General features: G+C 43.3%; 4 protein-coding genes across 10 annotated transcripts; 2 read left to right on the top strand and 2 right to left on the bottom strand.

The window, feature by feature from the left end:
- Positions 1-8,916: 8,916 nt before the first annotated feature.
- BTD (biotinidase) lies at positions 8,917-29,315 on the bottom strand. 2 transcript variants are annotated; one of them, XM_084903307.1, is made up of 4 exons: positions 29,190-29,313; positions 16,281-16,554; positions 12,338-12,487; positions 8,917-10,385 (listed from the first exon to the last, which is right to left on the bottom strand). In XM_084903307.1, the coding sequence occupies exons 2-4, from the start codon at positions 16,536-16,538 to the stop codon at positions 9,204-9,206; spliced, it is 1,590 nt and encodes a 529-aa protein (XP_084759433.1). In that variant the 5' UTR covers positions 16,539-16,554; positions 29,190-29,313; the 3' UTR covers positions 8,917-9,203. The 2 variants fall into 2 exon arrangements, with proteins under 2 accessions (XP_084759433.1, XP_084759434.1); XM_084903308.1 differs by lacking the exon at positions 16,281-16,554 and having other exon boundaries at positions 29,190-29,315.
- Positions 29,316-29,414: 99 nt separating this feature from the next.
- Positions 29,415-139,141, top strand: LOC311632158 (acetylcholinesterase collagenic tail peptide). Of its 4 annotated transcripts, XM_084903285.1 has the most exons (37): positions 29,415-29,549; positions 29,770-29,874; positions 35,579-35,619; positions 36,226-36,306; positions 37,303-37,375; positions 39,413-39,490; positions 40,902-40,996; positions 43,015-43,127; positions 47,492-47,627; positions 50,077-50,182; positions 52,348-52,431; positions 52,550-52,651; positions 55,531-55,685; positions 56,298-56,456; positions 58,495-58,602; positions 60,535-60,721; positions 72,805-72,895; positions 73,132-73,141; positions 74,370-74,441; positions 78,691-78,825; positions 79,451-79,569; positions 112,806-112,918; positions 113,996-114,097; positions 115,106-115,150; positions 115,483-115,509; positions 117,524-117,595; positions 119,889-119,951; positions 120,439-120,465; positions 121,092-121,136; positions 122,031-122,066; positions 124,680-124,760; positions 128,434-128,539; positions 133,356-133,495; positions 134,359-134,478; positions 134,898-135,018; positions 135,804-135,906; positions 137,664-139,141. In XM_084903285.1, the coding sequence occupies exons 1-37, from the start codon at positions 29,469-29,471 to the stop codon at positions 137,731-137,733; spliced, it is 3,402 nt and encodes a 1,133-aa protein (XP_084759411.1). In that variant the 5' UTR covers positions 29,415-29,468; the 3' UTR covers positions 137,734-139,141. The 4 variants fall into 4 exon arrangements, with proteins under 4 accessions (XP_084759411.1, XP_084759412.1, XP_084759414.1 ...); XM_084903286.1 differs by lacking the exons at positions 72,805-72,895; positions 73,132-73,141; positions 74,370-74,441; ... (16 more) ...; positions 135,804-135,906; positions 137,664-139,141 and adding an exon at positions 63,117-63,270; XM_084903288.1 differs by lacking the exons at positions 29,415-29,549; positions 29,770-29,874; positions 35,579-35,619; ... (16 more) ...; positions 78,691-78,825; positions 79,451-79,569 and adding an exon at positions 88,960-89,197.
- A 2,880-nt stretch (positions 139,142-142,021) lies between these two features.
- On the bottom strand, positions 142,022-156,349 carry EAF1 (ELL associated factor 1). Its single transcript, XM_084903312.1, has 6 exons — positions 156,049-156,349; positions 153,816-153,910; positions 151,282-151,418; positions 148,936-149,126; positions 146,691-146,924; positions 142,022-145,258 (listed from the first exon to the last, which is right to left on the bottom strand). The coding sequence occupies exons 1-6, from the start codon at positions 156,149-156,151 to the stop codon at positions 145,212-145,214; spliced, it is 807 nt and encodes a 268-aa protein (XP_084759438.1). The 5' UTR covers positions 156,152-156,349; the 3' UTR covers positions 142,022-145,211.
- Positions 156,350-156,379: 30 nt separating this feature from the next.
- Positions 156,380-168,389, top strand: METTL6 (methyltransferase 6, tRNA N3-cytidine). 3 transcript variants are annotated; one of them, XM_084903317.1, is made up of 6 exons: positions 156,380-156,459; positions 157,278-157,643; positions 158,511-158,642; positions 160,793-160,963; positions 166,381-166,522; positions 167,718-168,183. In XM_084903317.1, the coding sequence occupies exons 2-6, from the start codon at positions 157,419-157,421 to the stop codon at positions 167,897-167,899; spliced, it is 852 nt and encodes a 283-aa protein (XP_084759443.1). In that variant the 5' UTR covers positions 156,380-156,459; positions 157,278-157,418; the 3' UTR covers positions 167,900-168,183. The 3 variants fall into 3 exon arrangements, with proteins under 3 accessions (XP_084759443.1, XP_084759441.1, XP_084759442.1); XM_084903315.1 differs by having other exon boundaries at positions 156,385-156,594; positions 167,718-168,389; XM_084903316.1 differs by having other exon boundaries at positions 156,387-156,572.
- The last annotated feature ends 36,917 nt before the right edge of the window (positions 168,390-205,306 follow it).

The following is a 205,306-nucleotide window of genomic DNA, read 5'->3' as shown; positions in this document are numbered from 1 at the left end:
ACTGGTTTGCAGGAACAAATCTGGAGGCATATGTCCATGTCACATATTCAACATCTATTGCCCCCTCCTTCAGAAAGGCCTGAAAGAGAATTTTACAGAGGCCTGTAGAATACAGGGGCCCAAGTAATTGCAAAACAGATTCTGCATCCTTTTCGAATTCATTTATAATGCCAAAATAATGGCTCTTGCTATATCTTCGCCTCTATGTTTCTTTGATCCATAATTGCACTTCCACAAGTCATCTTCTTAAGTTGTTGTTTATTTTAGTATAAATTTTTAAAATTACTTTTTTTAAAAACTTTATTTTTTAATTTTTATTGTTGAGAGTATTACAGATGTCCCCCCTTTATTCCCCCATTGTCCCCCTCCACCCAGTTCCCACCCCACCCCAGCCTTCACCATCCTACTGTCTGTGTCCATAGGTAAGATCTGGAAGATCTTTGGTTAATATCTTTCCACCCAACCCCCTCCCATCCCTTTTCCTCTGAGATTCGTCAGTCTGTTCCATGCTTCCATGCCTCCAATTCTGTTTTTTGCAATCAGTTTATTTTGTTCATTAGATTTTTGTTCGTTTATTTTTATTTTTAGATTCTATTGGTAATTATGTATTTGTTGCCATTTTATTGTTCATGTTTTTCATCCTTTCTCCTCCTCCTCTTCCTCCTCCTTCTTCAATAATACTGTCAATATTTCATATAATACTAGTTTGATGGTGATGAAATCTTTTGGCTTTTTCTTGTTTGTGAAGCTCTTTATCTGACTCTCAATTCTAAATGAGACCTTTGCTGGCTATAGTAATCTTGGTTATAAGTCCTTGCTTTTCATCACTTTGAATATTTCTGCTGAGAAATCAGCTGACAGTCGTATGAGTACTCCCTTGTAGGTAACTAACTTTTTATCTTGCTGCTTTTAAGATTCTCTCTTTGCATTTTAATTTATGATGTGTCTTAGTGTGGCCTCTTTGGGTTCTTCTTGTTTGGGACTCTCTGTCCTTCCTGGGCTATTTCTTTTCACCAGGTAGGGGAAGTTTTCTGTCATTATGTCTTCAAATAGGTCTTTCTTTCTTTTTATTGTCTAAAGTTTTACATATGTCTCCTTTTTCCCCCCAATTGACCCCTCCCTCATCCCTTCCCAGCCTGGGGAAGTCCCCACCACCCAGTGCCTGTGTCCATTGGTTATGCTAATATGCAGGCATATAAGTCCTTTGGTTGCTCTCTAACCTCCCCTCTCCCCTACCATTTGTCTCTAGATCGATCTATTCTTGTTCATTAAATTATGTTGACCACTGTATCCCACATGTGAATGAGATCATGTGATATTTATCTTTCTCCAACTGGCTTATTTTACTTAGCATAAAGCTCTTCAGTTCCATCCATGTTGTTGCAAATGGTTAACAGTGGCATAGTATTCCATTGTGTAGATGTACCACAGTTTTTTAATACACTTATCTGCTGAGGGGCACTTAGGCTGTTTCCAAATCTTAGCGATTGTAAGTTGTGCTGCTATGAACATAGGGATGCATCAAATAGGTTTTCCATATCTTGGTCTCTCTCATTTCCTCTGGCATCCCCATAATGGAAATGTTGGTACACTGGAAGTTGTCCCAAAGGCTTCTTACACTTTATTCTTACTTTTGGATTCTTTTTGTTTTTCCTCTTCTGATTGGATGTGGGTTTTTTTTTTGTTTGTTTGTTTGTTTTGTTTTGTTTTTGCTTCTTCATATTCCAAATCATTGATTTGATTCTCAGAATCCTCTACTGTTGAATCCCTGTAAATTGTTCTTTACTTCAGTTGCTGTATGCTTAATTTCTGACTGATCATGTCTTTGACATTCTCACTAAAATCCTTAAAAGTCTCATGAAGATCCTTGAGTAACCGTATATCAATGGTTTTGAACTCTGTATCCAGTAGTTTGTTTGCTTTCATTTCTTTCACTTGTGACATGTTTCTTTGACTCCACATTTTGGCTGCTTCCTTATTTGTCTCTATGTACTAAGTAGATCTACTCTGTCTCCTGGAGTTGGTAAAGTGGCCTTGTGTAGCAGGTGGTCCTGTATGGCCCAGTGGCCCAGCCTCCCCAGTCACCTGAGCTGGTGCGCCCCTGTGTGGGCTGTGTGCACAGTCTTGTAATTGAGCCTTGATTGCTGTCAGCATCCCTGGGAGGAGTTGATGTCCAGGCCAATTGGCTGTGAGGCCCAGCTGGGACTAGAGTGGAGAGCTGCTGTACAGGATGTGAGGCCCAGCTGTAAAGCAAGGCTGGCTGGTGCTAGTGCCTAGTCTTGGTTTTTTTATTGATAGGTTTGGGGTATGCTGTCACCAGCTGCAGCTTGTTTGAGAGATTTTTACAAAAGTCTGAAGCCTGAACTAGGACAGGCCATTCATATGGAACAGCTGCTGCAAACAGCTTGGGTGGGGCTGCAAATTGAATGGGGCAGGGCCTCAGGGAAGCAAACAGTGGGCCACGTGATGAAGGCTCGGATATGGCTGCTCTGCAACAGGGAGGTCCCAGCACAGGAACAGAGACCCCTTTAAGCACCTTCCTGGGAGAAAGCTGCCCCCCCGAGTTCCTGCCCTGATGCCAGACAATCCAGTTCGTCCCGGTATGTGTCTGGGTCCCCCAACGCCTCCCGCGGCTGGGAGTCTAGGTAAGTTCGTGCGCTGGTCCTTTAAATGGGACGCCTGGATCTCCAGCAGCCCCTTTGTCACTCAGCCACACTCTCCACTGTATTTTACTACCTGACATTATGGGGACTTCTCTTCCCAGCTCTGGAACCCTGGGCTGAGGGGTCTGTTGCTCCTCCCGGGCAACCTTCACAGAGATGATCTCCAACGTTTCCCATACACACCCACCCTCTCACCACAGCCTGCGCAGGCCCAGCCCGGTCTCCCTTCTGACTTCAAGACTTGCCACACAGTGTGGCCACACCAGCCTTTTTTTAATTCTTCAAATAGGACAGCTTCAATGGTTGATATAAATCAGTTCTGGCTCTCATTTGCTGCATAACAAACTACCTCCACTTAATGGCTTAACTGAGCAGTGCTTTCCCAAAGTGTGATACATGTACCCCCAGAGGTATGGGAAGAGTTTGGTGGGGGTACGCGTTGCACCGGAGTTTGGTGGGGATATGCACTGCACCGTGCTTAGCTGCGCCTAATTCTACGTTCTCATGAGTACGAGGGGTACTCAGCATTACGAAAATTATAGAAGGGGTACACATATGTCAAAAGTTTGGGAAATACTGGAAAGCAACAGCAATTCCTCACGAATATGCACTTTTTGCCATGCAGGGTGGGGGAGGCTTGCCTCTGCTCTGCAGGCCTCAGCTTCAGCAGTGGGTTCAGAGGGGACTGTGGGATCTGCTTCCAAGAGGAATCCCTCAGCTTTCAACAGGGGGTGCCACTGGGGTTGGGGGGCTCGATTTCAGTCTCCCCACGCGGCCTGTGTTTGGGTGTCAATGGTGAAAACTCCAAGAGAGAGCCAACAGAAGCGGTACTGCTGATCATGACCTAGCTGTAGAAGTCACATAGCGTCCTGTCTGCTGTATTCTGGTCATTGAGGCAGTCAGAGTCCTGCCCAAGGTCAAAGGAAGAAGCACAGGCCTCACGTCTTGATGGGGACTAACAAAGTTCTGGAGCAGCAAATGGGGCTGGAAATATCGTTGCAGCCATTTCTGGAAAATCTGTCATGAATATCCTTCACTGATTTGTTTTGGATGGTGTGTGTGTGTGTGTGTTTCAATCCTGTGTTTATATGAGCACCAGATAATAAGTCTCCCTGAAGTTTATAATCTTTTCTTACGTGACTTTGCACACGCCATGCTTTCTAGCATGGTAATTTACACGGAGCTAATGCTTAATTTATCACCTGATTTAATGTGCGTTGTAAGATAGCCATTGCTGAATCAACAATTTTTAAAGAACTAGATGTCCAGATCTTATTTTAAAACCACCTGTACGTAACTTTATCTTTAGAACCCTGCAATTTTTTTCCCCAGATCAATGGTATGAATTTCAACCAGCATGTTCCAGTAACAGAAAACGTAGAGTGCTGATCATTTGCACTTCCTGTAGGTATATTTAGAGTGTGGAAATGAGAAAGGCGGTGTGTCTGCTTTACTGTAGTGCTGTCTCTAGTTAACACATCAGAATCCTACGGCGATAGACTTGGGATTCAGAAGATAAACTACAAACCAAGTCCTGAAGTTAAAGGGCATCGCATCAAAGATGTGGTCCTGCCTAAATCAGATGATAGTATTTCAGAAATTTGTGAGCACTTAGAGTAATGATAAAATGAATCATCAGGCTTGCATGGAGGATTCAATGCAATAGAAGGTTTGAAATAGACACATCCAGTTAGCATTACAAAAAAAAAAAAAAAAAAAAGCAACCAACAACATATGTTATTCAAGTGTTGAAGCCCCAGATTAAAAGATGTCAAGAGTATACCACTGCCAGTTCTCACACTGGGCCTGAGTAAAGGGATTATTCTCGAAATAATTGCAAATAAACTCATTGATTCCATAAGCTTCCTACATTCACAGGAAGCCTTCCATGGACTTTCAAAATTACACAGAACCTGATGAAGGGCAGGCTTATTTAACTACGAACTATATTTTCCTACTAATCTGTCTTTGGTTAAATAAAACAGTAGAGCAATATATTTGGATGACAAAATGTCACTCAGAAAGGGTAATAATGGGTTAAAAACTAAAACAAGGAGCTGAAACCGGTTTGGCTCAGTGGATAGAGCATAGGCCTGCGGACTGAAAGGTCCCGGGTTTGATTTCGATAGGCCTGCAGACTAAAGGTCTCGGGTTTGATTCCGGTCAAGGGCATGTACCTTGGTTGCGGGCACATCCCCGGTAGGAGGTGTGCAAGAGGCAGCTGGTCGATGACTCTCTCATAGATGTTTCTAACTCTCTATCCCTTTCTCTTCCTCTCTGTAAAAAATCAATAAAATATATTAAAAAACAAACAAACAAACAAAAAAAAACCTAAAACAAGGAGAGGAGGAGAGATGAGAGTTCCGGGTTAGCAATCTGGAAACTCCAGCTGTGCATGGATCCTGGGGTGGGAATTCTACCCTCTAACTCTGTTATGGGGTGCTGTTTAGCCTGGGGCAAGGCTCTTCCCTTCCAAACCTCAGTTTCCTCTTCTGTAAAATGGGCACACGTGCCTGTTTCAGAGAACTAGTGTGAGGTGCTGACGACTAAGGCCTGCATATCTGCTTTGAAAGATGCACAGAATGACCAGGGTCAGGGTCACCTGAAGGGTTCTTAAAACACAGATGGCTGGGCTCACCCCCCCACTCCTACCCCCCAAGTTTCTGATTCAACAAGTCTGGGGTGGAGTTCAAGAATCTGTTCCCAGGAGCTGCTGGTCCTGCTGGCTTAGGACCACCCCGTGAGAACCCCTAGTCCACATCACACTGGGCTGGTGGGTGACTCTGCCTGAGGTGTGTCTGTGTCTTCTTCTAAGGGCACCGGTCATATTGGATGGAGGGGTCGCCCTACTCTGGTCTGACCTCATCTGAATCCCATCTACAAAGACCTTATTCCCAAATAAGATCACATGCCGAGGTCCTGGGGGTTTAGACTTCATTTCTTTTCGGGGGGACACAATTACCAAAACATCCTCCAGCTCCAGGGAAACCTTCAGCTGACTGCAGCCCCAGGAGAGGCCCTGAGCCAGAACCGCCCAGCTAACCCACTCCCAGATGCCCGGCCCACAGACACGGTGAATCACCCACGTCCGTGATTGTTTTGAGCCACGAAGCTTGGGGGTGATTGTTATATAGGAATCAGCAACTCACACAAGGAAGGAGACTTGGCAGTGAAGGCCAGTCCTGCTCACAGGTCTTCCTGTCACATCAGCATTTGTTTTCTTTTCTTTTTTTTTTTTTTTTTTTAAAGTATTCATTTAATAACTGTAATTCATTTTCTGTAAAAATGAAGCAAAAGATCCATTTTTAGAAAAAGTCCAATTTGGTAAAACGTGAATATAATAGAAACATACAATGTCCATCTTTTCCTTGTTTACATAAATATATCATATGCGATTATAGGGGTTAAGAAAACATAAATGAACTTCTTTCTAATAATAGTGCACCATATTTTAAATTACTTACAATTAACATTTTTAAAAATATATTTTATTGATTTTTTTTTTTTGCCCCCCTCCCTCCCTCGCATACATACCCTCCCTCCCCAGAGTTTTATGTCCATTGGTTTCACATCAGCATTTGTTTTCAATCTGGGCCTTTTTGCACAACATTGCACACCATAACAGCTTTTTAAAAAGTTTTGCAATACATAAATCCACTTTGTCGAGAAGATGTTTGTTCATTTAGCGGGTGTTTGATGGCATTTCAGAATATCATTGCAAATCCCAGTGTGTGCTGACCCCCTTGTCGCTCTGTGGGCAGGGCTTCTGGGCAAGGCCAGCACTCGGACCGGCTGCTCTTGAGTCACGTGCAGTGGCCACAGGTACTGAGCTGGGCCGCCTGTGGCTCAGGGGTGGCCCAGGTGGGTTTCCCTCAGCAGTGGCTGTGGGCAGGCTCTCCCTGGGGGCGCTGGGTGGATGCTGGGACTGGACAGTCTGCAGGCAGGGCGTGGTGTGCCTTCTCTAGGAACTGGCATGTGTAAGTCCCGTGGGCACACAGCTCATTTGTCTCTCACTTCCTCTGCGAGGAAAACCACAGACTGGCCCAGCTGCACCTCCATGAGAAACCACAGGGACCAAGCCACTTCCCCAAGGCTGATGTGACCAAAAATACATTTCATTTCCTGCCTCTGTATTATCGTCAAGATCGCCATTTGTTTCCTGAATTTCAGGATCACGGTTGACAAAAGCATATCCCAACCGTTAGTCATAGGTGTATTATTTTTTTCCCCCCTGAAAATAATTTCACTCATTTTCCCATCCTCTACTTGGGTCTGCCATCTGGCAGCTGCCGCCTTTCATTGTAAAAAATCATTCTGTTTTACCGCCGTTGCTTAGTTCCCCCTCGTTCCTACTTCGTGAACAGTTTGTTCCGAACTGTCAGTAGGAAGTAGCTCGGGAAGAGTCCTAGTGCTCTGCTCCGCAGGGCGGGATGTGCATCCAGCAGGACAGTCATAAATGGTTATTGGCTGAAGTGGTTCCACCGAGTCTGTGTTTGGGACTAGCCTCTCCGTCTCTTTCTCAGGCTGATTTGAATCCTCTTGGCTGAAAGCAACAATTTGCATTTTTAAGATACTTTCTGTTCCCTGGGGGTTGGGGCAGGGACGCGAAGTGGGTGGCAGCTGGCCACAGCTGGAGCCACATGCTCCTGCCGGCTCAGCCCAGCGGGTGGGTCTGCACCGGGGAGGGCAGGCCGGCTCTGTTGTCTGGTGGGAGAGGTCCCGCTCCCGCTCCGGGGGGATTTCCCGGGGCTTCCTCTGGAATCTGAGCGGTTCCTGCTCGTTCCCTGAAGATGTGACTCATTCCAGGCCTTTGTGGGCCAGCGGTGAGTCAGAAGCCAGCGGGGACTTTACTTCTTCCCACACGGACTGTTCAGTGCACAGCCTCCCAAAGGGAGAACTGAGGCATAACGGGGTTTCAGTAAATAGATGGTCCGAGGTCTGTGTGGTGAAGGGTAAACAGTGAGGCCAGGACAATAAACCCAGCCGGTCTGACTCTAGGATCTATGCTCTTTATTTTCCGGCCTAAAAGCCAGAAAAAATGTCGGGACACTGCAGGGGGGGTGAGGAAGAAATGTCATCTTTTACCTTATAAGATTGTGCATAGGCACATACTGTTTTTTAAAAGCTAATTAAAAAAGGGAATATAACTAAATAGCTACAACCACAGGCGGCTAATTACCCATCTTTAAAAATGATCCATTTTCCACATTAAAAATGATTGGAAACAGTGACGAGGCACAGAGTCAGACTGACTTGGAAATGTCAGACACAAGTAATACAGACACGCTGGATACAGTGGTTTTGCATCTGGAACTAACATGTGGGAGGTCCTTACTCTGTACCTACTGTGGGTCCCCCCATCCCCCCAACATCCAGACACCTGCTGAGTGATCCAATGAATGAATGACGAAAGTGGGAGTTCTGGCAACTCCTCTGCAAGAGGTACAGTGTCTTTCTGCTGATGGAAGGCGGTGGGGGGTGGGGAGGATTGGAATTCTACCAGCCTTTTTCCATCCTGCATGTTGGGCAATGGCAGGGCTCTTGCCCAAAGCGAGTGTGGTTTATTAAGGCCCTGGAATCCCTGGTGAGACACGTTGTGCAGAAAGAATCCGATTACTCACACCTTCCTGCTGGTGCCCTTTCTCCAGCACTTTTTCCACCCCCCTCACCCCCCCTCTCCGGGCACTGCACTCTTTCTTCCAGTTACTGAGTCCTGCTGGACACATTCCCTTTACGGACAGAAAGGCAGATGTGAGGAAAACGTCCCTTCTGTTTTTATTTTATTATTTTTTAAAAATATATATTTTATTGATTTTTTACAGAGAGGAAGAGAGAGGGATAGAGAGTTAGAAACATCAATGAGCTGCCTCTTGCACACCCCCTACTGGGGATGTCCCCGCAACCCAGGTACATGCCCTTGACCGGAATCGAACCCGGGACGTTTCAGTCCACAGGCCGACGCTCTATCCACTGAGCCAAACCGGTTTCGGCATCCCTTCTTTTTTTAAAGGCTGCTCCAAAATCCACCTTTCTGGCGGCTCCGGTGTTAGCATTTCCTCTGGATAGAAGCTTGGCCGCCCAGAATGGAAAGAGGGCCCAGGGCAGCCTTTTCTAACGCAGCTTTTGCTTTCTTTGAGAGTTTGTTTCTTCCCTTAGAAAATGTGTGAGGCCTGTGAAATACTTGTACGCCCTGGGTGTCACTGAACAATAAGAACAAGGGAACCACACACACACACTCCCCACCGCCTTGTGGATGTGTACAATATAAACAGTCATTTATTTTGTTTGACTCTCAACGCCAATTGTGTAATGAGAGATCTGCTGGAGGAAGATGTGGCTTGGGAAAGATACATGTGGGAAGAAAATAAAAAAAAAATGGCTCAATATTTTTCATGGAAGAGGAAGAGGCGCTGGGGGAATCTGCCTCCCCTATTTCTCCCCCCTCCGCCCCCAGGATGGTGGCAGAGGTGGTCCTAGTGCTGTGAGCTGTGGCCTGTGCAAGTTCAGGGCTGTCTGACCATGGTATCCAGAGCCCAGCCCTCACTTCCCATAGTCCCTCTCATACAGCCGCCCATACAGGGCCGCCGTCACCAGGCCAGAGGCCAGTCCGCGCTCCCTCAGAAAGTAGTGGTCACTCTCCCAGCCCAGCTGGTCCGGGGTCTCCAGGGTCATCCCGGAGGTCAGAAGCATAGGGAAGATATAGGACGTGCTGAAGTTCCCCCACAGGTGGAACTCGAACAGCCCCGTGGCCTCGGTGACCTCCTGCCCGCAGGTCTCGAAGGCGAGGCCTCCGCACTTGACCAGGGCGCACACCTGGACATAGTACGTGCCGTGCACGGTGTGAAGGCCGTCGAACGCCCCGAGGGCGTACAGCTCGCCGGACACGTTGGGCCTCTGGTAAAGTAGGTGACAGCAGAGGCCGCGGGCGCAGACCCGGAGGTGGCCCTCCCGGTCCCACACGGGGACCAGGGTGAAGTTGTCATACATCATCTCGGCGTGAAACATGGGAGGGGCCTTCATGTTCCATCGTGGGGCTCCGTCGCAATGGACTTCCTGAGAGTCCTTCTCACAGTAGGGATCGCCCGCCAGGAGTTTTAAAAACCTGCTGTGGGACGGGTCGGTTTCCCCGGTGGCATTCTCTGCGCCGAGACGCCGCGGGTTCCTGGCCACCGGGGCCACGATGAGGTGACCTGTGAGGTTTTCCATGTCGTGGTGCCAGACGGACGCGAGGGGCGTGTGTATGCCGCTCCCGGTCATCCCCAGGGACGGCTGGTGGATGTTGGCGGCCAGGACGTTGACCCCGAAGGCCCTGGCGAAAGCACTCTGGATCTGAATAGCCGCCAGGAGCGGCAGCTGGTTCATCCAGGCGGCCGGAAACACCACGTGCCGCACCTCGGGGTCCCGCAGGAGGAGCTCGACGGCGGGCCGGAGGAACAGTATGTCGAAGCAGGTGAAGACGCCGAACCTGCCGGCGAAGGGGGTGTCGAAGACGGTGTGGTCCACGTCGGGAGGGGTGTCGAAAGCCGCTTCGAAGTAGAGGTTGTACTTGCGGTAGCGGTCCAGGAGGGTCCCGTTGCTGCTGAACACGACGTTCGTGTTAAACTGGAACCGCCCGTCCCGTGGGCACCGCGGGTCGCTGCGATGACAAGGCTGCTTCGTCCCCAGGTTGGCCACCAGGAACAGCCCCCCGTGGATGGCCATGCAGCTCAGGCGCTGGAGGACCTGGAGGGGGAAATAAGGCATAAACAAATGTATAAGTTTTGCAGCAACCTGGATAGAACTAGAGAACATCATGCTGAGTGAAATAAGCCAGTCAATGAAAGAGAAATACCACATGGCCTCACTCATTTATGGATATTAAAAAACATTATAAACGGACAAACCAAAAGATAGATATAAAGACAGTAAAGCAACAAGCAGACTGTAAAATTACAGCTGGGAGAGTAGGGAGATCTGGGGGAGATAAGAGATCAACCGAAGGACTTGTATACATGCATATAAGTACAACCAATGGACACAAAACTCTGGGAAGGGAGGGTATGTATGGGAGGGGGGGGCAATGTTAAAATATGTACACAGATAATTTAATAAATAAAAAAATAGAAAAAAAATAAACAAATATATAAGTAGACGGGTTTTTAACATTCTGCCTTTGGCCATTTAATTTTATTTATTTTTAAATTTATTGATTTTTTTACGGAGAGGAAAGAAGCGGGATAGAGAGAAACATGAATGAGAGAAACATTGATCAGCTGCCTTCTCCACACCTCCCACAGGAACCAAGGTACATGCCCTTGACCAGAATCTAACCTGGGACCCTTGAGTCCGCAGGTTGATGCTCTATCCACTGAGCCAAACCAGTTTTGGCTGGTAATATAATTTTAAAATAGAAAAGTAACCTGTATTGTGTCTATAATATATAAGGAGCTATCATAAATCGATAAAAAGCAACCACCACTGAAATTGTACAAAGGATAAGAAGACCTCAAAGAACAAATACAAATGGCCAACACATGTCTGAGAAGATGCTCAAATAATAAGTACTAAGGAAATGCAAATTAAAATAATGGAGATTTTTTTTTTTTTTTTTTTTTTACTTTCATAAGATTGACAGAAATACAAAAGATTATTCTATGCCAAGACCGGTTTGGCTCAATGGATAGAGCATTGGCTTGGGGACTGAAGGGTCCCAGGTTCGATTCCGGTCAAGGGCATGTACCTTAGTTGCGGGCATATCCCCAGTAGGGGGTGTGCAAGAGGCAGCTGATCGATGACTCTCTCTCATCAATGTTTCTAACTCTCTATCTCTTTCCCTTCCTCTCTGTAAAAAATCAATAAAATATATTAAAAAAAAAAAAAGATTATTCTATCTTACATGGACCAAAAGGGTGGGAAAACAGGCACTCATACACAGTCTCTGGGGATGTAAAGTGAAATAAAAATCTTTAAAACAATTTAAACTATCCTTCTGCTGAGAAATTCCTTTTCTAGGACTCCCACTTTCAGAAAAACTTAGACATGTTTACAAAAATATGTGTACAAGGATATTCATTGAGACACTCTTTATAATAGCAAGAGTTAAAAAAGAGCCACCACATAGCAGGTTAAAAAAAAAGGATAATTATAAAATTCATAGGAAAGAACAGATATAGTTGGATGCACATCAAATTGTTGATGGCAGTTTCTCGTAGAAGGAAAAGTAGGATGAGAGTGTGGTGTAGTGCAGGCTGGCTTTCATTTATTTATTTGCTCTATAAGCAAATATTCGTGTATTTCTTGCATAACTGATAAGTAGCATGATCCATAAATAAGCAAATGGCTCGTGATATCTGACATTCTTTAATACAGGGGTCCTCAAACTTTTTAAAGTGGGGGCCAGATCACGGTCCCTCAGAGAGCTGGAGGGCCGGACTGTATGAACTACTAATTCCTACTGTAACACCTCGGCTGCGCTCACTGCCCAAAAAACCTGGCGGGCCGGATCAGACTCCTCTGCGGGCCGCATGTGGCCCGTGGGCCGTAGTTTGAAGACCCCTGCTTTAATAGGATGAATGTGTGGGACATGAAGTTTGTGTTTCATTTCTTAGAACCCTAGGGTCTTGACTTTTGGCCCCTGGCTTGGTTCATTTTTGGATGCCTTTGGCCATGAGAGGACGGCTGGGACACTCACACACCTCCGTGTCATTGAATCGGTGGGGCTCCAGACATGGGTTCCACCTGACCAGCGGGGGAGGCGGCATGAAGTCCAAAAATGGGTAAATGGATGCTCTTGTGAAGTTGAATCCATGAATGCCATCTTCTGGAAACACTATAATCTGTACTCCCTGTAAGTAAAAAACATCCAAGAATACAGTATGTTATCAGACCATGGGAAGTACCACTGCATTCATGCATTCATTCATTCTCCTGACAGTCATCACAATTGCTGTGTACCAGGCAGGACCCAGAGGTTAAAAACCGGTGGCTGAACTTAGTCCTGGGGGAGCCGCCTCACTTACCCTAATTCTGAGGGAACAAAGACAAAATCCTCTGGGAACAACCACGTACCTGGGGGCGTATCCAGGGAAGAATACAAGGGTTTGACAAGCAAACAGTGAGGGGTTTGGCATTCTTGGTGGTGCAGTAGGAGACAGGGCCAACTACAAAAGGCCGTGAGTACTGGGCTCATTAACAGATGTGGAAGCTCCAGGCCTTTAGTTTTTAACCTCATTGTGCTTCGTTGAGATCAGATGCAGAACTTCTGAAAAACAGCCGAAACCGGTTTGGCTCAGTGGTAGAGCGTCGGTCTGCGGACTGAAAGGTCCCGGGTTTGATTCCGGTCAAGGGCATGTACCTTGGTTGCGGGCACATCCCCGGTAGGGGGTGTGCAAGAGGCAGCTGGTCGATGTTTCTCTCTCATCGACGTTTCTGGCTCTCTATCTCTCTCCCTTCCTCTCTGTAAAAAATCAGTAAAATATATTAAAAAAAAAAAGAAAGAAGATTTTAAAAAAGAACATTCTGAAAAACACTCCTGTGTTGGGGTAGTGCTGGGGGTCCACACTCAAGTCTGCTTGGATTGATCATGGATGGGGTCCTGGCAACAGTGCTTGTTTAAATGTTCCCAGGTGATTCTAATGTGCAGCCAAGGCTGGGACCCCCTGGGCTGGTGGGTACGAGTCGAGCGTGTTGATTTCAGCAGAGAAACAAGGACTTGCTCTAACTTGCAAATCTCCAACTGGGCATTGGGAGGCTCCCTTCAGAATCCTGCCCACACTACAAGCCTTTTCCCTGGAGACACCTGGGCTGGGCTCCCTGTGATGCCTCAGCAACCTACGAAAATCCAAACAAACTGGACAGCCCTCAGCTCTCAGGACCAGGGCCTCAAGCTTCTGCTATTCTCCACCTCCGTGGCTTCAGATGTCAAGCCTGGGATATTGCCCCAAAGTGAAAGGGGGGAGGAAGGCAGAGGAGGCATGAATAATCAAAAATAATGGGCCATATGAGTCACTTATTTCTGGAATGTACTGAAAACTTTCTTTATACATTTTTTTTTTCTGGTTATAAAAGCCTCACAAGTTTAACTATAGAAAACATAGAAGATAGAAAATATAAAGTAAGAATTCACAATCCTGTGACATAAAGATACTTATTGTTAATAGGTTGGCTATTTTCATTCTCTGTGTGTGTCTAATTGAGATAATAAGAGTTTCCCATCTTGACTTTCTCACTACATAAAACATGAAGACTACAAAGGTACCTTAAAATATCATTTGTAATGGCCACATTTAATTTAAGAGGACACCACAGTCTATTCTGTTATTGAAGGGTTGAATTGATTTTTGTAATAAAAAAAAAAACCAGTGGTGACCATCTGCATACAGGGTGTTCAAAACACTTCGTGAATGAGTGTTGTACACAAATCTTTGATTGGATCTTTATTTTTTTATTGGCTCTTCGATTATAAGTGAAAGTACTATGTCAAGGGCAGGAGAAGCTGTATGTTCCTAACATCCATTGCCAAATAGCTTTCCAGAAAAATTATACCAATGGACACTCCTGCAGCAGAGCATGAGATGAATGTAAGGGAACATTTTTAAAAACTTGGAAATAAAGCAAGAGGAAGAATATAAGCCTTTCCAAGATATACTAGGGCAGTGGTCGGCAAACTGCAGCTCGCGAGCCACATGAGACTCTGGCCCCTTGAGCGTGGCTCTTCCACAAAATACCACGGCCTGGGCGAGTCTATTTTGAAGAAGTGGCGTTAGGAGAAGTTTAAGTAAAAAATTTAGCTCTCAAAAGAAATTTCAATCATTGTACTGTTGATATTTGGCTCTGTTGACTAATGAGTTTGCCGACCACTGTTCTAGGATATTAATTAACTCACTCAAAGACTATTTCTCTAGTGAATGTAGCACTGTTTGACTTTGCTATTTAATAAACTCCAATTGTACTGCCTCGCAGGACACTGGCCAGTTTTGTACCTATTGACAAATTCACTTCTACATTCATCTGACTCACACTATCCTTGGTTAAATGAGCTTTGTCATCTTACTGGTTCCTTACTAAATTAATGAGTTCAATAAAAGCTTTGACACATGTTCATTCTGTATTTATATGACTCATGGTTTTAACTTTTTGAAAATTATACTTGATTTCCTTTAGTAAAAACAAAACTTTGAGAGTACTGAATGTTTTTTTTTAATGGAAAATGACATTGAAGTTATATTAGATTAATATTAAAATCGAGTTGGATGTCCTGAGTCCATATCTGCCAGGAATGAGAAGAGGAACCAAACCTGAGCTGGCAGAATGTTGGGTCTGATGCATTACCAATCCTTTGCGGGAACATTTAGGAAGTAGGTAACATTCCTGACAAGTGACTTGAGCAACTTTCTGGTAACTCATTGAGATCCAGAACTCCTGAGGAATTATGGTTGCCAACCCAGGAGACTGACCGGTCTCATGTCTTTCAGCTGGTTTTTTCACCCTGACCTGTGGGACGGGAGCTCTGGGCCATGGAGGATGTTTAAGGAGAAACCGGATGTCAGGATGGGAACAACAGAGAGGAGCGCCACCTGTCAGGAGTTGCACCAGGTCCCTAAGTTCCCTTCCAACATTAGTGTTGTGTGTGTGTGTAAGTGCGTGCGCTCACGTGCCTTGTAAGCTAAAATGTTTCAACGAAATCATCGAGAGTGCTGTCTAGGCAGTCGTGTCCACTCTGACCAGAGACAGGGACCTCCTGGGGCAGGACCTTTCGGCATGACTGGTTCCGTCCCCTAAACTCCCAGACAGACACAGGGGCATTCTTCTCACGTGGAGGCAGGACAGGGCTTCCTCCAGCAGCTGGGTTTCCCACCCCACCATCAGGGCTAAAGCCCAAACTTCCCTCTGGCTATGGCTTTCCCATCAGGGCATTTTCTTATAGTCACATCTGGCACCGACATTTCTCCCTGCCCCACCCTTCCGGGCAGGCGCTGGCAACGCGGGCCAAGCAGGAAGCCTCCACAAAGGCTGGCACCGAGCTCCCTGTGTGCCTTTGGCCCCAGCGCTGTCTGCACTGAGTTCTCAGGGCTGTTCCCGGTCTGGCCCCGAGGCCAGAAATAAATCCCAGATCCTCCGAAGGCAGCAAACAACCGTTCTGTGGATGCCTCCCATTTCGGGGCAACTCAGAATGCCTCAGAGGGCAGGAGACGCCGCCGGGCCTGGTGGTTTTCAGATTTCCTGCCCATCGGGATCCACCGGGAAGCCTTCGAAATCCCAAGGCCCAACCCGCCAGCCCATAGCCCATCCAGCTCTGCAGGCGTGGGACCTAGGCACCCACCCTTGTTTAAAACCGGCCAAGCAATTGCTCCACTGAGACCAGGGACCCAGCCCTGGCTTCTGAGACTTGCAGTGAAAAGGTTCTTGCTAACACGTAGGTGTGATTCAGCGGGTCTGGGAGGGGTTGGGCCCACATTCTGCATGTATCAGGCTCGGAAGGGCTGCCGCTGGTCCACAGACCACAGACCCCTCTCTGAGCAGCCACCGGAGAGGAGCTTTTTGCAGAGGGACCGCAGGAACCCCTGACCCGGGCCTGCAGGGCACCTTCCCCTGTTCTGGGGGACCAGCCCGGGCTCTGCCCCGGGAAGCACGCCTTGCCTTTTGGGCGGCGGTCATCACTTGCTGCTCATAGACGTCCAGGTTCCGGCTCATCAGCTCCAAGGCCTGCCTGCGGCTGGTGGGAGCGAGCGGGTTTGGGCTGGAGATCAAGTGGTGCTCGTACACCGCAGCCACGTACTGTCCGGGGTCGCCGTGCTCCGCCGCTCCGCCGTGCTCCCCGGGGTGGGTGTGGGCGCCCAGGGCCGCCGCGCAGCAGCCGCAGAGGAGGAGCGCGAGGGGGCCGCAGGCTCCGGGCATGATGGAGGCCGTAAATCTGGAATGTAACGGGGCCCGGGGAAGAACAGCTGAATAAAGCCTCCTGCCAGGAACTTCGCTTTGGCAACTGTGATTTATTCATTCCCAGCAATTAACCTCGCCCCGCCGTGGTGCTGCCGCTCAAAGGGTTTGTTTCATGTTCCTAATAAAAGGGTGTGTGTTTCTCTCCAAACACGTCGGCCGTGTTTAAAACGGCTCGCTGTGCTAACACAGTCTGGTTTTAGAACATTTCCAAAAACAAGGCCCAGTGTCTGTGTCACTGATCTCTCCTCTGGCTGCATGCTTGGGCAACAGCAATTATTCCGATTGTTTCACATGATGCTGTGACACAGTCCACCTCCCACAGCCTGCCTGCCCTTTGTGCACACAAGCATACTGCAGGTCAGTCACCCGACCCGGCTATGACGGCCGTGATTCTAGTAACACAGCTTGGCTTTCCTGGTCGTAGCTTAAAAGTGTCCCTGCATTCCTTTGGTTATTAATGAACGCGGGAGGTAAGGCTTCCTGTACTCAGCATCCCATTCTTGATTTGGTGCAGAGAAACTGCTCAATTCTACATGAATGCCAGGATGGACTTTGTTATGAATAGATTAGAGGCCTGGTGCATGAATTTGTGCATTTGTTAAGTCCCTTGGCTTGACCAACGATCAAGGTCTAACGGGGAGTGGGGAGGCTGCCAGCTGGCAGGGGAAAAGGGACCACAGGAGGTTGGCCTGCTGCCCCCTGCCTCCCCCACCCCCAATCAGGGCCCAGGGGATTGGCCAGCCAGCCTCCGATGGGGGCCAAGTGGGGGGGAGGGAGCTGGCTGGCTGAGGGAAGGAGCTGTAGGAGGTTGGCTGTAGGAGTGCACTGACCACCAGGGGGCAGCTCCTGCGTTGAGCTTCTGCCCCCTGGTGGTCAGTGTGCGTCATAGCGACTGGTGAACTAGTCATTCTGGTTCTGTCATTACGTTCTCTTACCACACACCATGACTTTTTCCTCCTTGAACTTGACAACTGCCATTGCCCATCATCATTTCTCAACCTCTGTCTCTGTGACTCCAAAACTCTTGCTAGAAAGTATACTCATTTTCTAGAAAATAAACCAGAATTTTCTAGAAAGTGAACTCGGCTTTGTACTTCCTACCATAAGAGATGAAAAGTAAATTATGAATTATGTCACTTCCTTCCCAAGATAGGAGTTTTTATTTCTCCCCTCCTGCTTTATATTGATTTTATTGGGATGACACTGGTTAACAAAATTATACCAGTTTCAGGTGCACAATTCTACAACACATCATCTGTGCACTGTACTGTATGCTCCCCACCCTATAAGTCAGGTCTCCGTCCATCACCATTTGTCCTCCCTCCCTCCCCACAAATCCCTCTTACTCCCTCGAATCACCACACTGCCCACTATGTGTTACTAAGTGTTTCAGCATGTAGAGTCCAATTCTGCCTTGAAAATCAGCCTGGCCTCGGCTGGAGCCCCTCCCCCGGGGCACGATTCCCCCAGCGGTGTGCCAAGGCCCAGCCACATGCTCCATGGAGATGTGCTGGGGCTGACCAGCTGCCCAGGAATCCGGGTTAAACACCAAGAGAACAAAGACAAATCATACTGCTGCTCTTTCAGAATAAAATGCTGCCCTGCCCAAGTTTGACTCAGCCCGTGTTTGCATTTCAAAACCAAATTCCCGAGGCTGCAAATTTCTTTTCCTTTTTTTTTTTTCTTCTCAAATGTTCCAGAATCAAAAGTAACCATAATTATTTCCAGCAACAGAACAAGGACTAGGGATGCTCCGTTATTATCCTCAGAAAATCAAATTCTTCTCCAAATAAGGCATTCTGCCCCCCAACCCTGCCCCCTCTCACACTGGGACTTCTTCCCCCAGGGAATAAATGTACCATCCAAATTCAGAACCCCAGGACTTGTTGCCATTCATCTGGCACACTGGCCACAATGTTTTAAGATTAGAACAAGGGGCCTTTGAGTGAGCAGTCATGAGATTTTGAGAAGAAACAAAAGTATAATTGATAAGTTTTCTTATCTAAATTTTGCCTCTTGAAGACCAGCAAAGAGTAATTTTTATTAAAGTCTCACAATCTACTTTCAATTCCATTTCTGCTTCCATAATGATCATAATGGGGAGTGGTTTTGGGGGGAAACTTGGCATTTTCAAAGTCACAGTCACAATATTTCTAAAGTATAAGGCTATAGCCTCACCAAGAAATGGGGAAACAGGTTGGGGTGTGTGTGTGTGTGAGAAGGCATTGGAACCAGTGCCTGGTGGAGGCAGGTCAGGAGTCCCTGGGGCCAAGAGTGGCGCTCATAGCAGCCGCCTTTCTCAACTAAGAGCTGTTACCACAGGTCTGGGAACACAGAACATTTGTTGAAGTCTCACAGACTTGCAAGCCAGCAAAACAAGGAAAGTGTGGAAACAGCAAGATATCACATTACCCTCTAGCCTGAGAAAATAAAATTTAGCTTATTTGCAAAAGGAGCCAGGTAGGAGAGCAGTAAGTGGCACTTATTTGTGCGTGAACAGAGGTGGATGATAATAAGAGGTTATGAAGCCCTGGCTGGTTTGGCTCAGTGGATAGAGCATCGGCCTGCGGACTGAAAGGTCCCAGGTTCGATTCCGGCCAAGAGCACATGCCTGGGTTGTGGGCTTGATCCCCAGTGGGGGGCGTGCAGGAGGCAGCTGATCAATGATTCTCTCTCATCATTGATGTTTCTATCTCTCTCTCCCTCTCTCTTCCTCTCTGAAATCAATAAATATATATATTTTTTTAAATAAGAGGTTATGCAGATTCAACCAGGTTGAATCTTACTGCTTGAAAGAAGCAAGCTTAATGAGGTAGGGGCGAATGAGTAATTACAATAAAAATAGGAACCACAGTTTGCTCTTCTGAAGAGTGGGAAAATAGCCAATAGCTGCCATTTTAGCCAAATTTGCAAATGCTGGTTTCCCCTTCTTTATCTGACACTATCTGACTGTCTTAGGAAAAACCAAAGATCGAGGCAGGGACTCTGCCCCCCCCCCCCCCCCCCCCGCCCCCGAAGGGCACAGCAGGTGGGACTGGAATGGACAGTTTCCAGTGGTTGCCAGATGCTGGCTCATGATGCCTGCACAGTGGGCTGGGGGAGTGGGGGCTTCCTGGGAACAGGGGGGCTCTGGAAAGCCATGAGGTCTTTGGAGATCCAGCAACTGATCCACCTTCAGAGCTGGCCAGGACCTGGACCATAAACAAGATGGCCGCTAGAAGTATGTGCTTGTCTACACAGGTAGCTATGCTCCCCTTGCATTGGAGGGCACTTGACAGGTGAGACTGAACTTCAGGAAGGGTCTGGCACGAATGCACCATTGAGCTGACACGTGCTTCCACACGCTGCCTGACATGCTCTAGGTTGGGGCCATCGGCCTGTGAGATGCCCTGAGTCCCACTGCTAGGAAACAGCAGCGCCAGGAGGGCTCATGTCCGACATCCCTGGGGCACCTGACTGTGTGCCAGATACAGTTGTAGGCGTCAGGGATACAGCAGTGAACAGGCCCAGCCTTTCCTCGTAAAGCGCCCACTCTGGATGTATGGAAAGATGGACGGCCACAATCAACTAAGTATCTAGAGTGCCAGATGATCAATGCAGAAGACAGAGGCAGTGAAGGGGGAGGAAGGACCTGGCTTGAATGAGGAACCATTTTAATCAGGATGGTGACGGAAGGCCTCCATGAGAAGGTGATGTCTGAAGAAGGTGAGAGAGGAGGCCATTTGGATGCCTAGGATGTCCCACTTGGAAGAAACAGCTCAATTAACCCATGTGTAACCTTCCTGGGTAGGTTCAAGAAACAGCAAGGAGAATAGTTGGCTGGAGCCCAGTGCCCAAAGGTAGGCAGCAGAACATGAAGCCAGAGGGAGAACTAACAGGGGGCCCCTCCCTGGCCTCCACACACCTCCCTGCAGCTGGCACTGGCCTTTGTTCTCATCTCAGTAGAATGACAGGTGAGCCCTAACTGGTTTGGCTCAGTGGATAGAGCATCGGCCTGCGGACTGAAGGGTTTCAGGTTTGATTCCAGTCAAGGGCATGTACCTTGGTTGTGGGCACATCCCCAGTAGAGGGTGTGCAGGAGGCAGGTAACCAATGTTTGTCTCTCATTGATATTTCTGACTCTCTATCCCTCTCCCTTCCTCGCTGTAAGAAATCAATAAAATATATATATATATTTTTAAAAGAATGATAGGTGAGGTCAGAGTTAAAGCCTGAGTCAATCATGATGCTCCTCTGTTCAGAATCCCCCCTCACCCACTTCGCGTGCCTGCAGATTAAAAACCTGACACCCTTCCAGCATGCCAAGAGGAAAGACCGGGTAGGCAGAAGACAGAAAATCACTGATGGGTGGGAAGAGATCTGGAGTGCCATCTTTCGCAAGCATCCTGATCTCTTAACTGCCCTACAGAGAGGCCTCTGTTTCTCATTTCAAAATGGAAAGTATTCCGATAATACTAATCCTAACCAGGAAGGGAAGAAAGAAAGAAAAAAAAAAAATCAAAGTCTAAGTTACATGGAAATCTATTTTTCAGAAATTTGGTAACATGTCAATTACCAGATATTTTTGCACCAAAGGAGCTTCTTTCCACCTTGTTACATGATTCATCCTGATAATTAGCTGTGTTTCCTTCCTAGCTACTCTAGTACAATAGTGTCTTTTGCAATAAAGAGAGGATTATTATTAAGGTATTCTTAATAAGATAATTTCAGAGGCAGGGATATATATTTAAAAATTATATATAGTCCTCCTGGTCCTGTTAACAAAAGAACTTGCCACTCTACTTGTCAGGGAGAGTAACGAACGGTCCCTCCTTGGGAAAGGAGGCAGGGAAAGTCGGCAGAGGAAATGTCACATCCTCTGGGACCGGGCCTGAGTAAGTCATTAGCCATCAGCTGGGTGTATGTTTCCATGCATATCAGACAGGAAGCCAAGAAAAACACTGTTTTACACCTATTCTCATGAATTTTGTGATTTTCATGTTCAAACCCTTTTTTTTTTTTTTTTTTTTTTAAATGAGGAGGAGAAATAATATCCATCCCCATCGAATTTACATAATGAATTGAAAGAAATCCCAAAGAGATCTTTCATTTCCTAGAAAGCCTCTTGTTTTCTTCTTCTGCCCGCTGGCAATGTTAGACATGAACTCATCCATGACTGTCCTCTAGAACAAGAAGTTCCACGATGATTCTTGCTTTAAGAGCTTTGTGCAAACCCACCCACCACCAAGACTCTTTTTTTTTTTTTTAAATATATTTTTTATTGATTTTTAACAGAGAGGAAGGGAGAGGGATAGAGAGTTAGAAACATCAATGAGAGACAAACATCGGTCAGCTGCCTCCTGCACACCCCCTACTGGGGATGTGTCTGCAACCAAGATATATGCCCTTGACCGGAATCGAACCCGGGACCCTTCAGTCCACAAGCTGACGCTCCATCCACTGAGCCAAACCTGTTTCGGCAAAACTCTTGATGTATTAGTGGGATATGTCAAGTGTGAGTGGCAAATGATGATGAGGTCAAAGTTCTAAGGTTGAATTCACAAGAAACTGAACAAGTTACCAAGCCCCTGAGTTAAACTGGTAACTTGTGATTTCACCTTTTAAAAAATTCCAGCTATTTATTTATCTGGGAAAAAAGAAAGTAATATGCAGAGGTGTAACTTTGGACCAGGCCTTTGGCTTCAGGCCCGTTTCTGCTCTGTTGGCTAGAGTAATTTACCTTAGAGCACCAAATGAGCAATCTAGGGATCATGACTCTTGTACTTAAAACATGTCATTCTTCTTTACTCAAATGGGAAATGATCTTCATAACTTAAGTCAAATGAAACCTTTCCCTGAAATGCCCAGGTGTTGAATGTAAGAAGGCTCTTTTTCATTTTGTGCAGTCAGAAAAAAAGCCCCAGCTGAGACTGATTCTGTAGGTTTGCTACTGCCACCCCGTGGACAAACTGAGTGTCATTAATCCAAGAACCACAAAAGCTGAAAGATTTTTAAATAATAAATGGATGGCTTTTCCCCTTCTTTCTAATATGTCAGATATCTCTTTTATAGTGAAAACAAAACAAAACAAAAAAATAGGAAACATTTGACTTTCCAAGATTTGCATCTTATAAAAGCTGTTTTCTACAATATTTGCCACATTCCCAGGACCAATTCCACCTTGTATATTCACAAGTTATAAATTTGTTGTGATTTCTTATCTTATAATAATCATGCATTTCAAGGATGTGGCTGAAGTACAAGGTGATGCGACCCCCCAATACTGTTTCAGACAGCATGTGCATGGGGAAACCTGGCTAAGGTTAAGGGAGCTATCGGGACAAAATTCTATACTGATGCCACATTGCATTTGTATGTTACATGTTATTGTTTTTAAGCCATTTTGACATCTCATTTTATCTTCATATCACATAAGCAGTGAAAGCAGATGGTAAAATTCTATCTTTGTGGTGGGAGAATGTCCCAGGACCGATTAGTGGTCAGAAAAGAGGAGACAGGCTCCTGGTGCAACCCTCCTAGCACATGGTGAGGAACGGGGGTAATTTATCAGTAAAACCTTTAAACACCACCATGGAGTGAATCTTCAATGCAGCTGGCAGAATTAAATAGAAATTCAAAGTAGCACTCCTAAGGAAAATTCCAGGTGGTCAAACCAGAGCAGGGGTTCTCAAATGTAGGCTTGGCACTGGGTCCCCTGGAGGGCATGAACATCAGGTCCCTGGATCCTCATGCCCTCACATTTTGATTCAACAATCTGGGATAGAGACTGAGAAGATGGATTTTCTTTTCTTTTTTTTTCTTTTCTTTTTAAAATACATTTTACTGACTTTTTACAGAGAGGAACGGAGAGGGATACGAGAGTTAGAAACATTGATCAGCTGCATCTAAATCATCTTCCTTTGTCAGTTCAAACCTTTCTCACTTTTATGTTTCTGTGGTCACAAATTATCCCTGTTGATGCTATAATTTTTTTTTTTGTGATCGTAGTGTTGTAACCTTATGTTCTTTTTTTCAGGTAGAATAACTTCCTTGAGTAGTTCCTGAAATGGAGGTTTTCTAGTGATAACATCCCTCAGCTTCTATATGCCTGGGCACATCTTTATTTCTCCACATTTAAAGGATAATTTTGCTGGATATATTATTTGTGGCTGTAATTTCTCTCTTTCAGACGTTTGAATATTTGGCTCCACTCTCTTCTGGCTTGTGGAGTTTTTGATGAGAAGTCAGATTAAATTCTGATGGTGAAGCATGGTAACCTTTATCTTGTATAAGACTGCTGTTTAAATTCTCTGCTATTGTTAGGTAATCCCTAGTCCTGTAAACTCTGTCACTCTAAACTTTGTCATTGTAAACTCTGTCACTTTAACACAGTCTCTTATTCTATAAAATGACTTTATTTTTTAGTTCAAATAATAGAAAAAGATAAAGTTAACAACTGTCTGACCTTGCAAGCTAGCCATTCAATGTAATAGACTAATACTAATAATAATTATCCCAAGTAAAAACACAATGTGTATTCAAGGTTACAATTGTCTGTAACAATAACTCACACAGAGCCCTTTGTAATATCTGCAAACAAAGAGGCTTGAAAAGTATAAATACAGAAAAACTTCCTGTATGGGTTGCTCAGAGATTCGGAAAAAGACACCTCCCTCTGGGCTGCGCACAATAAACGACTCCTAATTAATTGGCTCATTAAGGTGTCTTATATCTCATTTGCTAATTTACGATACAACAGTGGGACTTCCTTTGTAAATCACTTCCTTCTTTTCCCTGGCTACTTTGAGGATTTTTTCTTTGTCATTAATTTTTGACAGCTTTAATACCAAGTGCCTTAGAGAGGGCCTCTTTGGAACAAGGTAACTAGATGTTCTGTTTGCTTCTTGGATTCAAGGATCTAGTTCTTTCCATAGATTTGGGAAGTTCTCACCCACTATTTGTTTTAATAGACTCTCCATTCCATGTTTCTTCTCTTCCTCATCCACAATGCCTATAATTCTAATATTGCTTTTTCTGATGGAGTCAGATAGATCTCGTAGAGTTCTTTCCATTTTCTTTATCCTCAGGTGTCTCTTCTTCCTTCTGCATCATTTCTTGATTCCTATCTTCAGTATCACCAGTTCTTTCCTTTTCTGGTTGGTTCTGTTTTCTATGCTCAATGGTTCGCTCTTAATCTCAATTGCATGCTTCATTTCCAGGATTTCTGATTGGTTCTTTTTTAAAGTTTCAATATCCTTGGTAAAGTACTTGTTTTGTTCATTCATTTGTTTTCTGAGTGCACTGAGTTGCCTGTCAGTATATTCTCTCAGTTCGTTGGGTATTTTCAGAACTGCAATTTTGGGAATTTTTCATTTTCTTTCTTTTTTTTAAATTTCTTTATTGATTAAAATGTTACATACATGTCCTTATTCCCTCATTATTCCCCCCCCCCCATCCTCCCCACTCATACCCTCACTCCCCTGTTGTCTGTGTCCATTGGTTAGACTCATAATGAATGCATACAAGTCCTTTGGTTGATCCCTCTCCTTTACCCTCACCCTCCCCTACCTTCCCTCTGAGGTTTGAAGGTCTGATCAATGTTTCTCTGTCTCTGGAACTGTTTTTTCATCAGTTTATGTTGTTTATTATATTCCATAAATGAGTAAGATCATGCGATATTTATCTTTCTCTGACTGGCTTATTTCACTTAGCATAATGCTCTCCATTTCCATCCGTGCTGTTGCAAATTGTAAGAACTCCTTCTTTTTTTTTTTTTTTTTTTTTTTTTTTTACCCCAGTGCAGTATTCCATTGTGTAGATGTACCACAGTTTTTTAGTCCACTCATCTGCTGATGGGCATTTAGGCTGTTTCCAAATCTTAGCTATGGTGTTTCTAACTGGTGTTTCTAGTTTCTTTGGATATATTCCTAGAAGTGGGATCACTGGGTTATATAGGAGTTCCAGTTTTAGTTTTAGTTGTTTTTTTTAGAAAACTCCATACTGTTCTCCACAGTGGCTGCACCAGTCTGCATTCCCACCAGCAGTGCATGAGGATTCATTTTTCTCCACATCCTGGCCAACACTTGTCGTTTGTTGATTTGATGATGATTGCCATTCTGACAGGTGTGAGATGGTACCACATTGTTATTTTGATTTGCATCTCTCGGATAATGAGTGACTTCGAGCATGTTTTCATGTGTCTCTTGGCCTTCCTTCTGTCCTCTTTCAAAAAGATTCTATTTAGGTCCGTGGCCCATCGTGAGACTACTTTTCACAGGTTTAGCTAGTGTTAAGCTTTCAAATAATCACGAGGACTTTTAGTGTCCTTCATTTACTGAAGATAAGATATACCCTCATAATATGGGGTCCTGAGGAGTTACCACAGATAGAGCTCCCTGTTTTAAATCTTTAGAGAATGTATTTTCTCCAGGTGATAGAGTAGGCAGTTAGATAGGCATGAGCAGAGCAGGAATGACAGGCCAGGTATGGAATGTCACTAAAGCAAAAAGTCCTGGGAGCCTAGCAATGGGCAAAACTGGGAAAATAAGTATTATAGTCTAGTACAGGGGTCTTCAAACTACGGCCCGTGGACCACATGCGGCCCGCAGAGGAGTCTGATCCTGCCCGCCAGGTTTTTTGGGCAGTGAGCGCAGCCGAGGTGTTACAGTAGGAATTAGTAGTTCATATAGTCCGGCCCTCCAGCTCTCTGAGGGACCGTGATCTGGCCCCCACTTTAAAAAGTTTGAGGACCCCTGGTCTAGTACCTTACCCCCAGAGTGACTTTCCCTCCCCTAGAAGGCTAGTCATGTAGTGTAGACACCCTTAGAGAAAGAACAAATAGCTGGAGAATAGTCTTATAGACTTCGATACAAGCCTGTGCACTACCATTTCCTTAAGCATTAAGTCCTCAGGACAATGAGGTTCTGGTCAGTATAAAATAACCTTAGAAATAAAGCTTCCGGTCTGTTGACCACAGAGACAGAGTTTTGATCAAACCAGAGATAACAACTGGGCCTCAGTTGTATTTCAGCTCCAGGCCCAGAAAAGCTGCAAGGCCAGGTGGGGTGATGCCATGGCTGATGTCAGGACCAGCTGTGATGACTAATGACCTGCCGTGGTACTGACCAATCAGAGACCATGACCCTGAAGGGACACGCTTAGAAAACTGATGACTATTTTATTGAGTTCATCCCCTGAGATCTCCCCTGAAATTCCTGCCTTTAGGAAACAGATAAAAACCCTCAAGGAAAGGGATTGAGTATGCACTCCTCCCTCTCCCTCCCCCTCCCCCTCCCCCTCCCCCTCCCCCTCCCTCTCTCTTTCTGTTTCTTTCAAGCTCTCCACTTTCTCCCCTTTCTTCCCTCAGGTGTGTACCTTTGCTTTTCCCCCCCTCTAAGCTCTAAAGGCCCTTATTTTGCCTCTACAACTTGTTTCCTGAATCCACGCAGCCCAACTGGTCCCTTCTTCTGCCTCTGTGACGTTCTAAATAAACTTGCACTTGAGTTCTTGGCTCTGAATGCTTTCTTAGCTGAACTCAAGGATAGAGGCCTAACTCTGCCATTAACACAGGCATGATATTTTCAATTCTTACGAAATTATACTGTTTGTTTGGATATTCTTTCACCCAGATGGGAGAAAATCACCAAATAACTGTTGTCATTATAATTAGATTGAAAGGAGCTGCTCCCAGTGCCTGCTACTCCTGCAGGTAAGTACTCTCCTCACTCTGCTGAATCATCAGGCCCAAGTGAACAGTGGAACTTTGCCCAGAATGGAAAGGTGTAAAGGTGAAAGCAAGTGTCAACAGTCTCACTGACCTTTCCCTGTGCTAAAGGGCAGAATCCTTTTGCAAAACCAGTTAATATAAAATCAGGGGATTTATTCCAATTCATAGTTCAGATTTCACATTTTATACTGAGTGATTCTATCAGTAATTCTTTTGACACACAGGGTCCCATGAAATGATTACCATCTACACAGTCTGTGCTGTTAATGCCAAACCAGTCTTGAATTAATCGACAGTTCAAATTAATCAATAGCATTACTTTGGTTACAGGCAATCATACAATTATTTTATTTTTCCTTTATTTTAGAGAGAGAGGAAGGAAAAGGGGGAGAGAGAGAAACATAGATGTGAGAGAGAAACACTGATCGGTTGTCTCACATATCCACTCAAACCAGGGATCAAAACCACAGCCTGGGTATGTGCCATAAGTGGGAATTGAACCCTCAACCCTTCAGTGCACGTGATGACATTCCAACCAATTGAGCCACACTGGCCAGAGCAGGCAATCATACATTTACTTATCATCTCATTTCTCCAGCATGAGTACAGAGCTAGTGTTCTCAAGTTGGGATGCAAATCAAAATAAGAGAGCAGCTTTATAACACTCCACATCCTCAAATAGTTTTAATTTCCACTCTTTGTGATTGAAGACTGTTACTGAGCAGATGGCCTACTGACCCTGAGTCCATCAGCCTAAGAAATCGCACATTGCAAGCATCTTTTTTTTCCATTAAAAAATGTGTTTTAAAAGGTTATCAGATGCAGAGGGGCTGGTTGTAAATAGGGATGAATCTAAGAATTATGAAAACCCACATATACTGACTTTGTAACGACAAGAGCGGAGAGTAATGCGGGTTTGAGAAAACAATGGTCAAAAGTAACTAGATTCTTATCTGTTGTGGCCCAAGGGAATAGGGCACAAGATTGGGAGTCTGGAGCTTGGTCTGGGTCCAAAAGGCTCTGGGCAAGTTACCTCCTACTTTTTTTAACACTGTCTTCATCTACAACACTGGGGTAAAGAGTACACGTCCCCGTCTACTTATGGATTTAATGAACGTGTGTTACTATGCTTCACAGATGACAGCCACAAGATTATGAAAGCATATATGTTAACACGTGTAAATAACCTGGAACATGCCAAAACCGGTTTGGCTCAGTGGATAGACTTAGAGCATCGGCCTGCGGACTGAAGGGTCCCAGGTTCGATTCTGGTCAAGGTACCTTGGTTGCAGGCACATCCCCAGTGGGGGGTGTGCAGGAGGCAGCTGATCGATGATTCTCTCTCATCGATGTTTCTCTCTATCCCTCTCCCTTCCTCTCTGTAAAAAATCAATAAAATATATATATTTTTAAAGTAACCTGGCCAAAACCGGTTTGGTTCAGTGGGTAGAGCATCGGCCTGCAGATTGAAGGGTCCCAGGTTCGATTCCAGTCAAGTGGCATGTACCTTGGTTGCGGGCACATCCCTGGTGGGGGGTGTGCGGGAGGCAGCTGATCGGTGTTTCTCTCTCATCGATGTATCTAGCTCTCTATCCCTCTCCCTTCCTCTCTGTAAAAAAATCAATAAAATATATTAAATAAATACATACATACATACATACATACATACATACATACATACATACAACCTGGAACACAGGGGATGAGAACGCCGGACTACAAGACCCAGCAACCACTTCGCCTAACCCTAGAACCAGCCCCGGTCCCAGCAGGCTTTGCGGCGGGGGCGGGGCCAGGAGCGCGCGCCCCCTCCCCTCGTCCTCCTCCGCGGGGACTACGCGGGCCCGAATCAGCTGGGTAGCACTGGTCCTCGGGGGACAGGCCTCCGCATTTCGGTTTCTTACCTGCTCGGCCTAGGCCGCAGCCTCCTGATAGCTCTGCCTCCAAACACCGACCCCGCGAAGGGAGGGACGTGCGGAAGGCTCCAATCGGAGAGAGCATGTATTAATACCTCCACTTCCCCCTCCCCGAGCGTGGGCTAGTGTTAGTCCCGCCCCTTCCGCCCAGCTATTTAACGCAGTGGGTGGCCTTCCTCCTGTCAGTCAGAGGAGGTGCAGGGCGACTCCTAGTCAGCTTCAGCCGCCTGCGCGGGGGAGGCCTGTGTTGAACTTTTTAGGTGTAAAATGTCGGGAAGTAACTTGGGCGACGGAAGCGAGGAACAGGTGTCTGGCGCTGCGGTCCTCGCCCGGGCCCTGAAAGCGCAAGTACGAGAGACCTGCCTGCGGTGACAGGCGCCTACGGGAGCCGGCGAGGGCCCGGCCGTGCTGGACACCAGTATTGCCAGCGCGGGGGGCGGGGGGGAAGGGGGACAGAGGGGTGTCATTGGAAAGGAGGGAGGTTCGCGTGAAGTTTTTCCTTTTAGCGCCCCGGAGGGAACCGTGTGTTGGGGTCCGTGCACTTATCCCCCTGTTCTTGGCCCACCAGGATGTGCAGTACATGTTTGGCATCGTAGGCATCCCAGTGACCGAAATCGCCGTGGCAGCTCAGCAACTGGGCATCAGATATGTGGGGATGAGGAATGAGCAAGCGGTGAGTATGGGCGCCGGGAGCCCAGGGCATATTGTTAATAATTAATAATAAAGGCAAATACTCATTGCAGACACTCAGTGCTTACGGCTGTTCCAATACTTGACACGTGTCAATCACAACAACTTTTTAAAAATATATTTTTACTGATTTTTCCACAGAGAGGAAGGGAGAGGGACAGAGCGTTAGAAACATCTATGAATCAGCTGCCTCCTGCACACCTTCCCACTGGGTTTGTGCCCCCGACTGGAATCGAACCTGGGTCCTTGAGTCTGCAGATCGACACTCCATCCACCGAGCCAAAACCGTTAGGGCAATCAATCACAACAATTTTATGAAGCAGGAACTATCAATCCTAGTTGACAGGTGAGAAAAGTGAGACGAGAGGTTAAGTAACTTGCCTGAGATGACAACTGTTATGGCGGAGTCAGGATTTGAACCCAGGAATTCTGGGTCTGGATTCCTTGCTCTTTGCACTATATAGTAGAGCCTAGAGTTACGTGGGAGATCCGTTCCTATAGTGGCAAGGTAAAGCTACCTCACTCACATGGAGCACATACACAGCAGTAATGAAGTAAAACAGTAAAAAAAAAATTTAAAGAAAGATAATAATCCCTGACCTTTATTTGTGGTAAATAAATAATAAAAAACAGAAAGCACATATGTACATTCGTTGAAATGGCAACTTTATTTTTATTTTAGTATTTAAAAAATATATATTTTATTGATTTTTTACAGAGAGGAAGAGAGAGGGATAGAGAGTTAGAAACATCAATGAGAGAGAATCATTGATCAGCTGCCTCTTGCACACTCCCCACTGGGGATGTGCCAGAATCGAACCCAGGACCCTTCAGTCCGCAGACCGAAGCTCTATCCACTGAGCCAAACCGGTTAGGGCCGGAACTTTATTTTAAATAAATAAATGGAAGATTGTGATGTAACTATGAAATGCTGTTTGTCAAGTCTGATGTAACCCAAGGACTGCCTGTACACTGCTCTGCGAAATGTGTCAGAATTGGGACAGTTTCCATGTCTGAGTCTGGGTCCCCTGTCTTTCACTCTCATAACTACCTGTTACGTGTTTATTTCTGTGCATTATTTCACTGGTCTGATTCCCCTATTAGTCTTTGAGCTCCAGGAGGGTAGGGGTATTATCTCTTCCTGACACATCTGTATCACCTAGGACAGTGGTCAGCAAACTCATTCGTCAACAGAGCCAAATATCAACAGGACAACAATTGAAATTTCTTTGGAGAGCCACATTCTTTAAACTTAAACTTCTTCTAACACCACACTTCTTCAAAATAGACTTGCCCAGGCCGTGGTATTTTGTGGAAGAGCCGCACTCAAGGGGCCAAAGAGCCGCATGTGGCTCGCGAGCCGCAGTTTGCCGACCACGGCCTCAGGTGGTTCCTGCACATGGTAGGTTCTCAGTACCTGCGCTATGAATGGGGGAAGGCCAGGTCGCATGTCATATAGCAGGTGTCCCTGCAAGGTGACATGTCACAGAAGGTACAGCTATGATTAGAACTCAGGTGTCCTAAATCCCAGGCCAGTGCTTGTTCTTTTTTTTTTTTTTTTTTTTTTTTTTTTAACAGAAGTGATTCCTTTATTTTTTATTTTTTATTTTTTTTAAATATATTTTATTTATTTTGTACAGAGAGGAAGGGAGAGAGATAGAGAGTTAGAAACATCGATGAGAGAGAGTCATCGATCAGCTGCCTCTTGCACACCCCCTACTGGGGATATGCCCGCAACCAAGGTACATGCCCTTGACCGGAATCGAACCCGGGTCCCTTCAGTCCCCAAGCTGACGCTATATCCATTGAGCCAAACCGGTCTTGGCCCAGTGCTTGTTCTACCACATCACGCTACTACTGTTCTTAAAGGCTTGGCTCAATGGTTTAGCGTCAACCTCTGAACCAGGAGGTCACAGTTTGATTCCATTCAGGGCACATGCCCAAGTTAAGGGCTTGATCTCTGGTGGAGGGCATGCAGGAGGCAGCCGATCAATGATTCTCTCACATCATGGATGTTTCTCTCTCTCCCTATCCCTCTCCCTCTCCCACTTCCCTCCTCTTTTTCGATCTGAAATCAATTAAAAAAAAAAAAGAAGAAAGAAAGGTAGCTTCAAGCTTTATCAGTCCCCATAATCTTAGCTGCAGGCCTCCTTGGGTCTCAGGTACTTCGTTGGACACTGGATGTGGAGATGAACGACAGTTCCTGTCCTGGAGCAGCTTATAACCTAGCTGTGGAGACAGACACAAGCGAATGGTTTTATTATAATGTGGTAAATACTGTGATTGAGATATATCCAGGGTGCTGTGGAAGTCCAGAAAGAGATACCCTGCTCAGCCTAAGACTTCCGAGGGCTCCTGGAGGAGAGGATGCCAAGCTGTGTTGAAGGGTGAATAGACTTAACCAGCGAGGAAGGAGAGGACTGGCTCTCCTGGAGGCGATTCCTAGGTTGGGGCTTGCTTGACTGACTAGGTGGATCATCGTGCCACTGACTCAGTTGGGGAATACAGAGGAAAGAGCCAATTTGAAGAGGAAAAGTAATGAGTCCCAATTTGGTCATGAGTTTGAGATGCTTGTAGGACATTTCCAATGCATATGCCCCTCAGTCAACCTGACTTTTTGCAGTAGTCAAAGGAAGACCTAACTAGAGAACGTGAGAACAAAAATACAAATTACTAATATCACTAATGAAAAAGGAGACCAATGTGTTGAGGAGGAAATAACAATGGAAATTTTGAATTGAATGATAATTTAAAAAAATGCGATTGCCAGCCCAGCCAGTCCATCAAGAAGTCACCGGTTCAATTTCTGGTCAGGGCTCATGTCTGGGCGGGCTACATCCCCTACAGGAGGCAGCCAATCCATGGTTCTCTCTCATTGATTCTCTCTCCCTTCCTCTCTTTATAAAATCAATAAAAATATATATTAAAAATGTGATACCAGCCAAGACCAGTTTGGCTCAATGGATAGAGCGTCGGCTTGGGGACTGAAAGGACCCGGGTTCGATTCCGGTCAAGGGCATGTACCTTGGTTGTGGGCATATCCCCAGTAGGGGGTGTGCAAGAGGCAGCTGTTTGATGACTCTCTCTCATCGATGTTTCTAGCTCTCTATCTCTCTCCCTTCCTCTCTGTACAAAATCAATAAAAAATATATTTTTTTAAAAAAATGTGATACCAAACTTGTGATAGCTAAAGCAGTTCTTAATGGAAATAGTTTCAAATGCATCTATTAATAAAGAAGTTCAAAAACCAATGCTGTAAGTTTACATTTTAAAAAGCTAAAAAAAGAAAACCAAATTAAACCCAAAATTAAAGGAGTAAAATAATAAAAGAGCAAAAATAAATGAAATAAACGAAACCGGTTTGGCTCAATGGATAGAGTGTCGGCCTGCAGACTGAGAGGTTCCAGGTTCAATTCCTGTTAAGGGCATGTACCTTGGTTGCGGACACATCCCCAGTAGGGGGTGTACAGGAGGCGGCTGATTGATGTTTCTCTCTCATTGATGTGTCTAGCTCTCTATACCTCTCCCTACCTCTTTGTAATAAATAAATAAATAAATAAATAAATAAATATAAAAAATCAATAAAATATATTTTAAAAAAATAAATAAATGAAATAGAAAACAAATGAACAACAAAAAAATCAGTGAAGTAAAAAATTGGTTCTTTGAAAATATTAATAAATTTGACAAATCCCTAGCAAGACTGATGAAGAATAAAAGGGCAAAAAACACACAAATTACCAATATTAGGAACAAAAAAGGGAACATTTCTATTGATCTTGAAGTTATTTAAGCAATTGTAAGAGGATATATTTTTTTATTAGGAGTTTTATACTTATTAAAATCTACTTAGACATGCCGAAACAGGTTTGGCTCAGTGGTAGAGCGTCGGTCTGCGGACCGAAGGGTCCCAGGTTCCATTCCGGTCAGGGGCATGTACATTGGTTGCGGGCACATCCCTGGTGGGGGGTGTGCAGGAGGCGGCTGGTCAGTGTTTCTCTCTCTTCGACGTTTCTAGCTCTCTGTCTCTCTCCTTTCCTCTCTGTGAAAAATCAATAAAATATATATTTTTTTAAAAATCTACTTAGACATATTTAAGCATGGATTTTTAAAATCATATATATATGTGTGTGTGTGCGTGTGTGTGTGTGTGTGTGTGTGTATATATATATATATACATATATATATATATATATATATATATATATATATATATATAAAATTAAAGCAGAACAAGGTATTCCTAAAATTTCTTTTCATTTAGAGCCCTGGTCCTCTGAATCACTTTGTATTCTTATACATGTGTGTATTATTTATTTATTTATTTATTTATTTATTATTATTTTAAAATATATTTTTATTGATTTTTCTTACAGAGAGGAAGGGAGAGAGACAGAGAGCTAGAAACGTCGATGAGAGAGAAACATCGACCAGCTGCCTCTTGCACACCCCCTACCGGGGATGTGCCCGCAACTAATATACATGCCCTTGACCGGAATCGAACCTGGGACCTTTCAGTCCACAGACCGACACTCTACCACTGAGCCAAACCGGTTTCTGGCATGTGTGTATTTTTTAATTGTGGTAAAAAAAAAAAAAAAATCATAAAATTTACCATCTTAACCATTATTAAATGCACAGCTCTTAACCATTTTTTTAAGTGTACATTCACATTGCTTTGTAACAGCTCTCCAAAACTTTCTATAGAAACTGGAACTCTGTACCCATTAAATAACTCCCCATTTACCCTGCTCCCATAGCCCCAGGCAACCACCATTCTCCTTTCTGTTTCTATGAATTTGACTACTTTAGATACCTCATGTAAACTAAGTTTTACAGTATTTGTGTCTGGATTATTTCACTTAGTATAATGTCCTCAAGGTTCATTCATGTAGCATGTGCCAGGACTTCTGTTTTTCTTTTGTTTTTTAATTCTCATTTCACTTAAAAAAAAATTATCTTTGTTGTTGAAACTATTACAGATGGTCCCTTTTCCCTCCCCATTGATCCCTTCAACTCTACTCTGGTCCCCTTCCTAGGCCTTCCCCAAATTATTGTCTGTCAATGCGCTATTCTTATAAGTTCATTGGCTAATCTCTGCCCACCTCTTCCCTCTGAAATACATCACTCTGTTGCATGCTTCATTGTTTTTTGTCACCAGTTTATTTTGTGTAAGAGGATATTATGAATAAACTAGATCATTTGGGCAAATTCCTTGAAAAACAAAAACTAGATTCAGTAAACCATTATTTGGAATTTACAGGTAGAACATTACTTGTTAAAATAGAAGGTTTTCCAATTATTTCTTTACAATTAAGTTCTAGTCTCTTACTTAATAATAAATTATTAGCTATAACTGGTTTGGCTCAGTGGATAGTGTTGACCTGTGGACGGAAAGGTCCTGGATTTGATTCTGGTCAAGGGCACATACCTTGGTTGCAGGCTCGATCTCTGGCCCTGGTTGAGGCCTGTGTGGGAGGCAACCAATCAATGAGTTTCTCTCACATTAATGTTTTCTCTCTCTCTGTCTCTCCTCCTCCCTTCCACTCTCTCTAAAAAATTCAATGGAAAATTATCTTTGGGTGAGTGTTAAAACAAAAAATAAATTATTATACATGTGATTACTAGAAGGATCCCAATATGCTCAAGTCCCAGTGTTTTGTTTTGTGTTTTTTTTTTTTTTGTAGGCTTGTTACGCTGCCTCTGCGGTTGGATATCTGACAGGCAGGTAAGCTAAAGTCTTTGTTTTATTTCCCATTTCTTTTCAAGGCTGTCTTAATCATGGGTTCCTACGGAAATGCTTTATAAATGTAAAATAACAAAGTGAATTATATGAAGATAACTTTTCCTTGGTGTTGTAAGCTCAGAAAGTCATCTAGGGTAAAGCATTCAAATTCAATTTTAAAGAGTTGGACAGAACACTGTATTTCAAAATTACTTTCAAAGGTCAATTGACATTATATTTACTTGTTAAGAAAAATTTTAAAGATACTTCATTTTTCCATTCACAAATGTAATCAGCACTCAAAATTTTGCTTCTGTATGCAGTCAACGTGTCTTAGCCAGATATAATAAGAGCAAAATGTGAAGAAGTTAGTGAAACACCATGTGAAGATGATAGGTACCTTATTTCTTGCAGGAAGACTAGTATCTTTCTCTCTTTTTTTTTCCTTCTAATTCAAAAAATATTTTAATAATTGTTTTACCAATTGTAGAAAAGACCTATATGCCCTTCCTCTGAAGTCCAAGAACGTTACCATGTTCCACTGTAAGTGGTATGAATCAAGTCTTGCATTTGACTTGTTTTTAATAAAAACAATTGTTTTGCTTTTAGGCCGGGAGTGTGCCTTGTTGTTTCTGGCCCAGGTCTCGTGCACGCCTTGGGTGGCATGGCAAATGCAAACATGAACTGTTGGTAATTAGATTGTTATTATTGAAAACATTTTCTTAAGAATGTCAGTGCATGATTTTAAATGTGGAGCAACTGCTGGTCTGGGGTGGAAAAACTTGGAATCAAGTGCTTAAGAGAATGGCTTAATGAAAATTAAATTAAGAAGAGTGGTAAGAAATTTTAAAACTATCAGTAATTCATGCACCTAGAAACAAATACTGAATACACACTCACGCGCACACACACATACATGCAGGTGTGGGCAAAAGTAAGTTTACAGTTGTTTATATGAAAAAAGACATGCAGGTTATGGTTACTACAATAGCTTTATTAACTCAAAAGAAGGTCACAGTGGCAAAAAAAACCCCACAAAACCCCAAAAACCCAAAAACCAAAACATCGACTTTGCCCACTCCTGTATATCTGTACATGTATTTGAATGTGTGTGTAGTTCTGTGTAAGTGAATAATTATTTTTTAAAATATCTTAGATCAGTATGCAAGAATGTATTTAATTATTCATCTTTTCTTACATAATTGGCAAGACAGTTGAAATTAAAATTTTTATTATATTTCTTTGACCTTGTTCTTAGTCCCGTCTCTGGTACTTTACCAATAAAATCATGTTAAAGGGGGTTATCTTTTCATCAATTCATAAAGTATTTATTTAAAATTTATTATAAAAAATTTATCCTCCTCTTAATCCCAAGAATAATAGAAAGGACATAAAAATTCATTTTAAATCGCCACACCTAGAGGTTTAGCATTAGCATCCAAAAGAGGTTGTGGAGAGAGGGGCATGGAAGAAAAACATTTACTATAAATTTCAGATTTTTCTGAAACTGAGGAAGGGTTCTCTGACATTAGGTTATTTCCTAAATCTTTAAATATACAGTTTTTAGGGAAAATTTAATCCTCATTCTATGTCTATTTTTTTAATATCCATTTTAATAGTATATTCATTGGCCAATCTGCTGAATATTTTACAATTTGTAATTCTCTTTTAAAAAATGAATTTCAGGCCCTTGATTGTGATTGGTGGTTCCTCTGAAAGAGGTCAGGAAACAATGGGAGCCTTCCAGGAGTTTCCTCAGGTACCCAACTCTAAGATTTTCCTCTCCAGTTTAGTTACGTAATTACACCCTGTTAAGATTTGTGGAGAAGAATATTATATGTCAACTATAAATTTTAAATAAATGCCAAAAGATTTATGGAGAAGAAATAAACTTCGGTCTATAAAATAAACAATTAAAATAAAAGAATTACTGAGATTATTTAGAGGTAAAATTCCTGAACTATAAGACAATTTCAATGTGGATATTAAGAAAGCTTAGGCTCTGTTTAGGAGCAGTCTTTTAAGAAATACACATTTTGGTCAGGCTTTTAAACTAAAAATAGGTTCTCCAAAGAGTCAAGAAAATATAGGAATAAAAATTGTTTTTGCACTATGTATCTCAGACTTTGGGGAAGTAAAATGTTGAGAGAGAAAAATTCTACTCAAACAACTACTAGTAGACTCTGGACAAGTTCATTTTTATTTTAGAGGGCTAAAGGAAAGTATTTGAAAATTTTTAAAAACTTGAAAGAATTTGTCAATGAATGCTACAGTTTTAAGAATTGTTGTAGAAAGCAAATAGGTGAGAGTGAATGTTAATTAACACTTAAGATATGAATATATTTGAGCATTTATAGCACAAAGTTAAAACCATTAGGCAAAGTGTGTTGGTAAATTAGGAATCATGTGAGAACTTCAAAATGGAAACATATAATTTTATATATGATTTTTTAAAATATATTTTATTGATTTCTTACAGAGAGGAAAGGAGAGGGATAGAGAGCTAGAAACATCGATGAGAGAGAAACATCGACCAGCTGCTTCCTGCACGCCCCCCACTGGGGATGTGCCCGCAACCAATGTACATACCCTTGACCGGAATCGAACCCGGGACCCTTCAGTCCGCAGGCTGACGCTCTATCCACTGAGCCAACTGGTTTCGGCTAATTTTGTATATGATTTAAACTAGATCTTGATATAGGTTAATGAAAATGTTATATTTTTATACTCTTGAAAGGAATTGCAGTGGTAGATAACAACAGCAGTTTTGTTTTGTTTTTAAAATATATTTTATTAATTTTCTTACAGAGAGGAAGAGAGAGGGATAGAGAGTTAGAAACATCAATGAGAGACATCTATCAGCTGCCTCTTGCACACCCCCTACTGGGGATATACCAACAACCAAGGTACATGCCCTTGACCGGAATCGAACCCGGGACCTTTCAGTCCACAGGCCGATGCTCTATCCACTGAGCCAAACCGGTTTCAGCACAACAACAGTTTTTTAAAAGATGTTGATATATGTATTTGAAAAATAAGTAGAGCAGATAGTTATGTAAAAGGAAATTTAAAGTTACTACAAACGCTCTGTAGATTAAAATAAAGCAGAAGATAATATCCATTACAAATATTTTTCCCAAAAAGGAAAATAATAGAATTTTATTAAATGAAATTAATAGTTTGAAAAGAAAGATCCAAATATCAATTTCTTATGGAAATATTTAAAACTAAACAACATGACTATGAATAGACTGAAAGTTGGGAAGTAATCTTAATTCTATCACACTTGTGGGACTTAAGATTACCAGTCATTCCGTAGATTTCATACCAAGTATCAAGAGAAACAATTTCTGTATAATATTTTAAAGTACATTAAACAATGAAATTTTAACACTACCAAATTTATATGACCCAAACAGCATGCCAACTAAATTGTATATTCCTTGCTGTGGAATTTCTGGGTCCAACGATATACTCATTTTAATTTTTATAAGACATTGTCAACTTCCCTTCTCATTTATACTCTGACCAGCAATGAGTGCCTGCTTTCCTTTGTTATGGTAGATGCTGTGTATTATCTAAGTTTTTTATTTTTGCAAATGAAAATGGTGTCTTGTTTGATTTGCTTCCTGAATCATACTGAGGCAGAAATTTGATTGTGCTTTGCATAGGCTATTATGAAATATTCCAGTATGCATAGCCTCCATAGAAAGTAATGACTTAATATTTTGTCTTCTTTCAGAAGAGTAATATGATCTGTGAACTGAATTTTAAGTGATTTTCTTTTTGCATATAGGTTGAAGCTTGTAGATTATATAGCAAGTTCTCTGTCCGGCCAAGCAGCATAGAAGCCATTCCATCTGTTATCGAAAAGGTACAGTATTTAATTCAAGCCCTCCAAGTCAACTGGTTTCTCTCAGTTGCTCATATCTGTGTCATTTTTATTCTCAATTTAATGAGTAATAATTTGGAACATATTCACATAGTTAAAAATGATATTGTTAAAGAGCTGTATACATTTTAATATTTACTGCCATTATATTTAATTAGAGAAACAGATAAATTAAGTCACTTTTGAAAAACAAAGTTTTTCCTGTACTTTAGTTTTTTTAATTATGGAAAAGTAAAAAAATATATATATATAGAAATTCTGAGTACCCTTTCTTTTAGGCTTTTGCAAGATTGTTCTTATAATTAGTACTCATGCGTATAAAACAATTCCTTAATTGATTAAACAGCATATTATAATTTTATTTTACCAACTTAATTTATATGTGAACTTACATTTGAGCTTTTTCAATACCTAATGTGTTATAGAAATCATTTGACACATGTTACAACATCACAGTTTCTGAAAACTGCCAAGTCATAGGATTAGAAAGCAGGTGAAAGTACATGTTATGAAGACTTGGCCGACAGAGCCTATTAGGTAATTTTTTAATTTTTTAAAAAATGTCACTGGATCATATATATATATATATATATATATATATATATTGTGTATATATATATATACACAATTGATTTTTTACAGAGAGGAAGAGAGAGGGATAGAGAGCTAGAAACATCGATCAGCTGCCTCTTGCACACCTCCCACTGGGGATGTGCCCACAATCAGGATACATGCCCCTGACTGGAATTGAACCTGGGACCCCTCAGTCCACAGGCCAACGCTCTATCCACTGAGCCAAACTGGTTTCGGCCGATTTAGGTAATTTTTAAGACGAAGGGGTAATAGAATGTCAATTTTAATGGTCTAAGTGAATAGTTACTTTATCTTTCTCCTTTTAAACAAAAATCTCTTTTAAGATACAATTGACCCTTGAACAACATGGGTTTGAATTGTGCCAGTCCACTTGTATGCAGATTTTTTTTTCAATAAATACTGTACAGTACTATAAATGTATTTTTCCTTCTTTATGATTTTCCTAATATTTTTTGGTTACTTTATCGAATACAAAAATATGTGTCAATTGACTGTTTATGTTATTTCTAAGGTCAACAGTAAGCTATTTAGTAATTAAGTTTTGGGAGAGTCATAAGTTGTATTTTTTTATTGCACGGGGGATTGGGGTTCCAAACCCCATATTATCTAAGGGTCAACTATATATAAAATTAATAGAGGATACTTCAACTTTAATTAAAATTGTTTATTTCTCCAACTAAGGATATCCAGAAAAATTAAAACTGTTTATTTCACAATTTTAAGTTGTCTGGGTAAAATATGATAATAAGGATTGAGATTTTTTTTAAAAAACATTTTTTTCTATTTATAATAAATTTAGGCTGTAAGAAGCAGTATTTATGGTCGTCCAGGTGCTTGCTATATTGACATACCTGCAGATTTTGTGAACCTCCAGGTGAATGTGAATTCTATAAAGTGAGTAATAGTTATGCTAGATTTTTTCTTAATTGTATTACAGTGCTTACCTTGAAAGGAATTTACTTAGCAGTTTATAAGTTAATCTTTTTTAAAAAGATATTTTTATGGATTTCAGAGAGGAAGGGAGAGGGAGAGAAAGATAGAAATATCAATGTTGAGAGAAAATTATCAACTGCCTCCTGCATGCCCCACGCTGGAGATTGAGCCTGCAATCCAGCATGTGCCCTGACTGGGAATATAACCGTGACCTAGTTCATAGGTCAACATTCAACCACTGAGCCATGCCAGCTGGCATAGTTATTATTCATTTATCTTAACCTTTTTTTTTTATTTATTTATTGATTTCAGAGAGAAATGGAGAGGGAGAGATAGAAACATCAATGATAAGAGAGAATCATTTATCAGCTGCCACCTGCACGCCCCACACTGGGGATCAAGCCCGCAACCCAGCCACATGCCCTTGACTGAAATCAAACCTGTAACTCTTCAATCTGCAGGCTGACACTCTATCTACTGAGCCAAGCCGGCTAGGGCCATTTATCTTAACTTTTAATGATTTAGTAAACAAGCTGAATCCTAGTCAAAGGGCTTCTCTGAATTAAAATGTTATTATTTAGTAATTTTTTTGGGGGGTTAATTACTAAATAAAATACTTGGAGCTTCCTGAACTTATTTGGAATTATTCTTACAGTACCCCTAGATAATACATTCTCATTAATGTAGTATAGTCACTTAGAGTTGTTATAGTGTAAACCAAGAGATGAGGAGACTGTTGAAAATTATTAGAACTCAACATTATAAATTTTAGTCTGTCTCAGTTATTTAAAAATATTTCAACACCAGATATTTATTACTTAAATAAACACTGAGTGGACAGCAAGTGTAAAATATTTTTCATTGGCATCTAAGTCACCCCTGGTACTGATGTGTACTTGGATTAATGAATAGCCCTGGGAACCACTTAGTACATTTCTGCTACTGTGGACCAAGTGGCCTTCTAGTGACCACAGGGAGAAAGTGGACATTTCTGTACACTCAGAGGTTTCTAAGCAAAAGGACATCTATTTGGAAAGGTCAGAGCAAAAGGAACTCTATTCTGCATAATACCTGAGCATGATATTCCAAATAATATTGGGCAGGGGAAGGAGAGATGAGTCTCAGGTAAGTTAACTCTGTAAGCTTTCTTTAAAAAATCTAAAGATTTGAATGTCCTTTTTTTAAAAAAAATTTTTTATATTATAATGCCCAAGTGTTGGACAGTATATTCAGGTGTTTATTCATTAGAATAAGTGAAATAAAACATTGAGGACTTGATGTCCAGAATTATTTAACTATAAAGCTTTAATATTTATTTTACTAATATATATTATGGTACTGAAATATTTGCTAACCCAGTGAATGAAAATATAATAAGATAGTTAAAAGCATGGACTTTGGAGACAGAGAAACCTAGTTCAATCCAGTCTCTGACCCCTGGGCAAGTTACTTTACTTTCTGAATTTTTCCCCCTAATGGTGAAGATAATGGTAATACCTAACCTCATTGTTTGGAAATTTAAGTGAGAATAAATGGCACATATTAGGTATATTTAATAATACTAGCTTTTAGGATGTTTTTACTATTACTACAACTACTACTACAATGTAAAGCTATTAACTCAAATTTCCTGTCAACTCATTTGACTATTAGATGATACTAATGAGTAACTGTTAATTTACTAGATGTGGTAAGGATATTATGGCTACATATGAGAAAGTATCTTTTATAGCTGCATGGGGAAGTTTTTAAGTCTTGATTTCTATAATTTAAAATGATTCAGGAAAAGAAATCTTTATGTGCACGTTTTTGTGTGTATGTGTGAAGCAAATGTGGTAAAATGATAGTAATTATTGAATCTACATGTTGGGAATATGGAATTTATTGTGCTATTTTTTCTACCTTTTTATATATTTTATATTTTCATAATACATTTATAAATTGGTCTCTTTTTAATTAACAGAACTTTTTATTTCCAGGTACGTGGAGTGCTGCATGCCACCTCCTGTTAGTATGGCTGAGACTTCTGCTGTGCAGATGGCAGCATCTGTTATTAGGAATGCCAAACAGCCCCTTCTTATCATTGGGAAAGGTAGCACTGAATGAAACTCTAAATCTTGCTGGTTTTTGAAGCAATGCTGTTTCTGTTTTTAGAAGTTGTCTTCATTGTTAACATCTAGTTTAATGTTTGAAATTGGAATAAGAGTTCTCTTCATCCAATAGAGCATTATTTATTAGTTTTGAAGTCATAGAATTGTAGAATGCCTGTTCTTGTCCTTTTAAGGGAATGTCACCTAATGCATTTCTTTGGTCTTAGGAGTAATAATGCGTTTTTTTGCATTGTAAAATTTTTGTTGTTAATCCTCACTAGATGATATTTTTCCATTGATTTTTTTTTTTTAGAGAGAGTGGAAGGAGGAGGAGAGACAGAGAGAGAGAATCATGGATGTGAGAGAGACACATTGATTGGCTGCTTCCCATATGCTGACTGGGGCTGGAGATGAGGTCTGCAACCAAGGTACATGCCCTTGTCCGGAATCGAACCTGGGATCCTTCATTCCGAGGGCTGATGCTCTATCTACTGAGCCAAAACCACCAGGATAAAAAAAAATTTTTTTTAATAGAAAATTTTGGAAACTCTAAAATTATAAAGAAATCCTTTCATCCAAAAACATACGTTTTTAACAAGTAGTACTTTTCTATTGCTTTTTGGATTGTATGTTTTATATATTATGATCATATTCTTACTTAAGTCATTTAACACTATAACATTTTTTTCATGGTCTTAATTTTCCTCCCCTAAGTTTAATTTTTAATATTTACTATATATATATTATACTAACACTTTACTGGCAAATATTTAAATCTTTATCAGTTTCTGTTTGTTTGTTTAGAATAGTGTGACAAGCATGTTTGTGCATAAAACTTTTTCCATATTTAGGATATAAAACAGATTCCTAGAAAGAAAATTAATTAAGTTAAAGATATTCATATTTTAAGGCTTTTGGTGCACATTGTTAGATTGCTTTCTCCTAAGGTATTGTACCAATTTATATTTCTTTGAGCAGTTTATTACAGTATCCATTCTATGTTCTAGAGCTGAGGAGGCTATAAATTACGTATGACCATATTAGTTAATTGTCAACTACTAAGGAACTAACTACATAGAAACTAAAAATTACTTAAATGGAAATGGTGAACAACAACAAAAAAATTGAAGTCAGAGCTGAGTTGAATGCAGTTATCTATACGTATAAAGAGGTAATATGCCAATTGCCGTTATGGTGTCTCCATAACGACCAATTTGCATTTTGATGCGTGGGCAGCAGGGGGCCGGAAGCTGAAGCCAAGTTCCCTGGGGGGGGGGGGGCGTCTGAGAGGAGTGTCCCAGGAAACAATGGTGCCCTCCTCCCTAATCGGCACCTGCTACCTGTGAGGGTACCCATGGGCTTAAATATAACAATCCCTTCCCATTTAGATATCACTTACTTGATGAAACATTTCTAAGTTTATTAGCTCAGAACCTCTTCATGACAACCCAGTGAGGTAGGCGGAGAAGAGATTGCAGTTCCCATGGTATATGCGTATGTACTCAGAAATGAAGCTCAGAGAGGAAAAGTGTCAAGCCCAGTGGTTCACAGGGGGGCGGGGGGTGGTGGTGGTGGTAGTGGTGGTGCAATTTGACTTTCAGTGGGGGCAATTCAAGAATGAGTTAACAGTGAATTTTTTGCATTATTGTCCTAGGGGGCCTCATCTACAGCTTATCCTACATAATAAAAGGCTAAAAGGCTAATATGCAAATGACCGAATAGTGGAATGACTGGTCACTATGATGCACGCTGACCACCAGAGGGCAGACACTCAACACAAGGAGCTGCTTCCTGGTGGTCAGTGTGCTCCCACAGGGGGAGCACTGCTCAGCCAGAAGTCGGGCTCATGGCTGGCGAGCACGTGGCAGTGGTGGGAGCCTCTCCTGCCTCCATGGCAATGTTAACGATGTCTGACTGACAGCTTAGGCCCACTAAGCTGTCAGTCGGACATCCTCTCAGGGCTCCCAGACTGCTAGAGGTCGCAGGCCAAGCTGAGGGACCCTCCCCGCAAGTGCACAAATTTCGTGCACTCAGCTTCTAGTATGATATAATAGCTTTCTGATCTTGGCAAATAAGTGCTTTGAATCTCAAGTACCTTACTTGTAAAAAAAAATATTAACTATCTCAGCAGTATTATTATAATTAACTAACACAACAAATAGAGAAAGTTTAGTGGGTGTTCGTTTTTATTCTTTTTCTAACCAATATTAATGAGTGATGATAAGGCAGGGAGTCTAGAAAATGTTTTTGAGGTAAACAGAGAAATAATGGTACCCCTACCTATAGTGAAATAGACCTGGTAACAAACAAGTGCAGTATACTCTTAAATGGTGTGTATAGAAGTGAGGTGGCTTCTCAAGGGAAGCAGTCGTTGCCTCATGGAGCTAGTTGGTGTGGACAGGCCAACCAGAAGAGATAACACTGAGGTTACACCTTGAAAAAATGTTTGATAAGTCCCTCAATGGACAAAGGGAACAAAGACAGTTTGGGAAGAGAGAACTGGGTGGGCAAAAGATACTGCGGTAAGAAGGAGAATGCAAGAAACTTTCCAGATTAGAAAAAGCAACTACTTTTCCTCCTATATGTCTGAGAAAAGATCTTTCTAAGGGAGATTTTTTTTTTTTTTTAATCCTTTCCGGAGGACATGCTTAGAGAGAAGAAGGAAGAAAGAGAAACATCTAGGTGAGAGGGAAACATCTATTGGTTGGTTGCCTTCCGTACATGTCCTGACTGGAGAATGACCCCACACATGTGCCCTGACTGGGAATTGAACTGGCATCCTTTCGGTGTATGGGACAATGCTCAACCAACCAAGCCACTCTGGTTGGGCTAAGGCAGTGGTCGGCAAATTGCGGCTCGAGAGCCACATGTGGCTCGAGAGCTGCGGTTTGCTGCTCTGTTGACTAATGAGTTTGCCGACCACTGGGCTAAGGTAATTTTATGAGGAGAACATTATATTGAATCTGAAGGTACACTACTGGAATTCAGTAGAGGATTGTAACTCCTGAATATGGAGTAATATTCTACTAGCCCTGAATTTGGAGTAATATTCTACTAGCCCATAAAACTAAGTGGCTAAAATGAAATATAGTGACCTTAATGACATTAGAAATGAAATCATCCCTATATTCAAACAGTGAGTTTGAAATGGGACATACTGCTATTCTGAAGGCACACACTGTAAAAATAAATGCTATGTGGACCGCTTGGGTTAACCTGTTGCAATCACAACACTGTAGAGCCTGTGAAGAGATCGACAGAACTTTAGAAATGTGTGCCCCTTGTTAGGATTTCCATGCCTAGGCTAGGAGATTGCAGTCCACATTAGCTGGTAGCAATGTGTGAGGGGGAAGGGAGCCTTCTCCTGGGAGGGCAAAGTCCTTTCTTAATTGGGCCTACCAGTAAATACAGTATGTTCAGGGAATTGTGAGTAGTAATTCAGTAGAACTATAGCATAGAACAGGCAATTGAGAGCAGCAAAGATGTTAGATGCAATTTTTGTTATGAGCATCCTTTAGGAGGATTGAGATTATTTTTTAGAATATATTTTTATTGATTTCAGAGAGGAAAAAAGAGGGAAAGAGAAACATCAATGATGAGAGAGAATTGTTGATCAACTGCCTCCTGCATGTCCCACACTGAGGATCAAGCCCACAACCCAAGCATGTGCCCTGACTGGGAATTGAACTGTGACCTCCTGGTTCATAGATCAGCATTCAATGAGAGCCATGTTGGCCGGGCTGGATTGAGAATAATATTAGAGAAGAAACTACAACTATAGGTTTTTTTTTTGTTGTTGTTGTTGTTTTTTTTTAATATATATTTTATTGATTTTTACAGAGAGGAAGGGAGAGAGACAGAGAGCTAGAAATGTCAATGAGAGAGAAACATCGACCAGCTGCCTCTTGCACACCTCCTACTAGGGATGTGCCCGCAACCAACGTACATGCCCCTGACCGGAATCGAACCCGGGACCTTTCAGTCCGCAGACCGATGCTCTACCACTGAGCCAAACCGGTTTCGGCTATAGCTTTTTTTTTTTAATCCTCACCCAAGGCTATATTTCTATTGAGTTTAAAGAGAGAAGAAAGGAGAGGTATATGCTCTCACTGGGAATCAAACTCTTAATCCTTTTGTGCACAGAAGGACATTCCAACCAACTGAACCACCCTGGCTAGGGCAGAACTATTGCTTGCTTAAACATTTTTAAATACCAAAGATAAAAACCATAATCATTTGTTTTGAGTTTAAGCCTGTATAAGCAGGAGAAAATTTGAGAAATTTTGAAGGCAATTTCACATGAACTGTTTTAAGGGTCCGTAGTTTAATTTGACTTATCCAATACATTTATTTGCATTTCTTGTAGGTGCTGCTTATGCCCATGCAGAGGAGGGAATCAGGAAATTGGTGGAACAATGTAAACTGCCATTTTTGCCCACCCCCATGGGAAAGGGTGTTCTCCCTGACAATCATCCAAACTGTGTAGCTGCTGCCAGATCCAGGTGCGTAACATTCCAAATTTTAATTAAAATTTGGCAGATTTTAGGCTAATTTAAATTATCATGTGACTTTAATGAATCTAGGAGTTCTGAAATAATCATGTAATTTTAAGCACACCTGTTTATTTTTAGACTTTTCAGAACTTTTAAGATGTTGTTCACTATCTCCTGAAACTCATGATTTCAGATGAGAAATCTGCAGTCATTTGAATCATTGTTGCCCTATATGTAATATATTGTTTTTCTACGGCTGCTGTCAAGATTTTTTTTAATCTTTGGTTTTCAGTAGTCTGATCATGATGTGTTTGGACATGGTTTTCTTTTGGTTTATCCTGTTTGGTGTTTTCTGATCTTCTTGAATCTATAAATGGTGTATTTCACCAAATTTTGAAAGATTTTAGTTATGATTTTTTCAAATTTTTTTTGTACATTAATCTCTTTTCCCCTTTTGGAATAATACAAATATTAGCCATGTTGATAATGTCCTATAGGTCCCTGATTATCTGTTCAGTTCTTTTTAATCCTTTTATCTCTTTCATATTTTCTGTTTGTCTGCTGAAAACTTTTATTTTTCTATGTATTTCAAGAGTATTTTTGTTTACCTTATGTAACATAGTTATAATAGCTACTTGAAAGTCTTTTTACTAATGCCAATGTCATCACAGAATTAGTGTCTATTTTCTTTTCTTTTAAAAAACATATATTTTTATTGATTTCAGAGAGAAAGGGAGAGGGAGAGAGAAAGATGGAAACATTAATGATGAGAAAGAATCATTGATCGGCTGCCTCCTGCACACCACCTACTGGGGTTCGAGCCCACAACTTGGGCCCGTGCCCTGATCAGGAATTGAATCCACACTGGCTGGGCTCATTATCTTTTCTTTTGAGAATTGTTCACATTTTCCTATCTTTTTTTTGTGTGTGTATTAATTTTGGATTATATCCTGGAATTTTGAATATTACGTTGTGAGAAGCTAGGTTATATTGAATCAACAATTTCAAGGATTTTAGAGTATCTATAAGTAAATCTATTTTTCCACTTGTAGTTTTTATCAACTTGTTAAATTGGGTCCACAAGACCAGTACAGTATGTGAAGATAGCTTTTTTGACTATATACTTGAAATTATAACTGAATTTCTGTGAAAAATAGGCCTTACCACCAGAGAAAACAAAAGCAAAAGAACAGATTCTCTATGACAAAAAGATAGGGAAAAAATGGAAATAGCCAAGAAGCAGAAACGATGTTAAAAAAACAAACAAACAAACAATAACAAAAAAACACCCACAGCAATTATGATAATGAATTCTCCTGGAAAAAGACAGAGACATTCAGATTGAATCACTAATAATAAGTTACATGCATTATAAGAACCACATCTAAAACAAAATGAAAAGAAGCAAAGATGTATGAAGTAAACAAAAAGAAAGCAAGGGTGGCTATATTAATATCAGTGTGGATATAAAAATAATTTATATTGACAAAAATATTAAGATTTAAAACTATTAAAAATTTACTTGGTATAATTTGTAAAGCAATTCAGAAATGTGAATCAGTCATCATAAAAATATATGCTTCTAGGAATCAGTATGAAGTGTGTATTAAGATTTAATAGTCCTGTCGGTATGGCTCAATTGTTTGAGTGTCATCCTATGCACTGAAAAGTCACAGGTTTGATTCCTGGTCAGGGCATATACCTAGGTTGAGGGTTCCATCCCCAGTCAGGGTTGTATAGGAGACAGCCAATCAATGTTTTTCTCTTTCTTTTCTCTGCCCCTCTCTCTTCCTCTCTCTCAAATAAAACACACACCACATTTATTTTTAATTTAAGCATAAAGATGTGCAACCCAGTACTATTAAGAACAAATAAAATATCCAACAATTGAGAAAAGGGTTAATAAATTTAATATATGTGTTCAACAAAGCATGTAGCCTTTAATTGTATTTAAGAAGTACTTAATGACAAAGGAAAATATTTATATAAACAAAAGTGCATGAGACAATGTTAAATAAGCTCAACTATGTATCAATATAATTGCATAGAAAAAGAGACTCGATGAAAATAATGCCAGGATAGTAATAATAGTTTATAAATTCAGATTATTATTAGTGCTTTTGTTTTTTTCTTTATACTTTCCCTGCTTTTCCAGATTAGCCACAGTGGAATTGTATTAATTTTTCTAGTGGTAAAATGTAATAAATGAAATAGATTATAGATAGTCCTATGGTAATACTTTCTACTTATTTCATCTTTTATATTACTATTTAAATAGAAGGGCATTATAAATTATTTTAGATTGAAAGACCAAATTTACTGTAGAAGCTGATTCTGAAGACTAATATAAGTTCTCAATTATTTAGGCTTTTCCAAATACTTTAGAAATTAATCTTATAATAATCAAATAAGAAATAGGATATACTTTTTGTGTCATCAGACATTTTCTTTTTAATAGGGCTTTGCAATTTGCTGATGTAATCGTGTTATTTGGTGCCAGATTAAATTGGATATTGCATTTTGGACTGCCTCCAAGATATCAGCCAGATGTGAAGTTTATCCAGGTACCCAGAGAAGACAGATTTAAAATCAGAGCTATTTGTAATTCAGTGTTCTCCCTCTCAGCCATTATCAGCTCTGCTCTCTTTTTGGCTTTTATAAAGAACCATTTTCTTTTTATAACAGTAGAATTGTATACATTATCTAACATAATTACAGGTACCAAAGCAAGCTTCCTTTTCAAGCCTATGAAACAATGTACCACTTTACTTCTAACCAAAAAGACCTTTCAAAATCAAGTTTTAAATAGTTTGAAAAGCATAATTTGCCTCTCCTCAAAGTTCAGGTATATTTAAATGTAGGCAAAAGACATTTAAGTAGGATGGTAGATTAGAACAAAACATTTAGCATTGTTAGGGATTGAATTGTTATTTTAGATACCCAAACTTTTAGATATCTATTGTTAGAAATCTCTAAACAATGCTGCTTTTGTCTGTCATTAAACAGAGTGTTTAGAATATACTCCTGATGATTCTTGTATCATTATGACCCCCTTTGTAAACCAGTTTCCTTACTGGTGTAGAAAGTACTGCCCATGTTCATCCTGTACAGGTTGGGTATGGTATTTGATTATCCAGCTACCATTGCTATCTTCTCCTTATTTACCTTTTACTTAAGGAGTCAACTTCTTTAGTCCATTTCCCCCCTAGGGCCATTGAGAAAACCACAAACAAGCAAGACTTGGGTTGTACCTAAAAAAATGCTGCCACTTCTTTGATTGTACCTCTTGGTTAGAGAATAAAGTGCATCCCCTTTGGGTTGACTGAATTACTCATCTTGACAGAAGCTATTTTTACTTGCCTAGGGCCAGCCAGAAACTGAGCTTCTGAGTAAATGGAAAGTAGCCATGCCATGCCCTACTAGTGATTCTTTTCTGTTTTTAAAACATATTTATTTTCATTGATTTTTAGAAAGAGAGGAAAGGAGAGGGAGAGAAAAAGACTTAATATGAGAGCAGAACATTGATGAGCTACCTCCTGCATCCCCCACTGGTGGTCAAGCCCAACCAACTGAGCCACACCAGCCAGGGCTCTAGGAGTGATTCTTAAAATGTGGGTCCTGACCAGCAGCGTCAGCACCATCTGGGAAGCCCCACCCAAGACCTATTAAGGTCAGAAACTCTGACGTGGACTCTTGCAGTTTATAGTTTAACAAACGTACCAGGGGATTCTTATATATGCTAAAATTTATAATATAACTTATATTATAACATATAACTTATATGTGCTCTAAATAGGAATTCCAGTGTAATTAAATAGAATCTTATTGATTAGATTCAAAACTATAATGTGGGTATAATGGAACAATACCAAAATCCTAGAATAGAATTGAGGGAAGATGATGAGATTTCTATACTACAATAATTATGAAATTCATGTAATTCCATGGATTTTTACTTTTATTAAGGAATTTCTTATTTTTTTAAAAAGATTTTTATTGTTTACAGAGAAGAAGGGGGAGGGAGAAAGAGAAAGAAACATCAATGATGAGAGAGAGAATTCTGTACGCCCCTACTGGGGATTGAGCCTGCAACCCAGACATGTGCCCTGACCAGGAATTGAACCATGACCTCCTGTTTCATTGGTCAACACTCAACCACTGAGCAACACTGGCTGGGCATTACCAAACTTCTTGAACATCAACTCTTCTTCTTTTTTTTTTCTTCCATTTTTTTATTAAGGTTTGTGTACATATCTTACCAATCCCCCCACACACACACACTCCCATATATGCCCTCTCTCCCCAGAGTTTTGTATCCATTGGTTATGCTTATATGCATACATACAAGCCCTTCGGTTGATCTCTTATCTCCCCCATATCTCTCTACCCTCTCAAATCTTTATATTATATAAAGGGGTAGGCAAAAGTGGGTTTACAGTTCATATGGAAAAAGACATGCAGGATATGATTGTTATAATAGCTTTATGAACTAAAAGAATGTCACAGTGGCACTGTGCACTGAGGTACAAACTCATAAGTGCTCAAATTGCCAGCCTTTATTATTTACGCATGCTTGTAGGCTACTTGCTATACTTAAGCATTCTTTGCACAGAGTTCTTACCTACTTTGGCCCACCCCTGTATACATAGCCCATTTATTCAGCCTTAATTGACTTCTTAAAGAATTTAAGAATAAACATGGCTTGCTCCTCAGTCTTGTTTCTTTTTAGATTGATATCTGTGCAGAAGAATTGGGGAATAATGTAAGACCTGCTGTGACTCTGCTAGGAGATATAAATGCAGTCACAAAACAGGTAAGAGCTTTTGCCTGGGTTTTAATTTACATGGATTGGTCTTTAAGAAGAGATTTTTATGTTAGTAATATGTAAGTTTATTTTAAGAAGTAAAGAAAAAGTTCGTGTTTTTTTTTAGCTTTTAGAACAATTTGAAAAAGCACCGTGGCAGTATCCTCCAGGGAGCAAATGGTGGAACACACTGAGAGAAAAAATGAAGAGCAATGAAGCTGCATCCAAGGTAATACTGGGCCCACTGAAACTCAAGAATGCTCCAGGTTCATGGTTCAGTTCTGTCATAATATGGCACATGCATTCCCCAAAATCACCATGCTATGCAAAATTTTGCAGTAAAAACCACTGGACTCATTGGGAAAAAGGAGTTAGGGGCACAGCTCTCAAAAACTTTGTCAAGCATTAAGATAGAGACCTAATAAAAATGGTGGCAGAGTGTTTTATATATCTCACAATATATATGGCACTTTTCTTTGAGAGAGACCTGAAGCCTCTTGGGGAAATAGACATTGAAGGGTTATAGCTTTCGAGTTTCTGTGGTGGAAGGAGGGTGAGCTGACATTGGATAGGAAGTTATAAAAGCCTCTGTGGTCTGGCTTACTGTCCTCAGTGTGACCTTAATGTCAAATTACAATTATGGTCTTTGGGAGCCTTAAATCCTGGAGCATGTTGGGATATGTTTTTCTACTTTTAAGGTATAAGTCCTTCAAGGCGAACATTTATAATAGATACCTAGATGTTTCATCAAAATTGAAATTTTTATCTAATGTACAGCCTTCTTTTTCTTTTTTTAAAAAATGTTTAGCTTTATCAAGGTACTAGAGGCCTGGTGCACAAATTCATGCACCAGTGGAATCCCTCTGCTTGGCTTGCAGGATCAGACTGAAACCGGCTCTCTGACATCCCCTAAGGGGTCTCAGATTGTGAGAGGGTGCAGACCAGGCCAAGGTTCATGATTGGGACCAGAGAGGGACATGGGAGGTTGGCCAGCAGGGAGGGACCTCGGGAGGGCTCCAAACTGTCCAGCCCAGATCAGCTGGACTCCAGCAGCAAGTTAACCTACCAGTCAAAGCGTCTGTCCCCTGGTGGTGAGTTCACATCATAGCGATTGGTCAACCAGTCAACCGTCTGCCCCCTGGTGATCAGTGCACATCATAGCGACTGGTTGACCAGTGGTCAGTGCATCTCATAGCGAGTGGTTGAACAGCCTTAGCATATCATTAGCATATTACACTTTGATTGGTTGAATGGATGATCGGACAACTGGACACTTAACATATTAAGCTTCTATTATATAGGGTGATTGACGTACAAAGTTGTAAGATATCTAAAGGTACATCATGGTGATTTAATATTCATCCACGTTATGAAAGGGTTTCCCCATCTAGTTAATGAACGCATCTGTACCTCACATTTATCGGGGTTTTTTTGTTTTTTGTTTTGTTTTTTAGTGAGAATACTTACAGCTTTCTTAATTCAATTTGTTTATACTGGGAATTCTTTTGTGACTTCTTCACCTGCACTTGTGGCTTTGCTTGATAGCTTAAGGCTTTGGAAATTGTAATGTGTGAAACCATTCACTACTAGCACTAAAATGAGTCATTTCTGCAGGATTTAGTGTTTACGGTTTACAGTTTTTGACAAACTGCAGTTGGCAAATGGCCCCTTGAATGTGGCTCTTCCACAAAATACCATGGCCTGGGCAAGTCTATTTTGAAGAAGTGGCGTTAGAAGAAGTTTAAGTTTAAAAAATTTGGCTCTCAAAAGAAATTTCAATTGTTGTACTGTTGATATTTGGCTCTGTTGACTAATGAGTTTGCTGACCACTGCCCTAGCTGGTTTGGCTCAGTGGATAGAGCATTGGCCTGCATAATGAAGGGCCCCAGATTTAATTCCAATCAAGGACATATGCCTGGGTTGCAGGGTCGATCCCCAGTTGGGCATGTGTAGGAAGCAGCCAATCAAAGATTCCCTCTCATCATTGATGTTTCTATCTCTCTCTCCTTCTCCCTTCCTCTCTGAAAGCAATAAAAATATATATATTTGAAAAGTCTTTGTATATAGGTAGTGCTTTCTCTTTGTGAGAAAGGTTGTTCCTGATCCCCCCCCCCCCCACTATTTTTTGTATTTCTATGCATCTTTGTTCAGCTGGGTGTAGTTTTCTGTGTCCATGTAGCGTATCTCACTGATGGAATCATACATGAGCAAATATGAAATTTGAGTTATGCTTATGTTGTTCCCTAATATGTCAGTCGTCTCATTTTCAAAACAAGCAGAATTGATTATACATGATTTTGTCTGTCATCTGAATTTTAATCAATGACTGATTCTCTTATTAAGAGCCATCACTTCTATTTCCTTAATGGTATCATGATTAATTCCTTCTTTTTCTATGAATTGCCTTAGTTTAAGATGGAAAGAAGTTGCCTATCTTCCCTGGTGCAGGAGTATAGGAGGGTCCCTTATCCATCTTAAGTATAATCTCCACTGGACCAAACTACAATAGCACAGGTTGAAGAGGCAGTGCTGGTACCAGATGGGACTGTGGCTGCTAAAGCCCCACGTGGCGTTCTCTCAGCTCAGAGATGCTTTAGAATAGTGAGTGAAGCATATCCCTTTTACTGTCAGTGCATGTGAGGAAGAGCCAGATTTTCAGAAATCCTGACTTCGTTTTTATTTAAACTCCAGGCCATAGTTCAGGTGAAAATAGTCCAGAATAAAATTTTCATTTTTTCTAAGACTGAGTTTCCCTAAAAGTACTCAAATAGGACTATTTTAATGTGTTTAACCCAGTGTTTCCAGTTATCTTTACTATAGAACTTCTCAGTTTTTAATATGTTAATGTGCATTGTTGCTGTCCGGGAAGAGGGATGTTCTCGGCTTTATTCTAGGACAGTGGCACCCATTTTTCTTAGCATGTCCACCGGGACTGTTCATAGATCAATTCGCTTCTCAGGGTGGCCACTGGTGGCCACTTGGGAACTTGTAGCTTGCAATTGTTAACCCGTTTCCAAACAAGTTTGATAGTAGCTTATTGACAGTATGTACAGTTTTTTTTCATGGTATCTCAATCTAATTTAATTATCCTTCCCTCTGATGTTTTAGGAATTAGCTTCCAAAAAATCCTTGCCTATGAATTATTACACAGTATTCTATCATGTTCAAGAACAACTACCTAAAGACTGTATGGTGGTAAGTGAAGGAGCAAACACTATGGATATTGGACGCACTGTGCTTCAAAACTACCTTCCTCGTCACAGGTAAAGTTCCCAAAAAAGAAATTACAATGAATTATAATACATTAAATTTAAAAGTTCAGTAGTGCAGATTAATAAAAAATTTTGAGAAGTATACAGGTTCAGTGTATAAGGACATAGTTTGTAAAAGTATTCCTTTTTTTTTATATTTTATTGATTTTTTTGATGAGAGTGAAACATCAATCAGCACACCTCCTACTGGGGATGTGCCCACAACCAAGGTACATGCTCTTAACTGGAATCAAACCTAGGACCTTTCAGTCCATGGGCCGACGCTCTATCCACTGAACCAAACCGGTTAGGGCTGTAAAAGCATTCTTAAGTGAGGTTGTATAGAGTTTTTATGGTTGGTATGTTCTCAAGATCATATGATAATTTCTGTGGTCAGTGTTCTAAGGATATATTCAGTCTTGCAATCATGAGTGACTTTTTCCTCTCATTCTGTTTATCTCTGACAAATTAGTTCTGCACAGTCTAAAACTGTATATTAAACAAAGAGAATGTTCTTACTGTTCTCTCTTTTTCATGAACCGTGTGACTATGTCTAGATTTATGCCAACCCCACCATCTGTGACATGCCCTAGAGGGTTTCATTTTCGCTTTACCCTCCAATAGGCTAGATGCTGGTACTTTTGGAACAATGGGAGTCGGTTTGGGATTTGCCATTGCAGCTGCTATCGTGGCTAAAGATAGAAACCCAGGACAGCGGGTCATCTGTGTGGAAGGAGACAGTGCATTTGGGTTTTCTGGCATGGAAGTGGAAACCATCTGCAGGTAAAACAGCATCCTGAACAGGGCATTTCTTTCTCCCAAATCTGAAAGAATTATACACAGACCCACTTGCCTAACAAAATGCATACCGAGCATTGATCAATGTCAAGTACCCTATGCACAGCACTGTATAGATACTAGTATTAATAACCCCAGGGTCTCTGTCATTCAGGACAGCATGCATCTGACTTCTTTACTGCATGCCAAAATCCTGCAGAACTATAGGGCATGGTTTTGAGGTCACTGAAAAAAAAATTCTATCTGAGAAAAGCTTGTTTTCTGCCAGGGGACAGCAGAGCTTGGTGCTTAAGAGCATGGCTTCTGGTCAGATGGCCTGAAGTTAAATACTGGCTTGACCACTGCAAAGCTAAGTGACTTGGGTTAAGTCACTTAACCAAGCTTCAGTCTCCTCTAGAGTAGGGTCAAGAATAGTAATAATTCCTACCTTAGAGGCCAGTTTGAGGAACAAATGGGATGATCTAGGTAAAATGAGGTGAAATGAGCTATTCAGATTATTATTATTATTTTAAATATATATTTTAGTGATTTTTTCACAGAGAGGAAGAGAGAGGGACAGAGAGTCAGAAACATCGATGAGAGAGAATCATCCATCCGCTGCCTCCCGCACACCCTCCACTGGGGATGTGCCCGCAACCAAGGCACATGCCCTTGATCGGAATCGAACCTGGGACCCTTCAGTCCACAGGCTGACGCTCTTATCCACTGAGCCAAACTGGTCAGGGCTCAGATTATTTTTTTAAAAATAAATGAACATCAATGCTTTTACAATACTAATCTCACATTGAACAAGCTTTTATTTTTTTAAAATATATTTTTTATTGATTTCAGAGAGGAAGAAAGAGGGAAAGAGAGAGAGAAACATCAGTGATGGGAGAAAATCATTGATTGGCTGCCTTCTGCACACCCCACACTGGGGATCAAGCTGGGCATGTGCCCTGACTGGAAATTGAACTGTGACTACTAGGTTCATTAAGTCAACACTCAACACTAAGCCACACCAGCCAGGCAAGATAATTTTTATAGTTGTCAGGATTCGTGGAGAAACTTGTAAGTTATAGATCCAATTGTAGAAGTATAGGGATTTTTTTTCTCTCCAATTATTTAAACTAGGAAAACAATTATATTCTTAACCAAGGCTCCTGTTAGAGTTTTAGTAAATCATGTTTTGGGACTTTCAAAGTGTTTGTATATAAAACTTTCCAGATCAGAGGGAAATTATGTGCTTGTTAGAATATCTGTATTGGCAACCAAGTAATATACTGTATATCTAAGGGAAGTCAGCCTTTTACACTGTGAAATAAAGCCATTCCCTTTGAGTGTGGAGAGCAGGTAGTTACCACAATCCTGTTACATAATAGTATGCGGTTTTTTGTTTTGTTTTTACACCTGACCTCAGGAATTACATCTGTAGAAAATAAAGTCTATATTCTTTTGTCAGTCACTAGTAAAGTTTAATCAGCCTCTTTTGGTCTTTGTCATACTGTTTAGCACATTGTTAAATACTCTCTTTTTCTCTAATTATTACCCCATGTGATGTTTTTCCAATTATGGATGAAGTGGTTTGAGAGGAGAGAATATACACTAGTCACTTGTGTGCTTCCCACAGCATCTAGCAAGTGCTGGTTATCTATGAGGAATTCAATAAATAGAAAGATAACTTTCAAACAAAACTCCTAGACACAATTTAGAAATAGTGCTTCAGAGGTATCAAGCATGGAAGTCATTGTATAAACACCTGGGTTTATGAAGACCAAGGTTCAGGAAAGCTCAGTGATTTGCCCCAGGTTCATAGTTGCATAATAGTTGAACCAATTTTATTAACCCTAATCTTGCATTCTTTTTGCTACTCCATGATGTTTCTGTTAATTATTCAATATTCATTTATTAGGACAATAAATACTTAATTTTTTAGTTTTGTCCTAACATTACAAAAAAAAGTTTATGGAAAACTTCAGCTCTTAGGAAAGAAATTGTGTTAAAATGAAGAATAATTTTCTTTATATTTTGCTGTTAATTTTAGGTACAACTTGCCAATTGTACTTTTGGTGGTGAATAATAATGGAATTTACCAAGGTTTTGATACAGATTCCTGGAAGGAAATGTTAAAATTTGGAGATGCTACTGCTATGTAAGTACCCAGAACAATATACATTTACTTCCTCCCACAGAGGCTAGTCAGAAATATTGTAATAACTTTGCAGTGATAGATAGTTAATAAACATACCATGGTAAAACAAATATAATGTTTAATCTCTTTAAAAAGTCATCTGTATTGAAATGTGCTTTCATGGTGTGAGAAGTGCTTGTTTATGTTGTCTGCCCCTCTAAAGGGGAACCTTGTCTGCATGGTTCCTCTTTGCACAGCTATCCAGGATTGGGCACTTCAATAAATGATTTATGATCAGGGAGCCACTGAAGATTCAGATAAGTGAGTTTGATGTCTAAGCCTTGTTAATAAAGACCTTATTGCAAAGTGCTCCCAGTGCATCTTGGGAATGTGGATATTTACATCCAGAGGTCTTCCTTATATCATTAGATAAATCTGATCCCTTATCAGATACATCATATGCAAATATGTACTGTATGACCCAGCAGTTCCTCTTCTGGGTATTTATCAGAAGGAAGCTAAAACAACAATTTGAAAAGATATATGCACTCCACATTCATTGCAGCATTATTTACAATAGCCAAGATATGGAAGCAATCTAAGTGTTCATTAATGACTGGATAAAGAAGATGTCACACACACACACACACACACACACACACACACAAAATGGTATGTTACTCAGCAATAAAAAGGAATTAAGTCTTGCCATTTGCAACAACATGGATGGATGTGTATTATGCTATGTGAAATAAGTCAGACAGACAGATACCACATGATTTTACTTGTGTGTGGAATCGAGTAAAACAGAACAAACAAATCAAAAACAGAGTCATAGCCCTAAGGGTTTGGTTCAGTGAATAGAGCATTGGCTTGCGGACTGAAGGGTCCAAGTTCGATACCTGTCAAGGGCATGTACCTTGGTTGCAGGCACATCCCCAGTAGGGAGTGTGCAGAAGAAACAATCAATGTTTCTCTTTCAACGCTCTATCCTCTCTGTAAAAAATAAATAAAAATATTTTAAAAGAAAAGAAACAGAGTCATAGATACAAAGAACAAACTGATGGTTTCCAGAGAGGAAGGGAAGAGGAGGATGGGTAAAAATGTTGAATAAGAAGTATAAACTTCCAGTTATAAAATAGTGTATAATTAATATTATATTTATTATATGTATTTATTATTTATAGCCATTGTAGTGTATAGCACAGAGGCTAGTCGGAACTATTATAATAACTTTGCAGTGATAGATGGTTAATAGGCATACCATGGTAATCACATCATAGAGTATATAAATCTCAACTCACTGTGTTGAATACCTGAAACAAATGTAATATTGTATGCCAACTATACTTTAACAAAAAAAATTTTTTTAAACAACAAAACTAACAAAAAATTTAGTTTCTGCCTGTTCGTTGTGGCTCAGTGGTTGAGCTAGGAGGTCATGGTTCAGTTCCCAGTCAGGGTACATGCCTAGGTTGTGGGCTCAATCCCCAGTGTGGGGCATGCAGGAAGCAGCTAATGAAGATTGTCTCTCATCATTGATATTTCATCTCTCTCTCTCCTTCTCCTCCCTCCTTTCCTCTCCAAAATCAATAAAATATGCTTTAGAGAAAAGAAAAAAAGGAAGAAGAAGCAGAGATCTTAGGACTTCAACTTAAAAAATCTAGTTTCTTATTTTAACTAATCACAGTTCAAGTGCTTATAGCAACAGGTTGCTAGTGGCTATTACATTAGATAGCACAGATATAAAACTTTTCCATCATCACAAAAATTTATATTTGACTTTACTATATAGAAAATATAAAATATATGGACTATTTAGTATACTGGCATTCTCAGTTTAAGTGTTGTATATAAAAGTATGCCTTTCAGTTTAGTCTAAATTTTTCTATAAATTATGTCAGAGAATGATATGATTTTCTTTTTCTATTTATTTGTGACCTACTTTTTCAGGGCGCCTCCAATGTGTCTTCTGCCAAATGCACATTATGAGCAGGTCATGACTGCATTTGGAGGCAATGGGTATTTTGTACAAACACCAGGAGAACTCCAAGAATCCCTGAGGAAAAGTTTGGCAGACAGAACTAAGCCCTCTCTTATCAACATCATGATTGAGCCACAATCCATGCGGAAAGCTCAGGTAAATGTGATTACTAGAACGCCCTGTTATTCAGAGTTCTTTCTAAACTATTTCTGAGTTTGGCAGTTTGTTTTGCTTGTTCAGCTAATATTTGTTGAGATATGTATAAGGCGGGTGCAAAGAATAGCATGTTGAGCAAAACCAGCCTCACATCATGGAGCTAACAGTACAACAGGGAAGAGGGATAGTCCAGTCACCTCATGACTGACTGCATTAGGACAGAGTGAGGCAATTTCTCTGAAGTAAAGGAACTCAGTTCTGAATAAGCATACAACAAAGGAATCTGATTTATATGCTGATCACAGGGAAGGATTCTCTGAGGAAGTGACGCTTAAACTGAGATCCTAACGATAAATAGGGACAAACTCATCAAAGAGAATGGGAAAGAGATATATAAAAGCTCTGGCAGGAGGGAATATGGCAAATCTGAGGAGCTAAAAGAAGGTTGGAGTAGCTCGCTGAAAGGGTGCAGGAAGCACAGTGGGAGATGAAACTAATGGGGCAATTTGTGCAATTACATTCAAAATTAGTTACTTTGGTCTCTAAAGCAAAGTGTGTAGTATGAGCCTTTTCCATCTCAGATTAAGTTGTTTTTCATACTTAATTTTGTACTCTGATCCTGGTCCTGCCACTTGCCCTCTCTAATATACTGTCCTCCATGCTTGCACATTGTGTATTAGCCATTGATTTTAGAGCCAGATAATTTTTTCAAGTAGCTTTTTACTTGGTTCTTTATACATGTATCTGCTGTGAGATCTTTTTATTTTTGAACAAGACAATGGGCAAATAGGCAAATGGACCATCATTAAAATGTAAATCAATTTTGAAATATAAAATATATAATTCTACTGAAATTCCCTTTCTGTAAAAATAGATGTCAGAGATTTTGGCAAAAGGAATATATTGGAAATACAAAACACCCAAAAAGCAATTAACAAAGCAGCAAAATGTAAATGGTCTAAATTCTTTAATCAAAAGACATAGAATGTGTGAGTGAAAAAAACCTGACAGAGCTATATTCTGCCTATAAAAGACTCATTTCACATGTAAGGACACACAGACTGAAAGTGAAAAGATGGAAAAAGATATTCCATGCAAATGGAAACCAAAAGAAAGCTGGGTTAGCTATACTTATATGAGACAAAATATACTTTAAAACAGACTCTAATAAAGACAAAGAAGAAGCCCTAGTTGGTTTGGCTCAGTGGATAGAGGCATTGGCCTGCAGAACGAAGGGTCCTGGGTTCGATTCCGGTCAAGGGCATGTACCAAGGTTGCAGGCTCCTCTCCAGTCCAAGCCCTTGTCAGGGTGTGGGCTGGAGGCAACCAGTTGATGTGTTTCTCTCACATCGTCAATGTTTCTCTCTGTCTTTCCCTCTCTATAAATCCATGGAAAAATATCCTCGATTGAGGATTTAAAAAAAAAAAAGACAAAGACATTACATAATGTTAATAATATTAAAGGGGTCAGTCCAATAATAGGATATATCATTTAAAAATATTTATGCATGCAACATAGAAGAACCTAAATATATTAACAAACCTAAAAGGAGAAATAGAATGCAATACAATAATAGTAGAGAACTTTAATACCCCACTTAGATCATGGATAGATCATCCAGATGGAAAATCAATAAGGAAACATGACTTTAAATGACATGTTAGACCAGATGGACTTAACAGATACTTATAGAATGCTTAATCCAAAAGCAACAAGTGCATATGGGACAATTTCTAGGAAAGATCATATCTTAGGTCACAAAACAAATCTTCATAAATTTAAGAAGATTTAAGTCATACCAAGCATCTTTTCCAGCCACAATGCTCTGAAACTACAAATCAATTTCAAGAAGAAAACTAGTCTTGAGGTTTGTGGAGACTAAACAACATGCTAATGAAAAACTAATGGGTCAAAGAAGAAATCAGAAGAGAAATTTTAAAATACCTTAAGACAAGTGAAAATGAAAGCACAACATACCAAAACTTATGGGATGCAGAAAAAGTAGTTCTGAGGGAAGTTCACAGCAATAAATGCCTACCTCAGGAAAAAAGAAAAAGCTTGGAACTAGAAAAAAAAGGACAAAGCCCAAAGTTAGTACATTACCCTGAGCCAAAATTTTGCTTTCCATAGTTTTAGTTACCCATGTTCAGCTGTGATCTGAAAGTATTACAGTAAATAGAAAATTTCAGAAATAAACAATTTATAAGTTTTAAATTGTGCATCATCCAAGTAATGTGGTGAAATCTTGCATTGTCTGGCTATGAGCTGCATGGAATGTGAATCACCTCTTTGTCCAGCATATCCACTCTGTATATGCTAACTACCTATTAGTCACTTGTAGGTGTAGCCAATTATTTCTTTCAACTGAATGTTTGTTGTCTTTTCTTTTTCTAGGATTTTCACTGGCTGACCCGTTCTAATATGTAAATAAAGATGCCATAATTGGTCTTCAGGAGTTTTGTCTTTCCTATAAAATAGAATTTTTCCCCCCACAGCGAAATAACTAATATTAAAATTGCTATACAAAAATAAAAATATTTCTAAATGATATTATATAATAAAGTAATTGATTAAAAACAAAAAAATTACCAGTATTCAACCACAGAAATAGCCATTTACAGATGAAAGAAAAGAAAGGGTTTTATTAAATAATAGCAATGTAACTTGCTTAACCATTGAGTTAACAAAGTATTCTTTTAATAAATGCATTCTTAAAGTCATTTATCTTTTAAACACATTTTTGGACGATGGGAAGATGGCGACCGAACAGTCGGACTTGTTCTGACTCTGGTCCCAGAACAGATAAAAGTAACATCTGAGTCGCTCAGGGAGGGTTGATTGGCAGCTGAGGGGCAGCAGAGGTTTCAAGGAAGCTAGGCAGCGATCCGCTGGACAGGATTTCCAGCCGGTGGCCAACACTGCCACAGCGGCGGCCGGTGGCGGCTGCGGCGGCGGCAGAAGCAGCGGCGGCGGTGCTGTGAGAAAGGAGTGGCTTCTCTGAGGCCTGGAAAGCCCACTGCGGAGAGGTCCATCCAGTAGCTGAGACGCCCGACTTGGCGCTGGCGCGTGGATTCAAAGGAGTTCTTCGGTCACCCACGGAAAGGTCAGAATTTGCGGGGAAAGCCTGAGAGATCGCGGTCCCGCGGTGCCGGCAGCCACAGTAGCCGGGGAGTTCCGGCCCCGCCTCCATGGAGCGCCCGCAAAGCTGAGCCCTAAGAAGGCTGCAGCGACATCTAGTGCTGGGTTTGGCATAAGCTTCCCCAGAAGCGGGAATTTTTTTTTTTTTTTTTTTTTTTTTTTTAAAAGCCAGGGGACATGGGACAGAGTGTTAAGAATCGCGGCTGTCCCGCCAAGGGCGGAACATCTGGACACCTCGGCGCCTGATCCCCTTCACCCCCTAGCTTCGGAATACTAGGGAAGATCAGCCTAGTTGGGCATATCCGGGGAATTTGCTGGGAGAAAGTGCCTCCCTGGAAACAAGGGATCGGAGCCAGAAGAGATAGTCTGGGAGCCAGCTGGCACCCTGCCAGCTAGAGCCATAGAGAAAGAAGGCCGGAGCAACCAAAAAGACTGGGAGGTCAAACCGGAAACACTGACACCTAAGAGCTGAATTACAAACTGCCCTTCTTTTTTTTTTTTTCCTTTCTTTTCTTTTGTCTTTTAATTAATCAAAAATAAATGGACACAAATATCTAAGATATAGTCTACTAAAAATTAAGGACTACCTTACAAAACTGAGGTGCAGTGGAAAGCTGGGAACTGCAAGACTGTCTGGTCCGAGAATCAGAAGTGCCAAATACATTAACTGAGGAAGTGAGTGACCAGTACTGGTCATTTTTATGCTAATTTTGCTATACTTTATTTTATTTTCATTTTTTACATCTTTTATTTAATTTTCATTTTTCATATCTTTTACTTAAGAAACAATTTTTTTTCTTTTTTCCTTACTTGATTTTACCTTTTCAATTACTACATTTTTCAATCTCTATCACTATAACTACTGCTATTTTGCAATTTTTTTTAAAAAAATTTTTTATTTATTTTTTTTTCTTTCTTTCTTTTCTTTTTTTTCTCTCTCTAGTACCATTTTATTTTTTCTTTATTTTACATTGGGAGTAACCCTCATTCTATTTTAATCTCTACTATAGCATCATTCAACCCTATCTCAACTCAACCTTTACACTATCACTCTCTTACTAAACTTTACCCTTTAGTCTACAGTTTATCCTATCCCTTTCCGGCTTTAGTTTTTCCTCTATTCTCTCTCTATACCCCCTGCTAAAGCTCTCACTATACTTATAGACCTAAGTTCCAACCCCTGATCCAAGTGTATAAATACCAATCTCTGCACTATATTAACTAGTTAAAAAAAAAAAAAAAATCCATTCTCCCCTCTATCCTTTTCGCATTGTATGTGTGAAGGTTGATTATTGTGAATTTTTATGCCTTTTAGTGAAATTGTTATGCTTATTCCTGTATTGTTATTGTTGCTTTGTATTTTTTTTTAAATCCTCTGTTTTTGTTTGTTTATTTTACTTCTGTATATCATAGCCTTACTTAATAATAGTGGATATTGTAGTTTGTATTAATCTCCAAGTATTGTTACTGGCATTGGCTGGGTCCAGAGGTTTTTCTATGGCAATTTTCTCCACATATATATAGTTTGTTTCCCATTTCTCTTTTAGTTTGCTTCTTCTCTCTCTTTCTCTCTCTCTCTCTCCCTCTTCTTTTTTTCCCTGTTTTCCAACTTCATTTTGTCATTACTTTTTTCTTCTTCTTCTTTTTCTATCTCTTTATCCCTCTTTTTTTTTTTAATTTACTTAATTTTTTTTTTTTAATTTTAATTTTATTTTTTTTAATTTTTCTTTATTTTATTTTTACCTTTATTCCTTCTCTCCTATCCCCTAAGTTGCCTTTCTCTAGTGGTCACCTTTATTAGAGGTTATTAATATTGTAAATACATTCCTGTTAAGTGCCGCTTGTGTTGTACCTGGTAGTGTTGTATTTTGTACCTCAAAATCAACGCAGGAGAAGGAATACCACATAACCAGACATCCTGAAAAGAGAGGCCATGGGGAGACAAAAACATAGTCCGCACTTGAAAGAAAAGCAGGCATCACCAGAAAAGGAAGTAAACGAGCCAGAGGTAAGCAGCCTGCCAGAGCAAGAATTCAGAGTAATGATCATAGCATGGCTAAAAAGAATGGAAGAGAAATTTGACAAAAGCCAAGAAGAAATGAGAAAGAACCATGAGGAAATGAAGGAGAGCCATGAGGAACTGAAGAAGAACCAAGAAGAAATGAAAAGTGACATCGCTACCATGAAGAACTCAATAGAAAGCATCAAGAGTAGACTAGATGAAGCAGAGGACCGCATCAGTGAGCTAGAAGATAAGATGGAAAAAAATACCCAAGTAGAGCAACTTCTAGAAAAAAAGATTAAAAAGCAGGAGGAGAGCCTACGGGAGCTTTGGGACAAAACAAAACAAAATAATATTCGAATAATAGGGGTTCCAGAAGGAAAGGAAACTGAGGTAGACATGGAAAAAGTATTTCAAGAAATAATGACAGAAAACTTTCCTGAAATAGAAAAGAAAAAACCCACACAAATCCAAGATGCCCGCAGAGTCCCAAGCAAAATGAATCCCAGAAGACAGACTCCAAGGCACATTATAATTAAATTGGCAAACAACAACGACAAAGTAAGAATCTTAAAAGCAGCCAGAGAGAGACAGAAAGTTACATACAAAGGAACCCCCATCAGACTAGCAACTGATTTCTCAACAGAAACTTATCAGGCCAGAAGGGAATGGGATGAAATATACAAAGTCATGCAAAGGAAGGGTCTGAATCCAAGAATACTGTACCCAGCAAGGCTATCAATCAAAATTGAAGGGGAAATCAGGAGCTTCACAGACAAAAAAAGACTGAAGGAATTTATCTCCACCAAACCAGCAATGCAAGAAATGCTAAAGGGTCTACTGTAAAAATAAAGAAATAAGAAGTGAAGAAGGAACACGGGTATAGAATAAAAATGGCGTCAAATGAGTACCTATCAATAATAACCTTAAATGTAAATGGATTAAATGCTCCAATCAAAAGACATAGGGTAACAGATTGGATAAGAAAACAAGACCCATACATCTGTTGTCTACAAGAAACCCACCTCAGAAAAAGAGATGCACACAGACTGAGGGCGAAGGGATGGAAAAAAGTTTTCCAGGCAAATGGAAATGAAAAAAAAGCTGGGGTAGCAATACTTATATCTGACAAATTAGATCTCAGAGTGAAGGACATAACAAGAGATAATGAAGGCCACTTCATAATACTAAAGGGAACAATCCAACAAGAAGAAATAACCCTGGTAAATATATATGCACCCAATACAGGAGCAACCAAATACATTAAAAAACTGCTAGAGGACATTAAGGGAGAGATTAATAGCAATACAATCATAGTAGGAGATTTTAATACCCCACTGTCACCCTTCGACAAATCATCTAAACAAAAAATCAGCAAAGAAATATCAATCCTAAATGACTCACTAGACCAGATGGAATTAATTGACATCTTCAGGACACTCCACCCCAAAGCCACAGAATATACATTCTTCTCAAGTGCACATGGGACATTCTCAAAGATAGACCACATTTTGGGACATAGGCAAAGTCTCTTCAAATTCAAGAAGATAGAAATCATATCAAGTATCTTCTCAGACCATAATGGCATAAAACTGGAAATTAACTACAATAAAAATAATCCAAAGAAATCAAACACATGGAGACTAAACAGCTTGCTATTAAACAAGGACTGGGTTACCAGAGAAATCAAGGAAGAAATTAAAAACATCCTGGAAACAAATGACAATGAAAGCACAACAATCCAAAATCTTTGGGACACAGCAAAAGCAGTTTTGAGAGGGAAGTTCATATCCTTACAAGCCTATTGCAAAAAACTAGAAAAAATAGTAACAGATAATCTAACTCTACAACTCAAAGAGTTAGAAAAGGAGCAACAAGAAAAACCCAGTGTAAGCAGAAGGAAGGAAATAACAAAAATCAGAGCAGAGATAAACGACATAGAGACCAAAAAAACAATACATAAGATCAACAAAACCAAGAGCTGGTTCTTTGAAAGAATAAACAAGATAGATGGACCTCTAGCCAGGCTAACCAAGAAACAAAGAGAGAGGACCCAAATAAACAAAATCAGAAATGAAAGAGGTGAAATAACAACAGACCCCACCGAAATACAACGGATTGTTACAAAATACTACGAACAACTCTATTCCAACAAACTGAACAACCTGGAGGAAATGGACATATTCCTAGAAAAATACAAACTTCCAAAACTCAATCAGGAAGAATCTAAAAATCTCAATAGACCAGTGACTTGGGAAGAAATTGAAACAGTCATCAAAAAGCTTCCAGCAAACAAAAGCCCAGGGCCAGATGGCTTCACAGGAGAGTTTTACCAAACATTCAAGGAAGAACTAAAACCTATCCTCCTCAGACTATTCCAAAAAATTCAAGAGGAAGGAACACTTCCAAACTCCTTCTATGAAGCCAGCATCACCCTAATACCAAAACCCGATAAAGACAACTCAATGAAAGAGAATTACAGGCCAATATCCCTCATGAACATAGATGCCAAAATCCTCAACAAAATTCTAGCAAATCGGCTCCAGCAGAGCATCACAAAGATCATACACCATGACCAAGTAGGATTTATACCAGGAATGCAAGGTTGGTACAATATCCGCAAATCAATAAACGTTATACATCACATAAACAAGTTGAAAGATAAAAATCATATAGTCATATCAATTGATGCAGAAAAAGCATTTGATAAAATCCAACACCCTTTCCTGATAAAAACTCTTAACAAGGTGGGAGTACAAGGATCATACCTCAACGTAATAAAAGCTATATATGATAAACCCACAGCAAACATCATACTCAATGGGCAAAAACTAAAACCATTCCCTCTAAGAACAGGAACAAGACAGGGATGCCCACTATCGCCACTCCTCTTTGACATAGTACTGGAAGTACTAGCCATTGCAATTAGACAAGAGGAGGAAATAAAAGGCATCCAAATTGGAAAAGAAGAAGTAAAGTTATCCTTATTTGCAGATGACATGATATTGTATATAAAAAACCCAAAAGACTCCATTAAAAAACTAATTGGCTTAATAAATGAATTTGGCAATGTAGCAGGATACAAAATTAACACCAAGAAATCTATGGCATTTCTATACACCAACAGTGAGTTTATAGAAACAGAGACTAAAAAAGCAATTCCATTTACGATCGCACCAAAAAAATTAAGATACCTAGGAATAAACTTAACTAAGGAAGTAAAGGACCTATTTGCGGAAAACTACACGACACTGAAAAAAGAAATAGAGGAAGATGTAAACAGATGGAAGAACATACCATGTTCATGGATTGGTAGAATCAACATCATCAAAATGTCCATACTTCCTAAAGCAATCTATAAGTTCAATGCACTCCCCATTAAAATACCAACTGCATATTTCACTGACCTAGAAAGAACTCTCCAAAAGTTCATTTGGAACAATAAAAGACCCCGAATAGCCACAGCAATCCTGAGAAAGAAGAGTAAAGTAGGAGGTATCTCAATACCAGACTTCAAACTGTATTACAAAGCCACTGTTCTCAAAACAGCCTGGTACTGGCACAAAAACAGACATATAGATCAATGGAATCAAATCGAGAACCCAGATATCAACCCAAATCACTATGCTCAATTAATATTTGACAAAGGAGGCACTAATATACAATGGAGTCAAGACAGTCTCTTCAATAAATGGTGTTGGGAAAATTGGACAGATACATGCAAAAGAATGAAACTAGATCACCAACTTACACCATACACAAAAATAAACTCAAAATGGATACAGGACTTAAACATCAGACGGGAAACCATAAAAATACTTGAAGCATCCACAGGCAACAAAATCTCAGACGTATGCCAAAAAAACTTCTTCACTGATACTACCCCTAGTGCAATGGAAGCTAAAGAGAAAATAAACAAATGGGACTACATCAAAATAAAAAGCTTTTTTACAGCAAAAGAAACCATCAACAAAACAACAAGAAAGCCCACTGTGTGGGAGAACATATTTGCAAATGTTACCACTGATAAAGGTTTAATCTCCAACATCTACAAACAGCTTATACAACTAAATAAAAGGAAGATGAATGATCCAATTAAAAAATGGGCAATGGACCTAAATAGAATATTTTCAAAAGAAGACAGAAGGAAGGCCAAAAAGCACATGAAAACATGCTCAAAGTCACTAATTATCCGAGAGATGCAAATCAAAACAACAATGCGGTACCATCTCACACCTGTCAGAATGGCCAACATCAACAAATCAACAAACGACAAGTGTTGGCGAGGTTGCGGAGAAAAAGGAACCCTCGCGCACTGCTGGTGGGAATGTAGACTGGTGCAACCACTGTGGAGAACAGTGTGGAGTTTCCTCAAAAAACTGAAAATGGAACTCCCATTTGACCCAGTAATCCCACTTCTAGGAATATATCCCAAGAAACTTGAAACACCAATCAGAAAGGATATATGCACCCCTATGTTCATAGCAGCACAATCTACAATAGCCAGAATTTGGAAACAGCCTAAGTGTCCGTCAGCAGATGATTGGATCCAAAAACTATGGTACATCTACACAATGGAATACTATGCTGCCATAAAAAAGAAGGATTTCTCATCATTTGCAGCATCCTGGATGGAATTGGAGAACATCATGCTGAGTGAAATAAGCCAATCAATGAAAGAGAAACACCACATGACCTCACTCATTTGTGGATAATAAAGAACATTATAAACTGGTGAACCATAAGATAGATATAGAGACAGTATATGAACAAGTAGACTGTCAAGTTACAGTGGGGACGGGAGGAAGATCTGGGGGAGATAATAGATCAACCGAAGGACTTGTATACATGCATATAAGTGCAACCAATGGACACAAAACTCTGGGGAGGGAGGGGATGTGTGGGAGGGAGGGGGTAAAAAAAAAATCAATAAAATATATTAAAAAAAAATAATAATAAAAATGAAAAAAAATAAAAAAATAAAAAAATAAAAGGTAAAAAAAAAAAAAAAAAAAAAAAAAAAAAAAATAAACACATTTTTGAAGAAAAAAAACAATTCTATAGTACACAGGCTATTTCTTCTTCATTGTTTATTTGTTGACCACTGTGTACCTTAAGTCTCCACACAATTTAATGGGGCTTATTCCATACTTTTTGCATTGTTTTTTTTTCTTTCTGGAAATAATTTATTGAGCCAGAGAAGTCACACAACACCAAAACTAATAATTTCAGGGTATATTTGGATTAGCAACTCTTGTTTATATATATACCGCATCAGGACCAACAGAGTCAGCAGCCTTAACAATATAAAGAACTCCTATAAATAAGAAAAATATTAATGCACTCGAAGAAAAATGTGTGAAGGGCATGAACGTATAATCAACAGAAGAAATACAAAGGTCAATAAAAGTGTGATTATTGTGAATAAATATGAGTGTGTTAGCCTGAAAAACACTATTTTTGCCTATCCACTTGACAAAGCACTTAAAAAAAAAAAAAAACTTCGCCAAAACTGATTTGGCTCAGTGACTAGAGTGTCGGCCTGCGGACTGAAGGGTCCCAGGTTCGATTCCTGTCAAGGTCATGTACCTTGGTTGCGGGCACATCCTCAGTAGGGGGTGTGCAGGAGGCAGCTGATCAATGGTTCTCTCTCGTCGATGTTTCTGACTATCCTTCTCCCTGCCTCTCTGTAAAAAAATCAATAAAATATATATATATTTTTAAATCCTCACCTGAGAATATGTTTTATTGACTTTAGAGAGGAAGTGAGGGGGGAGAGAGCAAGGGAAGTATCAGTGTGAGAGAGAAACAGCAATCGGTTGCCTCCCATACACACCCCAACCAGAGGTTGACTCCACAACCTGGATATGTATGTGCCCTGATTTGGAATGGAACCTATGACCTTTCTGTGTGTGGGTCAATGCTCTAACCAACTGAGCCACGCTGGTCAGGGCAGTACAGCTCTTTTTACATTATAATTCTTGGTGCGGATAAAGGTGAAGTGAAATGGGTACTGCTATGCTGTGGTGGAAGCTGAAATTGGTACAGTATTTCTACAAAGTACTAGAAGTGCCTGTTTTGGAATTTTAAAATTGTTCAGACCCCATAACTTTGACCCAGTAAGCTTATCTAGGTCTTAAGCATTATCTAGAAAATAATAAAATATTTGGTCAAAGAGTTATATACATACATACATACATGTGTGTGTGTGTGTGTGTGTGTGTGTGTGTATAATGCATGAATCCGTGTGCCAGTAGCTCTCTGTGGGGCCTGGCCGCTCTGTGCCCACTGCCCAGAGGCCCTCCTTGGCTGGGTGGAATGCTTGCCTTGTTGCTGTGATGACAAACCAAGCATTCTGCCGTGCCGCTCATGCTGCCTGCTTTCAGTGGATGCCCTCCCCCCCCCTCCACCCCGGGACTGGGACTCCGGCAGGGTTGAAAGGACTGGGCACTGATCTTGTGGCTATGGGCACCTCACCTTTGTAACAGAGTGATGGTTAATTTGCATATTACCCTTTTATTAGATAGGATATATACCATTCAGCATAGTTTTATTTCGTAACAGCCCCGGTGTTTAATAAGATATTGGTTGCACGCATTATGATCTATTGACATTATAAAATAAAATTGTGTTAAAGAATATTTACTAATGAAAAAATAGAGGATACTATTACGTGAAAAAGGCAAGCTGTAAAACTGATGGGTTCAAGTCAGATGCACACCTGTACTCGTGCACACATATGCACAAAGAGAAAAGATGGCCACAAAATAAACCTAAATTTTATAATAACCCAGTGATGGGATTATAAGAAATTTTAATTTCTTCATTTTTCTTTCTTTTATAAAAGTTGGAAATAAAAATAATTTTGTAATTTTTATTATCAGAAACAGACATTGCAGGCATACCTCGTTTTATTGTGCTCTGCTTTATTGTGCTTCGCAGATACTGCATTTTAAGACCTTCCACCAGCAAAAAGATTACAACTTGCCAAAAGCTCAGATGATGGTTAATATTTTTAGCAATAAAAATACTTAAAAAATATATATATATTTTATTGACTTTTTACAGAGAGGAGGAGCGAGGGATAGAGAGCTAGAAACGTCGATGAGAGAGAAACATCGACCAGCTGCCTCTTGCACACCCCCCACTGGGGATGTGCCCGCAACCAACGTACATGCCCTTGACCGGAATCGAACCTGGGACCCTTCAGACGGCAGGCTGACGCTCTATCCACTGAGCCAAACCGGTCCTGGCACAATAAAAATACTTTTAAGTTGAGGTATGTACATGGTTGTTTTTTTCTTAGACATAATGCGGTTGCACACTTACTAGACTACAATATAGTATAAATATAACATGTATATGCACTGGGAAACAAAAAAACTTGTGTGACTCTATTGTGATATTGCTTTATTGTAGTGGTTTGGGACTGGACCTGGAATGTCTCCAGGATATGCCTGTATTTTAAAAGAATATGAGAAACGGAAAAGTATCTCTTATATTCAGAGGCATTCTTGTTTATTTTCTGCAATTTTATATGAATTGGAGCATAAGACTTTAAAGTTCAGCTTGTTTACACCATTCTTATCAGATTTTTCTATTTGCTAATTAGGGGCATAAATGACCTCTATAAATTGATGGACTATAGCTTTGTGATGTGCACCTAGGAGATACTTGCAGGGATCTGTGGTTTTACCTGACAATCCTGAAATCGGGCCCAGTAGGCAGGGACTCTTAATGTACTTCTAAGATATGCACCAGAGAGCCTGAGCTGCATAAGAGCACAGAGAATATCCAAAGAACCATTGAGAGTGGGAAGCTCATGTAACCTCATCAATATCCTCCTCTGTCCATGGTCATTTGCCTTTGGCAGCCGAGTGCAATATAAGATTTTGCTGTAAGGTAGTGTGGAGGGCTTAATGAGTATTAGTAAATTGAACTATATGAATCTAAATGCTAAATATAATTTGGGGGAAATGCTCTTTCCCTAGCCATATTATCTCAAGAGAAAAAAAACCAATGTGTTGGCAGGTTATACTGTCCAGCAGAGGTCAGCCTGGGCATATAAAGACCAGATTAGTCCAGTAGCACTTTGGTGACAAGTCTGTTGAATGCTTATTTGGTAAAAGTGATCTCAAAATTAGTCTCCTTACAGGAATTTTTCTTTAGAAGGATAAGATATTGAATAAGCCCCTCTAAAATGAATTTCTTGGTTGGTAGTCAAAACTCAACTTGGATAAAATATTTTACACCCCCTATTATAATAATAAATACTCTTATATGATTCTAGTATGTTGATACTCAAGTGCCTCATAAAAACTGAACTTTGAAAGATTATGGCTGTTTTCTTGATTAAGAAAAACTAGAGTGGGAATGGTTAGCTTCTCTAATATTCTTTATAAAATCTTTCATATTTCATGGGGTTGTTTGGGGACTCAAAAAGCTATCCAGAAGCTCCTAGCCTAATACCTGGCCCATGGAAGGCACTCAGTAAGTGTTTTAGGAAGATGTGACCTTAGAGAAGAGGAGAGTACTGGCTGGAATTACTTCCTGTTTAGCAGTGTGGTTTCACTTTTCAAGTAAGTGGGTCGTACTTCTCCAAGAAGATTAGTCATTTCCTGAAGGAAAACAAAAAAACAAAAAACAAAAAAAAAACAGGCTCTGTTTTCACTTCCTAATAGAGCCACCTGCTCTGCAGGGGTTCACTAAATAATAGTTTAATGAGAATTCATGATGGTTGAAAGAAGTAGATATTTCCTATGGTTATTTTATACATGAACCTTTTAAGTGAGGATATTTTCCTTACAAAAAAAAAGTTTCAAATCTGTTACAGAAATAATAGGAATATTGAACACTGAAAGAAAGTGAAAATAATATTAAAACCAAAAGTATTTCTGTTTCTTTACTGTTTTTCAGACACTTAGGCAGGCAGTGGATCAGTAAATAAATGCAAATTTGGAATGACGAGGATAGAATTGATGAGTATATTAAGAAAGTTGGGTATCAGTTCAAGTCCAGATGGGAATTATGACTGAGGAACCCTGATAAAACTGCTGACTGTGGAGAGTGAAATGTAGACAGATGAAGTCTGAATCATCTAGTGTTTTCTGGTTGCATTTGCTACTACTAATCTGAAAATGGACAACTAATGTGGGTAATGGAAATTGAAGATCCTCTGTATTCCTCCTGTAGATAAGGTACAACTAAAAGTACACCTTGGGTTCAATCTGACAGGTAGGACTGCCTACACCTCTGGTTTTCACTGGGTTGTCTTGGACATTCCCTCCCCTCCAAGGCCTTTGTATCCAGGAAAGGGGCTAGCTGGTCAGTGAATGCAGACCGTCTGGCAGCCCCTCCTCCAATTAGGGAGCAGAGAAAGACACCTCTAGAAACCCTGGCTCTCCAGTTTCAGAGTTTGATGGGAACACATGGAAGTTTGACTCAGACCTGCCAATATCTACAGAGATGGCATCATCCATGCTTTCTTCCTTCTGTCCAGCTTTGCGAGCACTTAATCTGCAGCCGTGTGGTTCTTTCCGGAGCTCATTCCCTGGCCCCAGCATGTGCCTGGGAATTGCCTCATCACTCCACTGGTCAAGGTGGGCTCAGGAAATCAATCCTGGTTCCACCTTAGCCTGAGCTTTGCTTGTGCTGTTTTCACTGCAGTGCTCTGTGCACTCCCACCCATTTTTTACAATGGAATCAGCCGTATCTTTCAAGGTCCAGCTCAAAGGTCACTTCTACTAAGCTGTCCTCCCTCCCCGTGTATGCCTCTATCACTACTCACAATGTTTGTGGTGAATTGAATTCCCATCTCCCTCCTCAACTCCACTGACTGCCTGTTACCCAGATGTCACCCACCCTTCATCTCCTAGGGCCTGTGTCCTCTTGATCCTGTTTGCAAGCTCCTCTGAGTTTGCCCCTGATAAATCTATTTCCTCATGACATAAACATTACTTACATAACAGCATAAACATGACAGACATTTTCTTGGAGGGTAGGTGACTCAGGAGGGGGTTATATATCCATACATTCTGAAAAATGCCTTGTTGGATGATTTCGTTATTGCGTGAACATCATAGAGTGCACTTACACAAACCAAGATGATATAGTCAACTAATAAGGTTTCATATATACCAGCATCAGCACCAACATGTGAGTAATTGTAGTGTAAACTCTGTAAGCTTTTGTTTTTTTTTTTGTAATGTCCCACCTAAGCTTTGATTGCTGAGGCATCCATTTCAAAGAAACATCTGCTTCAAAGGAGGTATATAAACACATTGACCACCACACACTGGATAGAGCTGGCTACCTTCCCACACTGAGGCTTGTTTGTTTTAGAGATCTTGGTTGATTTTGTTCCTTGTTTTGAATTCACCAATAAAAAGTGATCCTGTGAAACCCTAGGCCACCACTCTCCCCCAATTAAAACAGCACCTCAGGCCCCTTCATGTACTCTCTACCCTGTGACTTGCCTTGTAGCTCCAGGGTCTAGGGGTAATAAACTCTTTTCTTCAAAGTTTCCTAATGGTTATTGCTGAAGGGTGTCTTGCAATCTTAATAAGAACCATATAGGTCAGTCCAGTTGTAATTTTGGTCCATGGGAAGCTCATTGGGGCCCAGGTGAGTGTCCCTCTGGGCCTCCAGGAATTTCTAGCAGGTAGCATTGTTATCCATATGACTTAAGACTGGTGCAAAACAGTAACACAGTGCACTATCAACTTAGCATGGCTACAGCATCACTAGGCAATAGAAATTTTCAGTTGCATTATAATCTTACTAGAGGCTCGTTACACGGATTCATGCACTGGTGGGGTCCCTCAGCCTGGCCTGTGCCCTCTCACAATCTGGGACCCCTCGGAGGATGTGGTAGGTAGTGTGTGAGGTGGCAGGTGGCTGGGGAGGAGCCCGAGCCTGGGCAGGGCACCACACTGCTCCTGCTCATCCCATCCCAGCCCCACTGTGCCTGCCATTGCAGCTGCTCGCTGCTCGGCAGCGCTGCCATGGAGGTGGGAGAGGCTCGCACTGCTGCAACTGCACTTGCCAGCCATGAGCCCGACATTTGGCACCCATGTGGCTCCCACCCGCTGTGGGAACACACTGACCACCAGAGGGAAGCTCCTGCATTTAGCGTCTGACCCCTGGTGGTCAGTGTGCGTCATAGCAACTGGTCATTTGGTTGTTTGGTTGCTTAGGCTTTTATATATATAAATGAGACTACCAAAAGGTCCTTATGCGGTGCATGACTAGCTCAAAAGCTGCAGCAAATATTTCAACAAGGATGTAGGGTGGATGGAGGAGTAGATGATGCCTGAGTATTAGGTAAACCCAGCAGTTCTTAGAGAAGTGTGTGTATGGGGAAGAAGAAGGGGTGAGGGAGGGGGGAACATGACATGAGTGAATTTTGTTTCCACTCTGGCAAGATGTAGGCCAAAATAAAAATTAAGTTGAATTAAAAAATATTTCTTTTACACTTGTTTGCTGTAGATGGCAATTTATACCCACTACATTCATGAAACTATTTTCTAACTCAGAGGCATCCCTGCCTCCCCATCCTCTCTCAGCCACTCCATGTATCTCCTCTCCCATCACCCTATCTACATTATTCTTTTTTTTTAATATATTTTTTATTGATTTCAGAGAGGAAGGAAGAAGGAGAGATAGAAACATCCATGATGAGAGAGAACCATGAATTGGCTGCCTCCTGCAAGTCCCCACTGGGGATCAAGCCCACAATCTGGACATGTACCCTTGACTGGAATCGAACCTGGGACACTCCAGTTCACAGGCCAACACTATCCACTGAGCCAAACCAGCTTGGGCTTTACATTATTCAAAAATTTTCAGAATTTTAACAATTTATCTTCACTTGATTATGTTCCCAGGTTGCATTTAGTAGCACATAAGTCAGTTATCTTTATTGAACTGTGTTTTAAAACATAGTGTACTAATAGAAAACTTGAGGTTCAGTAAGGCCAATAGATCTGGAGACAATTGCCCTTGAAAAGAAAGTTTCTTACAGTTCCCAAGGAGAATGCCACACATGGAGGGTCACAGGAGAAAACACCCAGGTTGGTCTCAGGCAGAGAGGAAGTGGGCTGAGGCCTTACTGTGGTTTCCTTGGGAAGAAAGAAGAGAGGAAGGGTAAATATGTTTAGGATTGCCTAGATTAAATAATTCACGTTGGTCTTAGGGGCTGTCCCTGGTTGTATGGATATGGTCCTTTGGTGATTAGGGCAGAGTGATAATGGGAAGAGGGAGGTTGGGATTATGGACTGATTAGTTTGCATATAAAAGGAGAGTTGTTTGTGTTCTCTAAAAATTATCTAATTTAGGAGGGACAGCCCCTCTAGAGTCAGCATTAGAATTATAGAAGCATTAGAATTATAGAAAACAAAAACACATGATAAATACACAATGGCTTTAAATTAATATTAAATAATCATAAATATTAATTAAATGAATATTTGGAGAATTGGATCTTAAAATGTTTCTATTCAAGAATAAGATACGTGAATTTTTAAAAGTGTTTTTCTTCTGTACCTTAGTGGAGTTCTCATCATATTGGCCCAACAAAATTTTGTTAACTATGTTTTTAGACAGTCTGTTTTGTGGCTATTATATATGTTATCTTCTACTATATTTATACGTAGGTAATGTTGCTTATTTTGTATATTAATTCCATACCTTAATGAGTTCTTTGAAACAATTTCTCCATTCTCTTACCTAGAAACATTGGCTAGTATTTCCAGAACAATGCAAAATGATACTTGTGATTGCAGGCACCATTTATAATCAGCATGTCGTTTACCTGCTTTCTTCCTTCAGGAGGAGCAAAAATGACAAGTACATTTCCCTACAAGGAGTTCCTGAGGCTGCAGGGTTTGAATGTCTTCCCAAGGATATAACAAGATGGGAAAAGCGTCCTTACCATTTCCAACTGAGCACTTGTGCCAATAAAAGGTGACTTCTTGGCCCATGAATTAGGGCTAGTTGGAATGCTAATTATTTGTTGCCTCAACTGTCTTTCTTCCTGGCACTGAGACCAATGATGAAGGCAAACATATTGAGAAATCCGTTCCTCAGTGGACTCTGAGAATAAAGATTCACTTGATGTGAACCCCATGAAGGAATGTATCTGATGAGATAGACTCCCCATGGTCAAACAGGGCCCACATTTTATAAATAATATGAACCTAGTAGCCGTTTGCTTACAGGGGCTCCTCACGTATCGTGCATACTGGGGAAAACCTCAGTGTGAACTCTTGGTTTCCCACACATGCCCTGCTTGTGTAAGCCATCTTAGTCAACCACTGAAGGGAAGCCCTGGTTTTGTCTTTTGTCCAATGAACTGAGACCTGCCTTCTCCAATCAGGACTGCACAATTATATCCTCATTTGCATCAATGCCAACTAATCAGAACGGCGCTATAATCACTCATCAGAACTGCATGATTCAGAGCAATCAGCATTGTTAGAATTTGGAAACCTTATTTGCATAAAATTGAGCCAATCAGGAACCTGGGTGGGAACTTTATAAATGACAGCCTCCCCTTTGTCTCAGTGGGGTGCCCTTTTGCTTTCCACAGGAAGCTGCCTAAGGAACTGTTTCACCTGAATGAAGTTTCTCCTTTTCTGCACCTCTTTGGAAATTTTGGTTTACACTCTGTAGTCTTCACCTACAAAATCTCAGACCAAGCTCCTTTAGGTGAGTCAGCAGAAAGTGACCTTCTTCCCTCCCTCTTTGACCCCACCGTGATGTGTGTATAGTTAGGGTCACTAGTGCCTAGGGGCATTGACTTAGTCCAAGCCCTCTGCCCAGCCCTGGCTTCAGAATATGTAATACCAACAACCCTGAAAAATAGTCTTCAGAGGGAAAGCAATGACATACCCTGTACCCTTAGTTACACACTGTAATTCTCCACACGCCGTCTGGAAAATGCATTAACCCAGTGTGTTCATTGGCTAGGGCTGCTATAACAAAACCCTACTGATTGGGTTGCTTAAACAACAAGTTTATTTTTTCACAGTTCTGGAGGCCAGGAGACAAAGACCAAGATGCACATAGATCTGGTTTCCTCTGAGGCCTCTCTCCTTGGCTTGCAGATGGTCATCTTTTCGCTGTGTCCTCATATGGTCCTTCTTCTGTGTACACACATTCCCGTCGTCTGTCTTTTTACAAATGACAACAGGAAGGCCCAGTACTGACAAATGACTTGTGAAATAGCCATTAATTGGCTGCAGTCTATTTTCTCTGCTGTGCCCTAATGGGAGGGAGCTGTGGCATGGATAATACCAAACAGTAAATAATCTAAAAATAATTTCTGTTTGGTTTGGGAAAGCAGCACGTGACTTTCCAGCTGCCAACTGGCCTGGATAATTCAGTTTGGCTCAAATGAATGTGCCTTTTCCTGAGTTTACACTGATAGCCTAGGCCTGTGCCGAGGTGTGGAAGAATGGTGGCCAAGCTAAATGCCGGCTGTGGCCAGGTCCCCAGTGGGCAACAGGCAGCCTGTCAAAAGCACACCGTGATTGTATGGACAGCAGGACCAAGTTAGCTTTTTTCTGACCCTTTGTGAGTGTTGAGGGTCAGACCAGACGGCATGCCTGATGTAGGAGGTGTCAGGCATGTGGTAAAGAGATCCTGGGGGAGACAGGTGGGTGCCAAGATACCCACCCAGCCACCAGCTCACACAGGGGATTCTGCAACCTCACATTTACAGGCCTGACTTCATGCAAGGTGCCTTACATGTATCATTTCCCTTAAAGCTAAGGCCTCTGCAGCTGCAGACTTATGGTTGACTTGGCAAGAGGCAACTCTGCTCTGAAACTTTGCAAAGGGAATCTTGACCCAGGCTGAATTACTCTTAAGTAATACATAGCAGTGTAGTTCATCTGTTTTGCATGTACCATACAAATCAATTATTTCGTTCAATACTTATTGAAGGCCTACTATGTATCAGATTTGATATTTGAGGGAATAAAGAGATGAAGCAGTCATGGGTCTTATACTCAAAGACTTAATAATCTACTCAGAAAAATATGGCATGCATCTAAATAACTATATTGCAAGGTTGAAAGCATAGACTAGAGCTATAGTTATATTAATACATATTCACATGCACAAATGTAATTCATTATTTTTGAATAGTTTAGATTTCTCCTATCAGGTGGCCAGGCTTTAGAGAAAGAATTTTAGAAAGAGTATATCACGTCCATACTGTTGGAAAAGGGGACTCCTCTCCCTACACTTCTACCCTGGGCCACCCTCTTCTTTTTAAAAAAATATATTTTATTGATATTTTACAGAGAGGAAGGAAGAGAGATAGTCAGAAACGTCGATGAGAGAGAATCATCGACCAGCTGCATCCTGCACACCCTCCACTGGGGATGTGCCCGCAACCAAGGTACATGCCCTTGACCGGAATCGAACCTGGGACCTTTCAGTTCGAAGACCAACATTCTATCCGTTGAGCCAAACCGGTTTCGGCTGGGCCACCCTCTTCTAAGTCCATGTCTCCATGCCTTCAAGGAGTTATTGGTCTGATTCGTCAGAATCCAGGACATTCACAAGGTCATTTTGCTTGTGTGCAGGGTCACTCTAAAGATCAGTTCTGTGGCTAGGGCCACCTGCCTTCCTCCTGTGTACATACATGGTCAGGAGGCTTTCTAGGGGCCACTCCCCCAGGTGGCCTTTGCCTCACCAGGACAGAGGAGATACATGTACGTATAATCACTGATCTTTTTTTTAAAAAAACAATATATTTTATTGATTTTTTACAGAGAGGAAGGGAGAGAGATAGAGTGCTAGAAACGTCAATGAGAGAGAAACATCGACCAGCCGCCTCCTGCACACCACCCACTGGGGATGTGCCCGCAACCAATGTATTGTACATGCCCTTGACCGGAATCGAACCCGGGACCTTTCAGTCCGCAGACCGACGCTCTACCACTGAGCCAAACCGGCTTCGGCATAATCACTGATCTTAACTCAGCTCTTTCTTTTCCCCTCTGAGGACTCTCTGGCCAAGCAGCCCTGCCACTGGCCCCCAAAGATCATGATCATTCTTACTGAGACTGGTTTCCTCACCTGCCTCTTTATTCCCTATGTGTCTGGACCTAGGGCTGGGTAGTGTGTCTTATAAAAGACACAGGCTTCTGGGTATGTGGTCAGCTCTGTGTACTAGCTCTGTGGCTTTGGTAAGATTATATAAACTGCCTTTGTCAGCTTCTGTTTCTTCATCTGTAACATGGGTGTAATAACACAATAGAAGTGCTGGGAGGCCTTTGAGAAATAACAAGTATAAGCATAATAGGTGTTTAAAGAACAGTGGCTGGTGTCAGTATTTTCATCCCTTAATATCAGATTTGCCTTAGCTTCTTCTAAGAACTACAGACAACGCCGAAACCGGTTTGGCTCAGTGGATAGAGCCTCGGCCTGTGGACTCAAAGGTCCCAGGTTCGATTCCGGTCAAGGGCATGTACCTTGGTTGCGGGCACATCCCCAGTAGGGGGTGTGCAAGAGGCAGCTGATGGATGTTTCTCTCTCATCGATGTTTCTAACTCTCTATCCTTCTCTCTTCCTCTCTGTGGAAAAAAAAAAAAAAAAGAACTACAGACAAAACTCATCCCTTACCTTCTTCATCTCTTATCTCTTACCTTTTTTTCACCATTGATGCCTTCCAGCCCATCCCAAAGGCTTTGGTATGCTGATATATATTGTAAATTTCCAATATAATTTACATAAAATAGGCAGCAGTTCCCAAGTCTCTTGCTTTTTAAAAAAGGGGGTACCTCTTAGAATGGGTGGACCTCTCAAAGTTTGGGAAACATTGTATTGGGTAAGTTATTGTCACTATTGTGATTTCATCCAGGTGGCTCCAGGCCAGCCCAGTGCCAATCTCTTCTCTGAAAGAGTGAGGACAACCAAGCTGCGTGCCCTGGAGATGGAACTGCAGGCATAATGCTTGGGTGAGTCTCACGAGTCTCATTAGACTTATTAGTTCTCCTGGTTCTCTGGCGATCTCTCCTTTACATTCGAGGCTCCATCATTCTGGCTCTGATTGAAGCTTGAGCTGCCAAGGCACAGGGAGCTATGGAGGGGCTTTCCCAAGGCTTCTCAGCTGCCCAGTCTTGTCTCCCTCCTGCTGATGCAGCTGCCAGTGCAAGGTAGCCAGGACTTCAGAGTAACTAAATCATGGTTAATTCTGGACCAGAAAGACCAGGCTCAGAGCTCTGTTCTCCGCCAAGACTAACCCAAATGGTCTGTCTGCTCCTCTCAGCATGTTGGCTTATTGGACCTCAGACATGTAGGAAAGAAGTCTTTTCCCCTTTTTGCCTTCTTCTTTATTCCTAAGGTTGCCAAGAATTTGATTTTATTTTTTAAAATGCTTTTATTTTTAAATTACAAGTTAAATAATTCTCATTGTAAAAATTTCCAGTAATACAAATGTGTGTAGTTTTCCCCTTCTCTCATTGCACATACTTCCATCCCCAAGTGTGTAGTGTCCATCACTCTAAAGCTTTCTCTGTGCATATATAAATAATAGATAAAATAGATTTGCTTGTTTGCTTATATGTTTTCAATTTCACTCAGTATTTCATGGAAACCTCCCATGTCAGTGCAGAAATGTGAAATATCTATTTCTCATTTTTTAAAAGTCAAATATATTGAAGGAAATTTTACATAAAATAAAATTTGCCCTTTTTAAAAATACAGTTTGATGAGTTTTGACAAAGTGGACAACCACTCCAATCAAGATAAGAACACTTTCATCACCATCAAAAGTTCCCTTTGCAGTCAAATCTCTTCTTATAACCTTGGTAAATACTGGACAGTCCCCATTCCTGTAGTTTGCCTTTTCCAGAATGCCATATAAATGGAATTATATAGCATGTAGCCTTTTGTGTTGGTCTCAACATAATGCATTGCAATTCATCCATTTTACTTATTTCAGTAATCAACTTGACTGCTGTAATCATCTCACAATGTATAATTATGTCAAAATATCATGATGTACAACTTAGATATATACAATTTAATTTAAGAGGAGAAATCTCTGCCTAATTTAAGGTCACTAAGGTTTTTTTCCTGTTTTCTTCTAGAAGTTTAATAGTTTAAGGTCTTACACCTAGGTATATGATTTTGAGCTAATTTTTAAGTATGGGGCAAGATATGGGTTAGGTTCATTTTTGTTTGTTTTGCATATGGAAGACCAATATTTCCAGTATTATTTGTTGCAGAGACTACTTATTCTTTGTCATGACTGTATGATGTTTGATTGAATGGAGGTTTGCTGATTTACACAGCTAGTCTCATATTAATGGAGAATTAGGCTGTTTCAAAGTTGAGGCTGTCATGAACATCCTTGTACCTAACGCACTAGGCAGTTAAATGAGTATTGCTGTAGAATTTCTGATTGAAATCACATGTTTATGTTAAGTGTTGATGGATATCTCCAGGTTGTTCTTCAATATGCTTTCCCATCTACAAGGCCTGAGAAAGAAGGCTTTAACTTTGATTGGATTTATTGGTGTAAGCCTTTTACAAATCTACAATAATGTCCTTCTGGGAAAATCTAATAGCCTGTGTTATTAGATTATGCAAGATTCAGAGCCCTTCCAAAAGAGTTTGAAGAAAAGATAATTTCTGCCTTGGTCAATTAGGGTAAGCTCAGAAGAAATTGGCTCATGAAATATGTGAAATGGAAATTTACCTCCAAAAAAGCTCATTTATTTAAAAAGTATTGGGGGTTTATAAATACCTCTGTGCTGTAGCCTCCTCTAAGGGTAGAGGTTCCTATAAAAACTTTAATCAGCAGTGACTTGCCCCCTAGTGGCCTGAATATGTACGTTCAGTCTCCTGTATGCAGGCCTAACTCCAGGCTGCTGTCAATCCACAGACCCTCACTCTCTTACTATACTCACCAAAGTCCTCCCTGGTACCAGGCCTATACCAGCCAGCTGCATATGCAAAGACACAAATGGGTGCTAGGAGTGAAAGTTGCTCAGTGTAGCTGCAGCATAAAATTATGCTACTTTTCCTACTTTCTTCTCATCCTACAGTGTTATGATTTGGTCAACTTGATCTAACATTGTTGAGGATCTATTATTAAGTGACAGGAACTGTCCCGGTGCCATGGAGATACACAGAGCTATTGGAACAGTCTCCCATCATCAGGGATTTTAACACAGGTTAAATACCAACACTGAATGGTGTAGAAGCAGTTCAAAAACAATACCAGCAGGACAATCCTATTTAATAAAGAGGGAATATGATAATTGACTGCTCTGCCCTCAAAGATGGTGGCACCCACAGCCTCAAGATGGCGGCGTCCAGACTCCTCAGCCTCCCAGCCACCCAGGGCCACCCGAGGCTCAGGTAATCAGGCCCGGCAGAGGCTTGCACTGCTGGCAGTGGCAGCAGTAGAAGTGTGATAGCGCATTGCCTTCCCCTGATCGCCAGGTCGCCTCCCACTCCTGAGGGCTTCTGGACTGTGAGAGGGGGCAGGTTGAGCTGAGGGACCCCCCCCCTCCAGTGCATGAATTTTTATGCACTGGGCCTCTAGTATTGATATAATCTGTGCCAACTTTATGCCATCCTATATAATAAAAGCCTTATATGCTAAGTGGTCATCTGGGCATCTGTTCAACCAATCAAAGCTTAATATGCTAATGATATGCTAAGGCCATTCAACTGCTTGCTGTGACCTGCACTGACTACCAGGGGGCAGATAGTCAACCGGTAGACCAGTCACTATGACATGCCACCAGGGGGCAGACACTCTGACGGGTATAGTGAATTGGGATTGAGCAAGATGGGTCAGACATGCCCTGGAGCCCTCCTGTGGTCCCTCCCTGGCTGGCCAACTTCTCACGTCCCTCTGCATCCCTCCCTGACCCTGATCATGCACTGGTGGGGTCCCTTGGCCTGCCTACACCCTCTTGCAATTCGGGACCCCTAGGGAGATTTTGGAGAGCTGGTTTCAGCCTGATCTTGCAGACCAGGCCAAGGGACCCCACTGGTACATGGGCCTCTAGTTGTTGCAAAGCAAATTATCTTACAACCTAGTGGCTTAGGATACTGAAGGCAGAGATAACAGCCATCCTATTTGCTCATGAATCTGGGCTGGGTTCATCTGGACAGTTCTTCAGCTGGTCTCACTACTGTCATCTACAGATGACAGTAGTCTGTGACTACTATCATCTGGAGACCTGAATGAGGTCTCTGGTTTAGTGCCTCATCTGAGAAGGCCAGATATCTGGAGGTTGGCTGCTCCCCTACACTCTGTGGCCTAATCAATAGTCCAGACTTTTTTATTTAACAGTTGACTTCCAAGAAAAGGCAAAAGCAGAAGCCGGCAGGCCTGTTAAGAGCACAGTGTCACCTTAGTCACATTCTGTTAGTCAAAGTCAGTCATAAGGCCAGTTCAGATTCAACAGGACAGGAAATAGATTCCACCTTTTGTTGGAAAGAGTGGCATACACATGCAGGGATGGGAGAGGTTTTTGCTGACCATCCTTGCGCCTCATCTACCATGGTTCCCTGGGTTTCATTTTTGCTATCTCTGTACAGAAATTTGAATTCACAAATGATTCACCTCATGTTACCTTGTTTAACCTTTCCAACAAACCTTTAAAAGGAACATTTTAAGATGGGAAAACTGAGGCTTAGCGAGATCTAATGATTTGTTCACTGTCATAGCAGAACTGGGGTCAAGCCCATCTGGTGCTAGAGCTGTGGAGTGTCACCTTATAGTTTGCCTTTACCCAGCTCTACCTTCCCCCAGATTCCATAAATACCAAACCATTTCTGAATTAAGTCCCCATGAGGCACTAGGACTTACTAGTATTAAATGAAAGCAAAATAGAAAATTCTGGATTATTATTTATTTTAATAATCTAAAGATCTCTATAACAGGCTTTATAAACTCATAAGAGGTATTCATTTAAGGATGCAATACTTTTTATTTTGGAGGATTTTGTCTAGCCGAAGATCAAGTCAATGATGCTATTTCTCCAAATATAGGTTTTGGTTTTTTTAAAAATTAAAGTTAATGGGGTAACATTAATTAATAACATTACGTAAGTTTCAGGTGTACAATTCTATAATACATCATCCATATATTGCATGTGTGCTCACCACCCAAAGTCTAGTCTGTATCTGTGTGTACTTGTTTGTTTTGTTTCTTCATTTGTTGCTTTCTGTTTTATATCCCATATATGAGTGAAATCATATGGTTCTTTTCCTTTTCCATCTGATGTATTTAACACAATACTTTCAAAAGTAATCCATGTTGTTGAAAATGGCAGGATTTCAACCTTTTTATGACTGTGTAAAAGTCCATTGTATATGTATACCACATCTTTTTTATCCAGTCATCCATAGGACTCTTAGCTTCTTTCCATGTCTTGGCTACCACGAATAATGCTGCAATTAATGTTTTTAAAATTTTGGGGTAGATATCCAGAAGAGAGATTGCTGGGTCATATGGTAACTCTAGTCTTAAATTTTTAAGGAATTGCTCATAATGTTTTCCATAGTGGCTGTAATTCTCATCAGCAGTGTGTGAGAATTTTCTCCAGATCTTCTCCAACACTTATTTCTTGTCTTATTGATAATAGTCATTCTAACAGGTATGAGGTGATATCTTCTTGTGGTTTTGATTTGCATTTTGTTGTAACTAGTGAAGTTGAGCATCTTTACATATATCTGTTGGACAGTTGTTTGTCTTCTTGGGAAAAGTGTCTGTTTAGGTCCTCTACTCATTTTTAATTAGATTTTTTTTTGTTGTTGAGCTGTCTGCGTTCTTTATATATTTTGGATATTAGCTCCTTATCAAGGTACTAGAGGCCTAGTGGATGAATTCATGCACTGGTGGGGTCCTGCTGGCCTGGCCCCAATCATGGTAGATCAGAGCTGGGCCTGTCAGGAGGAGGAGATGGCAGGAAGTTGGCCAGCTGGCCCACCCTGATCATGGCCGGGCCAGCTGAGGGTAGGGGCTGTGGGCAATTGGCCAATGCCCCTGCCCCAATTGGGCTCTTGGGGGCAGGATTGGCTGTGGGGAGGGCTATGGGTGGTGGGCTTGCCAGCCCTGCCCCGAATGGGGTGGGGGCGCTGATCTGGGGTGGGGCCAGGTGGGGGGGGGCTGCAGGAGGTTGGTTGGCCAACCCCACCCCCTATTGGTTGGGGGGTTAGGGGCGGGGCCAGCTGGGGAGGGGGAGGCTGCATGCAGATCAGGGTGGTGGGAGCCCATTGAGGGTGGGGCCAGCTGAGGATAGGGGCTGCAGGAGGTTGGCTAGCCAGCCCCACCCCCCAATTGGACTGGTTCGCCGGGCATCATAGTGACTGGTCGTTCTGGCGTTCTGGTCCCTGGCTTTTTATATATATATAGATTGTGAATATCTTCTCATATTTGGTTGGTTGCCTTCCAATATAGTTTGATAAATAATCATTCACTTTCCAATCCATTGACTTTTTTCATTTATTTTGCTTTACATGGGATGGAGTTTACAGCTTCTGGAGAGAGAATAAACATTATTCATGGAGAAAACTGTTTTTGCAAAATGTAATACTCCTTGCCTGCACTTTTTATTGGATGGTAAGCAAAAACAAAACAAAAAACAAAACAAAAAACAAAACAAAACAAAAAAAAACCCACAAAAACCAAGGTCAACTTTACATGTGTCACCCAGTGAGTAAAAATGTCACAGACTGACAGCAGAAGGATTCATTCTGTGATGCTGCAGGGCACCACCATTCCGAGAAGTAGATGCCTGTAGGTGGGTAATCAATTAGAAAATCTATCTGCCCTTGATATCATGCTTTTAGTGAGCATCAAGACTGGGCTGCGTTTTCATCACCTCTTCAATAGCCACTTACCTCGGTCTCCAAAAGAGAAAATTCTGACATCTTAATTTTAATGTGAGCATTTGATCCAGTGCTTGAGATAAATATAACCCTGAGTAGTATAGAGAAGGTTTAATGGGAAATGGTTGGCATTCTTTCTTGGTAAAGGCACAGAGAATAGAGAGAGGCTGATGGGGAGAGGAAGAAAGGGAGAGAGAGGGAGAGGGAGAGAGAGAGAGAGAGAGAGAGAGAGAGAGAGAGAGAGAGAGAGAGAGAGAGAGGTGAACAGCAGTGGGGAAGACAAAAACAGATCAGCAAGGCTCCGCGGCAGCCTGGAGGCAAGGCTGCCCAGAACCTGACACTTTCCAGACCCCAGCCAGCATGGTTGTCCTGAATCCAACGACTTTGGGAATTTATCTTCAGCTTTTCTTCCGCTTTGTTGTGTCTCAGCCTACTTTCGTCAACAGTGTCCTCCCAATTTCAGCAGGTAAATGATGACCACGTTCCTCTCTTCCCCCTATTTGCGGCAGGGGGAGGAAGGAAGATTGATTTGCAACATGTCCTGGTATTTTTCTTAGTCTGCTCTTGCTGGAGGGAGGCTGGAAGGGAGCCGACCACCCTAGAAGCTCTGTCATTCAGCTGGTCTTGGAAGCCCCTCTGTCCTTGTTCCAAAAGTTGTTTCTGCCTTCCCTCACTTCTTACCCCCTTTCGCCACACAATTTCATTTGATAGGGAATTGTGGGGAGCTTAAAAGAGATGGGAAGAAGTGCGAGTGAAAGAGAAGTGAGTCCTAGACGTTTCTATAAATACATCCCTGACCCCTTCTGAAGGGGGCTTGACTCGAAGGGAATGATGTGGAACGAACATGACACTGTCCCAGCTCAGGCAGTGTCGCTGATTGTCAGGACCATCCCACAAAAGGGAAAAGGAGTCCTGTTGATTCTCTGGGGTGGTAAGAGGCCCCCATGCAGCCTCGGGATTAGGTCTTCCATCTCTCCAGCCCTGTCTGATCTCCTGTTGTCCTTTCTGGGGTGGGCTTTCTCTTCAGCCTCAGATGAGGCAGCTGGGAGAAGGGGGCTTTCTGGGGAAAGGCGGAGGTGTTCCAGACAGAGAGCCAGGCCTGAAGCTGGGTGTGTGCTGGGTGCAGTGCTGGGAGGCGAAGGCAAAGGGGCTTTCCCTGCCAGCGTGGCAACCTTTTCTGTTGCCCTTGTCCTGTCCGACCCAGAGCAGTGGGAGTATTGGGTTACTGGCATAGCCTATTTCAACCATTCTGGGCAAACAAATATTTTCAGAGGGCTTGAGGGAGGCAGACAGACCCCAGGCTTTGCTGCCTGTCTCCTCAGAGCCTCCCTCAGTTTGCCTCAGTCACCCATGGCTCTCCCTAGAAATGGCAATCAGTCGCATGCTTCAAGATGAATCTCATATATACTTTGAGGCAGAAATTTTGCTCTCACTGTCTTTGCTAGAAGCGCAGAGAAGGCACAGCTCAGAATTCAGTCCCCAACCCCTGTCCATTCATAAAAACAGTTCATCAACACGATGTGCTGCCAGCGTCCGTGGGCCCTGAGGGAAGGGCTCAGAAGGGCGTGGGCTAATTATAGAAGTGTGAGGAACTGAAGGAGGGGTAGGGATTTGTGGAGAATATGGGGGCGGGGAGGGGGAAGGAAAGGTGGTTGGTTGTGCCACCATGAGTGTGCCAACATGCTCCCCCCAAATTCAAGTTGACAGCACCAAGCTTCTTCTGGGAGTGAGTCTTTATTCCACTACTTAAGGGAGATGCTGGATAGATGGTTCTTAACCTTGTTTGGGACATAAATTCCTTTGATAATCTGCTGAAGTCTCAGGACTTAAGGAAATAGTCCTCTGGTTCTAGCTGGTGGGCTGTCTGACTTCTGGAGATAGTTAGCCTTGGGCAGTAAGCACTATGTGGGCAGGGACACTGTCCGCCTTGTACATTAGCATAATTTCCCCAGGGTCAGAATAATACCTGGAGCTCAATAGTAGGTGCTCAATAAATATTTGGTGACTGGATGAGTGAATGAAGAAATAAAACTTCTCATCTATAGATTGAGGAATGCCATCATTTTGTAACACTTACTTTAGATAGTACTAGTTCTGAAAGTTAGAGAGAAAGAACCTCTGATTTTCTTTAAACACCTTGCCCTAGATCCTGACCTTTGTACAGATTTTACCAGTCAGGGTAACACCAGGAAAAAGAAGCAAGTCTATGGTTCTGATGAAAATACTTGAAGGGACCAGTTTCAGAGGTTGTGGGCAGGGTTAAGAGAATCAACAAGGAGTGTTGAGAAATTAGCAACTGTGAGAGCTTTTACCACCTTTGTGCTTGAAAAGACAAGAGGAAGAAATGGGAAATAGATTCCAGGAAGATTTGGGACCTGGGATGAGGGGTCACTGAGCAGGAGTTTTGATCACAGAGCAGCCTAAGGCAGGGGAGAAAGTGGAAAAGAAATACCTTTCTTCTAATACAACCACATGTTGGCCAAACACAACCTGAAGCCCAAGCAGAGGAGCTCCTTGATGCAGTCATGGGGGTCAGCCTCTGGGGTGCAGAGTGAAGGGAGATGGTAGGAACGTGGAGTAGTTAGCCCACACATCCACACTTCCTCGCGAATTGCTAGGTACAGACCTTCTGGTTGGGAATGTGGTTTCAGACATTTGGTGAAACAGTAAAGTAGAGAGCTAGAGGAAATCACTAACATGGCAGAAAACATAGAGAAAAAAAATCTGCTGTCTCCTTAGTCACTTGGCTTTGCCTCCTTCATTTAGTTGTCAGGCCTTCCTGATAGCATAGTTTAGACATAGACGTATGCCTTGAAATGGGAACTATTCCTTGACACAGAAGAACTTTAATTCTTTGACAATATTTTCCAACAATTTACTGTGAAATATTCTGTATTCAAGCTTATTGATTCTTACTCTTCCTGTGCTCATAGAAATAAGGACCACCAGGAAGATCTTTTCTTTTCTTTTTTAATATATATATTTTTATTGATTTCAGGGAGGAAGGAAGAGAGAGAGAGAGAGAGAGAGAGAGAGAGAGAGAGAGAGAGAGAGAGAGGAGCATCAATGATGAGAGAAATCATTGATTGGCTGCCTCCTGCACGCCTGCCCCAACTATATTCCAACTGGGGATCGAGCCCGCCAACCTGGGCATGTGCCCTTGACTGGATTCGAACCTGGGAACCTTCAGTCTGCAGGCCAACCTCTATCTACCGAGCCAAACCAGCTAGGGTGGAAGATCTTTTCATTTTACCCATAACACCTTAGTGAGTGCCTCCTGGATGCCTTGTGCTATAGGGGACATAGAGACAAATGCAATGCTGCTTCTGCCCTGGGGAACCCATGGCCATTGGCTGTCAAAACCCAGGCAGCCCAACCAGCACGCGCTAAATTCCCCGGAGAGGGGCTGTGATGGAGGAAGAGCTCTTACGGGCACCTAGCCTGGTGCTCACCTCCCTCTCTCCAGGATAAATGTATTCCAGCAATATCAGACACAGCACCCACTATCTGCATCAGATGCTTGTTACCTACTGCCGGTCCCAGAGGAGAACCAAGAAAGGAGCAAAGCATCAGAGGCCAACACTGATGATAGAAATCTGAGCACTAAAGCACATGCATTTGCTATGCAGAAAACACACTCAGGCCTCTACTCTAAGCCTTTTAACTCTACTTTGGACACCATTCTAACAGGCTTAGATAGGTTTCTCCAAGGGTGGAGAATTCACTGTAGCATATTAGATTTTGGGAGTGGGTCTGCTGCTTAAGATACACACAATGACAACAAAATGCCAGCTTGTAAAATTGGTTATAAGAAAAATGGTAAAGAACTGGGGAATGGTCTGAGATTTAAAAAAAAAAAAAAAAAAAAAGAATAGTAGACTGGATTATTTTTAGAACCCCTGTTTTGTACATACCCCTCCCCTCCTAGGCCTCATGAACTTATAGCACATTACTGGCTTTCACTGTGATGAGCATGAATGATCCAGTGAAGACTGAATTGTGTTCACTTTATTTTGCTTAAGAAGCAGATAAGTGAACTGTGACCAGCATGGCCAGTGGTGAACCTGAGGAGGGGTGATAAAGGGTTAAAGAAAACAGACAAGAGAATATAGTTGGGGTCAGGTGGATCACTGTGCCTGGATGAGGACACCAAGACCCCACCTGTAAGCTGAATCTTTATTTTATAGTCAGATCACACAAAGCAAAACAAGGGAGTGGTCAAGATATTTACAGTGTTCTTAGGAGTTTTAAATATGCTTTTTTCCTTTTATTGCAATTTTCTGAACTCTATCAAGCTTTGTTTTGGCAGCACTTGCTGTACCTCCCGCAGCTCACATCCCTCAGCTACCTAGGATTACAAGGTCGGACTATAAGGCCAAGCTTACATACAACCATAGCCTTTGGCTATAATTGTGCTGGGAGGGCTTTGCCCTCTAAGTTGGGACTTGTATGTGGCTTTGCCTCAAGGGGACCATGCCCTTTCGTCAGTCCAAGGCTTGATCCTGTCCAAACACTCTAGTCGCTCTCCACAGATAAGTGTCAGATATATTTGAAAATAATTTTAATTGAACATGGCCCTAAAATTTTTAATGTCATGAACCTTAATGTTGGTATATTGTTTTAACCATTGCTAGGTAATACACCACACTCACACTCAATGGCTTACACAATAATCACTTATTGAAGCTCACATGTTTGTGATTCAACTAAGAGCAGATTTAGCTTAGATTTGGCTGGCCCTGGCTGGGCTTACTATGAGTCTGTGGATTGACTCAGCTCCAATAACCATTCATAGATGTACCTCAGTCAGTAGTTGTACAATTTCTAGAATGTGGTGGCACAGACCCAAGGATAATAATATTTATAGACATGCAGACCTTCCACACACTTCAATTTTTGTAATTCTCATAGCATCCCTGGAATGGGTGTGATATCACTTCCACATTTTAGATGAAGAGATGATGGTTCAGAGGTTAAGTGACTTGCCCAAGATCACATAGCTGGTATGTGAGAAAATTGGAGGCTGGAATCCTGTCCTCTGACTCTAAGTTGGGGTCTTTTACTAATGTAGACCAAATCTGCGTATGGCCATGGATAAATAATAATATTAGATGTTAAAGTGCTGTAGGTTACTTCTATCTTTTGAAAACTCAGCTCTAAGTTGGTCCGAAGGTTGTGGGTTATTGTTAAGCTGAAAACTCAGCTCTAGATTCTTTTTAAAAAATTCTTCATTCCTTCAATTTTTAATTTTTTTCAACTACAGTTGATGCATAATATTATATTAATACAACATGGTGATTAGACATTTATTTAATTTATGGAGTGATCACCCTGGTAAGTCTAGGACCTATCTGATACCATACATAGTTATTACTAGATTCTTTATTCTTTATTCGCTCCTATCTTCTCAGGATATCAATGCCCAAAGCTTTTAGCAAATGATTGAATTTTACTTTATACTAAAGTGTACATGACTTGCCAGGATACTGGTTTATCTTTCCTCTGAAAGCATTTGTATTTTAACAGGGGTTAAAGTACAAAGTACGCTCTAGTATCTTCTTCAAGAAGGGTATTTTGGGTGATGAGGCCATTCTACCAGGGAAATACCACTTCATGGACATTCTCTGCAGGCACTGTGAGTCATCTTACGCTATACCCACACAGACAGTGTGGCTTCCCTCTTCCAATACAGGGCCTCTCAGGCAGTCAGGGACTCGCCAGATGATGTCGGGTCAAGGTCTCAGAGACCAGATGGTGAAAAGACCCAAACCCAGTCCAGTAGAGTGAGTCATGTGGAAGAATGAAAATTCTGTCTGGGCTCTGGAATCTTTTCCAGTTGGCTGCTGACAGGGCCCAGAGCAGGAGTTTTGTGACTGTGTAGGACATAATATCTAGCCCAGTGCTCTCCTGACTAGAAGTCAGTGAGGACACCACTTGGGAACCAATCATGGTCTTGGCAGTAGATTATGAGCCGTTTGTTTGATCTGATGCTGATCAGCTATTGTTTAATGTTCTCAGCCATCTCCTCCTATTTAGCTCCCCATATTTCTTCTAGATAATATAATCAGTGAGAGTTCTTACAGTAGAGGGCTCTCCAGTGGTCCTAGCTTTCCCACTTCTTCCCACCCCATGCCTCTGAATAAAGCTGTGACTCATCTTCAACTCAGGCATACAGAGTGGTGGCGTGAGAGATGGGAGTCCTTCCCTAAAGATACCGAGGGCCAAACTCCCACATTGCCACTCACCACACTCAAGCCTCCTTCCCTCAGATCTACAGCCACCGCTGCCACAGCCATACAAAAACAATGCAGCTCTAAAATGAAAAGAATTCCCTTCTAACTTCAATAAGCTGGCGTCCCGTCTTCTTACAATGCAGTTCACATCATAAATACTCATATGACTCTTATAATTGGTACCTACTATCTCCAAGCCTCTCATTTTGCAAAGCATTTTCACAGCTACGGTTGTATTTGCTCTTCACAGCAGTCCTTATGTGAAGGGTTTTGGGTTTGAATCCTGACTCTGGGTTATCTGCTATGTGATTGTGGGAAGGTCACATCACAAGTTGTACTGAGCTCCAAATTCCTCATCTGTAAATGGGTGTGATAGTCTCCAACTCATAGGATTGCCATGAGGATTGATTGATTCAACAGATACTTAATAAGTGCCGGATACATACTTGGAACAGGGATGCAGCAGTGGCCAGACAAAAGTATCCCACCCACATGGCGTTCCTGTCAGCACCCTGAGAAGAACCTGTCCAGGCTAGCCTGCTGGGCCCAGGAGGTGGCTGGAGGATCCTGCAGCAGACCTGAAGCTCACACACTAGCTGCCCAAATCCAGTCTTAGTTAGCCATTTTCAGCCTTCATGCCATAGTACTAAAAAAGAAAGAGAAGAGAGGACAGAGAAGAGATTTTAAAATTTTGCCTTAGTTGCTAACATTTAAGAATGACTCAACTTTTTAAAAAAAATGTTTTCTGATGTCTCTTAAAAACAACAAACCACTTGAAAACCAGGATGACCTGGCAGTCCTGACCACACCCTCTGGTCTGCCTTCCTTAGTCCATCCACCTGTCTAGCCCCATCTGGCCATGTGACTTTTTAAAAATATATATATTTTATTAATTTTCCACAGAGAGGAAGGGAGAAGGATAGAGAGCTAGAAACGTCGATGAAAGAAACATCGACCAGCTGCCTCTTGCACACCCCCTACTGGGGATGTGCCCACAACCAATGTACATGCCCTTGAAGGGAACAAACCTGGGACCTTTCAGTCCCCAGACCGACGCTCTATCCACTGAGCCAAACCGGTTTCGGTCCATGTGACTTTTTGACCTCAGGTTTGGAAGCTCTGCTGGTTTGGACTCTACCCACTCTTCTTTTAGCAGTCTTGGGGCATTTACCCAGAACTCCCAAGCTCTGCAAAGCTCAGTTTGAAAGTCAGCGTTCTAGATCAGTGGTTTTTAAGCACTGGTCCTCTGGCTAGATAGAAGAATTACCTGAGATGCTTTCCAGAGTTAACCATTGAACTACAACCAGCATTAGAATCGCCTAAAGTGTTTGTTAAAACACAGACTGCTGGGCCCCATTCCTGGAGTTGGATCCGGCATGTCTGGAATGGGACACAGGAGTCTGCATTTGTAATAAGATCCCAGGTGCTGCTGATGCTGCTGGTCCATGGAATTGAGAAATACTGCTCAAGTTTGCCTCTGAGTTCCTGTGTTAGTATCCACTCAGTGTCACATTGCCCACTTCTGCGTCAAGTCTTTCCTCTGCCTCTCTTATTTATAAGGATGTTTGAGATTACCTGGGTAACCTCTCCATCTTAAACCTCTTAATTTAATCATACCTGCAAAATTCCTTTTGCCGTATAAGGTAACATTTACAGGTTCCAGGAGTCAGGATCTGGACCTCTTTGGGGCCAAATTTCAGCCTACCACCATTAACTTTTCCCTGCGTAAGTGTCCCACAAGTGCCTTTTGTAACTGATGTCAGCATCCAAGTCACAGATGTCTATACTGTCTTCATTTGTGTTCCTTCCCAGAGCAGACCCTGAGATAGAACTCGAGTGCAAGTTATTTATTTGGGAGGTGATCCCAGTTGGGCAGTGGGAAGGCAAGATAGGAAATACCAAGGGAATTGATGAGCAGATTCTGGGGACCTTCAGGAGACAGGGAACTGGGGTATTTATCCACCAACTCCTGGGGACATGCTTGCCCACAGCAACTCCCATGGCTGGAGAAGCTCTCTTGCATAGTCACAGGTGCTTGTGGCCAGAGCTGAGGCCACAGGGCTGATGAATGCTGAGGGATATGGGCAGGGAGTGACAGTATCTGCCGTAGATACTAAGAGCAGCCGTGGTTCTGCTGGCCCTGGCACAGTGGCCTGCCCCATCTGCCACTTCTGGGCAGTGGCAGTTACAGTTCAGCACTCCCTTCCTGATACAGGAGCTGGGAGCCAGTTGCTAGAGGAGCCCACATTCACACTAATAAAGCTGCCTTGCATTGAGTACTTTCTATTTGCTAGACTCTTCATATGACTTCTAATCTTCACAATTTCACAAGACATTGGTGCCCCTCCCCCCCTTTTACCAAAGGGGAAATTGACCTTCAGAAAGATTCAGTCACTTGCCGAGGTCACGCAGTGCCAGGGACAAAATTTCAAATAAAGAATTTTATTTTTTTTATTGTTTAAAGTATTATATATGTCTTCTTTTCCCCACATTGATCCCACTCTGGCCACTCCCATCCCCCAGGACAAGCCCCCACTGCCCCAGTGTCTGTGTCCATTGGTAATGCTAATATGCATGCATACAAATCCCTTGGTTGATCTCTTACATCCCTGCTCCAGATCCATTTTTGTTCATCAATCTATGTTTTCATCATATTGCACAAATGAGTGAGATCATATGATATTTATCTTTCTCTGGCTGGCTTATTTCACTTAGCATAATGCTCTCCAGGTCCATCCATGCTGTTGCAAATGGTAAAAGTTTCTTCTTTTTTATAGAAGCACTGAGGCTCGGTGCACGAAATTTGTATACTTGGGATAGGGGGTCCCTCAGCCAGTCCTGCACCCTCTTGCAGTTTGGGAGCCCTGGGGGGGATGTCTGACTGATGGCTTAGATCCACTTAGTCAGTCAGACATACTTAGCATTGCCACGGAGGCGGGAGAGGCTCCACTGTGCTCACTAGCCATGAGCCCGGCTTCTGGCTGAGTGGCGCTCCCCCTGTGGAATCACACTGATCATCAGGGGGCAGCTCCTGCATTGAGTGTCTTCCCCCTGGTGGTCAGCGTGCATCATAGAGACATGTCATTCCACAGTTTGGTCATTTGCATATTAGCCTTTTATTATATAGGATTATTATATGGGATAGTGGTTCTATTGTGTAGATGTACCACAGCTTTTTAATCCATTCATCTGCTGACGGGCACTTAAGCTGTTTCCAAATCTTAGCTATTGTAAATTGTGCTGCTATGAACATAGGGATGTATATGTCCTTTCTGATTAGTGTTTCTGATTTCTTGGTATATATTCCTTTAAGTAGGATTACTGGGTCAAAGGGGAAGTTTCATTTTTAACTTTTTGAGGAAACTCCATACTGTTTTCCACAGTGGCTGCACCAGTCTGCACAAATCAGGACTTCTTGATCTCCAAATCATTGCAGAGGCAAAATAGCCATGTGATTAGAAGGGCATCTGGTGCCACCTAGGCTGGGTTCAAATTTTGTGTTTCCCTTAGCTTTGTGATGTCAGGCATTCAAATCACCTTTTCTGTGCCTCAGTTTTCCCATCTATAAAATCTGGCTAAAAGTAGGATTCATCTCACAGATCAGTTGTGCAGATTAAGTGGGCTAATTATGAATATAAAGTAATTAAAATAATACCTGGTATGTGATGTGTAAACCTTTTTAGAACCTCACAGTGTCTACACATGCCAAGAGGTTTCCCCTAAGATGCATTTGTGTCAAGAGGCAAAAGTCCCAAATAATTTTTTGCTGAAATCATTCAGCAAGTTAAGGCAAAAAGAGGGGCTCAGCTCATATCCATTGTCCATTTGTGAATCAGTCCCTAAAGTAGAGGCACGTAGACCAGGGAAGGAATCTCTTCTCATGGTGACTGGCCTTCCCAGATGGCTTTAAAAATACACCTGGCCCTATTCCATTTCCTAGCCCAGAGCACGCAGCTTCATTCAATCTGGCACTTACGTCTCCATGGCAACCAACATAAGCACAACGTGTGACCGCACGCACGCTGGGAGCTGGCAACAGCTGAAGGAGAGGCCTCATGGCTGCTGTGGGCTTTGCACAGTAAACCAGCTGGGGTCTGAAAAAAAGAGAGGGAAGCAAAGAAAGAAACATGAATGTGAGTTGGACAAGTTTCTTCCCTTCCAGGACTCCCACTCTTTTTTTCTGTTCATCCCGCAGTGCCGCTCACCTGGTATCTTTCTGAGAGGTCTAGAGAAAGCCCCAGCAGCTTTTGCGTTGCAGTTGGTAGTTCTCTCTTGGGGCACATGCTCCAGGAGGGACCTACCAGGGGTCTCAGACCCAACATGTCACTTCTTGTGGACCCAGGAGGGTGGGGATGGAGTGACGATGGCCATCCTACCTGTGGGGACCTACCTGCCCAACTGGGGCTTTCTTACTTTGCTGTGACTCGGGATTTGGTCAAATGTTTGAACTTGTCCCTATCTGAGGGGCCTATGAGGTGAGGGTCATTGTCGTTGAGGATTGACACTGGGCTGCCCCTTTGTAACCAAACAGAACTGGCTCATTTTGAGATCATATGTACCAGGCTGGCCTTCAAAAGGCTTCTTGATTGTGGTCATCTAGTGAGGACACAACCTTTATCCTTCTTGTCTCTTTTTCTGAGAGCTTTATTGGGTAAGGTCATGGTAATGAGAGTAAACGGTGGAAGAGACTAATGACCTCCGCGTCTGGGAAGCAGCAGGGCCCTGAGGGAACAGTGTGGGTTTGGGGGGCACACTCCTTCACTCCCCTTGTCTGCCCATAGAAAGGGAGGGGTGGGGAGAGGAAACTGAGTTGGGTGTCTGGACAGTCCGGGCCCTGGAAATGCTTTTCCCAAAATATCTGAAGTAAATAGTTTCTCTCCCTTTTTTCTTTTCTTTAATTATCCGAATCAACTGCCTCAGCCCACACCTCCTCTGCAGCTAGAGCTGCCATGTCATGGTGATGATTGCTGCTGAGGGGGTGTGGGGACGCCAAGTCAGCGGGTTGGGCAATTTGCCTGTTTACTAATGTGCTTAGAGAGGTATTGCGGCACAGTGCTAAGGCACTAAGGGAAAATTTGGGAAACTTGGCTTATTTACTTGGACCTGCCACTAACTCCTGGGACATGTATAGTGTGGGACAAGACATTTGCTCATTGTGTGAGACTCAGTTTCCTCATCTGCAAAATGAAGAGATGGGCCAGATTTCAAAGATCCTTTTCACCGTAGACTTTCCTTGGCTTTGTGGCTAACAAAGTCAAATTTGCTTGCTCATTTCCACACTTAGCACTTACCCAAAGAAGGGGCCTGGGCACGTGTTTCTCTTCTGAGCATTGGCACCCGAGTATCCATGAAGAGTGTAAAAGGCATGGGCTCACATTCAGACAGCTCTGGACTTGAGTGACTTCTTTGTGATGCACTAGCTGAATGATCTTGGCCAAGTGGTCTTGGCTTAGTTTCTTAACACCTCAGTTTCCTCCTCTGTAGAAAGGGGATAATAAGAATACCTACCACATTAGATGGCAGTGAGGACTCAGCAAGTTAACAGGTAGAGCTTTGCACTGCTCCTGGAACATTTTTATGCTCTCAGTTACTGGTTGCAACATTATTCCAAATGGTGAGAGATTTGGAGTCCAGGCCATTTGCTTCTTCCTGGGATGTTTCACTTCTACTCTAATTGCACCTGCTCTTGTTTGATGGCTGGAGAGAATTTCTCATGGTGCTAAAGAGTCCAGTTTCAGAATTCAGAGTCTCCATTTAAGGAGACAACTGATCTGGGTTCAGGTCACAACCCCACAACTTACCTGGGCATTTCTTTGAACCTCAGTTTACTGACCTATCAAATGGAGGAAATATTAACAAGCCTGAAGGCTGTTATAGGCCAGTGCTTAGCACATAATAAGTGTTCAGTATTTGTTAGTGTGTATTGTTATGGTAGGCATTTGCAAGCTACATAACAGTCACTTAAAGAATGTTTTTATTGTCTGCTTTAGGTCATTTAGAATATCTTCTGGAAAATCAACAACCAAAAACTTATACCAGAATAAATTATAAATGAGTTGGGATTTAAATATAAAATTATTAGAAGGAACCCTGGGAGATTTTTGGAATAACTTAAGTTTGTAGAAAAACCCAGAAGCCATTGAAAAATAAAAAGGCTTTTGCAATAAATTCTACTACCTAAAAAAAATTGTATGGTAAAAAACAACAAAAAATACAGCCCAAAGGCCAAAAAACAAACAAACAACAACTGGGTAAATATTTGCAAGTCATATAATAAAGTGCCATTTTCCTTACATATAGGGGGGCGGGGGAAGAGAAAGACCAGAAACTTCATGGAAAAATGAAAAGGGTACATGTGAAAAATCTTCAGTCTCATTCACTATAAGAGAAATGCAAATTAAAACTACACTGAAAATACCATTTTTTGTCTATCAGATGGGCAGTATTCAGGTCTGACATCTCCTGTGCTAATGAAGGTGTGTGGAAACAGAAATGCTCATCCTCTGCTCAAGGGAGGGATGTGGCCTGATGGAGGCTTTGTAGAGACGAATTAGCCTCCATATGTAAAAATTACAAACTTACACACTCTTTGGCCCAGCAGCTCTACAGTAGGAATTCATGCAATGGACACGCTTACCAACATGCACAAAGATGCATGCAGAAGTTTATTTTGTTGTATAATGTTTTATATCAGCAAATGCTTACACACCACTCAAATGGTGTCAGTATGGGTCAGTACGGGGCAGGGTGAACAAACTATGGTTCTTCTAAGTTAGGGGTGTCGAACTCAATCAGAGAAGGGGCCAAAATCTAAAATCCAGCCTAAATTGTGGGCCGAATGGTTTACTGAACAGTCATAAACTGACAATGTCATAAACTGACAGCGGAGTGCAGTGATGACAGCGCGGTGCGGGCCACATTGCAAGGCCTGGCTGGCTGGATTTGGCCCGCAGGCCTTGTGTTTGACACATGTGTTCTAAGTGAAGGAATATTATACAGCCAGAGGAGGGAATGTGCATGCATTTATGTAGCTACACAGAATAATATTTTACAAATACCATGGAAAAACTGAGAGAGGACCATATGTATATTATTATACGGCTAGGACTCCCAGTACTCTGTTGAATAAGAGTGGTAAAGTGGACATCTCTGTTTTGTTTCTGTTCTTAGGAGGAATGGTTTTAGTTTTTCCCCCTTAAGTATGATGTTGGCTGTAGGTTTTTAATATATGGCCTTTATTATATGATCCCCTAATCCCACTTTGCTGAGAGTTTTTATTTTAAAAGGGTGTTGGTTTTGCCAAATGCTTTTCTGCATCTATTGATATGACTTTGCGATTTTTGTCTTTCAATTTGTTTATGTGATGTATCACATTTATTGATTTTTGAATATTGTACCCAGTCTTGCATCCCTGGAATAAATCTTACGGGGTCATGGTGTATGATCTTTTTAATGTTTTGCTGGATCTGATTTGATAATATTTTGTTGAGGATTTTAGTATCTATGTTCATGAGGGATATTGGTCTGTAATTCTTTTTCTTTGTAGTGTCTTTATTTGATTTTGGAATTAGGCTAACACTTGATTTGACTGAGAAGCTCAGTGGTTCAGTTGAGTCCAAGGAGCTCAGCCTGAGGTTCCCCCTCTTTCTGGGATTCAAGAATTTGAGTGACTCACATGGACTGATGTGTAGAAATGTCTGTCTGTGCCAGCGGGCATCCAGGGGCTACTCAGGAACCCCACTCCCTCCCTGCCATCTGCGTGAAACCTCAGATAGCAAACACTGGCATTGGTGGGCCAGGAATGGGTGGCTCTAGGGAAAGGGTTAAGTGAGCTATGTGGTTTTGAATCACAAGTGTCTTCAGAGCTAAGATGTCACTATGGAAAAATGAAGGCATGGAAATGTGATGGTTGGAAACACAGGGTCTTTCCACTCTGCCCCACTTGTCAGCAGGTGTTGGAAATAACCCACCCTTTGTGCCTGATGCAGCTGGACGGTTTTGTCTCTGACCTATGGCCAGATCTCCGGAATAACTGTAGAAACTTGGCCTCCCCTGTCAAGCCATAGCAGAAGATTTAATAGCACTCGCAGATTTATGCTGGCCGCTGTAATCAAATTCAGAGCCAAGGCGCAGCCAGCCTTGGGGAGGTTTCTTGATGTTCCTTGGCTCCTAATAACATTGTCTCCTCCTTCCTCTCTATTTACCATATACCATTTGGTCAAATTAAAACTCGAAGTCAAGAAAGCAGATGCCTTCCTCTAGATAAGGTCCAAAAAAATTCCCTTGTGGGAGGAAGGAGGAATGGACCTGTCTCCTTGAATCTGTGCACAGAGGAGTCACTTTTGATATATGATTTACCAAAATAATGACCAATAAGGGATGGTTTTCTTTCATCCTGCAGCTGGGGCAGACTTTTCCTCCTCAAAGCATTTCTACAAGGGGCAGAAGAGAATGACTTTCTCATGTTTTTTTATTTCATTTATTTTTGTGGAGATTCAATTACCTGCTCGTGGTCTCCCTAATGAGTGGCTCCTTCAGGCAATGTCAGTGTCCTAGCTCTGTGCAGCTCCAGGGCCTCCAGATATTTGCCAACAAAGGTGTTGGACCAATCCACCCCCAATCCTTACCCTTGTGAAGTTATCCTCTGTCTCTCTGTTGCATACTTAAAGTTATTTTATTCTTTTTTTATTATGAAAAAAATTTTAAACATTCAAAAAAAAAAAAAAAAAGCGGAAAGAATTGTCTATGGAACACCACTGTTAAGGACTGAATTGAGTACCGCACCAAATCCAAAATTTGAAGCCCTAACCCCAATACTTCAATGTGGCTATATTTGGAGATGAGACCTTTAAAGAGGTGATAAGGTTAAATGAGGACGTAAGGGTGGGCCCTAATCCAATAGGACTAGTGTCCTTAGAAGAGGAAATTTGGACAGTGAAACCAGGGATGTGTAAAGAAGAGACCATGTGAGGACACAGTTAGAAGGCAGCCATCTGCAAGCCAAGGAGAGAGAGAGGCCTCAGAAAACAACAACAACAAAAACACAACAACCCTTTAAACACCTTAATTTGCACTGCCAGCTTTCAGAAGTGTTAAAAATAAAATACTGTTGTTTAACATGCCCTCATCCCCCTGGTACAATATGCCCACTGCATGGATTCTATAGTCATTACCATTTTGCTATATTTATTCTATCATATATTTGTTTACCCATCCATCTTATTTTTTGACGGATTTCAAAATGAGTTGCAGATCCTTTGCTCACTTTGAAGACTAAACTACTCCATGGAGAGAGTAAATGCACATTTGATTGAAGGCCAGTAGCACATATGCCTGATCCCTCTTTGTGGCCTGGACACTGAGGGAGGCAACTACAATCCTACAATGTGAGTTTACAAACCAGGAGACGGGGACCAAAAGATGAATCGCTGTAAGGCTTGATTAGGAAGACATGGAACTGGGTGGGTGTTGGTAAGCTCCTCCAACTTCAGTTGGTGGAGGCCAAGGCTGCCATTTGTGCTGAGGTTCTCTACGCATTCTCTTTGGCTGGTGGGAGGGAGGTCACTACTTCATGCTGATAACCAAGTCTTTAGAAGTCTCCAGGGTTAGACATCTGGATTTAATCCTGACTTAACCTACTGGCTGTGTGTGTGTGTCCTAAATCTCTGAGCCTTGTCTGAAAATGAAGATGATAGTGCTAATACATACTTGTGGGTTGCTGTAGAGATCAGAAGGACAGTGAATACTTACAGAATGCTTCCCATCACTGACACCTCAATACTGTAGGGGAATACTGTCTGCTGGGATTGCAAGCACCCACAATTTAGTGACTTGATCTAATCAAAATTTCTGCTCACTTAGCTGTTCAGTGTCCCTGTTATAGGGATCTCCTCATTGGGATTCTCTCTCCACTGACCTAACAGGATTCTTGCTAACACTGGTCTTTGCAAGGATAGGCACTGAAGCCAAGTTCAAAGCTTTGTTGAGAGCCTGGCCAACATTTGGTCAAGGAGAGAGTCTTTGTCAGTGGGAAGGTAAAACTCATGTGCTTCAACTTACTCCTGTGCCCACCTAGGTTTGGGTAGGATAGTCAACTTGAGATGCCCTGGGGCTGGTAGGGGCCCAGGCTCTGTCCCCAAAATTCAGATGGTTTTGCCTCGAACTGGGAACTCCAGGCCCTTGGGAAGGGTGTGGGCTCTCCATGCCCCACAATCTCCCTGCTCAGCCAGGGTAGGAGACACAGTAGGGGAAGATGCAAGGCAGGCTTCGCTTTGGTGGGGATCAGCAGGAAACAGGCCTGCATGTGCCAACAGTGGGGACAGAAGTTTCTGGAACAGTGCCCAGGGAGGCGGAATTCCAGAAGTGGTCTTCTGACTTGGTTGATAAATACCAGAGCTGCAATTAAGACAAAATACTGTGAATCTGACACCTGCTGACAGCTGCAGGAAGATCCGGAAACTTTTATTATGAATTATATTTGCAGGCAGCCCTGTTATGGTGAGCTGGTGCTTGGGCCAAGGAACCTGAAGGAACTCAACAGGCCAGCTGCCTCGAGGGCAAGGGTTGCCCTCCAAGGAAGAATGGGGGAAAGTGTGATCATCCCTGTTCATGACTCTTTGAAGGGCCATTGTGTCTCAATCCTTGATCGAAGCCATAACTGGGAAGGGCTCAGAGCTCATTTGTCCAATGCTACCAAGGCCCAGTGGAGAAGTGAGTGGTCCAAGGTCACAAGTTTCTGACCACACCAGGGCTGGAGACCAGGATTCCTTATCCCAGGCTGGCTGGAGGGCAGTTAACAGTCGTCAAGCATTTGACTTAAGGAAATTCATCTGTTAGTGTTTTGAGAAACAGAAGTCAGAGAATGAGACAAAGTTAGAGATAGGGAGACACAGAGACAGAGCGTGAGGTGAGACAGGAAAGTTGCAGAAGTCAGAGAGTTGTAGAAAAAAGAAACAGAAAGAGACATTCATGAGCCTGAGTTATTAGGTTCCAAATAGAAGTTTGAGCATCTGCAGGGTTGGAAAGGACCTCAGAGGTCATTTAGTTCAGTAGCCAACATTTTTATAATGATGGAACAAAGGTTGAGTTGAGTGGTTTGCTTGTGTAAACTCTTCAAGGAAAACTTCAATGCCAAATGGCAAAAATAAATAAATAAATAAAGATTTTGTTACTAAAAGTGGGCAAAACTTCTATTTCTAAGGGTTTTTAAAATTAGGTTTGAAAAATGAGGAGCTGTAGGAATATAACCTAGCATGGGGGGATTTGAGAAAATGTGAAGCAGATATTTCTGTAACTGTCTGAGATTCAAGATGGAGCACCTCATGCCCTCTGTGCCGCTTTCTCTAATGTTTTAGGCTCTGTATTTCTGAGAAATGCCCCAGAGAAGGAAAAGAGCCTAACCCTTTCTTCCCTCACTCCTCCCATCTTGTTACTATCAAATCTCTGATTTCAAAGCTTAGCTCAAATGCCACCTCTTCCAGGAAGCTTTTCTTGATTTCCCTCCTGAATTCTCTGCACCAACTGGTACTCATCACTCCCTCCTGTTAGTCCCCTCTAGATACCAGCTCCAAGTTAGCCTTTTTCCTTTGCCCATCTTGTATAATAGCTATCTTTGAACATATTTATAAAAGAGCTCCTGTTCTATGCCAGGGACTCCAGAGGGCTTAGCTCTAATCCTCACAGCAAAGCAGCAGGTATGTTTCATTATACCCACTTTACAGAGAAGAGAGCTGAGATGCAGAGCGGGTGATCATTTCCTCAAAGTCTAAGAGCTAGTAAGTGGCAAAGCCAGGATTCCAGCCCAGGGCCTATACTCTTTCCACAACACTGAACAAGGGCAGGATCTGTGTCTAATCATTGTGTCTTGTACACATTTGGTACTCAGGGTGTGTTTCTGAATGAATGAAAAATGAATACAAGAATTACCCTTCCTTTGAAGGCTATATCTCAGAGGTCAGCAAACTATAGTCTGGGTTCTAAATCCAGCTGGTCTCCTATTTTTATAAGTACGTAAAAGTTTTATCACCAGCACAGCCATACCCATTCCTTCATATATTGTACATATGGCTGCTTTTCATGTACAACATGAGTTATAACAGAGGCTATGTGGCCCATGGAGCCTAAACTACTTTCTATCTGCCCCTTCCAGAAAAAGTTTACTGACTTCTGCTATGGTCTCTACTAAGCTGGTTAAAACAACAGTGCTTATTGCTAAATACTAATAATCTTATCTTTATGATCTATAATAGTGTTGGTGTGTGTGTGTGTGTGTGTGTGTGCGCGCGCGCGCGCATGTGCTTGTGCATTGTTTACATGTATCTTATATATGCTCCTTTATTATTTTACAGGCAGGTTTCATCTAAAAAGATTTACCTCACATGCCCTTTTGAAATATATATATATATATATATATATATATATATATATATATATATATATATATATATATATTTAAGTTTACCTTGGTTGGCAGCACCTTGGCATAGACATGGTGAACACCAAGGGACCCTGGAACCCAAGACCTTCCCTGAAGCAGAGGAGGGCAGATTCCCCGGGCAATGGCAATAGGTGGGGATTTTAAAGCTTGCCAGCACAAGCTTTGTCATGGCAGTGTTTGAGCTGAAGGAAAAGCAGCCTGTGTGATCCATTACACCCTGTTTCATCTCTGCTCCCAGTGGCAATCAGTATCCCAGGCTCCAAACCTCACCTCCTCCCCTGGGCCAAGAGCACTCTTTCTCTCCAGGCCGCCCGCTAGTGCAGCCTCCTGAGAGGCCAGCACACTGCTTACCGTTCCTGCTCCCGGGAGCTCAGCACTGGCCTCTGGACCGTTAGCATCTAGACCAGAAGCAGCACCAAAGCAGGGATTGGCCAACTCCCACCCCAAGTGCCGGGCAGGCCAGGCACTGGGACCTCTCGGGGGCGTGCCAGATCTCAGCCTGTCGCCAGCATGTGCTCCCTGGCCAGTCTGCCTTTGGCCTTGCCCACAATGACAGGCCCATCACTCAGCCTCACTCATCTGCTCACCATCTCAGGACTGCTCTGTTACTCAGCTTGCTGCTTGGGTGAGTTGTGTGTGAGAGAGAGTATGTGTGTGTATGGCATGCATATGCAATTACATGTGTATATGCATTGTTTTGGAAAAAAATACTCTCAGAAAGCAAACTTGTTTTGGGAGCCTGCAGCAGCCTTTAAATCTTAAATTTCTCAGCCAGTGTTGGAATCGCAACCTAAAGGGATTGACAGTGGAGTTGTGTGTGTGTGTGTGTGTGTGTGTGTGTGTGTGTGTGTGTGGTGCATATATGCGCAGTGCTTGTGTGTGTGTGTGTGTGTGTGTGTGTGTGTGTGTGTGCGCGTGTGCCCCTCTCTTGACCTTGACTTCAGAGAGGCAGGCTGGCAGCTGCTGTTGCCTTGGCTCTGGAGTAACATTGTGTTCTGTGGTCTGGGGCCAGCCCTTGTTTGGGGGCCTAGAAGCTCTCATTTGGGGGGCCTAGAAGCTCTCCGTCATGCTCCCCTTGACTGGCCTGGGTCATGCTGCTCACCACCCCAGGGGCTGGAGCCACCAAACTGCCCAATTGTTGTGGGTTCTGTCATCACCTTTCCCCCACACCTGCTCAGGAGTAAATTGGAAGATGGCAAATTCTTATATGGTTTTTCAGAGAGGTTCAAATGCCTTCCACTTTTAGGATCAGAATTTGTTTCAAGGTGTATGGGTGGGGATTGAAGGAAAATTGTAGGGTGACATCTTCTCTGGAATATGTGAATTGGGGAAAACCAGGCAAATTACAGCCAAAAAAAAAATAAGAACTTGATTGTAGCTGAGTCATCTCATTCAGGGTCCAAATACTTAGTGATGCTGCACTCATCACCTTTCCTCTCCTCTTCACGGGCTCCTCAAAAAGGCAGGGGAAGCCGGGACCGGTTTGGCTCAGTGGATAGAGTGTCGGCCTGCGGACTGAAAGGTCCTGGGTTTGATTCCGGTTGAGGGCATGTACCTTGGTTGCTGGCACATCCCCAGTAGGGGGTGTGCAAGAGGCAGCTAATCGATGATTCTCTCTCATCGATGTTTCTAACTCTCTATCCCTCTCTCTTCCTCTCTGTGAAAAATCAATAAAATATATATTTAAAAAAAAAAAGGCAGGGGAAGGCCCAAAAGCTGGAGGAGGAGGGGAAAAAGGAGGAAGAGAAGGAGGAGAAGGAGGAGGAGGAGGAGGAGGAGGAGGAGGAGGAGGAGGAGGAGGAGGAGGAGGAGGAGGGTGAAGGTGAATGGTTCACCAACTGCACAAACAGTTGCAGAATAGTTAGCATCTGGCTGCATTTGTCATTTTCCCAACCTTCAAAGACAGAATGTTTATGTCATTTTTCTCCTTTGGTGGCTTCTAATGACACTTCTTGATTTGAGGGAGTGCTTTTCAATATACAAAGGAGCAGAAACAGAAAGGGCTGTTTGTAGTACCCTAGGCATGGGCTGGACTTGTGAGTGGGAGATCCAGATGGACACGGTGTTGATCCTGGTGTCAGGTGCATAAAAAGGACTTGGAAGATGGTTTGGGTCAAGCTTCTTGTGGTCCAGGTGGGGAAACCGAATCTCAGATGAAAAAGGGAGCTGTGCCATGTCACAGGGTCACTTGCATCCGGACTCACACTCTTTGATCCAAGTCCCTGTCTTTCCAAGAGTAAGTTGGAGTGAGTCACTTTCCAAGGATGTGCCCAGAGTCAAGAGGGTATTGAGTCCAAAGGGTAAAGCCAGCATCAACCACAGCAAAACAACCTCAATCATTTGTCCAAACCCCACACTGGACTCGGCATATTTCTGCCTGTGATTTGGCACTGCCGTGGCCACGCACAACATGACTTTGGTGCCTTTGAGACAGGGCAGGTGGTCCTAAAATTCGGTCATTGTGGGCATTTCCAAGGCAGCTGGCAGGGGCTGAGCCACATGGTGCAGACGGGTTTCTGCTCCCCATGCACATGCACTCAGGGTTTTTCCATCGTAGCAGAGCCGGCTGGAGCTTTTCCAGCCTGGACCCTGAGTTCAGACACGATTCGGACTATGTGGAGGCAGCATAGTCCGGAGAGAGATCCACAGGCCACTCAGATGACACCAAAATAGACATGTGAAGTCCCGGCTTAGTTGTCTGGGAAGAGGCGGGGGGGGGGGGGTGGAGAGAGAGGGGGGTAGGGGCAAGCTGTTCCCAAACACGTCCACCTGATGGAAATATTCTGAGTTGGAATGAGCTGTAAATAAACTAGACTGTGCTAAAAACAAACATCTCCAGGAAATTTGGGGGAGGGGGCAGAAATAGATGGTCTTCACCTGCTGAAATGAAATAGGTCAGGGGGGGGAACGGATAGGGGGGTGGGGTGAACCATGCAGATGCCTCTGCAGGAAAAGCAACCCATAATTTATGTTCACTGAAGAGTTCTCCGGCTTCCAGGAAGAAATGAGAGGTGATTGCTGTAAGCAATGCAGGGTCTTGCATCAGTGGAAGGTCACACAGGGAGACATTGCCGGCCATGTATGATCTGCAGAAATAAATGGTCAGGAGTACATGTGAGCCACGGGAACCTGCCAGCTCCCCAGGTGGTTGCTGCTGGGAGGAGCTTTGCGCATCCTTAGCCCTTAGCTTTCTGCTGAGGCCAAGGGGAGGCAGAGGAGGCACTGCAGCTGGGGGACCCTGAGAGGGTTCTTGCATGCTGGTGGGTGTCAACCACCCTCCTGCACACACCCGAGACAGAGTGGATAAAAGGGAAGCTGCCCACTCCTGGCTTTAGGGAAGAAAATATTATAAAGAGTAATACCGTTGGCATTAATGTCAAGTTTTATAATAACATCGCTGTATGAGTTTACCACTGAGAAAAAGAAAAGCAGCCCAGGACAGCTGGAGCAGGCCTGCTACTCAGAGCCAGGCCACGCACTCTCCTGTTGAACGTAAACGATCTCACAGAACATCAGACAAGGTCACTCTGCACCTGTAACAGATCAAGAAAATAAGACCACTCGGTCCCCATGTCAGACACAGACAAAATAAGACTATCAACCAGCCACAAAATGACCCACTGTCCCTCTATGCTTGCTAATGTGAGTGACTACTGCTGCCTGGCCAGTCTCGGCATCAGTCTCCCTCCCTTCTCTTCCTCTAGCTAAGAATTAAGATAGTCATAGACATGACCTGTTACCAGAATGCTCCCCCATTCCCCCTGGAGGGTGTGCCCCCTCTTTGCAGTGAGTCAGTAGAGACAGCTGTGTTCAGCTACAGGTGTGTTCCTGGTGGTCTTTTGGATGAAGGGCACTGGTAATGCCAATCTCAGGTAGTTGCTATTCTTCTTAGCTCCTTTGCTATTCTTCTTAACTCCTAATCTTTATTTCCACACACATTGGAGACATAGTGTAGAAAGCTAGGGGAAGGATTCCGGAACCAGACTGATGGGTTCCAATCTGGCTCTGTCGCTTCCTAGTTGTCAGACCTTGGGCAATTACTTCACCTCTTTACCTCATTTAAGTGATCTGTAAAATGGGGGTGATGAGATGGTGATGATAATAATAATAGTACTTAACTCTGAGGGTTGCATGAGGATCAGGAAATTGTATATGTGTGAAGCATTTAAATGGTGCCTGGCATGTCATAAATGGTTTTTTAAAAAATCTGTTAATCAAACATTTGAGGAATATCTAGGGTATGCTAGATACTGTTCTAGACCATGAGGATGAAAATGGCTTCTATCCTCTGGGAAAGCACAGGTTAGTCAGAGAGATACAAGGAAACAGATTCACCCATGGATAAAGGTTAAGATAGGAGTGAACCCAAAGAAAAGCATAGCAGGACCCCTCAGCCTTAGCCTGGGAAGTCAAGGAAAGCTTCCTGGTGGAGGCAGCTCCTGACAATTGTTGATGTGCAGTAAGTCTCCAGGATGTGAGAGGAGAAGGTGGGATATGAGCAGAAGGGTCTTGGCAGCTGCTCAAGCTTCACAAGCTTTACCATCAGGTCAGGGGCACAATTTAGGCATCTTTCTGCCCTCCCCCTCCCAAGGGCTAACCCAGTGTCTGGCAAATCATGTGCTCAAATTAACAAATGTTTAACACAAAATTTAGCAGATTTCCCTACAAACTAGTGCTTCTTCAAACTTTTCCATCTCATACTCTGACCACTGTTACCCCGGGTCCCCTGCAACATCAAAAACACCCTTGATTGTTCCCCCTCTTTCACTCCTACACCAGCCCTGGTTTTCTTCCCCTCAGTAATGTGGACATCAAGGGATTCCATGTGACAATGAAGCTCTGAGGGTCCAGGGCCCTCTCTTCTCTTTTCTTTGCACCCATGTATTGAGACATTTAACTGTAACTCTCTAGTGAGCATGGGTGACACAGAATGTGTGGGTAGAGTCTGGAGTCAAATATGTGTTTTAAACCATGGCTCCTGGTCTTCTGTAATCAATGCTACCTCCAGCCCTGGCTGCCTCCCTCTCTGAAAGCTTTCTCCCAAACACAATATCAAAGTCATTCACAATGACTTCCTTCTCCCCAACTACTGGGGGCACATATGAGTCTGTTTAACTTTGAATTCCTTGCCCCATCTACAAAGTGTCAAGTCACTTCCTGAAGAAGGAGAAATGGACCTTATAATAGTCAGTGTCTATGCCGTTTGCTTATCTTACACATGTCATCTCTTGAAGGCCAAGGGAGGCCTATGTCCAATAGCAAACAGGAGGTGTGCTCATATCTAACAGGTTGGGCATCAGATTGGGAGGTCTGGGGCGGCAGTGTGGGTCTCCTTGGGCACGACAGGCATGACAGGGGCCCTAGCCCTGGCCCCATGCTAATGAGCAGCAGTTTTCTCTAAACAGCCCTTCCTGGCCTGGATCAGAAGAAGCGTGGCAGCCACAAAACATGCTGCCTGCTGACACCTCCTCCACCCCCCCTGTTCCCACCACCTTTCTTCAGAGAAGGCCGAAGTCCGGTGAGTACCTTAGGACATGTGTGGGAACAGAAACGAGGCTCCTCAGTGCCCATCATCTCACCCCACTTCCTCCAGAATCTTCTCTCATGCAGCAGGTTGAGCTGGGAAGGGATATTTTCCAGCTTCTGGTGATGTCCATTCTCCCTCTGTCTTCACTGAGTTATGGAGAGGATTCTTTCTCAGCAGGGAACTGAATTTGGCCAAGTGTCCCCTCCCTCTCATTGAAAACAATGAGGTGAATGGATGACTTTCTAGGTTCCCGTCAGCTGCTCAGATATGAAATTCCCCTGATATTGGTCTTCCCACCCAAGTATCTATGGAATTCCCTTCCATGGCCTGTCTCAGACATAGACTGTTTCTGTGAGGTGACGCGGGAGATGGCCCTCCTGTAGCCAAACTGAGGTGTGAGAGGGAATAGAACTTTAAAAGAGCAGAAAAGGTGAAAGAAAAAGCAGGATGTGGGGAGCTGACCTAGAAGACAACAGGCGGGGACTTAGGGTCTCAGATATTTCCAGAAGCTCTTTGACTTGTACTGTCCAATACTGCCACTAGCCGTATGGCTATTGAGTTAAGCTGTGCATATAAAATGCACACAGAATTGTGAGACTTCATATGAAAAGAAGACTGTAAAATATCTCATTAGTAATTTTTAAATATTGCATATGTGTTATAATGCTATTTGGGGTGGACTGGGTTAAATAAAATATATTAAAATTAATTTCACTTGTTTCCTTTACTTTTTTTAATGTGGCTACCAAAAAAAAGTTAAAACTGTAGATGTGGTTTGCATTGGTAGCTCACATTTTATTTCCTTTGGACAGTGCTGTCCCAGACATTGGATAGAGCCCCCCGAAATGAGCCTCCTAACTCCACCATTGTAGCTCTGTAATCCATTCAAGCCAGGTGTGTCTCAAGAGCAGATGAGAGAACAGACACTGGTGGCCAGGAAGGTCATCTTAGGATACCCATTGGGGTGTAAGAGAAGTGCCAGTCTACGAAGCGGGTCTGTGTCAAGGGTGGTGACCCTTCTCTATCCCCCAAGCCTGACCTATAACCCCATATTGCTTTGCATTGAAGCTTCTCTCCCCAGACATGAAGAATCTCATCCTGGAACTGAAGACCACACAGTCCCCGTGTGTCCAGGGATCGCTCGGCTCCCCTGGGCCTCCTGGTCCCCAGGTAGGCGCATTCCATCAGACCTTTTCTCCTCTCCAGCTGTCTTCTGTTTAGAGAATTGAAGCCTTGTAGAGATTCCCATTTTTAATGTGATATGGGGGCTGTTTTTCCTTCTCTGGCTCACCTCCAGTTCCAGAGCCACATGAATAGAATACTGGTTCTTTAGGTGAATTCTGGCCTCTCAGTTTTGGTTTTCTCTTTCATGCAATGAGGATAATAATTGTCCCTGCAGTACTGGATTTAGGGTGGGGATAAAGTAGTAACCTTGGGGGGGTGGTTGATGGATTTCCTCTCTGCTGCATGGAGGAATTTGGAAACAGTGAACCAGCTGATCCTTCCATGAATGCATGAGCAGAAAGCAACTGTATTCTGCCGTAGGTGTGCCAAGCCTTAGTGCAATGGTGCTAGAGTCCCTGAGCTGGAGTCAACCCCATGGCTGGGCAACTGAACAAAAATGCATTTACTTGCCCACATTCTTAATGTCTTTTGCTGCACCTGATACCCATAGATCCACCATGGGAATCTCTAAATCTCTGCTTGTGTGAAAAGTGTTAACTTTACTCTTGTCAGCACCCAGGGAAGCTTGGTAAAAGCAATGAAATGATAGGAGAGGAGTGAAGCCTCTTGTTTTCAGCAAACAGCATTTCTTCAAATATCTTCAGTTGCTCTTGCCAAGCACTCTGGATATTCCAGGCAACCCAAAAATTCCAGGGAGAAAATTAAACTCACACAGAGTAGACATGAGCATTGCAGCCTTTGAACCATTGAAAACACAATTCAGAGAAACTAGAAGAGGGGAATCACAGAGGAGGAGACTGGGCTGGCATGCATGAGAGGGTCTTTCATGGGGTTTCTGGAGCCCCAATTCTGCATAGAGAGTGAGGCTGCTGTCGAAGTGTTCCAAGGGGATTCCCTCGGTCCAGCCTCCCTCACCTCTGTCCTTGGTAATCCCAGCCTGTTTTATTGTATTCTTGGTCTGATGTATACTTTCTTTGTTTCTTGGCTGTGTAGGGTCCACCGGGGCATCCAGGCAAGACAGGACCAAAGGGAGAAAAGGTATGAGCCACTACTCTCTTCCACCCACCTCTCATTGGTAATTCCAGCTTGTTTCCTGGGGATGCCACTGAACATTTCCTGGCTGAGATCTCAAGGCATGTGCTAATTCTGCCTTAGTGCAGGAGGATGGGCTCCATGAGGACGGGCTGCTGCTGCAGGTGTGGGATCCCGCCAGTGTATTTTGGCTTGGCCCACTGCCATAGCAGGGGTGCTGTGAGTGGCCAAGCCACCAAGCCACATGGGCATGCCCAATCATCAGCCCTACTAAGCCCTCTGCTTCCAGAACTTCTCTTCCAAAGCAGCCTCCAATTACCTGCCTTTTCCACCCACAGGGGGAGCTTGGCCGACCAGGAAGGAAGGTATGGTCCATGTTGTCAGCGTTACATGGCAACTGTATTCCGTGTGTGTGTGTATGTGTGTGTATGTATGTGTGTGTGTGTGTGTGTGTGTGTGTGTATATGTGCACTCCTTGGGGTGGGGAACCAGTGGTACACTACTGCGGCCTCCACCCCATTGGACAGTGATGGCACCACCATCCTGATGATGATAACAGCACCTTTGCTGTTTCTGCCTATTCCTTCGCTTGGGAGCTGGAGCCAGCTACCGCCAGGCATTTGGACTTCTTCCAGAGGCTGCCAAGCACAGCCAGATTTCCCACAGCTTCAGAGCATCTCATCCTGCCTTCCATCAGAGAAACCCTCCAAGGCCCCAACCAGTGGCACAAAATGACTCTCACTGTCTATTAGATTAAACCACAATAAAGTGCCAAACAGTCAGAAACAAAAGCTTTTGCTGTAAATAATTTGGAGTTACTTAAGGTCACAGGGACTCTGAATGAACCAAACACATGTTATTAAGACTCTCATTACAGTCAGGAAAAAGAAAACCAACAGCCACTCGCTGTGGTCAATGGATGCTGGTGCTGAAATTGTAGGTCTTGATGATAGAAGTAGGTACAAAACTTTGGCCAAGAATGATGATTCTAAATATAAATTACTATTTTTTGGTTGAATGCTTTATTCAAATAGTTTCACTCAAACAGACCTTTGGGAGATAAATTTACATCCCTTTAGGGCATGGATGACAACTCCAACCAAGGCACAGGGGTTGTCCAAACTGTTGGGCCAGAAAGGAATCTGGAATGGTTTCCATGCTCAGAACTAAGGAAGGCCATGATTCATTAGTGATGTGTGCCATGGATGTGGAAGGCAAGAGTAGAAATTTGTACACATGCAGCACTTCGGGTTTCTTTTTGTTTGTTTATTTCTTTTCATTTATTTCAGAGAGAGAAAGGGAGAGGGATAGAGAGATAGAAACATCAATGATGAGAGAGAATCAATTAGCTGCCTCCTGCATGCCCCTACTGGAGGTGGAGCACAAAATTCAAACATATATCCTGACTAAGAATGGAACTGGAACCTCCTGGTTCATGGGTCGATGCTCAACCATTAAGCCACACCAGCTGGGCCACAGACATTTGTGATCCCTGGTTAAGGGCCCGAGCCTTCCACATCTCTAGCTAGGCACACTAAAATTAGCCAGTGGGTTCAAAGGTCAAGGCTTTTTTTTTTCAGGGCTTACTCTTCCATAGCCTCTGGCTTAGGTTGAGTTCCTTAGAAGCAGTGACAGAGATGGCACATGCCATGTGCAAATGAGTTGGTTATTAAGGGAGCTCTTTCAAGAGGAGTCCGAGGACAGGGGCATCCAGTTGGGGTGGGGAAGAAGTCCAATGTGGGAGTGGTATCAGGTGATGCCCAGCTTCAGCCTGATCCCTGGGAAGCTGTGGAGTAAGAATTGCACCACAGAGTGTCTTGCCTTGAGATAAGGGAGCCAGGCTATTGGCTACAGGGAGGGGACATACATAAATCACTGTATAGATCCAGTTGCCCACAGAAACTTCACAGATGCAGATTGCAGGAATGAGTTGTTACAGCAAGGAAGATAGCCCCTGGGGGATGATCACACTGAGCAGGTGAAAAAGATCCGGAGGGAGAACCAATAGCATTTGCTACTGCTTCCCAAACATAATCTTATGCCCTTTACATCCCACTCTTGTGAGAACCTATTGGAATGCAGGGGACAGTTGGGTGGGTGGAGGTGATAAAGATCGAAAAACCAAGAAGTTTAGAATCCCTTCTCTACCACCTTTTATTTCTTTAGTAGAATAATATCTTGTGTGCTAACACAGTGCCACACTAAGGGTTTTCACTTGTACCTAAGTGACCCAACTTTTTGGCTATAATTTTTGGAGATGAGGGTCCTGAGGCTCTGCTTTAGAGGCCTCATACTACTCCAGGCCCCAGAGACAAATCCTGTTTCCTGGAAGGAGAGAAACAAATCAATTTTCCTGACTTTTGTTCTTTGACTTTAAAGGGTAGACCTGGCCCCCCGGGTGTTCCTGGTATGCCTGGGCCCATCGGCTGGCCTGGACCTGAAGGACCCAGGGTAAGTGTGGTGCAATCTCGGGGCTCATATGGTATCGGAATGTGAGGGAGAAGACGGCGGCTCCCTGGCCCCTGGCACACAGTGAGTGACACTCACGTCCTCAAGAGGGGATGGAAGAAAAGAGCATAAGGACTGTCCATAGGCCCCCAAATATTTCCTCCTTCACTTGGACTGCAAGACCTCATTTTAAAGCTCTGCTCTTGTAGGGGGAGAAATGAGGGCTGCTGACTTCTTTCACAGGGGCCCTGATTCTCCTTTGTCCTGAAGGGTTAGCATGTGATTCTTTGGTTTCCCTGAGATGACCTAAGAGGGGCTTGTATCTGGAAAGCTATTGGCCTGTCATGCTGATCTGGCTGGAGGTGGAGGGTTGAAGGGGCTGGAGTTAGCTGACTGGAACAACTAAAACCCTACATTCAGAGAGGGATCACCAAATGCTGATGAATTCCCTTCCTCAGACAGGCTATGGAAAACTAACATGCCCACTCCCGAGCCTTTGCTTACATTCCACTCACTTTGGTCATAGATCATGGGATGTAGAGGCCATGACTTAGGCAGGTGAATGTCATTATATATTCTGATTGACTTACAGGTAGAATTTATAAGTGGATAGAAAACTGTTCCCAATCCTTGTAAGTGAAGTCCCAAGGATGTGTCTTAAAATCAACTGTATAAAAAGGAGACATGTAGAACTTTAGACAATAAAAAAAAAATCAACTGTATAAAGCTGAGCCATCCAATATGGCAGCATTAGATATATGTGGCTATTGAGCCCTTGAAATGTGGCTCATGCACTGAGGAACTAACTTTTTTTAAAAACTTTAATTAAGTTTAAATTTTAAAACTTTTGCCTAGCTCAGTTATTTGAAAACATTTAAGTATGTGAAGTATGTGTATCTGCTTCTTCAATTATAAATTTTATGAACTCTGTATAGAGATCATCCATTTTGGATGAAAATTTAGTACCTAATTGAGATGTGGTTTAAATGTACAATGCACAACAGATTTCAAATATTTATCTTGAGAAACAGAATGTAAAATAGCTCATTAATAATTTTTATATTGACTACATGTTGAAATAATAATTAGATTAAATTAATTGCAGTAAATAAAATATATTGTTAAAGTTAATTTTACCTGTTTAGTTATAGTTTTAATGTGACTTGTAAAAAAATTTTAAATGAAATATGTGGCTTACCTTATATTTCTACTGGATAGCACTGGTATAGTTTTTTAGCACAGAGGGTGCTGAAAGTTCCAACTGCAAATGATTCTGAGGGGCAACAGAACTCACCCATGAGTCTTAGCTCCCTGTCTTCATCGTACACACCCAGAGGATGATGTTCACTCTACTTGGTTGCAACACTAGGGTGAGAGTATATGGAGATGTCTGAAAGATCCATCCTATGCAAAGAGCAAAGCAGGTGAAGTTTTTTGGTGCTGACACCTTGTCCTCTGGGGCCCCATGCCCCATGATCTCCCCCTCCCCCACTCTCCTACAGCCTTCTCTAAGAAAAGATCAAGTATTATTCCATTAAAGCATCTTAGTGATAATTTGAATTTAGTTTTAGAGATCTGCTCTGCCTGGGGAATTTCATTTCATATTTCATCTTAAACTAGAGGCCTGGTGCACAAAATTTATGCATGGGGGGTTGGTATCCCTCAGCCCAGCCTGCACCCTCTCCAATCTGGGACACATTGAGGGATGATAGATTGCCCGCTTAGGCCCCATTGGCCCGATTGCCCCTAACTGCCCTTCCCTGCTGTCCTGGTCACCCCCAACTGCCCTCTCCTGCTGGCCTGGCCACCCCCAACTGCCTTCCTCTGCAGGCCTGGTCCCCCACAAATGCCCTCCCCTGCAGGCCTGGTCACCCCCAACTGTCCTCCCTTGCAGGCCTGGCCCCTCACAGCTGCCTTCCCCTGCCAGCCTGGTCGCCTCTAACTGCCCTCCCTTGCAGGCCTGGTACCTCCCAACTGCCCTCCCTTGCTGGCCATCTTGTGCTGGCCATCTTGTGTCCACATGGGAGGCAGCCATCTTTGACCATATGGGGGTGGCCATCTTGTATGTTGGAGTGATGGTCAATTTGCATATTAGGCTTTTATTATATAGGATACCAGAATGAAGTGTGGAGAATTGGGCCCCTGGGAGTAAACAAGGGAGTATTTGGGGTCCTCCGATTCACAAGCTAGCCCCAATGTCCCAGTTCCTTTCTGATCTTGCCCATGACTTCTTAGTTTGGTTTTTCTAGGAAATGTCACTAGAGGTCTTTTTTTTCCCTCCTTTTGATTCCCACAGGGCGAAAAAGGTGATCTGGGTCTGATGGGTTTACCAGGATCAAGAGGACCAATGGGCTCCAAGGTCAGTGTGCTGGTCCAGATGGATGTTCTCAGATCTTCTCACTAAGGCTCTGGAGCAGCTGTTATCTATAAAGATGGGAACTGGGTGTGGTTGCCATCCTGGGCAAGGTGCTGTCACAGATGTTAGACCAATGCCAGTGTGCTTGTCTTTACCAGCCTTTGGGGGACACTAGGGCTGGGATGCAGGGGCATAAGGATGCCATTTCTGCTGTTCTCCTGGGCAGCAAGGGTCAAGCCTCAGGACAACAAAACAGATGGAAATCTTTGTTCAGGCTTTAGGGGTGGTGATAAGAAAATCAGCATTCTTTTTAGACCTGATGTAAACACAATCCCAAGGGACTTCTTGGTATTGAATGCTGCAGCCCCCACTAAAACTTGCAGTGCAATGAAGCACCTCTCACCACCACATTCAGGGATTCTGTCGACTCTCACACCAAACCCAACAAGGATGATTGTAAATATATCTTCTGCTTTTTTTTTTTTTTTAGGGCTACCCCGGATCCAGAGGGGAAAAGGTTAGTGTTTCTCTCTCCCAGCTTTCCAGAGCCTGGTTTGGGCTAGTGGCTCCGGGACCAGTGAGGATGGGCCCAGGCCTCTCTTCAGTCAGTGACCTCAGTGACCTTGCCTCAATATTCCTCATCTTTCATCAGTGGGCTGAGAGAAGTGAGGGGCCCCCGAGGCAGGGCAGGCAGCTTAGGGAGGAGCTCCCAGTGAAAGCCGAGGCCTTCATTTGGAGCAGATGAGCAGTGAAGCTGTACCAGATGGAGAATGAATGCAGCTTGCAGATGGCAGATGTGTGTCTGTAGACCAAGCTATCACCACACAACCTTCTTATCTGTCAAAAACAAAAATCAGAAAACCCAGCCAGAACCTGGGGACAGATTTCCTATGGAAAAGGAGAGGTTCTGAGACCCAGAATCTTCTGTGCCTTGTCCTTTATTAATGCAGGAGGTATTTGTGGTCCAAATAGAAGGTAAATCACAAAGCATTTCTTCCCTGGGAAGGTCATGTAATCTCTGAGCTTGTTTCTTTGCCTGTGAAATGAGGGTATTGGCATAGGATAGGGAGTTATTAGTTTAAAATGCTCCAATTTTTCTCCCATGGCATTACTCATGTATTCTCTCCTGTGGTTTTCTCTTAGGGATCCAGAGGTGAAAGGGGTGACTTGGGTCCCAAAGGAGAAAAGGTAATGGCTGTTGCATAGAAATGATCAAATACAATGGAAGTGGTGACCTTGCCTACCCCCATCTTGTGGGCAGACTGACTAGCTGTCTGTCTGTCTGACTGGCTAACTGTTTGACTGTTTGTCTATCTGTCTGGCTAGCTGACTGACTGACTATCTGACTGGTTTGCTGGTTGGCTGTGACTGACTGACTGACTGGCTGGCTGGCTGACAGGCTGGCTATCTGTCTAACTGGCTATTTGTCTAACTGGCTGTCTGTCTAACTGGCTGACTGACTGACTGGCTATCTATCTCTCTGTATGACTAGCTGACTGGATGATTATCTGTCTAACTGGCTATGGCTGGCTGGTTGGCTGTAACTGACTGGCTGTGACTTACTGATTGGCTGGCTGATTGACAGGCTGGCTATCTGTCTAACTGGCTATTTGTCTAACTGGCTATCTGTCTAACTGGCTCTCTGTTTAACTGGCTCTTTACCTAACTGTCTGTCTAACTGGTTATCTATCTAACTGGCTGTCTGTATAACTGGTTGTCTGTCCAACTGGCTGGCTGACTGACTGGCTATCTGTCTCTTTGTCTGACTAGCTGACTGGCTAATTATCTGTCTGACTAGGTGACTGACTGACTATCTGTCTAACTAGCTGATTGACTATCTGACTGACTGACTATCTGATTGACTGACAGGTTGGCTATCTGTCTAAATGGCTGACTAGCTATCTGTCTATCTGTCTGACTAGATGACTGGCTGACTGGCTGTCTGTGTATCTGTCTGATTAGTTGATTGGCTGGCTGGCTGGCTGACAAAGCTCTATCTTAAAAGGGGCTGACTAAGCTCTTCCACAGCCCTCTCAAGAGTTATTCAGAGGCAATTACTAATATTTGTTGTTCTCTTCACAGGGTTTCCCAGGATTTCCTGGAATGTTGGGGCAGAAAGTAAGTACCTACAAATACTAAAAAATAGAAGTAGAAAAATAGACCATCCAAGTACAACAAAAAGAGGCCTGTCTCTGTTCATGAGGCAGGAAAAATAGATCTTGCTATGGAATATTCTGGTTTGAAAGAGGAGCGTGTTGCTGAACATATAGGTGAGAGGTCTGAGACCTCCTTCAGGTCAGTGAGAGGAGAGGGCAAGGACACCCCCCTGATGGATAGAGGCCCTACTCTGTACTTGCTGCCCCTTAGAATGCTGTGGTGATGTCCAAAGGCAGAGAGCTTTGTGACAAGGGGCTCAGGTCTGAATTGTAGTGGTCAAAGGTCCCAGTGGGAGGTGCAGGCTTCTCTGGTTAATGCAACTGCCAACTACACCCAGCTCAGCACTTCTTCAGGGAGGCTCATGTGCTGCTACAGGTAGGCAGAGTTATTTTAGTTGATGATAGCAAGAAATTTTTATTTGTTAGTTAAACTTTTTATTTAAATAGTTAAATATTTAGTGGGATTTCATGAATATCTTTCCTGGGTCAAGGCTTAATAAAGAAAGGAGTTAATTCAGTTGACTTAAATAGAAAATATTGAGTAAATAAGAATAACACTATGTGAATATATGACAAAAACTATGAAGGTGACAATTGACAGAATTTAAACAAAACTTTTCCTTAGGGTTGAGGTCTAGGGAAGAAGAATGGGGAGAGTGGTGCGGGGAGGTATCAGAGAATGAAGAGAGAGTGCAGAGGTGGCCATGGAGATCACCCCTAATCTAACCCCGAAGCGGTGGGTCCTCATGCTGTGGGAAATTGTTATTTTAACCTTGTCCTCAGAGTACAGTGTTTTTCAAACATACCAATGAGATGCTTTATTAAAATTCTAAACTTTTTCTCAAGTTCGCCTTGAAGTTTTATTTTCCAAACTTAAATAAATTTTTATCTGATTTTCTCCAGTCAGTAGAGCATCCTATATAATAAAAGCCTAATATGCAAATTGACCAAACAGCAGAATGACAGGTCAACGGGCAGTACTAGGCCAGGCAAGGCAGGTGCCAGGAGGCAGATGGAAGGGGACAGCGATTGGGGGGGGGGGGGGGGGGAAAGAGGGCGCTTGTGACCAGCAGCAGTGGGGCAATGGGCAGAACCAGAGCTGCCCCCTGGTAGTCAGTGCACTCCCACAGGGAGAGCATCACTTGACCATAAGCCCGGGCTGAAGGCTGGTGAATGCAGTGGCAGTGTGGAATCCTCTCCCACTTTTGCAGCAGCACTAAGTATGTCCAACTGCACCTTAAGATGTCAGTTGGACATCCCCCAAGGGCTTCCAAACTGCAAAGGGTGCAGGCTGAGCTGAGGGACACCCCCGAGTGCACGGATTTTCGTGTATTGGGCCTCTAGTATTTAAATAATTGCAGTCATCTAATATTAATTTATTATCATTTATCATTGCCTTAGGCTGTCAAAAAAAATTTAGGTGGGGTATTAAAAACAGAGTAAGTAAATGAGCAAATTAAAAGAGACATTAAAAGAGAAAAAATGATTTAAAAATATTTTTATTGATTTCAGAGAGGAAGGGAAAGGGAGAAAGAGATAAAAATCTCAATGATGAGAGAGAATCATTGAAAGGCTGCTTCCTGCACACCCCACACTGGGGATCTGCAACCTGGGCATGTGTCCGGGAACCTTTGGTCCACAGGCTAATGCTCTATCCGCTGAGTCAAACCGGCTAGATCGAGAAAAAATGATTTTATTTGAAAATATTTAGGCTATGTTTCATTCAGTGCAACAGTGAGCATCAAAGAATAATCCATTACGTAACATTAAAGATGACAGTTTCTCTGGTCTCTGCTCCACTTACTAGACTTGCCATCAGGAATTCTATTCCCCTTTCAGGGCAGGCTGCTTTAAGACAGAGCAGATATGATAATCATAATTAGGTCAGAGGAGAGAAATTAGATTAAGTGAGTACTGGCTGCTTCCAGTTGATGAAGAGAAGGGCCACACTTCTTTCTGATAGTCTTTTTTTTAAAAGTTATGCTGCCCTGGCTGGTTGGGCTCAGTGGACTGAAGGTGGGTTCGATTTCAGTCAAGGGTACAAGACTGGGTTGTGGCCTTAATCCCCAGTGGGGAACATGCAGAAGCTGGCTGTTCGATGATTCTCTCTCAACATTGTTGTTTCTATCTCTCTCTCCCTTTCCCTTCCTTTCTGAAATCAATAATTAAAAAAAAAAAAAAGTTATGCTGTTTATAAAATTCAATTAAAAGAGAAAGTGTTTTCCCCTAATAGCTTATAGCATCATGGGCACACTTGTGATTGAAATACAGCACCTCTATTGTTGGCCATTCTGGATGGTGATTTGGGACACTAAAGTGTGTGCTACCTGGCAGCTGTCTCTCTCAGATAATAAATTACCCACCCAAGATAACCTCTTTTCCTTCCAGGTCCATGAAAAACCTACCTACCTTTCACATGACCTCATCATTCTTCCAGTCTCCCAGAGCAGCCCACTTGGAAAAGATCTGGGATGATCTAGTAGACAGCCGTTGTGGCCAGGGATTGGGTAGACCTGCAGGGAAGGGCCTGCTCCACATGCCCTAATCCCTCTCCTTCGTCTCTTTTTCTTTCCAGGGTGAAATGGGTCCAAAGGGTGAGCCTGGGATAGCAGGAAACCGGGGACCCACAGGAAGACCAGGAAAACGAGGCAAGCAGGTAAGGATCTGGGCCTTTTGGGTTTCAACAGTAAGGTGGGTCTCTTCCCGCCTATTCCCCCCCTCCCCGACTCAGGATCCCAGTTTGTAAGTGACCTTCTTTATTGGCACTGTTAAGGGTTTAGGAAAATTTCTCATTCTGAACTCCCTCTGGTCAGCAGGCTCTTGTGTTAGACCATGTGAAATGAGAGAACAAAGCAAGAGGAAGGTACAGTTGGCTTGGCTGGCTGTGGAGCTGTCTGTCCTAAGTGCCTTAGAGAAACCTCTCATCTGAGCTCTAACAGACAGACATTCTTGAAAGATGTGCCCCTTCACTTTTTAGGCGGTAGTTTGTTTGGTTTTTGCCTCCTTTCCCATTTAAATGTAATATATGATTATCATAGGAAACTTGGAAAATTCTACCCCTGAACCAAGAGGTCGCTAGTTTAATTCCCAGTCAGGGCACATGCCTGGGTTGTAGGCTTGGTCCCCAGTAGGGGGCATACCAGAGGCAGCTGATTGGTGTTCTGTTCTCACATGACATCAGTGTTTCTATTTCTCTCTTCTTTCTCCCTCTCCCTTCCTCTCTCTGGAAAAGTCAATACAAACATATTTTTAAAAACGATCTAACATCCAGGTATAACCATGTATATTTTTAGTATATTTTTAAAGTATATTTTTAGTATATTTTCTTTCCAGTATGTATTCTTTTGTGAACTTTCCAGTCATTTGTTTCTTTTCTATCCAATATATAGTTATTGTATCCTAAATTTTAACTTAAAATCGTAATATATGCATTTTTACTCATTGCTATTCATTAAGCATTTTTAACATCTTTTTTAAATGCCTACACTAGATTTTTAGTAAGTGAGTGACTGCTTGGACAAGAGAGGCCTAACCAAATTATATGTGATGTTGAGAAGTGAACATCTTTGGGCCATAGTTGTAGTTCCAAGTGTGCCTCTCATTGTCCCCAGTGTCTAGGCCTTACCTCCCAAAGACTCTGAAATAAGTGGTCTGGCGTGAGGCTTCAGCATGGGTTGGTGTTTGTTTAAAACTCCTCACGTGATTCTAATATGTAGCCAGGGCTCAGAACATGATAACATATGAAGCCAATTCTGATTTTTTTCCAAGTGAACTTAGCAACGATACAGCCTCCAACCCAAATAATTCAAATTTCACAAAAACTTTGGAAGTCACAATATTTTAGTTCAGTTTTCAAAGTTTAACAATGGGTAGCATGGCCATGCCTTCACAATGCTGTCACAGATTCCAATTTCCTGAAAACTAGGCTCAGAAAAAGAAAAAAGGAGGCGTCTTTCTCCCTTTCTTTCTTGTTTTAAAGATCACTTTCTCCCTTACTGCTGACTTCCATTCATAATATTCTACACTGGGGTTCAAGTAGACTTGTGCCTTCTGTCATCTGGTTCTTTACCTGGGCAGAGTTTATCTTTTCCTGGCGAGGGCTGAAGCTAAGAAGTTGAAAATGATTAGTTGTAGTAATCTTACAACTCGCCCAGAGCCATGTCTAGAAGCTCAGAGAAGTTAGGGGAATAAGCTCTTCCTTTCCATGAGGAGTTTTCTCCAAACCCTCCGTGCCTGTCTAGTCAGCAGACACTTGAGTTGTTAGCTTTGGGGGCCTGCCATGGTACTTCCTGTTTACCGAAATTAAATTTATTAGCAGAGGGTCTTATCTACCAAGCATCCATTGGGCCGGTGGTGCTGAGTTTCTGGAGGTTATTGTACATCAATCCAAACTCTAGAATCAGAAATCCAAAAGAGACTTTAGGAAATTAGAATTTCAGAACCAGGGGATTGTAGTGATCACTACAATCTATAGTTCCCCTTAGTGTAATCATGGGAAACTGAGGGCTGGAGAAGTGGAATGACCTGCCCAGACCCCTAAGCCAAACCCACTTCCGTGCCAGAGTTAGCGTTTGGAGAGTTGAGACCAGCTTTCCCTACATCACATCTCTCATCACCTATCCATGCTCCAGGACTTGCCTTCAGGCAGGCCCAGAGAAGCAGCCCTAATCCCATTATGCAAATCTGCAATTAAGGAGACAGACTTCCTCCCTGGAGAAGCATCACCAAACTTTGTGAAAATAAAGGAATGAATGCTTTTCCTGGAAAGCATGGCTCCTGAGTCCTGCTCTTAGAGACATGGCTGGTTCTGAGAGGACAACCGATGAGCAGAATATTCCATTACTGCTGGTGACAGAGTCAAGGAGCATTTCCAGCTCCTTCAGCTGTGGCACTTCCTGTGCTCAGAGCCAGCTGACTGGCTGCTAGAACAACAAGCCTTAACTGCAGCTATATTAGGACGGTGTGACTTCCTTTGCCATTCTGGGACTCATCTTGGTTACCTCATGGCATGCTTCAGCTTGGGCTAAGGCTTTAGACTCCCTCCGTCAGGATGGAATTAGAAACAAATTCTGACCCCTGAGTCCCACAGTAAGAGTTTTAAGAACTCCTAGGACATGAGCCCCCAGGGCCATGTGGACAAGGAGACAGGTTACATGTCACCTTGGTGATTGGATAGAAGTGCCCGGCATGACTGCTGCCCAGACTTGGGGAGGATTACATTTCATCAGGTGGCCAGCCTGCCGAGGCACAAATGTGGAAAGGAGACCCAACCAAAAATGTCAGGCATCAATCACTGTCCTGGTTAAGCCCAGGGCAAGTGTGAACAGTGAGCACGCGGCTTGTGAGGAACCCACAGGCCTTGGTTTCTGAGTCATTCCTAAGGGCAGCTCTGGGGGGGGGGAAATCTTTGCTCTTGGCGCTCCCAGGGTGGGCAGCACTGCAGGTGTGTGTCTCTTTAAGAAATCAGGACCTGTCTGTGTGAGAAAGAGGAAACCAAGCCAGTTGCTGTGATAATGAGCACTGGTAATCTACATAATCCTTGGTTCTGTACAAACTCCTTTCACCTCTAAGATCTTCGTTAGCCTCACAACAAACCCATGCAGGTATATATTTACTGGCCCTGTTTTACAGACGAAGAAAACTAGGGCACAAAACAATGGCGTGATTTACCCAGGGCCTCATGGCCGAGATGAAAACCCAGATCTTTGTGATTTCTGTTCTTCCTCCTCCCTTATTTGATCTGGGGAAAGGAGGTGAACAAAGCAGCTTCATACCCATAGGGAGCTGATGTCTCCTGGGGTTGATGAAATGATCACAACAATAATTGCATAGTTATGGTCTGAGGTAAATGTTATGGTTCTTTATCCTGAGGCCAGTGGGTAGCCATTGGGTGGAAACAGCTCCTGTAATAAAATAGAAATGTTCCTAATGAGTAGGCAGGGACCCATCTGAGTGCTAGGCCCAGTTTTGCTGCCTTGCTGCCAGGTGACTTGCAGTAATTCCTGCTCCTTTCTGAGCCTCTATTTCCTCATCTGCCCAGTGAGGGGAGAGAGTTGGATTGTTGTGTTTCTCCTCCCCTCCCCCCCCAGCTGTTATGTGTCATGTTTCTAGGACAGAACAAAAAGTAATGTCTGCAAACTTGCCACCATCATTATCTCAAATGTCACTTGCCCTGAGTTATTTTGGAGGTTGGTGGTCAAGATGTCTGAGATTGCATCCTTGCCTTGGGCTCTTGCTCCAAAGTCTAGGGTGGCCCCTGCTTTAGAAATAAATGGGAAGGAAGTTGGTCATGCCATGCTCTCATAACAAGCTCCGCCTTTCTCTCTCAGGGACAGAAGGGAGATGATGGAGTTATGGGCCCACCAGGCAAGCCTGGGCCTTCTGGTCAACCTGGCCGTCAGGGTCCCCCAGGGCCTCCGGGTCCTCCGTCCTCAGGTAAGAGCTACACTGTTTCACTTGACCTAAGTGTCGCACTCCTGGCCAGCCTCCTGGAGAGAGCACAAGGAGATGCCAGCAGAGGCCTGCTTGGTGTTTTGAGTTAGAAATGCTAGAGAAACTTCAATATATTTATAATTTCTCCACAGCTAGGCTCATTCAACTTTTACACAAGGAAGATAAACATTGTTCTGGCTTTGTTTTTAGCAATTTGGAGAACAAATAGAGGAGAGAAAAAATTGCATTGATGATGTCATTTATACATAAGTGAAAAATAATGCACATATTTCATCAATAACATCTTTTACTAGAAAACCATTTGATGATTCTAAGCAATTCTCTTAAACCTGGTAGTAAAAATAACATGGTAAAAATTTTCATTGCACACAGTGTTAGGAAAGAATCCTTATGGCCGAAACCGGTTTGGCTCAGTGGTAGAGCGTCGGTCTGCAGACTGAAGGGTCCCGGGTTTGATTCCAGTCAAGGGCATGTACGTTGGTTGCGGGCACATCCCCGGTAGGGGGTGTGCAAGAGGCAGCTGGTCGATGTTTCTCTCTCATTGACGTTTCTAGCTCTCTATCTCTCTCCCTTCCTCTCTGTAAAAAGCTCAATAAAATTTATTTAAAAAAAAAAAAAAGAAAGAAAGAAAGAATCCTTATGGATTTGCATAGAATGTAGAAAGAAACGATAAAAAGAAATCAGAGTCATTTGTGAGGTCATAGATACCCTGTACCTTGCTTTACTTTGTTTAATATGATAAACTAAGTCCTTGATTTAGTTTGTTCTCATCAGCTCAAAAGCACATTGTATAAGCACAGCATCTCTATTTCCAAAAAGACTGTTAACTGATTGAGCAACATTCTTTGTCCTCAGTTATACAAAAGGAATCAAAACAATTTTTGTTCCATTTTTTTCTTAAGAAAACAAAATTCCACAGTGCACTCCCCCCCCCCCCCCCCCGCGTATGCTTATGGAAATATGTTTGCAACCACATAATGGGATGATCAAGAAATGTCATATATTTTTTTTTTTAGATCTTTTAAACCAAATTAAAGCTGGTTCTGAAACTCCAATCTGCCAGAATGCCAGGAAAATTCAATCTTAGACTTTATTGGGTTCTCTCCACTTCTCCAACTGCCACAAAAAAATTGGGTAAAAGTCCTGGGAAATCATGGCAGAAAAACAGCAGGGGAGATCCCTCCAGGCTTTTATGTGCCGTGTTTACCTCTGAAATGCCTGTTGTCTGAGGCCACGTGGTCCGTGGGTGCCTGTGACTGCCATCTCATGCCATGCTTAGGCATTAGAACATCTCCAAGGCTGGGAATCCTGGTCCCTGTGGCTCACTTCCCACGGAGTGCTCACAGCCATTCCTTCTGAGACCTTATCTCTTCTCCAGGATATGGGGAGGGGATACCTGTTCTCTCCAGGCCTGTGGGGATCCCTCCTCTTCCCATCTCTAGCCCCCTCTCTCCTTACACTTCATACACTACCGCCCTCTTAGGAGCTTTTCTCTTGAGAACAGAAGGCTGAAGTTTTCAAATAGTACCAACAAGTTATCTTGTCACACCTACTTCCATTTGTTAAGGGAGCAGGATTTGAGATGCAGCCTAGGCCCTGTGTCCATGTCCCATGATCTGTTTCCCTGCATTGACAAGATGATCCAGATGGAAGTCCTTCCAACTCATTTTTCTTCTGCCTAACATTCCCCTATGAGCTGCCCGGGTCTGAGAGATCAGCCTGAAGCCTGGGTTTTGCATTTGGAAAAAACTCTTGGACCTTGGGGCATTTAGGGGCCACAAGGAAACTTGGGGGGATGTGAGGGGGGGGTCATTGTGCAGATATAAAAGGAGGTCCTTAGCATATGCAGACCTTAATGTATGCATCCATTTGGAAAGGCCAGCCCTCATCTAAGTTGAAATCCTTTCCTCCTCGGGCCTGGATTGGGTGAGAAGGGCAGGGCTTGGAGATTCTCTTCAGACCTGTTCCCACTGCAGCAGCCAGTGGAGATGAGCAGTTCCCTGGGCGAAGGTGGAGAGTAGGTCTTCTGGCTGCAGGGATGGAGGCCAGGCCAGGCCCCCTGCACCAACTCTCATGAGAGGCTGAAGTGGGGAAATTTGGGTTGCTGTGCCCTTCAGTGCAGCCTGGCAGGACACAGTCAGGGAAACAGATGCCCCCTAACAGCTTGGAGGAGTCAGCAGGAAAACTGCACTGGTGGCAGGAAGCAGGCTCCCTGCCATATCCTGTCATGATAGGGGGAGGCTCCCTCTGGCTCTGGTGCCCAGCGCTGTGTGATGAGATGGTGCGGCAGGGAGATGGAGATGGTTGGAGTTTTTTATTACCCAAGTTACAGAGCAAAAGAGGCAGTGCAGGGTAGAGGAGGGAATGAAGGCAAAAATGCCTTTAGGATGTAATTTGCAATAACCAAATTACAAATTTGGCTGAGTCCTTCCTCTGCCAGACAGGGTATAAGTGAATCAGTGTGGTACCTGCGAATTGCCTTCTATCTCCCTGCAGGCATCAGTGTTCCTGGATGTTTGTCTTTTGAACGGCACAGTGTTGTCAAACATGAATTCAAATCTCTGCTTCAGCACGAATTAGCTGGGTAATGGGACAAATCTTTTGAGGCCTTGGTTCTGAGGAGTTGTTGGGGCCACTCACATCCCTGGTTACATAGCATTCCCATCTTAGTTTGCCCAGGTGCTTAACTACCAGAATATTCCTGGGCTGGTGGAGTCTCTGCTCTCTGGGCTTCGCTCCACGAGATTGGGGCTCCTCTCACAAGATCATGTTCCTATTTCTCGTTAGAATGAACAGCCATTACTTGGTATAAAATGTTGACAAGCCTCCCTTGTCCTCATACTGGCAGCACCTGGGCTGCACAGGCTGAGCCTGCTGGTGAAGGCTCAGGGTGTGGGGTCTTCCCATCGAGGCCTCCTTCTCCAGCTGTGACTGCTTCCCTGGGGTCCTGACCCGACCTTTCCCCAAGACCATTTTATTTCTTGCCCTTCTGGGATCTGCAGACTGGCTCCCCAGTTTTATAACCTGAAACCAATGACTGGTTGGCCTTCAGATTCTCCCCCACCCCTCCTATTTCCCCAGGAGGAAGGGTCTTTTTTTTTTTTCATTTTTCACTTTCCATCTTTTCCTCTCTTCCCGTTGATTGGATGGCTCTTGCTCCAATCTGTATTTGGAGTTGTGACATCTAGATTTTTCTGAAGACCTTTTCTTTCTCGTTAGTCTGCTTTCATTCATTCATTCGTTCATTCATTCACTCAGCCATCAGACATGTTCCATGCCCCTATTGTGTGTTAATCCCTGGTGAATGGAAACGGGCATCAGCCCTGCCCTTGTGGAACTTACACCCTATGGGGAGAAATCAGATAATCTCACAATATGCAGAGTCACAGAGATAAATGCCTTGAAGAAAAGCATAGAGAACCATGAGATTGTATCCAAGGTTAACATGAAAGAATATGAGGATTCAAAAAGGCTTCCCTAGCCGAAACCAGTTTGGCTCAGGGGATAGAGTGTCAGCCTGCGGACTGAAAGGTCCAGGGTTCGATTCCGGTCAAGGGCATGTACCTTGGTTGTGGGCACATCCCCAGTGGGGGGAGTGTGCAAGAGGCAGCTGATCGATGATCAATCTCGATGATTGATGTTTCTAACTCTCTATCCCTCTCTCTTTCTCTCTGTAAAAAATCAATAAAATATATTAAAGGGGAAAAAAATGTTTCCCTGGAAAAGTGCAAGGAATGGCATGTGCAAAACTGTTCCCTAGACCAGCGGTTCTCAACCTTGGTGCACATTGGAACCATCCTGAGAGTTTTTAAAAGTGCAGTTGCCTGGGTTCTGTTCTCAGGAATCCTGAAGGTCTGGGGTGCGGCCTGAGCATCAGAGCCTTTAGAAATCAAGGGGGGAAATCAAAACTGCTACCCAAGCAGGTTTCCGACATTGCAGGGAATACATTTCCTGATCACATCTTTTCTGTACCAGGGCGAGTATAGGGCTGAACATTTTTGAACTCCCATTTTCTTCCAAAAGAAATTTTTAAAATGCATACTCAGAGGTTCCTTTATAAAGATTCTCTATATAAAAACAATATAAAATGATTTTTAAAAAAATACAAGTTATTAGTGAGCAATTTATCTGCAAGGAGTCCCCTGTTGATAATGGTTTAAGAAGACAGGATTGTTTTGTGTTTGTTTGTTGTTGTTTTTCATATAATAAGAGAGTCAAGAAGTGGATAGTGGCCCACTTTGGTTTATCCTCTAAGGGTCAATACTCTCAGGGCTCCAATCCCCATGAACCCCTGGCTTGTCCCTTATGGTGGCTTCTCTTCTCATCCTTGTTACTTCATGTTAGCAGTATGGCTGCTGCAGCACCAGCCGTATTATCTGTCTTCAAGGCAGGAAGAAGGGGGAAGCTGAGTCTCTTCAGCAATGATTCTCCCTTATCAGGACAGGCTTTCCCCGATGCCCACCCTTCTCCCAACATTGACCAACACTGTGGCACATGGCCACCTCCAGGTGCAAGGGTGTCTGAGAAGTAGAAGGCCTATCTGTCTAGTCTCTAAGTATAAAGAGAGGGAGGGGAGAATAAGGGTGGGGAAAGGTGTGATCACACCCAGCATGGTTAAGGAATCCACAGAGAACATCACCTCCTCCACATCTTGGATCAAAAGCATTTCTTTGAACCTCTGCCCTGAAATACTGTGGACTTCGGCCTTCTTTCTGTTGGGAAGGTAGCTCACATCAGTCTGGGCTGTTTAGTTTTCTCGTCCTTGGCTCTAGTAACACCGCCGTCTGTTGCTCCCTAGGACAACTTATAATGGGACCCAAAGGAGAAAGAGGATTCCCAGGGCCTCCAGGAAGATGTCTTTGTGGGACCCCCATGAATGTGAATAACCCTTCTTATGGGGAATCCGTGTATGGGCCCAGCTCCCCGAGAGTCCCTGCGGTAAGGTTCTTCTGGGAGAAATCTGGGGCGTTACCCATCAGGACCTCTCATCTGGTCCTCGGGGCTTTGTAATAGTAAAACTTTTTTATGTATGTATGTATTTGTTTAGTGAAATTTATATTGGGTACACACCCATAAGAAATTGGAACATAAGGAAAAATCTAAAGAAAACTATTTTGTTGTGAGTCCCTTTTGATGTATTTTCTTTGTCTTTTTAAACAGAAAATTTCAAAGTAATATGAAAAAACAAATCATGTAATAAAACTCCATGTGCCCTTTACCCAAATTCAATATTTATCAACTCATGGCCAATCTTGCTTTCTCTTTATGCCAGCCCACTCCTGCCCACCTTCCCTTGGTTTATTTTTAAGTAAAAGCTGGACATCAGTTCATCATAAATATCATTTGAATTGATGCCTAATCACCCATCCACCATGCAGTTGTGCTGTGATTTATATAACCAGTGTCCTATTGTCAGTGATTATGGGCTATGCCCAAGCTTTTCACTAATGTACATAACACTGTAATGAACACCTTTGCGAATGTTGTTAAGACTCATTTGTAGATATTGAATTACTTGCTTAGATGATCTCACCTTCCTATTTAAGTCTTGGGCACATTTTAAATGTTTTTAAAAAAAAACTTGGATATTTTTACTTCAAATGGAGACATTAGGAACTGGATTGAAAAGCTATGGGAATCAAGACATTCCTCCCCTCATCAGGAGGAATGCTAGAGAGGAACATGCAAGCCCCCTTCCCACTGATAACAGTCCAAGGACAGCGACGTGTCCTCCTCTGGCTCCTCCCCTGCCCGCACTAGAAGTGTTTTTTTTGAAGCCTCACCAGTGTGTCCTCTGGCAGATTTTCGTGGTCAACAACCAGGAGGAGCTTGAGAGGCTGAACACCAAACATGCCATCGCCTTCCGCAAAGACCAGAGATCCCTGTACTTCAAGGACAGCCTTGGCTGGCTCCCCATCCAGGTACCCAAGGCAGGCGCGCTGGACACACCCCACCAGGAAAGGCACACCCCTTCAAAGGCAGAGAAGGCCAACAGCGAGGCTGGTGCAGAGTTCTGTTTCCATGGAAGGGCCGAGCATCCGCCCTCGCTCTGCCTCTGAGCAGCTCTTCATGCCCCTGCTCCCCAAAGAGAACCGTTTCTTCTGAGCCAAGGTTCCCGACAGCCTCACGTCCCCGCACTGCAAGGGCACTGAGTAGATCTGGCCCAGGCTTCCTGCCCTTACAAAGCTCTGAGGGGCAAAAAGGCAGTGCCTTTCCCACCCAGGAGTGCGGGGCCCTCCTCAGCAGAGCCCCCCTGGACCCAGAGCTTCTGTCCCCAGTGCCAATGACCTGCCCCGCCTGGCACTCTGTCCTTGGTAACTTGGTGTGTTTCTTTGGCCAGCTGACCCCCTTCTATCCCGTGGACTACTCTGTAGACCACCGCGGCTCCTGTGGGGACGGGGTCCTGCAGCCTGGGGAGGAGTGTGATGACGGGAATTACGACGTGGATGACGACTGCATCCGTGAGTGGGGCCCTGCCCGAAGCTTGAATTGCCATGGGGTGGGGGTCAGGGAAAGCCCTGGACACCTGGGTGGTTTGGGATCATTTTAGAGCCTGAGGAGGTGTACCTGAGCGGTTGTGGGGATGATCCACCTGTGAGGTCAAATGTAACTCCATTATCCATTGAAGGGTTGGAGTCAAGGCCCTTGCCCCTAGAAAAGCCACCAGGGCCTGTTTTTTTTTTTCTTTTTTTTTCTTTTTCTGACTCCTACTTCTTGGCAAAATCCAAATTCCAGTCCATGTTCTTTGTCAAAAGATCAGGGTGAGAAATAAACAAAAAAGAGAGAAAAGAAACCACAAGAAAGATAAGGGTGATGAGGGGTGAAAGGAAAAAGGGAGAAGCCAAGAATTTAAATCAGGGCTCACTTTTACCAGATGGAGCCCTAGAGCAAAGCCCGTTTTAGGGAAAGTGGGCTGCGCAGGGTTACCGAGACGGGAAGGCAGCCTAGTGCTGGAGGTTTGCTTTGCTTTTAAAAAACAAACAAACAAAAAAAAAAAAAACAAGCGACAAAAGCAGGAGGTGAGATGGAAAGCATGGGCTGTAGAGTCACAACAGGGTTCAAATGCAGGCTCTCAGGGCCACCAACTTGCCCTCTGGGTGGATCCTTAGGCCATGCTTTCACCAGATGGGCCCCTCATACCAAAGCCCTTTTTAAAAGTGAGTGGGCCCAGCCCAGGCTGTCCTGCCCCTGCCCCTGCCCCTGCCCCTGCCCCTTCTCAGGGTTGCCCTTGCTTGTGTCCTCTCAGGCTGTCACCGGGCATACTGTGGAGATGGTCACCGGCACAAGGGCATGGAAGACTGTGACGGCTCTGACTTTGGCCACCTGACGTGCGAGACCTATCTCCCTGGGTAGGGATGGCCTCACGTGCTGTTCTGACACCCCTCTCTCCCCTCCCCCACCCTCCCTCCTCCTTTCTCTTTCCTTCACAAATAACTTTGAGTGCATCTTATGTTCCTGGTATTTTCGGGACGCTGAGGTATAGTAACAAAACAGCACAGGATTCCTGCTCATCAGGGGGGACAGGCAATAGCCCCACAGCCACCAGGTGTCCTCCAAGAGCAGCCAAGGCCAGGGTGGAACAGACACAGGCACCAGCTCCAAACTCAGTTGTTACCCCTACATGAGCAGATCCATCCACAGTGGCTGCCATGACCACATTAGACTCTGGGGCTGTGGGCCTGGGAGGGAGCGGATGTATCAGGACATTCCAAGCATCTGTGGAACAGGCCTGTGGGTACAGGTGAGACCGCGCCAGCATCTAACTTTGCTCACGTGTGGCTCCTTCAAGAAAACCCCAGGAACTTGGTATTCCTTTCAAGGACCCCTTTCATTATTTCTGAGCCTCTTCAATGGGGTTTGTGTTGCTCAGGGTAAGTATTCTAGTGTTGTGACCTCTACGTTGACCTCCCCAGGCCAGCTGAAGGCCCTGGCCCCGTGAGGCACAGATTCTGTGCCCAGAATGTGGCAGCCTGAGGTCTTTTCAAGGTGTGATATGGTGCTGCGTTCCTCAGTCCTCACAGAACCAGAGTTGTCTAACTCTCTAGGGAATAGAGGGAGGCTCTTCCTTAGCCCCAGAGGGGTACCTGGCCTGTCAACCCTCTCACGTCCCTCAGGAGCTCAGTCTCTTCCAGCCCTGTTCACCTGAAAGGCATGGTCCAGACCCTCAACAGAGCTGGGGAACAGACACCAGGCTGCTCTCTCCATTGCCCCCTTTCTGCTTTCTCTTCAAGGGCATCTTTTCAATGCCCACACCCAAACCTATATCAGCATTTCAGACCATAGGGGGTAGACCTATAGTCACCCCCAAGGCTCCAGGCACTCTAGCCTTGGCCAGGCCCCCACTGCGTCTGCATGTCTGTGCGCACTGCGCCCCCTTGAGGCAAGGAGGACTCCTAATAGGCACCTGCCAGAAAGTTGGCAAAAGAGCTGAGCACGTGGATGGCTCCATGACAACGGCTGAGAGTAGACAGTTACTGGTGGAGACGAAGACTGCATAGAGCCTGGCGAGCTGGGATTTCTCTCCTAATCCCTAGAAGCTTGTGAGTGTGGGCATAATGCACAGCACGCTGTCTCAGGATTAGGACTTGGGCTAATGCAGGTATACACTGAGCTCTCCAGTGTGGTAGCCTCCGGCCACACGCGGCTATCTAAATTTAAATTAATTAAAGTGAAATAACATTTAAAATCCAGTTCTTCAGTCACACTAACCTTATTACCAGCGCTCAGTAGCCACAGAGGGCCCGTGGCTGTGTAGCGGACTGGATGGTCTAAAGGACAGAGCCAGACATGTTTCAGGCCTTGAGATGGGGAGATTCCCTCAGCGATGCTATGTTAAGGCAAGTCTACCAAGCCCTTTCCTGCAGATCCCTCAGCTGGGCTCAAGGGGGAAAGCCCAGAGGCCTGGCCACTACTCCCCCACATCCCTGGCCTCACATGAGAATGAGAACAGTCTCTATAGGACCCTGGGCAGCAGCGGCTGCTGTTGCATGAGGTTTGACTAAAACCACCAGAATGGCCCTTTAGAACATGGCTTTTCCCGCCAGGCTGTCAGGAGCTCTCCTGCCCACAGCCCGGAGTCCACCCTGACCTGTATCTGCCTCCTCAGGTCCTATGGGGACTTGCAGTGCACCCCATACTGCTACATCGACTCCACACCCTGCCGCTACTTCACCTGAGGACGCCAGGAGGTGGCTGCATCGCACGTACCTGCAGCAACGTCTCCACCCTCATTCAACTGACCTCACACCGTCCTGGTTCAGTCTCCTCCGCCTTCATTCAACAAAAACAAGGTCAAAGTCTTGCTGCTAAGATGTGCTTTTAATTCAGTCCGACGGGAAGAACTCAGGACCACTGCATTCTGTCTTAATCCAAAGTACTCAAAGACCTCCCAGGTGCCCAGCCTGGGGAGGCTCAGGCTCCCACTGGGCTGGTAGCTGACTGACAGTGTCCACTGTCTTCCAGAGTGTGGCCGACCAGGCCCTGGACTGGCTTAGCACTGTTAGATACACACAGACCTGCAGGCTGTTGGTTCACATCCCGCTGGGGGCGCCTATAGGCCTCTCTGCCCCTCTGACTTCTGGAAGCACGGGCATCTCACCGGGGAAGCCGGCCTCCAGGTCTCTCCAGGCCTGTGAACCACACAGCAGGAAAGGGAGCCCCTTCTCTCAGGGTAGCTCCCAGCTCTGGACCCGCTGAGGGACTCCTCAACTACCTACAGCCCTGAACAGCCTCATATGGACCTGGCTCCCCTAACAAGAGACCCAACCATGAGAAGTATACTGAGAAAGCCCCAAGCCCATGCTCTGTCTGGGTAGAGGGTGAGGCTCAGCTGGGGTGCCTGTGAGCAGAGAGTAGCGAGCAGTGGCCTTCCACGTTTCCATGTCTCCCCAAGGGCGGATCTCATGGTCTCACCACTCCAGGCTCCATCTTGACCTCGTGGCTCTCTGCCATTTGACTTCCATCTCACAAATGCCCATTTCTGGCTCAGGAGATTCTCAAGCAGAGGGTGACCTGAGTCCATGCCCAGGCAGGGCTGAGGAGAGGCCAGCCGAGGGTTTCCCAACTGGGACCCAACCACTTCTAGGCAAAGACCGTTTCTATCCTGAGCTCCGACTGCTGGCTGCCTGCTGACTCCTGTGACCCCCGTGTCGTCGTCGTGCGTAGCCTGGTCCTCATGTCTGTGCGCCCCAGCCCCACACGTGTGCGCGGGATCATCAGCCTGGCTTTCTGAGTGGGCCCCAGCTTTGTTTTGGGAAGACATCTCCACATGGCAGACCTCAAATGGGACCTGTCCATTTGGACACTCCTAGGCTTTTGTACAAAGCTGTTTCCTGTGGCTAAGTCTTGGTGACTCAGCAGACAGGAGTGTCTGGTCCAACAGGCCATCATACTATAGTAGACGGGGTTGGCCCAAGGGAGGTGTCATTTGTGGTGGGCACATCAGCCAGCCTGGTTTTCTCAGCCTCTACCCCATGTCCCGGGGTGATGTTGCTCCCATGTAAAGCCATCACCTTCATACTGGAATCTCCGGTGGGAAATCAAGAAATAAAGGAAAAAGAAAAAGAAATAAAGGCAGTTCCTTTCTCTGCTGTGGCTCTGTCTTCCCTAGAGGTTTAGAAAGTATCCAGCATTGCCGGGTGGAATGAGGGGTCTGAGTTCAACTCTTCTTTCAAGACTGCAGAGGGTTTTAGAGCTTAGAAGCAATCCTGCTCTCTCAGGGACAAGGGAGGACACTGGGGTGCAGAGGTCACAAAGCCCAGTCTTGCTAGCCCAGCCAGACCCAGCCTTGTATTAGGAACTTGTTTAGTGGAGATCCATTACTGCCTTGGGTCCCAGAGAGGATCCCTGCCCTGGGTCTCACACGTTGGAGGGCACTAATAAGTTTAATTATCCTATATAATAAAAGTCTAATATGCAAATCGACTGACCAGCAGAACAATGGGCAGAACGATTGATCACTATAATGCGTACTGACCACCAGGGGGCAGACACTCAATGCAGGAGCTACCCAACAGGCACCTGCCAGAAAGTTGGCAGGTTAACAGATAGCAGTGGCAGGGGGCGGGGCTGGTAAGTGGGTGGTGCCAGGCCAGCCAAGGTGGATGCCAAGCAGGGGCCTCCCAATTGCCCCACCAGTCGCCCTGCAGATTGACCTTGATCACCAGCCAGGCCTAGGGACCCAACCTGTGCACGAATTTTGTGCACTGGGCCTCTAGTCCTACATAATGTGCTTAACTTCTCTGAGTTTGCTTTCTCATCAACAGGCTGGGAATAATAGTTTCTTTTTTTTTTAACATATTTTATTGATTTTTTACAGAGAGAAAGTGAGAGGGATAGAGAGTTAGAAATGTCGATGAGACAGAACCATCGACCAGCTGCCTCCTGCACACCTCCTACCGGGGATGTGCCCGCAACCAAGGTACATGCCCTTGACCGGAATGGAACCTGGGACCTTTCAGTCTGCAGGCTGACGCTCTATCCACTGAGCCAAACCAGTCAGTGTGAGAATTGATATTTCTAACAAGGCTCCAGAGGATGCTGATGGACCAGGGACCACATTTTAAGAACCACTGCTCTAGGGATATGGCTCATCTGAGAACACCTGCAGACCAGGCCAAAAACACAGGGAGGAAAGGTGAGGACTTTGAGTGGGTGGCTTTTTAATAATCTTCCATTAAAGGAAGTTGGGAGAGGGGGTTTTTCTATGTCCCTTCCTCTTGAATCTAGTTGGGCTTTTGACTGTTCTGACATATAGAATACTGTGGAGATGATGCTGTGTGAATCCCCAAGCTAGGTCATAAAAGGCCGTACAGCTTCTCAGAACACTCAGGGGAAGGCAGCATCATGTCAACTATCCCGAGACTGCCCAGCTAGAGAGCCGTGCAAGCCCCTTCGGATGATGGTCTTAAATGAGCCTGTTTCCAGCCATCCCCACCATGTGCCAGACATGTGAGTAAAACCAGTCTGGACTCTCCAGTCCTGCCCATCCGCCAACTGAATACCACTGAGTGACCTCACTGAAGCACAGAGAACTGCCCAGCCTAATTCTGTCCTTATTACTAACCAACAGATTGAATTAGATAAAATGGTTGTTGTTTTAAGCCACTAAGTTTTAGGGTAGTTTGTTACTTAGCCATAGCTAACCATAGTACTGCTCTAGGGTAGAAAGGGGGGAGAACTACATGCAAGGAAGTGCCAAGCCTAGAGAAGTCTGACTTGGGTTTGGCGCCCCCTGCAGGCGCCATAAATAGAAATGTCTTACCTCCCATTGGGACTTTTATCTGGTGAGAAAAGCCAGAGCTAGAGGGGCCTGCTTAGTGATGATATGGCCCCAGGGTTCTCAACCATGATGGAGACATGGGCTATGTGGAGGTAATAGGTTGATTGTCCCAATGTTCATACACCCCTGTATCCATACCTTTTCAGTGTACTCTGCAACTCTTCCAGCTGGAGTGTGCTTCTCCACCCCTTGATTCTGAACTTGGCCCTGTCACTTGCTTTGGTCAATGACATGTCAATAATTGTGACAGTGGCAGTTGTTTCCTCTCACTTTAGCACCTCTACCTTTGCCATGACAACATGCCCAGGCTAGGATGCTAGAGGACAGGACACATGGAGCCAACCAGCCCAAGTTGTGCCAAGGCCTAGATCAGCTGAACCTGTCAACTGCCAGGCACAAGGAGGCACCCAAGCAAGACCAAAACTGTCCAGCCACCCAGTTTAAATCTCCAATCCAGACTCGTGAGCAAAATAAATGCATATTATTTTAAGCCATTGAGTTTGGGGTTTGTCATTATAGTGACAACAGTTAAAAGAGCATTAAACTCTTATGTGATGAATGTACACCCCCTCTTCCCCACTGAGACCTGGCTCAAGTCTAACTCCTATTTCCTCCTGAGGAAATGGGAGCCATTTGCAGAATAAGCAGCAAAGGATTCCTGGCCTAGATCTCTTGACGTGTAATTACATTTCATCTAAATTTATTTAGCAGCCTCAGAATTAAAAAAGAAATATATGGTCATGGCCCAGCAAGGAGTTGCAGTCTATCAAGGAAGCTAAGACCACAAGACAGATGTGGGCACTGTTGGTAACAAATGTGGAACAGAAGCAGGAGGCAGGGTCCCTTCCAGCTATCAAGTGTCAATTCCAGGGAAGGAGTGGGGTGAGCTAATACTAGGATGTGCCTAGGGATTCAGTTGCAGTTGCACCCTTCCATGGTTCTCAGACCCAAAACTAAGCCTGCCTTTCTAAACCAAGGGAAATGGCCTCAAATGCCATGTGGCTTACTGAAGTCATCCTGAGTTCTGAACTTACCTTTTAAAACTGAGGTGTACATCCTAAAAAGCATAACACCAAACTAAGGAATCAATTTAGATAATCAGGGTTAGGCACAAAGGATTCTTAAAAAAATCGTACATTTTGCATACGTAATTTCTGGTATGAAAATAAAACTCACAAGAAGCATATTGCTGACCTTCATTTTTACTTAAATATAGTGATCTTTTAAGAGAATAAACAACACTTTACACAGCAAATATCTTACATAAATGTAAACATGCACATCTACTTCATAATTAAGCAAAATAAACTTTTAAGCACAAAATTTTAAAAACATTAACGAATGAGACAATGAACCCAAGACAGAAATAAAAGGAGCAATAAAAACACATTTCATAAAGCTTCAATTGGTCTTGTCTTCCAACCTACTGGTTAAGGCCTGAGTTACAGAAATCCTACCTTCCTTGCCAAATGGAAACATCCAATTTGGCTGTACTTAATATATACCCACATAACATAGTATTACTCTTTCAAAATAATGTAATAAATACATCACACATACACACACCCACGCATATCCTACTTAACCAGCCTATTGAATAGGGAAGTAAGGATTTTGGAATTTTCAAGTTTTCCCACTACTGAAGCACATACATATAATACCACACATAGAATGATCCTGTTACAGAAGTAAAATGGTTAATGAGTGGCATCGTTACAAATCTCTAGTTCCTCTGTATTAACTTTTTCCAAATCACGTCTTTACTGTGGCTCCTCGGATAATTCGGACTTAAGTCTTTACACCTTGCCTAATGACCCACAGTATGGTAGACATAGAACAAAAAGGTGATTTTAACAATTCAGTTAGAAACTTCAAAATGATGAAAATCAGCTTTCTCCAGATGCCTGGAATGTTTTCTCTATGTCTACCCTTTCTACTCTACTTGTTGGTTCTCTCTGCCTCCTCCCCACCAGCTATAAGCATCTGAATGTGTGCCTGTGGCCATCCCAGAGGATGAGATGAGAATGACAGTCCCTGCCTTTAAGTAAGGAGTTCACACCAACCAGAGCTTGAGCAAGGAAGTCAGTATGGACACAACACTCCAGCTGGTTGAAAAGAACCGAGGAAAGGTCCATGAAAATGGTACCTGTAGGAGATGGCACCTCAGGAGTCAGGTTTGGAGAAGAGGAGAGACTGAGAAGGCACAGAGGCAGGAAGAACAAGACCATTTTGCCTGGCATGAAGGTAATCGTGAGTAGTCTGTAAGGCCAAATTCTTGATTTCCAAAAACAAAAGATTCTTTACTGTGGTGGATGAAGCTGGAGGGCGGGGGAGGGAATTACTGAGGGCTTTGTGCAGAGAACCAAACTGGAGCGAGGCTAGAGGATGACCATGCCTGTAGGGACGATGGGTGACAGGAGAGCCTGAAGCTCAGAGAGCTTGACTCGCCAACCCAAGTGCCACATGCAAGTATTTCCTATAGAACAAACATCTTTACCTGACATGCCAAAACCACAGTCTGTCTATGTATGTGTTCACTTTGGGGAGCGGAGGGGGGAAAAAAGAGGCTTAAATATTTTCAGTTCAAGTTCCTGAAACCTGCCCCAGCTGAGCACGTCAAGAGCAGTGAAACATTCCTATATCCAGTAACAATTCATGTTTCCCAATCATGACCTTCACCCTCCCTGAGCTGTCATTACTAAGGAAATATAAAACAATTACCAATTCATTATAAATAAGTTCCTACGTGCCATTAAATCCACTGACACCTCCTGATGGGCTGAGAACCCACCTCAGGGTACGAGTGTGGACCTATTACCTACCCTTGGTAGAATGGTATAAGCGTGCTGTTGGACAGTGACTGCTGGTCCACACCCCCAGCTCACTGGGATCCTATGCAGTTAAAACAGGTGACTCTCTAAGGCTCAACTCTAACCAAGGCCACCACCTTGGATCATCTAATTCCCTTCTAGGTCAAGACTGCATCCCTCCACTAGCTTGGGAAGGAGAGGCCATCTGAGTGGAGGGATCCCAGGAAGGAAAATCATATTAAATGTTACTGATACCCGCTAAACCAAAGTAGATGGAAATTTCTCCAGACATATTCATTCAAATTACAGAAATGGGACAAACTAATTATGGGACAATTTATCATGCATCCACTCAATATGAAACATTTTCTAGTGACCAGTTTGCTGCAACAACAGATTCACTTGAAAACTGCACACTGCAGAAGGCAACCTGTGACTTTCTTCTACCTGTATATAAAAACTACAAATCAGTCTGGCAATCAGGCACGAACAGTGGTACAAAAGCATGAACAGAAAAAGAATGTGCTCATTTCATATTGCAGAACTCCTATTTAGATTCTGGTTTCTGAAAACCTGTTGCTGGTTCATTTGATTAGAAAGGTTTCCTCACTACACCTCTCTTCTACTCCTACCTCCCCCACTACAATCCACTGGATGAGGAACACAATATGGGTCTACTCAGAAGTAAAAGCCCCAAATTAACTGGTCATGTTTTGGTCTAGTGGCTGCTGGTTTAATCTGCTAACCCAGCCTCCTGCATTTAGGGACTGTCTGGATCTGAGCTAGAAGTACACAACACGTTTGTCTTTTGGAACCCACTACAATTTCCTATGTATATCTGTAAGTCTCATGTATGGACGCTCTGATTCTAACAAACGAGACTCAAGGGAGGGAACAATGGGAAAAGCCTGGGTTGGGGGCAGGAGGCTAAACCGGCTGAGTGCTTCCCTTTCCTTATTTGTAAATGAGGGGGTTGAACTGCCAGGACTCCAGGGTCCCGCCCGGCTGACACTTGAGGACTCCACCTTGAAGTCCGTTTCTTCACAGGCTTGCCAGGCTGTCACACAAAACTTCCTTACCACTTGGTTTCCACCGTTTCAAGTGGTTTTAACATACTTCTAAGGGCAGTCTGAGGTTTCCCCCTCTCTCCTATCCCTCAAAGACTGTTTCTCGTTTCATTGGTGTAGAACATTTGGCCAAACTGGTGGCTGCTGGGGTTTAAAATGGAATCACTGGCCTGGTGAAGATATGGCCTTTGAGTAACCTAGACCAGGGCACATCTGCCTGTTTTTCATTGCCAATGTTAACCAAATAGAAATATAATTATTAGTTCTTCTATAGATCTACTTAAACCTTGAAACATGAGATTGTTCAAATAATTACACAAGAAAGTCACCCATCACCGTTAAGTTAAAGTCTTGAATATCTGAGACCTTTAGAGCCTCAAATTCTTACTACAGTCACTGATCCACAGCATTTTTCTCTTGTCAATGGATTCCATGCAAAAGTGGCCCGTCTTGCAGTATATTTGTGCACCAAAAAGTTGATTTAGAAAGATTCAGCTCTAGTCATCACTGTCACTGCCAGATTCACTCAACTGCAAGTCATTTCCTATAAAAAGAAAACAGAATCAAACCAAAAGTACATAATTTAAAAGTGACTTTCCCACAATTCTTTGGTTGACTGCCTTTGCTATCACACTATAGCAAAGCCAAGCCAATTCGATTTAACTCAGTGACAAAACAGGTGCAGTCAACATTTAGAAGAGATGTTATCTGCAAAATAATTCTGCTTACTGAGATAGAACAGGGGAGGAGTAGGCTAGACAGCTTTAAAATGTGTTAATACTAAGAAAATGTTGTATTTCTAAATAACTGACTCATTGTCTAGAATTTTTCATATTAAGTTGCTTTATAAAAGCTAATACCAAATTAGGCTTCTCGCTAAGGCAGCGGGACACTTTTTATACCTATAACATGCTAATCCAATTACCCTCTGGTACATCTCTGTCCAGGTTATTCATGTTACTTTAAACCTGAAACCTTTACTTATGAGTGTTGTAAAGCCTCATATTTGTGTTTGGTGTGCAGAATTTAGATTTATATAAGCACTCAACATTTCCATCTAATAAGAGAATAACAGATACCCAGTTGATACAGATTGGATTACAACAGAAGTGAACTTCTGTGTTTCTGGATTGCTTATCTCTAAACTAGGGGTGTCGAACTCAATCAGAGAAGGGGCCAAAATCTAAAATCCAGCCTAAATCGCGGGCCGAATGGTTTACTGAACAGTCATAAACTGACAATGTCATAAACTGACAGCGGAGTGCAGTGATGACAGCGCGGTGCGGGCCACATTGCAAGGCCTGGAGGGCTGGATTTGGCCCGCGGGCCTTGTGTTTGACACATGTGCTCTAAACCATTTCTCCTCCAAGTTTGTTCTGAGGACCCTGTGGTCCTTTCTTCTTTTAACTACACACCTAATGTCAGATTTTTTTTCACATACTTCACCCTACACAACTAATAACAACTGTGTGGATGCAGCCATCTTTCTACTAAGCCAGACATTAAAGAGATTTGCAAAAATTTTTAAAATATTATTTCAGAGAGGAAGAGAGAGGAAGAGAGAGATAGAAACATCAATGATGAGAGAGAATCACTGATTGGCTGCCTCCTGCACATCCCCTACTGGGGACTGAGCCCACCACCTGGGCATGTGCCCTTGACCAGAATCGAATCCAGGACCCTTCAGTCCTCAGGCCGATGCTCTGTCCACTGAGCCAAATTGTCTAGGGCAGATTTGCAAAATTTTAAAGCAATGTTACCTTCTTACTATTTTTTTATTTAGTGCTAATTTTTTTTTTTTTTTTTTTTTTACTTTTTGATAATTTATTCCTTTCTGTTCCAAATTATCTTTGTCAGGATCTTTTCTTATACCTTACATATCTCCAGGATTATAGATTCTGACTTAAGAAAAATAGAAGCTGCATCTCTGGCCTGACAGACCACCTACTCGGCCAGAAAAGGGGAAGCACACTTACTGAGGGTGTTCATGAGCTGGTTGCTCCCCTGTGGCCGGCTGGTTCCGTTGACAAGGGCAGGCCTGCTGTTGTAGGGCTGCTGGTGTGCAGGCTGGGGGGGAGAGGTAGGGCCGTTGTCCTCGCCTCCGCTGCTGGAGCTGTCGTCATCGCTTCCCGAGGAGCTCTCAGAGTCTGAGGAGCTGCTCCCACTGCTGCTGCTCATCTGCTCAATAATGTCCACCTCAGCCCTCAGCTCTGGAATAAAACGCACACGTGTCAACACAACCACCACTCTCAAGGTAGCACATTGAGTCTTCTGTAAATAGTAAACCGGCAAAACCAACAGCAATGAGGAATAACTTAAAACGAACTCCTGCTTCTCAATTCCTTAAAAATGTACAAAATGATCTAAACAAAAATACCTAACCTGTCTTCAGAGAGACAATGGAAACATTAAATTCACCCCAAATAACCAAAAAGCAAACTGCTTCAGGATGATGACTATTGTATTTTGTCTTTATCTACTAAGAAAAAAATTGTGAATTATTTAAACACCAAATAAGAGCCTCCTGTACACCCCTTATGCTAAGGCACATGTGTCAAACACAAGGCCCGCGGGCCAAATCCAGCCCGCCAGGCCTTGCAATGTGGCCCGCACCGCGCTGTCATCACTGCACTCCGCTGTCAGTTTATGACATTGTCAGTTTATGACTGTTCAGTAAACCATTCGGCCCGCGATTTAGGCTGGATTTTAGATTTTGGCCCCTTCTCTGATTGAGTTCGACACCCCTATGCTAAGGGATTGAAAATATTTAACTAGGAATTGGAAGGTCTGAGTGCTTGTTTTGGATCTAACCAGCAGGGAGACCCAAGTGGAAGCCAATGAATTTTCCAAGAGACGCGGGAAAAATGCAGGGCCAGAACAGACAAGATCTGGGGTGCTTTCCAGTTTTCATGTCCCAGAATAAATGGAAGCTTGCAGGAGGAACCACAGCGACTGAAGGTACATGGTGGACATTCCTCCTCTGCCCTCTTTCCGTATTTGGCTGGCAGTCCTGCCTGTCAGGTACTGCATTTTTACAGATGTAAACCAGGGAAGGGAAAATATGTTTTACTCAACATGTCAATGTCCCTGGATACATTAAGGATATATAATAGATTTTCCTGTCCAAACATACCATGTGGCCTTAAATGGCTATGGTTCCTTAAAGAATAACTGGGAACAATTCCTGTTCAACTAAAGTGAAAACTTCCATAAATGACATTCCAATATTCATGAGGGGGGAAAAGTCAAGGGGCTTAACGGTGCACCATGCACAGACTGATTTTGTTTTGCTAAAAGAGAGCTCATCTATAAGGTGGAAAAGGCAAACCTCCAAGGACAACTCTATCTTTCCCTGTTCACTACTGTTATCTATTTCATTTCGTTTCATAAAATATGCCACTTACCCTCATAACTTCCCAATAGTCTGAACAACTAACGGGATCCATTGCATAGAAGAGAAAGCAAGGTGCCGAAACAGGTTTGGCTCAATGGATAGAGCGTCGGCTTGGGGACTGAAGGGTCCCGGGTTCGATTCCGGTCAAGGGCATGTACCTTGGTTGCGGGCACATCCCCAGTAGGGGGGGTGCAAGAGGCAGCTGATCAATGACTCTCTCTCATCGATGTTTCTAACTCTCTATCTCTCTCCCTTCCTCTCTGTACAAAATCAATAAAATATATTTAAAAAAAAAAAAAAAAAGAAGAAGAAGAAGAAGAGAAAGCAAGGTAAGCAAGCTTTTCTCTCAGGTATGTAATGGTGAGCGCCTCACCAGACCCCTCTTTTTAGGCCACTGTCCATTTCCAAGGTCCTCATGGCACTTTCATATATATAAACTTTATGCTAGTAGAAAGTACTGGTCATGGTAATTTTAAGTCCCTCTAAGCTAGATAGTATACTAACACTGGCACACCTGGTTTTCACCCCTAGCACCTAGGAATTTTCTTCTTCTGAAGCCTTGAAGGTGTGCCACAGGCCCTTGGTTGTTTAAATCCTGGGCTCTCCGCAGAATGCTGTGAAGATAGCCGCAACTCAAGTCTCTCTGCCTGGACGCCCCCTGTCAAATGAGACGGGAAAGCCCCCACCCTCATCGCTCTGGAATAGTGAACTCTATAATGGCAGAGAATGCCCGCGCCATCATGTCAATACGGCAGCCTTGTGCTCTCCACAGAAACATCACCATACTACTCCAAGGTGCTACTGTGCCTCCAAAAAATGCCCTCTACCTCTTTTGATGTCATCCAGCTGAGGCTCAGGTGAAGGGTTATCTTTCACGGGAGAAGTTTTGGGTCCAACTGGAGGCTTTGTTGGAGCTCTGAATGGCATAGGTGGTGGAGGCGGTGGCGGCTGTGATTGCTGTGGGGGGCGAGTGGGCTGCTGTTCCATTCGGGCTTGGATTTTACTGCTCCCCTCAGCCCTGAAATGAGATACAGACATTAAATCAAAGAGACAAAGCCAGTGGTTCTCAAATTCGTCAGGTGGCTGACCACGTAGAAGTCTCTACAGAATTCCATGCCTTTTAGATAGCTGCAAAATATTGCTGTTTATAATTTTATCACATGAATTAATCATTCAAAAACCTTCTATTGTATTCTAGTATTGCATTATACACCAGAGATAGAGATGAATACAATAGACCCACTACCCTCAAGGAATTCACGTTTTATAGCAAGAAGCAGATAAAATTACAATGTGATTGTAAGAATCCATTTTTTTAATGTATTTTTTTTATTGATTTCAGAGAGGACGGGAGAGGGAAAGATAGAAACATCAATGATGAGAGAGAGTCATTGATAGGCTGCATCCTGCACGCCCCCTACTGGGAATCAAGGCCACAACCTGGACATATTGCCCTTGACCAGAATTGAACCCAGGACCCTTCAGTCTGCAGCCCAACACTCTATCCACTAAGCCAAACCAGCTAGGGCAAGAACCCATCTATATATATATAAAACCCTAATATGCAAATAGACCACACAGCAGAACCACCAAACAAATGGTCATTATGACATGTGCTGACGACCAGGGGGCATGCGCAGAACATGGCAGGCGTCAGCAGCAGGCGAGCAGGGGTTCCAGACCAATGTGGGGCACCGGTCACTGTCATCGGGGTGAGCCTCTGATGGTTACTGAAAATTCTTTGCTTTCACACGCCATGGTCCAGCCTAGAGCTTGCACCTACTGCCTGCACCAGCCCCGATTGCTTGTGAAAGTGGGTTCGAGTGGCACCTGCTGGCCCCAGTCACCCCTGAGGGTTTCTCCACCTCCCCCTGCTCCTGAAGGAGTGATCAGGGCAGCAGCTGCTGCTTGCACCTGCTGACAGCACCGGCCCCAATTGCTCTGCGCCATCAGCGCTTGGGAGCAATGGCAGCATGGGCAGGGCTGCTGGCAGACAGGGGATCGGGGGCCACAGTGGGAGGGGCAGGGGCATGGAGGATGGGCCAAGACCCACTCCTGTGCCCACTGCAGCCTAGTAGCCCACAGTTCCTTTCAAAGTGCACAAAAAACTAGGGGCCCAGTTTCTATTACAACTGGGCCCCTAGTTTTAATAGAAAATATTACTGTTTGATTTGTAAACACTATAAAGTGATAATCATAAGTGTATGAGTTATAAAATAAAACTAGCTCTTGAAATATTTGCAAACTTTTCCAGTATCTATGTACTGCTTACTCATTTTGTCACATACCAGCTCTAGCTGGCAGACAAGCTAGTAGTATTCCACCCCAAACTGAGAAAATTCTGTCCATTAACATTGTCTTTTGTAAATGGACTAGCCTAGCACTTTTCAAACTTTAGTGTGCACACAACCAATCACTGAAATGTTGATTCTTACTTATCAGGTCCTGAAATTCTGCACTTTCAGCGAGTATCCAAGTGACAAATGCTGCTAGTCCTCAGATGACACTGAAGAGCGAGAGAAATGCTCACAACTACATTAGAATAACAGCAACATCTGGTTCGCGGAGGCAATTAATACACACACACTGAGCAGCTCTGCAGCACAGTGCACCAGCCTCAGGTAAGTCAATCTCACGTATCCTCGGTCTCTTCGTCTGTGTGTATGTGGTTTTTAAGGATAATAATAACACCTTTCTAAGAATCGATTACAGAGGAGAAAAGATAATGCCATAAAGCAACTAGCATAGTTCCTGGCATATAATCACCCCTTAATAAATGGCAGCTACTCTTTATTATTTGTGAAACAAGTTAAGAAAATGATTGTTTTCACACTAATAAAGAGTATATATTATTCAATTATCCTTTCATAATTATAAGTATATAAATTTAAGTTTTATCCCGTAAGTGGTACTGTTTCAAAAATTATGAGATTAATAAAATCAACTTACGTATAAAATACACCTCTTTACTCAATGGCTTTCACCTTGCAGATTTTAAAAGCATTATTTCTTTCTACCACATTTGAGGAAAAGATATTTTATGGATTTGTCTGAGAAGGCATAGGTGGAGATATTGAGATTATCAATAGGAGACTGAATGCCCAGATACTCACAATCTTATAACCAACCAAATAGATAACACAAATGCCAACTCACATCACTCTGTCACATACCTTGTTTTCTTGACCTGAATGCTGCTACTGAGTTTTTCCAGCACATATTCACCAGTGTCATGATTAATAATAAGCACACAGTCTTTCTGATAAGGCCGTTTGTTCCCCTTGAACACAGTCATTGGTGGTGTGGATCCCTATATGGCACAAAATGTATATGATCAAAACTAAACACACCAGTTATAAATATAAAAAATAAATTTACAGGTGACTCTACCTCATCAAATCTTTTATCAGAGACTCAAAAAGAACTCCTTGTTTCCCAGGTAAAAATAAAAGGGAAATAATATAGCAAGAACCTATGACTGTAACTGGTTCTAAGTAATAAAGAAAGGTAATATAAATGTTTTAAAGTACTGTATGTACACTGTTCGAGGGATTTGGGAAATGTTACAAATAATAGTAAAGTGTGAAATGAGGGGGGGAAAATTAACCATTACTTGTATTACACTGAGAAGAGCTAGTGAGAGATCTCTAGTCCTGCCTCATAATTGGAGAGTTCATGGCTTCCCGTCATGCCAAGTAACCAACAGAGCATCTGGTTGGGCAGCCCATTTTTCTGGTTAGCTCAGAGTAAGTACATCCTGCCACTCACCTGTCGAGGCCCTTTGATCACTACCCCATTGCTCTGAGGTCAAGTAATTAAATCTTTAAACATTTAGCTCCTCAGCCTCACCAGCACCACTCATCCATGTGCTATGCACACTCCAGAGCAGAAGGCTGCTGGCATTCCCTGAGATCTTGTCTCTCTTATTTTACCACTTTAACAAGGCTTCGACCTCTAACACCTGCCCCTCCCGCTCTTTCAACTACTCAAACTTCAGATCTACTCAATGGTCTTTCTTAGAGAAACCTTCCCTGATTTTCAAAAATAAGCATATGTTTTCTTATATTTAAATTCCATATCATAAACTCCACAGGCCAAAAAATGTGCTTGTTTTATTCAAGACTGTATTCTCAGTGTCTGGTAATGGACCAGCAAATAGTAGGTGCTCAATTAATATTTTCCAAATATAGAACTTAATCCTTTTTGGCTCCTCACTCAAACAATAAAAACTTAAAAGAGTGGGAACGGACCTTAGGAACCGTTTATCTAACCCCTTTATTTTACATTTGGAAAGTATGCTCAAAAAGGAGAGGATGTAACCTGCCAAAGGCAACAAGTAATGAAACAGCAGTTTGAACTGGCACAAACTTTCCCAGGTCTCCCTGTCCAGAGTCTTTTCCTTCTGTCACCGGTGAGCAACAACTCATTTGTTCCAGCACAGGGCTGTGACATGGAATGACACATGTTCACTAAAGTATTTTGTGTAATCCTTCAGACTTTGTGCTCAGAATGCTGCCTTGGGCAAGGCTTCATAAAAGCCTTTCTCCTTCTGCAAGGGTTCTCAATTCAGCTTTTAAGTGAGCTCCTCATCCCTCAATTAGCTGAATGCTCTGAATTTCTGGTTCTTGCTTGAAACTATCAGCCTACACATCACCCCATATATCCTATAAAATAAAAACCTAATATGCTAAGTGTCCTGTCATCCTGTTGGCCATTCAACCAATCAAAGAGTAATATGGTAAGGCTGCTCAACCGCTCGTTATGACGTGCACTGACCACCAGTGGGCAGATGCTCCAACCAGTAGGTTAGCTTGCTGCTGGGGTCTGGCCAATCAGACCTAAGTGAGACAGGCTGGACATGCCCTGGAGCCCTCCAGATGTCCCTCCTTGACTGGCCACCCTCCCATGCCTCCCCAGCCCTGATTTTGCACTGTGGGGTCCCTCGGCCTGGCCTGAGTCCTCTCACAATCCGGGACCCCTCGGGGGAAGTTGAAGAGCTGGTTTTGGCCCAATGACGGAACGACCAGTCACTATGATTCACACTGACCACCAAAGGGCAGATGCTCAACTCGGGAGCTGGTGATCAGTGTGCTCCAACAGGGGGAGCGCTGCTCAGCCAGAAGCCGGGCTCACGGCTTGGGATGGCGAGAGCAGCAGCAGGGGCAGGAGCCTTTCCCACCGCTGTGGCAGTGCTAAGGATGTCTGACTCCCAGCTTAGGGGACAGCCCCCACGGGCTCTAGGACTGCGAGCGGGCACACGCCAGGCTGAGGGGACCTCCCACACACACACTGAGAGCACAAACTTTGTGCACCTGGCCTCTAGTATTACATGAAAGATGTAAGTCCTGCTCCTGCCCACCCTGAGTCATGGCTTGGCAGCTCCACACCCCTAAACTGGTGTTGCTGTACATTAACATGGAACCTATGGCCTTTCTCTGTGGAGCTGCTTGGGAAAAAGCTATGCCTGACTAAAAGAGGGGCTAGATATCCAGGTAGGGTCTTTGTCTACTCCACAGTAAAAGGGAGCCTGGGTAAATGACAAAAAAATCATTTCTAATGAAGCACCTGGGATGGACGCATTCTACTCAAACCCATATCCCAAATTTCTTTTTTCCTTATGCTGACATTTTTAAACACAGGTAATTCAAATTACAATAATGTAAAATAGGAGAATTTATTTAAAACAACAACAATGTAAAAAACTTACAGGGATATGTGGCAGTGTAATTGTGACTTCATCTCCTTTGCCAACCTGAAGCTCTCCTTCACAGGAGGTATCTATAGATGCTGGCTTAAAATCATCTAAAGGGAAAGGGGGGGAAAAAGCATTTATCCATCAGGTTACTTATACTAAGGGTTTTCTAGGCATTCTCATTTAAGAATTATTCAGATAAATGGAAAATACAAAGAGTTTAGAATATTAAAAAAAACAACAACACTATTCCTTTGTGAAAAACTTCTAATATACAAAAACAAAGAGAATGGTGTAATAAACCTCTGTGTACCATCATTACTCAGCCTCAGTAATTACCAACTCTAGACAATCTTATTTCATCTATTCCTCTGCATACTTTTTCTTCCACCCCAACTGGACTATTTTGAAGGGGGAGGGGGGGAGCTAGAATTTATGTACCATTTAATTAAGCACAGATAATCCCTTCTCCCCAGTGACAGATGAAAATGAATGCTTATTATCATTATAAAGTGCTTTGTTAGGTTGTTGTGAGGATCAAAAGCAACAACATATTAAGATTCTGTGACTATAAAACCCTAAGCTGCATCATATAAGCTGATTTCATTTTGCATAGGAACTGTCAAAATTATCATTTGCACAGGCAAGTTCCAAAGCTTTAACATAGATACTCCTGCAGATGTTCGGAGTCTACAGCTGAACTTGATCTCTAAAGGTTAATCCTGCCCCTACTTCTGAGTTGCAACTGCAGTACAACAAAAAGAAATCTTACTCCACTTTATTTATTTTTAAATATATATATTTTATTGATTTTTTTACAGAGGAAGAGAGAGGGATAGAGAGTTAGAAACATCAATGAAAGAGAAACATGGATCAGCTGCCTGCTGCACACACCCCACTGAGGATGTGCCTGCAACCAAGGTACATGTCCTTGACGGGAATCGAACTCAGGACCTTTCAGTCCGCAGGCTGAAGCTCTATCCACTGAGCCAAACCAGGTTAAGCATCTTACTCCATTTTAAGAGACGCCTGCCTCAAACTGCAGGCCAGGTGCATGTGAGACGTGTCTCTTTTACATTTCACATTGCCCTTCACCCTCCTAAAACAACTTAGTACACTGCTCAAGAGATGATGTCTTATTACATTCCCAATATCCTCCCTCTGAGAGGGCTGCTCTGCTGTCAGCAGTGAGCACAGCAATGGCCTGCAAGTGACCACACAAAGATAGAGCCTCATTACCTGACACACCCTTTTCCCTATGTGTTGAGTCACATCTATTAGGTTCTTAGACAAAAACAAGTCTTAACTAGCATTAGCATTACGAGACAGGAAGCTGAGGAGCTTGTGAATCACAGAGGGACGCTCAGTCAGCCAATTACTTAAAAGCCCAATCTTTACCCAAGGACAAGGGAAAGAAAGAGTGGGAGTGCCCTCGCTCCTCAGAGGGAGGAGGAAAAAGGATGGTCCAGCATAATGACTATTTCGACATTCTCTAGGCCTGCTGTCTTCTGCTTCCAAGCATAGATCAAGGTTTAACTTGATCCAGGCTCACACATTCGAATGTCATTCTTCACCTACAAGGGACTTGGTCCTGAGTTAAAGTCAGGAAAGCATGAGTGCCCTCAAAAGACATCCATGTCAAAGGAGGTGCGGATAGCTGGAGGAGGAAGACTCTGAAAGGGCGCAGGGAGGATGCGCATTATTTGGCTGCGAGAGGGAATGGAGCGCAGTGTGTCTCAGGGCGCCCAAAGCAAAGACGGGCGAGGGGAGAAAGCCGAGGAAAATGGGGAAAAAGAGAATGAAACAGCAGGGAGTGGGAGGCTCGTAGCAAACAGAAAAACCCTTTAAACGTGGAGAACTCGGGGTGGGGGTGGGGGGTAATCCGAAAGGGGGTGGATTAGAGGAAGAACTGGAGTTTGATGTGGGGTCAGAGCCTTTCGGGAGTAAAGAGGGGGAGAGGTTTGGCATAAAGGAAGGGCTGGCTGGAGAGATGAAAGGAGAGAGGGATCAATGCACTTCGGAAGAAGCGTTTGGGGCCACGAGACAGAAGAATGGTTAGGAGTGACGAAGGGTTTGGTTTGGGAAGGGTTAGCTGGTGAGGAGCGGGAGGGAGAAGGGAGAAAATCGAGGTCCCGAGGGTTCAGGGGTAAGAGAGGAGGGAGCTGACGTAGGCAGGGGGTTCCCCGCACTTTGGAGGCCAAGGATGGCAAGAGGCGGCCGGGGCGAGCCGTGGGGAGCGCCGACTTACAGCGAATGGTGTGGAAGGAGGCTCGCGGTCGCTTTTCGAAGCTCTCCCCGAGCCGCAGGCAGTGCTCCTCGCGGTCCAGCAGCGGGTTCGCGGTCCCGTTCATGGCCCCGCACGGGCCTCGCGCCCGGACCGGCGCTCCGCCGGCGCCGCGGCCACCGTACGCGCTTCCGGCGCCGGCTTTCGGGAGAGCGGTGCTCCCGGGACACCGCTCCGCAGCGCACCGGGGTTCCAACCGGCGCCCACCCGGGGCCGGAAGCGAGTCTCCACCGCGTCGGGTTGGGGGAAGCCCCTGCGGAAGCAAGGCCACGGGACTTCCGGCGTCGGGGAGGTACTTCCGGGTTCGTAGCGGAAGTGGCGGCGGCGGTGCCATGGCAATAGAATTCCGCCGGGATCCTGAGGTCCTCGGCGCTGGTTTGTCCAGGCTCAGGATTTTTTTGGTTTTTTTTTTCGCGGCGGCTTCCAAATTCTGTTTCCTGGGCCTGGGCCCGGCTGAAGGCTGAGTGCGCCCGGCCCTACCCCTCCAGGTGAAGCTAGAAACTGATGACGGTGAGCCCAGGGCGCCGCGAGCTAGATCCACGCGGGTCTGACAGCCAGTGTGACCGGCTCGCCGCAGGCCCTAGCGGCCGGGGCCGCCTCGCTTAGCTCTAGTCTCACGAGACAGATGGGAATCCTATGCCACGACTCACTCGGTCTCTTCCTCTCCTTCGTGCCGTGTTCTTGGTGCGAGGGCCTCAGCCCCCCGGGCGTAGCTCTTTCAAAGCTGGGTCTCCGATCCTTGGGAAACGATGATCTCACTAATGTCTGGCAATGGACCACCCGCATCCAGTCCGGGGAGTTGTGGCGGTTGTTGTTAAGTCACTCCTTAAATCACCCCAAAAATTAATGAGTATTTTCTCACCGAGTGTTTCTCGGTCAGTCCTTGAGAGTGTCCTTTTTCTGAACTAAACCGATTTCTTTTAATAGATGAGTTCTTCTGGTTTGCGTTAGAGTTCTGTGTGTGAGAGAGCCGTGGCCCACTAAATGTAAGCCCTCTGATGGCGGGGACTTTGTCTTGAGCTTCTTTGTGACCTCTCTATGGCAGGCAGGGTTTTGTGTAGAGTCAGCCCCAGTAAATGTGTGGTGAATTGAACAGTGTGGGGAAAGATCTGTTCTAGAACCACTAACTCCGCCTCGCAAGGAGCTGTTCTGGAACCACTAACCAGAATCTCATTCTTTTTCCTGCAAAATAGGAATGTCACCTGAGCCTTGAACCTGAAGAACCACATCTGAGAAAACCCTGCCTATGTCTGCAGAGTAAGCTTGGACTCCTCACGTTGTTCAGGGATGGAGAGCCTTCAGCAGTGTTAAATACGTGACCGTCAGCTTAGGAGATGGCATCTTTGCAAAGGAAGGGGCTGCAAGCCAGGATTCTCAGCTCCGAAGAAGAGGAGAAACTGAAAAGGGACCAAACTTTAGTGTCAGATTTTAAACAACAAAAACTGGAAAAAGAGGCTCAGAAGAACTGGGATCTTTTTTACAAAAGAAATAGTACTAATTTCTTCAAAGATAGACACTGGACCACCAGAGAGTTTGAGGAGCTCAGATCATGTAGGGAGGTAATGTTACACCTTATTTGAACTGTTGTTTCTTTATTTAAAATTTTTAAAAAATTGATTTTAGAGAGAGGAAGGGAGAGAGAGAAATATCGATCGGTTGCTTCCTGAATGTGCCCTGATTGGGAATCTAACCCACTACCTGGGTATATGCCTTGACTGGGAATTAAACCTGCCATCTTTCCGGGTACGGGGCAATGTTCCAACCAAACCACACCAGCCAGGACTGAGCTATTCTTCATTTAAAATGTGTAGAAAAAGAGCGTTTTGTTGCATTTTTATGGAAGTGAGGTACATCATTTATGAAGCCTGTCAGAATATTTTATACCTTAGAAAGAGGTAGACTGGTCTCAAGTAGTTTTAGCAGTTCCTGGGTTGTATAATACATAGGAGAGAGCTTTAGTGGGCATTTTTGTTTCTTTTAAAGCTAATCTGAAAATTGTTAAATGTTAAATTCATATTGAAGAACTTCAGTGACAGATTCATAATGATAATGATCACTTGACCATGCCCTTTTCTAGAACTTTACACCTGTGATTTAAGCCTGTAATAGCCCTGGGAAGCAGGCGTTAGTGTTAACGCCTCTTACTGATGAAATTAGGGCACAAAGCCATTTAATTGATCAGTCCGAAGATAGAAAACAGACGTGAGGGAGAAGTCTCGATTGAGCTGTTAATGCTGTGTTTTCTCCACACCAAACTGTCCAGTGTTGGTTGACAAATTGAGATGTCAGTATTAGCTTTAGGTTTCGATTTATTTATTGCCTCTGAGGGCAGAGATCGTGTCTTGCATGTTCTGGACCTTTTAGTTTGGTTTATTTCTTCTTTATGCAAACGCAGTGTACTCTAACTTCGGGTTCTCCTTACTCAGTTTGAAGATCAAAAATTGACTGTGCTTGAAGCTGGCTGTGGGGTTGGGAACTGTTTATTCCCACTTTTAGAAGATCTGAATATCTTTGCTTATGCCTGTGATTTTTCTCCAAGAGCAGTTGAATATGTCCAGGTTAGTGCACTATCCATGTATTCTCTTACGTTTCTGGTGTTTTAGATTTGTTTAACATGCCCTTTATACCCATTTGCCCAATTTCTGTTCTCTCCCTGAAGTTGACCAGCTATGATAATAAAAAATGTAGTTTTCCATTTACATACATATATAATATTTATAGAAAGGCAGCTTTTTTTTAGAAAAGTAGAAAGAAATACCATAACGACACCCATATACTTAAACCAAATTTTTTAAAAGTATCTTTTTATTGATTTTAGAGAAAAAGAAAGGGAGAGGGATAGAGAGAAACATTGATGACAGAGAAGCATCGATTGATCTGCTGCCTCCTACTAGGGATGAAGCCCACAACCTGCACCTGTGCCCTGACCAAGAATCGAACTGGGGACCTCTTGGTTCAACCACTGAGCAACACGAGCCAAGCTACTTAAACCAAATTTAATGATTGCAAGCATTTTGTGGAATTTGTTTTAGACTCTTTTTGTGTGTGACCTGTTTTAAATTACAAATATTTCACTATTAAACGTTTGCATACATCTAATAAGGATTTTCTCTATATGACCATAAAACACATGTATAACAAATATAACTCTAATCCCTTAATGTCATTAATACCCAATCCAGATTCAGATTTCCCCAGATAATCCAGGTGTTTTTTATAGCTATATTTAATCAAGGACTACATCTTATGTTTTATTATATACCTTAAATCTCTTTAGGCCAAAACCACGGTCAGCAAACTGCGGCTCTCGAGCCACACGTGGCTCTTTGGCCCCTTGAGTATGGCTCTTCCACAAAATACCACAGCCTGGGCGAGCCTATTTTGAAGACGTGGCATTAGAGGAAGTTTAAGTTTAGCCGAAACCGGTTTGGCTCAGTGGATAGAGCGTCGGTCTGCGGACTGAAAGGTCCCAGGTTCGATTCCAGTCAAGGGCATGTACATTAGTTGCGGGCACATCCCTGGTGGGGGGTGTGCAGGAGGCAGATGGACGATGTATCTCTCTCATCGATGTTTCTAGCTCTATCCCTCTCCCTTCCTCTCTGTGAAAAATCAATAAATATATAAAAAATAAAAAGTAAAATAAAAAAATTAAAAAAAAGAAGAAGAAGAAGTTTAAGTTTAAAAAATTGGGCTCTCAAAAGAAATTTTAATCCTTATACTGTTGATATTTGTCTCTGTTGACTAATGAGTTTGCCGACCACTGGCCTAAAACGTTCCTGCCCTTCCCTTTGACCCTTTTCCGCACTAACATTGAGCTTTTGGAAGATGAGCCATTTTCTGTAATGAGGTCCCACATTCCAAAATGTTTCTTTGTGTCATTTTTGTGTCACTTGTTCCTCTTTCCCAGGATCTATTTGTTCCTATTCTCAAACCACATTATGTTAGTACTACACTTCCCCTTCATTATTCTTCATTTTTAAAAGTTGACTTGGCTATTCCTAAAGATTTTCACTTTCAGATTGATCATTTAACTTATCAAGTTTCTAGAAGTTTTCTAGGATTCAGTAGAGATTTCACTGGATTTGTAAGTGGAATGATAGGTAGAATTGGCATCTTTTCAAAATTGAATCTTTTCATTCAGTAACTGTGTATGTCTATTTATTCAGGTCCTTATTTACATGTAAGCAGAGTTTTATATTTTTCTTTATAACACCCTTGAAAGTGTGTTAAACCCAGCAACCAAAGTGCACCAGGTACACAATTGTAGTAAAAAGAACTTAGGTTTATTTAGCTTGCTGCATCAAGGTATACAAGGAGAGCTGTAGGAGCTGGAAAAACTTCTTGTAAGTTTAATTTTATAGTGGATGATTCATTCAAAGGAGGATTAAGGAAGCAGAGACCAGTTTTGGATTATTGTCCCTCTGGAAGTATACACTTCTAAAATACTCAGTTTTGAATATGTGATAGGCTGTATTCTCTCCTCAATTAAAAAAATGATTTGTTAAAATGAAACCTTGCCCCTCATATTAAATATTCCATTCTTTAACATGCAAATGGCTCATTACTCAGTTTTACCCATAAGGAAGTGATCTGTGATCTCTGTGCAGTTGTAAACAAGTAGAAACATGATCTCCTTTTGAGGCTGTATTTTTCTATATGAATCAACATGGATATTGCATTAGAACTCATGTGTGTTTTTCCTCTTTAGCAAAATCCTTTATATGACACAGAAAGATGCAAGGTATTCCAGTGCGATCTAACTAAAGATGACCTTACGGAACATGTGCCCCCTGAGTCTGTGGATGTTGTCATGTTGATATTTGTGCTCTCTGCTGTTCACCCTAATAAGATGCACCTTGTCTTACAAAACATTTACAAGGTTAGTAATTTGGAGTCTGCACTTTTGGGGTTGGACATCCCGGTATTCTTGCTTACCTTCTCTCTGAGGCTCCTGTACCATCTATATTCAAGAGCCCCCATTTATCAATAGGTAGGCTGTGTATGAAAAGGGATTCTGGGTAAAAGTCATCCACCCTAAACTTTGGTTTGTCTGGTGGCCATCACTGTTCTTCAGAGCTTGGCCAGCCTTGGAGCAAGGATGATTTTTACCTGGGATCTAGGGAGAGGAAGTGTGTTTCATTGATCAGGAGTCACAGTGTCTAGAGTCAAAATATGGCTTCCCCATTTAGGTAAGTTCCTTTATTTCTCTGAGCCTCAGTTTTATTACCTGTAGAAATGTTGAGATAATACTTAACTAGATATATGTATTACTGTATATCTAGTTAAGTATTATCTTAGCACGGATGTCTAGAACATAATAAGTGTTCTTTAAAAGTCAGCCATTGTTGTTGTTACTGCCATTGTTGCTATTCAAATGGGGAGAACCCAAAGTGCTGTGGCCACCAGGAGGCTGCAGTACTCCGGAAGTAAAGCTTCACGTGTAAGTCATAGGACTGAAGGAAACCGTCTCATCTCCCTTCCCTGGGCCTCAATTTCCTTGTCTGTAAAACGGGTGTGTCTCGCTCACAGAGTTATCCCGAGATGCAGGTGAGATTAGGTGTGAGGGTACTTTGTAAACAAGGCTCTCTTATCTGTACAGTCAATTGGTGGTGATGTTGATTAATTTAAAAAGTCAACAAAATCAAGCAATTCTAAAAATGTAAGTTTTTACTTTAAACATGTTATTGTAACTTAAAATATATTAATATTCATTTGTCACTCTTTAGATGTAGAGCCAAGGCCTTTTCTTTGAGTTTGGGAACATTTATTATCTTTCTCACATGAGCCACACATAAAAAAGAGTTTGATTTCTTTAAAAGTGGATTAAGAACTTAAAAGCAATTGGAAAGGAATCTGGAACAGTCTCTTACATTCTTACCCAGGCTTTCACAATTGACTCTCACTCACCTAATCAAATAGCAATTTGTTTAGTGCTTCTTTATCAAATTTTCCCAAAGTATTCAATGTACTTTTCATAGAAAATAAAAATGCTTTCTATTAGATATTCACATTTATATTACACTAGAGGCCCAGTGCACGGATTCATGCATTGTGAGGTCCCTTGGCCTGGCCTGTAGCTCTCTGACATCCCCCAAGGGGTCCCGGATTGTGAAAGGGCAGTTCTTGGGTGACACATCTCAGAATCGGGCTTCCTCTTCTCTGATACTGGGTGTGTCACCAGAGAACCACAGCTGCCAAGTCACCACAGCTCAGTAGCTCCTGTGTTGAGCATCTGCCCCTTGGTGGTCAGTGAATATCATAGCTACTAGTCAGAGCATCTGCCCCTTGATGGTCATTGCGCATCATAGCTACTAGTAGGATGATTGGAAGGCCACTTAGGTTTTTATATATATAGGTTGTTTATATACTCATACCTATATATATAAAAGCATAATATGCAAATCGACCAGGTGGCAGAACAACCGGTCAGCTATGACGCACACTGACCACCAGAGGGCAGATGCTCAATGCAGGAGCTTCCCCCAGCTTGTAGGCCCAATCATTTGATGGGGTACAGGGAACCAGGGTGGGTGGCAGCAGACACAGGTGGCACTGGGGCCCCAACCCCCCCACCGGTTGCTCTATACACAGAGGGTGACTGGTGGCAGCAGGAGGCAGGACTGGGAGCAACCAACCTCTTTGTCTTTCCCTTTCAGCTGATAGGCTCTGATTGCCTGATGGGGAATTGGGAACCGGGAGTGGGTGGCAGAGGATGCGGGCAACCCCGGGGGGCCCAGTACTCGGACATTCGCCCCACACACAGAGGATGAGGGGTGGAACCAGCTGCCGGCAGCTGGGGAAGATTGGCCCTGATTACAGGCCTATGCATGAGTCTTGTGTGCCGGGCCTCTGGTATAATTATAAATCTAAGTACAACCAGCACAAGCAAGTTTGGGAACAAACACAAGTGACCAATGGTAATTCTGCAGCCAGCTCACCTAGGGGCACTACAGTACAAATGTGCATGATCTAAAGCCTGTAAGCCTCACCTATTCAATGAGTCATGGGCTTCAGTCCGTCTGCTCTACAAGGAGAGGAGGGCATTCAGCAGGATGAAAGGTAGATGCTAAGTATGACAGCATTTGTGAATGTAGAGCTGGTTGTACATTAAAATTTTACCCTGTTTTTAGTTGTTTTAAGAGTAGTGAGGTAGAAATTTTAAAACACTAGAAACCTGTTAGGGAATAATTACTTGCACTTAAAACAATATTTTTTAAAAAATCAGATATTGCCACTTTTGTTTTAGCCCTCTGAGGTTTTGTAAGGTTATTTTTTTTTCTCCTTAACCTTTCCTTTACCTATTACTGGTATCTGAGCAGATGAGAACCCAGCACATACCAATAAATGGGCATGGAACTTAAGCTGGGTAAACAGGGAAGAGAGGACATTAGGAAAGATAGTAGGATTTGAAGGTCCGGTGAGGGTGAAGGATTATTAAAGATAGAGAACTAGAGAGAGGACTAAAAAGATGGTGGGGATGGTCAGAGAATGACCTGGATGACTTTGAGAATATGGGGAAGTTACACACTTTAGTGCTGACAAAACTTTAGGACATTATCATGGGAGTGAGTGGGTTAAGTAGGGTGGAGGACAGGATCTTTGAAAGAGAAGCTCAAATCATTAAGAAGCCAGCATATTTGGAAGGATAATGCACATGTGTATTAAGAATGGAATAGCATGGAGAATAAGAGAGTAAACCCAAAGATACATTCATCATGAAATGAAGGGATATGGCCATGGAACTAATAGACACTGGTATCAGTAAGGGATATGGGTGATACAATCTGATGACAAGAGATTCAGAGCTGGGGGTTTCAGGGAGGAGAACGGAGCAATGAGGAGCGAGGGAGGAAACCAGCTAGGTCCCCCAGCCCGGTGGTACAAGGGCAGTGGGAGAAAACACAGCCATGACTTGAGAGGTTGCTGGGAAAAGCGTCATTGGGACAGTGAGGTTTCTGTTAACAAAAGAATGAAGAAAACATTCAGAAGAGGCTGCGGATACTGGTGGTTTCACTGGTGGAGGCTTCAGGTGTTAGGTAGCAGTTAGGGCAGAATATGGAAGATCAGAAACTTTATGGGGCTTAGGGTGCCCACTACCAATACTGCTCATCATTATACAGAGGTCCTAGTCAGCGCAAAAAGACAAAAAAAGATTTGAGGATGAGAAAGAAACAAAACTTACTACAATACTTTCCGATAATATAATTGTCTAGTTAAGAATATATTAAAATAAATTTTTTTAAAAGAATATATTAAAAGAATTACAAAAGTTATTGTAAAGTAGATTTAATTACTCCAGGATGTTAACACCAGAAAAATTTAAAAAACCATGTAATTTTAAACTGAAAGTAAACCTTTCAGTTGAATTACCTAATTTTTGGAATATAATGGTGAAGTAAAAGCAGACCAAATTTGTCATTGGAAGATTTGGATTTTGTTCTATCTGTGCCACCAACTTGCGCTGAAAACTCAGGCAAATCATTTTACTCTGAGCCTAACTTACTGTAAAGTGGGTATAATAGACCTAACCTACCCACTTCTCTGAGTTATTGGGGGAATAAAAGAACCTAATATTGGGAAATGCCTGGTTTATCTATACAATGCCATGATTAAAGGAGGCATTAGTATCATAATTATTATTTTACAGATGAGAAAACATATACAGAGGCATGAAATTACTTGCTCAAGGTCATTCAACTAATTAATGGAAGAACTATGATATGAATCAAGATTTCCAAATTCCTGAGTGCTTTTTCCACTGTCCTGTGTAACATTCCCTTCTGAAATGGAGAATAGTCTTTCTCATATGAGCTGATTTTTTCAGATTTTTTTCCTCTCAATTATTCACATTTTAAAACTTAGCATTTTTGACCAAGGTAAGAATGTTTTTATCCAAGAGCCTTTTTACTGACAACAGTTAAAATGCTTGCTATTATTGATAAGAAATTACTAAATGAGAGAATCTGCTAGCATACTTGAAAGTATTATGGATAATACTTTATATTCTATTTAGAAAGAAGTGCATCAAACTATGTCAAATATCTATTATATTAGGTGTATATATCATGCCTTATCTTATTGATGTGATGGGTCAGAGTAAGAGTTAATAAAATGAGTGCCCCCTTTGAAGTCTATTCTAATTTGGTAAAATTAATGCAGTTTGAAAGAATTTTCACATAAAAAGTGTTAGTGTGTACCACTTTCTTTTCATCCTGAAAGCATATGGTTGCTTGCTTTGTAAGACAGGAGCAGTTATACCCACTCCTGCTGATCTTACTTTCCAGTTTTTGAGACATCTATCTTGTGATGCCTATCTCTGAAAGCTTTAGTGAGGGTTCCCACTTGGGCCTGACATTGAACCTCTTCCCTACACTCCTGCACCTGCCTGATCCATTCCGCACATTGAGGAGTGCAGCACGGTGTGGGAAAAACAGTCAGTTACTTGTCCCCTCATAGCCTCTCTTCTTTTTTTTTATATATTTCTTTTTTATTATTATTATTAAATTATTATCTGTGTACATATTTTAACATTACCCCCCCCCCCGCCTCTCTTTTCTTGTCAGCAGTGTGGTTCAGTGGCACACACACACACACCCCAGGGCTAACAGATGCCTTTTGACCCAATTGTGGGTCCTGACTCCCCCACTTAGTAGCTGATGTGTTATTGTAGGCAAATCCCTCACCTCTTCTGATGTCTGTTTCCTCATCTCACGTGAGGATAGTAGTCATAGTCCTTCCTTCTTCAGAATTGGGTGCAGATCCAGTGAGATGATGCCAGGTAAGCTGTACAGAGCTGGGCATATGTCAGGCACTGGCAAGGTGGGGAAGCTGTCCATAGTTGTAGCACAGAGAAACCAGAGCTGAGACTCAGAATGAGGAAAGCTAACCAGAATCGGTAAAAGCCAAAATGACATATTTTTAAAAAAGCGATAGTTTGACTACAGAGTCATGTGCCAGGAGATGGTTAGTAAAATGCTAGAACATGTCTTAATGAGGTATGACTTTCGTTTAGTATCTTTAACATTTTAATTGTGCGACACTCGACCTTCCAGAGCGCTCTTGTAAGTGCTCAGGAAGTGTCCCTTCATGGGCATACTGCCAGGTCTGGCTGCATCTTAGATTAGCAGGCCTTTTCCCTCCATATTATGAGGATTTCTATCTCATCCTTTCCTAATTATCATAAATGTAAGTTAATTTCATCTTTGAATTAATCAGGTTTTATTTTAGCTTGAATCCATCTCTATAAAGCTTTATTTAGTTCCCCAGAATTATATGCAGCCTGCTTTTGCTTTGTAGGTATTGAAACCAGGCAAAAGTGTCCTGTTTCGTGACTATGGGCTATATGATCACGCCATGCTCAGGTTTAAAGCTGGAAGCAAACTTGGCGAAAACTTTTACGTTAGACAAGATGGAACCAGATCGTATTTTTTTACTGACGGTAAGATTATTGGACTCTGTCTTTATCTGTGCTTACTTGATTGCTTTATCACTGTGTTCCTGGTTGGGATGGGGATGTGTACTTATTAGCACACATGCCCATGACCCTGGAACAAGCTCTCTGACACGTGCCCCTTCCCTAGAACCTGGGACGACACAGACTCAGCCCCTGGCTGTGGTGAGCTCACAGGCCTCCTCTGGCGATGGTGTCTAGTTGGCCTGGGTTAACGGACAGGCTGGCGTGCCACGTGGACACCCTACCAGGAACTGCTGGAAGGGGAGGGCCAACTCAGGGTCATCTTCACTTTGTTCAGACAAAAATAATAGGACAGTATATTGCCTTTTGGTTACTCTTCCAGGTCACGGAAAGACATTTTTCTATAAAAGTGATTGGATCTGTATTTAAATGCACAATTTTGCTATAGGACCTTAAAAGGTCATATTTAAATTAAATACATCCAAACACTAAGTGTTATTTTAGTCTTTTGGGCATTTTGAACATGGGATTTAAACCTGTTTAATAATGGACCATAAGATAAATGACCTTCTTAAGCTCTGTTTTTTACGAACATTTATATTTCTTGAAATAAAATATTCTTTTGGATTCTAAAGAAAAAATAAATGATTACCATTCAAACTGCAGAATCAGAGAAAATGTCAGTTGAAAATTATTAAAAATGTGTTGTAATGTTATTGTTTCATTTAACATGCAGTGATATGTTATTTGGGTTAAATTTTCCTTTCTTTGGGGTATACCAGCACCAGATGATTTCTTTCCCACACACTGGTCACAGATTTTCCTCCTTCATATTAGGATCGAGGAGGTGCTTGATCTAAACAAATTGAACTCATGTACACTTTGTATGAATACGCCCAGTTTGGGATTTTGTTCTTTTTCTCAGACCTTTGCATTTGGGGACTCATAATAGGGAACGGGGGGCATAGTCCACAAACTTTTTTCCCCCCGATTACATTTTTATTGGGGGGGGGGGTGGAGGTTTCTGTTTGGGTGTAAGATGAAGAGAAGTAGGAATATGTTACTTCACAAAACAAAACCTTTAAATTTTCATGTTGACGTTTTCATTACATTTTAAAAATCTCTCTAAGCCCTGCAGTCCTTCGGAGGAGTCCTCACCCCTCCGCACAGCACGGGTAGTGACGCCAGCACCGGGCATTGTTGATCTGCTGTCTTACAGAATTCCTGGCTCAGCTCTTTACGGACTCGGGTTATGAAGAAGTGGTGAACGAGTATGTGTTTCGTGAGACGGTGAACAAAAAAGAAGGTCTTTGTGTGCCAAGAGTTTTCCTTCAGAGCAAATTCCGAAAGTCTCCAACGAACCCAACTCCTGTGACCCTGGGCCTGGCTCACAGGTTCTGACCTTTCTTTCACAAGGTGGACTTTTATGCCTCCCCTTGTAGAGAAATGTTTAATGTCATTCTTTTTATTTTCTATATCTTTGTGTTTTAACTTCTTCAATGAGCATATATAACTTTTGTATTAAAAAGTAAAAAATACAAAAGGAGTGTGTATGTGTGTGTGTGTGTGTGTGTGTGTGTGTGTGAGAGAGAGAGAGAGGGGCGGGGGGAGAGACAGAGAAAGAGAGAGAGAGAGGGCACACATGTATTATATAAATGCAAAAGCAAATAAAATTGCAAGGCCTGAAAAGTAAAGGAAGTCCTATGATGTAATTTAGCCACATTGACCAACTGTAAAAGTCCTTGTAGGAAAGCTTAAGGGCCCACTCCCACTTAGAGATCTTTGTTATTCTTATGTTACTTACACATGTGTCTGACATGCACAGCATGTCCAACAACCCTTAGAAAAAATTAGGCCAAACAGAGCAAAATAACATATCTATGTATATTTTTAGTCTGAAGGTTTGTTCTTTTTTCTTCTCTTTTTCTAGTGTCTCATATTTGCTCATTTTTCTCCGCTTCAGTTCACTTATGCGTCTCTTCAAGACCAGTGCTCCACAAAAGCCACTTTGCTGTGTCTTAAGAACCCACTGTGGCTCCCAGCCTAATTTTTTAAAATTTAATTTATTGATTTTAGAGAGAAAAGGTGGGGGGAGACATTGATTTGATGTTCCACTTATTTATGCATTCATTGGTTGATTCTTGTACATGTGCCCTGACCAGGGATCAAACCCACAACCTTGGGGTATCAGGACAACACTCTGACCAACTGGAGCTATCTGGCCAAGTCTTCCTACCTAATTCTTAAGACCTTATAATTGGGCCAGTCCTTGCCACACTACCCCAAGGGAGAGAAAGGAAGGCCACCACCTCGGCCCTCCTCCCCTCATCTGTCCAATGCAGTTTCTCCAGAGATGTGGTGGATGATCTGTCCCACCTCCCCGTTGGGAAATGAGGAAATAGTGGTTAGGAAGCAATGATGGACATGGTCAAAAACTAGAATTTGGTAGAAAAGGGGAAAATCCTGAAATTGGTCTATTGACTTGTTCCCAAACATTCTCATATAATGATTTACTGTATGAAATATAATCCAGGTTCTTTTGGCCTGCTAACTAAAGGTGATCCTGTAAGCCCTTGTGTTTCACTTTTTGGAGGGAGCTGTTGATGAGAGCATTTGTCTTGAGCATATTGACTGGACTATACATGCAGCAATCCAAGGCCGTAAACCCCAACCACATCTGAATAGGAGGGGTCTCAGTGGGAGGGGCTGGGTAATAGTCATAGCTTTCTGCACGATTGGAATAAGTCCTCCTGGCAGTGTGCCTCAGGCAGAGTGCTTGCTGGACATTCCACCTGCCACCTGTCCTTGACTTTCTAGGAGGGGCCTATGGAGCAGGGGAAACAAGAGGAACTCCTTTCTTCTCTTGCTGATCTGTTGCTGTATGTATTCTCTCCCCTTCTTTTGAAGGCTGGAAGACGGCTACACTAGGTGAGAGCAAATATAGAGTCTGTCCTGTACAGTGTTTTATTCTTTGAAATTAACTTGTAAAGAAGATGGACCTATAGGATAGATGCTCATGGACATATAGAATAGCAGGGGTCTTCAAACTATGGCCCGCGGGCCACATGCGGCCCCCAGGGGAGTCTGATCCTGCCCGCCAGGTTTTTTGGGCAGTGAGCGCAGCCAAGGTGTTACAGTAGGAATTAGTAGTTCATATAGTCCGGCCCTCCAGCTCTCTGAGGGACCGTGATCTGGCCCCCACTTTAAAAAGTTTGAGGACCCTTGGAGTGAACGCTTCACAGACAGAAAACAGCCCCAGGAAGGTAGCGAGTGCTGCTTAGCAGTACTATAGAAAATAGCCCTAGCTGGGTTGGCTCAGTGGATAGAGCATCAGCCTGCAGACCAAAGGGTCCCAGGTTTGATTCTGGTCAAGGGCATGTACCTTAGTTGCAGGCTCTTCCCTGGCCTAGGCCCTGGTCAGGGCTCATGTAGGAGGCAACCAATCGATGTGTTTCTCTCACACAGATTTTCTCTTTCCCTCTCCCACTCTAAAAATCAATGGAAAAATATCCTCCGGTGAAGATTAAAAAAAAAAAAAGTAGCGTAAGTACTCTATAACTCAATAACATATGTATCATGTTGTATATTCTCTATATAGTCTATGCCAGTGGTCGGCAAACTGTGGCTCATGAGCCACATGCAGCTCTTTGGCCCCTTGAGTGTGGCTCTCCCACAAAATACCACATGCGGGCGCACATGTACAGTGAGATTAAAACTTTGTGGCCCATGCGCAGTAGTCGGTTTTCGGCCCGGGCGAGTCTATTTTGAGGAAGTGGTGTTTGAACCCTCAAGGGGCCAAAGAGCCACATGTGGCTCTTGAGCCTCGGTTTGCCAACTACTGGTCTAGACTATGTATTATACCACACAGTTTATACCCTATACTATATAGTGCTATGCATTCCTTGTGAGTTTTATATAATAGTATTAATAAATTATAGAATTGGGAGTATAGTTAGGACTTGCCTAATACAAGTCTCCAACTTCTCTGAGCCTCAGTCTTCACATCTTTGAGGCTGAGATCCTACTATCTACAGCACAGGGCTGCTGCCAAGATTAAATCACATGGGAGTGCTTTATTTACTACAAAGTGCCAGTCAAGTGCTAGTTATTTCTGTAGTTTGTATTCTCCAAGAAAATGACCGCTCCCATAGTTGTCATTAAATCCAAACTCCTCAAGAGGGCTGTCATTTTTAAAATCTTGGCCTCCTTGAAAGGGCCCAGGATTTGGATGTGTTACCACAAGGTGGCGCTAGATGCCCAATATGCCCATTGGCCTCAACTTCCATCTTAGTTACACATGTCCATTTTTATTGTCATTGAAGAGGAAGGAAAACGCTCACAACTGTGTTTTCTAGGTCAACTTTAGCTCATAATATCAGTGTTGGCCTCACTGGGGATAAAGCAAGGGATGTTTTATCCAGCATTCAACCTACTTTGCCTACTGAAGGTACATAGCAGTTTGCTCTCAATTAAATTTGGGCAACATTTTAAGGCAGTTGGCTCTGAAGCTCTCTACAAGGCCCCCACCCGAGGCGCATAGGGAAGCATCAATCAAGGATTCTTTCTTGCGGGTAAGTAAAGCATCCCTTGGTACCTCCCACATCCCTAAATGTTTCTGTGCAATTGTGTTTTTGATTGCTCTGGATTAAGGCAGAGCAAGAGAGGGGCCTGCAGCATGGATACTTGATTGCCTCACACATTCTTCAGTTATATTGGATAGCACTTGATTCCCTATTTCACAGTTGCCAACCAAGGAAGGGAAAATTGTGAAATAAATCAGGAATACCATGAGTGTGTTGCAGAACCATGTTGGGGAGCAAATATTTAAACTTCACTAGACTCTGCTGAGACCAAAAGTTCCATTAAAATTAGCTTTAAAAAAACAGAAACTTTTTCTGCCCTTCTCAATGTGTAGTATTTCATTAAACAGTGTTCGATAGGTACTAGGCACAGGGTACTGTGGGATCACTGGCATGAGTATAGGCTGGAGAGGCAGGACAGCATGGGCACATACTAAGATGGAGGGAAGCAGCCCCAGCCACCATAACAAAGTAAAATAGCTAGGAGACCAAACAGAAACCCCCAGAACTCCAGAGAAATGAAAAAAGAGGAAGGAAGACTACAGAAAACCACAGTGGGACAACTGTCATCGTCCTTTGGAAAGGGTATTCCCACATTTTTCCAGTAGAGGTGTCATATGCTTCCGTGGGGGGCATGGCCTGGAGGTGAGACCATGATGCACAGCTCCTTTCGAGTATCTAGATCTACAAGAAAAACATCAAGACTAGCAAACAAGAATTCATAGGTAAATACAATTGCTAACAAAATGGGCAGCTCTAACTATATAGAAACAATTATGAATTTAACGGAGGCTCCCTTTTTGGCTTGTCAAGGCTTGGAATGGTAATATTTAAATCTCATAAAGGAATAGAGAGACTGATATGGAGGAACAAAAAGCATGATTTCTCTAAAACAGTGCTGTCCTCTAGAACTTTCTGAAAGGATGGAGATGTTCCGTCTTCATTGTCCAATATGTAGCCACTGGCTCCACATGGCTATTGTGGACTAAAGAATAGTGGTCAGTGCAACAGCAGAGCTGGGTTTTAAATTGGACTTAAGTTTAACTATAGCTACATGTGGCTAAGTGGCTACTACATTAAGTAGCACAGGACCAGAATTCAAGTAGGTATCGTGAAGCAAATTCCATAAATCTATACATAATCTTTAATCAGTAATCCCATGTTTAGGAATCCAATTTAAGGAAATAGCCAGAGGTATTTATACAAAGATTTTTTTTTTATCACAGTGTTATTTAGAATAATGAAAAGGTGGATACAACCCTAGCTGGTTTTGCTCAGTGGTTAGAGCATCGGCCCACAGACTGAAGGGTCCTGGGTTTGATTCTGATCAAGGACACATACCACTGTTGCAGCCTCAATCCCTGGCCCTGGTTGGGGCTCCTGCAGAAGGCAGCAAATCAACATCTCTCGATGTTTTCCTGTCTCTCCCTGTCCCTTCCACTCTAAAAATCAATGGAGCCCTAGCCAGGTTTGCTCATTTGGGAGAACGTCTGCACTGGAGACTGAAGGGTTCTATTCTGGTCAAGGGCATGTGCCTGGGTTGCGGGCTCCATCCCCAGTGGGGGATGTGCAGGAGGCAGCTGATCAATGGTTCTCTCTCATTGATGTTTTCCCCTCCCTCCTTCCTTCCTCTCTGAAATCAACAAAAAATATATTTAATAAATAAATAAAATAAAATAAAAATGGAAAATATCCTTGGGAAAGGATTAACAACAACAAAAATATAGAAAAGGTGGTTATAGCTCAGATTTCTAAAAACAGGTTGATCTTATATATAGTATAAATTAGGATATTTGCACAGTCATTGAAACTTTTGAAAACTTTGAATTAAAAAAAATGTTCATTATATAAGCAAGCAGGAATTTAAAAGTATACATAGAGATGGTTTCAATTATGTTTAATAAATATTATAAAAGGATAGATAGGCTGATATGTTCTTAAAAGTACCCACACAGGAAGGAACCAATCCAAAATGGTTATAGTATTTAGTTCAGGGCTGTTCAATTACAGTTGAGACTTTTTCTTCTTTGAACTTCTCTGAAAATACTATTTCCTATAGTGAGCATATGTTGCTTTTACAAAAAAACAAAAGGTAAGTATCTTCAGAACTTCTTTTCAAAAATCCTCGTGACACATCTACTAAAAATGTCATTTCAACTTTTGAGATTGTGGCACCGGGAGCTGAATGACACCTCCCAGGAGAAGAGGGTGGTTGTCTTGTTGATTCTTCCTGTTCCAGTGCTCTGGCACTGTTGTGAGGTGCCTTACATGGGTGCCGTCATCTGAGCTGGGCCCTCCATGGCTGCAATGAGTTTGAAAATGCATATCCTTCAGTTGGAGAAATTGGCTCAAATTATTTAATGATTCCCCACCACTACCATCACACATTTCTCTCTCTCTCTCTAGAACTCTTTTTTTTTTTTTTAAGAGAGGAAAGAAGAGAAACATCAATTTATTCCACTTATTCCTGCATTCTTTGGTTGCTTCTTGTTTATACCCTAACTGAGGATCAGACTGCAACCTTGGGGTACAGGATGGCGGTCTAACCAACTGAGCTGACCGGCCATACCCTGGAACTCTTATTATTATTAAAATGCTGAACTTCCTGAGCTGATGCTCTAATTTTACAATCTGTTCTCTCCTTTTTTGCCCTCTCTTTCTTAGTATTTGGCTTAGAGATTTGACTAAGAATCTTTTCATTGAGTTTTTAATTTCTATTTTCAGATTTTTTAATTCCTAGAACTCTTATTTTTTCAGTTCTTATTTTATAAATTGCAACTTAGTCTTGTTTTGTGGATGCAACGGATTATCTCTCTAAAAGGTGTGCATTCTCTCTGGGAGCAATATTGTCTCCTGAAGGGGCAAAATTGGTTCTTTGGGGTTTATTTAATTCTTAAGTATTACAATGCTTTATGGCCCTCCAAAACCCAACCCTTTCTGACAAAAATCATATTCTTTAATATTTAATTTTCTCTCATTAGGTAAAAATGAGATTTAATTTTAATGTTTCTCCGTAGAGGTGTGATTTAGGCTTTCATTTCCCTGCATAGTGTCTGTATTAGTTTGAGTTCTCCAAGAAACAATAGGAGACCCACACATGCATTGCACACACACACACACACACACACACACACACAGATTTACTGTGAGGAACTAGCTCACATAATTATGGAGTTAAGGGGATGGGGTGTTGAAGATGGGACCTTTAAGAGGGTAATTACGCTTACATGACGTCATAAAGGTGGGCCTTAATCCAACAGGGCCAGTGTTCTTACAAGAAGAAACAGCGGGGATGTGCAAGCAGAGAAAAGCCCGTGTTGAGGACACAGCAAGAAGGTGGCTGGCTGCACCTCAGGAAGAGAGGCCACAAGAGAAACCAGACTGCTGGCACCTTGATCTTGGACTTCAAGCCTCTACTGTGAGAAAATAAATGTCTGTTGTTGAAGCTGCCACATCTGTGGTACTTGGTTGTGCAGCCTGAGCACACCTGGGAACAGAAGGGGACCTCTGGTTTCCAGGCTGTCTCTGCTTTAAGGGAAGACTCAGTGCTCAGAGGTCTCCCTTTGTGGGGCTCAGTAACTTTCATCCTCTACCTACTCCCCTCCCCCTCTTCCCCCCAGGCCAGGAGGGGAGCATCACCTCGGCTGAGGCAGTGTTTCTGGGAGAGCAGAGACAAAGGGCCGAGCCAGGTGGAATTCGTGATTCCTCATGGCTGCTGATTGTCGCTGGATGAGATGTTTGAATTCCAAGACTTGACTTTCAGGTGCGGGTTCTGGCCTCACTGCTTCCTCTTGGCAGCTGTACCTGGATATTGTCTGTGGCTGCTCAGCCTCATTCCTGCCTTTCCCCATTCTCCTCTTCATTTCAGCCGCTGCAGCCAGGAAACGGCACTTCCCAAACTCCCTTGCCAGTTAGTTTCCGGGAGTGCAAAGCACTTGTGTGAGGCAGAAGGAAGGAAAAGCCGTGTTTGTTTTTAGCAGCAGCTGTGGTTGGTTGTGGGCTCTGCCGTGTGGGGTACTGAGGTGGGGGCAGCAGTGTGGTTAGGGTAACAGGGCTCCGGCAGCTCGGATGGCAGGTGTCATAGCAGGATCAGGTGGGCTTTGGCTCTCTGTTCAGTGAGAGGCAGTGAATTCAACACGTTAAGCACCTTGTCAGTCACCGGTGGCTGACACTCTACTTTCTGTCCGGACCTCCTCAGTCACTGGTGCTGCCAGCATATTGGTGAAATCGCATATCGAGGGCTAAATGGAAAGAAGACAAAACAGGCTTTACATGTTAATGGCGGTGGCAGCAGCCGAAACCCTCCAGATGCACTGATGGTAAATGAGTGCATGCTCTTGGGCCCTGGGTAAACCGCTCTCCCCATCCTGCCTCCATGTTGGAGCACGTCTGAATTCCCTTCCCTTTTAAGGCTGAATAATATTCCATTGCATGTGTAGACCTTTTTTGCTTATCCATTCATCTGTTGATGGACACATGGGTTGCTTTCATGTTTTAGCTATTGTGAACAATGCTGATATGAACAGAGGTCTGCAAATATCTCTTTAAGACAGCTTTTAATTTGGGGAGGTACATACCCAGAAGTGGAATTGCTGAATCATGTGATAATTCTATTTTCAGTTTTTTTGAGGAATCATTGTACTGTCTTCTACAAAAGCTGTACCAACAGTGTGGATGCAAACACCAAACAAAAAAAAAATCACAAGAGTTCCAACCATTGGTTCCTTAATAGCATCACTTTCCTCTTGGGATCATGGGAAAAAGCTGTGAACATCACAAAAGTGTTCTGACTATAAAAGGCCTTGGGTGCCAGATGAACACTGTGCCTTATGCATCATCCTCGTTGGGGACCACTCTTGAACCGTTGAATTGTGGGAACTATGTTAGGGATATAGAGGTGACATATCTCTGTCCTGATTGGGTTCCTGGATGTTCCCGGTTCTAATCTTAACCTTTTTACGACTCGTGGGTAAGTCATCTGCCTCTCTGGGCCTCAGCTTACCCACCTGTAAAATAACGTTATTGAATTACATGATGGTTAAGCATAGTTCAGCTCTGAAACTGTTTCTGAGATGACCTCCTCAGTAATATATTATTACAGAATTTTTTGGAGTCAGTGACAACTCAAAAGCCAGAGAAGTTACTGGAGTAACTTGGGGGACAGGGGGAGAAAAAACGGGGTTGGGTTGCAAATTGGAAGCCCAAGGATTAGTCTGAGCCCACAGATAATTGGTTGATTGGCTTACTATTTTTTTACATTTTTTGGATTTGAATCATTATAGATATGAGTGTTTAAAGTAATAGTATGAGACTACTAAATGTCAATAAACTTGAAAACTTAGGGGGAAAAACACCTAGATTTCTCTCAAAATGCAAAATATCAAAATTGGCATAGGAGAAAAATGGAAAATTTAGATAAACCAATTGCTATAGATAAGATTATTAGAAAGATAATGAGATTTGATGTTGAAAAGGCAATGAGATTTGATGTTGAAAAGGCATCAAAGTGAAAATGGCTGCATAACTGAATTCTCTCTAACCTTTTAGATACAGATAATTACAATGTTATTCAAATCCTTGCTACTCAGAGTGTGGTACATGGACCGGCACAGCATCACTGGGAGTTTGCTGGAAATGCAGAAACTCAGCTCCCCACCCCAACCTACTAAATTAGACCCTGAATTTTCACAAGCTTCCTAAGTGATTTATGTGTGCATGAACTTTTAAGAAGCACTAGGCTAGGGCAGTGGTTCTCAACCATGGCTGGACTTTGGAATTACCTACAGGGTTAATACTGGCATGAGAATCCCACCCTGAGATTCTGATTACTGATCAGGTGCATGATGTTGGTACTTCAATGAAAAAGACTCTCCAGGTGATTAAGAATCAAAGATTTAAAGTAGGCCATCACGTTCCCTAGCGGAAAGGAGATAAAACTCCGACTGTGCTGGGCCCCCGACTGCTCTGAACCCCAGTTCTGGGCCAGACCCCGGGGACTCAGGCTCAGCCATAGGGAGCTGGGCTGTAAGTCGGAACCCCGGGGTAGCGGAGAAAGGAGGTCCCGGAGGCGCACTCACTGCCCCCAGAGAAGGGCCGGCCGGCTGTGCCGCGGGATTGCCCTGACGGGAAGGAGACTGGGGCTCCAGACTGCTGTGAACGCCACCTCCAACTCCACTTCCAACTGAACTGAACCCCAGTTTCGGGCCCATTGCGGGAGAGCTTACACTGTTTGGTAGCAGGCGAAAATCGAGGGCACCTTTCTCTCAGTGGCGCTTGCAACAAGTACTGAAGGACCCTGAGTCTCAGGAGTCGCATAGGGCGGGGCTGACGGAAGCCGAGGCTGTAGGCTCCACCCTGAAACGCCGCCCCATCAGGAAAGCTGCCTGCGAAAATGCCTAAACCAAATAGATCACAAAGGAAAGAAATGGAGGACAAAAAGCGACTGGATATAGAGTTCAAAACCACACTTATAGGGTTTTTCAAGAGACTCCTAGAAAAGGCCGATAAAATAAATGAGACCTATGAGGATATGAAAAGGGATCAACAAGAAATGCTAAGGGATCAACAAGAAATAAAGAATACATTGTCTGAAATAAAAAATATTCTACAGAGTCCTAAAAACAGAAGGGAAGATCGCAAGAATCAAGTCAAAGATTTGGAACATAAAGAGCCAGAAGACACTCCTCCACAGAAGCTAGAAGGCAAGAGAATCCAGAAAATTGAAGATAATGTAAGAAACCTCTGGGACAACTTCAAACGATCCAACATCAGAATCATGGGGGTCCCAGAAGATGAGAGAGAGCAAGATATCGAAAACATACTGAAAGAAATAGTGACAGAAAACTTCCCCCACCTGGGGAAAGAATTGGACTTACAAGTCCAGGAAGCACACAGAACTCCAAATAAGAGGAATCCAAAGAGGACCACACCAAGACAAATCATAATTAAGATTCCAAGAGCAAAGGACAAAGAGAGAATATTAAAAGCAGCAAGAGCTAAGCAGGTGGTTACCTATAAAGGAGCACCTATACGATTGTCAGCTGATTTCTCAACAGAAACCATGCAGGCCAGACGGGAATGGCAAGAAATATTCAAGGTGATGAATAGCAAGAACCTACAGCCAAAAATACTCTACCCAGCAAAGCTATCACTCAGAATCGAAGGTCAGATAAAGAGCTTCACTAATAAAAAAAAGCTAAAGGAGTTCATCACCACCAAACCAGAATTATATGAATTGCTGAAGGGGGTTCTTTCAGAAGAGAAAGTAAATAAAGATAAAAATATGAACAACAAATACGTAACTATCAACAAGTGAATCTAAAAACCAAGGAAATTAAAAAAAAAAAATCTGATGAACAATATTAACTGTTGAATATAATAGAATCAGAGGTATGGAAGGGGAGTGAACTGATGATTCTTGGGGAAAAGGGGACAGGGGAATGTGGGAAGAGACTGAACATAAACTGTGCACCTATGGATGAGGACAATGGGGGTTGGGGAAAGGGCAGAGGGTGGGGTGGGAAGGGGGCGGAAAAGGAACACTTGTAATAATATGAACAATAAAAATTTATTAAAAAAAAAATAAATAAAATAAAAAAATAAAAAAAATAAAAAAAATAAAGTAGGCCATCAAAAAATATGGAAAGCTTTAAGAAATAGAGCTGGCAAAGAATGTATCCTTCAAAAGGATAATAAAAACACACTAAAAACTAATCTCATTTATGATTAAAAATAAAATCCAGTGCCCTGGCCAGGTGGCTCAGTTAGTTGGAGCATTATTCCATACACCAAAACATTGTGGTTCGATCCCTGGTCAGGTGTGTGCCAACAGGAGGCCACTGGTTGACAGTTCTCTCCTACATCAATGTTTCTCTCTCCTATCTCTCTCTCTCTCTTCCCTTTCTTTCTCTCTAAAAATAAAAAAATAACTAAATAAATTCCAGTAATGATTAAAAAATAATATATAATAATAAGACCAAGCACAGTTAATTTCAGGAGCACAAGCAGTAGCGTGCTGCTGGTTTAACAAAAAAGACCTGATTTGTCACATTTGTCAATTCCTGTGGTGCAAATACTCCCTCCATGACTAATTTTAAATATAGTTAATTCTAGCAAAGGATGATGCTAATTGTAAGCTACCAATGATCTCAACCAGCTTGAAAATTCCTGAATCCAACCAATTGGCTCTCAGAAGCTGGTAAGAGCTGGCTGAAAGTTAGGCAAGGCACCAATGAGTCCATTCCCTTGATACATTAAAGAAGAGAAACCATATTATCTTTTAAAAAAATATTTATTGATTTTGAGAAAGAGAGAAGCATTGATTCGTTTTTCCATTTATTTATGCATTCATCGATTACTTCTTATATGTGCCCTGACTGGGGATTGAACCCGCAACCTTGGTGTATCGGGATGATGCTCTAACAAACTGAGCTACCCAGCCAGGGCCGAGAAACCATATTATCATATCATTTAGGGTGGGGCACCTAAGATCTCCACTTTGGCACAGGAAGCGTCCGTCGTCCTGCACCGGCTGGCTTCACACATTTCCCTGACCTGTTGGCCCCTGAGGCATCTGTGACACCGGCTTTGCTGCCAGGTCCGGCTCAGCCCAGACTTGCTGGGGCCACGCTGCCCTTTGGTGTTGGCCTCGGTCTGATCAGGTCCTTTGCAGGCGGATGATGAAGATGTTACCGTCACCTCTTCATTTTCAACAGGCAGAGCTGGCAGGGGTGCTGTTTCCTTAATCTGTGCATATCCTGCTTCAGACAAGGTTGCCCTTTCTCAGTCCTGAAAGGAACGGAAGGGAGAAGGCAGGGGCCCACCTCATGTGCCTGGAAACAGGCTGCGTTTCCTGCCTCTGTGACATTTCTTGGCTTGCCTCCGTGTCCCTGTCGTTCACCTACTCTGTCCTGCATTTCCTTACTCCCTTGCCTTAATCATGTCAGTCCCCTCTCCCCACCCCCAACTCTTCTCAGAACTGTGAGCTCTGATAGCTTTCCAGCCAATTCCCATTTTGTTTAGCTACCCAGAGTCCACGTTCACTGCTACTGAACTATTCCTGAACTCCACCATTATTCTTAGCAAAAGAGGACTGATGAGTATGGGAATCCAGATCGGTCTTCATGTCAACTACGATGACAAAAACCACACAAATTCATTTTCTGGGCCTTGGACTAGGATTCTGGAGCTGTGGGTTCATCAGCAGCTTCAGGGTCATCAGGTGGCTTCAGGAATTCCCAAAGAACTGCTGGGCACAATTGTGTGTGTGAGGTTATGTTTCCGGGAGGACGGTGGCAGCCTGGGAGCACCTCCTCCCGACACTCCCTCCACCTTGCAAGAATGATGCCACCCCCATGTTCTAGCAAAGGATGCTGGGAAGTTGACAGAGATTCTGCTCCATTAGCTTGATTGTTTTTAGTGTAACTGACCTGATTTTACTTACCTAACACCGTGGTTGGCAAACTGCGGCTCACAAGCCACATGCAGCTCTTTGGCCCCTTGAGTGTGGCTCTTCCACAAAATACCACGGCCTGGGCGAGTCTATTTTGCAGAAGTGGCTTCAAAAAAGTAGTTTAAGTTTAAAAAATGTGGCTCTCAACAGAAATGTCAATCGTTGTACTGTTGATATTTGGCTCTGTTGACTAATGAGTTTGCCGACCACTGAAACTTACTGAGCACCTATTACCGGCTATTTTGTGCTAAGGATGGAGTGGTGAACCAGATGGATATAAGCCCTTGAGCCCTATATTCCATCAGGGGAAGGAAAAATTGACAAAAATAGCCCTAAATAAACAAATGAATAAGGTGGTTTTAGGGAGTCCTAAGTAACATGAAGAAATAAGAATGGGAAGAAACAGAGAGGAAGGGAGAGAGCTATTGCAGCTCAGAAAGTCAGGGAAGGACACTCGGGAATGAATGGATCTGAAAGCTGAATGGGAGGAAGAGACAGACTTGAGAAGGGAGTTAAGGGGGGTGGGTGTGGTGACTGTGTAGTGGGAATTGGCTTGGTGTGTCTGAAGAGCTAGGTGAGAGGGCTGGGGTGGCTGGAGCACAGTGGGGAGAGGCGATGGAGAGGCAAACATGGGCAGGGGGCTGGGTACCAAGCACAGAAGCATTGCATTTTAAATAAAATATATATTTAAATAAAATATATACATTTAAATAAAAATATATATGAATATATATTGATTTTGAGAGAGAGGGAAAGAGAGAGAAGAAGAAGGAGGAGGAGAAGGAGGAGGAGGAGGAGGAGGAGGAGGAGGAGAAGGAGGAGGAGGAGAGGAGAAGGAGAAAGAGAAAGAGAGAGAAACATCAATGTGAGAGCAAAATATCAATTGGCTGTCTCCTGCACACCCCTCCCCAGGGATAGAGCCTGCAACCCAGGCATGTTCTGGGACCAGGAATTGAACTGGCCACCTTGCAGTGCATGGGACCATGCCCAACCAACTGAGCCACACGGGCCAGGGCGATTGGTTTTCTATCCTAATGAAAGTAGGAATAGGAAGTGTTAAGTAGCGGGGTTCATAAGATCTGAGTCATGGTTTGGAAAGGTCCTGGTCCCGGTGGCGGTGGTGTGGAGAATGGACTGTGATGGAGCAACCAGGGAAGTGGGAGGCAGGCTGGGAGACTGCTGCTGAGGCCAGAGACAGTGACAGGTCAGGCCATCTGGTGGTGCAAGCCGAGCTTAGTCATCTGAAGTCATTCCTCTGAGACAGCTCCACAGTCAGCCTCACTGCTGCAACCCAGAAGCAGCAATTACTTGCTTGAAAAACACACACACACATGTATTTAGGCTGAAACAATAGTAATTACCAGGCAACTCCTTGTCACGCCTTCGCTGCTGTCTCCCGATTACCCTAACGACTCTTGCAAGTGAGTGATTTGTTTCGCCCACCTGCTCTTGCATTATGGGATGCTTAAGCTCCTCGAGGCCTCTGCCACCCTCTGCACCGCCCGCACTGCAGTGTGCAGACTTCCATGGCCAGCCTGTCACTCAACATCAGAGGTTTGTGAAGATGCTTCACATATTACAAATTATTTGATTAATTTGACATTACTTATTCTTCTCAAATCCTTTATCCTTCTGGAAGAATGTATCCACTCATTCCTTTGGCCATTCATTCATCCTTCCATTCAACAGACCTTTGTGGAATCCCTACTGGAAGCCACACCCATACTGGGTAGGATCTATTGAGACTGAGGCAAAAGGCCCAAATCTTACCCCCTGGGGGGAGTGGTCATCTCAAGGTTTTCTGTGACTGGCTCTTCGTTAGACACCAACACCAACCCAGGTTTTCAGGTTGCAGAACTAGGTACTCTCTCTCTAGTGGAAGGAAGGAAAGAAATGAAAATTCACAGATATTGAGTATTCACCCGAGCCAGATCCTATGCAAAGTCCTTCCACAGACCCATCCTCATTTAGTTCTCACAAAATCCTGGAAAATGGATATGTTTGTTCCCATTTTTACTGATGAGGCTAGGATAGGTCATACTATTAATATTTGCACACCATTGTATAGCAGTGAGTAGCCGACCAGTCAGCTCTGCTGGACTCAGAGACTCACACTCTTCCCACTCACCCCAGTAAAAATGTTAAAGAAGTAGATCAGCCCTGGCCCATGTGGCTCAGTTGGTTGGGTGTGGTCCCATGTACCGCCAGGGTGCCAGTTCAATTCCCAGTGGGGAAACATGCCTGCGTTGCAGGCTCTAATCCCTGGTAAGGAGCACACAGGAGCCACCTAGTTGATGCTTCTCTCTCACATCGATGTTTCTCTTTCTCTCTTCCTCTCCCTTCCCCTCTCTAAAAATCAATTAAAAATTTGTCTTTAAAAAGTAGATCAAACTGAAATAGAAGGGAGGATTGGGGCCCAGGCTGAGGTCCCCCCCTTAGTCAAAAGAGACAAAAGACTGCTGGGACAAGAAGGAAGTCACATGTCAGGGATGATAAAGTGTCAGCAGCAACAAAAGAATCATGGAAACAATAACAAACACAAAAGGACATCATGGAAAAGCCCAACCAGCTGCTTCACTTCACAGAATGAATCACCCCTGAAAAACTTGGGAGAAAGATTAGAAAATGGATAGGCTGTGGGATAATTACTCATCTGAACTGTTTACTGGGAGGCAGAGGCCTGCCCAGTGCCCTGTATTTAGCATCCAGCTGCCCGGGGGAGGCAAGAGGAGGGTTCTCCTGGGACTTTGAATCAAAGTCAACCAAATGGAGCCCTCAGCTCGGGGTCAGAAGAAGGAGCCCTCCCAGTGCATCAGCTGAGCACCTACACCCACAGATTGTTGTCGGCTCACACAGGCCTTGATTGTCCTCCCGGGCACCCCGGACTTGACTCTGGAACAACAGAGGTTGGGCACTGAAAGGGTTAGTAGTGGTGAGAAACACAATCAAACCTGCGTTTTAGAAAGTTAATGAAGGAAAAGGTGACTTGGAGGGAAGAGGTCTTGAGTTCAGTTTTCTGAAGCCAACCACTGATGTCTGCTGAAACCAGCCAGCCACGTGGGCAGCTCAGCCCATTCCCGTCACAGTGAAACTGATGCCCATCCCAATGTGTAGCTGCCGCCGTAGCTGAATGATAAACATAGCACAATTTTTGGTAGCACTTTTATAAATGCATCTCAGTGTAACTATTTCCCTTTGTCTTTCCATGTATTTATGTGCTTAAAAACGATATTCTGGGCCTGGCCAGTGTGGCTTAATTGTTTGAACATCAACCCATGCACCAAGAGGTTACTGGTTCGATTCCTGGTCAGTTTGGGTCCATGCCTGGGTTACATACATAAAAGGGGTATTACAAGAGGCAGCCAGTCGATTTTGATGTTTCTCTCTCATCAATATTTCTTTCTCCCCCACTCCCTTCCCCTCTCTCTCTCTAAAAAATTAATAAAAACATATTTTTTTAAAATATATTTTATTGATTTTGTACAGAGAGGAAGGGATAGAGATAGAGAGTTAGAAACATCGATGAGAGAGAGTCATCGATCAGCTGCCTCTTGCACACCCCCCACTGGAGATATGCCCGCAACCAAGGTACATGCCCTTGACCGGAATCGAACCCGGGTCCCTTCAGTCCCCAAGCCGACGCTCTATCCATTGAGCCAAACTGGTCTCGGCTAAAAACATATTTTTAAAAAATACATTATTCTGGGAAAGACTCCATGGACTTCAGCAGACTCCACAGAGGTTCATGGCTCAAAGTCTTCAAACATTATGCAGACCATCTTTCCTTTCTCTGCATGTAATATCTGCCAAATCCAGCGAGCATTCATCCCAGGCCCCTCACACGCTCAGGGCTGTCAGAGGCTCTGCTCTGAGAATCTGAAACCAGCTGTCTGAGTCGGAATTCTGACTCTGCTTTTTCTAGCTGACTTGGGCCACATTGCTTTAACCTCCCCGTCTCCTCCTCGGTATGCCGAGGGCAATCATACTATTCACCTCCCGGGGGTCTTGTGAGGATTAAATCAGTTCGTGTGTGTGAAGCTTTAGCACAGAGTCCAGCTCCCTGGCCCATAATCCAGCTGCAGTGTATTTGCAACCTAATTCCTGAGCTGTGATAACCTCGGTGAGACTACTTGAGTGCAGATCTACCATTTGGTACGACTATCATCTATTTGGTTTTTTTGCTCTAGGTTTTCTTAAGAATGACCCAGATCTCTCTCTCTTTCCCCCTCCAATTTTTGGTGGCCTTGTTTTGACAAGGCTAAAAAACAAACAAACAAACAAACAAAAATACCCAGAAATTTCTGCCAAAAAGTAGTAATAAAATCCCTTCAAAGTCTATACTTACCTACAATTTTGGTAGCTGTCTTAGTTGGGGCAAGGAGTATATATTTGGGAAGTGATCCCAGGAAGCAAAGTGGGGAAGTGAGATAGGGAAGAGAGAAAAGCCACAAGGGGTAAGTTAATGAGAGTCTCTCTCTGAGGACAACTGGGCATCAGGCCAGCCGGGAACCCCCTCCCCCCTCCCCGCAGCAGCAATGCAGACACACCTCCACTGTCCCTCCTGGGGTGCGGGAGCTGGTGGACTTGTAACCAGACAATCAAGGAGTGCCTGTCACTACTTGAGCCAATTCAGCAGAGACAGGGCTGAATCATACATGAATGCTTATCCCAATCCTGCCGGCTGCATGGGAGAGCAGCAGGTCATCCACAGAAATCTGCTCTGTCCCCCGCCATAAGGCAGCTGCTTGTATTGGGTGGAAGGACAAAGATTACCCAGAAAGGACAAATGGGCGGTGCACAGGCCTGCAAAGGGCCGGGGATCTTCAAAGGGCTGGCGACAAGGTTGTTAATGCAATAAGACTGTTAATCTTTCCATGATAAAAGTCGGCTCTCTGATGGGGAGGGTGGGCTGCATTTCCAGGTGAGCTCCCAGGTTCCCTTTAGAATTCACCTTCTTTAATCAGAATAAAACAATCATGGTAAACAGAGCATGATTAATATTTCTTACAATTCTAGCTGGTCCCCAGTGTTCTATTTCTGCCCCTATCAGACTGATCCACCAGCTCCTAGCCCTCATCTCTTGAGTGCCAGCCACACTGGTCTTGTTTTGGGGCTGGTCTTGTTTGTGGGCTCAGCTTGCTGCTGTGACAGAAAAAACTCCCGGGCAGCCAGACACAGGTGCCTGAGGGAGAAGGCCATTGTGACAGGAATTGTCTTCTGAAGCCACAGGTGACCATAGGTGGGCCCTGGCAGTATCGGCTTCAGTGAGGATGGGCAAGTGCAACACCTCTGTCCATAAAGAGCAAGAGAGACGTGAAACATTGGTTTTGACTGGAAGAGGTCTGACCAGCCTGAATCTTTCAACTTCCCCCTCCACGCCCAAACTTCTCACAGCCTGTGATTTTCATGGGTGGTTCCGGTAGCAACGTGTGTATGATTTAGTCTTTCCAAGTGTGTTTATCAGAAATGCTAACCACCCACTCTTCAAAGTCCACGTTGTTATGGTAAACTCAGTGATCTGGGGAGGGGAGTGTCAGAAGATCTTCATTATTTCGGTATGTGCTTATTAGAAGAAAAAAACATAGTTGCAGGAGTGTTTTTCTTTTGCTGTTGTCTGTTAATTAAACCAACGCCATGACTTGCAAGGCAAAATCTTAAAACCTTGGGGTGAAATAATCTGGTTAGACTTCAATGTAAGTAGAGCTGTAATAGCTTGCACTTCGTTGGATGAATGAATGATTGTCAGTGTTAAATTCCTTGGATAGCAGTTATATCTGCTCAGTTTTCAGGTGAGAGAGTGTGGATGCCAGAGAAAAATTTATCGTCATTGTTTTTTAAAGTACTAAATAGTAAAGAAAGGGATATATACACAGCCTGTGGACATGGGCAATAGAGTAGCGAAGACCTGGGAGATGAGGAGAGGCTGGGACAAGGAGGGAAAGGGAGATATCTGTAATACCATCAACAATAAAAAATACATTAAAAATAAAATATATGCCATTGACTACATGAAAAAAAATAGTAAAGAAAGGGAAATATGGAATAGCATATTTTATTTATTTTTAAATAGATTTTTATTGTTTCGGAGAGGAAAAAGACAGAGGAAGAGAGAGCTAGAAACATCAACAATGAGAGAAAAATATTGGTTGGCTACCTCCTGCATGCCCCATCCTGGGGATCAAGCCCGCAACCCAGGCATGTGCTTTTGACCAGAATGGAACCCAGGACCCTTCAGTCCACAGGCCGATGCTTTATCCACTGAGACAAATCAACGAGAGCATGGAATAGCACATTTTAATCTACACTGTGAGGACAATAGTATCAGCTATGTAAGTTTGTAGACAAGAACAGGAAGGTAAAATGGGAAAATGAGTCCTGTTTTGCCAACACGGTCCATTTTCTTTGTAAAATGGGAGGAAAGAGATCAGCAGCCTCAAGGGCAATGTGTCATGACCTTTCAGTGTGCTTTTAGCTGCCCTTGGCACCTTTTCTGAGCTCAGACCGAGTTCCTGAGGAATTTCCCAAATTTCCTTCCACCCAGTTTTGTTTCCTCTAAAAGTAAGCTGAGAAATTGGAACCAGCAGGCGAAACACAAGCGAAAGAAACCAGGCACAAAGGCCATATGTATGAACCCATTTACATGAAATTCTTAAAAAAAAAAAAAAAAAAAGGCAAAACCAGAGACCTAGAAAGCAGATCAGAGGTTTCCTGGAGGTTGCTGGGAACAGAGAGCGAGTCTGAACAAGCATGAGGAAAATGTCCGGGGTGATGAAATTGTCCTGGAACTGAATTACGGTGACGGTTGCACAATTATGTAAATGTAGGAAAACTCTTGGAACTATGAATCTTATGATATGGAAATTATATAGCAAAGCTGTTTGACGGGGCAACAGAGAGGTACTGGGAGGAGAGGCACTGGGACTTGTATGCTCCACACCATTTCTGAAATGCAAGGAAATGTCAGAAATCAATTTCCAGTTACTATGGGACAGAAAAGCTCACCGAGGCTGGAAGGGTGGTAGTACCTCCCTCCCAAGTTACCCCCAGCAGCCCCCACAAATGAACCTCCCCAACACATGCTCCAGGGGGGAATACTGCTCTTGCTTTGCTGGAACTGCAAGGCAGGCCTCCTGAACCCCTTCCAAGAGCTTGCCCAAACCTCTGCTGAGTGGAGCAGCTACAGCTGTGCTGTTCAATAGACATTCAGTGGGAGTCACACATCTGTACTTCCTAATTTTCTAGTAGACATATCCTATATAATAAAAGCCTAATATGCTAAGTGTTCGGTCATCTGTTCAACCAATCAAATCGTAATATGCTAATGATATGCTAAGGCTGCTCAACCACTCACTATGATATGCATTGACCGCCAGGGAGAAGATGCTCCATCTTATAGGTGAGCTTGCTGCTGGGGTCTGGCTGAATGGGACTGAGCAAGATGGGCTGGATACTCCCTGGAGCCCTCCAGTGGTCCCTCCCTGGCTGGCCAACCTCCAACATCCCTTCCGGCCCCAACAGTACACTGCTGGGGTCTCTCAGGCTGGCCTGTGCCCTCTTGCAATCGGGACTCCTCGGAGGATGTTGGAGAGCCGGTTTCAGCCCGATCCTGCAGGACAGGCAGAGGGACCCCACTGGTGCACAAATTCATGCACTGGGCCTCTAGTTAAAGCATAAAAAGAGCCCTGGCTGGTGTGGCTCAGTTGGTTGGAGCCTGATCCTGTACACCAAAAGGTGGCAGAATGGACATCCCGTGGGGGCATATACAGGAGGCAACCAACCAATTTCTCTCAGAAAAATAAAAATAAAAAAAGAAACAGATGACAAAACAATTTTGGTAGTATATTTTCTTTAATCCAATGTCTAAAATATTGTAATTTCAGCATGCAATCAATCTAAAAAATTATTAATGAGATGTTTTACCTTCTTTGTTTATGTCAAAGCCTGATGTCATACTTACAACACACCCCAAGTCAGACCGGCTACCATTTTCAGACTGGCTCAGAAACCACAGGTGGCTATTGTGTTGGAAAGCGCAGGCCTAGAGGTTTCCTGCTCAGTGATGATGATCCAAAGAGAATGGGTTTCCTGCAAACATCTACTGCTGATTGAAACAAACATGTAAAGGTATATGTCGAATTACTCTATAAAAGCAATCACCTCTGGGATCCTCACTTTTTTTTAATGTTGTTAATTCTCACTCTAGGATATTTTTCCTTTTGATTTTTAGAGAGTGGAAAGGAGCAGGGGGTGAGGGGCAGGGGGAGAGAGAAACATTGGTGTTGGAGAGACATGATAATTATCTCCCCCGCTACCCCCTGCACGTGTACCTATCGAACCTGCAACCCAGGTACGTGCCCTTGACGGGGAATCGAACCGGTGAGCTTTCGGTGGCAGGGGCTGATACTCTAACCACTGCGAACACTGGTCAGGGCTGTGATCCTCACTTTTTTAAAAAAAAAAAATTAGCCAAAACTGGTTTGGCTCAGTGGACAGAGCATCAGCCTGCGGACTGAAGGGTCCTGGGTTTGACTTCCGTCAGGGGCATGTACCTTGGTTGCCGGCACATCCCCAGTAGGGGATGTGCAGGATGCAGCTGATTGATGATTCTCTCTCATTGATGTTTCTAACTATCTCTCTCCCTTCCTCTCTGTAAAAAATCAATAAAATATATTTCAAAAATAAAAAAATTAAAAAAATTAAATTTTCACATGGTGCTGAGGAGGTTTGCAATGTACTGGGTGAGTTTCATTCTTACGTCTTAGCAGTTAAACCCCTACGGTCAGCACATTTAGCAGTGATTGGAATTAACATTGCAAAGGAGCCACTCTGAGACTGGGAATTATGAGGCTAGGACTTCAGCCAAGATGAAAGGGTATGTCCTTTATCAAGAAACTGCATCCTGTCCTGGCAAAAGAACAGCTGTGATGATCAACAGTAATAGGTCCCTCTGATCATTACGATTATTGAACCAAAGCTACCAACAGCCATCTAGAAATTTTATCAACATCACAGATAAAAACCTACCATTTGAGAGGCCTCAGGTGGGCTTTTTGGTTTGGTTTCATTGGGAGAGTAGGGTAGAATTTCTCCAGTTTTGGATAATGCAATCATTTGAAGTACTGTCAATATTACTTTTTTAAATTTATCTTTATTGTTGAAAGTATTACAGATGTCCCCTTTGTTTGTTCTTTTGTTATTTTTCTATTTATGCCCTCCACCTTGCACCCACTTCTCCCTCCCAAGCCTTCAACCACACTATTGTCTGGGTCCATGGGCTATGCATATATATATATATATATATATATATATATATATATATATGCATACAAATTTCCTGTTTAATCTTTCTCCCCTACTCACTCCCACCCTCATCTTCCCTCTGAAATACACCAGTCTGTTCCATGGTTCCATGGCTCTGGATTTATTTTGTTCATCAGTGTATGTTGTTCATTGTAGTCCACAAATGAGTGAGATCATGTGATATTGATCCTTCTCTGGCTAGCTTATTTCACTTAGCACAATGCTCACCAGGTCCATCCATGCTGTTGCAAATGGTAAGAGTTCCTTCTTTTTCACTGCTGCGTAATATTCCATGGTGTAGATGTACCATGGCTTTTTTTTTATCCACTCATCTGCTGATGGGCACTTAGGCTGTTTCCAAATCTTAGCTATTATAAATTGTGCTGCTATGAACATAGGGGTGCATATATCCTTTCTGATTGGTGTTTTGGGTTTGTTTCTAAGGATATATTCTTTTTTCTTTTCTTTTTTTTTAAATATATTTCATTGATTTTTTACAGAGAGGAAGGGAGAGAGATAGAGAGCTAGAAACGTCAATGAGAGAGAAACATCGACCAGCTGCCTCTTGCACACCCCCTACCGGGGATGTGCCCGCAACCAATGTACATGCCCTTGACCGGAATCGAACCTGGGACCTTTCAGTCCACAGACCAACGCTCTACCACTGAACCAAACCGGTTTCGGCCTAAGGATATATTCTTATTTACCAATTCATTGTCGGGCTCTAATCGGCCCTTTCTATTTTTTTATTTTATTTTTTATTTTATTTTATTTTTTTATTATTAAATTATTATCTGTGTACATATTTTAACATTGCCCCCCCCCTCTCAAACATACCCTCCCTCCCCAGAGTTTTGTGTCCATTGGTTGTACTTATATGCATGTATACAAGTCCTTCGGTTGATCTCTTATCTCCCCCAGATCTCCCCGCTGTAATTTTACAGTTGACCCTTTCTATTGCAGGAGAATCTGATTTATTCTACAGTATTTGCTGTGCAACATGGCAACGGGAGCTGGCCACCCGGGTTCCTTGTGGAACTACAAATTCCACAGTTCCTTGTGGAATTTCAGCCGCTGAAGCACCTGAAGAAGTATTTCTTTCCCTAAAAATACTACCACCTTGTTTTGCCTGTACACCCACACACCCAATAAGAATATGCAGCCACGTGCAATCGGCAGGAAGGAAGGTGGTTGTTGATGCTGGAAATCCCCCTTGGCTAAGGGTGGCCTTTTGTTCTCCTCTTCCTTTCCGTGGTTAACACTGTGCCTTGGGATGCAGGTGTCCTTACTGGGCCCAGTGGTTGTGTACCCCTGTCTCCTTCTCTTCCTTTCCTCCCACAGCCAGGCCAGGTGTGGCTGTCAGATCTGCTGGGATTGTGAGGCATTGTGCTGTGGCAGGTGGCAGGCCCTCACACCAAGCCGGGAAGGGCTGGAAGCTTCCGCTTTGGCTGTCACCCGGCTCCTGCAGCCAATGCGTCCCACCTGCTTCACGTCAGCCTTGCCCCCTGGTTCTCGGGCTCTGTAAGCTCAGTCGGTGTCCCAGGCCGCAGCGATTTGCTTTGGACTTGTGCCTTTTGTCTCAGCACATCCCTTTCCCATTCACACATGCCGCCTCCAGCTCACGGCACTGGGTCTGGGAATAAGAAATACGCCCACACCCAGGGTCCCTCGGTCATTCCGACCCCAGAGGTCGGCAGATCCTGGCCTTCCCCACAGTCGGCTTCGGGGCTCAAGTGTGTGATGATGACCAGGACTGAGTTGCCATTGCTTCGGCTTTGGGGACAGCTCTCCTTCCCAACAGGGGCAGGTTCCCTCTTTGTTCTTGTTCAGCAAAGGAGCAGCTTTATTTCTGAATGTTCAACAACAAAGCAAAGCAAAACAAAACGCACCAAACCTCCCAGCGTGCTTGCTGATACATGTCTTAGTTTAGGTTTTCCTCAGGCAGAGACTTGGGTCTTGGGCACAGATCGCCTTTGTTTAAATCACTTTTTATTTTTATTTTTTTAAAATATATTTTTATGGATTTCAGAGAGGAAGGGAGAGGGAGAGAGAGATAGAAACATCAATGATGAGAGAGAACCATTGATCAGCTGCCTCCTATACTCCCCACACTGTGGATCAAGCCCACAACCTGGGCATGTGCCCTGACCAGGAATTGAACCTTGACCTCCTGGTTCATAGGTCGACACCCATCCATTGAGCCACACAGGCCAGGTAGAGGTCACCTTTTTGGGAGGAGAACCTGGAATGCAGAAGTGGGGGAGTGGGGAGAGGAAGTGGGAGAAACCAGTAAAAGGTGTGTTAATTCACTAGTTATTGTTGCAGGCAATTGGGCTCACTCTTGCTGGGGCCCCTACTGCGGACTGGTCGAATGCCCACCTGAATTGTACCTGTGAAGACCCAGAGGCTGAAAGCTTGCTCCACTGCCGTTCCATCCCTCAGTGGTTGATGGTTGTCCCGGGGGTGTTAACTCCTGACCCCTCTCCATGCTTCCGGCTGCCTGTGTGAGGGCTGAGTGAACTACCAAAGCTTCAACCACACCCTGATGTGGAAAACTTGAGGGACCCCACAGGCTTAAGGTGGGTGCTGCCAGTGTGCATGGAGACTGTCCACCGGGCCTCGGCTAAAATCCCACACAAGCCGGCCGGGTAGCTCGGTGGTTGGAGCATCAGCCTGATACACCAAGGTTGAGGGCTCCGTCTCTGGTCAGAGCACAAGCAAGAAGCAACCAGCAAAAGCACTAGTAAGTGGAACAACAAATTGATGTCTCTCTCTCATCTCTTTCTCTTCCCCTTCCTCTCTCTCTCTCTCTCTTTAAAAATCAATCAATAAATAAAAAATATTAAAACCCAGACAAGCTGAGGAGACCTGGTGTAGGACACAGAAAGCATTGGTTATGGTTCATGTATGGCAATTAAAAGCTATCCTCCTTACTCTCCTCAAAAGACACAAACAACATCTGTTTAAACAGAAAAATCCCCAAGGCCTGATATAACCTCTGCAGCTGCTGCTTCGCATCAGGAAGATGGAATACCCAGCCAGCTTACACCCTGGCGGTCAGGGCCAACGCCAGGAACCCCTTCCCGGGAGCCTGACCTCCTCCTAGCTCCTGTGTGTTCCTGGCAGAGGTGTGCTCCACTCGCTGAAGGCGGGCCACAGAGATGGTCATCCCAGCCCCGTTCTCACTCTGCATCAGCCTTTCAGGGGCCGGACCCAGAGGTGTGGGCCTTGGGGAGGGAACCTTCCCCTCCTGTGCAAGCTGAGCCTAGGGGAGCCTTCAAACTGGTCCAAACCAGGACGGCAGTCGCTGCTGTTCCCATGGTGATGATGTCAGAACTAGAGAAGGCAAGCTGGAGCAATCAGAGAAGTCTAGATGACTGCTGAGAACTTGAGGACAGGGAGACAAAAGGTTGGGGGCTTAGCAAAGAGTTTGGGTGCCACTTACGGGAGATACTTCATGTCAACAGATGACCTTCTGAAGTCTCTGACTCATGAAGTTATTTGCTTACAATTACTGCCAACTATAAGATTTCCATAGCATTAAGATCACTTTTTAAAAAATTTTTGTTTATTGGTTTGAGAGAGAAAAAAGAAGGAAGAGAAAGAGAGAAACATTGATTTGTCCATCTGTTGTTCCACTTATTTATGCATTCATTGGTTGATTCTCTTATGTGCCTTGACCAGGGATTGAACCCCCAACCTTGGCATATTGGGATGATGCTCTAACCAACTGAGCTACCTTTTATTGTACTCAGAATACATACACAGACCTTTACTTACATTAGCTTATTCAATACATAACAGCAAATTAGATGTAATCTATCGCCAACTGACAAATGAACAGCCATGGCCCACAGAGCCACACGGCTTTGAAAGAAGCAGACGGATTGTGAGCCAGCTCCTGGGCAGACAGAAATCTGGCTCCTGTGATGACTTTCTATACACCCGGGAAGACAGGCAACCTAACAGGTCAGCCTGTACCTCTCGAAACAAGATTGCTGATGGTTCAAAGCTTAGACTTCGAAGTCTGATCATCTCTTTGAATGTCATCAGGGAATAGAAGTAGATTTAAAAAAAAAGGAAAAGATCTCCAAGTCTTCCTTATAGTCTGTGATTAAATTTAAATACCAGTCCTAACTCGCCTGGCTCAGTGGATAGAACAGGCTCAGTGTATAGAACAGGAGGCAGCTGATTGATATTTCTACCTTTCTATCCTTTTCCTTTCTCTCTCTAAAAAATCAATTAAGCCCTAACTGGTTTTACTCAGTGGATAGAGCGTCAGCCTGTGGACTGAAGGGTCCTGGGTTCCATTCCAGTCAAGGGCACATGCCCGGGTTGTGGGCTCAATCTCCAGTGGGGGTTTGTGCAGGAAGCAGCCAATCAAGGATTCTCTCTCATCATTGATGTTTCTCTCTCTCTCTACCTCTCCCTCTCTGAAATCAATAATCAATTATATATATACATTTTAAATCAATTAAAATATTTTTAAAAAATTTTAAAAACAGCAATAAGCCATGTGTGCATGAGTGTGAATGTTTTGCCCTAGGTGTTTGTCAGGAGAAACTAAATGTTTTCTAGAAAAAAAAAAAAATAACAAGCATGTGAAACAGAAATGTTATTGTAGTTTGTGGCCTTCTTCAAGATGCCTTTGTGTTCTGATTACAGAAATCTGCTTAGTCTTGGGTCGAGATTTTATAATTGGCAGCAAATTTCAGAGGTTTGCATGAGCATGCTTCCTTGGGAAAGTGTGGAAGGAAGAACTCTGTGCACACCCAGCAGAAATGAAACTGCTGGCTTGGGGGGTTTGCAGGTCCTCCTACGACACGGAGGGAACCCGGCTGGACATCTACGCTGGCCTCTGTGGCTGCGATCATCCTTTTTCAGTGTGTGTGTGTGTGTGTGTGTGTGTGTGTGTAAAGTCATTGGTATGGATTTCTGTTGTGCCCATCCAACCTCCCAATGAACCAATTTCCCATCAGTGTTGCAGACAAGTGATGAGCTGGCACATAGTAGGTGCTTCATGGAGTCAAAGCTTCTCAGGATCCAAAGAGATTGTAAAGGCCTTGAGCCTGCAGTGGACTTCTGTGGTTTTTACCCATTCATTTTGCAGCAACACTACTCAAAAGAGATCTCTATAGGTTTTCTGTCTCCATTTGCCAACATCCAATGTTTTCCTCAAACCCCTCCGGCCTATGGTGAGTCCCCCTACTCACTGAAATTGCTCTGGCCAAGTGTTCAGAGAGGCTTTGTAAATCGCTGAATTCGATGGTCACTTACCTGTACGGCATTAAGCACATGGACCACTCCTTCCAGCTTGAAATATCCTTTTCAGGTTCTGAAACCGGCTTCCCAGCTCCTGTCTGTTGAAATATGGTAGCAATCATACTTGGGTAAAAACTGCTGTTTGAATCTTAACCCTACTATTCTGACTTCGACCTTCACTTAGGTACTTGCTTTGTTCATCGCGCGATGGGCTTAGGGAGGATGAATTCAAATTCTAAGCAAGGTTACAGGCAGAACTTCTTTTATTTTTATTTTTATTAAAGAGCCAGCCCTATGTACACTTAGTGGTTATCTCGATGCTGGCCTTGAAAAACAATACAATTCTATCCAATTGAGAAGGTGCACCTGGCATGGTATTGAGATTGTGGGCATATCTGGTCTCTAGCCTACAAGGTCAGACAGCTAAGTTTATCTTCATCATTCTTCAAATGGGCTAAAGCAAATTAGAGAGCAACATTTTATCTAGGAAGAACAGCAGAAAATTCCAAACAACAGTTTGTTGCAAAACAAGGGTTTTCCTTCTCAGAACCTTTAAAAAAGAACTACCTGCCCCTGAAGCGGCGCAGTCGTGTGTAGTCCACCTGCGTGTGGTGCTCTTGTGGCTGTCCTGGCCAGATATTTCAATAAATCTTTGCCTGCTTTTTTTTTTTTAAATAAATCATCATCCTCCGGTGGTCTTATTTTGAACCCAGGGTTCGACCCCACAACATCCGTCTTACCAGCCACTCCTTAAAGCTCTTTTACTGACTTCCCTGCCTCTATTGCTTCTGGCTTTAGCCTAGCCGAGGGCTCTCTCCTCACCATCTCCCTGGAGATACTGCTCCCTGGCCTCTGGCTTCAATGCTGTTTTCTGAAGTTGACAAAAAAAAGGGGGGTGGGGGCTCCATAGTAAATCTCGCTGAAGGTGACCTCACAGGGTGGCCTGATCGTACTTTTGTAACTGGGCAAGCCCTGGTGGGTCGTTATGCCTCAGGCCTGTAACTTCCTCAGTGAAAGGTTATCTTTGCTTTAAGCAGTTTTGGGTGTGTATCCTAGGTTAACAAATTTTTGAAATGCCTCTTTTCAGACCCCAGGGAAGCACCCTCAAGGGAGCACTTAATCTTATCCTGTAATCTAGCCCGGAAGGTGTGGCTCAGGGGTTGAGCATCAACCTATGAATCTGGAGGTCACAGTTCCGTTCCTGGTCCGGGCACAGGCCCTGGTTGCAGGCTCAGGGCACATGAAGGAGGCAACCAATCCCTGTTTTTCTCTCTATGACTCTCCCACTCCCTTCCAAAAATTAGTGAAAAAATATCCTGGGGTGAGGATTAAAAACAAACAAGGATAAAATTTAAATCCCTCAACAAGCTTTATCAGGTACTTCCTGAGTAGCCCAGGGGTCAGCAAGCTTTTCTGTAAAGGACCAGGTAGTAAGTATCCTATACTTTGTGAACCCAGGCACCATGCTGTGAGAAAGCCAAAGCCACTCGGAGAGGCAGGAGAGGAGCAATTCTGGGTCCTGGTCTCAGAGGAGCCCCCTTCCTAAGGTGCTGGCGGCCAGTCTTGTAGCGGTCAGCTGGAATCACACGGAGCAGAGAACTGCCTTCTCCAGTCATTGCAGAGAATTGTGAGAGAGAAAATGGTTGTTACCTTAGGCCTCTAGGTCTTGTTGCTTTGCTTACAGCAACAGATAATTGCAACACTGGGCTTCAAACACCCCTACCTAGCTCCTTCCCTCTCAGTCCCCACTGCTGTCTCTGCCTGAAACACACATCCCCCAGGCCTTCACTGGGCTGGCTCTTTTCATCATTCAGGTTGGCCTGTACCTTCACAGTTTTTTTGTTTTTCTGCTTGTTTGGGGGGGTGGGGGGCGGGGGAGAGAATAAGAGGGAAAGCCACCCTTTATTTACTTCAACCCATGTGCCCACTATGGGCAACTAACAATCATGACACAAAATTAAAATCACTGCTAAACTGACGACACACACCTTCCTTTTAAAACCAATTTTCACCTGGCCAGTGTGGCCCACTGGTGGAGCCAGGAGGTCACAATTCAATTCCCAGTTAGGGCACATGCCCAGGTTTCAGGCTCAATCCCCAATGAGGGGCATGCAGGAGGCAGCTGATCAATGATTCTTCCTCATCACTGATGTTTCTCCCTCTCCCTCCCTCTCTGACATTAATACAAATATATTTAAAAAACAAACCAACCAAGTTTCTACCTGTCAATTGGGCCAAAGTCTTTGTTCATTATTCTCTCTAGAGTTGTCAGGCCACAAAAACATAATGCAAATACAACACAAATAACAAAAATTGATGGCAAAGTGAAATTGTTGGTCTTGCACAATAGGCAAGATTTCAAGATTAGGAAAGCAGTTTTGGGGGAACGGCCCTCCTTATTAGCAAAGCCATTGACAAATAAGGAAATGGCAGTGTTAGACCTGATAAAATCTGTGAGGGTGAAGACAAGAAAGACACTGCATAGAAGAATGATATTAACCACGGGGGGGGGGGGGGGGATAACAAATGCTTTAAATATTTTTGCTACAGTTATACGGTTTATGATTTTGCTGAAAAAGTCAAATCATAATTGAATAATTTCATATTATATGATTTTTTAATTTTATCAGAAGAATATGTCCCCAAACCCTCCAATGTGATAGTGGATTGATTGATCATATTTGTGGTGGTGGTTGCTACTGTTAGAGTCAGCTGGTGGCACTCTTACCTGGCTTCTTGTCTAAGGCCCAACCTCTGAATGTTGGTGGCCCAGAGCCTCATCCTGGTCCTCTTCCCTTCAGCATTTGCCCTTTCCTAAGGGATAAGGGATCCTGTCGAGTCCCTTGGCTTGAAACACCATCTCATGCAGTTGACGCTCAAATGTATATCGGTAGACCAGGCCTTTGGGTGTACTTTTGAAAATCCTCACCTGAGGATATGCTTATTGATTAGAGAGAGAGAAGGGAAAGAGAGAGAAGTATATATCTATATGAGAGAGAAACATCCATCAGTTGCCTCCCAGATGTGCCCTGACTGGGGATTGAACTGGAAACCTCGATATGCGCCCTGACCAGGAATTGAACCCACCTTTCAGTGTATGGGCTGGTGCTCCAACTGACCAAGCCACCTGGCTAGGCAGGTGTATATTTTTGTACTTGACATGTCCACTTGAGCGTTTCATGGACTCTTAGACATAAATGTCCAAAAATCACACCTCTTGATTCCACACCTGTTTCTCAAGTCTTCCCTACGTCACTCAGTAAATGGCAGTATCATTCTAGAGTCAAAATCTGTAGTCATGTTTGATGCTCTGACTCCACCCATCCCCACCTCTAATGGAATAGCAGGTTTTGTTGGGTCTATCTTCAAAATACATCCTAAATCGACTCCACTCCATCTCCTCCCCACCACTGAGCCCAGGTGGCCACATAGCTGGCCGGGGCCCTGGGACAGCCACCTCCCTGGGGTTCCTGCTCCCGCTCTGCCTTCATGGCCATCCCATTTCTACAGAGCAGCCAGGCTCATCCTGTAAACATATGGACCAGCTTGTGTCATTCCTCGGCTTCAATCCTCCCATTGGCTTCTCATCCCATTCATAAAAATCCAAACTCTTTCCCGTGGCACCACAGAATCTGATTTATGCCGAAATCTTGTACCTCATTTCAACACTCTGTCCCCCTTGCTCACTCGCTGGCCATCTCCTGGGCTGTCCCGCTGGCTCTGTCTTCAGGGTCTCTGCTATCCAGACCACACGTTCCTTTAAAGGGTGGCTGGCTGATTCCTTCTCATCATCATATCTCAGCTCCAATGTCACATTCATAGAGGCCTTCTCCACCTCCCATCTAAGGCAGGATCCTCTCTGCCTTCTTTGTTTGATTATCTTACTTTTTTTTTTCTCTTCAAAGCAATTATTGGTATCACTAGCTACAACTACTTTGCTTATTTATGTATTTACATTTCCCCCTTTGTTTTCCCTTAGACTATAACCCCAACGAGGTCAGGGGTTTTTGTCTCATTTGCTCACTGTATCTTCCCCACCAGCAACTCTCTTATAATAGATGCTCAGTAAATATTTGTCAACTAAACAGTTTTTAAAATACAACAAAACTCGCTTATTTTCCCATTTTTAAGTTTTGTTTTTCCGGGTAAAGTCCCAGGAAAAGCCTTTTTTTTTTTTTTTTTTTTTGTCACTATGGCATGTGAAATTTCTGTTTCCTTTATACGTGGATTGATTTATGTGGCCTTTTCCTCTGCCAGTGATCTTTGAACAATGACGATCTCCTGTGCTGTGCATTTCCTTCCCTGGCTAGACCAATAAATCTGTGGGATACATAAGCGAGGGCAAGGCTGACATGATTTGTTCTTGGTTAACCCAACCTTGGTGACAGCCATGAATCATTTTCCTTCCAGGGACAGAAATGCCCTTTCCCCTTTAAAGTCCGTTCTAGCTGAGGCCAGTTTGGCTCAGTGGATAGAGCGTCGGCCTGCGGACTGAAGGGTTCCAGGTTTGATTCCGGTCAAGGGCATGTACCTTGGTTGCGGGCACATCCCTAGTGGGGGTTGTGCAGGAGGCAGCTGATCAATGTCTCTCTCTCATTGATGTTTCTAACTCTCTTTCCCTCTATCTTCCTCTCTCTAAAAAATCAATAAAATATATATTTTTTTAAATAATAAAATAAAGTCTGTTCTAGAAGCATGTCTGCAGTCTGCTACGCTCGCTGCTTTGCGGGGTATGGAACCCTTCTTCCTCTTTTGAACGGAACCCTTTTTTCCTGTCGCTAGGATCTCAGCGCCGTTTAAAATCCTGCAGGTCCTCTAAGGCCACGGCTGAGCATCGGAAGTCTCTCTCCTGGCCTAAGTACTCTGGCCTGCCATTCGTCTGAGTCAAGAGAGTTGAGTTTGAATTCAATTTAAGAGACAAATAAAGGTTCTCGTTAGAGGGGAGCGGCCACAGTGCACGACAATTGGGCAGCACGCTGATGTCACTGGATCGCAGAATTAAACAGACGCCTCGTTAACGTGGAGCCTCTGAGCCCTTTCAGAGAGCTGGCTTCTGTGGGGCCTTCCGTTCTGGGGACCGGTCACCTGGGGTCAAACAGTGTTGTTGAAGGGTTCGAGGTCTGCTCTGCAATTCTCTTTGCATCTTGTCACACGCCACGATTCTTTGGGAAGAGAGGGAAAGTGAGATGAAGGCAGAGGGAACCAGCTTCTCACGTCCCCTTCTCACGGGGTGCTGAGAGAGGTGGGGAATGCGCTGTGTGAGTGGTTCTGCCAACAGGGCTCCGAGGGCCGCTTGAGGGAGCATGCGCTTCCCAGAGGGGCCAGCTGCTCCCCAGAGCTCCTCTGGCTTTCACCAAGCGGAGAAGCCTGAATTTTCCTGTCGTAAAGCCCGAGGTTTAACTGCTGCCTCAAATGTCTAAAACCCCACGTCACCCAGACAACACAGGCCCTTATTTATCCAGCCAGCAGTGCTTAGGGTGCCGCCTCTGGCCGAAGGCACCAGGTAAAGATGACAGGTGGGCCGAGAGAAGATGCTGAGGGTCAGTTTCGGTCACTGCTGCCAGGATGTGGTGTGAACACAGACTCATTTCTTTCTTCCTCCTCAAGATCAGTGTCTATTTTATAGGGGTTCACACACAGATGCAGTATGTTTTCTCTCTTACATTGGTGTTGTAGGAAATCCTCATTTAAATGTCATTGACTGACAGAAAGAGCCTTCATTTATGTGGTTGTGGTCTTGGGGCACAATTTTGATGGGAGTACGTCTCCCCAAGCAGGAAGACCCAATGAATTTGTCACCTCCATGTTTTGGGCCCTCAAATTGGTACCTGGGACAGTGCATGTAGTAGGTGCTCAAAAAATGTATTAATGTTGCTGGCCACTTTCAGCTTGCGAATTTCACCTTAAGAGACAGTAAAAAACAAAACAAAACAAAGCCCAAAACTCTTATGTGAAAACTAGAGGCCCAAATACATGAAATTCGTGCAAGAGTAGGCCTTCCTCCTCCCCCCACTGCGTCCCCCCCCTCCCCCGCCCCTGCTGCCGGCACTGGCTTCCATCTGGCGTCAGGGACCCGGCTTCCCTTGCGGCCCGGCTTCGTCCAGAAGGACATCTGGAAGGATGGCTGGTCTAATTAGCATATTATACTTTTATTATTATAGATACCTGAGTCTCTTAGGTTTAAGACATGGGTCAGAGTAGGACAAAAACAGGAAACCACCATGAATTAGACTTTTGTTATGGCCTCGTTATCCTATAAGTATCACTTTATTTAACCTTCATAATGTCTCTGACAGGGAGATGCCGGTGTTGTTGTCCTCATTTTACAGGTGAGGTTCAGAGAGAATAAATAGTTTGTCCAAAGTCAGCTCCTATAGTATAGCTGGGATTTAGCCCCAGTTCAAGAGTAAGCCTTGTCACTGTGACTCTCCAGGGGCCCCACCACAAGGAGAGATTGCCACTGGATCTTGGTTTCCTCGAAGCCACCAATGTCAAAATAAATACGATGTGATCTGCAGAGATCAGATGACTGTCACACACTTGCTAAGGCCTATATTGTGGTCTCCCAAAGAGTTTTGTTTGACTCTTAGATAACCTTGAGCGCTATTTTCAAATACAACAGGCAGCTGAGCTTTCGGGTTTTCATTTAAAATCAGTGTGTTCTAAAAACGAATTTATTATCTTCCCAACCAAAACGTCTGTAGGGTAGATCCCAGTTACTGGTATGTCCAGTCACACAAACTAGAAGCTCTGGGATCGGCTTTGCCCCTCCCCCGCCTCCCTCCAGACCACTCACCAGCATCCGCAGAATCTCACATTCATTCCCATTTCTCTATCCCTTGATTTAGGGATTCATCCCTGCTTCCCAAAACTATTTTAACAAGCCCTCCTCCGTTATCCCCCTCATGCCCGCACTTCCCATTTGATCCAGTTTAGATCACGGGGTCCATTGTTAAAATAGTGGCACCAGCAGTCATCCTCAACGCCCTCATGCCTCTCCCTCACCCTTGTGAGACCTTGGCATAATCCCAACTCTGGGTAAATCTCCCATTTACCCAGCAGCTGAGCTTGGGTAGGAAAAACCACTCCTACTGACTGACTGGTCTCACTGAGGAGCTCAGACCACAGGTGGGTCCCCCGTGCAGCCTGGATAGCTGTTGAGCCACATGTCTCTCCTCTGGCCTGCAGTGCCGCCCCAGTGTCCTCCGTGCCTCATCACTCTCAGCTGATGACCTTGCTCATGGTTTCCCTGAGAAAGGAGAAGCATCCAGAAGAGGCATCCCTCATACTCCCCCCACTAGACCACCAGCCTGACTGATCTCCAGTGCCTCCCCTGCCCCAGTTTCCTCAGTGTCCTTCTGGTCAAGTCCCCACCCTCTAGCCAGAGTGATTCCATGATCACTCATCAGACAGAACCCAAACTCTTACCATGACCTGGAGGTCCTCGCTGGCCACCCACCTGCAGGCCTCTGATTTCATCTCCCCTTGCTCTCTCCCTAGCTGTCTCTGCCCTTCCCACACTGGGCTTGCTTTCTCGCCAACACTTGGCGCACATTCCCACCTCAGGACACCTGCACGTTCTGCTTCCATGGCCGAGTGCTCTTCCCCCAAAGGTATGTTATGTGTGGTTTGCTCTCTCATTTCTTTCCAGACTTGGCTGAAAGTGCCCTTCCAGACAGGCCTTCGCTGTGGCCACAATAGCGCCTCCACACCTCGTCCCTCTGTTCACTCCCTGCTTCGTTTCTGCCCTTAGCACTGATCGCCCTGACACATTATACATGTATTCCTTTATTGCCTCCTCCTCCTGGAATGTTAGCTCCCTGACAGCAGGGAGTCTGTGTCTTTTGTTCAGAACGGCACCCCTGACATCTGGAACAAGGCCTAAAACGTGTTAAGTGCTCAGCAAATATTTGTTAGGTGAGTGATGAGCAGAGGAATGATTGAATGGAGCCTCACTTTCTCTGGTCTATAGTCCAGAGTTGTTAGCCTGGCATCCAAGGCCCTGGAGTTCCTGCCCCCAACGTTAGGCTCCATCCCTGCTCCTTCCACTTTCCTCAGTCCCTTCCCGGGCCCCGAGTCCAAATGATCTCCCTCCTCTTTTCCCGACCTGTCCATCCCCTCCATGGTTTCCTCGTGTTATTTCCAATCTGGGAAGCCCTTTCTTCCGTTCTTTGGCAAAACCTTCCCTCCTAGTTTGAGAAAATTCTGGTTATTATTCAAGGCTCAGTATCAACATCTCTGGAAAGCCACCCTGCCCTTGCAGGTGGGTAGCGGGATGGCTTCTGTGCTCTTACAGAGGGTCCCTCACCCACGTCTGGCAGGCACTACCCCTCTTTCTGCCCTACACACATCCCCAGCGCTCTGAGGTCAGCAGACCCGCTCACTTCCTCTCAGGCTTGCGCTCCTGGGGTTTTTACCTCTTTGGTTTCTCTTCTCACAACGAAGACTGAGGAGCATGTGAGGCCGAGGTGGAGATGCCTCTGTCCACCTGTGGACTTGGGCAGGGCAGGCTTTTCTGTGTTTATGAAACAAATCCAGGTTTCCCCACACACAGACAGAGATAGAAACCTCCCTGGACACTCACCACTGCGTGTCTCTTTGCAGGCGACCTGCTTGCCTTAGAAGCCAGGAAGCCAGGGACTGTTGGTGTGTGACGTCAGTGCAAAGGAGAGGTTGATTTCCATCCCAAGAAAGAAACCAGAACATGCCAAGCAAGGGCCTTGATAGAGGAGTATGTAAACCTAGGCCCCTCCTGCAGATGGCTGTTCCCTCCTGGTCCCACATGGCAGCCCACGGTTCTACATGGCAAGGGGCAAGCACAGAGGCTGCGATTTTCACCTGAGAAGTTTCGCTTTCAACTTGAGGAAGTGGTGGGCAGAGAACAAGCACACAGTCTATTTCCCGCCAGTGTCTGGGCGTAAACAAACTGCAAGGAGGCAGTACAAATAAACGGACAGGGAGCGTGGTTTCCAAGCAAAGCAGGCCTCCAGGTTTTTGTGAGGGTGTCAGGCACACCTCCCCCCACCCCACCTTGCCCACACCGGGCACCCTGTGGTCAGGCCACTGCCAAGACATTGCAGCTTTGAAGGAGGTGTGTCCTGAGCCACTGGGAGCCACTCAAAGCCTGGGGGTGGGGGGTGGGGTGTGCCTGGAAACCACATCACAGAGCCTTATAAAGCCACCCACCTTCTGCAAAGGAGCAACGTTACAACTGGGTGGTGCATTCTTCATAGGAACTGACAAAACAGAGATTCGAGGAACTAGCCCAAGTGATGCCACAGGAGCAGCACCTTGGTTAGCCATCTCCTCATTCATTTAAAACTGTTAGTCCCTGGCCAGGTAGCTCGGTTGGTTAGAGCGTCGTCTTGGCCAAGGTTGTGGGTTCGAGCTCTGGTCAGGGCACAGGCAGGAATCAAACAATGAATGAATAAATGAGTGGAACAACAAATCAAGGTTTATCTCTTTCTCCTTTCCTTTCTTTCTCTCTTTAAAATCAACACAAAAATAAAATAGTTAAGTTATACTTAAAGTCTTTTAAAATGGGCAAAATGTATGGTGCCTATAATATTCTACCAGTGGCCAGCGGGGGTCTTGGTGGGGGGATGCATCTTTTGAATGAAGGAGGAAGTGGAACTTTAAACACAAATAAAAAAGGGTAAGAGGCCTAGAGAACCGTTTCCTCTCAATCGGTAGTTCTCAAACTTTTTGGTGCCAGGACCCTTTTACATTTTTTTTTTTTAAATGATTGGAGATCTCAAGGAGCTGTTATTTAGTGTATGTGGTTACATCTACCAGTGGATGCTATATAGAAATTAAAACAGAATTTTAAAAACTAATTTTTATGAATTTATCTAAAGTAACAGCAATACATTTATTTAATGTTTGATGTTAACATAAATAATTATGTGTTGTTTTTTTTAATGAAAAATAGCTTTCAAAATGAAAAATGAAATGGTTCCCAACATAGAAGACAGTTGGGTTCTTGTGTAAATTCTGCATTCAGTTTGTTGTGATAGCAGGTTGGAAAACTGCTATCTGGAAAACTGCTTCTGGAAAACTCTAATGTGCACTCATGAGAGAATGACAGTGGAAAGAGCAAATACCCTAGTCTCAGTATGAAAGTCGTTTTGATCTCATAGGCCTCCTGCCAGGTCTCGGGGACATTCAGGGGTCTCCAGACCATTCCTTTGGAACCACTATTTCACTCGGTACACC

The sequence above is a fragment of the Pipistrellus hanaki genome (genome assembly GCF_964339955.1).
Source record: "Pipistrellus hanaki genome assembly, chromosome: 13".
NCBI lineage: Eukaryota > Metazoa > Chordata > Mammalia > Chiroptera > Vespertilionidae > Pipistrellus > Pipistrellus hanaki.
Note: the sequence above shows the minus strand (reverse complement) of the source record. Positions and strands in the feature narration are given on the sequence as shown.

Excerpts from the sequence above, each read along its gene's own strand:
- BTD (XM_084903307.1), bottom strand. The coding sequence starts at position 16,538 with ATGCCCGGAGCCTGCGGCCCCCTCGCGCTCCTCCTCTGCGGCTGCTGC. Across the intron at positions 12,488-16,280 it reads TGATGACCGCCGCCCAAAAG|GGAGTACAGATTATAGTGTT; the intron begins GCAAGGCGTGCT and ends TTTTACTTACAG. Across the intron at positions 10,386-12,337 it reads ACCGATTCAATGACACGGAG|GTCCTCCAGCGCCTGAGCTG; the intron begins GTGTGTGAGTGT and ends TTCCCCCTCCAG.
- LOC311632158 (XM_084903285.1), top strand. The coding sequence starts at position 29,469 with ATGTCGGGAAGTAACTTGGGCGACGGAAGCGAGGAACAGGTGTCTGGC. Across the intron at positions 52,432-52,549 it reads TAAATGCAGTCACAAAACAG|CTTTTAGAACAATTTGAAAA; the intron begins GTAAGAGCTTTT and ends GTTTTTTTTTAG. Across the intron at positions 115,510-117,523 it reads TTGGCCGACCAGGAAGGAAG|GGTAGACCTGGCCCCCCGGG; the intron begins GTATGGTCCATG and ends TTGACTTTAAAG.
- EAF1 (XM_084903312.1), bottom strand. The coding sequence starts at position 156,151 with ATGAACGGGACCGCGAACCCGCTGCTGGACCGCGAGGAGCACTGCCTG. Across the intron at positions 151,419-153,815 it reads TTACACTGCCACATATCCCT|GGATCCACACCACCAATGAC; the intron begins GTAAGTTTTTTA and ends TGTGCCATATAG. Across the intron at positions 145,259-146,690 it reads CCAGCTCATGAACACCCTCA|GAAATGACTTGCAGTTGAGT; the intron begins GTAAGTGTGCTT and ends TTCTTTTTATAG.
- METTL6 (XM_084903315.1), top strand. The coding sequence starts at position 157,419 with ATGGCATCTTTGCAAAGGAAGGGGCTGCAAGCCAGGATTCTCAGCTCC. Across the intron at positions 160,964-166,380 it reads TCTTACAAAACATTTACAAG|GTATTGAAACCAGGCAAAAG; the intron begins GTTAGTAATTTG and ends TTTGCTTTGTAG. Across the intron at positions 166,523-167,717 it reads ATCGTATTTTTTTACTGACG|AATTCCTGGCTCAGCTCTTT; the intron begins GTAAGATTATTG and ends GCTGTCTTACAG.